At 38.6% G+C, this 288,358-nt stretch overlaps 6 protein-coding genes and 1 long non-coding RNA gene across 21 annotated transcripts; 3 read left to right on the top strand and 4 right to left on the bottom strand.

The window, feature by feature from the left end:
* The first annotated feature begins 34,074 nt into the window (after positions 1 to 34,074).
* adra1d (adrenoceptor alpha 1D) lies at positions 34,075 to 47,995 on the top strand. Its single transcript, XM_047364848.1, has 2 exons — positions 34,075 to 35,328; positions 46,788 to 47,995. Exons 1-2 carry the CDS (start codon positions 34,374 to 34,376, stop codon positions 47,342 to 47,344), a joined length of 1,512 nt encoding a protein of 503 aa, XP_047220804.1. The 5' UTR covers positions 34,075 to 34,373; the 3' UTR covers positions 47,345 to 47,995.
* A 5,509-nt stretch (positions 47,996 to 53,504) lies between these two features.
* On the bottom strand, positions 53,505 to 55,660 carry LOC124868820 (trace amine-associated receptor 3). Its single transcript, XM_047366420.1, has 2 exons — positions 55,602 to 55,660; positions 53,505 to 54,706 (listed from the first exon to the last, which is right to left on the bottom strand). The coding sequence occupies exons 1-2, from the start codon at positions 55,658 to 55,660 to the stop codon at positions 53,635 to 53,637; spliced, it is 1,131 nt and encodes a 376-aa protein (XP_047222376.1). The 3' UTR covers positions 53,505 to 53,634.
* Positions 55,661 to 62,772: 7,112 nt separating this feature from the next.
* On the bottom strand, positions 62,773 to 88,164 carry LOC124867802 (mucin-2-like). 10 transcript variants are annotated; one of them, XM_047364417.1, is made up of 37 exons: positions 88,085 to 88,164; positions 86,454 to 86,505; positions 86,303 to 86,332; positions 85,525 to 85,596; positions 85,190 to 85,258; positions 84,054 to 84,122; positions 82,918 to 82,986; positions 81,776 to 81,844; positions 80,588 to 80,656; positions 79,765 to 79,827; positions 77,241 to 77,357; positions 74,799 to 75,109; positions 74,133 to 74,197; positions 73,704 to 73,852; positions 73,074 to 73,157; positions 71,499 to 71,713; positions 71,263 to 71,324; positions 70,856 to 71,004; positions 70,685 to 70,738; positions 69,913 to 70,145; positions 69,677 to 69,738; positions 69,270 to 69,418; positions 69,098 to 69,151; positions 68,614 to 69,003; positions 68,207 to 68,439; positions 67,971 to 68,032; positions 67,564 to 67,712; positions 67,414 to 67,464; positions 66,984 to 67,187; positions 66,595 to 66,809; positions 66,359 to 66,420; positions 65,954 to 66,102; positions 65,804 to 65,854; positions 64,353 to 64,543; positions 64,103 to 64,164; positions 63,879 to 64,021; positions 62,773 to 63,673 (listed from the first exon to the last, which is right to left on the bottom strand). In XM_047364417.1, the coding sequence occupies exons 2-37, from the start codon at positions 86,485 to 86,487 to the stop codon at positions 63,579 to 63,581; spliced, it is 4,305 nt and encodes a 1,434-aa protein (XP_047220373.1). In that variant the 5' UTR covers positions 86,488 to 86,505; positions 88,085 to 88,164; the 3' UTR covers positions 62,773 to 63,578. The 10 variants fall into 10 exon arrangements, with proteins under 10 accessions (XP_047220373.1, XP_047220375.1, XP_047220376.1 ...); XM_047364419.1 differs by having other exon boundaries at positions 77,241 to 77,345; XM_047364420.1 differs by lacking the exon at positions 85,525 to 85,596.
* A 20,481-nt stretch (positions 88,165 to 108,645) lies between these two features.
* Positions 108,646 to 124,650, bottom strand: mettl14 (methyltransferase 14, N6-adenosine-methyltransferase subun). Of its 2 annotated transcripts, none has more exons than XM_047365699.1 (11): positions 124,519 to 124,650; positions 121,789 to 121,877; positions 118,341 to 118,428; positions 117,402 to 117,479; positions 114,051 to 114,138; positions 113,869 to 113,959; positions 113,605 to 113,746; positions 112,757 to 112,849; positions 111,707 to 111,823; positions 109,245 to 109,455; positions 108,646 to 109,116 (listed from the first exon to the last, which is right to left on the bottom strand). In XM_047365699.1, exons 1-11 carry the CDS (start codon positions 124,549 to 124,551, stop codon positions 108,812 to 108,814), a joined length of 1,335 nt encoding a protein of 444 aa, XP_047221655.1. In that variant the 5' UTR covers positions 124,552 to 124,650; the 3' UTR covers positions 108,646 to 108,811. The 2 variants fall into 2 exon arrangements, with proteins under 2 accessions (XP_047221655.1, XP_047221654.1); XM_047365698.1 differs by lacking the exon at positions 124,519 to 124,650 and adding an exon at positions 122,215 to 122,653.
* Positions 124,548 to 170,738, top strand: prss12 (serine protease 12). Its single transcript, XM_047365697.1, has 13 exons — positions 124,548 to 125,033; positions 126,356 to 126,494; positions 127,385 to 127,557; positions 128,811 to 128,961; positions 129,595 to 129,773; positions 134,724 to 134,865; positions 134,957 to 135,177; positions 143,163 to 143,304; positions 150,923 to 151,128; positions 154,039 to 154,117; positions 155,395 to 155,517; positions 166,925 to 167,220; positions 169,738 to 170,738. Exons 1-13 carry the CDS (start codon positions 124,706 to 124,708, stop codon positions 170,058 to 170,060), a joined length of 2,502 nt encoding a protein of 833 aa, XP_047221653.1. The 5' UTR covers positions 124,548 to 124,705; the 3' UTR covers positions 170,061 to 170,738.
* Positions 170,739 to 180,798: 10,060 nt separating this feature from the next.
* Positions 180,799 to 251,737, bottom strand: ndst3 (N-deacetylase/N-sulfotransferase (heparan glucosaminyl) 3). 5 transcript variants are annotated; one of them, XM_047366550.1, is made up of 16 exons: positions 251,599 to 251,736; positions 249,396 to 249,487; positions 248,024 to 249,296; positions 233,948 to 234,035; positions 231,131 to 231,285; positions 229,492 to 229,677; positions 215,884 to 216,012; positions 196,593 to 196,775; positions 196,043 to 196,139; positions 193,438 to 193,561; positions 192,748 to 192,922; positions 192,004 to 192,174; positions 191,666 to 191,775; positions 184,830 to 184,932; positions 182,802 to 182,956; positions 180,799 to 181,900 (listed from the first exon to the last, which is right to left on the bottom strand). In XM_047366550.1, the coding sequence occupies exons 3-15, from the start codon at positions 249,020 to 249,022 to the stop codon at positions 182,804 to 182,806; spliced, it is 2,673 nt and encodes an 890-aa protein (XP_047222506.1). In that variant the 5' UTR covers positions 249,023 to 249,296; positions 249,396 to 249,487; positions 251,599 to 251,736; the 3' UTR covers positions 180,799 to 181,900; positions 182,802 to 182,803. The 5 variants fall into 5 exon arrangements, with proteins under 5 accessions (XP_047222506.1, XP_047222509.1, XP_047222511.1 ...); XM_047366553.1 differs by having other exon boundaries at positions 180,799 to 181,895; XM_047366555.1 differs by having other exon boundaries at positions 182,846 to 182,956.
* Positions 193,594 to 201,472, top strand: LOC124868911. The gene is made up of 3 exons (XR_007038427.1): positions 193,594 to 195,929; positions 197,590 to 197,658; positions 201,229 to 201,472. It is a non-coding gene; the product is annotated as an uncharacterized LOC124868911 (long non-coding RNA).
* Positions 251,738 to 288,358: the final 36,621 nt, after the last annotated feature.

The following is a 288,358-nucleotide window of genomic DNA, read 5'->3' as shown; positions in this document are numbered from 1 at the left end:
TTCATGTTGGAATGTATTTTTGAAATACTATTGTTTTGATGGGTCTGGTCTTCTGTAATTAACATGTCTCCCCCTTGTTAAAGTTACATGAGGTCTTGCTTAAGGGTCAACCCTCCATTAAGACAAGGCTCCCATCAGGACAGGTGCCATCTTTGAGGGCCGCCATATCAGGCTCAGTGAGATTGTTTTGAGAAATCCATTGTTAGTTTGTGTCAGCTCTCCCTGCTGATTGTTCCTGTCATATCAGAGAAATATTTCTTCCCGATTGCCACAGCGGAATTAGTCCTGTCTGTGAAGACCTGTGATGAGAAAAGTTACCTCTGACTGGCCTTCTGGGAAGTAATCCCCAAGGTTGAATCAATGAACTCTTTTATCGGATCACATGTGATCTGAGATGGATTAGAGAAAGGTGGATTCCCTTTGTTATTAAACACAGTGAGACTGGGGGGCAACAGGTGTCTAGTGAGCTGGAACTGAACCCCTTTTTTCTTTCATCCCCATTGTCGCCATTCTTTTGAGAGATAGTTAAAAATCAGATATAGAACAAGACAGTTTTTTTTCAAACATGGGTCTTTTATCTATCTAAAGAAAATGATTTTTGAAGTTTGATTCCATTAGCGGCTCGGGATGATCTTCTCACAGTGTTTGATGTGTATTATCTCTAAATTGATAAAAAATTAAAGCACAGAGAAAAAAATATTAAACCATGATATTTTTAAATGTATAAATTAAATTGTTCCCTGGGAAACTATAAGAAATCACCTCAGATTAATAAACAGATTGAATGACTGTGTAACCAATCATCCATAAATAAAAGAAATATCTTGTATTGATCCAAAGAAACCTTAGAAAAGTAAAATACTCTAAAACTAATTGCAAAATATTTGCTTACTGTCATGCCGTCATGTGTCTGTGTATGTGTTTTTGTTTATTTCCTCGTCTTACCCTCGTCATTGTCCTCGTACTGTTTGGGTCTGGTTTTGTCTTGTAAGTTCCTGGTTTCCCTGCCTGGCTCAGTGAGTAAGGAAATATTAAAATCTGCACTTACCTTCATTCGTCATCTCCTGGCATCCTTCTCTGCACTTTAGTCCTACCACAAACCCAGCTTTATGACACTTACAAAGATTACTTCAAATCCAAATGAAGAACAGACAATCAGAGGGAGTTGGTCCTTCTAAACAAGTATATTTTCAGGCAACATTTAGAAGCAGAAAGTAAGTCAGATTACAAATATCAGGTGAAAGGAAATTCCAGATAAGGTGGCCACAGTGGCTGAAGGCTCTGGCATCCATGGTAACCAGACAGAAAACAGCAACAAGTAAGATGGATGAAAAATGAAAACCTAAGATTTCATGCAGATGTGTTGATGTACAAGAGGTTAGAAAGAAAGAACAGGAGAGGTATGATTAATGAAGGGAGTTCTTGTGATTATACAGGCAGCAGAGTTTAAAAAAAAAAAAACGTTTGTGAATTGTTTTGTTTTTGGGAGCAAACTGAAGAGAAATGCAGTGAGGAAGAACTGTTGTAACCAGGGATTACCAGATAATTATTAAATCAAACAAACTGTTCTTTCTCAAATTCATGTTTTGGACAATGGTGTCCAAACAGTGATTCTTGGAAAAGTCTTACCAAGCTTTATTCACCTGCAAATGGACAGTTCATCCTATTGCTTCTCAGTGATCCTCTCAGTCTTGGTCAGATGTATTGGGAAACACAATAGTTTAATACAAATTTAATGTTTTAAGTTGGATACTTGAGGACACAATACTGACCCAACAGTATTCTATTTAGCATATGAGATACAGTAGTTACTTTACACTGCAAGCCTTAGATAAAATAAGGAGAGTTAAAAGGACCAGGGGTAAGAACTGTGAAATTTGATTGGTGTGAACTCTCAAATTTTTGCAGACTGTTCACACATTTTCTTAAGCTTCAGAGACGAGATGACATGGTGGACTTTATATCAAAATATTCCTATATGACTGATGGCTAACGGTGTCTGTGATCCTGCAAGAAAGACTTTCAGATGATTCAGTATGTGCATAAATTAAATGTAGGCATGTTCAGTTTAAGTAGCATGTGTGTGTTCAAGGAGCTCTCACATCCTATCAAGAATGTAAAGATTTTTCACTTCCAGGTTTTTTCCACTATGGATTGTTTGAAATGCTTCCATTTTCAAGTGAAGACTGACTACAAGCATATTTTCAGCTTCCAGTCAGCATGTCTTATATGTTACCCTCTTGAACTGAAATGAAAAGTTCAAACATCCAAACTGTGCAGGTTTGTCTGCATTGTTGGCTCTGATATCTCCTCTCTTTCTCTTGACATTGCTCCATATATTCTCGATGGATTTTAGGTATGGGCCGCTAACAGGCACAGTGATGCAATTAAAGCAGGTGTTTGTACACTTCACAGCTTGGGCTGGTGCAGACTCCTGCTAAGAAATTAAATCAGCATTTCCACAAAGCTTAGCAGAGAAATACACAGTGGACCAACACCAGCAGATGGCATGACTCCCCAAAACATCACTGACTGTGGAAGCGTACCAGTGGACCTCAAGCATGTTGGATTCTGTTACTCATTTTCCTGAACTGGACCTTCATTTTCAAATGAAAGGCACATTTTACTTTCATCAAAAAAGGGGACGTTGGATCACAGAGCAACAGTTCTTTTTCACCTTTGCTTATAAGGTTTGATGTTGTTTCTTGTTCAGCAGTGCCTTTGCGCAGAAATGTGACAGTTTAAACTTATGTCCTGGATACATCTGTGAGCGGTGATTCTTGAAGCTGCAGCCCACACCTTATGAATCTACCACAAACTCTTAAATGGAGTTAGTTTCACAACCTTGTTACCTGACACTATTTCCTTCAACTCAACTTTCCAGTAATGTAAGGTATGCACTCTGTGTAGAGCAAACTTCTTTAGCAGTGGCCTTTTGTGGTTTACACTTCATGGAGGGTGTTAATGATTCTCAAGTCTGCTGTCTTTCCCATAGTTGTGTAAGGCATAGCATAGCAGTTCTGTAGGTAAAATAAATGTTTAATTATTAAACTATGTTTAAATATTAACAGATACAATTAGCAAAAATGTCTGAAGTATGATGATATTGTAATTTCTTTAGTTCCATCTGTTATGTGGACATCAGGATGTTTTATTTTCTCTTCAGAAATGTGTTTTCAGTCTTCTTGATGCTGAGTTTCTGTTTTTTGTTTGAACAGCAAGTGAAGAAATTAGTTGAGCCCAATATTATTATGCAACGTACAACTATAATTTTAGAAACATGTTTAAAGCGACAAAATATTTTACGCATGCCCAAAATTATCTAAGAAACAAAAAGTTGCTATTTCAGTCCTGACGATTATCTCCACGATATTAGCCAACATTACATATGGATTATTTGAATTCTTTGTGCAAATTAGTGTGAACACTTGGCTAACACAAGAAAAAAAAAAACATGACTGCATTTATTTTTTGTCTGATTTGGATGCCATAAAAGAAAAAAAATGTTATCTTTGGCTGCTGAAATATGAGTAGCTACTAAATGCCTCTGGCAATATGTTTTAATTATTTTCCACTGAAAGTCACTGCTCTCGACCTTGCTCGTATATTATATTTTTTGTTACTTTATCTCATCAATAACAGCCTTGTTTGTGCCTTCGACAATTATTTTAGCAAATACTATGTGGGTTTCCACCTAAGGCATAACATGAAAGAGACGTTTTTGAAATTTTAACTAGGTCTGAGAAAGTGAATTGCTTCCAGCATAATTTCCTTGCTGACTTTTGGTTTAGCATGAACCACCGAAATTAGTGTAGAAGATGCTTTTTTGTGAATCATTTTTGAAGATCCACGGATTTGTACAAATTTAGAATGTGTAAAAAGGTTTCGTTTTGGGGAAATAATTGGTGGCCTTCTTTTAAGATGTGACCATTTTCAATGTTGTCCTTTGCTTTTTTTTTTTTTTTTTTAAATCATCTGTCAGCATGTCTTTGGGAAACAGCAGTCCATTTTAATAGTTCACTTCATGCATCCTCCAATGATTAAATATTTATGACAGATACATTAAACTCTGAAGTTGACCTTTGCAGCAAATAATGATGGGCACCAATGTTTCTTGTTTGGAGTGCATTTTAATATGAAGTAATTATAGGAACAATGACAACTCCTGGAATGGTAAAGATTGATAACACTGGGCATGCACTAAGAGCCCCAGGCAACAAAATGATGCTTGTAATTTGGTTGAAACCATTGAAAATGTCATAAATTCCAGTTATGCACACAGTGCTTGAATCATCACACTGGTGAGTAATGGATTTAGATATGAGCTGACGATAAAAAAAGTTAAATATGTTGTTCTGTTAGCAATAAGCTCACTCAGAAACACAAATGAAGCTGGCTCTACAAGGGATTATCAAGTACCGCCCACACCACCATGGGGACATGGCTGTGTGTTGTGTTTAACAGTATTTTTGTAAGGGTCATTGTTGACTTCACCAGTTCAGGCGCACAGACACACGAGTGCACGTAGCGTGAGAAAGGCGCTGCAGGGCCTCTGTGTTTTCTGGAGCACACTCAGAGTGCATAGAGCAGATGTCCCAAGGTTTGACTCAGTAGACTTTGTTGATAGCTTAAAGTTAAGTTAGATTTACATAATGTCAGAGAGAGGCCATATAACATAAATGATAATGAAAAGGAATCCCACTGCTCACACAGTAAGCCTATAATTATTCATACCCCTGGCATGTATAGCTTCAAAGTCATGATTACATTTTATTAACATGTACATTCTGACTGGAAGTAGCAATAACACCTAGCCAGAGTCCTGACTTTAATCTGATTGAGAATTGGAGGAGCTAAAGATCAGGGTGATGGCAAGCAGGCCTTCTAACCTCAAAGACCTGGAGCTCATCTCCTAAGATGAATTGTCAAAAATGTCAGTGGAAACAAGTCCAAAGCTGGTCAGCACTTATAAGGGTTTGATTGATGTAGTGTAAATAAAGATTTTTCAATTATTCAAGAGAGGTATATAGTTTTTTTGACATACATACAACTCAAATTACTGCTTGTTTTACATTGTTTTATTATCTTTTAAGAGATGTCTGTCTCAGTTCCTGTTAGAAACAAACTTCTTGATTAAATGTAGTGTTGGGCACGGTTCTACTAATTTGCTAGCATCTAATAGCAGAACAAATTTTTTGTTTAGCAGGCTTTTTTGCTAACTTTAGAAACCATTAGCGGACTGTTTAACTTACACTAAGTCCACAAACACAATTAACAAGTTTGTTCCATTCTGTTGCGGACATGTCTTAAAGAGTCTGCAGGGTCAGTGTGCGATATTGCGGTGTCAAAGCCGTCTTCTTCATTCAGTGTGGAAAACCACTTCGTCAACATAATTAGAGACACTATCTCTTGTTGGGGAATCTTGGCTGTAATATTTTTCTGCAGAAGCTCAGAAAGAAAGGTTAAGGCTGCTAGTCTTATTTTAAGCCAGGTTATGGTCACCAGATAGTTTGATGTATAAATACAGAAGGCATGATTAACAGGAACAGCTGTTGTGCTTAACAAACAGAAAGCTAGTATTATAAAAAGCTAATAAAATCAACACAAGGGCACTAATCAAATCAAAGAACCAAAAGAAAACTAAACAATTAACAGTTACTGATACTGATACTAAAATCAAATGTACATTCAAAAATTCCAATCCATTAAAAAACAGAACAAGACAAAAACATTTACTCGGACCACCACACAACCCTAAAGGGATGACTTTATGTTAGAATATAGTAATTACTGGTTAGCTAATCTTCTCTCAAGTCATACCTTTTTAGACCTCATGGTTCAAAACACGTACAGTTGTCCTTGTCGGGAAGTACATCCAACATAGACAACTATGGAAGCCTCTTCTCCTGTCCTCCAGTTCCCTAGTGGCAAGACGTGGCAAGTGTGACTAATTCAGTTATGATGCACTGATAACTCATGATTGAGTTAAGCAATTTAACACAGTGTCTAGCAAAAATATTGATACCCCTTGAACTTTTTCACATTTTGTCATGTTACAACCACAAACCATATCATATATTATTGGAATTGAATGCGATACATCAGCACAAAGTAATGCATACTTGAGAGGTGGGGGGAAAATAATGAACTGTTTTCAGAACATTTAAAAAATAAATTATCTGGAAAGAGTGGTGGGCATTTAAACTTAGTCTGCCCGATTCAATACTTTGTAGAACCAGCTTTCATATCAGCTACAGTGGCAGGTCTTTTGGGGTACGTTTCTGCCAGGTTTGAGCATTAGACCCTGTCTTTTTGTTTCAAAACAGCTTAAGATCAGTCAGATTGAATGGAGAGCATTTGAAAACATTAATATCCCAGTCGTGCCCCAAATTATCAGTTTGGGGTTTGGACTAACTGGGCCATTCTAATACATGAATATGAATTTATCCAAGCTCTTCCGTTGTTCCCCGGCAGTTTGTTTAGTATCAAAATGGGAAAAAGCTCGAGGGGTGTGATTACTTTTGCAAGGCTTTTCAGAACAGAGACACAGGTAAGGAAATAAAGACAATAGACAAGGGTGGCATAAGATGGCATAAAAGTCTTTGCAGAATAATGAGTGTAAAACACCTGATACTGCATGCCAGTAGTTATCGTCATGCCTTTCTGTAGGTTCATGCTCAGATTTAGTAAAGCTTGTCAGTCACACAGGTAAATGGGAACTATCCTTTTCTCTTACATCACTTATTAGCATCTACATCTTTATGATAATCATTAACAGTGGTTCAGCATTTTTGTAAACTCGCCAGAGAAATTTCACATTTCATGTTCTTGCTCAACTCTTATTCCCATTCTCTCTCATTTGTCATCTCCACAAAGCTTTAATAAGTATGAATCTCTAATTAGCCAGACTGCTCTGCCATTTGTTGAGCTGAAATACTTTCATTGTGTACAGTTGCTCTATTTGCAGGACTCTAGGGGACATATTAAATCAAAATATAACTTTGCCTTCAAAACACTGATGCAAAGTGCAAAATAGAAAACTGCTGAAACTTTAACACTTATTTACCTTTTTGTAATTTCTCTGTGAGGGCTGAAATGCAAAGAAGTGATAAACCGCTGCAGGCGTATCATGCTGTCAACATTATGTCCCAATTAACCTAAATAAGAGAATTTCTAATTAGCTCTAAGGAGTTTTGAAGAAACCCCTTCAAAACAAACAGCACTTCCCCTTGAGTATTTAGACATTAAATACTTGGAGGGGTTGTTTTAGCTGTCAATGGTTGTTAAATGTTAATATAGTGGATAATTAGCTCTTGTTAATTTTTCATGTTGCCTCACTTAATCTTTGTGAATGATGTAAGATGGTAGCATTATAACCCATTGGCAATTTACCACCTTATTCCTTCAACCCATGATGCTTTCCATTAATTATGGGTGCAACTTCCTATAATTGTACAATAGCAGCATTTTTACATGTTTTCGCAAATGATCTCTGCAGAGCAGATACAGTTAAAACACACATTGGAACATCAACCTGTGTACCTTGTACCTGGATAATTATATCATATTAGTTCCTCCCTCTTTCAAAGATTTGGACATGTAAAGTTCGGTGCGAAAGCCAGGACTTGTTCCAAATTTCAATAAAATATATTTATGTTTGTGATTGTAATGTGACAATATGTGGAAAAGTTCAAGGGGTATGAACACTTTTACAAGCCAGTATAGATCCAAGATGGCGGTGCTGATAGCAGCCTTGGAGATGTGCTCTCTCGTTTTCTGTTGTGTTTTGTGTCAGACTTGACAGTCAGAGTTCCAGAACAACACCATGCATACTTAGACTGATCTCACATTTTATTCCATTGTAAAGCCAATTGTGTACATTTGAACATTTAAAAAGATGTTCTTTATTATTGAGAGCAAAGTGTACCAGCGTCAAATTGCTTGTTTGTCTGTACAAACTTGGCAATAAAGCTGATTCTGATTTTGTTAAAAAGAAGAACAGAACAACATCATGTAACTTAAAACAGACATAGACCCCAGTCATGGCCTTAATGCTGTACATTCACCAGGTTTAAGGTCTAGTATAGCAGCCAGCTGCTCATGTGTTATGGGACAAGGATGATCTTGCAGCACTGCAGTTGCAATATTATGAAGGAGTAAAAGCATCATTAATTTGATAGTAACATAAGACAGATATGTCTCAAACAATAATAAAACAGTTCTGAAATTTAGGTGACAACCTCCAAATCTCAGACATGCCTCCTTACTCTGCAGAGATAATTTGCCCACATGTAAGAATACTGCTCCAGTACAATGATATTAACATTCTGGCCACTTCAAAATGTTAATATTACTTCCAGACAGAAGAACCAAAGTGGTCAAATTAACCCTTGTATGGTATTCACTTTTGGGACCCTCTGGTATTCCTCGGGTCATATTGACCTGGGACATATTTGGGGTTTTAAAAACAATTCTTATATAAAATTTTACTTAACAAACCATTAACATATATTGTCCTTCTCTCAATTTCAAACAAATGAGATAACATACAGGTCCTTCTCAAAATATTAGCATATTGTGATAAAGTTCATTATTTTCCATAATGTAATGATGAAAATTTAACATTCATATATTTTAGATTCATTGCACACTAACTGAAATATTTCAGGTCTTTTATTGTCTTAATACGGATGATTTTGGCATACAGCTCATAAAAACCCAAAATTCCTATCTCACAAAATTAGCATATTTCATCCGACCAATAAAAGAAAAGTGTTTTTAATACAAAAAACGTCAACCTTCAAATAATCATGTACAGTTATGCACTCAATACTTGGTCGGGAATCCTTTTTCAGAAATGACTGCTTCAATGCGGCGTGGCATGAAGGCAATCAGCCTGTGGCACTGCTGAGGTCTTATGGAGGCCCAGGATGCTTCGATAGCGGCCTTTAGCTCATCCAGAGTGTTGGGTCTTGAGTCTCTCAACGTTCTCTTCACAATATCCCACAGATTCTCTATGGGGTTCAGGTCAGGAGAGTTGGCAGGCCAATTGAGCACAGTGATACCATGGTCAGTAAACCATTTACCAGTGGTTTTGGCACTGTGAGCAGGTGCCAGGTCATGCTGAAAAATGAAATCTTCATCTCCATAAAGCTTTTCAGCAGATGGAAGCATGAAGTGCTCCAAAATCTCCTGATAGCTAGCTGCATTAACCCTGCCCTTGATAAAACACAGTGGACCAACACAAGCAGCTGACGCGGCACCCCAGACCATCACTGACTGTGGGTACTTGACACTGGACTTCTGGTATTTTGGCATTTCCTTCTCCCCAGTCTTCCTCCAGACTCTGGCACCTTGATTTCCGAATGACATGCAGAATTTGCTTTCATTCGAAAAAAGTACTTTGGACCACTGAGCAACAGTCCAGTGCTGCTTCTCTGTAGCCCAGGTCAGGCGCTTCTGCCGCTGTTTCTGGTTCAAAAGTGGCTTGACCTGGGGAATGCGGCACCTGTAGCCCATTTCCTGCACATGCCTGTGCACGGTGGCTCTGGATGTTTCTACTCCAGATTCAGTCCACTGCTTCCGCAGGTCCCCCAAGGTCTGGAATCGGCCCTTCTCCACAATCTTCCTCAGGGTCCGGTCACCTCTTCTCGTTGTGCAGCGTTTTCTGCCACATTTTTTCCTTCCCACAGACTTCCCACTGAGGTGCCTTGATACAGCACTCTGGGAACAGCCTATTCGTTCAGAAATTTCTTTCTGTGTCTTACCCTCTTGCTTGAGGGTGTCTATAGTGGCCTTCTGGACAGCAGTCAGGTCGGCGGTCTTACCCATGATTGGGGTTTTGAGTGATGAACCAGGCTGGGAGTTTTAAAGGCCTCAGGAATCTTTTGCAGGTGTTTAGAGTTAACTCGTTGATTCAGATGATTAGGTTCATAGCTCGTTTAGAAATCCTTTTAATGATATGCTAATTTTGTGAGATAGAAATTTTGGGTTTTCATGAGCTGTATGCCAAAATCATCCGTATTAAGACAATAAAAGACCTGAAATATTTCAGTTAGTGTGCAATGAATCTAAAATATATGAATGTTAAATTTTCATCATTATATTATGGAAAATAATGAACTTTATCACAATATGCTAATATTTTGAGAAGGACCTGTATATGTTTAAGGATTGCAATTAGTCTCTATGAGAACACAATTAATAATGGAAGCATGACTACTCTTTTTGTCATAATGTTATAATTGATTTTAAAATCCTCTATACTCAAGATGTGGGTGTAATAAATCATGCTTATCTTGGAAAAAAAAATAAGACAATTGTTGAACTTTAACAATCAATCACCTTTATGAAATGCAAATGAACAACTGAGCCATAGTTCTTGCAACAGGGAGGGGTGCTTTGGAAAAAAGACAGACATGCCTGCTTACACAACACATGCATCACAAAATTTGGCAGTACCACAGATATTTTTTTTGCAGTTTCGGGATGTAGTTTGTGTCTTTGTGTCCTTTGATTGTCCATGCACCTCACAGCGCTTCCTCTTGCCACCGGCTTCAACCTATAATACCAAAAAGACTATTAGTTCAGTATTAATTTTATCTATTTCTGAAATCACACACACAAACACACACACACACACACACACTGCAACAAGAGACTTACTTCAGAAACATGAAGTTGTGGTCGTGTGAGGCGTGCAGGTGGAACAGCTGGACACCCTGCCATTCTCTTCATTGTGTCTAGAGAAGGCTGGGTCCTGGTCATATATTGTCTCCATTGGATGTACAATGTCACCAGTGCCTTGCCTAGCCCCTCAAGGAAAAGTCACCTTTTTTGGAGCTTCCTCTGGTTCCAGTCTGGGTTGACTGCCATTTAGATTGTAAACGCATTATAGGCTGAGACATCCAGCATGTTGTAAAAATTCACAAGCGCCCACCGTAGAATTCTTTTTTGACAGCTGTAGCAGGCCAGCAGCTTGTCTAGGTTGTCTACCCCTTCTTTGGTGGCATTGTAGTCAAGTATGACCTGTGGCTTACAGTCCTCCCTGGTACTTATTGCTCCATCCCTGTGAAGAGTGCTCATGAGCACAACATTTTTTTCCTTTTTTGATATGTAAGATACCAGGGCAGTGTTGGTTGTGAACATAAAGTTGGAGGAATGGACAGGCCTTTTCTTCACAGTTAGATCCTCAGGTGGAAGCTCCGTCCTATTTTTTCGCATTGTTCCAACCATTGTCAGCTTTCTTTTGAGAAACTCCTATCCCAAGTTGTGCGAGCTGAAGAAATTGTCACAGGTAATATTGTGCCACAGAGTCCTTGTGACATATCTAGCACCATGCGGCCCCTTGGTTTTTTTCAGCATATCTTCCTTCTGGCTTTCCAGATAAATTTGAATGTTCTTATGTTGAATGAAACAGCATCACAGACAGCCCAGATTTTGATGCCAAACCTTGTGGTTTTAAGGGCAAATACTGCCTGAAAGGGCTACGGCCTCTAAACCCCACAAGACGTTCGTCCATAGTTACAATGGGCCCAGGATTGAAAAGGCAGGGAAGTCCACCCACTGGCCCCACACAGTGCAGAATGCTGCCAACTTTTTCCCTCGCCGTCTAACAGGTCTTGATTCACGGTTTTCAAATCTAATGATCCTTGAGAATACATTGAAGCTCTTCAGAGACATTGTCTCTCTAAAAATTGCTCTTCCTGTCTCAGCATCCCAGAGACTTTCAGTCGACTCCCCTCTTGACCTGTAGACACCAGCAAGGATGAGGATGCCAAAGTCAGCATGCAGATGCATGATGTCTATCTCTTTCCAATGGTCACCAAAAACACATCTACCCTTAAAATTGGTCGTATCCAGAATAATTTTCTGAATTGAGTCAGGAATCTGCAGCTCAAAGGATAACTTGATATCCTGAACATAAGTCACTGCAAATTGTGTGAGCTCTGGTACCAACCGTATTATGCTAGCAGCTGAGCAGGGTTGGCTTTCTCACTGGGGATGAAGACCATTCAATCCGTCCATTCTTAGACAAATATGTCCTGCGAGGCTCTTGCAGTGGCTGGTTCTTGGGCTGCTTGTGGTGCCCATTCTGAGTGAAGGCCATCTTCAAATTCCCTTTCAGAATCAGAACACTCTAAATTGATATCTTGATATCTAAATTATCCTCATATTCAGAGACATCTTCCTATCCCACAACAATATATGTCTGACTCTCTTCAAAAATTAGCTCCAAAGACCTCTGACAGCTAAATATTTTGGTCATGATAGTGGAAGACTCTCTACTATGCTTTAGAGGTATTTATCTCTTTTCTCTCAACCCATTGATGTGCAGGTATATAGTGCGAGAAAATGTTTGATCTTTACAATGTTATGAAATAACATCTAAAAAGCATTTGAAGGATGACACATGATAGAGAGTAAAGAGTGCGGGAAAGTGAGAGCAAACAGCTTATCTGTGCTTTGATGACAATAATGTAATATTGTGTGTGCGTGCGTGTGTGTGTGTGTGTGTGGGCATGTTTCTGTGTGTCTCTGTGTATGCAGGTCAAACTGACCCAAAGACCAAATGAAGTATTTAAATGAGAGGGGTATAGTAGCATGTGTTCTAAATATTTTATTCTATTTTTTGTTTTTGTTTGTACATGCATTGTAGCGGATATTTAGTCAATGACATGTACGCACAACAGTATATATTTGATCAGTTATTTTTGACATTTTAGGGGAAGTTGAGATTCCCTTGCAGTCTTAGAGCAATCGCCACTGATATACATATGTCATTATTCTTCTGGTGAAAATTTGAAATGGGTCAGTTTGACCCGAATACCATACAAGGGTTAAAATATCACTTTAAACCTAAATTAAAGGCCTAATTGTAAGCAACAATGTATTTAATAATCATCAGTAAGCAAACAGTCACTGACTGTATCAGTCCACCACGGTCAAAAGCAGTTTGATTATTTTTAATGTACTGGTGAACGTTTAAGAGATATTTGGACTGCACAAGGTGAGTTTTGTATCATTAATGACTCCCTCTTACCTGAGCCAAAACTTTCCTTCTTCCCATTTATTGCAATAAATCTTTTTTCACACAAGGCAGGGTAAACATTCTGGTATGTTTTTCATCCTGCGCTTTGTAAGAGGCAAACGACCACCAGGTAGTGATTTAATGTAGCTCCATATGTCAGAGAACAATAGGTTGCCTAGAGATATGGCCTTGGGAATTAAGTAGAGATTCTGTATTTCTTTGGGATGTCTCTCATTAATCAACTAGATTATAACGGGGCTCTTCTGTCAGTGCACACATACAGTTTCTCCAATTAAAGAAGCTGTGCGTATCAATCCTGCTCAGCTGTAGCTGTGCTAGGTGGCAAAGTAATGTCCATACATGAGTTTACATTGTAGACTTCTATGTAATCAGTCCTTCTAACTTCTACTCTATATTTTGCTCTTCTAATTAGTGCTCAGGTGTGATCAAACAAATAAAAAGTTTTTCTGATCAGTTTTTAAAAAAGAATAATTAGTCAGTCAGTCATTTTCTACCACTTATTCCATAGTGGGTCAAGGGGAAGCTGGTGCCTATTTCCAGCAGTCTATGGGCAAGAGGCGGGGTACACCCTGGACAGGTCGCCAGTCCATCGCAGGGCAGCAGACAAACAACCACGCACACACTCATTCATACACCTAAGGGCAATTTTAGAGTTACCAATTAACCTAACAGGCATGTCTTTGGACTGTGGGAGGAAGCCGAGTACCCTGTGAGAACCCACACATGCACAGGGAGAACATGCAAATTCCCTGCAGAAAGACCCTAGGCTGGGAACCGAACCCAGGACCTTCTTGCTGCAAGGCAAAAGTGCTACCAACTGCACCACCGTGCAGCCCAAAAGAATAATTAAGTAATGCTAATTGTCAAAACAAAACAAAAGTAATTGATCAATAGTGAATTTTGATTTTTGTATGCACAAGTTAACAGTCAGCTGGCCATCTGGACAGGATATATAAATAATATAATAAAAATAGATTTTAGTGGAATAACAATCCCACATAGCTATTTTGAGTCATGTCATATTAAGTGCTTTGAATAGCAAAAGGTGGAAAAACCTCCTTGGTAAACGTTTACACTCTCAAGAGAGCTTTTTTGGATATTGATATGTTTTCTTCTTGCATGTGTAGGAAGCCAGCATACCTTCTATGTTAGGATATCATTAGCATTTAGCCGTCAGGGTGTCTCTTTCTGTGTGATGTAAATAAGCACGCAGATACAATCGCACACACATGGACATGATTTGACCCAGAAAGAGGTATGAATGGTCTTAAATACCTTTGTTAAACAGTTCGTTCATTTATTCTTTTTGTTTCTATAAACCCACCCTGTAAAATGCTAGTTTAGCTGAAATGATTCCATTAAGCACAACTTGGAATACTTCGTTAGTTTTCCTGATTATTGTCCTGAGCTAACATTTTTAACATTACATTACTTTCCATTTTACCATTTTCATCTGATTTATGGAGTTTAAACGAAAATTCAACTCACCACCCCGTCTCGTCTAATCACTCCTCACTGGCTGCTCCAATCAATGGCAGGTCTGCACTCCTCCTCGGCCAATCATCTCCCAGGGCATCACTTTTAAAGACCATCTGCATTGAAGACACCGTTCTTCTGCTGAGCTTCGACCCTCCTCCACCCCTTCTCCACCATAGGCTCCCAACTCCTTCCATACCAAGGCCTACACCACCACCAGGATCGGATCCCAGGGGGGAAGACGTACCTAAACCTAATCAAAAGATGTTTATTCAAACTCATTTCGTCCTCAGCATTCAAGTCTTCCTCAGGAGTCCGAGCGCCAAAAAAATGATCTTTCATTACTAAACTCTTTAACCATCTTCTTGTTGTTTCTCCATTATGTGAGTCTTTCCAGGTTGAAATATAATAAAGTAAGCAAACACCTCCTGGGAAACAACATTGAACATAAATGTCCAAACTTGTATTGTGTTGGTATTTGCATCTAAGTAATAATCAAATTTTGCAAGTAAATGAATGCATTTTATCAAGGTTTTGGTAGCAGTGGTAAAGTGGCAAAAGTTGTAAGGAGGATAGTTTTATGGTTGGCTATCTGCGAGTTTTGAAAAGAAGACACAGAGAAGACCAAGACTTGACAACCAGTTTCAACTAGAGAATATGTGAAAAATTTGAACACAAGCAGATCACTGTGACCTTGAGAGCCCAGTATGTCTACCAGTATGTTATTTGAGACATGAATCAAATGTACTGAAAAACGCCATAACGGTCTCCTCAGCCGTTTCCTGGCAGGCTCATGATGCACCTCGTGATATATTAAAATTTCTACTAGTAGTAAACATTTATTGATTAACTGTGGTTCACAAACAGTCCTGGTCACTGGGAGTCTGAAGCTTTTTGAACTGGCTATGTTTCACATAAATATGTGTAATTATGGCTAGCTTTTACTGTAAATGCTTGCATAACACCTTATATGAATCAAAGGACTGAGATACACAGTTTGGGAGTACAGTGTGGGAAACAAATCCGTTTTAGCAAGAGATTTGTGAACTCAAAGCAAACACAATCTCTTCTTTGCACACATCTGCTGTTGTGAAAGCCACTGTAAATCCTTTGAAACAACAGCCTGAATAATTTTGTGATCATTTTAAATAATCTTTGGTGATTAGGATTGTATCCCTACATACAAATCAGTTTAAATTAGACCAGTTAAAAAAATACATACAATTAAGACCATTTCAGAATCTTATCATTACATGAGCATTCCACATGTCCCTCAATGGCTTTGTGATGAGATTTCCTCCCTTCGTAACACACAACAATATGTCTGATCTAATTGCAAGGACCCAAATCCCATTATTGTGTTTTTGACAAGTCTACATTAAATCATAATGTCTTGCAGTCCCAAATTCTAAAAATCTAGAAAGTATTGAATATAAAAAATAATATAAATAATAAGCAATTTCATTGTTTTTCAAAGCATGTAAGTAATTTCAAGCCACACCTGTTGACAACAGAATCATTGTTTCCATATATCGTTAATAAAATGGTGGTTTATTTTTATTTTATTTTTTTTACTATTTGCAAATAGTTTTAAACACAAAACTTGATTTCTTGACAAACAACCCTTTGTAACAGGAATATTTCACATGGGTGCGTGGCTGTGTTTTGTCAACAATGAAAGGAATGGAAAGAGTCCTCTCAAAAACACTTTAGTGAGAAAAACTTTAGACCTTTCTGAGTTTGAGTGATGTGAAAGACAGTGTACTTTACATTATAGTACATTAATATAGTGCTGTTAAACAATTACAGTTAAAATACAATTCAGCTTTCTATTCAGTTAAGTTTATAGATATAGCAACAATTCACAACAAACGTCTCAAGGCACTGCACAAGATAAACAGATACATTCTATATACATAAATCTATAGTGAATTCAGTCCAATCATCTAGAGGAGTCCCAAGTCAATTACATATATTCCAATTTACCCCTATTGATAAAACAGTACAGTCAAGTTCAGCTCAATTGAAAAAAAACAATTATCAAAGGAAACCTAATAAACTGCATCAAGTGGCTGACTTTGCAGCAATCCCTCCTACTGAACAAGCCTTTGGCAACAGTACAAAAGGGAAACTCCTGTTCAACAGGAAAAAAACCTCCAGGCTCAGTGTGATGTAATGTTACAGATAAAATTATGGCCTGATTGCAGCAGTAGCTACTTGAGAGAATTTATCTACAAGAGAAATATAGATGCTCTCAGTCAGTTGTAAAATCTACAGGATAAAATACTGAGGACATCTAGTTTGTAGAAGCAATAGCTCCTCCAGTTTCTTTGTTCAGTAAAGAGACAGGGTTAAACTCAGAAAGTTAGGGATCAAGTGTAACATCTATAAAAAGAGAGCATGACTTTATTCCCAACAATAGCTCAGCTGATGGCCCTCTCCAGGAAGGTGTCACACCTAACCAAGTCAGGCTTGGTCACTCCACAATGTTAAAAACGTTTAATCCTACTTCCTTTCACAAGAAACACATAACGTGCAACGACTAAAGAAGACATGTACTTTACACCTAAAGCTACCAAGCATATAAGTAATGTTGGACTTGACTAGATCACTGGAAAATTGGTTTAATTTTTTTAAGTTGGATGTTTCTTCAGCATCCAGCTACCATACATGGTTAGTCACCCAGCTTTGCCTAAAGCTTATCTTCACATTGACATTCAATGAAAAAAATCTTTGCAAACAGTGCTGCTCATTTTGACTTCTTAAGGCATATCAAGTATATCTGAACTTATATTTCCTTGTTTTCTCTGTACACAAGGAGTGCATATAAATCACTGAATTGCATGCTGCTGGGCAGTGTCAGGTCTGGTGCCAAGGCTTCTATGACTTGCAGATAAATAGAATTTGTGATAACGTACCAATGCAGGCTGGTAATCATAATATAATTTACACTGCACAGATGCCACTACAGCAGACATTATATAATACTGCTTTCAATAAACAAGCCAGGGTCATAAAAGCATATTCCTGTATTCCATCCTAATAAATGAAAATAGGTGCCCTTTAACAAAACATGTTGGGCGTCTGATGAAAACAAAATATTACATGCAGCTTTGAAAACACTGGGAAGCATTCTCACATCTGAAGGTAACATTATAATGATGCCACAATGATGCACTCACATGCAAAACTGTGATCTTTTTGTAACAGCAATAATAATGCTCATGAGATAAATTCTTCATTTTTCTTCCAGCCAGCTCAAAACAGTGATTGAGAGAAAAGAAGACTATAGTGTGAAGATCTGGGTTTTTGAGGCAGTTAGGAGGTAAAATCAACACTTCTAAATGCAAAGAAAGTGAGATAGATTTCATCTTACTTCAGGTTCACAGTTAAAAAGAAAAAAAGACTGTTTTGTGCAAATTGGCTTTTATCCACTCCAAAAATGTAAAGTAGTAGATGGAAATTTGCTCTAAATTGTGGAAAACATAGCAGCACAAAGTGATGACTAGGTGACCCTCTCAAACATTTATTCTTCTGAAGACTCATGTATGAAGTGACAGCATAGATGACTTGACTTGTGGCTGTCTGGATTCCAGCATTCTGGTGAGGGTTGATAAGGAGACATGCAGTCAAATTGTAAAGCTGATTGCTTTATTGAAGGTTTGAGAAGAAAGAAATGTAGATATCTGGGGAGTCTGCAACTGCAAAAAAATGGGTAAGCACCATAACTAATGGGACTTCAAACATGAGAGGGCAATAGATCCCCTCCTCTTGCTTTTTGCTTAGCTTTAAAATGTAAATTTGAAAAATGTAAGATAGACAGAAAAAAATCACGGTTACTCTGACAAGTAACAAGATGAAGGACATTTTCATGAAAAAAGAAGAAACAACAGCGTATGGCATGCTTTACACAGTGGCATTGTATAAAAAACATAGCTGTTTTACACAATACATGTAACATGTACCATGTAAAACTACAAATACTAAAATATTGCCCTAGTGTTAATTACCCCAAAAAATGCATTAAATTCTGCGTGGGAAAGCTCTTTGCCTCAGCAGCATAGCAACATGGAGTTTATATTCATCAACATGATGAATTACACACATAGAAAAAACAAATAAGACTTTCAGGTAAAAACTGGATTAGCAAGCATCTTATACCAATCAATGAACAAAGCTGGCGGGCTATGAAGTGGAACCAAAATAAGCTTAAATTTATAATTTATAATTTAAAACAAATTGGCACAACATGAACGCAATAAAAAGTTTTTTAAAAAGCTGAATTTTGCAACATTGTTTAAAAGTGGTCCTTATAATACCTTCAAGAACATTTCCAAAGTTAATGGTGCAAGCAGTGTTGGGCGGGGGCAATGGATCGCCACCTCATTGCCCGTGGCAAACCCGCTGTTCGATTCCGCACATCGACACCAGTTGGTATTATGAAGAAGCCTCGACACTACCTTCGATTCATGACCACTTCCTGTAGTGTTTGGAAAATGTCATCTGAAATAATTGTGTTGTCAGACAAAGTTTGAAACCTCTACAGACTGTCATTGAAACATTTTCTTTACCAAAAGCTGTTATTGTTAAATATTGTAGGTGCACAGCTGAGTCAAATTCCAATTTATTCCAATTTAGCTCTTTGGTAGTTGACAAAGATCCTTCAAGTCCAGTTAGGATTCAACATCACCTTGTTCTGTGTGATCAGACACTGCTTGAAGCTTGCATGAGGGAGAGTGTAACAGAAGAAGACCCAGCAGTGAAACATGTGACTTCCTGTTCTAGGGTAGAGCTAAAGTGATGTCAGCAAATGTACCTGTAAATGTGCTAAGAGCCACAGAAATGAGATGAGACACAGAAAGCTTGACGCAGACTGAAATTGTGTGTGGAAGTAACTAGACATTCGTCTTCTATGGTGAGAAGATAGATTTTGAGGCTTAGCCGTAGCCACAAGCTTTGATGCAACAAAAGCCCAATGCTATTAAGCTGTTTGGAGGCTGACAAAGATCATTTATATTCAGTTTGGACCAATTTAGATCATACAGCAAACCGTATCAAATATCAAAATTTGCCATGCTGCCACTCCCAGATGCTTTGATGCAGCAAAAACCTTTTAATAACTTTTAATCCCCAGTGCCTTAAGAATATACGGAATCATCTTGAAGTCTGGAAGTCAAAAGCTGTACTAGGAATTTGCTCAGATACGACATGTGTAAATGAGAGAAATGGCAGCTTTGATTCATAGTGGCTGACTTCCTGTGGGGTTTGGACCATGGCTCCAAGATACTTTTTTGTAAGTCCAGAGAAGTTACATATGTGCACCACATGTCATATTCCTCACTTAAAGCATGGCTTAGGGTCCTTTTTTTCTGTTTTTTTTGTTTCTAGGGTGCGCTGTGGAGGAATATAGGCTACACCCAACAAATATTTCACTGGACACTTTTAGAGGCTGAACTAAGATTGATCATACTGGATTTGGTGCAAATTGAATGGTATATGTGGAAAGCCAAAAGTAATCCCCCATCTCTGAAGGGCGCACTGAACAAATTTGAAGCCAATTACTCAAAATCCATAGGAGGAGTCTGTCAAAGTTCAACATGTATGAAATGTCAAAAATGCCCAAAAAAGATTATTTGACCAAAAATGGCCAACTACCTGTTGGCATATACCTTCTAGAGACTCTTTTTCTTGATTTGGAGAGTTCTGTCTGTGTACCAAATTTCAAATCCCTACATTATACCGGTTGGCATATCTCAGTTTAGAGAGAGCTGTAGAGCCATTTGGCCACATCCCATTTCAATTCCATTGAAATCCAAAAATTTTAATTTGAGGACAATTTTGGGTAAAGTCCCAAAAAGCCACTTAAAGAAGCAAGACAATAATAATACGATTGTAATAGGCCATCACTGCACTTTGCTGCTCGAGCCTAATTATAAGAATAAGATCACTACATTAAGAATTGTCTAATTAACCGACCACAGCGTAACAGTAAAATCAATTTTATGTATCTATTTAGAGATAAAAGGCAGTGGCTGTTCTTTTATGAATGCCGCACTGGGAGAGCACTATTGACAATTTCAATTCAATTCAGTTTATTTATATAGCGCCAATTCACAACACGTCATCTCAAGACCCTTCACAAAAGTCAGGTACATACATTCCAATTAATCCTAACCATTGAACAGTGCAGTCAGATTCAGTTATTTATTCAAATTGGATAAAAAGTTTTTCTGTCTAAGGAAACCCAGCAGATTGCATCCAGTCAGTGACTTGCAGCATTCCCTCCTCCTGGATGAGCATGTAGAGACAGTGGACAGTCACTGGCGTTGACTTTGCAGCAATCCCTCATACTGAGCATGCATGTAGCCACAGTGGAGAGGAAAAACTCCCTTTTAATAGGAAGAAACCTCCAACAGAACCAGGCTCAGTGTGAGCGGCCATCTGCCATGACCGACTGGGGGTTTGAGAGAACAGAGCAGAGACACAAAGAGAACAAAGAAGCACTGATCCAAAAGTCCTTTCTATGGGAAGGAAAAGTAAATGTTAATGGATGTAGCTCTTTTAGTCGTTTCACCTAGAAAGAAAGAACATATAAACTCTGAGCCAGTTTTCAAGGTTAGAGTCTGAAAGAGAGCACATAGAGTTAGTTACAGTTAAGCTCAGTCAATTGCTATATCTAGGAGAGAGAAAGGGTTAAACACTGAAAGACAGGGCTATGTGGATCATCGGTAGGGGGTGAGCATTAAGTTGTTGCCAGCAGAAGCTTGGACGATTCCCCTCTGCAGAAAGGTGTCACAGGTAGACACAGAGTTAGGCCAGGTGTAGCTTCTAAGAAGAGAAAAGTGAGAACAAAGATAAAAGCTGAAATAACAGCAAATAATGTAGTGTGATAATGTAGCGAAGAGGGTGAAAGTGGTCATTATGTCCTCCAGCAGCCTAGGTCTATAGCAGCATAACTACAGAGATAGCTCAGGATAACCTAAGCCACTCTAACTATAAGCTTTATCAAAAAGGAAAGTTTTAACCCTAGCCTTAAAGGTAGACAGTTTGTCCATCTAGAGCCCACTGATGGCCATTGTTATACTAAAAACCACAACGATTGGGATACCTCTCTCTTTCAGATTGACCATAACCATTGGAAAAGAGAGGGGGTCATACAGGTAGCAGAAATGGAGGGTGTGTTTGCACCTCAACCATAACTGAGCCAGTTTAGGCTAAACCTGACTCCCCCTTACTCCATCCAACAAGGAGGGACGAAGACGGAGGTAAAAATAAGGAAGATAGCTCAGGATAACGTAAGGCACTCTAAGTATAAGCTTTATCAAAAAGGAAAGTTTTAAGCCTAGCCTTAAAAGTAGACAGGGCGTCTGCCTCACGGACTAAAACTGGGAGCTGGTTCCACAGGAGAGGAGCCTGATAACTAAAAGATCTGCCTCCCATTCTACTTCTAGAGACTAGGAACCACCAGTAAACCTGCAGTCTGAGAACGAAGTGCTCTGTTAGGAACATATGGAACAATCAGATCTCTGATGTATGATGGAGCTAAATCATTAAGGGCTTTATATGCGAGGAGGAGAATTTTAAATTCTATTCTGGATTTAAATGGGAGCCAATGAAGGGAAGCTAAAGTAGGAGAAATATGATCTCTCTCTTTTGATTTTCATCAAAACTCTTGCTGCAGCATTTTGAATCAGCTGAAGGCTTTTAACTGCATTTTGTGGACATCCTGATAGTAAAGAATTACAATAGTTCTGTATCAGTGGCAAACCTTAGGGTCCAGTCTGTTAAAATTGCTACTTGGACTGATTCAAATACAAGTTGTTTAGCCTTCTGCCTTCATGGTCTTGTTGCTACTTTGGAATGGATTTCAGTCTACTTCTTTGAACTAGGTTCATACAAAACTCCTCCTTCCTTATCAGTTCTGCAAAGTTATCTCTAAAGCATTTAACCCCTTATAAGCCCACCGGTCAGCAATCCTCTTATGACACCAGGCTGCTATCACTGACAGAAATCTGACCTTTGAACCACAAATAAAAACGTTTGGGCAACTCCACTCTTTTCCAATATAAGAAAAAAGCAAAAACCTATTTGAAACTTTCAACTTAAAGGTCAGGAATCACTTATCTGTCACTGAGGCAAAAGTGTTTGATCTTGTCTCAGAAATGTAGTCAAGCTGTTCTTAAAGTTCATCCATCAAGCTAAAGCTATATTGCTGTGACACAATTAGATCACCAGCATTATCCAGATTATACTGCCATCATCAGAAAACAGTCGGTTTACACAACTCAGAATTGCATCTACACCTCCATTATGCAAGCAAGCTCTCCTAAAATCTTCTGCTGTTAGACGTTTGGGATTAGTGCTCAAATGAACCATTGCTAAAAGCTGGAAGACCAAATGACAAACCATATCCACCCACTGAGTAAACCCTTACAAAAGCTCACATAGGCTTTATTTCTATTTGTCTTACATGAAAAATTAAAAAACTGAGCTGTGGGAAGAAGATTGGAAAGATTTTCTTCAGTCTTCTCGTAAAGAAATTACTTAGCTCAAACTATAATTTATATTATGTTGGAGTAAAGCAGTTTTGTTCACATGGCTGCAGATTTGGTTTTATAAAAAAGCTGAACTAGAAATAATTAGAACATTTTTCAAAAATCTAATAAGGATGATGTAATCAGACAATAGAATGACTCAAATAATTTGAAAAAAAAAATCAACTGGCCTCAGACAAAACATTAATATGAAATTAAAGCTTGACTCTTCCATAAAGGGAACTTGGCAATAATTTGATGTATTAAATCCCACTGGTGTACAGAATGCTCACTAAAGATATTTCACAATGTTCTATCTCATTTGTATACTCATTTGTATGTCGAACATGCATTTCAGCCAAATTGGACGATGCAGGTGTAATTTGATAGACCTTCTTTAGCACTAGGTGGTGGTTTGAGTGTATCTGAAATTGGCCATGGAATGACTTCGGGGTGGGGAGCTAATTTATATTTGAGAAAATTGTGGAAGATTGGACATTTTATGTGAAAATTGTAACAACAATGTGAGTCACGGCGAGGCTTTGACCTAGGCAGGTATAGCAATGTTGTTTGTCGAAAACATCAGGGGCCGTATTCACAAAGAATCTTAGAGCCCCTCAAATAGCTCCTAAACTAGCCTAAAAATTCATGGCAAGGAATTATTCCTTAAGAGTGATTCAGGTAGTTGATGAGAGCAACTCTGAGGGAGAACGAGACAGAAACGTTAATCTTGGCGAGGAGCAGTGGTTGACCCCATTGCTAGGTGTGACTCTGTCTTCTAAAAGCTGGTTGTAACAAAAAACAAAAAAATAACAACTAAAAACGAATGCGCTCCTAGAAATCAACTGAGAGAAATTAACTGATCATAGAATTTAGAGAGGATTAAGAAATGTGTAAGTCATGATGATGAAAGTTAAAATTATAATTAAAATAATTGTTACACAGCTTCGAAATGTTTAAACGTACCTTATTTAGATGCTCATCAATAGTTTGATTTGCTTTTTCTTATGTCTCCATGCTGATCATTTTTCTACTTCATCTATTTAATATTAATGTGGACAATCTGCTGTCAGCATTTTACTGTGATTGGCTTCTTGTATAAAGCTGTTACAACCCCTTACTGAAAGTCTAGGAGTAGCAGGGTTTAACACAAAAGTAAATTCATCAGCTAACCTACTGAACAATACCGAGCTCAGAATACAAAAAAAGATTTATTTCCTCAAATCAGGGTTCACACAGGACTTAACAGATTTGGAAGCAAAAAATATCAGGGTCTACAAGGCCAAAATAACAAACAAGAATGCCCCTTCTGACTAATAAATAAAGTCTCATCTAACCAAAACAAAGGTGCAATACTTAACCTGCCTGACTGGCCACAAAACAAGAGAAAACGTAGCTCAAAAAGATGGTGGAGAACCTCTACTAAACTTCCCATCTAACACAAGATCTCTAACATCTAACAATTCACCAAAACAAGATTATTAACCACATGATTATTGTTAGAGAATCAGTACACAGAACTGAGTTTCCCAGTCAACCAAAATCAGATGCCAAAAGAGAAGGGCCGCAGCACTGGGTGACTGAAGCTCTTATGCAGTCCACTGATAAGGAGGAACTGATTTCAGCTGCTCATGAGGTGTAACAGCAGACCTCTAGACTCAATAATAGAATCTAAGCAAATAAAATTAGGTTAGGATAAAATCCTAGAAGTGGCAGTAGTGCAACATTTTTGGATGCAAGTTGCCGTTAAAAATGAAAGAATAAGACGAACAGCACACCTGCAAACAAACAGAGCAGCTTTGAATGCACAGACTGGACTGTTTTTGAAACCTCAGCCACTGACCTAAACCAACTAACTGATGTGGTGACATCATACATCAGTTTCTGTGAGGACATGTGTGTGCAGACCAAGACCTTCTGCACCTTTGGGAACAACAAGCCATGGTTTACTCCACACCTCAGGAATCTGCACAGGGAAAAGGTAGAAGCTCACAGCAGTGGAGATTGGGCGCAGTACAGGCAGGCCAGGAACAGACTAACAAAGGAGATGAAAGTAGCCAAGAGAAGCTATAGTGAGAAGCTGAAAAACAGCCTTTCTACTGGTGACACTTCAGCTGTATGGACTGGTCTGAGAAACCTGACTGCCTACAGGAGCCCCCCCCACCCATCCTGAACAGAGTCATCTCCTGACCAACCGTCTGAATGGCTTCTACTGCAGACATGACAAGAAGCCATTCACACCTCAAATCATCTCCTCCACATCCCATTGAGGAACAAATTCCTCCCATAAAGTAACCAACCCCCTGCCTTCAGATCCTCTGCCTGCACTAAAGATCTCCGAGGAAGATGTAAACAGGCTCTTTCAGCGCATGAAAACAAAGAAAGCTGGAGAACCTGATAACGTCTCCCCATCATGCCTGAAAGCCTGTGCAAATCAACTCGCTCCGATCTTCACAAGGATCTTCAACAAGTCACTGGAGAAATGTGAGGTCCCCTCCTGCCTCAAACGATCCGCCATCATCCCGGTTCCCAAGAAACCCACCATCGTAGGATTAAATGACTACAGGCCTGTAGCCCTGACGTCTGTGGTCATGAAATCCTTTGAGCGGCTGGTGTTGAAGCACCTGAAAGACATCACAGGCCCCCTGCTGGACCCCCTGCAATTTGCTTACCGAGCAAACAGGTCGGCCGATGATGCTGTTAACTTAGGTCTACACTTCATCCTGCAACACCTCGACCACCCAGGGACGTACGCCAGGATCCTGTTTGTAGACTTCAGCTCGGCCTTCAACACCATCATACCTGACATCCTCCACCAGAAGCTCACCCAGCTCAACGTCCCAGCCTCCACCTGTCAGTGGATCAACAGCTTCCTGACGGACCGACAGCAGCACGTGAGACTGGGGAGCATCTTCTCCCGATCCAGATCAATAAGTACTGGTGTCCCCCAGGGGTGTGTTCTATCCTCACTCCTCTTCTCTCTGTACACAAATGACTGCACCTCATCGGACTCGTCCGTGAAACTCCTGAAGTTTGCAAATGATACCACTGTAATTGGACTGAGCCAGGACGGTGATGAGTCTGCATACAGACAGCAGGTGGATCGGCTGCTACACTGGTGGGGTCAGAATTACCTTGAACTGAACCCACTCAAGACTGTGGAAATGGTGGTGGACTTTCGGAGAACACCACCCCCATACACCCCCCTCACCATCCTCAACAACACTGTATCGGCCGTGGACCACTTCAGGTTTCTTAGGAACCACCATCTCTGAGGACCTGAGATGGTCTTCACACATAGACACTGTTCGAAAGAAGGCCCAGCAGAGACTGTACTTCCTGAGGCAACTCAAGAAGTTCAACCTTCCACAGGAGCTGTTGGTCATCTTCTACACTGCCATCATTCAGTCTGTCCTGTCTTCATCCATCTCAGTGTGGTTTGGCTCATCCACAAAACAGGACAGGTCCAGACTGCAACGAATAATCAGGAATACAGAGAGAATAATCAGGGCTGACCTTCCCTCCATCCAGGACTTATACAGGTCTAGGGTCAAGAAAAGAGCTGCCAAAATCTCTGCAGACCCCACACACCCTGCACATAAACTGTTCAGAGTTTTACCTTCAGGCCACCGCTACAGAGCACTGTTCACTAAAACCAGCCGCCACAAAGACAGTTTCTTCCCCCAGGCTGTTTTTCTGTTGAACATTCAATAAAGTACAAAACAACAGCATACAGATGTTGCAAATGCACCTTTTTATTTACTCGTACTCGTCGTCTTCCGCTTCATCCGGGACCGGGTCGCGGGGGCAGCACACTCAGCAGAGACGTCCCTCTCCCCAGACACGCCCAAGGCGTTCCCAGGCCAGCCGAGAGACATAGTCCCTCCAGCGTGTCCTGGACCTTTTTATTTATATGTGTGTATATTGTACATTGTAAATATGTACAGGTCCTTCTCAAAATATTAGCATATTGTGATAAAGTTCATTATTTTCCATAATGTCATGATGAAAATTTAACATTCATATATTTTAGATTCATTGCACACTAACTGAAATATTTCAGGTCTTTTATTGTCTTAATATGGATGATTTTGGCATACAGCTCATGAAAACCCAAAATTCCTATCTCACAAAATTAGCATATTTCATCCGACCAATAAAAGAAAAGTGTTTTTAATACAAAAAACATCAACCGTCAAATAATCATGTACAGTTATGCACTCAATACTTGGTCGGGAATCCTTTTGCAGAAATGACTGCTTCAATGCGGCGTGGCATGGAGGCAATCAGCCTGTGGCACTGCTGAGGTCTTATGGAGGCCCAGGATGCTTCGATAGCGGCCTTTAGTTCATCCAGAGTGTTGGGTCTTGAGTCTCTCAACGTTCTCTTCACAATATCTCACAGATTCTCTATGGGGTTCAGGTCAGGAGAGTTGGCAGGCCAATTGAGCACAGTGATACCATGGTCAGTAAACCATTTACCAGTGGTTTTGGCACTGTGAGCAGGTGCCAGGTCGTGCTGAAAAATGAAATCTTCATCTCCATAAAGCTTTTCAACAGATGGAAGCATGAAGTGCTCCAAAATCTCCTGATAGCTAGCTGCATTGACCCTGCCCTTGATAAAACACAGTGGACCAACACCAGCAGCTGACGCGGCACCCCAGACCATCACTGACTGTGGGTACTTGACACTGGACTTCTGGCATTTTGGCATTTCCTTCTCCCCAGTCTTCCTCCAGACTCTGGCACCTTGATTTCCGAATGACATGCAGAATTTGCTTTCATCCAAAAAAGTACTTTGGACCACTGAGCAACAGTCCAGTGCTGCTTCTCTGTAGCCCAGGTCAGGCGCTTCTGCCGCTGTTTCTGGTTAAAAAGTTGCTTGACCTGGGGAATGCGGCACCTGTAGCCCATTTCCTGCACACGCCTGTGCACGGTGGCTCTGGATGTTTCTACTCCAGACTCAGTCCACTGCTTCCGCTGGTCCCCCAAGGTTTGGAATCGGCCCTTCTCCACAATCTTCCTCAGGGTCCGGTCACCTCTTCTCGTTGTGCAGCGTTTTCTGCCACACTTTTTCCTTCCCACAGACTTCCCATTGAGGTGCCTTGATACAGCACTCTGGGAACAGCCTATTCGTTCAGAAATTTATTTCTGTGTCTTACCCTCTTGCTTGAGGGTGTCAATAGTGGCCGTCTGGACAGCAGTCAGGTCGGCAGTCTTACCAATGATTGGGGTTTTGAGTGATGAACCAGGCTGGGAGTTTTAAAGGCCTCAGGAATCTTTTGCAGGTGTTTAGAGTTAACTCGTTGATTCAGATGATTAGGTTCATAGCTCGTTTAGAGACCCTTTTAATGATATGCTAATTTTGTGAGATAGGAATTTTGGGTTTTCATGAGCTGTATGCCAAAATCATCCGTATTAAGACAATAAAAGACCTGAAATATTTCAGTTAGTGTGCAATGAATCTAAAATATATGAATGTTAAATTTTCATCATGACATTATGGAAAATAATGAACTTTATCACAATATGCTAATATTTTGAGAAGGACCTGTATATTCTGTAATGCAAAAACAAAACCAAAGAGCAAAGTGTACCAGAGTCAAATTCCTTGTTTGTATGTATGAACTTGGGAATAAAGCTGATTCTGATTCTGATTCTGAAAAACAAGAAACTCTCTCCTAGTAAGAGAGCCCCCTATAGGCCGGTAAATGTAACAAAACGGGTTGATTTGGCAAAACAAAATGGAGGAAAAAACGTTGGAAAAACCAAACTAGACAGTGGAACTGAGCCTGCTGTTGGCACAGCTGGTGGAGGAGAACAGATGTAGTGATGAAAAGTAAATTTGGTCCAGGGATCACAATGCGAACAAAGAGGCAGAGTTGGGAGTGCATTGCTGAGCAGATCAATGCGTTGTTCCGTCTGCTTTCATGCACCAACCTGGAAGGTGAGAAACACCTGAGGCCCCGTAGTATTGCTATTTTATTCTAATGGTTGAGCAGAAAAATTTTTTCCTCCACGATATAACATGGAACCCAGAATATCAAAGTATAGATTTATTACTGATCAAACTCATCTACATTTACAAATATTTACTGACAAGAAGCAGACTGGACAAACTTAGATGCACAAAAAGCTAATTCTTAAGGTTCAATTGTTATCATTTCTTAAAAGTACCAAATGAACCTTCAGCTACTTATCATTCAACCAATTCCAGCTCCAAGAGCTGTAAGACATTTCATATTTTTCTCTGAACTCTCTGTGGAAAAGTATTTTCTGATTATCTCTCAAGCTTTTAAAAGTTGAGGTACACGGGAGAAAGGAAGCTCCAGTATCAACCCACCATCTCTCCACTGAGAATGGGAAAATGTTGGTACATGTTCCTTTAGTAGGTCACATGGGTCGTTCCGTAGAGGGCCAGCTACGGCATTATCTCTCAGTGCATGGATTTGGGATGTAGGCCCCGATCAGCTACTGGGAGAGAATATTTTGCCAGAATGGATTGGAAAAAACTGTCTTTTTCTCCAGGATGGCAGAAACAAAGCAGAAAAACCCAACAAACACAAATGGGGGTTTTCTCCTTCTTTCTTCTGAAGTCCTTGCACATGAAACAAGGCACCACCAAGCATGAAAACTGTCATAGCAAAGAAATATCATGACATGAAGATTTAAAAAGAATCTTCCGGTTCAAACTTGCATCACTAAATGAATCATTGCCATACTATTCTTTGTATTTAAAGCTTTAGCTTGTCATAAAATTATTGATTCCCTATTTTAAATGTGTTGACTATTGAGAAAGATAAATCTGCCACTTCTAATCTTAGTCAGGGTCTGTAGAGAAATCAAGGTAATTCTGTAGTGAAACACGCAAAAGTACAAGTAACACTGTCCAGGACCTGAAAGGACAATGATGCACATGTTGAGGCCCATTTACACTCCACAATGAAAAAAATGGTTTTATGTCCAGGGATTATTTAAAATACATTTTAAGCCTTTTGTCACTAATGGCACAAAGGGTCACATTTGATTGGCATTTTATGTGACAGACCAAAACACAGCAGCACACAATTGTGAATTTGAGATAAAATTATACATTTGTTTCAACAAAGAAACAATCTGTCTTGCAACAGATTTTGAGTTTGATTTAAGTCTAGGCTTTAACTGGACCATTCTCACAGAGAGAAATTTAAACTTTGTTCTAAGTCATTCCGTTCTAGCCAGGGTTGCATGTTCATTTTTCAGGTGGAAGACCTTTAAAAGGTTTTCTGTCTGAAGTGCCCTGTAGTTAGTTACATCTATCTGTCCATAATCTCTGACCAGCTTCCCTGTCCCAGTTTAAGAAAAGCGTGTTTCATTTTGGTCTCAACTGACCAGAGCACATTCTTTCACCTGTTTGTATTCTATATGCTTAATGGCAAAGTCCAAATTGCGATTCTCATGGATTTTGTTTTCCAACAGTGGCTTTCTTCTTGCCAGTGTTCTGTAAAGATTTGATTTTTGGAGTGCAGGACTAGTAGTTGTCAACCGATCCTCCAAACGAGCTGTAGATTTCTGAAACTCCTCCAAAGGGCACTTTTTATGCTTCTCTGATTAATACTCTGCATGTAAGGCCTTTAGGTTTAGGTGGATAGTCATGTCCTTCTTAGTTTGCAGTTGCGGCATACCTATGTGTTACCTTGAGTTGGTGTGTCTTATAAAAATCCAGTAAAATACATTGAATGTTCTGGTTGTAATTTAACAAAATGTTCAAGGAGTATGAATACTTTTACAAGGTGCTGTACAGTTTGATACTGTCGTAAAATGAAATCTCTAAAATGTAACCATCATTCCAAAATTCCAGCAAAGACCAGACATTTGACCTGAGAAACAAACCATCCTTCATCTGACTCAGTGCATGCAAGGGTTTTGGCTAATATTTCTCTTGGAACTTGTTGGAAAAAAACTATCATCTTATCTTGTCAAACTTTGCTGCCTTTAGCATTCTTATAGGTTGCAACTAAGAACTATGCAGCACAAGGTATTTGTAACTGCAAGTAACACATTTTCTAAAGGTAGCACTGGATTGTTTCTTTGGAAAGTTGTTTGTTATATGCAGAAACAACCCTGAGTCATGCCTTCAGATAGGTAAGTACACAACCCAATCAGCAGCGAGCTTTCAGAATAATGTATACTATATCATTCTCAGCAGTAACAAGACAAATGTATAATATAGACCTAAAAAATGATGGTGTTGTGGATCTGGTCTGTTATATGAATTGATATGTTTTTGTATGTTAGTAAATCATCTTTCTTTCTAACAATGAAACATGACTTTATCTCAAAGACAATCAGTGTTGCTACACCAAATAGACAGGTATACAAGGGCTTTTGTTTTCCAACAACTTGTTTGTCATTTCTGGGACTCTGCCTCTTGACCTTTTCCTTGCAGTCTCCCTGGAGGTTTTCCAAAGCACCCTCAGGCACAAGAGATGACAGCCGTTATGTCTGGGAAACTTCACAGCTTGCCTCGGGGCAATCAAATCATAACAAATACTTTTTGGTTACTTTCATATGATCTAATTAATGTTTGACACGTCTTTGCAGCAAGTTGACAATGTGTATTTTTGAACTAAACTATAAGATTCCTTAAAATATGTATTTAAGTAAGAAACTAAAAGACTGATGGATACGCAGTTAGTCAAAGACCCTCATGTTTTTACATATTGTGCTTATCAGATGTAGATGACCTGCTTATTTATTGTAACAATTTCTTACATTTTTCAGTATGCATGCATTTATTCTTATTCTTGGTTTAAATTTATTGGTCGGTCGAAAGCCTTTGAGTAGTATTGTACTCTCATCTGACAGCTTTATTTTTTCTCATCTCAACTGTATCCTTTTCCTACCCAAAAAACCAATTTCGATTCAACCAATAATACAATTGGTGCAACACTTTGCATACATTGTTTGGGATAACTTTTAATCTGTTTTTCTGAGTACAAATTATTTAAGTTCAAGAGCTAAAATGAACTAAAATGAACCAACCAAAAAAATGTCTATAGCAGAATCTATATCTGGCTGCACAGTGTTGCAGCACGAAGGTTCTGGGTTAGACTCCCGGGAGGGGGCCTTTCTGCATGGACTTTGCATGTTCTCCCTGTGGACGCGTGGGTTCTCACCGGGTAGTCCAGCTTCCTCCCACAGTCCCAAAACATGACTGTTAGGTTAATTGGTCTCTCTAAATGGCCCTTAGGTGTGATTGAGTGTGTGCATGGTTGTTTTGTCCTGTATGTCTCTGTGTTGCCCTGCGATGGATTAGCGACCTGTCCAGGGTGCACTCCGCCTCTCACCCATAGACTGCTGGAGATAGGCACCAGATCCCCCGTGACCCACTATGGAAGAAGCGGTACAGAAGATGAATGAATGAATGTCTATAGGAGAATCTATAAAATATTAAGTTCTTTTTAAAAACATTTTGCTTATCTGGTATGAAAGAAAATATAATAAAAAAAAGTCCTTGGGATTTATGTATAAAACATTTCTAAAAAAGTAATAAACTCTCAAATGTATTCTAACAAAATGGAATTTAAACCTGTTTTCTGACAACCAAAGTTAAGATGTGCCTCTCACAGACAGCGACTGCTTCATGGGTAATTCAAGGCTGCTGTTGATGTCTTTGCAAATGTCGTCTCACAATAGAAAAGTCACTGCCGATCCTGTTGAGAAGGTCCTTTTGGATCGTTGTGCACATTACCATTTTTGTCATTTTCCATGCCCAACATGAGGAGCACTTGTCAAACAAAAAGAGTAGCATGGCAGAGTCTGAAAGCACCAGATTTTGCAGGCATTTAAATCATTAAATTCAAAACAGAAAATTAATATTAATTGCGAAAGGTTTTGCTAAAGGTAACACTTATATGGTCATGGTGTAGTTAGAGTTCTATGAAAAAATAACTAAGTTTCTTCTGGTACCAGTTGTTGACTGCAAGTAGATTTGGATGAGATATGTTTATTGTGTGGGAGTTTGCTCATCTAAGTGTGTTTTGTTAAGAAAAAAAATATGTGTACATATGTGTTCACAGTCAGACAAGATGGCTGTAGAATTAGGTGCTTATCTAGGATGTTTTTATTACTTCAAACATGTAAAGCAAAGTAAGCTACAGGTAAATATCTACTTAATTGATTTTGACCACCATCAAGAAATAGAGCTCGTATTTTAATTTAATATATATAAATATATATTTTATAATTTAAAATGAAAAAAGTATTGTTTGTTTTAGTTTCTTAGATTTCCTTGTCTTAGTTTGTTTGTTTATCAATATTAGATTTTAATTTAGAACATCAAATTACCAGGATTGTAAAACAAAAAAGAAGATGAAGGTTTGGTAGCATTTATTTATCTGATATACTAAAGAACCCCCTGAACATTTATGGCCAGAGACTTCACAGGCTGAAGCATATGAGACATGAGCATGGATGAGAAAATAGACCAACTTTTTGCCTCTCTTGCTGGCTGCTAAGAAAATAAAACTAAAATTACAATTTCTGTTTGCTTACATTTTTGACCACAAAAAGAAGAAAATCAACTTGTATTTTCAGTAGAATTTTGTCTTTCATAGGAAAAAACAAAACACCCATAAAATATTAACTTGATTTGTTTGTTATAAGTTACCAAGACATCCACGGACCACAAAGAGATAGTGGTTTCATTGAACCACCTTCAATTCAATTGTAAGCGAAATGTTTAAGTAATATTTGTTGCCCAAAGAACAATATTTGTTGTTAGAATTTAACAATTAGCAAAAATCACGGTTAAAACTAAATGGTTGGAAAAATTTAAATGAACTGTATATCTAACATTTAATAAACACCAAAATTCCTTTTTTACAGTGTACCAAGTAAACCTATTGAGAAACATATCACTTAAAGAGTGCAGATCATGATGTGAGCACGAAATCTGCTCTCTGTTGTGGAGACTCTAGAGGCAGCCTTAACATAAGTGGTGTGGGTGGAGCTGTAGGGTTTACGTGCTGTTACCAGCTCTCACTCAGAGTTGATACAGAGGATGTCACCAGTAGGGGAAACCATCGCTTGGATGAAAAAACTGAAATGGACCTAACTGCACTCCCAGCTTCTCCTTTTTTGAACACACCACAGAAGAACTGAATTCAAATTTTCAGAAAATATGATTTGAGATTTGTTTTTTGAACCTGCATTTTTGATAAATGTTGGTTCTGATGATGCCTGTCTGCTTCTCTTGCTTTAAAGACAGCATGGAGTGAGAATGATGTTTGCCTGAGAAAACGTGCACTAAACTTCTCTTTATGGCGAAAAATGAGTGACTCTAACTTGAGGAATGAAAGCAACCATGGGCTGTATTTTGAAGCGTTCAACACATCCGCTCTGGAGCGCTTCTTTCCAGAGGACAACATCACAAAATGCGGTAACTTCACCATGGACCCGCAGGTTGTCGGCACCGGGATCTTCCTCGCCGTTTTCATCCTGGTGGCCATCGTTGGGAATATTTTGGTCATCCTGTCCGTAGTGTGCAACAAACACTTGCAGAACATCACAAACTTCTTCATTGTCAACTTGGCAATGGCAGACTTGCTTCTGAGCACCATCGTGCTGCCCTTCTCCGCATCTTTAGAGGTGTTGGGATGCTGGGTGTTCGGCCGAGTTTTCTGCAACATCTGGGCAGCTGTGGATGTGCTCTGCTGCACCGCCTCCATCCTAAGCTTGTGCATCATCTCTATAGACCGATACATCGGGGTAAAATACTGCCTGAAATACCCGAGCATCATGACAGAGAGGAGGGCAGTTGCTATTCTGGTGCTTGTGTGGGTGTCCTCCACGGTGATCTCCGTGGGACCGCTTCTGGGATGGAAGGAACCACCACCCGAGCATGATACCGTGTGCGGGATCACAGAGGAACCGGGCTATGCGCTCTTCTCTTCTCTCTTCTCCTTTTACCTTCCGCTCATGGTCATCTTGATAATGTATTTTAGGGTTTACGTGGTTGCCCGCAGGACCACCAAGAGCCTGGAAGCGGGGGTCAAACGGGAGAGGAACAAGTCCGCAGAAGTTGTGCTGCGGATTCACTGCCGCAGCGTGCTGGAGGACGCGCGCTCTGCCAGCTCCAAGAGCAGTAAGAATCACCCGTTCAGAAGTTCCCTCTCTGTGCGCCTGATGAAGTTCTCCCGAGAAAAAAAGGCTGCCAAAACTCTGGCCATCGTGGTTGGGATGTTCATCCTCTGCTGGCTGCCTTTTTTCTTCTTTCTACCGTTAGGTATGTTTAAAATGTATTACTCTGTATCATCCAAACGCATTCAACTGCGGTTGAGCTATTGAAAAAATCTTCAAGACATATAGCTCTTTGCAGAGGTTTCCATACCATTGGACCTTTTGCGTTTTGTTTAGTCACAACTTCAAACTTCAATGTGTGCTTTAGGACTGTATGAGATGCAGGAACACATTGTTTTCAGTTTTTCCCAATGAAAAATCTGAAAAGTGTATCATTCATTAACCTTATGCTCCCCTGAGTCAATATTTTATATATATTGAAACACTTTTTGCAATAGTTGTCTGTTTGGAGTTACCCCTTATTGCAAAATAGCTCAAGCTCAGTCTGAATTAGTGTCCGTGAGCATGGATTTTGAGGTCTTGTTTTAAATTTTAAATTTGATTTAGGTATTTACTTTGACTGGGCCATTCTAACACAAGAATATACTTTGACCTAAACAATTTCATTGTAGCTCTGATTGTACGTTTAAGGACGTTTTCCTGCTCACAGGTGAACCCCTACCCCAGTCACACACCGGTTGCTGCTACTAACAGGTTTTCTCCCAGCATTGTTCTTACTTAGCTCCATGCATCCTCTCATCAACCCTTCCCTCAACTGTACCTGCTAAATACATTTCCACAGCATGATGCCACCATCACCCTCACCTTAGTGATGGTGTTTTCAAGGCAATGTGCAGTGTGCTTCCATGATTAATGCTCTCTCTTCCTGACCTGATCTTTCAGGTTGACGGCCATGTCTTGGTAAATTTGCAGTTGTGCCAAACTCTTTGCATTTGTAGATGATGGACTAAACGGTCCAATGAGAGATGTTGAAATCTTGAGATTTTGATATATATAATTCTGCTTTAACTTTCTCCACTACTTTCTCCCTGACCTGTCAGCTGTGTTCCTTGGTCTTCACGATGCTGTTTGTTCACTAAGGTTCTCTAATAAACCTCTAAGACCTTCACAGAATAACTGTATTTATACTGAGGTTAAATTACACATAGATTGAACGTGTTTACTGATTGCATAATCCCTGGAGAGAAGTGTTTGCAGATGATTTTATATGTTATATAGGTGCGACACTTTTCAGATTGTAATTTTTCAAAACATCTTGCATTATTATCCTTCCATCTTACAATAATGAACTTTTTTGTGTTGGTCCCTCAGACAAAATCCCAGTACACTGGAAAAACTGGCAGCCCTCCTTAGGCTAAATACACCTTTATGTATCTCTATAAATCCGTTCTTTACACAGAACGTAAGTTTATGTTATTTCCAATGTTTAACTAATTGTTGTAAATTTTCCTGACTGTTATTGAACTTGTCAGAGTTGAAACCATACAAATCTGAACGTAGTTTCAAGGCAGCTGTTGAACATTCGTTTCTACGTTAAGAGACAAACATTTATTAGTGTAAGGTACATTGAAGTTTGTGGTATGAGTGTAACAAAATGTGAAAAAGGGGTATGTGTACTTCTGCAATGCACTGTAAAGATAAAAGCTAGAGATTTATCATATTAATTATGGATGTTCATTGTTAATAATTGACGTATTTGCCACATTTAGAGTGATTAAGCATTTTCTATCTATATGCAGGTCTTCTACGGTGTAGATTTGGCTGAAAGGGCAGTACCTTAATTAATCAGACTTAATTAAAATCTAAATTAACCACAGAAACTTGTAAATTAAGGCATCTGGTAAAATAAAAGCAAACAAAAAGATACCTGCAGTCAGTACAGCACTAAAAATCCTGAGGTGGACCACCAAAGACAAAAGCCATAAGATTTGATTTTATTATTTTATTAGAATCTGGTAGTTGTCTTAATTTTGGACCACCACAGGATCTTTGCACCATTCGAAAGCTAACTTTATAGCCTCTTTTCAAATTAAATAAATTCTTTGACCTAAAACTGTTACTATGGTGTTGTCAAATATGGGAAGGTAAAAGATGGGATGAAAGTGAATCATTTTAAATTGGTACGCAAATGTTTTAGGGAATTTCACTTGCTGTTTATTCACTCTAAAAAAAGAACAAAACTGAATTGTTGTGACTCTGAGGTGATTTAAAAGCGGTCAAACAAGGAGTTATCAATACATCGCGATTCATGTCCATATTTATTCTGATTGAGTCTGTAAAGGTTTTTAGACAGCAAATATAAGTTGTTTGAAAGAGCAGCCAACAGAGTGGCATTCTTCAGTAATGAAACTTAGTCCTTCCAAGCCCAGAGGGCTGCAAAAACTATGGTAATAATATTTATGGAGGGTTTCGTTTCATACATTTAAAAACAGAAAGGTCATGGAAAACTCTTAATATTAAATGCCATTTTTAGCTCTTAAACCAGGGTTCTAATACAGTTTAGAAAGTCTTGCCAAGGATGCAAATAGCTTTTCTCCTTTTCCAGGTCTAGATTCATATTGCAGACATTTTTACTTCTTTAATGTTCTACAGAAGATATGTCTGATAATGTTTGATAAATGCAGTGTTTTTTTAACATTGTTTTATGTTAAAATAACTTTTTATCTTCATTAACCACATCACCCCTTGATTTGAAAATGTTCCCCTGAGCAGAATTTGTTTTGGGGGCCATCATCCACCACAGCTACTTTGACCTTCACCTTATGTCATCCATGTTTGATCATCTTTTCTCTTTTTCTGTTGTTTTATTAGCATTCTTTGCTTAGTTTTGTTTTTTTTTATATCTACATTTTACAGCATATTTGGTGTTGCCGTCAGACAAAAAAACAAGCAGGAACAAAAGCAAATACCTATTGATCTATTTATTGTTTGTATAATGTATATATTGCATGGTGCTTCGGTTGATGTGTGTGTGTATGTGTGTGTGTGTTCCTGTCTTGGCATCACAGTGAGAACCATTTTCCCGATTTCACCATCAAATGGAGGACCGTTTGTACCAAAGGGAGGACATTTTGCTGGTCCTCACGACCTATTTTGCTAACGGTTAGGTTTAGGACTAAGGTATGAATTGACTTTAGGTTAAGGTTAGGGTTAGGTAAGCACTGGTAATGGTTAGGTTTAGGGTTATTGTCAGGGTTACGGCATAGAAAGGGTTGAAAATGACTCAAAATAAATGGAAGTCAATGGGAGTCAACACATGGTCCTCACTACATATAGCAAAACAAGAGTGTGTGTGTGTGTGTGTGTGTGTGTGTGTATACAACTGATGCCACTGTCAACATGTCCTGTGTGAACTAAATGTTTCCTATTATTTTGTAAGGCAGTTTTTTTTTTTAAAACCTTCAAGAGAAATAGTTTGAAATGTCTCATTTCAGTGCTAGAAGACTGACATTTGGAAAGTGTGATAGGACACAGAAAGAGAAACAATATGTCACCTAACATTGCGAATGGCTGAAAATACGTCTCACTGAGGAGAATCAAATTGAAGTTTGATCGATGTGTTTTATTGATTGTAAAAGCTATTCTGAACAAATCCCAAGTATCTCATCAGGTAAAACACTCATGTCTTTTGAAGTCTTTCTCTAATCTTATGTTCTAGGACAAAAGCAAAGACTAAAGGGGGAGAATGGTGCAAAAGGTAGTGTCACTGATACATCATTTATTAAATAGAGAAGAAAATGGCAAGTTTATATCTATGCAAAAGTTTTTTTTACAGATAGTTATTATTTATTGTGATTATAGACAGGTAAACACTTCAATGAGCCTTATTACAAGTCCCACAGCAATTCTCAAACACTAGATTTGTCTTCAAAACAGAAAAACAAAAGCAGCTCAGTTATAGATCAGTTCATTATCTTAGTGAAATAACTGATTTCTAATCTGTGCTATTGATCAGGAATAGAAGTGTCAGGAATATTATCTTGCATTTAGTTCATGAAGCATAAAACTCGTATTAGAGCCCGTATAAATTCAAACGTGATTGAAACCATCTGTCCAGCAGCCCTTTTGCCACAGATGCTGTTCAGTGCAGGACTGTGAAAGGGCTGACTTCCTCTGAGGATTTATTTTAAAACATAACATCCCCACTGGGATTAATGACGTACCATCTTATCTCTCTCTGTGGGCTGACTGCTAAATGACTGATTGATGATTATGGAGTGTCTTGCTTGCACATACTCAGTCAGACACACTGATGTCGGTCGATTGCGGAGATAGTCATTGATGAGTAACCTTTTACAGAGAGACAGAGGTGTAATTTTAGCACGTTGGGCCAAGAGGGTCTTCTGTCTGCGATGATGCAAATGAAGACGCAACAGTCGTCTGTCTCATCTTTAAATCCTGCAGGTTTGTTCTGATACTGGTTGTCTATAAAAACATTCAACAACAGTATTTAAATAACAAAGCTGACTTTTTTGTGATATAATAAAAAACCTAGCATCTTAATTAAATAGGACTTTTGCACAGCATGAAAAAATCCCAGAGATTGTAGATAGTTTGCATTCTCAAATTGCATGCTTTTTCAGAATCAAGTTCTTAACTTTTTCAGTCAATGTATTGGACAGTTACTGTATATGTACAGGAACTAACTGTAGATCAGGTCTGCTCAAAACACTATCAAAAGGAATAAAAAAACAACCAAAACAATGTGTTATCTTCTTCCTTGAAATGTTTGTGATCTTGATCAGAGGATTAGTGGCTTATAGAAAACAAGATGTTCAACATGTGCTTTAGTGCTAAGCTCGCTTGTGACATAAATGTTTCTTACAGTGTACAAGGCAAGGCAAGTTTTTACATACCCAATGTAATTTCAACTGCCTTACAGGAAAGTCAATGAACAAAGATAAAAAACAACAACATTGAAAGCAAGAAATACATTAAAATAATAAAAATTAAAAATACGCAGACATGTCAGAAGCAAGGTGGTACATTGATCTTTAGCCTTTGTGGGAAAGCCACAGTAAACATAGTATTCTGAGTTTGGATTTAAAGGATCCAACAGTTTCTACTGATCTCAGGTTTTCCAACAGTTGGTTCCAGAGCTGAAGAGTGAAGAAACGAAAGTCTGCCTCCCCTTGTGTAGTTTTATATTTTTGAGGAAACTTCCTTACTTTGCAAGGAACCGTGCGAGTCCTTCAGCATGATAAACTTAACCCCTTATTTTATATAGGTAAATATTATTTGTGTTTTGCTGTCAAATAGATTGTAAATTGAGTAGAGATTGTTCATTAGAATTTAAAACAACCAAAACATACATATTTCAGTACTTAGCATGCCGGTTAGAGAAATTAGGTAGAATTTTGTACCACTCTGACCACTAGATGGCAGCAAAGTGCTTACAACAGTATCATTGGTATATGTTACCTTGGGTGTGTGGTGGTTTGAGGTAAATTTAAGACAATAGTCTACAAAATGTTGAGAAAAAAGACTATCATTTCACAATATCATGGTGCTTACGCAAAACTTTAGTATAAATGTATTACATAGTCTCATCACTCTGGTTTTAAAGGCAAAAGCAGCAATTATTTAGATTGTCATATATAGACTTAAATGAAAATATAGATTAAATACCCCTTAAAATTAGCCAATGTTTTCAAGTGCTTATTGCTCAGAACACCATACCTTTAAGGCATTCTGCTTTGGGACACATTCAGACTCTTACAGGCCGATATTGGATGGTTAGATGGTTGGGCTATGTGCTGGAGTAAAAAAGCTTCCAGCCGACTGCTGGACAGACATGTCGATCGTAGCTTGTTAACTGTTTTAAAACAGTGTTGCCTTAATAATAGTGAAGGGTGTCGCTCTTTTATCTGTACCATGACTGTCTATGTTTTGTACGACCAGAAATATTTCCAAACAGCCAAATTTGTCTTTCCCGCAAGCAGAAGATATTAGAGGTCTAATCATGGAAATTTTTTGGCCAAGATTGAACAGCATGAAAACTTTTACTTTTTAGGCTTTACCTCATAAAAAAAAAAAAACAAAAAAAAAAACATAGCTTGACTGAAATTTGTTGTTCTATAATAACAACAACCCCCCTGAAAATGACAATCAAAAGTGAACTGTCTCTTAACTAAAACATGTCCAAATGACTACAAAATAATTATAGAAACTAAAGATTTGGAAGTATTTAGACAGGCAAGGAAGTGTGTTAATGTGTTGTAATATAAAGTGCTCAGGCAAAACTAAATACCTATCTTCTATTACAATATATGGGTAGTCAGTATGGTACAGATATAGGCTTGTACTGACTGACTAGATGGTGGCCCCTGAGACCAGGTTTTGTAAGGTTAGATCTAAAATATAACATTCACATCAAACCTTAAATTTGAAAGAGATAACTCCCTAAGCTTTGCATCATTGGGCTGTGCAGGATTACTTCTTCTCACATAAAAGAGCCGTCACAAAAACTTTCCTGATGATTTTGACAGGCCTCCTGGTACGATTCTGCATGTAATCAAAAGCACTCAGGTTTTGCTCGGATTCACAGTTTGTCTTAAAAGCTAAGCCAGTGTATCCATTAAAAAAATGCCTAAGATAGGATTCAAAAAGGGCAGTCGCCTTGCAGACATCAAAAACATCAACAAGCTGAAAGGCAGTAAACAAGCAAAGTGAAAAAAAAAAAGTTACCTGTTGTCATGGTGCTTGGCCTTGCGTCAGAGTGGTGAATCATGCTGTCTGCCTTGAAGGTGACATCATTTTGTTAAGAAGAGTCAGTGCAGGGCATCCCTCAATACCTATATCTATATTAATTGCTTGAGCAACAGTGACTTAGTGTTTTATTAAAGTTGAAAGTAAGATCACATGGATAACACAAACCTATAAAAACATCCCCATGAACATTGTCGGCTCCGATTTATAGTTCAGTGGATGACACATTCATCCTGTGTGCATTTGTTGGTATACAGTGTGTTGTCATTAGATGATATCGAAACAGCACGAGACCATCACTATGAAAATTACATGGAAGCCACTTCCACATAAGACAATTGAACGTCTCAGCTTGACATAAATAGTCAGCCGAGCAGCCTCTGTTTCACTGTTTAGTTCTGTGTTACATGTAAAGCCTCGAATGGAGAGGTGGCAGGTCAGGCGGGGGAATAATAAACAACAGGAAACAACAACATTCAAGGGAATCCAGCATTTTATAACGAAATACGCTAAAGATATCGGAAATACATAAAAATTTTTTTTTTTTTTTGTGATATGATCAATGTGTATCTGTTTAAAATATTAAATATTAATTGCACAGCACATCTTTTTTTGCTGTTTTTTTTCCCCAAAGCAACATCTTCTTTTTTAGAAAGTTTTTTATTGTTTTACCTTAACTGTGAATATATATAAATAATTATCAAACCTTTTGTCTCTGGAGTACTGGGATATGCTCCAGCTGCACACCACACCTCCAAAACTCTCTGGGCTGATGGTGACTCACAATAATGTATAGTGACTTCCTGGAAATTGATAAATGATGTATGAAGTATTAGTAGAATGTTACAATATAATCACAGTGCCTTGCAAAGTTATTTATACTCAGATTTTCTCACATTACACCCACAAACTTCAATGTATTTTATTGGGATTTAGGTGATAGTAGTGCATAACTTTGAAGTGGAAGAAAATAATAGATGGTTTTCAAAATGTTTTACAAATAGTAATATGGAAAGTGTGGCATGCATTTGAATTCAAATTCATTGCTTTGTAACTTTAGCATTTTTGGAAATTTTTCGATGCTTATCCGTCGATGCTTGACTGACTTTGGATTTGGGTTTTGCTCTGTACTTTAACTAGGCCATGTAACACATACAGGTCCTCACAATATTAGCATATTGTGATAAAGTTAATTATTTTCCATAATGTAATGATGAAAATTTAACATTCACATATTTTAGATTCATTGCACACTAACTGAAATATTTCAGGTCTTTTATTGTCTTAATACGGATGATTTTGGCATACAGCTCATGAAAACCCAAAATTCCTATCTCACAAAATTAGCATATTTCATCCGACCAATAAAAGAAAAGTGTTTTTAATACAAAAAACGTCAACCTTCAAATAATCATGTACAGTTATGCACTCAATACTTGGTCGGGAATCCTTTTGCAGAAATGACTGCTTCCATGAGGCGTGGCATGGAGGCAATCAGCCTGTGGCACTGCTGAGGTCTTATGGAGGCCCAGGATGCTTCGATAGCGGCCTTTAGCTCATCCAGAGTGTTGGGTCTTGAGTCTCTCAACGTTCTCTTCACAATATCCCACAGATTCTCTATGGGGTTCAGGTCAGGAGAGTTGGCAGGCCAATTGAGCACAGTGATACCATGGTCAGTAAACCATTTACCAGTGGTTTTGGCACTGTGAGCAGGTGCCAGGTCGTGCTGAAAAATGAAATCTTCATCTCCATAAAGCTTTTCAACAGATGGAAGCATGAAGTGCTCCAAAATCTCCTGATAGCTAGCTGCATTGACCCTGCCCTTGATAAAACACAGTGGACCAACACCAGCAGCTGACACGGCACCCCAGACCATCACTGACTGTGGGTACTTGACACTGGACTTCTGGCATTTTGGCATTTCCTTCTCCCCAGTCTTCCTCCAGACTCTGGCACCTTGATTTCCGAATGACATGCAGAATTTGCTTTCATCCGAAAAAAGTACTTTGGACCACTGAGCAACAGTCCAGTGCTGCTTCTCTGTAGTCCAGGTCAGGCGCTTCTGCCGCTGTTTCTGGTTCAAAAGTGGCTTGACCTGGGGAATGTGGCACCTGTAGCCCATTTCCTGCACACGCCTGTGCACGGTGGCTCTGGATGTATCTACTCCAGACTCAGTCCACTGCTTCCGCAGGTCCCCCAAGGTCTGGAATCGGCCCTTCTCCACAATCTTCCTCAGGTGTCCGGTCACCTCTTCTCGTTGTGCAGCATTTTCTGCCACACTTTTTTCCTTCCCACAGACTTCCCACTGAGGTGCCTTGATACAGCACTCTGGGAACAGCCTATTTGTTCAGAAATTTCTTTCTGTGTCTTACCCTCTTGCTTGAGGGTGTCAATAGTGGCCTTCTGGACAGCAGTCAGGTCGGCAGTCTTACCCATGATTGGGGTTTTGAGTGATGAACCAGGCTGGGAGTTTTAAAGGCCTCAGGAATCTTTTGCAGGTGTTTAGAGTTAACTCGTTGATTCAGATGATTAGGTTCATAGCTCGTTTAGAGACCCTTTTAATGATATGCTAATTTTGTGAGATAGGAATTTTGGGTTTTCATGAGCTGTATGCCAAAATCATCCATATTAAGACAATAAAAGACCTGAAATATTTCAGTTAGTGTGCAATGAATCTAAAATATATGAATGTTAAATTTTCATCATGACATTATGGAAAATAATGAACTTTATCACAATATGCTAATATTTTGAGAAGTACCTGTAAAATATGCTCTGGCTACATATTTCCATCAGAACTACCCTGTATTTTTACCGATTATCACTCCAAATCTGAACAGCTTTCCTGTTTTGCTGAAAAGAAGCATGTCCACAGCATAACGCTACCGTCGCTCGTTTAACCACGGGGATGGTGTTTTGACGGTGATGTGCAGTGTTTTGTTCACACATTTAGCAGTTTGCATGTGATCCAAAAAGTTCAGCTTTGGGATCATCTAACCAAAGCACCTTCTTCCACATTTGCTTTGTCCCCTACACGGCTTGTGACAATCTGCAACCAGGCATCTTATTATGTTTTTGTTACAATCTAGAGGTTTTTGGGTTTTGATTTTCTTTTGTGTCTGTATTTTGATCATCCCCCTGTTGTTATTTCCTTTATATCTTTCCGTGTTCAGTTAATTTCCCTGTGCTCATTATGTTTCCCATATTAGTTAAATCTTGTGTTTAGCTTCCTAGTTTATTCTAAATTTCTTTGTACATTTTGAGTTATTTCCTGTTTGATCTCTGTTTGTCTTTCCCCCATGTTTTGTTGTTCCTTTGTTCAGCTCCATTCATGTTAATTAGTCTCCTATCCTCAGCCACAGCAACTTTGCAATCTAGTAGATTCAGCTTATGTGCTATACTTCATTTATTCCATAGCCTGCACCTGTTCCATCACCCATATAAGCTTTCTGTTGGTCATTGTTTTCTTCTGGATTCTCCTATTTCCATTCCTGCACCATGTCTGTAACCATGCCTGTTCCGCCCATGTTGTTCCATCTGTTGCCCTGTCCATGTTCCATGTCCTGATCTCCACATGCCATGCTGTAAGTTTTTATTTTTTATTAAATTCTTCTACTCAGTGTTCTACTTCCATGTTCCTGTTTGCTCTTGGGTCCTACTCAAAAAAACACAATCTGACAGTTTTTTCAGCAATGCATTTTTTCTTTACCTTCTTCCAAAAGCATGCACAACGAAATTTTGGTGGATGACCATGTTTTGGTAAGTTTGCAGTTCTACATGCTCTTTTCTTTTTAAGATGATGGACTAAACAGTGCTCCATGAAATGTCCAAAGCTTGGGATTTTTGTTTACACCTTACCTTGGTTGCGAGCCTCCTCTTTCTTTCAAAGGTTCTGGAAAATGTCATAGCTTCACCATTACATAACCACATAATCAGTCATTTGAAAAGTACCAATCTGGGTTCTGGTCTACACACAGCACCGAAACAGCACTGGTCAAAATCACTAATTACCCAATGATGGTAGTAGATGCCAGGCAAATCTCCCTCCTCATCCTCCTTGATCTGTCTGCAACTTTGACCACTGGATCATCAATAACTGGCTATGTCACATTATTGGACTTTGTCACACTGTTCTGAACTAGTTTATATCATACCTCTGCAACAGGACAGAATACATTTCGCAGGAAAATCCAGGAAAGTCCAGGACTCTGGCAAGAAAGGTTTATAAGATAGGCTACACAGTGATTTTCACTGTGACATAACCATAACATGTACATGTTACTATGAATTGAATACTATTTAAATTAAAGTAAATTATTACATGGACATTCAGTACAGTTTTTATATATCTCCTGATAGTTTGGTCCTCTTGCTGGGATTGTTTATCTACTTCAAGGCAGGCTAAAGTGACAGACTTATAAATCAGAAGAGAAGTGACCTCATACTATAGTTTAACCTGTGTGTCATGATATCCAACAAGTAAAAATTACAAAATACATTTGTTTGTTCATTGTATGACGTTATTTGGCCAAAAAAACAAAAACAGAAATTGTGTTGAGCCTGTTTAAACGTTAGCATTACCTGTTCTTCAAAAGGGATGTAGATGCTGTGCAAGGACTAAGTAAGCAGAAGTATATATTCCATATATTAGTTTAACTGGATTTTATTTAGGGTTATCACTATAAAGGGGTTATCCATCCAGTCAACAACAGTGAACTACTTTGTGTCTGTCTTCCACCAAAATCCCATTGAAATACATTGACGTTTGTGACAAATGGGAAAAACTCAGTCGTGTGAATGCTTTCAAAAGACACCAGAGAAAAGATGTAATAATTTTCTTAGGCAAAGGTTTGGTTATAAAAGTTACATTTCTTGATGTCTCCATCTGTTTTTCAGGTTCTTTTTTCCCATCACTGAAACCATCTGAATCTGTGTTTAAGTTTATCTTTTGGCTGGGATACTTCAACAGCTGCATCAACCCAATGATCTACCCGTGCTCCAGCAAGGAGTTCCAGCGAGCTTTTACTCGGATCCTCAGATGCCAGTGTTACCAAAAGAGGAGGGTCCTGCGTCGCTTCTATGACCAGAAGTGGAGAACGGCTGTGAAGGGAATGACCAGGGATCAGAGTGGGGACTACACCGCTGGCTATCCTATGCAGGAATCTTGTGGAAGGTCTTTGATACGCAAGAGGAAACATTGCTCACTAAGCTTAAAGAAACTGAGCCTTTTTTCTCCCCTTCAAAAACAATCCTTCCAGTTCAAAGAAAAAGTGAATGATCTGTCGTGTAAAATCAAAGGAGGAACAGGAACAGGAAAAGGCACTCCACCTCCCCTTGGTCCGACTGATACGGTGGACACAGTCTCTATGGGGATTTACAATTCCTGTGAGCAGAGTAGTTTTCAGTTCGACAATCTGGCAGAGTGTTACAGCCTGAAAGAGACTGATATTTAGGGCTTCTGAGGATACTTTTAGCTATTTTCAAAGGAATATGCTGGTCCAGCTTTCCAGACACTCTTATGGAGCATGATTCTACGGTCAGAAAATGTCTAAAACTAAGAATGAAGACTTGTGACACCAGCGCAAACTGGACTTAACTGGTATTTCATTTCAACTTGTTTTTATGTACAGTTTTTGGTCAAAGCCACAGTTTGGACTTCTTGGATTTACCTTCTGTCATTTTTACACACATTCACATTCCTCAGCTCTTAATGTGGGTGTTAGTCTGTGTTGACGTAGTTTGATAAATTATAGTTCTGACAGATTCATAGTGTTCAATTATTAGGCAACTGATGGTGCATATAATACAACTGTGACATCTGTTGACTAAATGTTTGTTTTTTAAATGGAGGAAGAACAATCTTTCAGTTGCTTGGAAAACGTGTTCACAGGGGAGTCAAAATGTATTGTTTTGTTGATTTTAAACTCTGGAGTGTAATTTATCAGAATACATTATATTGTATTCCTTTTATGACGGGGTTGTAAAACAGAAAAAGAAAAATCTTTGCAAAGTTTTTATTCTGTTGCATTTATAGGGTATCCTGGCCTACATATGTACATCAAAATGTAATTTGCATTGCCAAGTAAATGCTAATGTGAAATGAATCTGCATCTTTGTATTTTGTAATGTAAAGTTTTTGTCAGATGTAAAGCAAAGTAAAAAGAGAAAAACCCGTGTAAATGAATCCACTGCACTTCGAAGATGTCATTTTTGATTTGGACATTTTAATCAACAAGATTATTCATATTTTTTTTCTTGACTTTAAGGAAAGGTTACAGGTTATGCTTTGTATTTTCCATTTTAAATCATTCCTAAAAATAATTACACAAATGTTTAATCTCTAAATACTGTGTATGACTGTACTGTGTTTGATAAATGTAGCAGAAGTTGGTATCTGTTTCACAGCTTACCATGTTGTTTTATACTAAATGGCTATTTAATGGGTTTTTTATTCTAAGAATCTGGACTGCATTTGACCTTCTTAGAAATGTCTGTTTAAACTTTACAGTATATATCTATCTGTTCTTAATGTTCTTCATAACTTTCATGATAGTTTCTATGTTGGGGGCTTTGTAGGGGTTTTCTTTCTGTAAGTGGTGGTACAGGGCTTGGAAGAAAGAACTCACTCAGGGCGCCAATTTCCAAGAACCACTACTGTGTCCATCCACGTGATTCCCTGAAAGCCTACCCCTATTCACTTGCCCACCCACCAACAAGATATCTGTGGGTGTGTTAGTAAAACCTTTTAAGAAGGTTTCAGAGAAAAAAAGTTAAAAGTGAGTGGTGTTATCCCAGCCACCAAGTTGGTCAGCCCCCAATCCGGTGGGATCTGATGACATCTGTTGGTGGCAAGCCCAATGCGCAGAGACAGCATTTCAAAATCCATGTTTCTGGTATTTGCTATAAAACTTTTAACTTTAATACAGTGCATAAAAAGGTTATGGAAAACTAGACAAAGGTATAATCATATTTTTTAGAAGTTCCCATTTTCCATTCACTCACTTAAAAACAGGACAAGGGAGAAACCTTTCAAAGCTTTTTTCCAACTTGTGTTAGAAAAGTCATAGACTGCCATATGCTGATTTCACTTTCACAGCTTGAAGTAACACGAAGCATCTGAGCTAGCCAAAGTGACAGCCTGTCCAGACTCCTAATTGTGAACTGACAGCTTTGATCCTGATTTAACTATGATATGACTCTGAGTAAGGCTCAGAGTTAATAAACAGCCTGCAGCTGGTGGCTGACTATTTTGAAAAGGACTCATTTGCAATGCAATTTCGGCACTCTGTATGATTAGACCAGAATTTACATGAGAAGGTAGATGCAGGGCAACACAGACCTTTGAGTTAAGTTTTCCAAAACCACCCTTTTCTCACTGATTTCCCTGCTGCAAAGTTAAACACGAGGTGAGTTATGCTATCTACATTTGACAGCTGCCAGCAGATGCACATTTAGGTTCACACAAGAACACATTCTCATCTTAAGTAGCTTGAACTAAGACTGGCAGCTGTTTTCAGTCAATAGGTCAATAGGTAAGTTTTATGTCTATCTTATGTATTTTCAAATTTAGTAAGAAAACGTAAGTTGTCCTTAAAACAAAAAATTTAATTCAGAAAATATATAGCAGGATAAAAAGCTTAGAAAGTTGTGATGAATATAACTGTATTACTTAAAGACATAAATATAAAGTAGCTCTCATTAACATTTGAAAAATGCCAGTTTCAGCCAAGTCTCCCTTTTACATGTTTGTCTGTGGAGTTTTCCTAAAAAAATAGTATTCAACTTTCACTCTACCCAAAACAGTCTGAATTGCTCTGTAGGTTTTGATGTGGGGTCAAACTCAGAAAGTTGCGAGCAGCGTTGTCTGAAATATTTTTACTGATTTTCCTAGTTATCATGCTAAAATTATAGTTGTTACATCATGATGACAGGATAATCACCTTGTCTGAAATATTTGGGGATGATACCTTGTTTCTGAGCTTATGAACAGGTTGTGGTTCAAAAATGTGTGTTCCTCTGTCCCCTGTTCACCTTAATCCTTCAATATCACCATGTTTCGAGTCAATTGCAGCACTTTAGAATAGCATATAAATTTTATTTATCATTTTGAGTGTGTGAAAACATAATTCTCAAATTACTTGGGTTTATAATCAAAAAATAAAACAATCTGTATTCACTCTGGTAAAACAAATACATTGAAGCAAAGTCCCATGAACCCTCGAGTACCCTGAGGGTGTAAAGCTGGTCCAGTGTTCCACAGCCAGGACGAAAACCACACTGCTCCTCCCGAAGCCGAGGTTCGACTATCAGCCGGATTCTCCTCTCCAATATCCTGGCGTAGGCCTTACCAGGGAGGCTGAGGAGTGTGATCCGCCTATAGTTGGAACACACTCTCCAGTCACCCTTCTTATGAATGGGGACCACCACCCCAGTCTGCCAATCCAGAGGCACTGTCCCCGACACCCACGCAATGTTGAAGAGGCGTGTCAACCATGACAGCCCCACAACGTCCAGAGACTAGAGGTACTCAGGGCGGATCTCATCCACCCTCGAAGCCCTGCCACCGTGGAGCTTTTTTAACCACCTCGGTGACTTCCGCCTGGATGATGAAAGAGTCCAACCCCAAGTCCCCAGCCTCTGCTTCCACCAGGGAATGCGTGACGGCAGGATTGAGGAGATCCTCGAAGTGCTCCTTCCACCGCCTGATAATGATCCCAGCTCCCCACCCCCACTGTAAACCGTGTTGGCAAAGCACTGCTTCCCCCTCCTGAGGTGCCGGACGGTTTGCCAGAATCGCTTCAAGGACAACCAGTAGTCCTTCTCCATGGCCTCACTGGACTCCTCCCAGGCCCGGGTTTTGCCTCTGCCACCGTGCTTTGAGTTGATGGGAACTCAATTTTAATGGAAGTTCATACCAGTGGAAGAGGAGTTGGCAATTTTCAGTTTCACTAAAAGAAGAGGTCAGAGGAACCACAAAAGGTGCAAGCAGCTATTTTCTGCTGTTCGTGCAGGCTGCTTCTTTTAAACAGAGGGTCAGATGTCGGTCAATAGCATGAAGCTGAAAGCACATTTGCACCATTCATTCCTTTTGGGGAGTCTACCTCTATCACAGAACATGCTGTAACATGAATGAACATGAATGAAAACTGTTAGAGGGTTTTGCTCGTCGTATAAATGTATAAATAAATACAAATCAGGTTTGAAGTCCTTGTAAAAGACATAAATAGAAAACTTTCACAAACAACAGCTCAACAGATTAAGTTGAATTCCTTTTAATGAAACACAAATACACCAAGAATTTTGCGGAGGTAAGAAAAAAAAAACTGAAACTGCAACACACTTCTTGAGAACTTTATGTAATATTTAGATTTGGTCACATGGCTTTCTCAAGATCAGTGTTAACCCACACCATGAATCCTCCTATGTACTTGTGATGAAGTAGTCTACTGTTCTCAATTATGTAGAAGAAACAATCAAAATTTTCAGTCTTATACGTACAATTAGTTCAGGATGAAAATGTGTAAAATGCTTATACAAGATCATCAACACCTATACAAATGCTAAAATACATATTTTCAAAAATACACATCTCAAGGCTCAGGTAACGGTAAAATCACAAACTTATTCTCACAAAAACGTACATTATAAAAACATTTGATTGTTTATATTGAGATCATGTAGTTGAATCAATTTTGCACAGCATATTTAATAATGTCCTTTATCAGGGAGGAAGTTCATATCCTTGCATCCCATACTATGCATGTGTTCTGCAAGGTGAAATTTCAAAAGTCGGCTTGTCTTGCCCAAATGATATAAACCTCAAGGATAAGTGATCAGAAAAAAATGTAAATTTGGCATCAAATGATATTTTTTTTACCTGCATGATTGTATCTAAATGTATGAAAATGATAACTTCAATTTCTCTAACTACAGCAGGTCACAAAGATAATTTTCAATTAAAAAAAACATGAAGTTGTAATTGAGCTAAGAAGGAAGAAGGAATATCTGAATTACTAGATAAATTTTTTCACATCTGATGTGTACTATTTGTGGTTGCTCTTTGAATATTTAACCTTTTTGTTTGTTTCCTGTTGAACAAATCTATTGAGACAATCTTTTTGTTTTAAATTAAACCAGTTTAATAAATACATTTGGTTTATTCGATAACACATCACTTATAATGAACAAATACACACTCAATGGCCACTTTATTAGGTACACCTTGCTAGTACTGGGTTGGACACCCTTTTGCCTTCAGAACCGCCTTAATCCTTCGTGGCATAGATTCAAGGTACTGGAAACATTCCTCATAGAGTTTGGTCCATATTGACATGATAGCATCACACAGATGCTGCAGATTTGTTGGCTGAACATCCATGATGCGAATCTCCCGTTCCACCACATCCCAAAGGTGCTCTATTGGATTGAGATCTGGTGACTGTGGAGGCCATTTGAGAACAGCAAACTCATTGTCATGTTCAAGAAACCAGTCTGAGATTATTCGTGCTTTATGACATGGCGTGTTATCTGGCTGGAAGTAATCATCAGAAGATGGGTACACTGTGGTCATAAAGGGATGGACATGGTCAGCAACAATACTCGGGTAGGCTGTGCTGTTGACACGATGCTCAATTGGTACTAAGGGGCCCAAAGTGTGCCAAGAAAACATCCCCCACTCCATTATACCACTATCACCAGCCTGAACCGTTGATACAAGACAGGATGGATCCATGCTTTCATGTTGTTTACGCCAAATTCTGACCCTACCATCCGAATGTCGCAGCAGAAATCGAGATTCATCAGACCAGGCAATGTTTTTCCAATCTTCTATTGTCCAATTTTGGTGAGCCTGTGCGAATTGTAGCCTCAGTTTCCTGTTCTTAGCTGACAGGAGTGGCACCCGGTGTGGTTTCTGCTGCTGTAGCCCATCCGCCTCACGGTTCGATGTGTTGTGCATTCTGAGATGTTCTTCTGTATGCCTTGGTTGTAACGAGTGGTTATTTGACTTACTGTTGCCTTTCTATCAGCTCGAACCAGTCTGGCCATTCTTCTCTGACCTCTGGCATCAACAAGGCATTTGCGCCCACAGAACTGACGCTCACTGGATATTTTCTCTTTTTCGGACCATTCTCTGTAAACCCTAGAGATGGTAGTGCGTGAAAATCCCAGAAGTTCAGCAGTTTCTGAAATACTCAGACCAGCCCGTCTGGCACGAACAACCATGCCACATTCAAAGTCACTTAAATCAACTTTCCTCCATCGTTTTGACCATGTCTACATGCCTAAATGCACTGAGTTGCTGCCATGTGATTGGCTGATTAGAAATTTGCGTTAACGAGCAGTTGGACAGGTGTACCTAATAAAGTGGTCGGTGAGTGTACATTCATGCTGACAGCAAAATAGGTTGGTATACAAAGAATTTTGTTTAACAAAGCCAATGCATTATCTCAAACCAGTCATAAAATCCTATGCCTTCAAGAAAAACATAAAAGACATAGAGGTGATTTTACTCAATGAGTGTGAAAGTAAGGATGTTGTCAGCACCATCTCATTGGTATAATAATGTAGCACTAATTTAAAAGTATGTGCACATATATTGCCCAGTCATTAACAAAAATCTGGTGTACTAGAGTTGCTTTTTTGAATATATTTTTATTGTCACTCACGTCTAGCTCGTACTTTGGAGTTTCTGTAACTATTGGAAGCATGTACAGATATTTTCTTTTTACAAAGAATCTGTACATTAGTTTGTCTCTTTCTTAGAATGTGATAACTCCATCCCAGGTGATATTCCAGGCAAACACACCCTGCAACTTATAAACAAGAGGAATGCCCTACGAAAGCAGCGATTAAAAAATCCATACAGGAAGGGATTTAAAGATGAGTTGATGTATCCCAACCAGAGAAAAACATCCCAGACGACCACTTCTGTGCTGTATTCAATGAAAGGATCCACAATGTTGACAGTGAAGAAAGGCATCCAGAAGAGAAGGAAAACACCCATGATAATACCTAATGTTTTTGCAGCCTTTCCTTCTCTCTTCATTGTGTTGCGGTGTCTTTTTTTCTTGCTTGAGTCTTTGCCCACTCCAGCAGCCATTTGGCTTTCCATGGCACTGATCTGCTTGGCTTGTCGCTTTGCAGCTTTGAAGATCTTCCAATATGCCACAAGCATAATAGCCATAGGCAAGTAAAAGGCTACCAAAGAGGCCATGACAGCATAAATACGGTTGACCAAGAATACACACACATCTGAAGGAATAAAGATGTCTACATAAGCAATGTGAAGATCTAGCATTATGGGGCCAAAAGAAATGAGCATAGGAACAGTCCAACAAATGGCAATGAGCAGAGCTACGTGACTGTTGGACATCTTTAGGGAGTAAACCAGGGGGTTGCAGACTGCATAGTAACGGTCAAAGGCAATGCAGCTGAGATGAAATATAGAGGCTGTACATAGCATGACATCTAGGCTGGAGTGAAACTTACAAAAAAGGGAGCCAAAGTACCAACATCCCTCCACAGTCCTAATCATACTAAAAGGCATCACCAGCAGGCCAACAAGGCAGTCAGCAACTGCTAGGGACAAAACAAAAGAATTTGTTGGAGACTGTAGCTGCTTGAAGTAGGAAACAGACAAGACAACCAAGAAGTTGCCCACAACAGTGCAGACAATGCCAAGTGAGAGGAAGGCATACAGGAAATTCCGTGAGATCTGGTTCCTCACTGTGGTGCATGACAGCAGCTCAATCTGAAGAGATGTGTTTTCATTTCCAGGCCATGCTAGACTGTTATTCTCCATGGTATGATCAAACCTGTCAAAACAGACATTCAGATACATTCATTGTAATCACAAGAACAATGGAAATATACTTTCAAATATTATTTTATTTTACATTGGCTAAGAAAAGGGCTGTGAAGTGAAGTGACTTCAATACACTGTACATGCAAGAAACTTCTCAAACATCTCACAGCTAAAGGGAAGGAGTGGGGCAATCGTTCCTCAGACTATGGTCTGGTAGACTGGTACATTAGATGGCTAAAAGAATATATATATCAACCAAGATGGCTAAATAACACTAACTATTAGGGCATGGGTTGTCCAAATGTTTTCTCCAGTAGAAAACACATTCATAAGTAAAATAAGTTTATTCCTGAAGTGAAATCATAGCATTTTCTTTGCAAAGAATGAATTAAAAATAAGCCATCATATTGTGAACATCTTTAGGAAAGAACTGAATATTTGCACACAACAGTGCAGACTATTCCAACAGGGCTTCCTTAACCCCTCAGCAGAGCCACATAATGATTGCATCCATGAAGTGCTGCATTGATGCAGTAATTCATGCAAAAGAGCCCCTTCCAAGCATTAAGTGCAAATACTGCACAGTGCAAGGACATACTATTCAGTAGGCTGGTATTCCTGTCTTAAAAGTCATTTTTATTGGTTGTAGCAATATTATTTTCTTACAAACTGAAATTTGTGTTTTTATTAAGGGGAAAGAGTTGGGACTTTGTCATTCACTGAAAATGTGTAGATATAAATCTCTCGAGTTGGGTAAATTATTAGCTAGTTGCGGGGTCTACAGGCTAGTAGAACAATACACAAAAACACAAAAAGGGTCTAAGTCTGTAAAAGTTATAGTAGTATAGTATAGTTGGTGTGGGGTCGGGGGTTGTGTTGTGGGCGCGGTGCTCGGTGGTGTCTACCCTATTGCGCCTGTGGGCGGGGGCGTGGGTAGTGTTCCGCAGGGCTCTTGCCTTGCCATCGTGGCGCACTGTGTAGTGGGAGGTAGGATGCAGCGGTGGTGCTTGGAGCGGGGCTGTGTGTGGAGCTTGCACTCTGTGGGTATGGCTTTGTCGGCTTTTTGGGGATGGAGCTACCTGCCGGTGGCTGGTAGTGCAGCGGGGAGGAAATAGGCCCCACATCAAATGTGGGGCCTATTTCCTCCGGAGGTTGGTGTCTCAGCCCGCTGGTGGACCTGTGGTTCTCTGTGTCTGGGGCTGCGTGCTTTGGTGTGTGCCAGCTCACTCTCGGTGGCAGCTTGCCGGGGCCTGGACCCCTGGGCTTAGGGAGTGATATGTCCCGGGGTCTCAGGTGTCTGGGTCTATGGCTGGATCTGCTCGGGTGTAGATGGCTGCCGGCGGGGCCCGTGGGCTCGTCACTGCAGCTCCCTGGGGCTTCTGCACTGTGGCTGCTGGGTGGTTCCCCTGGGACTCTCCCCTGCTTTTCTCAGAGGGGGTTGCGGTAGTCCCGGCGATGGTTCTCCTGGGGTTTCTGTGCTCTGGGGGGCCTTTGGATGTCTATGGTTCAGATCTCTTCAGTGTCTGTTACAGGTCCAGGGGGGCAGGTCTGTAGCACCTCACACTCACTATTGCATATTTTTATGGATAAACCTTGAATACACAAGCGCGCTCACAGACCCACAGGTGTTTAGATTCAGGTGTTTACAGATAAACAAATGTTCTATATTGATCCGCATTTACCACTAAATACATCTTGCATACATAAGTACAGTACACTTTTTGGTAAAAAAGCTGCAGGTGTAGAAGCAAGCAGGGTGTTGTATCTTGTATTCTCTAGATCCTTCTTCCTCTCCTCCATTCTTTTCCCTTTTGCTCCACTTCTCTCTCTTTCAATTTAAGCTAACTGATAAACTGAAATATCTTGCTGTCTTACCAAAACATTCCAAAAAAACATTTTTTATGTTGTTTTTGTTGGTTTTTTTTTTGTTTTTTTGCAGCACTAGTGGCTGTTATTTTCACATTTGTCAGACAGTAAGCTGATAGGAAAAGGGGTGGGAGAAGGGAAAAGACATGCAGCAAAGGTCACCTGGGCCAGGAGTCACAACACAAGAGTGTTGCAATGGCTGTGTAGAGGACTGAAGCCTCTGAATATAGGTTGCATGCTTTAACCCCTCTGCCACAGCCGCCCCACTCAAAAAATAAAACAAATATTCAATTCCTTAGAGATAGTACACTGAAAGAAGACTGAAAAATAGAGAACTCTTACACTTTAAACAATGGGCCATGTAAATGCTATTAAAATGGTCTCCTTCCCTAAGTTTTTATACTATTTTCAAGGTCTACATATTAATTCTTAATAAAAGCCTTTTTAAAATCTGAGGTCTCAATAATTTTTCCTATCATCTGAGGTTTCACAGCCCACCAAATATCAAAAACTAATTTACATAAACCAAGAAAAATGGGTGGACTGGGATTACCACACTTCCAACACCTTTATTGGGCAGCAAATGCAAGGGCCCCAGTTTACTTGCAAGAAAGCTATACTTAAGAGATCTCAACTGAGATCCCCCCCACCCCTGTTGCCACTGAAAAGAGTAGAATTAAAAAAATCTCTCTCCTTGTACATCTTTTCTCAGCACCCATAAATAGTATAATAAACAAATCATTGTCTTAAATTGTTTGAAAATATGATAATTGTAAATTTGCTGATGGCTCCCTGCCTTGCCTATTCTGGTCATACCCTAAACTCTACCATTATTGGCGTGACATTGTTAACTGGTTTTCTGAAATACATAAGTGTGGATTTGATCCTGATCCTTAAATTGAACTTTTAGGGTACTCTCTTTCATTATGACAGTATATCTATGCAAACAACTTGAATGTACGATGATGGCCAAGAAATTAATTTAAAAAATGTGGAAAACTGCTAAAGTGTCTCATTTCAAATTGTGGTTTACTGAACCTGCTGGAGAAAATGCAGTATGATTCTTTGGGCTGTGCTGGCAAATTTCGCTGTATCTGGTAGCCGTTTCTTGACCACTCAGTATAACACTAACTCAAATGCACAGCAAAACTCCTAGTATGCCAATCTTGTCTTTACTGACTAGCAATGCAATTGTAAGGAGTATAATATAGGTGAGCAGTGTGACCAATCATCTAGATAATCTTTGTTCTCTTTTTCTGTTATAATTTGTGGCAAATACATATAATTATTTTTGATATGTACATCCACTGTGTGTAATACTTTGCAAAATATTTACAAAAAATATAAAAATAATAGTTGTTTGATTCTGGCAATTAAAAAACAAGTAACATAGTTAAAAATCTATTCTTGTCTCCTGGTTACATTAGTTCCAGTGTTGGAGTATTGTAGAAATCAGTTCATGTAGGATAGGGACAGAAACAGGAAACAGGAATTACATTTAAAACTTTTCATTCTGTAGTTAGACCACACAAACACATTTCAAACATCACAATAAGCAGCTATGTGCTTTTCTAGTTACAGTTTGTACTTATTTTAGCAAACACAAGCTAAGTGAGTGGTATCATATTCAACAATAAATTACAGTATTTTGATTACGTAATTCGGATATACATATTTATATATCTTTTTTTGAAACGTTTGCTTGCATCAGGTACTAATCAAAGATTTTGTAAACAATGTTACTCACCTAAACGGAGGAGAGATGACCGTCTGCCCTCATGTGTGTACTATACTGAAATGCTCTATCATGTCTCGCTGACATGACAGAACTGGGAGATGTGGGAGGTGGGTTTTAATGAACGCATGCAACAATATCCACCATAACAAAATACACTCTGATGCCAACTCCCCTGTCGAATGACTTCAAATTATTGTTGAAATGACAGCCAAAGGGACTTAGAATTTTAAATGCTCTAGTGAAACATTCAGTAATGTTGTATGCTGAAAAGCAATGTAGCTTATCACAGAGGAATTTAGAAATTAACCTTACAAATGATCTAGTTGCTTTTAAGAAAAGTAATTTACACAGATCAAAATAACAATAGCAAATGCCCTTTAAAGTAACTTTTAGGCTTATATACAAATGTTTACAATATAAAAAACATCACTTTATTGATTTATTGATGATTGTCAAGTAAACTTTTGGCAAAGACAATAAGAATTTTACATGAAGAGCCATGACATATTGAATCAAATAAGGGCAAAAATTGGTTAAAATGATATCCATCCATTTTTGATAAATGCTTCTTCCATACTGGGTTGTGGGGGAGCTGGTGCCTATCTCCAGGGATCTGCGGGCAAGAGGCGGAGTACAAACTCTATGCAGAAAGACCCCAGGCCGGGAGTTAAACCGAGGACCTTATTGCTGCAAGGCAACAGTGCTACCAACTGCCCCACTGTGTAGCCAATGCTATCAATAAAATAATTATTAAGAAACAGGAGAATGCATAATAAGGGTAAGATTTGGGGTTGTTAGGGCTTAAGTGGATTAACCACTAAAGCCTTAATTGTTATGATCCTTGGGTGCTTGGATTTTGGTTTTCTTTTGTGTTTGTGCTTTGATTATTTCCTTGTTGTTTATTTATATACAAAAGGTCTTGCCATATTGGTTAATTTATTTCTGTTCATTATTGTTAGAAATAATGAACACAAATAAGTTTATTCCTTCAGATTAAGTTTCTTAATTTCTCCTCTAGATCAGGGGGTTGTGACTTTCTCAGTTAATAGTTTTCTTTATGTTTATGACTATTTAAATTGCATGTATGTTTTCACTGAAGGCACCAAAACTGTAAATGAACACATACGGAATTATGTAGTAAACAAAACATTAAAAATTTACTTTAAATGTGTTTTTTTATTTTTATTTTAGATCCCTTTAAGTAGCTGCCCTTTGCTGTGATGACTGAAATATTAACTTTTGGCCATCTCTCAATAAGTTCTTTCAAGACACTTTGGAAAACCATTTCAGGTGACCACCTCATGTAAAAAATGCCAAGAGAGCAAAGCAGTAATCAAAGCAAAGGCCAGCTATTTTGAAGAATCTACAATATAAAATGTTTAGAGTTATGAAACACTTTTTGTTTACTACATTATCTCATGTGTGTTCATTCACAGGTATGTTGCCTGTGGTGAGAATCAACAATGTAAATAGTCATGAAAATAAAAAGACCCATTAGGTCAGAAAGTGTATGTTTTCTCAACAAAAAAAGGTTGTGACAATACTGGCTTTAAATTTCAGGGAGCATGATGCTTTAGCCAGTTGCCATCCTGAGATTTTAGATTTCTGATTAATGATTACATCATCAATAACATGGATGTTTTCCCCTAAAAGAGAAAAGAAAATTATTTTGAATGTGGGTTTATACTGTATTTAGATTTCTACCTTAAAACTTAGTGAAATCCATCAGTATTTGATAGCAAAATCTCAGAATAGTTATAAAGCTAAAAACTGAGTCTTGTGGAAATATCAAAAAACAACAAAGGCACAAATTTTGACGCACTCCAAAGCAGTTTGTCATTCTTTTCATGTGTGCCAGTGTGCAATGGATCTAAGCCACTTCTGCTGAGCTTCTGGGCCTGAGCCAGTGACAAACGTTTTTCAAGCGTGGCGGACATATTCTAATTAAACTTAGGGGAATTTTAAATGAAGGGTTTAATAGAAGGCTCACTAGCTTTTCTTTCAGACCAGTCACTCATATGAGTAATGAAGCAAGGCTCATGCAAAATATTTTTATGCCAAAACAGTTAAAATATAATCTAGTAGATTACATTGTCATTCCATAGGCAGTTATTTATTTTAATGTAAAGTTTCTATTAATCTAAACAGCAGCATGTATTTTTCCCAGAAAAACTGGCTTGATCTAAGACAATTCGGATGTGCGCTCTACTGGCAAGGCAGCATGGTGCACATCTGTTCCTGAAATTAGGACATGTTAATTCTAGTGCTTTACTGAATTCACTAGAAGGCAAATAAGGTTGCCTTTACCTCAAATGATTACCCATGTCATTAGCAATGCCCCTCAGAAGAGTTTGAAAAAATAAAGGTACACACCAAAAACATAGCAGACAGTGAAGTTTCTATTCATATTACTTTACTGAGTTTTATCAGAATTGTCTTAGATCAAGCCAGTTTTTCTGGGAAAAAATAAATGCAGCTGTTTAGGTTAATAGAAACTTTACATTAAAATAAATAACTGCCTATGGAATGACAATGTAATCTACTAGAATATATTTTAACTGTTTTGGCATAAAAATGTTTTGCATGAGCCTTGATTCATATAGGATTTGATATAAGAATTTTCATATCATTTAAGTTTTCATACTTCGATGTTGGATTTGTGGACAACTGAATTTTACAAAGTCTTGGCAGAAGTGTTAGAAAATGGATAGGCCTTTTTAAATTGTCGGCAACTAAGTATTTTGATGATGCTTAACAGCAACATTTTATGCACTTTCAAAATATACTGTTAAAAATGTCTTCTTCACTAATTGTTTTACAGGAAATTTTGTTACAGCACATGCTAAGTATTTTTTTCATACAAATAGTGACGTCTCCATTACAAGTGACAGTTGTAAATCTGAATTGGAAGTGTCCTGAGTTTAATGATAAGTCATATTTAGACATTAATTGAAATTCTATAGTTTCCAGGATCTAGTCCATCCATCCAAACTCTAGAGTATATCTGTTTGTCCTTGCAGGTAAAGGCAGAAGACGAGGCCGGTGGGGCTTAGGAGGAATATTTTAGTGAAGTAGCTACTTCACTATAGAAAGCAGATTCAAAAGCAATGGTAGTGTACAATGATATTTCTTCTTTATGTTATGTTCATCATTCATGGTGTCTGTTTTATTTTCCCAGATACAGTTAAATTCAGAAGTGTGCATTTTATATAATGACATATTGTTTTATTCACTGCCTGAAATCAAATCAGGCTTATCTTTTTCTGTTTTCAGAAAGTTAGGATTACCCAGATTAATTCTATGAAATGTGAAATGTGCAAGGGATTTATTTACTTCAAATTCATAAGTAAAGCATTTCTTTCATATTTTGGTAGATTTTGACTTTCCTTTTAAACTGTTTAACTTCAAACAGGTTGGGTATCCTTCCACAAGCTTCTCACAATAGTTTGATGGGATTTGTCCCATTCCACCTGACAAAACTGATGTAACAGAGTCAGGTTTGAAGGCATTTTTATTTGCACACACCTTTTCAGCTCTTCCAACAATTTTCTAGGGGACTAAGATCAAGGCTTTTTAATGGTCACTCAAAAACAAAAACTTTGTCCTTAATTGACATTATGCTTAGGGATCTATTTAGAGGACCCATTTGTGCTCAAGTTTTAGCTTTCTAGCTCGTGTCTTGATTTTGTGTCAATATTTCCAGTCTTGGTATATGACTCGTTACACTGGGGATGACAGTAAATGATACTCTATTTCCAGCTTCAGACAGCCTCTTAGTAAGATCTTTTCTTGTTGATCTTTGGTTGGTTTTCATATTTTGCACCAAAACAAATGTTCATCTATGGAACACAGCACTAATCATCTTCCTGAGTAGGAAGGTGGCTGCACATTGTAGCTGTGTTTATACTTGCATAAAACAACTTGACCACACGAACTTGGAAAATTCAAACATCTGAAGATTTTATCTAAGGTTGACCTCATTGTAAAGGTCCACAATTCTCCCTTTGAATCCTGCTTAAAATATGTCCACATGCACATCTCCATTTACCTCAAGTGCTCCGAAGCAAAAGCTCAGAAATAAATCATCATCTGCACTTTCCCAAATTGTTTAAAGGAAGAGTAATCTTAATATATGTAACGAATTATGTATAAAGTAACACAAAATTATTAACATCTGTTATTATTCTGGCATGTAGTAAATATACATTATTTTGTTAATCCTAACTGACCTAAACCAGGAAACATTTAGTCTCATTTAGCATCAGACAGCGACAGGCAAAAAAGTATTTTTATACCATGTAAGTATGTACCTGTTTTTAACCAGCTGTACAAAGATCTGTCACAATAGCATAAAGATTAAACTCTGATAAGTCACTGTAAAGAAATGAAGCAATGCAAAACAGTACTTTTTGACTTGCAATCTCCATGTAATCTGAAACAAAGTAAAAAAAAAAAACTGAATACCAACATCGGTCTTTTAAGGTGATTAACATTTTATTGCATTTTTGATCAATAGCAAAATATTAGTCTTTCCATTTTATACATACATACATAAAACAGTTATTCAGCAGGAACCATTACTGTCAAACAGCCTTTACAAAGTAGAAGATTAAATTAGATCATGTTCATAATAAGATTATTTGGTCTCTTCTCATAGCTTTATGTGCTACACTCCCCTACCACACTTCTTTGATGGTGATATATTGCATTTATTAAGACATATATGGGTCATACATGATAATTTAAATATTTGTATTTTTACGTATAAGCAGTTCTTGAATAAAGTCAAAGAAATACATGTTTAAAAAAACAAATACACAGATGATACACAGGTAGTTTTTAGGCTTGTATTGATTGGTGTCCGAAAAGTAAGTGTCGCTGTCCCTCACTGGTAACCCATAAGTTCTGTATTGGTTTTTAACCTTCATTTTCTTTCTTTGTAATAAATAAACAGTTGACGAACTCTCACTATAGAGTGTATCACACATACATAGATACATAAGCAGTTCTTGAATAAAATCAAAGAAATACATCTTTAAAAAAACAAATACACAGAAGATACACAGGTAGTTTTTAGACTTGTATTGATTAGTGAATTAAATTCAGACATAACGTCAATTTGGAAAATTCTTTAAAACTTTATCAATCTTCGACCCACAGAACACATCTTTTTACCACATGACCTAATGGTAAATTTCACAGTGTACATGTGTAATGTCAGATTTTCATATTGTTGTGTGCACAGTTGCGACATATGACAATGCATGTGTTTCAAGTACTAGGAGTTAAGCAGCATCTGTGCCACAGCCACCATGGTCAGTGAGAAGACAGTTAATCCGCCCATAGTGGGTAGAGCAGCGCTGTTTGATGTTACTGAAATAGAAACAGAGTTAAAGATTAGTGAGAGACATTCTAGGATTTTTTATTTATTTTACAAAGTCAATATATGACCTTAAAGAATGCAAGTACATTGACATTAATGTAGATTTTTAGCGCTAACATTTATTTTAAATTACCGATTGTAATTTTAGTGTTAGTTCTCTATTATACTTCAACTTTTGGGCCTGTTGTAACTTACCTACAACCAGGGTGCCATTTATATATTGCAGGACGGGAGAAGTAAGTAGTGCACCAGCTAGTTGTGACAGAACAGCGGATAAAGTAGGAACTGAAGAACGGTCTCTGAACACAAGAGTCATGTTGGTAACCACAGATCCCTCCCTAAAGTAAAAGAAAAAACATGACACTTAATAAAGAAACCTATTAGCAGACAACAAGACAGTGACAGTAATATAATCTTACGTGAATGAATTGACGCGGGAGCGACTGAATCGGGAAAACAATTTTCCGCAAATTCTGTTGATCTGAAAGACAACAATACTGTTAAATTCTCACAAGCACCAGTAAATGTATTAGCCTTGCAGGGATATATGTACGTTATATATTAGCAATCAGCGAGATTATCTTCATTTACTTAAAACACATTTAACTACATTTATTTACATTTATCAGTTTTATTGCAGGAAGTGGTTATAACGTAAAGTTATATTACCTCTGTGACCACAGTTGAAGCCAGTTTGATGAATGTTGCCGAGGCGTTGTTGGCTAGATCTGATGTGAAGGGTTCGTTGAGACTGAATTTAATGCTAAGGCTTCCCTCAGAGGCTGATGGAGGATTTGTGGATGCTGTAGTAGTTGCTGTTGTAGTTGTAGCTGAAATTGCAATGGCTGTAGTTCCTGTTGCTGTCAAGGTTATATAATCACAAGGACATGTTAAAATAACCTAGATTGAATCAGTGGGCTGTAAAATAAATCTGGCACAGTGTTTTTGATGCAATGCTAGCAGTAGGTAGAGTAGAAGGTAATGTTTGGGTGGTTTATATGACATGAATAAAATATTTTTCCATGCATTAATTTTCTATTCCCTGCTACGTCCATACAGGGTCGCAGGGGAGCTGGAGCCTATCTCCAGTAGTCTATGGGCGAGAGGCGGGGTTCACCCTGGACAGGTCGCCAGTCCATTGCAGGCCAATACAGAGACACACAGGACATCCATGCACACACCCATTCACACCTAAGGGCAATTTGAGAAACGAATTAACCTAGCAGTCAGGTTTGTGGGACTGTGGAATGAAGCCGGAGTACCCGGAGAGCCCACGCATGCACGGGGAGAACATGCAAACTCTATGCAGAAAGGCCCCCAGCTGGGGAGTCGAACCCAAGATGCTTTTTGCTGTAAGGCAACAGTGCTACCAACTGTGCCATCGTGAAGCCCTAAAATATTTATCACAATCAAATTTTACATGAGCTAGAAGCAGGTACAGGATGAGCTGTAGTATTTGCTGCAGTTGTAATGATAATCATATTTTACTAATTTACAGAAGACATTATGTTGTTTCATTACAAAATGAGTTACTAGCACAAGCTACTAGGTACAAGAGAATAAACTGCCTGGTGGAGACTTGATAAATCTTAGTGCTATTGGTATTTTATTGAGTGGGTCATGGTAACTTCCCCTATGTTATAGTAATGTGAAGACAACATAAGCTGATGTTATATATTGTGGTGAGGTGAGTGGTGGTGAATTTAATTTGAGTCAATGTGTTAGAACTGAATTAATTATTTCCATGATCATTCCCATAGAATTATTTAATATATTAATATTATATTATATTTTACATGTTGAAAGCAATTAATCAAATTATGGTACAAAGGTGATTTTATATTATGTAATCTCTTTCTTTAGAAAATATAAAAGTACAAGAAATTATTGTGCCGTGTTTTTACATGTTGAATTCTCTGTCGTTGGAAGAGTGGTGGCAGTCTGAAAGGCTGCCAACATTTGCATTAGGTTTTGCTATCAATTTAAACCTGATTATTCTTAATCTGAAATAATGCATGATTTAACGATTCTACAGAGATATAAAATGATTTCACATAATTTAATATCTCTCCCCCAGAAAAAGTTCAACAATAAGAATTAATCATGTTTTATGTTGTTACCTGGTGAAACAGTTGGAGTCACTGTTGTCGAAGTTGTTGTATTTTCCAGGCCTGCAAGAACAAATGATATTAGTATATAAGTGTCTAGTTTAATGTTCTTAGTCTTTTTTTTATTGAATAACAAACAAAATAAAAATAAAAAACTCTTACGTGTCACAACAACACTTGTAATGTTCAGCGAGAAGTTGAAACTGGAAGTGTTATGTGCTTCCACCAGAGTATTTGCTGCATCGCTAGGGTTTGGCACAGAGCTTGCATTTGCAAATATCAGCTCAGAATCAACTATAACTGAACCACGCCTGTAAAAGGAAATTATTATTATTATTACTAGGTGTCTAATAAACATGGCAACTAATTATCTCATGATATTCTGAATGTTTTATAATTATAAATTTCTAATTTGGTCCCCTGAGCCAAATCATCAGATTTAAATAAATAAATAAAAACTTTTGAAAGGTTCATTATCATCATCATATTTACATTAATATATTTTATTGTAATTTATTGTGTCTAATACCTCTTCCAGAACTGTCCCCTTAAAACACTGATATATACCTGAAAGCCTTGATCAGAACTCGCAGGAAGGCCGCAAATCTACGCCTGTAGATGTCATTAAGCTGAAGAATAGAAAAAAAGTTAAAGAAATCAATAAAGGGAAACAATTGATATCCACACAGCCTGTTTAATTATGAAGTCTAAATTTTTTACATGCTGTTTATTGTGTCTTGTTGAAGTAGTTACATTCACTAGATATTTTAACTATGAGATTATGCAAAAACAAATATGCTTACTTGGCGTGTTAGTGACTGTGATAAGCTCTGAAAAGCTGGTGATGCAGAGTTATCCAGGTCAGTGGTAAACCCTTGGTTCAACCTAAATTCCAGATTGAGTTTTGAATCTGCCGGAACAGCAGGCGTTGTTGCAGTTGTAGCAGTAGTTGCAGTTGTAGCAGTAGTTGCAGTTGTAGCAGTAGTTGGAGTAATTGTTTGTGTTGATGTCTCATTGCCTGGCAGAGAAAAAACATTGTGTTTTATTGCATTAATATAAAATATATGCCATTTTATAATTTAGAATATTTATAAACTGCTGGTTTAAATGTTCCATTTTTTTCACCCTTTAGTCTCACATAATTTCTGTCCAAAGCATTTAGTTTTGGTTTAATTAGAAACCATAAAATTACCTGCTGGTGATATTGTATTGACTGTTATTGAGGTAGTTTTGTTTGGTGGTGAGGTCATGTTGGTTGCTGGTGATATTGGACTGACTGGGGTTGATGTTACATTGTGTGTTGAAGATGAGGTCATGTTGGTTGCTGGTGATATTGGACTGACTGGGGTTGATGTTACATTGTTTGGTGGTGAGGTCATGTTGGTTGCTGGTGATATTGGACTGACTGGGGTTGATGTTACATTGTGTGTTGAAGATGAGGTCATGTTGGTTGCTGGTGATATTGGACTGACTGGGGTTGATGTTACATTGTGTGTTGAAGATGAGGTCATGTTGGTTGCTGGTGATGCTGCATTCCGTGGAGGTAAAGATTTTACATAATTTAATATCTCTCCCCCAGAAAAAGTTCAAAAATAAGAATTAATCATGTTTTATGTTGTTACCTGGTGAAACAGTTGGAGTCACTGTTGTCGAAGTTGTTGTATTTTCCAGGCCTGCAAGAACAAATGATATTAGTATATAAGTGTGTAGTTTAATGTTCTTAGTCTTTTTTTTATTGAATAACAAACAAAATAAAAATAAAAAACTCTTACGTGTCACAACAACACTTGTAATGTTCAGCGAGAAGTTGAAGTTGGAAGTGTTATGTGCTTCCACCAGAATATTTGCTGCTACGCTAGGGTTTGGCACAGAGCTTGCATTTGCAAATATTAGCTCAGAATCAACTATAACTGAACCACGCCTGTAAAAGGAAATTATTATTATTATTATTATGTGTCTAATAAACATGGCAACTCATTATCTCATGATATTCTGAATGTTTTATAATTATAAGTTTCTAATTTGGTCCCCTGAGCCAAATCATCAGATTTAAATAAAAATAAAAATAAACTTTTGAAAGGTTCATTATCATCATCATATTTACATTAATATATTTTATTGTAATTTATTGTGTCTAATACCTCTTCCAGAACTGTCCCCTTAAAACACTGATATATACCTGAAAGCCTTGATCAGAACTCGCAGGAAGGCCGAAAATCTACGCCTGTAGATGTAATTAAGCTGAAGAATAGAAAAAAAGTTAAAGAAATCAATAAAGGGAAACAATTGATATCCACACAGCCTGTTTAATTATGAAGTCTAAATTTTTTACATGCTATTTATTGTGTCTTGTTGAAGTAGTTACATTCACTAGATATTTTAACTATGAGATTATGCAAAAACAAATATGCTTACTTGGCGTGTTAGTGACTGTGATAAGCTCTGAAAAGCTGGTGATGCAGAGTTGTCCAGGTCAGTGGTAAACCCTTGGTTCAACCTAAATTCCAGATTGAGTTTTGAATCTGCCGGAACAGCAGGCGTTGTTGCAGTTGTAGCAGTAGTTGTAGTTGTAGCAGTAGTTGCAGTTGTAGCAGTAGTTGCAGTTGTAGCAGTATTTAGAGTAATTGTTTGTGTTGATGTCCCATTGCCTGGCAGAGAGAAAACATTGTGTTTTATTGCATTAATATAAAATATATGCCATTTTATAATTTAGAATATTTATAAACTGCTGGTTTAAATGTTCCATTTTTTTCACCCTTTAGTCTCACATAATTTCTGTCCAAAGCATTTAGTTTTGGTTTAATTAGAAACCATAAAATTACCTGCTGGTGATATTGTATTGACTGTTATTGAGGTAGTTTTGTTTGGTGGTGAGGTCATGTTGGTTGCTGGTGATATTGGACTGACTGGGGTTGATGTTACATTGTTTGGTGGTGAGGTCATGTTGGTTGCTGGTGATATTGGACTGACTGGGGTTGATGTTACATTGTTTGGTGGTGAGGTCATGTTGGTTGCTGGTGATATTGGACTGACTGGGGTTGATGTTACATTGTTTGGTGGTGAGGTCATGTTGGTTGCTGGTGATATTGGACTGACTGGGGTTGATGTTACATTGTTTGGTGGTGAGGTCATGTTGGTTGCTGGTGATATTGGACTGACTGGGGTTGATGTTACATTGTTTGGTGGTGAGGTCATGTTGGTTGCTGGTGATGCTGCATTCAGTGGAGGTAAAGATTTTACATCATTTAATATCTCTCCCCCAGAAAAATGGCAACAATAAGAATGATTCATGTGTTATGTTGTTACCTGGTGAAACAGTTGAATTTACTGTTGTGGGTAGAACAGTTGTAGTCTCAAGACCTGTAAAAACATAAATTGTTTTAACATTTTTGCATTGGTTTAGATATTTATTTAACTCCAATTGTTTCATACACTATTTCATGTAATAAAAAAAAGAAATGAAAGAAACAACTCTTACTTGTCACAGCAACACTTGTAATGTTCAGCGTGAAGTTGAAACTGGAAGTGTTATGTGCTTCCACCAGAGTATTTGCTGCATCGCTAGGGTTTGGCACAGAGCTTGCATTTGCAAATATCAGCTCAGAATCAACTATAACTGAACCACGCCTGTAAAAGGAAATTATTATTATTATTATTATGTGTCTAATAAACATGGCAACTCATTATCTCATGATATTCTGAATGTTTTATAATTATAAGTTTCTAATTTGGTCCCCTGAGCCAAATCATCAGATTTAAATAAAAATAAAAATAAACTTTTGAAAGGTTCATTATCATCATCATATTTACATTAATATATTTTATTGTAATGTATTGTGTCTAATACCTCTTCCAGAACTGTCCCCTTAAAACACTGATATATACCTGAAAGCCTTGATCAGAACTCGCAGGAAGGCCGCAAATCTACGCCTGTAGATGTCATTAAGCTGAAGAATAGAAAAAAAGTTAAAGAAATCAATAAAGGGAAACAATTGATATCCACCCAGCATGTTTAATTATGAAGTCTAAATTTTTTACATGCTGTTTATTGTGTCTTGTTGAAGTAGTTACATTCACTAGATATTTTAACTATGAGATTATGCAAAAACAAATATGCTTACTTGGCGTGTTAGTGACTGTGATAAGCTCTGAAAAGCTGATGATGCAGAGTTATCCAGGTCAGTGGTAAACCCTTGGTTCAACCTAAATTCCAGATTGAGTTTTGAATCTGCCGGAACAGCAGGCGTTGTTGCAGTTGTAGCAGTAGTTGTAGTTGTAGCAGTAGTTGCAGTTGTAGCAGTAGTTGCAGTTGTAGCAGTAGTTGGAGTAATTGTTTGTGTTGATGTCCCATTGCCTGGCAGAGAGAAAACATTGTGTTTTATTGCATTAATATAAAATATATGCCATTTTATAATTTAGAATATTTATAAACTGCTGGTTTAAATGTTCCATTTTTTTTCACCCTTTAGTCTCACATAATTTCTGTCCAAAGCATTTAGTTTTGGGTTAATTAGAAACCATAAAATTACCTGCTGGTGATGTTGTATTGACTGTTATTGAGGTAGTTTTGTTTGGTGGTGAGGTCATGTTGGTTGCTGGTGATATTGGACTGACTGGGGTTGATGTTACATTGTGTGTTGAAGATGAGGTCATGTTGGTTGCTGGTGATATTGGACTGACTGGGGTTGATGTTACATTATGTGTTGAAGATGAGGTCATGTTGGTTGCTGGTGATATTGGACTGACTGGGGTTGATGTTACATTGTTTGGTGGTGAGGTCATGTTGGTTGCTGGTGATGCTGCATTCAGTGGAGGTAAAGATTTTACATCATTTAATATCTCTCCCCCAGAAAAATGGCAACAATAAGAATTATTCATGTGTTATGTTGTTACCTAGTGAAACAGTTGAATTTACTGTTGTGGGTAGAACAGTTGTAGTCTCAAGACCTGTAAAACAGAAATTATTTTAACATTTTTGCATTGGTTTAGATATTTATTTAACTCCAATTGTTTCATACACTATTACATGTAATAAAAAAAAGAAATGAAAAAAACAACTCTTACTTGTCACAGCAACACTTGTAATGTTCAGCGTGAAGTTGAAACTGGAAGTGTTATGTGCTTCCACCAGAGTATTTGCTGCATCGCTAGGGTTTGGCACAGAGCTTGCATTTGCAAATATCAGCTCAGAATCAACTATAACTGAACCACGCCTGTAAAAGGAAATTATTATTATTATTATTATGTGTCTAATAAACATGGCAACTCATTATCTCATGATATTCTGAATGTTTTATAATTATAAGTTTCTAATTTGGTCCCCTGAGCCAAATCATCAGATTTAAATAAAAATAAAAATAAACTTTTGAAAGGTTCATTATCATCATCATATTTACATTAATATATTTTATTGTAATTTATTGTGTCTAATACCTCTTCCAGAACTGTCCCCTTAAAACACTGATATATACCTGAAAGCCTTGATCAGAACTCGCAGGAAGGCCGCAAATCTACGCCTGTAGATGTCATTAAGCTGAAGAATAGAAAAAAAGTTAAAGAAATCAATAAAGGGAAACAATTGATATCCACACAGCCTGTTTAATTATGAAGTCTAAATTTTTTACATGCTGTTTATTGTGTCTTGTTGAAGTAGTTACATTCACTAGATATTTTAACTATGAGATTATGCAAAAACAAATATGCTTACTTGGCGTGTTAGTGACTGTGATAAGCTCTGAAAAGCTGATGATGCAGAGTTATCCAGGTCAGTGGTAAACCCTTGGTTCAACCTAAATTCCAGATTGAGTTTTGAATCTGCCGGAACAGCAGGCGTTGTTGCAGTTGTAGCAGTAGTTGCAGTTGTAGCAGTAGTTGCAGTTGTAGCAGTAGTTGGAGTAATTGTTTGTGTTGATGTCCCATTGCCTGGCAGAGAGAAAACATTGTGTTTTATTGCATTAATATAAAATATATGCCATTTTATAATTTAGAATATTTATAAACTGCTGGTTTAAATGTTCCATTTTTTTCACCCTTTAGTCTCACATAATTTCTGTCCAAAGCATTTAGTTTTGGGTTAATTAGAAACCATAAAATTACCTGCTGGTGATGTTGTATTGACTGTTATTGAGGTAGTTTTGTTTGGTGGTGAGGTCATGTTGGTTGCTGGTGATATTGGACTGACTGGGGTTGATGTTACATTGTGTGTTGAAGATGAGGTCATGTTGGTTGCTGGTGATATTGGACTGACTGGGGTTGATGTTACATTGTGTGGTGAAGATGAGGTCATGTTGGTTGCTGGTGATATTGGACTGACTGGGGTTGATGTTACATTGTTTGGTGGTGAGGTCATGTTGGTTGCTGGTGATATTGGACTGACTGGGGTTGATGTTACATTGTTTGGTGGTGAGGTCATGTTGGTTGCTGGTGATATTGGACTGACTGAGGTTGATGTTACATTGTGTGTTGAAGATGAGGTCATGTTGGTTGCTGGTGATATTGGACTGACTGGGGTTGATGTTACATTGTGTGGTGAAGATGAGGTCATGTTGGTTGCTGGTGATATTGGACTGACTGAGGTTGATGTTACATTATGTGGCGGAGGTGAGGTCTCGTTGGCTGTTGGTGATGTTGCATTATGTGGCGGAGGTGAGGTCACGTTGGCTGTTGGTGATGTTGCATTATGTGGCGGAGGTGAGGTCTCGTTGGCTGTTGGTGATGTTGCATTATGTGGCGGAGGTGAGGTCACGTTGGCTGTTGGTGATGTTGCATTATGTGGCGGAGGTGAGGTCAAGTTGGCTGTTGGTGATGTTGCATTATGTGGCGGAGGTGAGGTCACGTTGGCTGTTGGTGATGTTGCATTATGTGGCGGAGGTGAGGTCACGTTGGCTGTTGGTGATGTTGCATTATGTGGCGGAGGTGAGGTCAAGTTGGCTGTTGGTGATGTTGCATTATGTGGCGGAGGTGAGGTCACGTTGGCTGTTGGTGATGTTGCATTATGTGGCGGAGGTGAGGTCATGTTGGCTGTTGGTGGTGTTAGAATGAGTGAGGGTGAAGTTGTGTTTGCTGGGGCTGAAGCTGCATTAAGTGGTGGGGAAGTCATGAAGATTATTAAGGAGGTTGTTAGTGAATGTTCATAAGGTAGAGTTTGATTACAGTTTTACAGAACAATGTGAAACATTTCTTTTAAATACTCTGAATATCCAGACATTTCATTCATTGGCCATTTTAAGAGAACATTTCATAACAATTTGGTCGGTTAAACTAAACAAAGCTTAACAAATACCTGTAACAGAAGTTGAATTCACTGATGTTGTTCCTGCAGTTGGGACTGTAGTTGTTGTTGGTGGTTCAGTTGGAGGTAATACAACTAAAAGATGAAAATATAACCCATAAGTGATGCTGTTATTCGTTGTTGGTGGAGCTTGGTGGATGTTTCTTGTATTGATTCATTATAAAAAACAATTATAAAGATTTTGCTGTATGAACCATTCCAATGAACTGAACAAGCTACATAGGCAATGCTTGGTGATTTCCTTTAAGAGACTATGCCTTGCTAAAGAGAATATATTTATCTGGAAGTCTTCCTGGGATGCCTCAAAGTACTAGGTGTCCTCTGACCACTGTTAACTAAAGTTTGTGCTCCCACAAAAATGCATGATTTTATAGTGAAATATTCACATGTAACTGTAGTGACTTGTCCAGGTCTTAGAGGTTAGAAGGCATCCTTGCTGACTTGAGGTGAAACCACAAATCTCTATACATTTTACATTCAAAAAACCAAGGTTTTGATTTCAGACTAAAGGACATGTAGAACACCAGGCACAGTGACTTGGGGAGACAAACGGGTCTGAACCAGTTTTATTCATAATTATTTGCAAAATTCAACATTTTGTAAGTTGACATGAGGCCTTACCTGCTACAACAATAGAAGATATGTCGACAGAGAGGTTGAAAGCTGGGTTAGTGGTCGCATTCTTTAAAGCTTCACTCACATCACTGGTATTTGGTAGTGCTGTGGCATTATTGAATATCAGCTCAGAGTTAACCACAATTGATCCTGGACTGCAACAAAAATGAAATGTTTTTTTTTACTTATTATTTTACATTGTTATTATATTACATTTTTCTTTTGCCAAACTCCATATCATGTTAAACGTTTGAGTAAAAGAGGAAAGTTTGACCAGTTTTCTAAAAATAGAAATGTGTGGTAAACTATACCAGACAAATTAAAAGAAAAAAAAAAAATTTTTAATGACTAAAGGGGATCAAGAAACAGTTTTTACATCAAACAAGTGTAAACTGCTTTAAAAAAATTCAGTTGCATCAAATGTCTTATTTATACCTGAATCCGTTGATGACAGATCGAATGTAACTATCCCCAAATTGAATGGAATAGACCTCATTAAGCTGTTAAGGAAAAAAGAAGAAATTACATTTTACAATGTGTATAAATATAGGTTTTCCTATGTTGTCCATATCACTTTGTCCTTATATAAAGTGTACAGAAACTCTTCTGATGCATTACAGCAAGTATCTTAGCATGTTTAAATCAAGCATCTGTATACAATTCTATAGATAGATAGATAGATAGATAGATAGATAGATAGATAGATAGATAGATAGATAGATAGATAGATAGATAGATAGATAGATAGATAGATAGATAGATAGATAGATAGATAGATAGATAGATAGATAGATAGATAGATAGATAGATAGATAGATAGATAGATAGATAGATAGATAGATAGATAGATAGATAGATAGATAGATAGATAGATAGATAGATAGATAGATAGATAGATAGATAGATAGATAGATAGATAGATAGATAGATAGATAGATAGATAGATAGATAGATAGATAGATAGATAGATAGATAGATAGATAGATAGATAGATAGATAGATAGATAGATAGATAGATAGATAGATAGATAATTAGCTTATTACTTTGACATGGTATAAAGAATATGACCAAAAACTATGAATTATAAAAACCAAACTTACCACTGTGGTCGTTGTTTTCTCAAGTTCTTTGTACCTTGGTGAATCTTTGACATTCAAATCGTCTGTGAATGTCTCCTTCACCTTAAATTCTAACTTAATTTTTGGCTCTGGTGGTGGGGCAGGTGTTGTGGTTGTGGTTGTAGTTGTAGTTGGAGTAGCAGTTGTAACAGTTGTTCTTATAGTTGATGGTAACGTTAATGGGGAAGTTGCATTGCTTGGTGCTGAGGTTTGGATGACGGGTGACAGAGTAGATGGTGAAGTTACGTCGACTAGTGGTGAGGTCTTACTCATTTGCTGTGAAGTTGCATTTTCTAAACAAGACAAAAAGATTCAAATTTATAGTTAATCACTGTATAACGTGACATTTGTTCACAATACATAAACATTCAGAGTATTAATTATTCAAAAGACTATTGTAATTGTGCAGAGTGGTGGTAAAGTTAGGGCCAAGGGTGGAGTGGGTAATTGGGAGAGTCGGAAACCCAATTTGGCAGCACTGGCAGTTGGGGAGCTACGGTTGGTTGAGTCCAGCCCAATGGCGCATCTCTACCGACAGTCTAGGCGTAGCAGAGAAGAAGGTAAAGCTGCTGATTAGCGAGTAAAAATGGAAACTGCTCCTGCATATTCCTGCTGCAGGAGAAAAGCAGATCTCTCCACACCAGCAGATTGTGCTCTTATTTAACCCCACTTATTGAGTTGTAGTAACGCGTTGCGTTACATTGTAAACATTATAACGGCGTTATGGAAATGAGAAGAGTAATTAGTTAGATTACTCCATTACCTAAAAGGTAACACAGTTACTAACTGCATTATTTTGTACCTCCCAACACTGGTCAGGACAGATACTGAGATGGCACAGGATGGCCAGGAGGGCTCAGCTGAACCAGAGATAAAACCTAATAGCAGGACTTCTTCTTCTTGCATAAACTGTTATGTGTTCACCACAAACTGACACAATATAACCTTTTCACAGATGCCTACCTGATTTTCGGATGGGCATACACATTTTTGTTGCAGGTTGCACGTGACAGAAGCTTCTCTACTCCCAGGTTAATTAAGAATAGGCTATGAAACACAATCAATCAGGTGCATTCGGAGGAATTTATGCTCATGTCCACAGAGAAAAGTAACAAATAAGTTTGCGGAAACTGGTGCACTTCTTATGCGCTAACTGATTCTGTAGATTCTGGTGTTTGAGTAAGTTATTATAGTTTATATTTTTTCAAATGTTAAAATGTTCATTTGACCCTTTGCTTACATAATCATACTGTGAAATGTTTTTTTATTTTACCCCTCTGTTTTTCCACCATTAGAATGTATTTATTATTTATGATTATTTGTTATACTACAATTAAAAGTAATATTACATGCTATATTTTGGCCTATTTCTTTATGGAAAAAAAAATGGGCTGGACTTGACCATTAAACTCACAGGCTGAAAAGTTGCCAAGTTTAGGGCAGCTGCTAAAGAATTAACTTGGCAGTGTACATGTTGTTGAGAATTAAAATCATGTACTTTCATGCTATTAGTTTAGTTTGCATGTGAAAACATTAAACTGAGATTTGACATGAGTGAGCCTTGAGAGAGGACAGATCACCGCAGGAGTCAGGATGAACGGGGTGAAGCAGAGGTTAGAAAGATCTCAACAGCTGCGTAGGGACAATAAAGCAATAAAGGTCAACGTTTGGCCATGGTATAGATACCAAAAGGGAGCTTGGCTGATTTACAACATCAGACAGAAAAAGGGAAGGAGCAGTCAGTAAGCTTTGAAGTCAACAGTATAAAGAGGTACTGGAACTTGTAAATGACAGAGACATCTGGGTAAAGACAGCCATGCTTTGCTGAAAACCTGCGATCTCTCTCCGTAAGGCCTTATGTAAAATTTCTTTCCATTTATGTCATTGTCTTTCTTGTGTTATTTGTATATTCATTTTGCATTAGAAATCATTGGACTTATTATCTTCCAAATTAAACTTGCGTTAATCTTAATTTCTTGCTCTTCATCTGTTCTTTCTCACGGCATCCGGACTGGGAGAGGTTGAGGCCGCAAGAATATCAGTGATAGCATTATTTTACCTCAACAATTTCATGTTGAGAATGTATTAAGTAGTGCTGATGCAAAGTTGACTGCTTGTCAACAGGCACTGACTCGAGGAGAAGTATTAAAAACATATTTAATCAAACTCCACTAAGACATTTCTAACTGGCAAGTGGCACTCTTTGCTCACATGCCTTGATTAAAAGGTAGTGAAGTCATGTTGACTAGTGGGGTCATGTTTTTGGTGGCTGTTTACTGATAGTAAGCAGTATATACTCATAGGTTATGTTTTCTAAGCTGAAATGAAAAATAAAAAAAACATCTACTTTAGAACTACAATTATTTTGAAACATACAATCACAAACATTCATTTGTAACATTATTGTCATCAACTAAACATTACCTGGTGGAGATGTGGAGATGGGGTGTGTTGAGCTTATGGTGATTGATGGTGAAGTTGTGTTGGGAGAAGATGAAGTCATGTCGACTGCTGGTGATGCTGAACTCACTGAGAAGGAAACTGTATTGAGAGGAGGTGAGGTCATGTTGACTGCTGGTGATGCTGGACTGATAGGTGGAGAAGTTAAATTGTGAGGGGGTGTAGTCATGTTGGCTGCTGGTGATGCTGGACTGACTGAGGGTAAGGCTGAATTGAGAGGAGGTGAAGTTATATTGACTCCTGGTGATGCTGAACTGACCAGTGGTGAGGTTGTATTGAGTGGAGGTGAGGTCAAGTTGACTGTTGGTGATGTTGGTCCAACTGGTGCAGAAGTTGGATTGAGAGCGGGTGAAGTCATGTTGACTGCTGGTGGTGCTGGACTGACTGAGGGTGAAGCTGTGTTAATAGGAGTTGAAGTCATGTTGGCTGCTGGTGATGCTGCAGTGACTGAGGGTGAAGCTGTATTAATGGGAGGTAAAGTTATGTTGGTTGCTGGTGGTGCTGGACTGGCTGAGGGTGAAGCTGTATTAATAGGAGGTGAAGTCATGTTGGCTGCTGGTGATGCTGGACTGACTGAGGGTGAAGCTGTATTAATAGGAGGTGAAGTCATGTTGGCTGCTGGTGATGCTGGACTGACTGAGGGTGAAGCTGTATTAATGGGAGGTGAAGTTATGTTGGTTGCTGGTGGTGCTGGACTGGCTGAGGGTGAAGCTGTATTAATAGGAGGTGAAGTCATGTTGGCTGCTGGTGATGTTGGAGTGACTGAGGGTGACGCTGTATTAAGAGGAAGTGAAGTCATGTTGGTTGCTGGTGGTGCTGGACTGTCTGAGGGTGAAGCTGTATTAATGGGAGGTGAAGTTATGTTGGTTGCTGGTGGTGCTGGACTGGCTGAGGGTGAAGCTGTATTAATAGGAGGTGAAGTCATGTTGGCTGCTGGTGATGTTGGAGTGACTGAGGGTGAAGCTGTATTAAGAGGAAGTGAAGTCATGTTGGCTGCTGGTGGTGCTGGACTGTCTGAGGGTGAAGCTGTATTAATAGGAGGTGAAGTCATGTTGGCTGCTGGTGGTGCTGGACTGTCTGAGGGTGAAGCTGTATTAATAGGAGGTGAAGTCATGTTGGCTGCTGCTGGTGTTGGACTGACTGAGGGTGAAGCTGGATTGAGAGGAGGTGAAGTTATGTTGGCTGCTGGTGGTGCTGGACTGTCTGAGGGTGAAGCTGTATTAATAGGAGGTGAAGTCATGTTGGCTGCTGGTGATGCTGCAGTGACTGAGGGTGAAGCTGTATTAAGAGGAAGTGAAGTCATGTTGGCTGCTGGTGGTGCTGGACTGTCTGAGGGTGAAGCTGTATTAATAGGAGGTGAAGTCATGTTGGCTGCTGGTGGTGCTGGACTGTCTGAGGGTGAAGCTGTATTAATAGGAGGTGAAGTCATGTTGGCTGCTGGTGATGCTGCAGTGACTGAGGGTGAAGCTGTATTAAGAGGAAGTGAAGTCATGTTGGCTGCTGGTGATGCTGCAGTGACTGAGGGTGAAGCTGTATTAAGAGGAAGTGAAGTCATGTTGGTTGCTGGTGGTGCTGGACTGGCTGAGGGTGAAGCTGTATTAAGAGGAAGTGAAGTCATGTTGGTTGCTGGTGGTGCTGGACTGTCTGAAGGTGAAGCTGTATTAATAGGAGGTGAAGTCATGTTGGCTGCTGGTGGTGCTGGACTGTCTGAGGGTGAAGCTGTATTAATAGGAGGTGAAGTCATGTTGGCTGCTGCTGGTGTTGGACTGACTGAGGGTGAAGCTGGATTGAGAGGAGGTGAAGTCATGTTGGCTGCTGGTGATGCTGCAGTGACTGAGGGTGAAGCTGTATTAAGAGGAAGTGAAGTCATGTTGGTTGCTGGTGGTGCTGGACTGTCTGAGGGTGAAGCTGTATTAATAGGAGGTGAAGTCATGTTGGCTGCTGGTGGTGCTGGACTGTCTGAGGGTGAAGCTGTATTAATAGGAGGTGAAGTCATGTTGGCTGCTGCTGGTGTTGGACTGACTGAGGGTGAAGCTGGATTGAGAGGAGGTGAAGTCATGTTGGCTGCTGGTGATGCTGCAGTGACTGAGGGTGAAGCTGTATTAAGAGGAAGTGAAGTCATGTTGGTTGCTGCTGATGTTGGACTGACTGAGGGTGAAGCTGGATTGAGAGGAGGTGAAGTCATGTTGGCTGCTGGTGATGCTGGACTGACCAGTGGTGAGGTTGTATTGAGTGGAGGTGAGGTCATGCTGACACTTGGAGTGTCTAGTGGTGAAGTAATTTTTGTGGGTGTTGGAGATGGAGCATTGAGAGTTGATGAGGTTGTGTTGGCTGGTTGTGAGGCATGTTACAAAACAAATCAGTCCAGTAAAGAAATGTTATGTATTAGCTATGCTTAAAAACAATCAGCAAAAATTTTAATTGTACTGATAACTTCCAAAGTTTAGAACATAGAGTGATAATTTTATAATAGCAAATGTTTGATTACCTGGTATGGTGGTGATTGATGGCATAGTTGCTATGTTAGTGACTGCCTCTGAAGTTGCATTCCCTAAAATACCAATATTAAGGAAAAGAAGAAAGTTTGTTTGATATACAGATCAGTACAGATAGATAGATAGATAGATAGATAGATAGATAGATAGATAGATAGATAGATAGATAGATAGATAGATAGATAGATAGATAGATAGATAGATAGATAGATAGATAGATAGATAGATAGATAGATAGATAGATAGATAGATAGATAGATAGATAGATAGATAGATAGATAGATAGATAGATAGATAGATAGATAGATAGATAGATAGATAGATAGATAGATAGATAGATAGATAGATAGATAGATAGATAGATAGATAGATAGATAGATAGATAGATAGATAGATAGATAGATAGATAGATATAGAACATAAAACTTTCTTAAAAGAACAAACTATTAGAAATTCTGTTGGTGCTGTAAAGATACACTGTTTTTGCTAGACCTGCCAATTCAATAGGTAAGGGTTTTAATCAAGATCGATGTAAAAGTGGTGATTAAGTTGAATTTTTTCAAACTGAACTATTTTTAGTAACAAAATACTGGCAGGGACATACTGACCAATAAAGCCTTTTTTGGTACCTTGTTCCTTTTGAACAAAAGCTAAATATAGTGGTGCTTGTTAGACAGAAATTGGTGGATAAAAGCAAAAGAAGAGGAATTGTAATGGGTTTTTAACTGTGGTAGAGAGTTGTTTTATTAACTGGTTGGTTAGACGCCAAACAACCAGCTCACCATAACATTTTGTCTGTGGTAGAAGTAAGATTACCTGAGGCTGTTGCCTGAGTCGCTTGATGTGCAGTTACGGTTCCATCAGCTTGTGACTCTGTTGCATTGACTGTTGAAATGAATGAAGAGATTTGATCAAAAAATTAGTCCTTAAATCTATTTGATATAAACATCAAAAAGTAAACACAAATTGAATCCATTCATTAAACAGGGGAATAGATGTGGGAAGAGGGTTTAAAAGTCAAGTACCAGTTATCACATCTTGTATAAAAGGTTAATTTTCTCTGTCTGGAAGTCTGACATACCATACTTTAATGGAATTGGCTTGTAGAAAGACAACTGTTGCCCAAAATCACAGTTATACATAATAGTAAAGCTGCATTTACTTAGAGCACCATTTTAGTAGGCTAATTGTCAGGTTGTTGAAGGGTTCCCTGGGTCAGTAGAGTGACTGCCTCTGAAATCGCATTCCTTAAAATACCAATATTAAGGAAAAGAAGAAAGTTTGTTTGATATACAGATCAGCGCAGATAGATAGATAGATAGATAGATAGATAGATAGATAGATAGATAGATAGATAGATAGATAGATAGATAGATAGATAGATAGATAGATAGATAGATAGATAGATAGATAGATAGATAGATAGATAGATAGATAGATAGATAGATAGATAGATAGATAGATAGATAGATAGATAGATAGATAGATAGATAGATAGATAGATAGATAGATAGATAGATAGATAGATAGATAGATAGATAGATAGATAGATAGATAGATAGATAGATAGATAGATAGATAGATAGATAGATAGATAGATATAGAACATAAAACTTTCTTAAAAGAACAAACTATTAGAAATTCTGTTGGTGCTGTAAAGATACACTGTTTTTGCTAGACCTGCCAATTCAATAGGTAAGGGTTTTAATCAAGATCGATGTAAAAGTGGTGATTAAGTTGAATTTTTTCAAACTGAACTATTTTTAGTAACAAAATACTGGCAGGGACATACTGACCAATAAAGCCTTTTTTGGTACCTTATTCCTTTTGAACAAAAGCTAAATATAGTGGGGCTTGTTAGACAGAAATTGGTGGATAAAAGCAAAAGAAGAGGAATTGTAATGGGTTTTTAACTGTGGTAGAGAGTTGTTTTATTAACTGGTTGGTTAGACGCCAAACAACCAGCTCACCATAACATTTTGTCTGTGGTAGAAGTAAGATTACCTGAGGCTGTTGCCTGAGTCGCTTGATGTGCAGTTACGGTTCCATCAGCTTGTGACTCTGTTGCATTGACTGTTGAAATGAATGAAGAGATTTGATCAAAAAACTAGTCCTTAAATCTATTTGATATAAACATCAAAAAGTAAACACAAATTGATTCCATTCATTAAACAGGGGAATAGATGTGGGAAGAGGGTTTAAAAGTCAAGTACCAGTTATCACATCTTGTATAAAAGGTTAATTTTCTCTGACTGGAAGTCTGACATACCATACTTTAATGGAATTGGCTTGTAGAAAGACAATTGTTGCCCAAAATCACAGTTATACATAATAGTAAAGCTGCATTTACTTAGAGCACCATTTTAGTAGGCTAATTGTCAGGTTGTTGAAGGGTTCCCTGGGTCAGTAGAGTGACTGCCTCTGAAATCGCATTCCTTAAAATACCAATATTAAGGAAAAGAAGAAAGTTTGTTTGATATACAGATCAGCGCAGACAGATAGATAGATAGATAGATAGATAGATAGATAGATAGATAGATAGATAGATAGATAGATAGATAGATAGATAGATAGATAGATAGATAGATAGATAGATAGATAGATAGATAGATAGATAGATAGATAGATAGATAGATAGATAGATAGATAGATAGATAGATAGATAGATAGATAGATAGATAGATAGATAGATAGATAGATAGATAGATAGATAGATAGATAGATAGATAGATAGATAGATAGATAAATATAGAACATAAACCTTTCTTAAAAGAACAAACTATTAGAAATTCTGTTGGTGCTGTAAAGATACACTGTTTTTGCTAGACCTGCCAATTCAATAGGTAAGGGTTTTAATCAAGATCGATGTAAAAGTGGTGATTAAGTTGAATTTTTTCAAACTGAACTATTTTTAGTAACAAAATACTGGAAGGGACATACTGACCAATAAAGCCTTTTTTGGTACCTTATTCCTTTTGAACAAAAGCTAAATATAGTGGGGCTTGTTAGACAGAAATTGGTGGATAAAAGCAAAAGAAGAGGAATTGTAATGGGTTTTTAACTGTGGTAGAGAGTTGTTAACTGGTTGGTTAGACGCCAACAACCAGCTCACCATAACATTTTGTCTGTGGTAGAAGTAAGATTACCTGAGGCTGTTGCCTGAGTCGCTTGATGTGCAGTTACGGTTCCATCAGCTTGTGACTCTGTTGCATTGACTGTTGAAATGAATGAAGAGATTTGATCAAAAAACTAGTCCTTAAATTTATTTGATATAAACATCAAAAAGTAAACACAAACTGATTCCATTCATTAAACAGGGGAATAGATGTGGGAAGAGGGTTTAAAAGTCAAGTACCAGTTATCACATCTTGTATAAAAGGTTAATTTTCTCTGTCTGGAAGTCTGACATACCATACTTTAATGGAATTGGCTTGTAGAAAGACAACTGTTGCCCAAAATCACAGTTATACATAATAGTAAAGCTGCATTTACTTAGAGCACCATTTTAGTAGGCTAATTGTCAGGTTGTTGAAGGGTTCCCTGGGTCAGTAGAGTGACTGCCTCTGAAATCGCATTCCTTAAAATACCAATATTAAGGAAAAGAAGAAAGTTTGTTTGATATACAGATCAGCGCAGATAGATAGATAGATAGATAGATAGATAGATAGATAGATAGATAGATAGATAGATAGATAGATAGATAGATAGATAGATAGATAGATAGATAGATAGATAGATTGATAGATAGATAGATAGATAGATAGATAGATAGATAGATAGATAGATAGATAGATAGATAGATAGATAGATAGATAGATAGATAGATAGATAGATAGATAGATAGATAGATAGATAGATAGATAGATAGATAGATAAATATAGAACATAAAATTTTCTTAAAAGAACAAACTATTAGAAATTCTGTTGGTGCTGTAAAGATACACTGTTTTTGCTAGACCTGCCAATTCAATAGGTAAGGGTTTTAATCAAGATCGATGTAAAAGTGGTGATTAAGTTGAATTTTTTCAAACTGAACTATTTTTAGTAACAAAATACTGGCAGGGACATACTGACCAATAAAGCCTTTTTTGGTACCTTGTTCCTTTTGAACAAAAGCTAAATATAGTGGTGCTTGTTAGACAGAAATTGGTGGATAAAAGCAAAAGAAGAGGAATTGTAATGGGTTTTTAACTGTGGTAGAGAGTTGTTTTATTAACTGGTTGGTTAGACGCCAAACAACCAGCTCACCATAACATTTTGTCTGTGGTAGAAGTAAGATTACCTGAGGCTGTTGCCTGAGTCGCTTGATGTGCAGTTACGGTTCCATCAGCTTGTGACTCTGTTGCATTGACTGTTGAAATGAATGAAGAGATTTGATCAAAAAATTAGTCCTTAAATCTATTTGATATAAACATCAAAAAGTAAACACAAATTGAATCCATTCATTAAACAGGGGAATAGATGTGGGAAGAGGGTTTAAAAGTCAAGTACCAGTTATCACATCTTGTATAAAAGGTTAATTTTCTCTGTCTGGAAGTCTGACATACCATACTTTAATGGAATTGGCTTGTAGAAAGACAACTGTTGCCCAAAATCACAGTTATACATAATAGTAAAGCTGCATTTACTTAGAGCACCATTTTAGTAGGCTAATTGTCAGGTTGTTGAAGGGTTCCCTGGGTCAGTAGAGTGACTGCCTCTGAAATCGCATTCCTTAAAATACCAATATTAAGGAAAAGAAGAAAGTTTGTTTGATATACAGATCAGCGCAGATAGATAGATAGATAGATAGATAGATAGATAGATAGATAGATAGATAGATAGATAGATAGATAGATAGATAGATAGATAGATAGATAGATAGATAGATAGATAGATAGATAGATAGATAGATAGATAGATAGATAGATAGATAGATAGATAGATAGATAGATAGATAGATAGATAGATAGATAGATAGATAGATAGATAGATAGATAGATAGATAGATAGATAGATAGATAGATAGATAAATATAGAACATAAAACTTTCTTAAAAGAACAAACTATTAGAAATTCTGTTGGTGCTGTAAAGATACACTGTTTTTGCTAGACCTGCCAATTCAATAGGTAAGGGTTTTAATCAAGATCGATGTAAAAGTGGTGATTAAGTTGAATTTTTTCAAACTGAACTATTTTTAGTAACAAAATACTGGCAGGGACATACTGACCAATAAAGCCTTTTTTGGTACCTTGTTCCTTTTGAACAAAAGCTAAATATAGTGGTGCTTGTTAGACAGAAATTGGTGGATAAAAGCAAAAGAAGAGGAATTGTAATGGGTTTTTAACTGTGGTAGAGAGTTGTTTTATTAACTGGTTGGTTAGACGCCAAACAACCAGCTCACCATAACATTTTGTCTGTGGTAGAAGTAAGATTACCTGAGGCTGTTGCCTGAGTCGCTTGATGTGCAGTTACGGTTCCATCAGCTTGTGACTCTGTTGCATTGACTGTTGAAATGAATGAAGAGATTTGATCAAAAAACTAGTCCTTAAATTTATTTGATATAAACATCAAAAAGTAAACACAAATTGAATCCATTCATTAAACAGGGGAATAGATGTGGGAAGAGGGTTTAAAAGTCAAGTACCAGTTATCACATCTTGTATAAAAGGTTAATTTTGGCTGTTGAATTGAACGCAGAGATGCAGAGGTTGTTTGCAGATTATTAAACTTGCTCATCATAAAATTTTAACTGTGCTGAAAGGAAGATTACCTGATGTCAAAGTCGTGAGGTCATTGTCATGTAGTGTAGAGTTAAATGGTGACACAGTTGTTTGGTTGTTTGCTGTAGCAAATTAAATCTTTGTTAGTTTAACTTTAAGTAACACTTTGTTTCAGGCAGACTTTGTTGTGGTTACTGGCTACCCAGATCCAAAATATGTGATAGCTTAAAAAAACTTGTCCTTAAATTTATTTGGAATAAACATAAAATGTAAACAGAAATTGTTTTAATTCAAATCAGTAATAATGTATTATCCATTCTTACTATTGTCTAGCACCAATTCAAAATTAAATGTTTAGCTTAGCTACAAGCTAAGCTATTTTGCCATAGTGTTCTTTATCATGACTGGCCTCTAGTGGCTAATGTTATGTACTGCCATGTTACTCACTGACTGGAGTCATATTTAAGTGGGATTATATTTTGATGACTTTGCAACCTTAGGTATTTTTAAAATAATATCCTACATCCTACAGATCTTTCTTGATTTTAGATGCACAGATACAGATGTTATTTTATTAAAGTCTAGAGTTAAACCTAGTAATTGTCAAAACATTTTACCCCACTTCAATTTGTGAAAAATCACAGATTACAGTAAATTGCCAAGTTACTGACTGTAAATTTGACATTTTATATGTGATCTGGTCATTTTTACATATTTTCCTCAGATGGTTGGTATTGTTATAAATAATTGTTATTTTGGCAAGATGCTCAGTGAAATGACAACACTAAACTTCATAAACCTGAGTAATGCAGCCTCTGAATGCATTACCTGTTTCTGTTGTTGTTGCTCCTATTAGTCCTGTAGAAAGAAAGTGATCATTGGGTTATTCAGTTTAACTTTAATTCATGACTGTGTTATGTTGCCTCTCACTCCCTCTGTCACACCCACATATGCACATAAAAATTTGAATTTTCATTACCTGCTAACAGGAGAAGAAATATGCCAGGTGCCATCCTCTGGGTGTCAGTTTTCTATGAAATGTTAATTATATTTTGATTTGCAGAACATTGTAAATCTATTTTAGCATAAGTCTGGCTTTTGAAGTCCCCCTAAAAAATAATTGTGATATTGCAGCTTACAAATATTTACTGTTGCCTGAGTATCATGTTTTAATGTCATATTTAACAACTTAAAGCAGATAATACATTTATTTACTTTAACTATTAAGTACTTTAAATGAGCCCAGGAAATACACAAGTTGAAACATTGTGCCAGAACAAAGTCTCTTTGTTCACTGAATCTTGCTGCACCAGTTTTATATTATCATTTTAAGTAATCTTAAAGGACAATTATTACACTCCAATACTTTAAAAGGTTGTCAAACCAGGAACTCCAACATTCCAGGGTGAAGTTTATGAAACTTTTTGCACTCAGGACAAAGCAGTGTCATATCTACAGTTGCAATGCAAGATACCATCAACTGGTGTATCCACTTTCCACAGGACAAACATTTTTAACAAACATATTCCTTAACAATTTCAAATCTCAGCAGACCTTCAAGGGACACTGTGGTTAAGCAGTGTTCTTTAATCAAAATTTCTTTATAATTACACCTATACTAGATATAAAGTGCTGGTGATGCTGAGTAAAGTGAATCATCAGTTTCAATCTAAACTCTAACTTTAACCATTTGGTGTACATTTTAAAACTATAAAAGAGCTGATAAAAACATTTTTCTTTTAATTCCTAGACACTTCAAATGAAAAAGAAAGATTTTTGCATTGATTTATTTCTATTTACTTTTTTATTCTCACATTAAACCCCACAGATAAGGGCAAATTAATTCAGAAATAAAAACAATGCTGTCATCTTCACCTTTGATTTGTTTTATGATTTGTTTAACATGCAGATAACAAAACCCAAATAGGTTAAAAAAAAAAGTATATTCATTGAATTCTGTATTCATGTCCAAAAAACAATTTTTGAGAAATTTGTAAATTTGAATGTAAACGTATGGACTATTGAAGTGGAGAATTTGTAAAAACTCTGTTTGATATTCAGGAGGATATTCATAATTCATTCAGGATTTTTACAAAATATTTGTAAGATTAGGTGTTTCATGATGGACTTATCTTATTCTATAGACTTTCTCTTCTGTTGTAAGATAATTTATGTATATTTGGTTTAATTACTACACATTTGCCAATATACAAGGTTAAAGCTTTTATTCACTATATTAATTTCATCTAGTGGGTAACAACACCTTGTAAAACCAAGAAATTAAATATATATACTTTTAGCATATGCTGTTTGCGAACATTACTGTGGTATATGTGCTATTCCTCTTCCATTAGTTTTGAATACATAAAAGTAGGAATGAGAAGCATGTATTGGAGAAATCATAATCATAAATTGTCTGCTTTAATTTAAATTCACTTCAACATAATTGCAAATAATCCACCAAGTTCAAGTTTCATACTGAAAGTGAACATTTTAAAAATATGGACATTTCTGTTTGTCCTCCATCAAATCAGTGGTAACTTCCCAGTCTTCATTACTTTAAATTTGAGCTTTTAGACACATGCACATTTGAAATAAATTTGTTCCTACCTCAGTACAGTCCAACTATCCGACAAGTTCAATATGGTCAACAGTTTGGAAAGAAAAGGTGACACCTTTCTGCCTCTAGTCCGAGGATGGAAGTGAGGAGTTATCATTTGACAGGGTTTTTAAAGGAGGCAAAAAAAATTTTATTTTTCTAACCTAACTTGCTGAACTTGTTTCATCAGTTCTTGAAAGATACTAGTGACAATCCAAACAGAGGTGGGAGGAGGAAGGCATGGGATTCACATTGACGTAGGTTTAAGAAAAAGGCTAAAAAGGTGTGATGAGGTTACATTCCACCTTCCGCTGTTGCCGACACTGCATGTGATGCCATCAGCTCAGTTGTTGCTAAGCTACAGACACAAAACCCCAATGCTTTTGTGGCAATTTCTGGTGATTTTAACCATGCTTCACACTCTGCTACACTTCCAACGTTTCTACAGTTTGTCAGCTGCTCTACCAGAGAAAACAAAACATTGGATTTGTTTTATGTCAAGGACTCATACATCTGTACAGCAAGACCTCCTCTAGGCAAATCAGATCACAATCTTGTTTTTCTCTGCTCGAAATATAAGCCCCTTGTTCAGAGGCAACCTGTAATAAAGAGGACTGTGAGAAAATGGTCACAGGAAGCTGAAGAAGCTCTGCAAGGTTGCTTTGAGGCTACAGACTGGGACGCACTGTGCCAGCCACATAGAGAGGACATCAATGCCATGACTGAGTGTGTAACCGACTATATAAACCTCTGTGTGGATAACATCATCCCCACCAGAACCGTGAGATGCTTCCCCAATAACAAACCTTGGATCACCAGTGACCTGAAGGACCTGCTTAACAAGAAAAAAAGAGCCTTCAGAGAGGGAGACAGAGAATTATTGAGGAGTTTACAGAAGCAACTTAAAGTCAAGATAAGAGACAGCAAGGAGGTGTACAAGAAGAAGTTGGAGAGCAAGCTCCAGCAAAACAATATCAGAGATGTGTGGACAGGGATGACGAAGATCACAAGCTTCAAGCAAAAGGATGATCAGACCAATGGAGGTCTGGACAGAGCCAATGAACTGAACACATTCTTCAATAGGTTCAGTTCAGAAACAAGCTTCGCATCCTCCTTTCCTGCTCACAGCCAAACAGACATTCCATCTTCCTTTGACCCACAGGACCCACAGCTGTCCAGTAACACCTCACATTTTTTATCTTCCACCTCAGCCCTAGACCCTTCTGCTTCTACATGTTTGCCTTCAACCATATCAGAAGATGCTGATACGTCCTCTGCTTCCCCCTTCCACCTGTGTGTCTCAAGAAGTCAAGTGAAGAGACAACTGGAGAGACTGAATAGGAATAAGGCTGCAGGTCCAGATCATGTCAGCCCTAGAGTTCTGAAGGCCTGTGCAGAGCAGCTATGTGGGATTCTGCAGCACCTCTTCAACCTTAGCCTGGCCCAGAAGAAGGTTCCGGTGTTGTGGAAGACCTCCTGTCTTGTTCTGGTACCAAAGAAAACTCACCCATCAGTCCTCAATGACTATAGACCTGTTGCCCTGACATCTCACATCATGAAGGTCCTAGAGAGACTCCTGTTGGCCCACCTGAGTAAGCAAACAGTAAACCATCAAGACCCCCTTCAGTTTGCTTATCGCTGTGGAGTTGGAGTTGAAGATGCCATCATACACCTGCTTCAACAAACCCACTGTCATCTGGACAAAGCCAGTAGCACTGTGAGGATCATGTTCTTTGATTTATCCAGTGCATTTAATACAATCCAACCTGATTTGCTTTGTCAGAAACTCCAGAAGACTCAGGTGGAGGCCTCAACAATCTCCTGGATCAAAGACAGACCACAGTTTGTGAGACTGAAGGGTTGTAAGTCTAACCAGGTAGTCAGCAGCACAGGAGCACCACAAGGGACTGTACTCTCACCATTCCTTTTCACTCTGTACACCTCAGACTTCCAGTACAAGACAGACTCCTGTCATCTGCAGAAATACTCGGATGATTCTGCAGTTGTGGGGTGGATCAGAGATGGACAAGAAGCTGAGTACAGGAAGGTGGTGGACCGCTTTGTGGCATGGTGTGGAAACAATCATCTCATCTTGAACGTGACTAAAACAAAGGAGATGATTGTAGATTTTAAGAGAAACAGGAATAAGTCACAAACTATTACTATCATGGGAGAAGAAGTGGAGGTGGTGCAGGAGTATAAATACCTCGGTGTTCACCTGGACAACAGACTAGAGTGGATATGCAACTGTGAAGCCATCTACAAGAAGGGACAGAGCAGACTGTACTTCTTGAGGAAGCTTAGGTCCTTTGGTGTTTGCAGCAATATGCTGCATATCTTCTATAAGTCTGTTGTGGAGAGTGTGATCTCTTCTACCATCATCTGCTGGGGAAGCAGCATCAGAGCCAGGGACAAAAAAGGCTGGCTCTGTTCTGGGGACTCCTCTGGACCCTCTGGAGATCATTGTGGAAAGACGGATTCTTCATAAAATGAAGAACATTATGGAGAACCCTGAGCATCCTCTTCATGAGACTGTCCTACAACAACAGAGTGTCTTCAGTCAAAGGCTTATTTAGATCTGCTGTAAGACGGAGCGCTACAGGAGATCCTTCCTGCCCACAGCCATCAGCATCTACAACGGCTCTTTGAGGACACCTTCATAATATGAGCTATAACAACATTTAATTTCCCTTTGGGATTAATAAAGTATTTTTGAATTGAATTTAATTGAATTGAGTAATTCAATTAGCATCTATACTATCTGAACGGCACATACAGAAGCAGTTTTTAAAGTACTGGAGCAGTGTGATATATTAAAATGTATAGATAGTGTTGTAGTTTATAGTTGTCTTTTTGCATTGCAAGAAGCGTATGATCATTGTTACCATAAATCAACTGTACACCAGCAACAAAGTTGGAGACTTTCAGCTGTGACAGTTACCTCCTTTTTATCCCATGTACGAGTACCTAATGTCTTGCAATTAAGAATTTACATTAACACAGTTTAAAATCTTCATTATTGTCCTTTGAACCTAATTTTCAGCTGTGACAAGTTTAAGACTAGAAAAATGTAACTTATATATGTTTGTTTATGAAATAAATAAAACAATAAACCTGGAGGTCCACACTACAGGTCCTTCTCAAAATATTAGCATATTGTGATAAAGTTCATTATTTTCCATAATGTAATGATGAAAATTTAACATTCATATATTTTAGATTCATTGCACACTAACTGAAATATTTCAGGTCTTTTATTGTCTTAATACGGATGATTTTGGCATACAGTTCATGAAAACCCAAAATTCCTATCTCACAAAATTAGCATATTTCATCCGACCAATAAAAGAAAAGTGTTTTTAATACAAAAAACGTCAACCTTCAAATAATCATGTACAGTTATGCACTCAATACTTGGTCGGGAATCCTTTTGCAGAAATGACTGCTTCAATGCGGCGTGGCATGGAGGCAATCAGCCTGTGGCACTGCTGGGGTCTTATGGAGGCCCAGGATGCTTCGATAGCGGCCTTTAGCTCATCCAGAGTGTTGGGTCTTGAGTCTCTCAACGTTCTCTTCACAATATCCCACAGATTATTTATGGGGTTCAGGTCAGGAGAGTTGGCAGGCCAATTGAGCACAGTGATACCATGGTCAGTAAACCATTTACCAGTGGTTTTGGCACTGTGAGCAGGTGCCAGGTCGTGCTGAAGAATGAAATCTTCATCTCCATAAAGCTTTTCAGCAGATGGAAGCATGAAGTGCTCCAAAATCTCCTGATAGCTAGCTGCATTGACCCTGCCCTTGATAAAACACAGTGGACCAACACCAGCAGCTGACACGGCACCCCAGACCATCACTGACAGTGGGTACTTGACACTGGACTTCTGGCATTTTGGCATTTCCTTCTCCCCAGTCTTCCTCCAGACTCTGGCCCCTTGATTTCCGAATGACATGCAGAATTTGCTTTCATCCGAAAAAAGTACTTTGGACCACTGAGCAACAGTCCAGTGCTGCTTCTCTGTAGCCCAGGTCAGGCGCTTCTGCTGCTGTTTCTGGTTCAAAAGTAGCTTGACCTGGGGAATGCGGCACCTGTAGCCCATTTCCTGCACACGCCTGTTCACGGTGGCTCTGGATGTTTCTACTCCAGACTCAGTCCACTGCTTCCGCAGGTCCCCCAAGGTCTGGAATCGGCCCTTCTCCACAATCTTCCTCAGGGTCCGGTCACCTCTTCTCGTTGTGCAGCGTTTTCTGCCACACTTTTTTCCTTCCCACAGACTTCCCACTGAGGTGCCTTGATACAGCACTCTGGGAACAGCCTATTTGTTCAGAAATTTCTTTCTGTGTCTTACCCTCTTGCTTGAGGGTGTCAATAGTGGCCTTCTGGACAGCAGTCAGGTCGGCAGTCTTACCCATGATTGGGGTTTTGAGTGATAAACCAGGTTGGGAGTTTTAAAGGCCTCAGGAATCTTTTGCAGGTGTTTAGAGTTAACTCGTTGATTCAGATGATTAGGTTCATAGCTCGTTTAGAGACCCTTTTAATGATATGCTAATTTTGTGAGATAAGAATTTTGGGTTTTCATGAGCTGTATGCCACAATCATCCGTATTAAGACAATAAAAGACCTGAAATATTTCAGTTAGTGTGCAATGAATCTAAAATATATGAATGTTAAATTTTCATCATTACATTATGGAAAATAATGAACTTTATCACAATATGCTAATATTTTGAGAAGGACCAGTACATCTAATATTAAGGAACCTGAAACAGGAACAGCGTGGCAGTACATTTTTAACAGACCTTCATTCCTGCCATGACGTAAAAGATTAATTCAACATAAACCACCAATTCATATGTACAGAAGAAATGTACTATATACTTAACAACAGCAACTAAATAAAGTTATCTATAGAGCTAAGGTGATTTCTTTGTTATTGTAATAATACGGACTAAGTCTCCTTTCACTGCAAGTGTCTGACTTTCTTCTTGAGTATCTTTTTTTAATACCAGTAATCTTTTTTTAGGCTGGGAAAGGGTTGGACTTTTAAATGCACATATGTGCAAATTCAAGTTGGTACTTCATGCTAACATCTGAATGTCGCAGCGGAAATTGAACTACGCCTTCCATTCTCCTCTGACCTCTGACATCAAAAGGTATTTTCATTCTCACAGCCTCTGCTCGCTATGTATTTTCAAGGCATGGAACCATTCATTGTAAACCAGAGAGATGGTTTTACATGAAAATTCCAGCAGATAATACATTTCTGAAATACTCAGACCACCGCTTTTGGCACCAAGAATCCTGCCATGTTCGAAGTCATTTAAATCCCCTTTCTTCTCCATTCTGATACTCAGTTTGAACTTCAGTACATTGTCTTCACCAAGTCTTCCTGCAAAAATATTTTGACCTGCTGCCATGTGATTGGCTTATTTATTATTTGTGTTTACGATTAATTGAAAAGGTATGCATAATAAGGTGCTTTATAGGTCCATGCTATAAAATATATTAGTTAAGCCAAGTAGCCAGAACATACAAGGGTGCAGATTCACTTGAACTTAGTGGAACAATTAATTAGCCATTTGTCCATATGACAATAATAAATGTGTTTCATGGATGTGCTGTCTATTAACATTTTTACTTTGGAACTGTAATAATTTATTTATTTCTTTTCAGGTAAGAAGAAAATAAATTCAGTGATAAATTATACAGAAATAATTCTTTAAAATCAATTTGGATATTTGACTTCTCAACTTCTGCAAGCGTTCAGATTAATAGGTTTTATCTACAGCATATTTCTGCTGGCATCCAGTAAATGCCACAAAGAAACTAAAGGTCTAGAACAGAAATTCAACAACAGAGCTGTGACTGAGAAAACGTGACTGAAAATTGTTTTTAGTTTGTGAAATCTTCTGATTTCTGCTCATTTCAATCCAACAAGTCAAAATCTTGCACTTTCCTAGCCACCTTTAGTGATTGTAAATTCACTATAAACAGTAATGCTTTAGTAAGTCTTCAGTTGTGCTTTTCCTGTGGAAGTACAATATTTGTCAAGTTTAAATTTCTGTCATTCTAGGCATATACTGTATGCCTATTTTGTGTCTACATGTTTTGATTCATAAACGGAAATTTGGTTTTTTTTCCAAGTGCCACTACAGAACATTTTACTATAGGTGTAGAGTCATGTTTAAAGTTTTGCTACCATTAATTTCTAATGTACAAATACCAGGATATGACCCATCAGATTTGCTATATTGCTTCATGTTTTGTTTTTTTATTATTAATGCAAAGATAAAATGCAAGACATGTCAAAAAATGGTTTGTAGAATGATGTTAAGCAACATTCAGTAACTTGAAACTATAATTTTCTGACTTAACTGATTAGTCTTTCACATCATTGTAGAGAAATTATGAGACACTCTTCTTTACAGTATAACTGGCTAATGCTACTATTCCACACAGATCACGAATCACACAAATTGCCAAAAATGGCTCAATTTCTTAGTTGAATCGTAATAATTTCCTAAATTTGTAACTGATTACTAGTTTAATTTTGGTCAGTTCTTGCAATTCTTTAGTATTTGGGAAGTTGGGGCAAAAGTATTGAGCTGTTCACAATGTTGGACTTGAACTTCCAAATCCACAATTTCGGAGTTAATTCTTAACAAAAGCATAGTTCATTATTAGATATCCTAACCACTTCATAATTGATTCAGGGGCATTCTAGGGTTGAGGTTGATGTTTTTATAATAGCTTAGTGGAAAAATTCCACAAATTGTTAAGAATAGTTACAAATTCTAATTTAATCATAATTGATGCTTAGATGCATTTGGCATATTCTTAACTGAAGCCTAACTCATTCCCAACATTTGTGCAGTATTCTTAATAGATTCTTGTATATCGTACTGAATTATAGACAATATTTGTGATTCAAGCCGAATCTCATGATATATCTTTATTTTTTTATGTGTTGTAACTGAATCTTGCAGCATCACAAATTCTGCCAGAACATCTGAAAAAACTCTGACATGGTTAGAAAAAACAAATGTTATATGGCTGGCAGAATCTGCTTGTATGCAAACATATCTTTTAAAGATAACTGTAAAAGCAGAAGGTCTATGCTTTAACCACCAAAGCTGAATGTTTATGCAGGTTTGTGCATGCACACCCAGTTTGCATGAACCCCATCATGGCATATGTCATCATCTACCTACATTTAGGTTAGACTAACAAGACTTTGTCTTGTGAACAAATGTTAAATGCATTTAAGTTACAAGCAGGGAGGGTGTCTTTTTAACCTAGGATTTTTACATAATGAACAATAAAGATGAAAAAGGCAACTTTAAAGCTAGGCAGAGCAGTTGCTTCTTGGACATTCACTGTAAGCTGGTTAACGAAGCAATGATCCTAAGGATTCCTAGAACTCCTTTTCTACCTTTCAACTTTTGGAAATCCTAATAACCAGAAATTAGTTTGTAGCTTGAAATAGTTTACCCTGGTTGGGATATATTCTGATCAAGATTCTATTCACAACCAGTGGGGAAAAGGTAAAATTTGAGAAATTCCACCTTTCCTTTTCATTATTATCAAAACTGTTGCTGATATGGCAGAGTCATATTATTTCAAAAACTAGTAATGTTTTACTTTTGTAAGATGTTGTGCTTTGTTTGAATGAGGATGTCTGCCATTGTTTTTCTTTTTAATAATGGCTTCTTTCACAAGAACGGGGCACTTCCAGTGTGTTGGGTGCAGTGCTCCTCCTCTAACCAAGATCAGCCTTGACAACATTTCAAACACTTTAGACAGTCACTCGTTAACAGAACTGTATTTGCATTTTCTTTAGTTTCTAGAGTGCCTTTTGCTGTATTGACCCAGGAAACTGAAAAAGATGTACTGATCGCTCAATAGCAATTACACTCTAATATGCAGTTACACATGATAAGTAACAATGATACAAATGCTTTTCTGAACTTGCATTTGATTTTTGGTACTAAAATTATTATTTTTAAGTCATTCATCTAATTGAATACAAATATACCTGTCATAAGATATGTAACTCAAGAATAATTTGTCACCATGACATGCAAATTCAAGTTAGATCCATGATTTCAGTTTGCACTTTTCACACTGTAAAATCTGTTACAATGAATAACCATTGCAATAGGACAATTATGTACATGATTAAGAGCAAACTGAACTTTCTAAACACAACATAAAATGCCCAAATCTCCAGAAAGATCATGTGTACACAACATGCGGAAGCAAAACTCCTAACAGGAAGAAGGAAATATTGAATGAACCTCGTCTTCCCTTGATGTTCACAAAAAGTTTAATTATGCCATTAATTTGTACTTAAAATACATCTCAGAAAAGTGGTAAACAAAGAAAAGTAAACAAAATGCAATGCTCCCAGAAAACCCCCTCCCCCACCCCTGCTTTGATTTGAAGATAATCATAGGTTTCTGGCCTTTTTTTAGTTATAAACCTTATTTGATCTTCTTTCAGTTTCATTTTCATTAATTCAGATGCATATCTTTCTTAATTTAACATCTGTTGGCGAATGTGCTCTTGCTGTGTTTGTATGCATTAATAATACATAAGAAGTCCTGGTTATTCTTTTTGAACTACGATCAGTAGTATGTCTGGTAACACAACACTATGCAGATCCAACTGGTTTTAAACACAGATCACGACATGCTGAATTGGAAAAGAACAAATAAAATGGGATATTTGGTGTTAGACTGAAACACATCTGCAGTAAAATAGCTTCAACCCCTCAGTAAATGGCTTTTAAACTTCATTATAAGACAGGCATTACAGACAGCAGGAGGGGTAAAAGAAGATAAATTACAGTGTTATTTTAACCTTTACTATGTCTGTTACAATGCATGTACTGAACACAATGAACCGTTTGCTTTGAGTAATAGTCTATAATGGCTACCAAGATATTGTATCAGTAGTAATGTAATGCTAAAAAAGTTAGTTAAAAGTAAAAAACACAAAAGTCAAATTTAAACAATGCTTTTTAGAATTAAAGTTATAAATAAAAGTTTCATCCATCACCAAAAAATTGTAGATAGCACTTTTCACAAGAATTTTGTAGTAGCTTTTGGGTGACAAAGTCAGGTGTGCCAAGTATAATATCTCTCAGGGGTTCTAAAAAATGAACTTTTTACACTTCACAATATCTGTTATGATGAATAACTATTGTAAACGGACGTTTTTTATGATTTAGAGCCAACTGATGTTTCTAAAACTAAATTAAGATAATATCCATGAGATGGTTGGGGGCGTCATACGTGTTCCAAACAGAATATCACTAAATGGGATTTAGGACCAAATCTTTTAATTATAATATTACTCAAAGCTTCAAAAAATGACAGTGAGCAGGATTTCCATGTAAACGCTGTTGAGTGTGACAGTTTCTGCCAAAAAAGAAAAAAAAAAGATTAGACCTTGAAAACGAACTTTGATCAAGTTTGTCAATTGTTCTTAAGAAGCCCTGGTGCTCTATAATCATGAAAGTTGGTGTGATAAAACACTAAATGACAGATAAATATTTCTTGTTGGGGGTATTTGAGGGTTTTATTTGAATAATTACTATAATAAAAGAAATCTTTCCTGTTGCATTGTTTGAATTGTTGAGATTAATGGTAAACTAGTACTAAAGTACTAAACAGCAAGATCTAGAAAGAAGATACAAATTTTGTGTAGAAGTGAAGAATACCATTCATGGAGATCAAAGGAGACAAGACACACTAGACTCGAATCCGTGACAGCTGCATTGAGGACCAAGGCCTCGGTACATGGACTGCACGCTTTACTCCTTTGCCAGAGACTGATGCTTATTTTTGAAATTTAAGATGTACTGGGCAAGCTTTCAGGTATTATCAAATGCCAAGTACTTGACAAAAGCTGGAATTGTTTTTCCTTAGGGATATGTTTTTCCCTAAACTGTGTCATAACAATATGACCACTGACTGCGGAAGTAAATGACAGATTATTTCATCATCACTGCATCTGTTAGTGGGATGGATATATTAAGAAGTGATCATCTTTTCCATCAAAGATGGATAAAAGATGGATAACATGATACAGAAGCAGGTGAAAATAGGCAAGGATGGGTAAGAATTTGAGCAACAATGAAAAAAGACAAATTATAATAGGTAGATGACTTACTCAGAGCATCTCCAAATCTGCTACTCTTCTGGGGTGCTCCCCTGTCCATTTCTAAAAGGACTAATATTGGCTATGTGAGCATCATAACAGGACCACAGTGCAGCTGAAAAAGTAACCTTGATCAAATGAGGTAATTTCTTACACTCAGCCTTGGGAACACATGACACAGGGATGGAGTATGGAGTGAAGACAGGTTGGCAGAGGCAGTATGATGCTTTGGGCAATGTTCTGCTGGGAAACCTTAAGTTCTGGATCATATAGATGCTACTTACACAAGTACCACCTACGCTTTGTTTCATCATATTTTGAGGAGCACAACAATGAGTTTGAGCTTTTAGCTTGGCCTCCTAATTTCCCAGATACAGCTGAGCATCTGAAGGGTGTGCTGGACTAACAAATCTGATATGACCGCCCCAAGTATCTCAGCACACTGGGTTAACTGGCGTCCATATTTTAATGGGCCAGAACTGTTTTAGCAGTAAAAGGGGGACCAAAACACTTTTAGGCAGGAGATGATACTGTTAAGACAGATTAGTGAATATGGAAACTGTGAAAAAATCATGATGGTGATTTTAATTTAAAAATATAAAAATGTTACCATGTTAAATATTTGAGATATCACTAAACTCAAAGAGAGGTCAAAATGTTCAGGTGATGCAGAAAGAGTGCACATAATGTTGATTTACTTATAGGTAAAATCTCAAAAAATCTGAATTTTGTGAAAAAGTTTAATATTTTCTGTCACTTATTTCAGAAAGGAAAACTCATGTATGATATACAACCACAATTTCAATGAAGTTGGGACATTGTGTAAAAAATGTAATCAAAAACAGAATACAATGATTTATAAATCCTCTTCAATCTATATGCAGTTGAATACTCAACAAAGACTAGATATTTTATGCTCACACTGAAAAACTTTAATGTTTTTTTCCAAGGATTTATTGATTTTGAATTTGATGATTGCAACACATTCCAAAAATGCTTACCAAATACTTGTTTGGAACAATCCACAGGTGAACAGATTAATTGGAAACAGGTGAGTGTCAACTTTGTGAACAACTGCGTGAGCAAATAGTCCGAAAGTTTAAGAACGTTTTCAATGTACAGTTGCAAGGAATTTAGGGGTTTCTTCATCTGCGGTCCATTATATCACCAAAAGATTCAGAGAATCTGGAGAAATCTCTGACAAGGCCAAAAACCAGCATTGAATGCCAGTGACCTTCGATCCCTCAGGAGGCAATGCATTAAAAACCAACATTATTCTGTAACGGATAATACCACGTGGGCTCAGGAACATTTCAGGAAAAACATTATCTGCTAACACAGTTTGTTACTACATCAACAAGTGCAAGTTAACACCTTACCATGCAAAGCAAAAGCCATGCATCAACAACACTCAGAAACACTGCTGGCTTCTCTGGGCCGAGCTCATCTGAGATGGACTGATGCAAAGTGGAAAAGGGTCCTGTGGTCTGACACGTCTATATTTTTTTATTTTTTTGAAAATCATGGACATCTTGTCTTCCGGGCCAAACAGGAAAACGAGTATCCTGATTCTTATCAGCGCCAAGTTCAAATGCCAGTATCTGTGATGGTATATGAGTATGTTAATGCTCATGGCATGGGTAACTTGCACATCTGTGAAGGCACTATTAATGCTGGAAGATACATACAGGTTTTGGAGCTACATGCAGCCATTCAAGCAATTTCTTTTTCAAGGACATATCTGCTTGTTTCAGCAAGACAATGCCAACCACATTCTGCACATGTTCCAACAGCGTGGCTTCATAGTAAAGCAGTGCAGGTACTAGACTGGCCTGTCTGTAGTCCAGACCTGTCACCCATTGAAAATGTGTTGCACTTTATGAAGCACAAAATACAAAAACGGAGACGCCAAACTGTTGAGTAACTAATATTTTACATCAAGCAAGAATGAGAAAGAACTCCATCTACAAAGCTTCAACTATTTGTGCCTTCAGTTCCCAAATGCTTATTGATTGTTGTTAAAAAGAAAGGTGGTGTAACACAGATTTATGAATATCCTTTGGGGAAATTCAGCTGTATCAGCAGCAAAGTGACAGGCAAAATGGAAGCATGCAGATTCACACAAAGGTAAAAATATAAAAACAAACAAAAAAATAAGCATAACAGATTGTACTGTAATTTTCAATTCAATTCAGTTTATTTATATAGCACCAATTCACAACACACGTCGTCTCAAGGCACTTCACAAAAGTCAGGTTCATACATTCCAATTAATCCTAACCATTGAACAGTGCAGTCATATTCAGTTATTTATTCAAACTGGATAAAATGTTTTTCTGTCTAAGGTAACCCAGCAGATTGCATCGAGTCAGAGACTTGTAGCAGTCACTCCTCCCTGATGAGCATGTAGAGACAGTAGACAGTCACTGGCGTTGACTTTGCAGCAATCCCTCATACTGAGCATGCATGTAGCGACAGTGGAGAGGAAAAACTCCCTTTTAACAGGAAGAAACCTCCAGCAGAACCAGGCTCAGTGTGAGCGGCCATCTGCCACGACCGACTGGGGGTTTGAGAGAACAGAGCAGAGACACAAAGAGATCAAAGAAGCACTGATCCAGGAGTCCTTTCTATGGGAAGGAAAAGTAAATGTTAATGGATGTAGCTCCTTTAGTCGTTTCACCTAGAAAGAAAGAACAGATAAACTCTGAGCCAGTTTTCAAGGTTAGAGTCTGAAAGAGAGCACATAGAGTTAGTCACAGTAGAAGCTCAGTCAATTGCCATGTCTAGGAGAGAGAAAGGGTTAAACACTGAAAGACAGGGCCAAGTGGATCATCGGTAGAGGGTGATCATTAAGTTGTTGCCAGCAGAAGCTCGGACGATGCCCCTCTCCAGAAAGGTGTTACAGGTAAACACAGAGTCAGGCCAGGTGTAGCTTCTAGGAAGAGAAAAGAGAGAGAACATAAAGTTAGAAGCTGAAATAACAGCAAATAATGCAAAATTGGAGAGTAGTGTGAGAATGTAGCGAAAAGGGTGAAAGTGGTCATTATGTCCTCCAGCAGCCTAAGCTTATAGCAGCATAACTACAGAGATAGCTCAGGATAACCTAAGCCACTCTAACTATAAGCTTTATCAAAAAAGAACATTTTAAGCCTAGCCTTAAAGGTAGACAGTTTTTCCATCTAGAGCCCACTGATGGTCATTGTTATACTAAAAACTACAACGTTTGGGATACCTCTCTCTGTCAGATTGACCATAACAATTGGAAAAGAGAAGGGGTCATACAGGTAGCAGAAATGGAGGGTGTATTTGGTTTAGCCTAAACTGAGCCGGTTTAGGCTAAACCTGACTCCCCCTTACTCCATCCAACAGGGAGGGAAGAAGACGGAGGTAAAAAATAAAGAAGATAGCTCAGGATAACCTAAGCCACTCTAACTATAAGCTTTATCAAAAAGGAAAGTTTTAAGACTAGCCTTAAAAGTAGACAGGGTGTCTGCCTCACGGACTAAAACTGGGAGCTGGTTCCACAGGAGAGGAGCCTGATAACTAAAAGATCTGCCTCCCATTCTACTTCTAGAGACTCTAGGAACCACCAGTAAACCTGCAGTCTGAGAACAAAGTGCTCTGTTAGGAACATATGGAACAATCAGATCTCTGATGTATGATGGAGCTAAATCATTAAGGGCTTTATATGCGAGGAGGAGAATTTTAAATTATATTCTGAATTTAACAGGAAGCCAATGAAGGGAAGCTAAAGTAGGGGAAATATGATCTCTCTTAATTTTCATCAGAACTCTTGCTGCAGCATTTTGAATCAGCTGAAGGCTTTTAACTGCATTTTGTGGACATCCTGATAGTAAAGAATTACAATAGTCCAGCCTTGAAGTAACAAATGCATGGACTAGTTTTTCAGCGTCACTCCTGGACAGGATATTTCTAATTTTGGCAATGTTAAGGAGATGAAAGAAGGAAATCCGAGAAACCTGTTTAATATGGGATTTAAATGACATGTCCTGGTCAAAAATAACACCAAGGTTTTTTACTTTACTATCCGAGGTCAATTTAATGCCATCCAGGAGAAGTGACTGACTAAGCAGTTTCTTTTTTAAAGACTCCGGTCCAAAGACGACAACTTCTGTCTTGTCTGAATTTAGAAGCAGAAAATTAAAAGTCATCCAAGTTTTATGTCTTCAAGACATGCTTGTAGTCTATCTAAATGGTTGGGCTCATCAAGATTCATGGATAAGTAAAGCTGAGTGTCATCAGCGTAACAGTGAAAATTTATTCTATGCTGCCTGATAATTTTACCTATTGGAAGCATATATATAGTAAAGAGAATTGGCCCAAGTACTGAACCCTATGGTACTCCACAATTAACCCTGGAGTTTAAAGATGATTTATCATTTACATGAACAAACTGGAATCTGTCAGACAGATAAGATTTAAACCAGCCTAGCGCTGTTCCCCTGATCCCTATAGCATATTCCAGCCTTTCTAAGAGAATATTGTGATCGACTGTATCAAATGCAGCACTGAGATCTAAGAGGACAAGTACAGACACAAGTCCATTATCTGAGGCCATAAGAATATCATTAGTGACTTTCAGCAGAGCTGTTTCAGTGCTATGATGAGCTCGGAAACCTGACTGAAACGCTTCAAACAGGTCATTGCTGTGTAAATGCTCACACATGTGATTAGCAACTATTTTGTCGAGAATTTTAGATAAGAATGGAAGATTGGACATAGGTTTGTAATTTATTAAGTTGTCTCGATCAAGCGAAGGTTTCTTAATTAAAGGTTTAATTACAGCTAACTTAAAAGCCTGTGGTACATATTCATTTACTAAAGATAGATTAATCATATCTAAAATGGGGCTGGTAATCAGAGGGAACACTTCCTTAAATAATTTGGTTGGGATTGGGTCTAACATACAAGTTGAAGGTTTAGATGAAGCTAATATTTCTGATAACTCAGGAAGCTTCACAGGATCAAAACAGTCCAAACACAGATCAGGTTCCACAGTTACTTCCAATGTTGTCTCACTTGCTGAGGATGAAGTAATCATCTTCGGGAGTATGTCAACGATTTTCTTTTTAATAGAATCAATTTTATTTTGGAAGAATCCCATAAAGTCATGACTGCTGAGAGCTAAGGGAATGGATGGCTCAACAGAGCTATTACTCTGTGTAAGTTTAGCAACTGTACTAAAGAGAAACCTAGGATTATTCTTGTTCTCTTCTATTAATGATGAGAAATAAGCTGTTCTAGCTTGGTGAAGTGTCTTTTTATACAACAGTAGGCTATTTTTCCTGATTAAATAGGAATCCTCTAGGTGTGTAGAGCGCCATTTTCTCTCCAATTTTCTAACATTGTGCTTTAAAGTACGCAGCTTTGAATTAAACCAGGGAGCTACCCTCCTATGAATAATTACCTTCTTTTTCAAGGTGGCTGCATTGTCTAATGCACCACGCAATGATAAAGTAACACTATGAACAAGAGAATCAATTTGTGAAGGGGAAGAAACAAAATGATTGCCCTCCACTGTGCTTTTCAGTGATAATGAGGAAATCAAAAGTGGAACAGATTCTTTAAAGGTTGTTACAGCATTTTCTGATAATGATCTACTATAATGAAATTTTCTTTCAGGTGTGGAGTACTCAGTTAAATTAAACTCAAAGGTTATTAAAAAATGGTCAGACAGAACAAGGGTATGAGAAAATATTGTTATGTCTTTACACTCAATGCCATATGTCAGCACAAGGTCCAGAGAATGAAGACAAAGGTGGGTAGGTTTGTTAATGTTTTGAGCAAAGCCAATTGAGTCTAAGATAGCATTAAAGGCTATATTTAAGCTATCACTTTCAGCGTCAACATGAATGTTAAAATCCCCCACTATAATAACCTTATCTGTATTTAACACTAAATCAGATAAAAGGTCTGAAAACTGATCTAAAAATTGAGAGTAAGGGCCTGATGGACGGTACAAAACAACAAACAGAAGTGGTTTTAGTGCTTTGCAATTTGGATGAGGAAAACTAAGGATTAAATATTCAAAAGAGTTGTAGCTATTGATTGGTCTGGGTCTAATCAATAAATCGGACTGAAAGATGGTTGCAACTCCTCCTCGCCCAGTATTTCGAGGAATGTGAAAATTTAAATAATTTAATAATTTAATTTAAATTATTAAATAATAAGTAATGACAAGTTAGTTAAGAAAAGTTAGTTAAGAAAAAAACACTCTATAGTTATTAAAGATAGTATACTCAAATTATTGCAACTGAGTAGCATAATAAAAACAAATACAAAATTGTTAATGTATATTTTAGCATACAAAACAACAACAGACTATTTACAAGGAATGAAAAGACTATGCAAATAACAGTAGGGATGTAGGAGCTTATTGAGTTTGCGTTTGTTGGGAGCAGTGAAGGTTATAAAGTCTAACAGCTGCTGGGAGGAAGGACCTGCGATGACTCTCTCTTAAGGAGCTCTCCAGTTCTGCAACAGCTTTATGCATGGGGTGGGCTATACTGTCCAACAGTGATGTTACTTTTGCTGGAGTCCTTCTGTCTCTTACCACCTGCACTGTGTCGAGGGGGCCTCCTAGGATTCCACTGACCTTCCTATGAGTTTATCTGATCACCTTTTTTCAGATGTAGATAAGCTGCTACTCCAACAACCTATAACCTACACCAAGGAAGATGTCTTATGCCACTATGGAGTCAAGAAAGGTCTTCAGGAGCTCCCCTGAACTCTAAAAGACCTCAGTCTTCTTAGCAGGTAGAGAAAGAACAAAATGCCATCAATTAACTGCTGTAAAATTTCCATTGTCATGTTTTCCCCGAGGTTAATAGGTGTAAACTAATGTTTCTTGAAAGCTGTATGATTGTTGGAATTTGTTTGTTATATAATTAAACCGTGAACTCTTTTTTTAGACTGTAATTGTAATTGACGGCAAACAATTCAAACATGACAGTCATTCAGCTTTCTTTTCACGTCCGCCCTCCTCTACTGGAAAAATGTAAGGCTTGAATGACAGTTGGCATACATCCAGCTTGTGCGTCAGTCATAGCTGCTCCCTTGTTCTTAGCTTAATTGTTACAATGAAGTTGTCTAACAAAACCTTTCACCTTTTATATATTTTATCTTGATACTATGACAGTATCGTCACTGTTAATGTTGGGTTTATTTATACTGAACTGTCCCCTCTTCCTGGGGAACAAAAAGATGGAATTTATAGCTTAACAAGGCTGTGTTCTGCACTTTACTGGTTAAATTTATTACCAGTTTTTTAGAATGCAATTATTATATATTTTCTGTCTTTATTTGGTAGTGAAGATTTGTTTATTGTATAATTATTTGTTTTATTTAACAGACTTGCACAATATGAGCTATCTATTAAGTGGGCAGAAAAAAGTATTGAGCACATCAGTGTTTGTCTTCTGGCTATTGACATGAAATCTACACCAAATGTCAGCAACAACCCAAAGAATTCACACAAACAAAGAAATCAAAGCAAATTACTCTATAAATTAAGCTGTGTAATAAAGTGGGATGACATGGGGAAAAAGTATTGAGCACACACAGAAAAGGAGGTTCAAAAAGCCATAGAAAGCTAAGTAAATAGGAAGCAATCTTACGTGGAGACACAAGTCGTTCAGTTCAGGAGCCTTTTATATGTGTTAAGTGGTTAAACAACAAACACACATGCCTCAGGAACTTGTCTGGACTGGACTGAAAATTACCGAAAAAACAGCTTTCAAACTAAAATCTTAAAAAGACTTTCAGAAAGCCCCAACAAATACAAATACATTTAAGCAACTTTAAAAATTAAAACGGAAATTGTTCTTTGGAACCAAAGTATAAAGTCAGAGTTGACTCAGGAAAATTGCACATTACTGTATGAAACTCTAAATTAAAAAGTTGAAACTGGGTAAAAAGAGCAATAAAATAATTAGGTATGGGTTCTGTTGAAAAATATTCATGCTATGCTTATAGGATTGGTATGACTATGCTTAAGTATGTTTAATAATGTGTGAAATAAAATGTATTGTGTAACTTAGAGGCCTCCAAACAGGCTTATATTAGTGTGTGTTGGACTTAGATATCATCTGCCCACTAACTGAAGATATTTTTATATGTAAGACTTACTTTTGCCCAGTGACAACAATATATTTTTATATGCAAGACTTCTGCCCAGTGACAACAGATATTTTTATATTTCTACATATGTAAATAAAGGTCAAAAGTACAAAAACGGGAAGTGTCGAAAAGTCAACTGAATGGGTGTCAGACAGCTCCAGATATGAAATCAGACAGTCGATTAAAATGTATGTTTTTTCATGTACAAGTATACGCCTGGCTTTTGAATAAAGACTGCTGTTCTTGGGGAAGTAATCAGAAGTTTCGGAAGTTTCAGAAGGATTTGGACGATCTTCTCCCTGTACAGGCATCTAAAGACTGCAGTCTCCGTGTTTCTTTTATTACTTTGTTTTTTATTAATAACAGTATAGGAGGTCTTAGCTTTACCAAACAAACGAGCATGCAGGAGTTTAGGAATAACTCCAACAGTTCCTGTATGTTTCACTTCATGTCATGTCCCAGGTTAGTTACTATAAACATCACAAAGGAACCTCCCTGCAGTGGAATGCAGATTTCCTGAATGCGTCTGTGATCCCTTCTCTGCTTTGACATGCCTTCATAGTGTAAAGTGCTCATTGACACATTAAAGCAGCCATTGTTAGAGCAAGACAAGCTTTGGTTCATTATACTAAAAGACATGCTGGACAACATCAGAAACAAACATGAGGTGACGTTTCTGTTTCTGTCCCAGTAATGTTTAATTTAGACCCATTCTGGGTCCTAAAAAATGGGTTGGTAAATATAAACAAGGAGCATGTGAGTAGAGGAGGAAGCTTCTGGTTTTCTTTTGTTTGGTTCCTGTTACCTGTCAGTTTTTTTTAGTTTTTCTGCCCTCACAGCGAAGTGATGTGAATGCTGGTAACTAAGGACTCTTTAGTACAAAAAGCAAAAACTCTTAACAGGCTTAACAACGGGTCGGGTTTATATAATCAATGTGAACTTATCTCTGTGCCTATACTGAACCACAGCAGTGTTTTGAATCAAACGCAAATCACGTTTTTATACCATAAGAACAATTTCAGCACATATATATATCAAGGCTTGTCATCATGCAAACATTCACTAAGTATTTGAGTTTTAACTCAGTTTAGCTTAGGACTCAATAGAATAGAATAGAATGAGTAAACAGTAGTTAAATAATAGGACAGTTTATGTGTGTCAGGTACAACATGTAGTTACATTTATATAAACACTTAAGTTTAATGATAAAATGGCAAGTCAACAATGCATAATTAATTCAGGGAGTGAACAACTGGCAGTTTTAAAAGAACAGATTGTAATTCCTTAAACGGCCCCTCCCTAAGTCTAGCATTTCTGGAAAATGCACAACAGCATGCAGACAATGCATGAACAGAAGCCAACAACCAATCGCCTTTGAGGATTACTACAGCCGATGCATACGCAGGGCACCATCATGTTTGTGAAATATGTTGGCAGTAAAAGCTGCAATGTGGGCAAACACAACTGTCAAGCAATTAAAGTGTCAACATAAAGCGAGTATTGTAGAGCAAACACAGCTTCACCCTGATTATTTCAAAAATCTGCAGTAGTTTCAGTGCAAACATTTGCTTCTTGTGGATGACCAACTCAGAAAGTAAAAAAAAACAAAAAACTTGACACTTACTGCTCAAAATAATACAGGACTTAAGGAGACTCAATGGCCACTTTTTAAAATAGACCTTGCTAGTACAAAGTTCTGTCCCTTTTTACATTCAGAGCTGCCTTGATTCATATATTCAACAAATTCGGAAATATTCTTGAGAAATTTTGATCCTTATATAGATATATCATGCAGCAGCTGCACATTTGATTACTGTGATACTGTATGCTTCAGTGTTCAATGTGTTGTGCATTAAGGTATATGTCACATACGTTGGTTGTAAGAAGGGCTTTTAAGCTACTGTGGACTTTTCATCATCTTGAACCAGTTTGCATATTCTCCTATGACCTTTGACACCAACATGGCATATCTGTTCACTAGATATCATATTTTTCAGAGCACTCTGTATACCCCAGAGGTGGCTGTGCATGAAACCTCCTGCAGATCAGCTGTTTATAATCAGACCAGTCCACCTGGCACCACCATGCCACATTCAGTCACCTGAATACAATTTCTTCCCTTTTCTAATGCTCGGTTTCAACTTCAGCAAATCACATGTGGATGCATAAATGCACTGAAGTGCTGCCACGTGACTGGGTGAGTTAATATTTGAGTTTACCAGTGTATAATTGCTTACTTCACACGGGAAGAGAAAAATACACAAAGCATATTGTGAAAAGAAAGTTTATTTTTGACAGTAATTAAATCTACAGCATCTCTATAAACAAATATTCTAACTGAACAGTTTTAAAAAGATTCATACCAGTAAAACTTTCTAGTTTCTTTTTGAACACAATTGTGTAAAAAAAAGATTATCAACAGTTATTTGTCAATTTAGCGAGGTGGAAACCCCCGATGAGGCCCTCCCCTTCCCCTAAATCCTCCTCGGTCTCCGCGGAAATTTGGCCGATTCCTTTCTCTCCCTCTGTCTCCACCTCTCCCAGCATTTTGCCCACCACGTCCTCCTCTGGGTACTCCACCTCCTCGCTCTGACTTGAGTTTCACAGGTGATTTGGGCCGCAGCCTTTCAATTTCTTCTGTGCAGCCGGATAAATGGGAGTCGAGCATAGGGAAGTGTGCGGCGTAGGTCTCTGGGTTAAAGTTGGTGTTTGTTAATGTGGGACCAACAGTCAACCAGCCTGAAAGCCAAAAAAGATAGAAAAAAAGCAGTTGTTTCAAATCCAAGATCAGTTTGAGCAAAAACAACTTCATTTAATCAGCCAAAATATGTTAACATTTTTTAAAAACAAGTGTCTGACTTTCCTACCTGGTCTGATGGTTGAGTCTCTTCCAAACAGGTGCAGCCTCCTGCGACCCAAACAGAAATGTTCAATGATGTGGAAGATCTCCACCGGTTTCTCTACATTTCCCATTTCAGGCTCCTCGGTTATAATCAAGTCGATGTCCACGTTAGCATGAATGAAGTCACCGTCAGTACTCCTACGCACAGTTCCCTTGATTCCCATCAAGCAGTGCTCCTGAAATAATTACATTTCCTTAATTAGTACATTTTATATTACAGTAACTCATAATATAAAGCACTAAAACATTATTTGTTGTCTTACAGTGGACCCTGCCTCCTGAAAATCATTGTCAGACAATAAGGCATCAATAGGTGAAATTATTGTTTTATTAAAATAATTTTTTATCAATTCAAACCAAACAAAACAACAATTTTACATTTTCCTGTTTGAGCAATAGAAACTAATAAGCAAGTACATTTGTGACATGTTCAAGTTATTTATCTGATGACATCTGATGCATAAATTGTTCAGAGTCACATGGTTTGGCAAATCAACAGTAAGAATGTGATGTGTTGTAATCCCTTTATCTGATTTCCCTAAAAACTACATGATAGGTATGATAGCTCTGACACAGGAAGACAGCAAAAACACACCAAGCACCATCAAAACGTGATTGGAAACACGTCTGTTTTTCTTTCTGTGTAAAAACATCATATGTTACCAGGAGAAATCATAGCATTATGTAAACTAAAATATGAACATTCACATAAAAACCTAAACCCTTGACCTCTGATCTGCAGGCATAACACAGAGCTGAAACTAGCAGGGTTGCACTTGATAAAGGGATCACTGCAAAGCGATACTAAGCTGTTGGTCCTGATCGCCTTCATTCTAGCATTGTGTCTGTTCTGATGGGAGCAAGCTCTTTCAAAACGGGAATGTCTGGATTCGTTTGACATTTTCATTTCAAAACCCAGGGCTATTTTAGATCAAAATGTTTTTGTCAGTAGATTTTTGGGCCATTTCCGACATCTCGGGGCAGCCATTTAAGATAAATGTTGAAAAACAAGTTGTAAAACAAGAAATGGAGATGGAGCAGAGAATGACTGTTTTGAGGAGAACAACTGATGATTAGTTTTATGAAGACTCTTTAGGAAGAGAGGTTTGTGTATCCTATAAAAACACAAAACTCGGTTGCGTTGCTCCAGCACAGAATAAAATTAAAAAGGGGCATCTAATTTGGGAAATAGTATAAAACAGAAAGGTTCACATAGTGTTTTACAAAGTTAAACTAGATTAATCTTATCTCAAGTGGTGGTGCTGGGCAGGTGGGGACATGCAGTGGTGGTCATTCATTCGACTGCACCAATACTAGTTTGTGTGTTTATACGGCCAATGTAAAAGCTAATTTCCCCTTATAGGGACAATAAATGTATCCAAAACTGAATTAACACAACTATTTAAAAGCACTTTGGTTCTCTGTTTTAGTCTTAGAAATGAATATTTTATTATATATTTTAGGTAAAGTTCAGAGAGGCAAATTTCCTTGTATGCTCCTTTTGTTTCACTTCAAGTCTGAACACAATCAAGGAACTTTTGTGCTTTTCTACACAATGAGAAAATAATCCAGTTGTCTCATTCAACAGGTTCAACAAACATGAAATGCATACTGTACATTTTTTTGGTTTTAAAGGCAGGACATAACTGTAGGAAACAATCCATTGGAGTGCTTGACAGGACTTGATTTGTGTATAATTAACTAAACAGTACGTAACATGGTAACTAAGACTATTTTTATGGGTTTTTGTAGATCGTTTTCTATAACACAAATTGTCAAAGTTACAAACTTGAAAACTTTCATTTATTTATGTAGAAGGAGGTCAAAGAATATTTTCTGGCTGCAGTGCACACATATAATGCGCCCCACATTGAGACTGAAGATGAACAGGGACAGTACTGAAGTTTAGCCGTGTTTATTTTTAAAGGCTCTTGTTGTGAGTAGTGTAAAAAAAACAAAAACACTTGTGTTTCAGTACTGCTGTGTAGATGCTACCGACAAGGCAGGGGAGTATATGGATGCAGATGGCGGCCTCTTTGAAATAATGACACATGCTGGACCAAGCAAAGAGCCTTGTGTAGCTACAACAGCTGCTCTGTTGGGTATAGGCGCACCCATAGATGGATATGCACCAATCATTCTGCCAATTTTGCCTGATTGGTGATCGGCAGGTCAAACACTAAAATATCGGATTCCTTTCCCTGTTCATTAGATGCATCGAAATCAAAAATTGCCACCATTTATTTGGTTTAAATGGTTTAAATGCTCAGGCAGTAACAAGTCAATAACGGTCAACCAAATTTTAATATATACATTAATAGTGTGGTAATAAGGGGTTTGAAAAAAAAAACTATAATATTACAAAATAGTTACATAACATACGCAACATATCAGTTTGTTTGGTTTGCATGTGTATGTACATTGTACCTTAGTTCTCTGAAAAACTGCTTTTGGGTCCAGGGCCTTGGTTTTCCCTGGGTTATTCTTGTTGGTTTTGATCCAGCAAATATCCTCACACCTCCTGAAACCCCACTTTCTCAGGCACTGAAATCAGAATAAGGAGAGCAGGTTTGAAACAGAGAGTTTGGTTGTTTAATACTAACACCTGAAGTATTTCTGTAAACGTCTGAGAATAAATCTTCCGAAGGTATTATTAAATCTAGAACAAAGAACTAGTATTCGTTCAGCAGTACTTAACTTCAGTAAATAAACACCAGGGTGTTGCTTTCATGCCAGTTTGACTGGTTACTGTATCATCAAAACGGCTAAGAAGCTAGAGCAGTAACACAATGACACCTATTATCGTCTTAACTTTTAACTCTTTTTTCAATACTTGTTACTCACTAACAAATTCTTAGAAAAGCATGCTCAGGTTTCTAGCATCAACTCTAAATTTCGCTAATTTGAAAATAAAATATAAAACAAGGAACAAAACAGTAGTTTGAAAATCCATCAACAGAGCTGAACATTTAAAATCGCCAGCCCCTTGGATTTAAAATGCATAACAATTGAAAAACTGTCTGCAGTCAGTATCAAAAAATAACAAAAACCTGTTACATTAACATACCAGCTAAAGACAAGGTAAAGACTACAATTAAAGATATGATCAACCCACAGGGTGCGGCTGTGACTCAGTGGCACAGAAATTCAAAACACTAACATCACAACAGCAGACAACACGGTCTATAAAAAGAAAGATATTTGGGAGTTGTTTTGCTTAACGAGAAAAAGGATGCCTGTGGTGAGGAACAAATACCGAAGACAGTGCAGGTATGAAGGAAACGCACGAAAGACTGGCAAAAAGCATCGCAGCCAACGTCAAACAATTAACACAAACAACTGGTTTTAGTAAATAAATAGAGAAAGAAATTTTATGAATACTTTTCCATGCAAACCAGGAACAAGAAAAGAGATAGCGTTGAAGTATGAAGAGTTAGCTAGGTTGGTGTCCGAGTGAATCATGTAAGGCCGTGTTACCATTCTGCCCAGGTCCAGACCTTCTCCAGAGCCACACCAGAGAAAGACGAAGGAGCGTAAAGCCGATATCTCCTCAATCTCCAGTCTCATGATCTATAACAGCAAATTTTGAAAAATAAAATACAATAAAATTGACACGCTGCTCCTGCAAAAGCTCCAGAGAGTAAATATATAATTTTAAAAAAGCATTGAGTCTTGTTGTTGTAAAATGCCCAGAAGAACTTTTCACTGATAATCAACTGGATCATTGCAAACCATTGTAATTCTTTGTTCCTGTTACAGATCTTAATCGCTACAAACTAACCAGTTTCTTTCACTTTGTTTAGCTTCATGTGTCTCATAGTGGCCACATTTTCACATATGTATTTATGATAACCTCACAGCGAGGTGGTTTCATGGTGCTGTTTGTGTCCACTTCAGGGTTACCGAGCGAACCCGAGTTCAGTGTCCTGAATGGCTGCCATTCGGCTAAAACGCAGTTAGCATTGCAGGTACAAAGTATTTATTAGCCCTTCAAACAAACTCCATTTGTTCCTTTGGTGTTTGAACACATAAAACGGAGAAAAATGTGTTATTAGCTTGTAATGTTATTTGTAACATCGCAGAAGTTAACGACTCCCACTGGTTTTTCAACTTGCAACAAAAACCCTCTCAAATCAGGTGTCACTTAATTATAAGATCCAAGCTGCACTTAACAAGACAAACAAATTGCAACATTACGGCAATACATTCCAGAGTTTATGTTTTATTGACATGCCCCTCCAAGCTAATCTAAAGTATATTCACTAATTATCGAATTAGTTGCAGCTACTAAATGAAAAGCAGCACTGGAAAAAGCATACACTTACATCATCCCAGGTCCAGAAGCGTTCTGTGTGACTGATGCCCGACTCTCTGTAATATTCCTCCAAGGGAGGCTCAATTAGAATCACATCAAACTGGCTTTTTAATTCCCGCAGGTCAAAGTGCTCCACATCCGCCTGGAGATACCTTAACACAAACATAAGCGCAACTCTTCTCTGAGCTTTTGTAGCAAACTAGAAACCAGACGTCTGAAATCTAGAATAAATTAATTAGGTCAGTACCACAACGTATGTCGTGATTTAACTTACATAGGAGGAATGTTGGTGCTGGCGATGAGTTCATCTTTGAGTCTAATTAACTCTCGCAGTTTCGGGTATTCTTCAAATCGGTCAGCCAAGCCTTAAACGCAGAGGACACAGTTGACACCAGAACAAAAGCAAGAACAAGATTGTTCAAATAAAAACAAAAAACAAGGCAATCACATACTCACCCACGTCCCTGATGAAGTTTTGGGGCCTGTGCCCAGTATCCACAAAGTGCTGGCAGTAGTCATTGTGGGGGTTCAAACTTTGGGTACCCTGAGAATTATAGCAAAATAAAAAGTCAGTGAGAAGGGAAGAAAATTAGGAAAATACAACTTGCAAAATAAGGAAGGTAGAGAGGAATCACTGTGTGTTTCTAATCCATTTATAATGTCACTTTAATGCAAATGACACTTGACTCCAAGTCATGTCTTGAAATAAGTACATACTTGACAATGAAAGACAACATCTACTTAAGGAATTTATACCTGCAGAAATAATTAATTGACATGCACTGTAAAAGGCTGGGATACCTAAATACAGTAGCAAGCAAAAATAGCCATTCCTCTTGAACTTAATCACATTTTATCCCATTAAACCCATTAACCTGAAAGTATTTAATATTGAATTTTATTTCATAAATCAACACAAATTAGCACAGAATTGTGAAGTTGAAGGAAATAACAGCATGGTTTCTTGGAGTGATAATACATGGGGCATGGAGTCATACACAAGTCTTGTGGCAGATTCTCTGTTTGATTTAGGTCTGAACTTTGACTGGACCATCTTAACATCCCCATACTTTTCCATTAAGGCCAGGGCCAGAGCTCCTAACTTAGCCTACGGATCCCTGCCAAGGAGTCTTAGCTTAAAAGTAATTCAGCTAGCTGCTGAGAGTGACTCTGAGCAAGGTGCTAGAAGTGATGCTGTCTTCTAAGAACTGTGATTGGTTGTTGCAAAAGAAATAAAACAAAAATGCTCCTTGTAATCAATGGAGAGAAATTAACAGATCATTGAATTTAGACTGGATTAAGAAATGTGTAAATCACAAGGATGAAACTTAGCTAAATTAAATTAATTGTCACATAGCATCAAAATGTTTGAACATTTTTAACATGCTCATCATTATTTTGATTTGCTTACAGTTATATTTACTCGCAATGCTGGTTGTTTTTCTACTTCCTCTATTTGACATATACGTGAACACTCCCGTCACCATTTTACTGCAATCGCCCTCTTGTGTAAAGACGTTTGATTTGGTAAAATAACCAAACCAAAAAGGAGAGGAAAAAAACAATTTGGAGAAGCAGAGCCTGCTGTTGGCACAGCCGGTGGAGGAGAATAGAGGAGTGTTGAAAGGTAGATAATGTTTAAATCATTCTGTACTATATTGTTTGTAAATGTATTTATGGTTATTCATTGTTTCTATTATTTATTTATCCTTCCTAATGTTTCCTTAATAATAATTGTATAATTGTTATAGAGGTTTATGTGCTCATTTACTTGGCTGTTCAGTGGGTGGATCCGTGCATTATCCAGCCGGTAGCGTCATATTAATTATATTAATTAACTGTTGTTCATTGTACGGAGAATATCTCTCCTTTCTCTCTGTCTTTCCACCTTCTTCTCTGCTTAAGACACTCTTAGACTTACTAAAGGTCTTCCTCACTACTCTTAACATTTGTTCAGTTTAGGTACTCTCTTAAGGCCTAAGATACTTTGTGAATAACTTTTATCTTACCAAGGGTACATTCTAAGAGAAACCTTAGAATTTCAGAAATGCTAAGATTTTTCTTAGGATGATGTCACTAGGAGCTACTTTTAGTCATGGGACTCTGTGAAAACAGGCCCGGGGTTATGGCGTTCATAACCAAATCCTGTCTGGTCAGAAGCTCCTTCCCACCTGTGCAAGGTGAATGGCTGTACCTTCAGCTGTTTGAAGCTTGGTATATTGTTTACAACCCAAACCTGCTTGAAACCTCAGCAAAACTTTGTTCCCTGAACTGTCTGATATGTTCCTTGGTCTTAATGACGGTGTTCAGCAATGTACTCCAACAACCCTCTGAGGCCTTCACAGAGCATCTGTATTTATTCTAACAGGTAAATTACACACTGGTGGACTCTATTAACTAATCAGATCCGTTGTGAAGGCAATTGGTTGTAATGGATTTTTTTTAGAGGTATTAGAATAAAGGGAGTTGCAAACAGCACTACAAATGTGTCGCATACTTTTCAGATTTTTTGGTTTCCTGCTGCGTTACATTTATCCACAACTTTAGAACCCTACTAATTATTATTTTTAAGACCCATGTCAGCAGCAGTAGATGAAGCCAAAGCAACCAATCACCTCATGATTGCATATGTTTTCAAAGAAAAGAAACAGAAAGGGCAGGATTATTTTCCTTTCACAAGATACTCAAAAATAAATCCTCTTTATATTTTAAAATTGTAGTCATAAGTCTAATATTGCTTCATTGGCCTATGTCCATTCAAGACAAAGTAAGGGTTATCGTTAGCGTGCTGCACTCTCCTTTGTGGCCGGGAATATCATTACTATATTCATAAATAAAAATGACAACTCCTATTGTAGTTTTTACCCGTATGGCAAATAAATGCTTGTGTTAACCATATCCTCTGGGTTGATGTATGACTAGGTTCCACATATAAAAGCATCAATTTAAGCCACCACTAAACAATCTAATCTATAATAAAACCTTAGAGTTGTGGCATTTTTCACAATGAATAACAGGACTTTGTCCCAAAGATACATTCCACTGACAGCGAGTCAACCTGCCCGACCAAACTTGTCCTTTGAGCTGTAAAGTCGCAGCTAAAATAAGACTTGTTTATCTCAAGAGCTTTGTAGTCTGAGACACATGAATGACAGTTGATCATGTGAAATGCGTCTGACGTTGGCACAACGTACTTTGTATGTGGAATTTATTTTCTTTGGCTTTTTATGCCAGCTAAATATGTTGCACACAGATCGGTGAAATTTTACTCACAGCTGGTTAAATCCAGGCCTAACGCAGAATACAAAGCAAGGGTCGACACCGGACATGTGATGGATCTGTCAATAGTAGACTTAGAAAGTATTTTATTAAAACTATTATTAAAAGAATTTCCTTTTTCTCAGTTTTTTTCAGAGTATCTTAAATGAAAACAGGCCTTAGTGACCGCGCTCTCCGTTACTTGAAACAGAGGCATAACCGCTGTTAAACTGAGCAAGTTGGAATTTAAAATCACAACTTTCTCAACGATTAAATATGACGCAGGTCATTCCAGTCACTGGCCAGATTTCAACATCATGTGGTTTTGTTGATTTATCATCTTCTTCCTGATACGGTCCTGTAAGTAAAGGTTTTTTTTTGTGGTACTTTCCACTCAAAGGTTTCAATTACACTTACTGCCAAAGTATTCTGATACAGTTAATCCCGGGCACAAGTTCTACCACCTGACTAAAGTAAAGAAATCATCTAAAGTAATACTTCAATAATACTTCTAAAATCCTGAACGAGTTCAAAAGAATGTGTTTGAACCTTCAGGAAAGTACTGGAATCTTTGTACACTTCCTCGTACGGGTTGCTCTCCTCTTCCTGCTGCACTTCCACTTCAACCTAGCGCACACAAAGATATGATTTAAAATACAAATATTCACATTTCGTATCATACAAGCAACACACTGTTAAGAGATTTATACAAAAAAAAAATTAATTGACTTAAAAGCAAATTAAAAAATCTGTAAAATCACAACTATTGTGAAGCATTTTTCTAATAGCAAGACGCAATATGGAAATACAACAAAGAGTTGAAGAAAACTGACCATAAAGCGAAATAAAAACAAATAAGAATTTATACCAAAAAACAAAAAGGGGAAAACCTAAATTCATTTTCTTTTTCTTTTGTTTGGTGGGCAGTTCCAAAAGTAAGGAAGAATTGAGGTTACTTAATGAGTTCAGGTAAGCTGAGCCGATACTAGACAGTGACATAAAAGGAAAACACATGACTGGTTGGCTATTTCACTTAAACATTTCCTGGTACTCTGACTTTAAAATAAAATGGAAAAACACACAGATGTCAGAGCTATGCATATGCAGAGGGCATCCTAACATTAAACAATATCTAAGAAACGAAACAAACTTAAGTGAACTGTTAAATGTAGGCAAAGTGAGTGTTAGTGTCTCACAGATATTACAATCATCAGCAAAGTTCAGGAGATTTATGTTACCTGTGGGTTTGTCTTTGTAAAAGTCAAAGACTTATTTTTGGAAACTGCTTTAAATAAGGCATGCCTATGGCGACAGGTTAATCACTATTAGCTGAGGCTGTGGAGCCACTTAACAAGAAATGCTCTGCTGTGTGTGGCTTATCTTTTAATAAACTTGCAACATATGCTTTGCAAACATTTTCTGAAAACTCTGTTTAAGGTAGAAGTGGATCCATCTTTAAATGGCGTAAATTCATGATAAAACACTCACTTTCTGCTCTTCTAAATCTTCCTCGGTGTCCTCTCCATCTGTCTGCGGCTTCCTTTTGGAAGGAGGGGCTGAGCTGTCGTATGACGCTCTGCAAACAAACAGATTTAATGTCTACACGTGCCATCACATCCTAAACGAAATGCAACCTTCGGCACCGATCACATGGTCGCTGAGAGGGACTTTGTGTCACTTTTATTCGTAATCACCTCTGCTACAAACTAAGATTAACATCCCACACCTCAAGTGATTTTTGAAAAGTAAACAATGCAGGACTAATAATCCCTCCTTGAACCGCCACCTTAATGTGGTGGAGGGGTTTGAGTGCTCGAATGATCCTAGAGGCTATGTTGTCTGGGGCTTAAATACACCTGGTAGGGTCTCCCATGGCAAACAGGCTCTAGGTGACGGGTCAGACAAAGAGCGGTTCGAGAACCCCTCATGACGACGATTAAATCGAGGCATGTGATGTCGCCCGGTACAGCGGAGCCGGGGTCTCACCCTGGAGCCAGGCCTGGGGTCGGAACTCGTCGGAGAGCGCCTGGTGGCCGGGTTGCTCCTCGTGGGACCCGGCCGGGCCAAGCCCAAACGAGAGACACGAGGCCATGCCCCAGTGGGCCCACCACCTGCAGGGGGAACTGTGAGGGACCGGTGCAAAGAGGATTGGGCGGCAGACGAAGGTGGAGACCTCGGCGGCCCGATCCCCGGATGCTTAGGCTGGCTCTAGGGATGTGGAATGTCACCTCGCTGGGGGGGAAGGAGCCTGAGATTGTGTGGGAGGTCGAGAGATATCGACTAGAAATAGTTGGGCTTGCCTCCACGCACAGCGTGGGCTCTGGAACCCATCTCCTTGAGAGAGGTTGGACTCTCTTCTACTCTCGAGTGGCCCACGGGGAGAGGCGGCGGGCTGGTGTGGGTTTGCTTGTTGCCCCCCAGCTCAGCCGTCTCGTGTTGGGGTTTACCCCGGTGGATGAGAGGGTCGCATCCCTGCGCCTTCGGGTTGGGGAGAAGTCTCTGACTGTCACTTTGTTCCAACTACAGGGGGATCACACTCCTCAGCCTCCCTGGTAAGACCTACGCCAGGGTATTGGAGAGGAGAGTCGAACCTCGGCTTCAGGAGGAGCAGTGTGGTTTTCGTCCCAGCCGTGGAACACTGGACCAGCTCTATACCCTCTTCAGGGTACTCGAGGGTTCATGGGAGTTTGCCCAACCGGTCTACATGTGTTTTGTGGACCTGGAGAAGGCATTCGACTGTGTCTCTCGTGATGCCCTGTGCGGGGTGCTCCAGGAGTATGGAATCGGGGGCCCTTTATAAGGGGCCATCCGGTCCCTGTACAAGCGGAGCAGGAGTCTGGTTCGCATTGCCGGCACTAAGTCGGACCTGTTCCCGGTGCATGTTGGACTCTAGCAGGGCTGCCCTTTGTCACCGGTTCTGTTCATAACTTTTATGGACATGATTTCTAGACGCAGACAAGGGCCGGAGGCGGTCCGGTTTGGGGACCAGAGGATTTTGTCTCTTCTGTTTGCAGATGACCTGGTCCTGCTGGCCCCCTATAGCCAAGACCTACAGCATGCACTGGGGCGGTTCGCAGCCGAGTGTGAAGCGGCTGGGATGACGACCAGCTCCTCCAAGTCCGAGGCCATGGTTCTCGACCAGAAAAGGGTGGCTTGTCCTCTTCAGGTTGGAGGGGAGTTCCTGCCTCAAGTGGAGGAGTTTAAGTACCTCTTGTTCACGAGTGAGGGAAGAATGGAGCGGGAGATCCACAGACAGATCGGCGCGGCTGCCGCAGTAATGGGGGCGCTGTGCCGGTCCGTTGTGGTGAAGAGAGAGCTGAGCCGAAAAGCGGTCATGAACTTTGGGTCATGAAAGAACAAGATCCCGGATACAAGCGGCTGAAATGAGCTTCCTCCGTAGGGTGGCCGGGCACTCCCTTAGAGATAGGGTGAGGAGCTCGGCCATCCGGGAGGGGCTCGGAGTAGAGCCGCTGCTCCTCCTCATCGAGAGGAGCCAGTTGAGGCGGCTCTGGCATCTATACCGGATGCCTCCTGGACGCCTTCCTCGGGAGGTGTTTCAGGCACCTCCCACCAGGAGGAGGCCCAGGGGATGGGCCAGAACACGCTGGAGGGACCATGTCTCTCAGCTGGCTTGGGAACGCCTAGGGGTCCCCCCGGAGGAGCTGGAGGAGGTGGCTGTTTACGAGTAAACAGTGCAGGACTATTGCCACTGAGATAAAACTGTTGGCAATAAAAATCAATGAACCAGCAGGCAAACATCCAACTGTGCACTTGCAGATGTAATTAAGTGCAAGTGCACAGTTGTTGGAAGATTAGATATTCAGCATACTTTCTGTTTAGTTTTTAAGTGATGATTCACACCAATCAGCTACCTTTTAGCAACACTGGCAAGCCTCATATTTGCTTCACAGAAATATTACAACCACACTACCAAAGTATTCATGCTCCTATGTCTTTTATTTTATATATTCTGTCACATTACATCAACAAACCTCAGTTTATTTTAAAGGGATTGTATATATGCTTTGCAGACCCACCTTTGACTGCATGTACAGCTGCAAGTCTCTTGGAGAATGTTTCTACCAGCTCTGCAAATGTAGAAACTGAAATTTCCCCCCATTTTTTCAGACTAAGCAGTCAGACTAAACGGAGAGCATCTGTGAGAAGACATTTTAAGTCTTGCCACACATTCTCAATTGGATTTAGGTCTGGACCAAAACATGATCATGGTTTGGTCTCTGAATACTTGTGTTGTAGCTGTGGCAGTATGTATGTTTAGGGTAGCGGTGAACCTCCATCCAAGCTTATAGTCTTTTTGCATGCCTTTAACAGCATTTCTTCCAGGATGAAACCGTATTCCATCATTTTTGACCAGCTCCCCTGTCCCTGCTAAAGAAAAGCATCCCCAGCATGGCATCATCTTTCACTGTTAAAATGACATGTCCAGTGGTAGTTTTCTTCCACACTTTGCCTTTTGCATGTAGGATAATAGGTTTCATTTTGGTGTCATCTGAACAGAGGACATCTTTGCAGTGTCCCTTACATGGTTTCTGACAAACCGCAAACAAGACATCTTGTGGCTTTCCTTTAACAATGGCTGTCTTGAGTGCTTAACTAATAGTTGTCCTGTTGACAAATTCTCTGACATGCGCTGTGGATCTCCCCAGCACCTCCAGAATTACCACAAGCCTTAGTTTAATAGCCTAACGGTGCTTTAAAGCCAACAACTACAGTTGCAACATGACAAAATGTAGAAAAAAAAGATCTTGTCAATTAAAATTAAAATGTCTCTAAATGTATCAAATTTTAAAATCCTACATTGTAAGAAAATATATGCATTAAAAACTAGATTTTACATTAATCGTCCCATTTTACTTTCCAACGTTTGTTTGTAGCAGCACATCGCCACATTGTCTTTATAGAGGTGCTTCGTTACCTGCATGTTTCTCTTGTCTCTTCTATCTCTTTGAGCTCATCTTTACTGTGCAGAACAGCTCCAATACTGTCTGCGCTCTCAGCTCCCAACTGTGGGTTGAAAAGAGTAACTCAGAATATTACAACAAAAAAAAAGGAATATATGACTAAAGTATCTTGAGTTATGTATCGCGTCAGTCCATAGTTTGTGTTTCCATATAGTTTTGTGCTGTTTTCACTGTGAGATACAAGGGCTCGAAAATCAACACATTGCATTAATTTACACTGACAGTGTGGCTATTACTCCATTTCTGTAGACGTGGGAGAGTCATTTGAGCACCCGTTGATGCATTTAGGTTTTATCCATGATAATGCGTTTATTCGTCCGGTATAAAATTGTATAATTGTGCAGCTATTACGCTAGCTAGCTGATTGATTGTGTACTTACCTGCTGAGCTAACAGCTGCCGCCTCAGCTTTTGTCTCTCGCGTATCTCTTGAAGCCTGCTGTTCATTTCTTCACTCTTAATAGTTTCTTAATTATTAAATTCAGGGAACTCTGTATTTAAATCTCGTCACACATCTAACGGTAGCAAGCTGCAGTCAATACAAGCTAAGGAAAGATAGCCGCTAAAATTCACAATGGGTACGCTTGTTATTCACACCGGAAAACCCGACTTTGTTCATGTTGAATTCCCCTTAATCACGGCTTTTGAAATAGGGACTCTAGTCTCTAAGACAACCCAAACTCTGTGTTCATGTAAGTAATTCAAGAATATGAAATACAAATTGTTCGAGTCTATATGGGAAATAAAAGTCCTAATTTGTTACTCAGCTTACATGGATGAATACCGGTGTACGCCGATTATGTTATTTGCCAGTTTGTAAACAAAAGGTCGCCCAGTGATGACGACATCAACTTTGACGCTTATGTTTGGCATTCACATATTCCCCTTCCAATCAGACTACTCGAAAGGCTTCGTTGTTTAATCCATAGTATAAGTGAACAATTCAAAACATTAAGTGGACTAAGTAGTGAATAAGTGAGCACTTCAAAATATAAAGTGCACTAGGTAGTGAACAAGGGAGCATCCTAAAACATAGCAGTTAGCGGTGCACATAACCAGACGCGCTATCGGACACTAGAAATTATCGACATCAATTGGTCTAGTGTTGTCCCACATATAACAAAAAGCAAGAGCTCAATTTAAAATATTATTTATGTGTTGCACCGTGCCAAATTACACACTAACGGAATGTTACAATAAAAGTTTGCATCTTCTACTTAACGTTGTTGTTAAAGTTGGTGTGGAACTTCAGGAATCATTTGAGGAATGTTCCCTAATAATTTAAAGTCACTTTGATACAAAACTTGATAAATAAAGGAAATAAATGAATGCATAATTTGTCTATGCTGACATACACCTTGAGAAAACCTTTAAGGATCTTTTTTTAAATGTCCCCTGCAAACTAACCACAATTTTTACAACGTTACCCTAAGAAAACTTTATGTTAAGGTTACATTTTTAAAGTTGAAGATAACTTTTAGGTTCCAGCAGTGTTCTCTGAAGGTAAGGTTTTGTAAGGTTCTTGAAAGATTACACTTAAGATTTATGTTCAAGAACTTTTATGGAACATCCCAAGCAGGATCTCAAAGGGTTTTACAGTGAAAATAATCTTCAGGAAACCTTTAGGGAATGTTCTCTGAAGGTTCTCATAAGGTAACGTTGTAGTTAACCCACAGAAACCTTTAGGGAAAGCTCCTTGTGATATTTTAAAGGTTATACTGTGAAGGTTGCATATAATATTCAGGGAACCTTCCTGTAATGTTCCCTTAAGATTTTCTAAAGGTTACATTGAGAAAGTGCTAAATTATCTCCAGAGGACCTTTAGGGAACATTTCCTAAAATTTTCTAAAGGCTACACTGTGAAAGCTGTGGATAAAAGGTGGGGGACCCTTAAGAAATGTTACCTAAAGGTTTTTTTAAGGGTTAAATTGTAAAACTTGTAGATAATCTTTTTAGAACCTGTGGGGTTTTGATTGTAAGTTAATTAAAGGGTTACTTTCTGAAAGTTGTAGGCTTTCGGACATCTTTAGGGAACGTTAATAGTTCCCAGATATTTTCACTGTCAGATGGTAACCTTGGAACGTTCCCTGAACAGTAAGGTTCAACATGCAAGACTATTAAGTCATAATAGGCAATATAGTCTTCTCCAGTGCATAAACAATAATGGCCCAGCAGCTTAGACTTGACCACACTATAATAACAGATTAAAAACTAGGTAATATTTATCTCTTATTCCTTAGGTTATTCAATGAACTTTTCCAGGGCTAAGTAATTGAAGTGCAAGCAGATAAGTCCTGAATTCATTTTTGTTATGAACGTGCAATTAACATCACATTAAAACATCTCTGTAGACATCTATCTTTTTTACACAGCTGCATGAGTGAAGTTGTAGATTAATCATAAACTAAAATATAATTGAAGTGCAATCTAGCTGCATAAAAGTCCAGACCTTTCTGTCCACTGCAGATCGTCAGGATCCAATGAAATCATACTGTCTACTTATGGAAGAGCAAAGATACAATCCCCCGAAAAAAATATAAGGAAATCATTTGATTTTGACGTATAATAAAATCGGTATTTAATAATCCTTGCCTATGTTGTCGATTTTTCTACGTTTAAATGCTCATTTAGGTGTGGTGCATAATAAACATAAATAAATATAATCGATCAGTCACTGATGTTCACCTTCATTTTTTTCTCTGAGTGTTTCCTCCCCATCAGCCCACGGTAACGGATCAATCTCTGTCGTTTTTCTCTCTCGGCTTCCACTCTCTTCCCACTGCAAAGAGCTGAAGTGGATGAGTGGGAACCCGTCAGCTGATGAGTGAATTAGATCTCCACCGTTATCATCTGCTCTGCTCACAGACCCAACATGAGAGCGGCATTTCTTGCCTCAGTGGTCGTGTTGGTGACTGGGAGCGGCTGTTATTCCAGGAGCCTCCCTTCACCCATCCTGCCGTTCATCGACTGCGCACGGAGCAGGGGGAAGGACGGTTCTTACCGGGGAGCCATTGACGTGACCGAGTCCGGTAGCCGGTGCATGAACTGGACCGAGGTGGCTGGATTCAAGGAGCGCTATCCGAGCAGAGGCATAGGAGAGCACAACCACTGCCGCAACCCGGACGGCAGGATCCGACCCTGGTGCTTCTTTAGGAACCACAAAGGCAGAGTAGACTGGGGGTACTGTGACTGTAAACAAGGTAGACATGCAGCGGATCGAATGCTTTTTTTATGACATGGCCAGCAGTTATAGATATGCAAAATCCAAAATGAACAGATTGATTAGTGATTATATAAAAATTAATGCACCTTTAAGAAAAAAAAAAAAAATCCATGTATTCTTTCATGTCTTAATAATTTGGGCTGATGGGGAGCAGATAGGAGTCTGCAGATGTTTTCCAGCGGTGTGCAGCGAAGTCTTCCTTTCTTCCTGCACGTGTAGGCCTACTTGCATAGTTTGAATGTTACCATCAGATTTATCTGTTTAAGTGAAAAAATGTGTTTTATTATTGAAATCTAAACCTTGCATCTTTGAATTGTTATAAAATAGTTTAACAAATATTTAAGCAGTGTATCTAAGTTGCTTTCTGGGTTACAAAATGAGGATAGCGTCTGACAGGGTGTTCTCTCTGCTGCAAGTTCAGATCTGCTGATAGCAGAAAGAGGCACACTACCTGGAGCTTTCCCTACCTGTGCCGCCCAGTTTATAGATGTTTTGTCTGCAGGGACATGCCCACTGACATTTTATATCCTTGATGTTTGATAAAAAGCATGCATGTTGACATGCCAATCTCAACGTGCCTAATAAAGAAAAGGTCTTACCGGCACATCTCAATACATGTGAATATCAAAAAGTTAACTTATGTCGGTAATTCTGTTCAAAAGGTGCAACTCATTAAATAGATTCATTAGACACAGAGCGACATAGATAGAAGAGTTTATTTTTAGTTAACTTCAAATATATTATGGCTTATGGATGCAAACCTAAATTCAATTTCTCAGAAAATTAGAATATCTCCATGTACTGTACAGTATGTGAACTCAGTACTTGTTCAGGGCTCCTTTTAGGATGAATGTGCATTGAGACTATCAGCCTGTGCTACTGCTGAGGTGTTAAATAAGCCCAGGTTACTCTAATAGGGGCGCTCAGCTTGATGACAGTTTGTTGGCCCATCAACCACTGTGATATCAAGGTCATAAAATCAGACCCGAGTACTGCTGGAAAATGAAATCAGCATCTTCAGAAAGGACAACAGCACAGGTCTCTGTCTCCTCTTCCTTCCTCTTGGTTTTTTGTTCTATTATATTAAATATTAAAAAACCAACCAAGTCCGATTTTCTTGTCTTATTACTGGAGTTCTTTATAAAAAGAGTTTCCTGTTGTTTGGAGTTGGCAGTTCTTTGTTAATTTTCTGAATTTGTTGTTTCTCTACCATCCCTCTTAATCGACACTTTGTTTTAAATATTTTCATTTAATCTATTTTAACTATATTTAGTTTATCTAACCTCCTCTCCACCCCAGGCTCGGTACGTCTGCAAGGAGGCCGCTCCAAGCTTGATGGCAGGGTGGAAGTGTATCTGGGAGGAGTTTGGGGGTCTGTGTGCGGCAACGACTGGGGGGAAGAAGATGCTGCAGTGGTCTGTAGACAGCTGGGCGAGGGGTGAGAGCCAGCACACATGCATTCACTTGTGCTCACATGTGTGGTGTTTGCAGCCCCTATCTTCCCACATATGTGTTTAAACACAGGTGCAAAAGGGGGAATCACCATCTATCATCTGTCTTAAATTCCCAAGCTGGAGCTGCTGTTAACAACTCATCAGACCTACTGTATATTCTAGTAATTGTTTTTCTTTCGTTCCAAAGTGTGTGTACTTTTCTTGCATGACCTTTGCATCCCTCTGCCCATTTCCCCTTTAGGTATTTAATTAGCTTAGTTATTTACATTGCTGCAAGCTCACTCCTTTCTCCTGCCAACCTCTGTGCGTGACTTGTCTCGTGGTCCTAACTATGAGCCGTGCCAGGAAAAGGTCTTGTGGGAGCCTGTAAAGCAGTTATTCATATCAGCAGTGTTCATAAGATGGGGTGTATTTACTGGAATGAGGACCCTGCTTTCCCTGGAAAACACAGTCACTCTATATGCTCATAACACATGCCGTCACTGACACCAGCGTAGACCTGCATTCTTACGCGAATGCATATCTGTGCAGCATGTGTGCATTCACACAGAAGTCAATGAAGGCACACAGTCGAAAGGAGGGAGGGCAAATGTCAGCCATATATTAGCTGGAAGCCTTGGTGATGACTTTCCCATGCTAAGTTATTGAAAGCTGCTGGTAAAGCAAACTGAATGCTGGGGATTACAGCAACCTAGGCCTGCAAACCTAATCTTGGGCTGGATCTGCTGACTTTATCTATTGTTTTCTCATTACATAGCACACTTATATTTATTCATATATTTTTTTTGATAATTAACAAGACGAATTGACGCATTAGAATGATGTCAGTTTTATTATGTATAAGTAACCTCTTTGCCCAACGATCTCCTTTTAGGGTCTCTGGTCTTGCTCGCACAGTTCCTTTGTTTCGCCCCCAAACAGCCAAGCTTCACTGGTCGGCAGTCCATTGTCAGGGAGAAGAGCCAGATCTGCTCCAGTGTCCCAAAACTACCTGGAGGGGAGAGGAGTGTTCTTTGGCTGCAGCTGTTACCTGCACCCAACAGAAAGGTAGGCCTACCTCATGTGTAAGCAATAATTCTGGGATTGATGCATTAAAGTTTACTTAAAAATAGGGAGATCTGAAAAGACTGCAACACTGACGGTAACAACGCATTCAACAGTTGTCTTTTGGATGAACAGGCCCTTCCAAAAGTACACACACCACTTTTTTCTCATTTGTGTCCATACAACCCCACACCTTGATGTATTTTATCTGGATTTGTATGTTATAGACCATTCCAAACTGGTGCATGCTTGTGAAACAAGTATTTCCACCAACCACCAGGGCACTTTTTTTTTTTGTTGAAAAAAACAAAAAAAAACACATTTCACTGCTGTTACAATAGCAGCTGTTTGGTATCTACCAGCTTTGTACATCTAGAGACCAATTCTTTGGGTCCATTCTTCAAAAAAAAAAAATATCATCGCATCTGTGAACAGCCATTTAAGGGAAAGTCTTTCCACAGATTCTCGATTGGATTTAAGACCAGACTTTGAGTGGAGAGAGCACCTTCTTCTATATGTATGTCTTCCCTACATGGGTTGTGGCAAACTGCTTGATATCTGAGACTTCTTATGATTTCATTTGAAAAATGGCTTTCTTCTTGCCACCTTTCCATAAAGGCCATATTCCAGAGGCTTCCCGAAGTCACAAAAGGTCAACCAGCCCCCCCACCTTTTTGAAGCGATGCCAATAGCAGAATCATGTTGACCACTGAAAGGCCTACATTTAGGCAAACAGTAGAACTTTGCTGCCCTTTCACACACACATACAGGCATGTTTGATGACCTTTTTGCTGCAAAAACCAGCACAAACATAGCCGAATTGATTGACACCACTTTTGTTTGATTTTTAGTTGGTTGGTGACCTCTGGAAGGTTTCATTAATATCTTTAAAATGATAGTGGCACAAATGAAAAATTTTGCTGCACAACCGTAGCACAAATGTTTGACACCATTTTTGTTTGATCTGAAGAAGGTGCAGCTCCTCTGAAGTTACCACGGGTTTTTTGGCGGCTTCTCTGATCAATGCTTTTCTTACCTAACTGTTAGTTTAGAAGGACAGCCATGTGTTGGTAAGTTTGGAGTTGTGTCATATTCCTACCATTTAAAGTTTAGGCAAGTGTTTTGTTCAAGGAGTGGGAAAATGTTTGTAAGATAAAAGAAGACTGGGAAAGTTCCATTCCACTGTGTCAAGAAGCAAAGATTCCTCTCTAAACAATGTGTGTAAACATGTGAATTTAATTTTGTATGCATGTCAGTGGTTGAGACCCTTCCTATACGGCTGGTGGGAGGTCGATCACAGTCAGAGGGCAGGGTTGAGGTCTTCCACGCAGGACAGTGGGGTTCCATATGTGATGATCATTGGGATGATAATGATGCAGAGGTGGTGTGTCGACAGCTGGGACTGAGGTAAACATAAGGCCACAAACATACACGCACACACACACACACACACACACACACACACACACACACACACACACACACACACACACACACACACACACACACACACAGACACACACACACAAAGAAATGATGATGTTGATTTTTATCCAGATCTTGTACAAATAAATTTTACTGCTGTAGAGAGAAATTGAGGAATAAGGGTGACAGAAAGAAAATTAAGCTGAGTAGCTGAGTAAATGTGGGTGTCGAGCCATCTTCCTCTCCCTCTGTCTCTAAAAGTATGACAAGTATTCTTTCCATTCAGACACAGAGAGAGGAGTGAGCAATAAAGGACATCTGGGACTCAGTGAATCAGCCTCATTGTTCCTGCATGGATCCTCGCACCATGGAGTTATGCATATTTAGCAATATTATATTCTCAGGAAATGCGTTGCAGTGTTTGTGTTTTGCACCATTGTATGTGACAATGAATTTTTCATTTAAAAATCTGAAATAGCTATGCTAAATATATATAAACAATACCGAACACCCTGTTTTTTTTAAGTGCTATCATTCCACACATCATTTTTCCACAGCAATAGAGTTACTGCAGGGCAAACCATTTATTTTCTGTGCATTGTATTTTCTTTCAAGCGGATTTGCGAGGGCATGGAGCCAATCACATTATGGCCAAGGTTCGGGCCGTGTCTGGTTGGATGACGTGCGCTGCTCAGGCAATGAGCTCACTCTGGAGCAGTGTTCAAAAAGCGCCTGGGGAGAACACAACTGTCTGCACTTTGAGGATGCAGGAGTGTCCTGCATCCCTCTTACAGGTAGATCAACACTTTCCATTTCAAATGTTGCCAGGACTCAGATGTTCATTATGATAATAATATGAAGTCACACTGCTTCTTGTTGAAACACAATATGGTAAACCCTTAGGGATAGTTTTTTAATGCGGGTATTTGGACTTCTCTGGCACAGGTGTAAGAGATAACATGACTGTACATTTTAGCTCAACTAAATAGAGATAAAAATGTCTATTCTATCTTAACCTGGGGTAACTTTGACTTGTTAAACACACATGTGCAAACATTAACAAACACAATTATGCATATTGTTGAACATCTATTCATTCTATTCAACCATTCATGACGGAATGTTTCTATTCCTGTTCTGACAAGTCTGGAAATTTTCTTTTGGAAATATACGACGATTCAGAAAGCAAAGAAAATAAAATCAAATGCTTAAGGAGGTAAATAGATTTTTTGCCCTAAAAGATGCAGCTTTCCCACTACTGAGTTGAGCAAATAGTTCAGGAGGGGAGTCACATGTGAAGTCACAGGATCAATGTGTGAAGAAAGAAGTCCTCTGGATTTTATTTACATGAGTTCATTTTCACCTGTTCCTGTCTGACATGGCATTAGTAGTGCCTTCTAATCATAATGCCAAACTAAAAGCTCAACAAGCTGATAAAAAAGGCTGGCTCTGTTCTGGGGACTCCTCTGGAACATCTGGAGATCATTGTGGAAAGACGGATTCTTCATAAAATGAAGAACATTATGGAGAACCCTGAGCATCATTTTCATGAGACTGTCCTACAACAACAGAGAGTCTTCAGTCAGAGGCTTCTTCAGATCTGCTGTAAGACGGAGCGCTACAGGAGATCCTTCCTGCCCACAGCCATCAGCATCTACAACGGCTCTTTGAGGAAACCTTCATAATATGAGCTATAACAACATTTAATTTCCCTTTGGGATTAATAAAGTATTTTTGAATTGAATTGAATTGAATTGAAATCAGTTGCACCTTTATTCGATTCTACATTGTTTCTTTAGAAGAAACGTACAAAAACCCAGAAAAAATATTTTCAAAATTAAGGAATGTCTCTATGCAAGTATTGGATCATGGTCCAGATACAAGTATTTTTAAATAATCATTACTTGAATGTCGACTAAACTCAGTTCCCAATCTGTGCTGTTGGGGTACTGTTTGTGATTTTACATCAGCTGCACCTAAGCAAGCAAACATTTAAAAAAAATCAAGGTCTAGTTTTGAGTGCACAACTTTCAGATCTGTAGTCCATGCATATTTTTGTTGATCTTAAAAATCTGAGTTAGTCAAAGAAGATGGATGTTACCCTCTACAATATTTCCAGTGAAAGAGTGACCCTTATACAGAGGCTTTAGTCCTAGGTTTGAGTCCCAACCCTCAGCCTGTGCTGCACGTCTTCCCCCTCTCCATACCATACTTTTTGTCCCCTATGGCTTGGGGCTCACCAGCTGCTCGTCAGCAGGACCAAGACCTTAATTTACTGAAGACTATAGCTGTATGTATCAAGCCACATATATCTTTACAAACATTTTAAATGACATGCTGTCAGAATATTATGATAGCCTTATTAAGTTAATCCCACATTTGAGTAGCATATTATGGCTGTCCAGCAGAAAACTCAAGTTGGCACAAAGGCCAATCATTGATCGCACTTATGTTAATGTGGTTTGCAAATGCATAATCTTAAATGACTCAGACTGATATCAAGGGCATGAAAATATTGATCCCTACAAAATATCATGCTAAAACATTTAAGAAAGCAAACATTAGCACGCGTAAAAGCATGACAACAAAGTAGACACAGTTGACTGTCTTATGTTTCCTGTTTAGTGGGGGTTTGTATTCTTTATTTTACTTTTTTGTGTCTTTTGATTTGGAATGTCACATCTCAAGAGTTCCCAGGATGAACAACTACAACTGAAAACAAGTAAACTCTTCGATACAATTTCAAATAAAATGGAATATATATATATATATATATATATATATATATATATATATATATATATATATATATATAGTACAGACCAAAAGTTTGGACACACCTTCTCATTCAAAGAGTTTTCTTTATTTTCATGACTATGAATATTGTAGCTTCACACTGAAGGCATCAAAACTATGAATTGACACACGTGGAATAATATACTGAACAAAAAAGTGTGAAACAACTGAAGATATGTCTTATTTTCTAGGTTTCTTCAAAGTAGCCACATTTTGCTTTGATTACTGCTCTGCACACTCTTGGCATTCTGTTGATGAGCTTCAAGAGGTAGTCACCTGAAATGGTTTTCACTTCACAGGTGTGCCCTGTCAGGTTTAATAAGTGGGATTTCAATCCTTATAAATGGGGTTGGGACCATCAGTTGTGTTGTGCAGGAGGTGGATACAGTACACAGCTGATAGTCCTACTGACTAGACTGTTAGAATTTGTATTATGGCAATAAAAAAACAGCTAAGTAAAGAAAAACGAGTGGCCATCATTACTTTAAGAAACGAAGGCCAGTCAGTCCGAACAATTGGGAAAACTTTGAAAGTGTCCCCAAGTGCAGTCGCAAAAACCATCAGGCACTACAAAGAAACTGGCTCACATGAGGACCGCCCCAGGAAAGGAAGACCAAGAGTCACCTCTGCTGTGGAAGTTAATCCGAGTCACCAGCCTCAGAAATCGCAGGTTAACAGCAGCTCAGATTAGAGAACAGGTCAATGCCACACAGAGTTCTAGCAGCAGATACATCTCTAGAACAACTGTTAAGAGGAGACTGTGTGAATCAGGCCTTCATGGTAAAATAGCTGCTAGGAAACCACTGCTGAGGACAGGCAACAAGTAGAAGAGACTTGTTTGGGCTAAAGAACACAAGGAACGGACATTAGACCAGTGGAAATATGTGCTTTGGTCTATTCCATCCGATTTGCGTTTAGTTGGACCATCATTTATTTTTCAACAGGGCAATGACCCCAAACACACCTCCAGGCTGTGTAAGGGCTATTTGACCAAGAAGGAGAGTGATGGGGTGCTGCGCCAGATGACCTGGCCTCCACAGTCACCGGACCTGAACCCAATCGAGATGGTTTGGGGTGAGCTGGACCGCAGAGTGAAGGCAAAAGGGCCAACAAGTGCTAAGCATCTCTGGGAACTCCTTCAAGACTGTTGGAAAACCATTTCAGGTGACTACCTCTTGAAGCTCATCAACAGAATGTCAAGAGTGTGTGGAGCAGTAATCAAAGCAAAAGGTGGCTACTTTGAAGAACCTAGAATATAAGACATATTTTCAGTTGTTTCACACGTTTTTGTTCAGTATATAATTCCACATGTGTTAATTCATAGTTTTGATGCCTTCAGTGTGAAGCTACAATATTCATAGTCATGAAAATAAAGAAAACTCTTTGAATGAGAAGGTGCATCCAAACTTTTGGTCTGTACTGTATATATACAGGGGTTGGACAATGAAACTGAAACAACTGGTTTTAGACCACAATAATTTATTAGTACGGTGTAGGGCCTCCTTTTGCGGCCAATACAGCGTCAATTCGTCTTGGGAATGACGTATACAAGTCCTGCACAGTGGTCAGAGGGATTTTAAGCCATTCTTCTTGCAGGATAGTGGCAGGTCACTACGTGATACTGGTGGAGGAAAACGTTTCCTGACTCCAAAACACCCCAAAGTGGCTCAATAATATTTAGATCTGGTGACTGTGCAGGCCATGGGAAATGTTCAACTTCACTTTCATGTTCATCAAACCAATCTTTCACCAGTCAGGCTGTGTGTATTGGTGCATTGTCATCCTGATACACGGCACCGCCTTCAGGATACAATGTTTGAACCATTGGATGCACATGGTCCTCAAGAATGGTTTGGTAGTCCTTGGCAGTGACGCGCTCATCTAGCACAAGTATTGGGCCAAGGGAATGCCATGATATGGCAGCCCAAACCATCACTGATCCACACCCATGCTTCACTCTGGACATGCAACAGTCTGGGTGGTACGCTTCTTTGGGGCTTGTCTACACCGTAACTCTCCCGGATGTGGGGAAAACAGTAAAGGTGGACTCATCAGAGAATAATACATGTTTCACATTGTCCACAGACCAAGATTTGCGCTCCTTGCACCATTGAAACCGACGTTTGGCATTGGCATGAGTGACCAAAGGTTTGGCTATAGCCGTGTATATTGACCCTGTGGAGCTCCCGACGGACAGTTCTGGTGGAAATAGGAGAGTTGAGGTGCACATTTAATTCTGCCGTGATTTGGGCAGCCGTGGTTTTATGTTTTTTGGATACAATCCGGGTTAGCACCCACACATCCCTTTCAGACAGCTTCTTCTTGCGTCCACAGTTAATCCTGTTGGATGTGGTTCGTCCTTCTTGGTGGTATGCTGACATTACCCTGGATACCGTGGCTCTTGATACATCACAAAGACTTGCTGTCTTGGTCACAGATGCGCCAGCAAGACGTGCACCAACAATTTGTCCTCTTTTGAACTCTGGTATGTCACCCATAATGTTGTGTGCATTTCAATATTTTGAGCAAAACTGTGCTCTTACTCTGCTAATTGAACCTTCACACTCTGTTCTTACTGGTGCAATGTGTAATCAATGAAGACTGGCTACCAGGCTGGTCCAATTTAACCATGAAACCTCCCACACTAAAATGACAGGTGTTTCAGTTTCATTGTCCAACCCCTGTATATATATATATATATATATATATATATATATATATATATATATAAATATATATATATATATATATATATATATATATATATATAAATATATATATATATATATATATATATATATATATATATATATATATATATATATATATATATATATATATATATATATATATATATATATATATATATATATATATATATATATATATATATATATTAACAGCACTTACGAAAAAAAAAATTGATCTTTTTCTCTCTATCTCTACAGAGGGTATCACCAGGCTGGTTGGAGGAGCTGGAAGTCATGAGGGACGTTTGGAGATCTTCTTCCGTGGTCAGTGGGGGACTGTATGCGACGATGGCTGGACAGAGTCAAACACCCAAGTTGTGTGTCGAGAGCTTGGTTACAGGTAATCTGAAGTATTTATTCAATGTCACGTATCAAATCTGAATAGTTTGGCTTTAATTGTGCATGTGTATGGCCTGTGTATTCCATGGCAGGCTGGGTGAGACTCTCCTTTCTGAAGGACTCGACATGAACCCAGTCCCACGGTTTGGGTTGGGGTCAGGTCCTATCCTTTTGGACGACGTGAGCTGCACAGGAAAAGAACCGAGTCTATTGTTGTGCAACAGGGGGGAGTGGCTCCGCCATGACTGCACGCACCATGAAGATGTTAACATCGCCTGCAGCTCTGAGCACAGTGCAGACAGCCCTCCAGCCAGTAAGACAGCATTTGATCTCACTGTAATGTACACCTTAAGGTTAACACATAACAATGACATGAACAAGAAGGAAAAGTTTTTAAAAACTTGTGATTAGACGTTGCTGACTGGGGCTGAAAACAATTGAAATCCAATATATCCTTTATACACTGCTCAAACAAATAAAGGGAACACTCAAATAACACATCCTACACCTGAATGAATGAAATATTCTCATTGAATACTGTGCAGCAGATCGCTCTGCACGGTGTCTCCAGACTCTGTCATGTCTGTCACATGTGCTCAGTGTGAACCTGGTTTCATCTGTGAAGAGCACAGGGTGCCAGTGGCGAATTTGCCAATCCTGGTGTTCTCTGGGAAATGCCAAGCGTCCTGCACGGTGTTGGGCTGTGAGCACAACCCCCATTTGTGGACGTCGGGCCCTCATACCATCCTCATGGAGTCGGTTTCTAACCGTTTGTGCAGACACATGCACATTTGTGGCCTGCTGGAGGTCATTTTGCAGGGCTCTGGCAGTGCTCCTCCTGTTCCTCCTTGCACAAAGGCGGAGGTAACGGTCCTGCTGCTGGGTTGTTGCCCTTCTACGGCGTCCTCCACGTCTCCTGGTGTATTGACCTGTCTCCTGGTACCACCTCCAGGCTCTGGACACTACGCTGACAGACACAGCAACCCTTGCCGCAGCTCGCATTGATGTGCCATCCTGGATGAGCTGCACTACCTGAGCCACTTGTGTGGGTTGTAGAGTCCGTCTCATGCTACCACGAGTGTGAAAGCACCACCAACATTCAAATGTGACCAAAACATCAGCCAGAAAGCATAGGTACTGAGAAGTGGTCTGTGGTCCCCACCTGCAGAACCACTCCTTTATTGAGTGTGTCTTGCTAATCACCAAAGATTTCCCCCTGTTGTCTATTCCATTTGAACAACATCATGTGAAATTCAATTAAATTCAAATTCAAAAATACTTTATTAATCCCAAAGGGAAATTAAATGTTGTTATAGCTCATATTATGAAGGTTTCCTCAAAGAGCCGTTGTAGATGCTGATGGCTGTGGGCAGGAAGGATCTCCTGTAGCGCTCCGTCTTACAGCAGATCTGAAGAAGCCTCTGACTGAAGACACTCTGTTGTTGTAGGACAGTCTCATAAAGAGGATGCTCAGGGTTCTTCATAATGTTCTTCATTTTATGAAGAATCCTTCTTTCCACAATGATCTCCAGAGGTTCCAGAGGAGTCCCCAGAACAGAGCCAGCCTTCTTTATCAGCTTGTTGAGTTTTTTTAAGTCCCTGGCTCTGATGCTGCTTCCCCAGCAGATGATGGTAGAAGAGATCACACTCTCCACAACAGACTTATAGAAGATATACAGCATCTTGCTGCAAACACCAATTGATTGTCAATCAGTGTTGTTTCCTAAGTGGACAGTTTGATTTCACAGAAGTTTGGTTTCCTTGGAGTTATATTGTGTTGTTTAAGTGTTCACTTTATTTTTTTGAGCAGTGCATATAGTATGATAATATCAATGTTCATGAACGCAGTTTTTGTTGACTTTATGAAGGACTTTCAGCATAAAGATGACAAGCACAGATAGTTAATCCAGGAAATGATCATGGCATTCCTTTCCAGAATGTTGTTGCTGCGTACAAGAAATGATAACACCGTGTCCCAAAAATACTTCTCTAATTTTATTCTTTGCACAGAAATATTGCAGGGTTTTGTAATATTTAAGGATATTTAAAATGCTCTTTTAAAATCATCCAAATCCATATTGATTTTTAACAAGTTAAAGGCAAGGTATTGGATTAAATTATTTATTCATCCTTTATGTGGCTGCTGCACAATACAAGTTGTCCTTAGCCTTGTAGTAATTTCTTTTGATTGGCCACATTTGCTCTTTTAGATGCCCTTTTGCTTCAGAAAGCAGAAAGGTATGTCCTAAAACACACAGGAAGTCAGCCATTCTGGATCAAATGGTCATTTTGTGCTTTTTTGACATTTCATACACGTCAAACTTAAACAAACTCCTCTTAGAGATTTTGAGCTATCGGCATCAACTTTGGTCAGTGTGCACTTAAGGCATGGTAGATTGAAAGTTATCAAAATCGTGAGTTTTCGTGCATGTTGAAGGGGCGGGTCCAAGGCACAAACTTTGCCTTCTTGCCAAAAATTCAAACACTGTAACTTTCATATAGAAAGGCTGAATTAGACCAAACTTGGTATGATTGATCCCTCTCAGGTGACCAATAATCCTATGTGTTCAAATTATGACATCATCAAAGCCACCCCCCCTTAGAAGCGGAAGTCACTTAATCCGCTCTGAAAGGTCCCTCTCTGACCCTCTTGACCCAATCAGTTTGAAATTGTGTCAGAAGACAGATAAAAAGTTGGTCTAAATTGGTTTGGAACACAGAGACTGTACGCTGGAGGGTGTGGCCGAGGGCGCAGCGAAGTGCGGTGTCATGCCGTAGTCATACATTTGGCTCTAATTTCCACGTATATCATCTGATCTGCACAAAATATCAATATGATCAATCTTTGTCCATCCCCCAAAATATGTCCAGTGAAATATTTGGTGGGTGTGGCCTAATTCCTCCACAGCGCCCCCTAGAATATTTTAATAAATCAACCCAAAGCCATGCTTTGACCAAAGATTATGAAATTTGGTTCACATATGTAACTTCTCAGGAACTACAAAAAAGTATCTTGGAGCCATGGTCCAAACCCCACAGAAAGTCAGGCATTTTGGATCAATTTTCTCTCATTTACACACATTGTACTGGAGCGAACTCCTCCTGCAGCATTTCACTTACAGACTTCAAAGTTACTCAGTATACTCTTAAGGCATTGTTGATCAAAAGTTATTAAAAGCTTTTGCTGCATCAAAGAGTGGTGATGTGGTGGTGTGGCAGCATGGCGTTCAATATCTAGTCATTAAGTTCAATATCTTGCTATTTGCATACGGTTGGTTGTAAATCACACATGTATTATCCGATTTGCTTCAAACAGGAGATGGATGATCTTTGTCAGCCTCCAAACTGCACAATAGAATTAGGCTTTTACTGCATCAGAGCTTGTGGGCGTGGCCAAGTCTTAGTATCTGACTGCTCGCCATAAGGGACGAATATGTAATAACTTTCACAAACAAGGTCACAGCGGCTCCAAAATTTCTGTGTCTCATCACAGAGCAGCTTTTAGGACATTCGCAGGTGCATTTGCTGACATCACTGTAGCCCCGCCCACTTACAACTGGAAGTCACATGTTTCACTGGTGGACCTCCTCTTTTTACACTCATACAAGCTTCCAGCAGTGTCTGATCACACAGAACAAGGTGATGTTGAGTCCTATTAGGAACAGTTGGTGTTGGCTGGACTCTGTGGGTGTGGCGGCTTGGCGAATTAATATATCTCGGCATTTGCATACGTTTGCCTTTAAATTACACATTCATCGTCCGATGTACTCCAAACTAAATACGGTTGATCGTTGTCAACCCCCAAACAGCTCTATTGGATCTTCCTCATACATCATCGGATCCACGCCTAATTTTGTGTGCATCATCGTGGACAAATGCTGAACACGTTGGCATGGTCAATTGATGACATCATTTGACCCGCATACTGACAACGAAATCACTAATAGCTGATTCACCTTCCTTGACAAGTTGCTGAAGTTTCAAAGTTTGTCTAACACACATAATACTTTTACATCAGATTTTAAAGCCCCACACTAAGTATTTATTAATCCTTCACCACCAAACAGGAAGTGAGCGCAGCTTTCATCAGGAAGGTCGGATTTCGGCAAAATTTTGAATGCTTCTCGCAGGAGCAGAACTTGGCATGACTGTAAGTCATATGACGTTTGCTCATGGTACCACCTAGTGGCGATGTACGTAATCAAGCAGTGGGCTCATCTGTGCTGTGCGGGAATCCTGTGGTCATGAGACAGGCGCTAAGCTCCAAGGGGCACCTGATGCTGCTTGCAGCTTTAATTTGGGTTTGTAATCCTAAGAAACCTAAAACAAGGAATGTTTCGTTTGACTTGGTGTCAAGTTTCAACTGTAAATGTATATATTTACTTTATCCCTATAAGAAATACAGTATATTTTGAATATTTAAATCTTCTAATTACTTTTCCAACTGTACAGCTAAATCCCTTTTTGATTGACTGAGTGCAGAACACAACTATTTCAACATCTCCAAGACTGTTTAATGGGTTTTATGGTTGTACTTTAAAGCCAGCGAGGAACGTTGTTTATCATTATTTGTTAAGATCATTTAAACGTTTCAGGATTACATCTAAAATAATCAAGGGTAAAACTTTCTCTCAGGCTTTATCAACAGGATGCACCTTCACCATACTTTATTTAAATAGACACTGATAAATTGTCAGACATGCTAATGCTGCAATACTTGTGTAGTGACACTGATCTGATTAGGTGTTTAATATACAAATTTATCAGTTTAATATCCAGTTTTATTACAGCTTAATGATTACGATTGGGTGTTTGATTCCATTAAAACCTGTTCTACAGTACCTTGATAAACTATTCACACCACTTGAACCTTTGCACATTTTTTCACTTACGTCAATGATTTCAATTGGATTGGTTTTCAGAATGTTTTACAAATAAAAAGTGGGCTTTGTATTTGAGAAAATAATCCCTACTGCATGATGCTGTCTCCCCCGTGTTACATAATGGGATATGGTGTGTTTAGGGTGATGTGCAGCATTAGTTTTTCACCACTGAATGTTACTGAGGCTTGTCAGTGTAAAGGACAATAAATACAAATGCATGCAACACTTACTCAAATGTTTATGACTAAAGCAACATTTCCTTGTCCTTCAGTTCAAACGTATGCACTACTTTGTCAAATACAATTTCAATGTTACGTGAAGGTTAAGATTATATAATAACAAAAAGCAGTCCATACTTTTGCAAGACAATGTATTAATGCATCTTAGTTGTAAAAGCCCAGTTGATAAGCCATTTTGTTGCTAACTAGTCCCTATTGTTAGGGTTAACCCAGGTCATCTTAAGAGACCCTGGACCTGAACGTTGTTTGCAGTGCACTTCTTTGGTAATAAACAAAAAGCAGATCAGATTTAAGATCTTTGCTAAACTGAACCTGCAGACAATTACTTAGAGGAAGAAAGACAACATTCTCCATGAGACACAAAAAAGGTGAGGTTCTCCATTGTAATCCTTGCATTGTGAGCTGTTACTTCACTTTGCTTTACCATACCTACTAGCTGCAAATGTCAAATACTGTAGGTGATTCACAGTTTCCTGTCATCAGACTGAATGAATTATACCTGGTGCCAGTGTCACACTGAAACCCAGTGGAGGATCTTTGTTATCATGAAGATTGATTTCACGTGGCTGTCCTTGTCTTGATGCTGAATGTTGTGAAAGATTTAGTGTTACACAAATACTGCTCAAAGAGAGAGAAATAGCTTTTTCATTAAGTGGGTTAATTATATGTGTTTATGTTTCTCTCTTCCCACAACCCCTACTTAAATGTTTCAAAAGTGCAAAATGAAAAAAGTACAATATGTGTGTGACTGTGTTTGTGTTTGAGTGTGTGCGGTTGTTTGCGGTTGTTTGCAGGTCTCTCCCTTCCCATCTCAGCCACAGGCAGATTGGTCTGGGTTTATTTTGGAAATTAATTAACAGCAGATAAAACAGGTGGTGCTATTTCCTTTCACTCTGGGTGAAGATCATAACACAGAGCTTTGTGAAAACATTAGTGCAATGTGTTAGTGGTGGTGTGAACAGGTAGAGTATGACTTAGTGTGACTATTTAGCGGAAAAGGGTTAGAAAAAGTTTTTTCAATTCTAAATTACTGCTTAGGAGAAGTTGTGCTACAATAATAGCAACTTCATCAGTTTATCAGTTGGGGCAACCTTTTGTATTTTGGGTGTTTCAGTCAGTTACTTTTACATTGATGCTCCCCATTAAGACATATAGTGCCAGTCACAGAGCTTTGCCTAAACTCATCATGGCTATGAAACTTGATTTTGTCTCAAATATTTACATTCCATTTAACTACTCTTGGCAGAACTGGTAGATCTCATTTAAATTGGTTATTTTCCAGGCACGGACCCCGTTATTAAGGATAGTCCAGAAATCTTTAATACAGTCGAGGTCAGGGTTTTCCAAACGCTTAATTCAATCGAGCTTTATCCATTCCAATAGCAGTTTTGAATATAGCACAAACAAAACACAAATTTAGGTAATTAACATGCAAATCAAATAAATTAATCATAATTTGGCATAACTCTGACTGCTAGTTCTTCCAAGACAGTATATATAGAATATGTAGCAAGAGGCATTGGCGGTTAAAATAAGGCACTTGTTTGTGTTGTGGTTGGAGGCGGATTTGCAACAGTAGTCTGGAAGTAGTTAATAATTTCTACTGACATTTTACTAATAAAGACTATACAAGTAAAAACAGGAAGAAAACAGTTTTCATATTTCTTTCATGTACTCTGAACTAAGAGTGGTTCCTTGCAGTTGGCGTGTCAGGTGATGTACATAGTGATGGAAGGGCAAATGACGGAGCATTTACAGTATTTTATTATTTAATCATTTATAATTAAGTTATTTATTTTTCAAATGAAGTTAATGCTGATGCTGCACATAGCTCAGATTTGTGACAACTAAATGTTTCTTTTGCATGATCTAGAACATTTTCCTCAACGCCATTAATAAAAAGCCGTGGGAGATCTCTCTGTTATGGCTGGTATTCGACAAATTCGAATATTGTCTGATTAACAGGAAGAATCGCATATGTTTGAAAGGGACTTACGTAAGTAATGGAAACACAAATGGATGTATGTTTGCGTTTGCTGAGAGTAACAGAAGTGTTTGTGTTTCTGAGCAGAAGCACAAACATGCACATTTCATCCTTAACCAATGCTAAATGAGAAGCAAGCATTCCCACAGTTCTTTCCTCATCTTTAATCTCACTCCTATTTCCCCCCAACAAAAACATTAAACTAATTTTTTTAATGTTATAGACTATTGAGTTTATGTTGAAGGTATTAAGGAATAACTGTGTTACACTAAAACTTACTGTCTACAACCTGCAGCTTACACATGTTTATTAGCTTTAAAACCTTTCTAATTAAATTGAATTAAATGTGATTAAAAAAATTCACAATGTATTTTTTTAAAGCAATCATCAAAGCATCTGTACAAACTTAGATCTGATAAGAGTGTAAACTGATCGGATAAGTCTCCACATGGAAATTCCATTAGTGCCTGCTCACATGGCATCAATGTATGTGCAAATGTTTGAGCAGGTGCGCACACAGAGTGATATTCCACATAAAATCTGACTGATGTGACATACGATGTGGGTGTGTGTGTGTTGGGGTGTGTGTGTGTGTGTGTGTGTGTGTGTGTGTGTGTGTGTGTGTGTGTTGTGTGTGTGTGTGGATAACGTCTGGAAGAGACAGAACAAGACAGATTGAGGAAAGAGCAGAGAGCAGAGAAAAATGAATTCTCTTCAGTCTGAACAGACTGGGAGTTTCCCACTCCGCACTCACACACACAAATAGCATTTCTGTAAGAAGCAGGACAGGTGTGCCAACTACTTCCCACGTAAAGTGCATATCAGTTCAAGCTGCCATTACAGAAACATTTTAGCCTGGAGGATCAGGTTTGCTAGGAATGTGCCAGAAGTTAGTTTGAGCATTCACAAATACTGTTTGGAGTGTCATTAGTGAGTAGAAATAAATCTCTGTCATAATCAGATATATTGTCAGCCTAAATTAAGACAAATGTAGAACCTTGTTCATCTCAACAGTGCTTTTTTTCCACCCTATTGTTACCAAGTGCTTCTTCTGTATAATTGGGTTCATGACTGAAAATCCCATGCTTACAATATCCATTAAGTTCCCTAAAACTATCTACAGTCTTTTCATATTTGTTCGTCCATAAATCAGTCTAAATTGAATACATTTTGCTTTGTGTGCTTTTTGCAGATATCCCTTTGCGGCTTGTGGGAGGGGAAAGCTCCAAGGAAGGTCGTGTTGAGCTCTTTCTGTCCGGCCAGTGGGGGACCATCTGTGATGATGGATGGACTGATCAAGATGCTGAGGTGGTGTGCAGGCAGCTAGGCTACAGGTACTGATGTTTACATTGCCATGTGTTTGGAAATGGCCTCTATGATGACTTTGTAGTTCTAAAGACAAGGCTACAAACAAATTATTATGAAACCCCTCGAAGGCATGCTTAACTAAGATTTATTGCTTGCCCTTTGTTACTGTCAAAGTCACACACACCACTTAAAGATGTACATTCCAAGTGACAACATTTACTTATACACTTTAAGAAATATTTCCATGTTGAAGGTTTTGCAACCTAATTTGACGTAGGCGACTTACAAAGCAACTATTCTTAGTATTTAGGACTGCGAAACTGAAAGTAGTTCCTGCCCTCACAAGTGAGTGTGACAACAAGCAATCTGTTTGTGCTGGACAAACAGTATTCAAAGAAATATAACCTTGTTTACAGCTGCTAGTTCTAAATGTTAAAGAAATACCTCCGAAGATGCAAAGACTTCCAAAGAAATTTGCTGTAAAGCGACATTTTGTCACAGAATAACAGTAGCATTGATGTACTGTGAGAGCTGCACAAAGGCAGAAACAGTCACCTTAACCAAGTCTAAATTGAAGATTTGATTCAATGTACTGTTTTCCTTAGTGAGACATTTTTCTACTAATTTGCATTGTGTGATTAATTGAATCTCACAGCAGAACCTAACTTACATTTTAGATTTTGATTAATTGACTGGAATTAAACAGATTTTAACTGAATTTGAACTGATTGGAATCAGTGGACTAATTCAAATGAAATTAGACCAAATTAGATTATATAAAACTGTGAATTGTTGCTCTATAAAGAAGATGAGTTAAGTAAATTGTAAATACATGACATTTCAGCTTCTGCTATGCTGCTTTCTCGTGGCTTCTTCTGCCCTTTAAGACTTGCATTATTTTAGAATAGAATATTTTTCTTGTTTTTGGAATATCAAACAGTTTTTGAGTTTAAAATAATCACAGCACTCAAATTATACTATGTTCATTACTTACAATAGCAGGTAGGAATTACCAGCTGTGGGCTGCAGTTGGTAGCACTGAGGCTTTGCAGCAAGAAGGTCCTCGATTCAACTTCCGGCCTGTCCTCTTTCTGCATGGGGTTTCCGTGTTCTCCCCATGCATGTGTGGGTTTTTTCCGGGTATTCCGGCTTCCTCCCACAGTCCAAAAACATGACTGTTGGGTTAATTGGTCTCTCTACATTGCCCTTAGGTGTGAATGGATGTGTGCATGGTGGTTGGTCCTTTGTGTCTCTGTGTTGCCCTGCGATGGACTGGCGATCTGTCCAGGGTGGACCCTGCCTCCTGCCCATAGACTGCCAGAGATAGGCACAAGCTCCCCACGACCCATTATGAAAGAAGCGTGTATAGAAAATGGATGGATGGATTTTAGCAATACCTCATAATCATGTGTTAGTTACATTCACAATTCCACAAATAACTGCCAGCAGGAAACATCAGGTTGTATCATTAAATCTATGGTGCAATCATTGTGCGGTTAAAAATGTTATTATAAATTTCCATGTTTTACTGTGATATGTTGAAGGCTACTAAGGAATACAGTTAAAAATAAACTAAGTACAAATAAGGATATGCAAGAAAAACACAATTAAATATATTAATAAGTAAATTTAAAAAAAAGATACAATTAGGTTACTTGTAGCTCTAAACATTTTTATGATGTTTTTAATAACTTTTTATCACTTTTATAACATTATTTTTCCTTTCATACAGCATCCAGTTGCAGTTAAAAATGCACATGTTCCATTATGCAAATTAGGTAATGATGACTTTAGTGACTTTTAGTGACCTTCTAGACATTGATTGGCTACATTGCTTACTTAGGAGTTAGCAACCGTTTCTTTTGTAATGAAGAAAATTTCTCTTAACATCAACATTCAGTTTATGGACAAAAAAAATTTGATTTTACCTATTAGTTGGTTTTGTTGTACCCTCCATACGTACTAACATGAATGCTGATTGTAGCTATGGCTATGATCAAAACCTGAGGCCATTTCAGATGTTTATGTAAACAATAGCCTTAGTATGCTAATATTAGCATTTGCATATGCCTCAAGCTCCAACTGCAGTGCATCTTGGTGTATTTTGACCAGTGTACAATAGTGTGTGATAAATAACAGTGTGCTATATAGTGAATAAAAAAACTGCATTATAGTATATAAAAAAACACAACTTCAAGATGGCTGGATGTTTTATAGGGGACTACATAATGAATGGAAAAACAATTAGTACATATTTTTCAAATAGTTGATGGTGTAAAGTGGTGTTCTAAGATGAAAATACAATTTGTTATGCTATTTCAATTCAATTCAAATTTGTTTTAAAAATTTGGAGAACTTGTGGCTCCAATCATAACTGAAATACTTAATAATTACATATAATACTATACAATGTACCTTGACTCACAATTTGATTATTTCAATTAATTTGGAGCCTTCTAAAAAAAATTATCCTTAACTTTTTTTGCTCTGAACCACTTTAGCTGCAAAACCTATTCACTCGCCCGATTTGCAGAACATAGTTAATGGACACTAAATGCGAACAGTATGTTGCTGAGCTTGCAACAAGATATCTTTGTCCCTATAGCTATCTCAATCTTATAGCATCCTGTTTTAACATATTTTTTCCAGTTGTGGTTAAGCTCAGGATGTTGGAAACAAGGTCAGTTTCTGGAGAAAAACTTAGTTTATACGTAGTTGTGGCTTTGGAAACTGATCACTCTTTACATTACACTCATTTAAGTGAATCCAGACTGCCTGCTCTTTTTGCTCAATCCATCAACACCTTTTGGACCTGGCATGTGTCTTATGTTCCTTTCCTCTTTCTTTGTGTTGACATTTATTTGTTTCCACTTCAATCTTAGTCAGACAAATCTTCAGTATAGTTTAATCTCAGCTGCAGGGAAACCAGTAGACAAAGTGCTTTAAATAATGTTTAATTAAGAGAGTATATTAATCTTTTGGGAATATTTTTTTATGTTATTTGGCCCTTTACAGGATTCTATGGGTCACGTTTTTTACCATACTTAAATATTTCAGATGTATATATAACTTAGATAGCCTACGTTAATAAAAAGAAATGTACAGGGGTTGGACAATGAAACTGAAACACCTGGTTTTAGACCACAATAATTTATTAATATGGTGTAAGGCCTCCTTTTGCGGCCAATACAGCATCAATTCGTCTTGGGAATGACATATACAAGTCCTGCACAGTGGTCAGAGGGATTTTAAGCCATTCTTCTTGCAGGATAGTGGCCAGGTCACTACGTGATACTGGTGGAGGAAAACATTTCCTGACTCGCTCCTCCAAAACACCCCAAAGTGGCTCAATAATATTTAGATCTGGTGACTGTGCAGGCCATGGGAGATGTTCAACTTCACTTTCATGTGCATCAAACCAATCTTTCACCAGTCTTGCTGTGTGTATTGGTGCATTGTCATCCTGATACACGGCACCGCCTTCAGGATACAATGTTTGAACCATTGAACGCACATGGTCCTCAAGAATGGTTCGGTAGTCCTTGGCAGTGACGCGCCCATCTAGCACAAGTATTGGGCCAAGGGAATGCCATGATATGGCAGCCCAAACCATCACTGATCCACCCCCATGCTTCACTCTGGGCATGCAACAGTCTGGGTGGTACGCTTCTTTGGGGCTTCTCCACACCGTAACTCTCCCGGATGTGGGGAAAACAGTAAAGGTTGACTTATCAGAGAACAATACATGTTTCACATTGTCCACAGCCCAAGATTTTCGCTCCTTGCACCATTCAAACCGATGTTTGGTATTGGCATGAGTGACCAAAGGTTTGGCTATGGCAGCCCGGCCGTGTATATTGACCCTGTGGAGCTCCCAACGGACAGTTCTGGTAGAAACTGGAGAGTTGAGGTGCACATTTAATTCTGCTGTTATTTGGGCAGCCGTGGTTTTATGTTTTTTGGATACAATTCGGGTTAGCACCCGAACATCCCTTTCAGACAGCTTCCTCTTGCGTCCACAGTTAATCCTGTTGGATGTGGTTCGTCCTTCTTGGTGGTATGCTGACATTACCCTGGATACCGTGGCTCTTGATACATCACAAAGACTTGCTGTCTTGGTCACAGATGCGCCAGCAAGACGTGCACAAACAATTTGTCCTCTTTTGAACTCTGGTATGTCACCCATAATGTTGTGTGCATTTCAATATTTTGAGCAAAACTGTGCTCTTACCCTGCTAATTGAACCTTCACACTCTGCTCTTAATGGTGCAATGTGCAATCAATGAAGACTGGCTACCAGGCTGGTCCAATTTAGCCATGAAACCTAACACACTAAAATGACAGGTGTTTCAGTTTCATTGTCCAACCCCTGTATTTCTCACATTATGATTTCATCTATTAATTGAAAAGCCTTTCAAACCCAGCTGGCCCTATGTAAAAAAATATTTTCCCCCTAAACATAATAACAGCAATCTGTGGTGGAAAATACTGTCAACAAGTGTTTGCAATAATGTGTGAGGAGTCTTTCACATCACTGTTTGAGGAATATGTTTGACAGTTTTAGTTCAGCCATATAGGAGGGGTTTCGAGCATAAATTATATGTTTAAGCTCATGCCACATCAATTTAGTCAGAATGAATTTCAGACTTTGACTACGCCATTCTAAATTGTTTATATTTTTTTAACAATTCAGAGGTGGACATGTCAGCATGGTTTGGATCATTGTCCTGAAGCTGCTTTGCTGCTTTCCTGAAGCTTTTTTTTCAAATAATTTTCTGCTATTTGCCAGCCACTACTGCAATGGTTCCATGTCTTCCATTTTGAATAATTGCTTTCACTGTGGTTCACTAAAGTTCCAAAGCCTTATAGTTGGCTTTGTAACCTTTGTAACAATAAAATATGTTAACGAGTTTGTTTCTCATCTAATCTTAAAGTTCCTTAGATCAGGGCAGAATATGTTGTTTTTTTAGATAATTCACCTGGCTTCATGTCATCTGAAAGGTTCTCTTTAATTGTTATCGAATCTCCACATTTTGCAGTGCACATGGCAAGTCAAATTGAGCTTAACTGTTCTAAAGGAATTTGCAGCAAATTTATAAACTATCAAAGGGTGGAGTGGGTGATTCTGTTCTCAAGTAGAGCTAGGGGGGTTTGGATAGCATGTTCCCTTAATAAATGAAAATACCATTTGAAAAAATATGGGCTATTTTTATCTATTAAGGCTATCTTTGTCTGATTTTTAAACGTTGTTTAATGATTTGGAACATGGAAATGTAACAAAAAAGCAACAACAGAAGATATTTTTTCAGGGCAAATACATTTCCGCAGTACTGTAAAACTGTTAGGGGTAACTAGTTACTATTTTCATAATCTCGGTTACTTGTGAAACATTCTTGTTTCTTATAAGAAAACAAAGGTGCAGGAAGGAAGAACTGACCAACAACAAGATGGCTTCATTTCCTATGACTTAAAAAAAAAAAAAGAGGTGCACTCTTTTCTGTGACACATACCTCTCCAATGCTACATGTGGAGAGGATAACTGTGGGAAAATTAAACGCAGAAGGCAAGTAAAGGTGTATAACAGCCATGTTAGAATCTTTATTTTGTGTCATGCTGGGTGTGGTGAAAACTTATTACATAACAGGTCCCAAGATGCAAAGAAAGTAGCTCTAAAGACAATATGACATAAAATATGCACACACTATCAGTGTAAAGCTGCAGTCTGATGTGAAGTGAATTGTTACACATGTGAAGATGCTTTCATGTGAAATTTTGAATGTTTTTTTTTTTTAAGTGTGAACATTCTGTAAAATATACATCTACATGGGATATAAAAAAGAAAACACTAGTCCTATATTTAAATGAAACAATAAATGGACAACATAAGATAAATAGCAATGTTGTTTTTACTTTACATCATGTTCTTTATTAAACCTGTTTGCGCTGAGTTTTAAAAGTTAGATTAAACTACATCTACCCCAAAATCTGGTATTTATGGAGAGTGGCATAAAGAAAGCCACTATTAAAAGCAAACATTTGGACAAAGATTCTCTGGTCAGATGAAAATAAACTTTTTGGCCTAAAAATACAGTGAGCTGCAGAAAACTGACAATGGAGACCAGCCTGGACACACTGTCCCACAATGACCTTTTGTGACGGAAGCATCATACTGTGGGGATACCTTTCGTCAGCAGGGACAAGGAAGGTGTTCAGAGCTGATGGGAAGGTGGATGGAGCTAAATGAAGGGTAATCCTGGAGGAAAATCTGTTCAGGTCTGTAAAAGAGTTGTGACCGGGGTGGATGTTTATCTTAGGTCCAACTGATTCATTTTTTAGAATGACCCAAGTCCAGAGCTAAATCCATTTGCAAATTTGTGACAAGATATATTCATCCAGTCACCATCCAGCATTGGTTTAAGCTGTTTTGTAAAGATGCATGGGCAAAAAGTGCATTCACTTAATTTGCAAACTTGTTAGACACATGCTCCAAAAGACACTTTTTGCAAGGAAAAGCAGGTCTACAAAAGATTAACTCAAGGAGAGTTATTAAAAACACGTAACATTACGTACGTTAGATTAGATTTTATGCATCACATAAAACTCCTAAAAATACATTGCGTTTGTGGTTGCATGTGAAAAATCCTAAACTTGAAAAAGTTCAAGGGGTATAAATACATTTGCTGTATTGACAAAAAACATTCACCGATTGAATAAGGTCCAAAAATAAAATTATTTCACTACTTTTGTAAATATTAGAACTTCAGACTCTTGTTGTTTAAGGGTCTTTTATTACATCCTACAAACAATTATGCATCGGAAATTAACTTTGCCTAGTGGCCCTTTTACATTTATCATTTTTACATGTCTCAGTGGTAAAGCATGTGGGAACCTTACTTAATGTAATTTTGTTTCCATGAAAGGCAGGATGTTTAGTTCTTTTGGTTGGAGGACCTTATATAAGTTTATTGCAATATCACTGGTGTCTTCAACTCTTCAGCCGTCATTTTTCATATTGACTCCATCATTCACTTCCCCATTCAAAAGTTTAAACAAATGCTCTAACAGAGATGCTTATTGGAAAGAAATGTGTCCACATTTGTCAATGGGTAGCCTGTAGTTTCCATCTAAAGCTGATTTTATTGTACTTTACCAGTTACACATGTGTGTGCTGTTAGAGAAACCCACTAAAGAGGCATGATGTCAGTGTCTAGGCTTGCTTCCAAGTGACGTGGAGGTTCACCCTCTGCATGCTAAGTATTGCCCAGGGAGCTGTCAGAGACACACATACAGCACAAGATGACTTAATAAGAGACATGAGATCTCCAATGGATGACTGGGGTTACAGGACTTGTCACCCATCAAACTCCAGGGATGCAACATAAGACAATCACTTTCAGCTATCTCTTCAATCTTAATTAAAATTACAGTTACAGCCCATACATTCACAACACAGCCTATAGGCTCCTGGTATCAAATTGTGTAGTATATCAGATTGTTAAAGTGTTAAACCTGGTTTGCATCACAACCTGGGAATGTCACACTAACATTCAAGCCAATGTGTCATCAGTCCCTTGTTTTCTATTTTTTTATTTTTTGTTGGCTGTAGAAATTTCTGTTATATCTTATGAAGTTTGTTTCCTCCAGCGGTGTTGCAAAAGCTCGTGTAATGGCATACTTTGGAGAAGGGACTGGCCCCATACATGTCGACAACGTGAAGTGTAATGGCGTGGAACGTTCGTTGACAGACTGCTTAAAACAGAAGCCTGGCACTCACAACTGCCGCCACAGCGAGGATGCCGGGGTCATCTGTGACTATGGAGAATCGCAGCACAGCAACAGAGAGGTTAAAGGTTAGCCAAAAAGTCAACAAGTTATTTGATTCATGTGAAGGATTATACAGAAACTCTAATGTGTTTAGCAAACACTGCCATTCTGCCTCTTGAAGTGAACAAGCAAATAAGAAACACATGGCTGACGAAAACTAACTGGGTGAACTGTTTAGCAGAAAGTCTAGAACTCCTCTGAGTGTATACAGAGGGAAAAAATGAACTTTTCCCATTTTATCATGTCACAGTGACAGAGTTTTATGTATATTAAAATGATTTCATGTAATAGACAACCCAACACAAAGTTGGGGATACTTGTGACAGTTCTTCACAATATAAGTCAATTGTGCCATTGTGTGATATTTGTCTGAATTACCTTTCACTGCAGTTACAGCTGCAAGTCTTCATGCCCATTTATGCATATAGAGACTTAATCAGGTCAATCAGGTTGAATATTTAGAGCCCCACAGCACCAGTCTCAAGCCATTTGCAGCCTCTAACAGATTATCTTGCAGGATTGCCCTGTGTTCAGCTCCATCCATCATTCTATCAGCTATGACCAGCATTCCTTTTCCTGCTGAAGAAAAGCCCTGCCACAGTATGATGGTGGCACTACCAAGTTTCGCAGTGTTCGCCAGTTCGCAAGTTACTAATTGTCTTTTCAACAGTTTTTTTCTTGGCCAGCTTCTTTAATTAATACTCTTCTTGTTCAGCCTGTCCGTTTAGGTGAATGGTTATGTCTCTGCAGGTTTGCAGTTGTGCAATACTCTTTCCATTTTCAGAAGAAGGATGACGGATTGAACAGTGCTTTATGTGATTAACTATTTCTGTGTTGATTATCACATAAAATCCTAATAAAATAAATTAAAGTTTGTGGTTGTAATGTGACAAAATGTGAAAACGTTCAAGAAGTACAAATACGTTTGCAAGGCACAGTATACAGGTCCTTCTCAAAATATTAGCATATTGTGATAAAGTTCATTATTTTCCATAATGTCATGATGAAAATTTAACATTCACATATTTTAGATTCATTGCACACTAACTGAAATATTTCAAGTATTTCATTGTCTTAATACGGATGATTTTGGCATACAGCTCATGAAAACCCAAAATTCCTATCTCACAAAATTAGCATATCATTAAAAGGGTCTCTAAACGAGCTATGAACCTAATCATCTGAATCAACAAGTTAACTCTAAACACCTGCAAAAGATTCCTGAGGCCTTTAAAACTCCCAGCCTGGTTCATCACTCAAAACCCCAATCATGGGTAAGACTGCCGACCTGACTGCTGTCCAGAAGGCCACTATTGACACCCTCAAGCAAGAGGGTAAGACAGAGAAAGAAATTTCTGAACGAATAGGCTGTTCCCATAGTGCTGTATAAAGGCACCTCAGTGGGAAGTCTGTGGGAAGGAAAAAGTGTGGCAGAAAACGCTGCACAACGAGAAGAGGTGACCGGACCCTGAGGAAGATTGTGGAGAAGGGCCGATTCCAGACCTTGGGGGACCTGCGGAAGCAGTGGACTGAGTCTGGAGTAGAAACATCCAGTGCCACCGTGCACAGGCGTGTGCAGGAAATGGGCTACAGGTGCCGCATTCCCCAGGTCAAGTCACTTTTGAACCAGAAACAGCGGCAGAAGCGCCTGACCTGGGCTACAGAGAAGCAGCACTGGATTGTTGCTCAGTGGTCCAAAGTACTTTTTTCGGATGAAAGCAAATTCTGCATGTCATTCGGAAATCAAGGTGCCAGAGTCTGGAGGAAGACTGGGGAGAAGGAAATGCCAAAATGCCAGAAGTCCAGTGTCAAGTACCCACAGTCAGTGATGGTCTGGGGTGCCGTGTCAGCTGCTGGTGTTGGTCCACTGTGTTTTATCAAGGGCATGGTCAATGCAGCTAGCTATCAGGAGATTTTGGAGCACTTTATGCTTCCATCTGCTGAAAAGCTTTATGGAGATGAAGATTTCATTTTTCAGCACGACCTGGCACCTGCTCACAGTGCCAAAACCACTGGTAAATGGTTTACTGACCATGGTATCACTGTGCTCAATTGGCCTGCCAACTCTCCTAACCTGAACCCCATAGAGAATCTGTGGGATATTGTGAAGAGAACGTTGAGAGACTCAAGACCCAACACTCTGGATGAGCTAAAGGCCGCTATCGAAGCATCCTGGGCCTCCATAAGACCTCAGCAGTGCCACAGGCTGATTGCCTCCATGCCACGCCGCATTGAAGAAGTCATTTCTGCAAAAGGATTCCCGACCAAGTATTGAGTGTATAACTGTACATGATTATTTGAAGGTTGACGTTTTTTGTATTAAAAACACTTTTATTTTATTGGTCGGATGAAATATGCTAATTTTGTGAGATAGGAATTTTGGGTTTTCATGAGCTGTATGCCAAAATCATCCGTATTAAGACAATAAAAGACCTGAAATATTTCAGTTAGTGTGCAATGAATCTAAAATATATGAATGTTAAATTTTCATCAGGACATTATGGAAAATAATGAACTTTATCACAATATGCTAATATTTTGGGAAGGACCTGTACACTTCCAGATGGTAAAATGGTGAAGCTATGTTATTGCTTCATTCTGTCTATCACACATAAGAGCTGATTTGCACAAAGCTATGCATTGCCTGCACATTTCACCCAGTTCAAACCAGTGCCAAGATGATGTTTTGTCTCGCTGCTTAAACTTTAACATCCATTACGTTCAGACTATGAAAGGGAGTTCTAATTTATTTGATTTGCAATTGATTTCAGTCTTGTATGTTGTACTAAAAGGTGAATTTCAAACCTAATTTTTTGGACCTGTCTAAATATTTAACAGGAAGAAAATCCGAGCTGAAGTTTATGGTATAGCAATCATCATCTTTCCACACATTCTCTCAAACACACGATCAGTGGCTCCTCTTTTGTCTCTCTCAGATCCTGTCAGCTCAATTTGCGGTCTTCGCCTCGTACACACTCGCCAGCGCCGGATCATAGGAGGAGAAAACTCTCTGAGGTAAGATGGAGGGGACAGATGGGATTAATAACAGAACAAAGAAGCAGCCAGAGAAAATCACCACATTTCAAGTCAACACGTCACAAATTGATACCAGCTGATTCAAACGTAAAACGTGTAACCACCTCTGGGTTTTATAGCATGGATCTAAATCAGTCTATTTATGAATGAATAATAACAATAAACAATAAAAACAATTACTCTACCTTTCAGGAATAGCGAATATGACAAACGATAGGAGCTGTATTTGCAACAAAGGAGTTTTTTTTTTTCTGGTAAGGTCTGGAAATAGCTTAAAATATTTCTACAGCTTTGGATTTGTATGGAAAAATGTTTGAGTTTCCTCACTATATTCATCATTCGGTTATCTAAAACATAAGAACAAAATTAGAGCAGTGTATCTTAGGTTGATTTCTATTAAATTTACCTCTTAATTTTCCATTTGCCACATGTCAAATGTATTCTGTGTCAAAACCCTGTGTTAGGGTTCTTACATTTTTTTTCCCTTAATTTTTTTTTTTTTTTAGGTTTTTTCAGTTGTATAATCAGTGAAGTAAACTCATTTGTTTAAAAAAATAAAAACCCAAAAAAAGGAACACAATACATTATGAAATTATTTTAAGGCTGAGATAAACCACAGAATAACAGACCGAACATATTTTAAAAGGTGCTTTCTTGGCATCCAGACCTTCATTAATTAGGACCAGATCTGTGTATGGTTCAAAACTACAGCTGGTACTAAAATCATAAATTTTTGAACTTCTACAACCGGTTTAAATCTAAGTAGTGTTGGTGTAGGAATAATATGATAGACAAAAGCAAATACGTTTTACAAAATCAAAAATATTAGTGAGAATATATTTAAATACCTGCAGCATGTTTGTTGCTTAGTGATAAAGATGAATCGACAATATTTCTCCAGATGGCAGAGTGAACTTTTTACTCTAGCTGTCTTTTTGTCATAACTGGTCCAGAAATGCATGTTTATACTTCACATTACCTCTTGTGAACTCCTGACAGGCATGTTAGTGTTTTCCCCCAAAAAGCATAAATCATGTGCTCATGTTGATATAATGGCGTTTTGTTTATGGCTGTGTTTAAACATATCTCTGTGCAGCGACCACATGCACTGATTTCATTCTTGTTTGTTGCACTGCCTGAATTGTACTCAGCTGATCTTAAGTCTAGCCCTGCACATTTCTTGTTCTTCTTTTTTCAGTTGTATAATTGCTCTGGTAGTGATAGGGGAGTGTTTGTGTGCATGTTTGTGTTTATAGGGGCGGCTGGCCGTGGCAGGCTGCAATTCGTTTGCGAGGATCTCGGGGAGACGGGAGGCTGGTTTGTGGAGGGACTCTCATTGACACCTGCTGGGTCCTCACCTCAGCACACTGCTTCAAAAGGTCAAAAACAAACACTTCATCATACCTGCTATTTTCTATTAAATTTCCTGAATGTAATTTAATTTGGGTAAATGTGAGAGTGCTTCTGCATACATTGACTCTGGCATGTTTGGCATTGGTTTGATGCATGAGGTTTAAATTTAAATTAATCTCAGCTCCATAAGCTAAGTTTGCAGTGAGCTTGATGAGAACCCACACGATGTCAGGAGTAATTGATGGTGGCTTGGCAGAGGTGTAGTGCAGGTGACAGGAAGCATGGCTACATGTTGTACACTGGCCTCCGCATTGTACCATAGACATGAAATCAATCAGTGAACACATAAATTTAAGAAATTAAGATTAAGATGTTTATAAAGTTAATGCTAAGTTTTATCTTGGGAGAAATATCTTTGGTTTTGTTACCAGGTTTCGGTGTCAATTCACGCAGTAATTGTAGAACCACAACTCCCTACACAACTCCTATTCGTTTTCTCTTCATATCAAAATTCTAACAGATGTTACGTTCATCCTACATTTCACTGCGCACTGGTTAAAATACAGTCAAAAAGAGGAGGTGTTTCATGATATGATTGGGCCAGCCCTCTGTCAGTCAAGAAAATACCCAATGGGCTGCAAACTAGTGTGTGTCAAGGGCAGGTGGTTAGGAAGCAAACTTCTTTTTTTTTTTCTTTTTTTGCTGACTACATTACGTAGGCAGGACCAAAAGCGCAAAAGATTTGTGTTTAATAAATGTGATTGGGCCAGGTGTCTGGTTGTAAGGTGATGAAAATGTGAAAACATTTAAGGAATACAAAGATTTTTCTAAGGATATGTATTGACTTGACTGTAACTACAAGCAGGTTTAGGCAAGTAGCTATGTTTTTCTGTCTTTGCTAGTTTGGGGAGTGAGAATTAGGCTCCTGTGTAACCTTATAATTACATGAGGAAATTAAAGATGTCTATAAAACCTCATCCACATTCTAAGCACGTTAAAAAGACTGCATGTCCACAGTTAAATAAAATGTTTCAGATACCTTTATTTTGTAGAAACTGTGAGTGGTTTTGCCTTGGTGGCACTAGTTGTTTTGATTAAAAAAACATTTTTTTCATGTTGGATTATTTTCCCCACTGAATACCCACAGATTTTTCTAAATATTTCAGTGTGACATTATACTTGCATTATATACATTATATAAAGATGATTGAAATGCCAGCACTGACTCATTGGTAAGTCTCTTTTCCATATCCTTAAGTGACTCAGTAGCTAGGTTGGTTAGACTAGTATTACTGTTCCTAAGAAATAGACAGGAGAGGAAAAATAAATATAGGCCTTGTCCAAAATTAATATAAACTACTGTTAGGTTTAAACACCAAACACTTTCACAATTCTGCACAAAGAAAGACACAGAGAAGTTAGTTCATTTTAACCTGCAGGTGAGAGTGTCTCAGAGGCTGCTCAGTTACAAGCCTCCACACCACACTCTGAAACAGCCCCTGCTCTCTCTGCCTTTTATTCATAAGAGAAGAGGCCCTGGTTACAGAATGTTCCAAGCACAAAACAGGGAGAGATGCACACTCATATTGATTAGAAACAGCTGCACTGACAGAATGTTCTAGAACATCCTGTCTCTATCTTGCAGCTCTTGTACATATAAGATATAATCACTCTGAACAGCAAGCTTCACTTCTATTAAAGTTAAAACATATATAATCATTAATTAACCCTAACATTTTCCTCCTCTTTATAAATGTTTTAAACACTTGATACATCAATCATTAACCTTTTCTTCTCAGATTTTCAGTTAAGACATCATGGTGTGTTTTATCTGTACATGTCATTAAAAAAGTAGCAGGAGGTCTTTAAGTTTACTGTATACAACTAATTGTCGTCAGGGTCAAGATACAGATCAGGGAAATGCAGAGAAGTCTCTTCTTCTTCCTGGTCATCATCATCATCATCACTGGCTCCTTCTGTCTCCTCAGGTCTCAGGAGGGCATACATCTCTGACATTTTTGTTTTGACTGGCTGAATAGCAGAGGTTATTATGCGAGTGCACAAAGCTCTTATACACGGAATACAGCAACATCCACACAATGTGAGAATAGCTGCAAAGACTGCTATTGACATAAGGATAGACAACACTAATTGTTTATATTTACCAAACATTTCTCCAAACCCATCCCACATTGTGGTGTCAACTCCAGAATGATCTTTCATTTTGCTGTTAAGTGACCTAAGGCCCTCCAGGGCCTTGGTGAGGCTCCCATCAGCTGCGGTGTTATTTGGAATAAATGTACAACATTGATGCCCAAATATTGAACATACTCCACCTTTTTCAGCTAAGAGCATATCGACAGCAATTCTATTTTGGAAAGCCATTAAAGAGGTAGCTGACAATTGTTCATGGATGGCTGAGAATCCTTCTTCAGTTTTATTTCCTAGTCGTTGCACATTGTAATGGATGTAATTTATTCTGTCAACATTTTTATTTATTGTGCACCACCAGCATATGGTGGATTCAAAACCTGCTGCTACTTGATCTGCTAATTTATATTCATCAGGAACTCCTCTTGGTATTCCTATGCTATCTATATAAGTAGGGTCGTCTTTACTCCATCCTGATCTTTTTACTCTACTTTTCCAGGTATGTGGAAATATACTGGCTACTGTTCCCAACAACTCTGCCACTGAGAGTGGAATGACAGACACGGGAAATATTAATGACACTGATGCACACAATCCAGTTGTGTTGTATGGCAACCTGTCATACAGTTTATCGTCTCCACACCACCACCAGATGTCGCTGCGTGCTTTAGGTTTAAAGCTGACACCTACTGTTATGGTGGAGGTACATTGATCTTCATTAAGTCTGCTTATGTTTGACCCCACACCTGTTCGGTTTATGCAAGAAAAATTTCCTGGAGCAACCTTATTTGAAAACATCGGTTTTTGTTTTTCAGCTGTAGTCAAGGGATAAATCTTATCCCACATAGTACAGTTTGTTGAGAGTCTTGTGCTGTTCATTACTTCTACTAAGCATTTTTCTGTCAACGTTGAGGGGACCACCTGTAACAGTGGTCTGGCTCCCATACATACTACACAATCTGTTTTTACTGCCTGGGCAGCCTGTTCTGCCATTAAGAGCCAGTTGTTATCTATTTTAGATATTCCTGTAGTTATTTTAAACCAGTCGTCTGTGGTCAGGTTCTCAGGATCAATTCTAACTCCTTTCTCTACTGTTTTTTGAGAGAGAGTCGTTGTATTCTTATGTTCACAAATAAACAGTAGGAAACTGGGATCCGCCCCTGATGAATAGGCCCTTAGTAGGAAAAGCCAACAATCTCCCTGTAAGTTGCTCCCAGGGGGTTTTTAGGGAGGTTTTTGTAAGATTCACAGTTAGATATATAGCTGTACTTGTTGCGTTAAGTTTGAATAGTTTTTTCTGGTGCTTTGCATATGCAGTAGTGCCCCACGTTGGGGTCCATTCATTATTTGCATCAGCTACTATTGTGGCCCATTGTGTTTGTTTTTGATCATTAGTCAAGTACCATTTGTAGTTTTTATAATCTTGGCCTTTTTCTGTTTTACGGCTAAGACTGGTAAGTGGAATGACAAGATTCGTGGTGGTGTTTGACTGCACACACACCATTAATCCGAATTGGTAAGCTCTTTTTGTTCCACACCTGTTATTGTCGTCAGATTCGTCAAGGTCAGATGACCGGGATCTTTTATGCAGTGTTCTATGATTTCTTTCCCATATTAGCAGGGCACCTACAATTATGATCGAGATGACGCCCCCTATTATCAATATCTTTTTGTGTGTTGGCGTGAACATCTTTCTGTAGATTGGCGCCCTTCCTAAAAACCTGTAACAGAGCTGTGGACAATCTTCACCGGTTTGAGACAGCTGCAAACTATGATTGCAGCTCCCTTTGTAGCCGGACTTTCTCTGAAGGTCAGATGAAGAGCTACAATGCTACAACAGATACCACAATGCTATGACCACAACACAAATTATGATGGTTAGAATATATACTGCTATTAAGAAACTTATTTTAGTCCCCTTTTTGGTCTGAAGTTCCCTTGTGCATTGTGTTTAGCACAGATCAAACATGTTCTACAAAAATTTTTTGAATAAGAGTTAAATCCATATGTTGTGTATATTTTGTTCACTAATCCTACCATTCCTCCTCTCGAGACATGAGAAACTCCATGACTCGAAATTGCTGCCCATTTGTATAGGTTTTTTGGTAGGATAGGTTTATTTTCTGGTACCCGTCTACAAATAATGTTTCTCCATCTGTCAGAGGGGTATCTTTTAAGTCTTTTCGGCTTTTTGCTATTTCTTCAGATAATGTTTGGTTTAGTTCTTATTAAAAATAAAAAATAAAAACTCACTCACTGATGAACACAAAAAATGAAGGGCATATTATATCTTATAATCTTAGTTTGTTTTACCCAGTTTTATAGATACAACATACAGTTTCAGTCAGCTTTGTATTTAGTTCAAGTAACTAAAGTTTGTTTCAATTAACTCAAGTTTTCTCTATTTCAGTCCAGTCCAGTAATTCTGTTAAGGTTAATTTAATCTTATGTTAAGTTTGAGTCTAATTCAATCATTTTGAACCTGACTGGAAAAAGTCTAAACATCTGTTAAAATCTTTTTGTTTTACCATAGAGAACTGACCTAATATTATTATGGTAATGTTGAGGACTCTAATTTTTACATAACATGAAACAGACATTTATTTCACAAAAACAGAAAGTCAAACACAGACATTTGGCCACATGAAAGTTTAAATAACCTGTTTGTAAAAGAATTAGGAAAAATTGAAGACAGATCTATGAACTTTCCTATAGTTATCAGTATTTTTAATACAGGTAGAACCTTTGCTATCTTTATATGATTTTTCGGAAAAGATTCTGGAAACCTTATTAAGATATAAATTTGGCAAAGATAATCAGAACATCAGACCTTTATTAGCGCTTTTAATGTCTCTCAAAGATGCATTACAATGAAATCAGTCATTCCCATTCACACACATTCACACACTACTTACTTATTTCTCTGTCAGAGTAATTTTTATTTGCAAATATTTGAACATAATTTGACTTCTATTATTCTTAAAATGCACATTGTTTCCTCATAACCCCTTTTGTTTCCACAAGGTCTGTTTTGAACGCTTCAATTCTTTTTTTTTATTCACCAAGAATCAATAAGGTGGTCTTAGTGGATCCACCTTAAAGGTGTTATCTGTTGGGTGTCATGTTATCATTGTCAGGTCAGTGAGGTTCATAGGTCAGTCAGAACCTTGGTCATTTGTTCTGTGCACATAATGTTTCATAGATCCAGCCTATGATTAATCAGCAAAACGTCCACCTATAGGAGAAAAAATGATTGTTAATGAATGAGCTGCATTTCCTAGGAACACTGTCTTCCTCCTGGATGAGCATCACCTGTTGAAAAACTTTCATCATTGTTTGTTTCACATATTCACTCACATCTTTATATTATATCAGTAGGTGAAGTTGTTAGTATCTCATGTAGACTGACATATACTGTTGCATTTGGAGAAGATCTCAGATTAAATAAACTTAGTTAGAGCTTCAATCCAGGTTCATTTTATGTCTGCAGACTTTAGCCAATTTTTCTTTTCTTTCTTTTTTTTTTTTATACATAAAGAGCAAGATTCAAAACATTTTCAAAAGGCAGATTGTGGCAGAATGTAAACAAAACTGCTTATTGATTGACAAAATAACATTCAAGCACACAATCACCATATTAAAAGGCTCTACTTCTAGAGAATCACTAAACTTCTGGGGTCCGGTTTTGGCCCGCGGACCTTGAGTTTGACACATGCAGGGTAGAGTTACAATTTTTTCAGACCTTTCAGCAGAGACAGGCTTCTGCTGTTTGCAGAAGTTTTATCTTTGTTTTCAGGCAGCTGCATCTCTTTGTCAAGGTCGTTTCACAGAGCTGAAATTTAACTTCTCTCAAAGAGGAAAAATCAAGAATGCACACAATCTGAGCCAAATATGGAATTATTTCCCTGTAAAATGAATCTTTTGCATTTTATCATGATATTGTTGGTAGTATAACACCATAGAATGATTTTTAAAGCACCTGTTTCTCACTAATGCTTGCCTACAAAATCTTTTACTCTCAGATTACTTCTTTAACAACTCTAGTCATTGTTCACTGGGTTGTCCAGTTGGACAGTTTCCATGTTGTCCACATTGTCACCTCCTCTTTTAACTTCTTTTACCACGTCCTCTAAAACCACCTCTTAGTCTTTATAATTTGGGGCTACCTTGGTATTCTAAACTGGGATGGGTGGCAGTCCGCCCCCCCCTTTATTTGTTTTCAGTTAAGCTGAAAGTTTTTTTTTTTCTGTGCTTTTCTTAAGGCCTCAGTATTATGGCTGTCAGTTAAAAGCTGCTCTTATTGTTGTTTTTTTTTAATTCATCTTTTTGTTTTAATCTGTTTATCAACTGTGAGCACTCAGGGACTGAAAAGTCCCCTTTGAAATTATAATCTGGCAAGGTTTTTTATTGTCTCTTGAATCTTTTAAATGCATAATCTCCAGTTTAAGATCCCCGTGTAGTTTTAGGATTTCAGTGATAATTAAGTTACCTGAAAATCCGTATTTTTATGCCATCGTGTACATATTTCTGTTAAATCAGAGCTTTTTCTCTGTTCTTCCCCCATTGTTCTTTGTTATTTTTCTCTTTTTAGTTTTCATTATTGCTAATTTTAGATCCCCTTGTAATTTTAAGACATCCTTTGTATCTAATTTGCCCAAAAACCCATGTTTTTTATTTTTTATTCCATCTATGACAGATCATACCTGCTCCTTTTACATAGTTCTCCATAAACTTTACCTCCCCTTCTAAGTCAATTAGTTTACTTTGTTTCTCTTTACTTTGCCCCTTTCCCATTTTGAACTAGATTTAGATCCAGTATGTTTTTTAATACCTGGTGTATTCTAAATACTGGATTTATGTATTTGAAAACAGGATGGTGATCAAGAAGTCAGTTGTGGTAAAATCCACTTCAACCCTGTTCAGGTGGGATTTTCTTGCCTACAAGCATCCACAAAGGCTCACCATTTACTATCTGTTTTCAGTTTATATGAAAAGTAAGGACCTAGTGGTCGTTACGATTCCATTCATTCTTCCACTCGTTTTTCAGTCACACTTTTTTACGCGTTTTACTCTTACTTTAATTACTTTCACAAAAATATAACAGAGGACTCCGCCGTCCTGTGTAGAGTTTAATTAGTCTATTTCAACTAAGGGAGTCTACCCTCCTGCGGAATTTAACTGTCTATTTTAATACAACAGAGGACTCCGCCGTCCTGTGTAGAGTTTAATTAGTCTATTTCAACTAAGGGAGTCTACCCTCCTGCGGAATTTAACTGTCTATTTTAGTTCACCTGATAGTGTCTAGAATTGTCAGGGTTTCTCTATACTGTACTATTTTAGGTCATTTGCATTTCATCACTCATTCCTTTTAAATGAAAGACCTACTCACTGGTTCTCTGTGTCCTCGGGAGTACCGTCAGCCGTCAGACCCCAGCCTGTCAGGGAGGGACCAGTCCCGGAAAGGGTATTAGTACTGTGGCCACAGATTTGTCTGGAATCTCACTCACCCACTGGGATCGTCAAGCATCTTGGTCTCCGGCTCGAAGGACCATTTATGTTAGGTTTAAACACCAAACACTTTCACAATTCTGCACAAAGAAAGACACAGAGAAGTTAGTTCATTTTAACCTGCAGGTGAGAGTGTCTCAGAGGCTGCTCAGTTACAAGCCTCCACACCACACTCTGAAACAGCCCCTGCTCTCTCTGCCTTTTATTCATAAGAGAAGAGGCCCTGGTTACAGAATGTTCCAAGCACAAAACAGGGAGAGATGCACACTCATATTGATTAGAAACAGCTGCACTGACAGAATGTTCTAGAACATCCTGTCTCTATCTTGCAGCTCTTGTACATATAAGATATAATCACTCTGAACAGCAAGCTTCACTTCTATTAAAGTTAAAACATATATAATCATTAATTAACCCTAACAACTACATTGTGCTGCAGTAGGTTATATAGTATGGAATGTATTTAGCACCGATGGGACATTGTTATAGTACTCGTACTCGTACTCGTCGTCTTCCGCTTATCCGGGACCGGGTCGCGGGGGCAGCAGACTCAACAGAGACGCCCAGACGTCCCTCTCTCCAGACACCTCCTCCAGTTCCTCCAGGGGGAGCCCAAGGCGTTCCCAGGCCAGCCGAGAGACATAGTCCCTCCAGCGTGTCCTGGGCCGTCCCCTGGGCCTCCTCCCGGTGGGACGTGCCTGGAACACCTCCCGAGGAAGGCGTCCAGGAGGCATCCGGTATAGATGCCCGAGCCACCTCAACTGGCTCCTCTCGATGTGGAGGAGCAGCGGCTCTACTCCGAGCCCCTCCCGGATGGCCGAGCTCCTCACCCTATCTCTAAGGGAGTGCCCGGCCACCCTACGGAGGAAGCTCATTTCAGCCACTTGTATCCGGGATCTCGTTCTTTCGGTCATGACCCAAAGTTCATGGCCATAGGTGAGGGTAGGAACGTAGACCGACCAGTAAATTGAGAGCTTTGCTTTTCGGCTCAGCTCTCTCTTCACCACAACGGACCGGCACAGCGCCCCCATTACTGTGGCGGCCGCACCGATCCGTCTGTCGATCTCCCGCTCCATTCTACCCTCACTCGTGAACAAGACCCCGAGATACTTAAACTCCTCCACTTGAGGCAGGAACTCCCCTCCAACCTGAAGAGGACAAGCCACCCTTTTCCGGTCGAGTACCATGGCCTCGGACTTGGAGGAGCTGATCCTCATCCCAGCCGCTTCACACTCGGCTGCGAACCGCCACAGCGCATGCTGTAGGTCTTGGCTAGAGGGGGCCAGCAGGACCACGTCATCTGCAAAAAGAAGAGACGAAATCCACTGGTCCCCAAACCCGACCCCCTCCAGCCCTTGGCTGCGTCTAGAAATCCTGTCCATAAAAGTTATGAACAGGACTGGTGACAAAGGGCAGCCCTGCCGGAGACCAACATGCACTGGGAACAGGTCCGACTTAGTGCCGGCAATGTGGACCAAACTCCTGCTCCGCTCGTACAGGGACCGGATGGCCCCTAGTAAAGGGCCCCCGATTCCATACTCCTGGAGCACCCCCCACAGGGCATCACGAGGGACACAGTCGAATGCCTTCTCCAGGTCCACAAAACACATGTGAACCGGTTGGGCAAACTCCCATGAACCCTCGAGCACTCTGTAGAGGGTATAGAGCTGGTCCAGTGTTCCACGGCCGTTGTTATAGTATGTTTGTGAAATTTGTAACATTGCTCGGAGGCTAAGAGCAGACCTAAATAACAAGTATAATGTAATAACTCTTTACAAAATAGAGTGAGGTGTGTACATGTCTTGTAATAATGACAAAGACATGTTCATGAGTGATCATAAAAATAGTTTTGAAAGGCTTTTTCTTCTTATTGTTTATATTGTAATGGCTTGTCAGTTCAATGTTATGTAAATTCCTCTTTGCTATATCACAGTTCAACATAAACCTTTCTTCTTAAGAACATTGTAATTAACTTGAAAGCTAAAACCCTTAAAGCTGTTTGTCTTGCCTGTGTGATTATCCTATTAGTATTTTATGCCCCAAGCACTCAAACTATTAGTCTTTGCTATGACAACTTCCAGCAGTCATTTGCAGCATGCAAGCGGGAGAGCGCAAAAGCCAAAAATTGGGACTTTCGACTTTACTGCATCACTGCATTTCGTGTGTGTTAACAACCAAAGTATCACAATGCTGGCAGCATCATGCTCTACAGGGAAAAGGAAAATAGTGGCAATGTGATAAAATCAGAAAAACGTTCAGGGGCTATAAATATACCTTTTGCAAGGCATTGCAGACAGTGATCAGCTTAAGGACCGTCAATAAATTGCTTAACCAAACATGCTGTTGGTGGTATTGTTTCGTGTTGTACAGCCATGCCTTCATGTAATTCAGAAAGCTAATGTGTGATTTTTCTTTAATTTTAACCTTCAGGTATGGTTTATGATTTGTAAAGAGTAAAATTATATATATCGGTTTGGCCCGCTCAGGCCATTGCGATCCTTAATATTATTGTAGTCGCTCTTGAGTTTTATTAACTTTTCCTGCACTTCTTCCTGGAAAACCTTATAATTTTTCCTGGTGCCATGGCCAATCAGTGAACAGTAGTCTATTCACGCCGCATGTAGTCCCTACTCAGCCACAGAGCAGGGACGAAAAATGTAGGTAACGGTACAAAACAAAACAGTAATGTAAATGCTCGCAAAGGGGGCCGAGTGGAGTGGAGCTAGGCTAAGTGGAGCCAGTGAAAAGGGGAAATTATAAGTAGCCTGCAAAGGTCATACCATTGAAGCTGTTTGTCGTGGTTGTTGCTCTTGTTGCTCTTTCATGCTCCAAGGAAATGTCAGCTTGCAACAGTCATTTGGAGCATGCAAGTTAGAGTGTGCAACAGCTAAAAAGGGACTTCCAACTCTCAGTGTCAACCTTAATGAGTGGTCACTACTAAAATAGGCTAACACACAAACACACACTAAAAAAATGAAAACACAAAGCAGTCAGTTAGGTCTCAAATTTGTACCAAAGTTGTAACATTTTTTTCACTAGACTTCTATGTTATATGGTAGATCTGAGGTCACTGATCACATGTTGCCAGCAGATTAAATCTATTTATACATTGTAACTGTACAGAAGGGCTCTTTTCTACAGTAATGGAGCTACTTTCAATAATAACAGGCCAAAGTGAAATGTAGATTTTAGGAGATGATCTTGAGTTTTTTATTACTCTATAACCAACATTAGCTTTTTAAAGACTGCATAGGGCTGCAAATTGTGATGTACTTAAGCGGTTGGTCAGCAGCTTCTAAGCAATGCCATAATCATATCAGCATTCGCTGGTTGAGAGATCTTTCCGGAAACACTCCACCGTGTGTAACTGGACACAAGTGGAGACTTGGCTCGATCTAAAGGCCTCCTCCTTTCACTCCTCATCTCTTCTTTCTTTTCCATCCTTTCCTCTGTCTGGCTCATCCTGCTCTACTCTCGGTCTCTGCCGCTTCATTCTGAGAAAGCCAAACATGTCTGACGTCTACAAATAAAGTAACTGTTGAGAACACTGACGATAATAGACATATGAGTCACATAAAAACAACACAAGCACAAAGCAGCAAATCTGTTTATTGCTATTGATTCCCATTTTTAGTTTGTTTAACCCAGTTTCTAACCCTAACCCAAAAATAAATGTTAACAACATGGTGCTTTTATAAAATCCCAGTAAAATAAATTAAATTTTAAGGTTGTAGAAGTAGCCTTGCATTTTAAATGCTTTTTTTGCTTCCACAGGTACGGAAACAGCACCAAGCTGTATAAAGTCAGACTGGGTGACTTTCACTCCCTTGTCCCAGAGGAGTATGAAGAAGAGTACGGGGTTGATCAAATCGTCCTCCATCCGAACTACCACTCTCACAGCAACGATTATGACCTGGCCCTGGTTCGCCTGTCACCGGGGGTGGTAGGCCAGGCGCCAGGAGAGTGTGTGTCGTTCAGCCGTCACGTCCTTCCTGCTTGCCTGCCCATGAGGAAAGAGAGAGTGCTCAAACAGGCCAGCAACTGTCACATTACAGGCTGGGGGGACACAGGTCAGTGTTTAATACATAACCTGAAGTGTAGAAATTTTTTTCTTGAATCATTTAAAAAACTGTTACTTAGAAATGTTCATTTGATAATATTTCTTTATAAACATAGTTTGATATAAAACAGCAAGTCATTTTAAATTGTAAGTGTAGAGTAATTAATGAGTACAAAATAAAATACCAATTTTACACATAATTGCAATGGTGGATTGTTTCCAAAGAAAATCTGCATACACAAGCTTACATCTGTTAGTGATTTTTAAATTATATGCTGGTGTCATTAATCACCTCAACCTCATCACAGAGGCCTGCAGAATGTCATGCTTTCACTAGCTTGTACACCCCACGGCAAAATGCTTTTTGATCTCCTTAATTCCCGCATGACTCCTGCCTGAAAAAATATGCGTGTTTATTAATGCGGGTAGGAGAGTTTTAATGCTTTACTTAAGTGAAGGCACACGGTCTATTTAGAGTCTGTGATGTTTTGCAGCAAGTGTCTGACTCAAGGCTTCATCTCTACTTTCTACAGCTGTTTATGTTTGGCTATATGCCAGTCCTGATATCAGGCATGCAGGCAACTTTCCACACACCAGCCGAGGCTGCCATGGATATTTAATAACTCTGTGTGGCCACTGAGACACAAATGCTGCCCCCTTAGGAGAGACTTGGTTCAGTAGTTACCTTTAGTTTCCATGCTACTCCTCAAAGCCAGGAGAGCTTCTGTCCATGCTGGTCTCAAACTAGGAATTCTGGAGCAATCAGTAAAGATAATCATTAATGTGTACCACACACCAAACAGCTTAAAATGACGCTTATTTCTTCATTAGTTATTCATATGTGGAACACAAATTCCAAAAGCACCAACAGTATAAAATCAGCATGCTAACATATTCACTATTGTAACACCAGCATGTTGGAGATTTATTCATTGCTAAGTTTACACTCCCTCTGTTGGCCTATGGTATACTCTAAGGCAACTGTCCCACTGTTTCTATCCTTGCCATGTATGTTGGCATATCTAAACATGTGTGTTTAAATGTAAAAACCACCAGCGAAGCAGGTGAAGCAGGTGTGTCATTTATGATGTTCCATCAACTTATATAATGCATGTATATGAGGATTAAGGGTGTAAAATGCACATGTTATTACTGCTTCCAAAGGTCATGTGGTACATTTAGGGTACATAAATTTTAGTCTGATACCACAATCTCTTATTTTCATGGGCCTACATAAAAAATAAATTACTATTAATTTTGATAAAAAAAACTGGCACTAGCAGTGTTTACTCCAAGGCGTGCTGCCCAGCGATAATTTTCAAACCAGTTCTAATCAGATTAATTCTGATAAACGTTTCCAAGACTGGAGTCCAGTAATCTGTCCTGTCTCGGCACACCTCAGTGTGTGTTAAAGGTCTCAGTTGACATGTTAATTGGGGAGACACACCGCCAATTAACACACATCCTGAAAATAGGGCAAACTGCCATAAATTTGAGCTGCCTTAAGCATTCAGCATGCCGATATGAGTGAACCTTTAACAGTGCAGAAAGAGCATCTACACTGCACAGCTTTGGATTAAGTAATGTTATGATTGGCTTATTGCTCTTACATTGAGAAACACTCCTGTAGCTCATATATGTGGTATATATGGCATAATATTTTTCAGTGATAAAATAACTCATGTTAACGAATAACTGGGGTTACAAAAATCCATTATCCTATACTTACTGGCACCTCAAACAATTAAAAAAACATGCGTCTGAACCATAATTTAATCGTATAATTAACTTTTTTAAGAAGAATTATTATTAATATGTCAAGAAGAATTATTTTAGTAGTCCGTGACTTCTTGTTTGTCTAGGAGATACATATGACTTGAAACAGAGACCTGTTTCTCTTTGCCACTCTTTGAAAAGGGAAAGACAGGTGGTTATACTATTTGAGGCAGATAAGTGTTGTTCTTTTAATGTGTATGAGTTGTCTCAGTTGGAGCTTAAAGCAGGGAATGCTGTCATGCTATAGTAAATAGCATTTCACAAGTAATTCAGAAAACTCTGGGATTTGCTTGTTTTGCTTTTAACTTCTATAGGCAATACAAACAAATACCATTATATTTCTCTTTATTAATGCATTTAAAACACAAAAGGAATATGTTCATAAGAAGATATTTTGCAGCAATATGTGTCCCACTTAAATGAGATACAAACCATCAGAAATACTTATTTATAGTTTATACTGGCAACTTTCACTGCATTCTATATGCATGCAGCCATACTGAACACCAATTGAATTCCAACTTTATGGTGTATTCTTGTTGTTTTTCCAACTATGAACTAGGACAATTTCACTGCATTCTCTTTGTTAATCAGTCTAGTTGGGCTACATCTAACACTGATGTAGTCACAAATGTTGAAAGTGCAGCAAGAATTAAAATATCCCACACTGCTGTATTTTGAGCTGAACTCACCCTGTTTAAAACTCAATTATCCATCAAGACCTCACATAAACTGCTATCACTTTTTACAGGACGTTCGTACTCAAAGACCCTGCAGCAAGCCCCTCTGTCCCTTCTTCCTCGACGTCACTGCCAGCAGTATTTCCACAGCGCCTTCACAAGCCGCATGCTCTGCGCTGGGAGCGTCCAGTCAGAGAGGCGCGTGGACAGTTGCCGGGGTGACAGCGGAGGTCCGCTGGTGTGCGAGCGTCCAGGAGGGGGCTGGGTGGTTTATGGGGTCACGTCCTGGGGTCATGCCTGTAGGACACATCAGTCCCCTGGTGTTTACACCAAAGTCTCGGCCTTCAGTTCGTGGATACGCAAAGTAACTGGACGTGATGAGAAAAAGCAATGAGGCTGACAAACTGCAAGAAGCGACCTCTCAGGACTCGATTGGTCAAAGGACAAACAAGGTAGCAATACATTTCACTCACGACAATCTGGTAATATATATTGCCTAACGAAAAGGTGAAAGAAAATTCAGGTGAAAAATGTTAGAGCACAATGCTGAAGTTTATTCACACTCATGAATACACCATAACTAAGACATCTTTGATGTTGTAACAGTATCCATTGTTTAAATTATATTTAGTTTGAAACCTTATATTGTAATTTTTCATATTAATGTGTCATTTGTTTAAAAAAGGACCAAACATATGTCTATGGATGAATTTGCATACTTGCACTAAAATCAACTATTTTTTAATTTAATTGTATGGTACTTAGTGAAATATGCTCTTAAGCCTAATTTTAGTCTTGTTTCATTTCTAAGTTGTGTTTAAATTTATGCAAGAATCTTATATCATGTCTTAATATTGCTCAGGCCTTAATCCTTTATATTCAGTAATACATAGAGGTTGACATTGTGCTGAACAATGTTTACTCAGAAAGACGGTATTTCTAGGTCAAAGCACTAAACAGTATTTCCAAGTGGTTCTTCATTGCAGCCACACTGTCCTTGTGTTGTAATTACAGTGTTGAAAATGCTTCTGTTACTGAAGAAAGACATAAATATTTCTTTTTCCAATGTTTACTTTGTTTAGTGTTATTATTTCACCTTAACATTTCTCCATACAGGACATTTGTAGAATCTGTGGTTTTTTATTGATCAACCCTAAGATGTTTCAATTAAATTCAATTCAGTTTTATTTATATAGCGCCAATTCACAACACATGTTATCTCAAGGCACTTCACAACAGTCAGGTACATACATTCCAATTAATCCTAACCATTGAACAGTGCAGTCAAAGTTAGTTATTTATTCAAATTGGATAAAACGTTTTTCTGTCTAAGGAAACCCAGCAGATTGCATCCAGTCAGTGACTTACAGCATTCACTCCTCCCGGATCAGCATGTAGAGACAGTGGACAGTCACTGGCGTTGACTTTGCAGCAATCCCTCATACTGAGCATGCATGTAGTGACAGTGGAGAGGAAAAACTCCCTTTTAACAGGAAGAAACCTCCAGCAGAACCAGGCTCAGTGTGAGCGGCCGTCTGCCACGACAGACTGGGGTTTAGAGAGAACAGAACAGAGACACAAAGAGAACAAAGAAGCACTGATCCAGGAATACATTCTATGGGAAGGAAAAGTAAATGTTAATGGATGTAGCTCCTTTAGTCATTTCACCTAGAAAGAAAGAACAGATAAACTCTGAGCCAGTTCTCAAGGTTAGAGTCTGAAAGAGAGCACATAGAGTTAGTCACAGTAAAAGCACAGTCAATCGCCATGTCTAAGAGAGAGAAAGGGTTAAACACTAAAAGACAGGGCCATGTGGATCATCGGTAGAGGGTGAGCATTAAGTTGTTGCCAGCAGAATCTCAGATGATTCCCCTCTCCAGAAAGGTGTCAAAGGTAGACACACAGCCAGGCCAGGTGTAGCTTCTAGGAAGAGAAAAGAGAGAACAAAGTTAAAAGCTGAAATGACAGCAAATAATGCAAAATTGGAGAGTAGTGTGAGAACGTAGCGAAGAGGGAGGAATATGATCTCTCTTTTTAATTTTCATCAGAACTCTTGCTGCAGCATTTTGAATCACCTGAAGGCTTTTAACTGCATTTTGTGGATATCCTGATAGAAGATAATTACAATAGTCCAACCTTGAAGTAACAAATGCATGGACTAGTTTTTCAGCATCACTCCTGGATAGGATATTTCTAATTTTGGCAATGTTCCGGAGGTGAAAGAAGGAAATCCTAGAAACCTGTTTAATATGGGATTTAAATGACATGTCCTGGTCAAAAGTAACACCAAGGTTTTTTACTTTATTACCGGAGGTCAATTTAATGCCATCCAGGTTAAGTGATTGACTAAACAGTTTCTTTTTTAAAGACTTCGGTCCAAAGACAATAACGTCTGTCTTGTATGAATTTAGAAGCAGAAAATTTAAAGTCATCCAAGTTTTTATGTCTTCAAGACATGCTTGTAGTCCATCTAACTGGTTGGGCTCATCAGGATTTATGGATAAGTAAAGCTGACTATCATCAGCGTAACAGTGAAAATGTATCCTATGCTGCCTGATAATTTGACCTATTGGAAGCATATATATAGTAAAGAGAATTGGCCCAAGTACTGAACCCTGTGGTACTCCACAATTAACCCTGGAGTTTAAAGATGATTTATCATTTACATGAACAAACTGGAATCTGTCAGACAGATAATATTTAAACCAGCTTAGTGCTGTTCCCCTGATCCACTGTACTAAAGAGAAACCTAGGATTATTCTTGTTCTCTTCTATTAGTGATGAGAAATAAGCTTTTCTGGCTTGGCGAAGTGTCTTTGTATACAATAGTAGGCTATTTTTCCAGATTAAGTAGGAATCCGAGGTAGGTGTGTAGAGCGCCATTTTCTCTCCAATTTTTTAACATTGTGCTTTAAAGTATGTAGCTCTGAATTAAACCAAGGAGCCTGCCTCCTATGAATAATTACCTTCTTTTTCAAGGGGGCTGCATTGTCTAATGCATCACGCAATGATGAAGAAACACTATGAACAAAAGAATCAATTTGTGAAGGGGCAGAAACAGAATTATTGCCCTCCATTGTGCTTTTCAGTGATAATGAAGAAATTAAAAGTGGAACAGATTCTTTAAAGGTTGTTACAGCATCGCTTGATAATGATCTACTATAATGAAATTTTCTTTCAGGTGTGAAGTACTCGGTTGAATTAAACTCAAAGGTTATTTTGAAATGGTCAGACAGGACAGGGTTATGAGAGAATATTGTTATGTCTTTACGCTCAATGCCATATGTCAGCACAAGGTCCAGAGAATGAAGACAAAGGTGGGTAGGTTTGTTAATGTTTAGAGTAAAGCCAATCGAGTCTAAGATAGCATTAAACGCTATATTTAGGCTATCACTTTCAGTGTCAACATGAATGTTTAAATCCCCCACTATAATAACCTTATCTGTATTTAACACTAAATCACATAAAAAGTCTGAAAACTGATCTAAAAATTGAGAGTAAGGGCCTGGTAGACGGTACAAAACAACAAACAGAAGTGGTTTTAGTGCTTTGCAATTTGGATGAATAAAACTAAGGATTAAATATTCAAAAGACTTGTAGCTATTGTTTGGTCTGGGACTAATCAATAAATCAGACTGAAAGATGGTTGCCACTCCTCCTCATTCAGTATATCAAGGAATGTGAAAATTTAAATAATTAGTAGGAGTTGACTCATTTATAGTAACATAATCCTCTTGCTGCAGCCAGGTTTCTGTGAGGCAAAATAAATCAATCTGATTCTCACAAATCAGGTCACTAACTAGCAATGTCTTTGAAGAGAGAGATCTTATGTTCAGTAGGCCACATTTAATTGTTTTATTTTTCTTTTCGGTCTGAGTTGTGTTTATTTTTATGAGATTTTCCTGATTTCCTCTTTTTAGATTATTTTTTCATCTATTCAATTTTGGCCGTGTGCGAGACACTGTCTTAATAGGGTAATGGATGGGTAGCAGTACAGAAGCTGCAGAGAGGAGTGTTAAACTACGACCCAGCTCCCTGGTCTGAACCCTGGGTTGTCAGAGTTTTGGAGAACTAATAAATTTAACATATTCTTCCTAAAATGTTTTTGTCAGTACAACAATCAGGTATCTCTCTACAAATATATGACATACAGGCTTCAAGAGGGTGCTACTACAGATGTAACATCATCATCTGCATTCGGTAGTTCCTTCCTGCTATGGTTGGCACAACTCAAAGGCTCTGTTTAAAAAACAAAACTTTTATATTGAGTTTCCTGCTTTAAAAAACAAATGTTAGAGTTATTTATGTTTTATACTTTCAATACTTTTAGGTTTCAAGGCTCTGAAATGGAATGATATTAGTACATTGGTTTAAAAAGCCATATGTGGTTTTTGTAAATACATGCAGATGTGGTTGTTGAGCTTCATTTTGGATCTTTTGTGTGTCACAGATCTAGCAGGTGACAGGCCACTCTATACAACATTTGTTAGGTACATTTTTCAGAGCAAAGTGTCTGGAAGAGGCACTTGCACACCCCTACATGACCAGTGTTGGTAAAATGTCATGGAATTTTGACATGAATAGCAGCTAGTTTTCTTAAAACCAAAACAAGAACATAGCCCAGTTATTACACTGCAGCTGCACCAAATAAAATTTTAGATAGCACAATGATACATTTCACCCAGCATTTGGTGTTTATTGGTTTGAGTCTTTATGTTAAATAGTTTGTTAATACCATAAAATTCAGGTGGAATGTATCTCATATGGCCTAAAAACAACAATTGTCTAACTAACTTCTAAAGTACAGGGGTTGGACAATGAAACTGAAACACCTGTCATTTTAGTGTGGGGAGTTTCATGGCTAAATTGGACCAGCCTGGTAGCCAGTCTTCATTGATTGCACATTGCACCAGTAAGAGCACAGTGTGAAGCTTCAATTAGCAGGGTAAGAGCACAGTTTTGCTCAAAATATTGAAATGCACACAACATTATGGGTGACACACCAGAGTTCAAAAGAGGACAAATTGTTGGTGCACGTCTTGCTGGCGCATCTGTGACCAAGACAACAAGTCTTTGTGATGTATCAAGAGCCACGGTATCCAGGGTAATGTCAGCATACCACCAAGAAGGACGAACCACATCCAGCAGAATTAACTGTGGACGCAAGAGGAAGATGTCTGAAAGGGATGTTCGGGTGCTAACCCGGATTGTATCCAAAGAACATAAAACCACGGCTGCCCAAATCACGGCAGAATTAAATGTGCACCTCAACTCTCCTGTTTCCACCAGAACTCTCCGTTGGGAGCTCCACAGGGTCAATATACACGGCCGGGCTGCTATAGCCAAACCTTTGGTCACTCATGCCAATGCCAAACGTCGGTTTCAATGGTGCAAGGAGCGAAAATCTTGGGCTGTGGACAATGTGAAACATGTATTGTTCTCTGATGAGTCCACCTTTACTGTTTTCCCCACATCCGGGAGATTTACGGTGTGGAGAAGCCCCAAAGAAGCGTACCACCCAGATTGTTGCATGCCCAGAGTGAAGCATGGGGGTGGATCAGTGATGGTTTGGGCTGCCATAACATGGGATTCCCTTGGCCCAATACTTGTGCTAGATGGGCGCGTCACTGCCAAGGACTACCGAACCATTCTTGAGGACCATGTGCATCCAATGGTTCAAATATTGTATCCTGAAGGCAGTGCTGTGTATCAGGATGACAATGCACCAATACACACAGCAAGACTGGTGAAAGATTGGTTTGATGAACATGAAAGTGAAGTTGAACATCTCCCATGGCCTGCACAGTCACCAGATCTAAATATTATTGAGCCACTTTGGGGTGTTTTGGAGGAGCGAGTCAGGAAACGTTTTCCTCCACCAGTATCACGTAGTGACCTGGCCACTATCCTGCAAGAAGAATGGCTTAAAATCCCTCTGACCACTGTGCAGGACTTGTATATGTCATTCCCAAGACAAATTGACGCTGTATTGGCCGCAAAAGGAGGCCCTACACCATACTAATAAATGATTGTGGTCTAAAACCAGGTGTTTCAGTTTCATTGTCCAACCCCTGTAAATGCCTCGTTGCCCCATTTCAAGCCACACTTTCCCTATAAGGAAACATTAACGATGACTATGAAGGAATAAATGAAGTCCAAAATGTATTTAATCTTTTAAACAGTATTTTAATGCATTATTCAGAAACTGCTGACATCAACATAAGATAAACACAAGATAGAAACATAAAGCGTTACTGGATTGAGTCTATGTGAAACAGAGAAAAATAAAATAAAAATTGCAATGGACCATGGGAACACAGTGAATTTTTCTACCTGTCGATCTTGTCTTTATGCCATTGTCTTAGCCAGAAAAACAAATAATCAGCGGAACAATACACACTGACCTTTCAGTCTGAGTCTGCCCTCCTGTGACCAATATTACACATTACAACAACCCATTTCAGATATTTATAGCACTTTTGCTTTGAGTATATTTTTACAGGTTAAAGTCAGACCGGCTTAACTGATTAAAATCATGAAACATCAATGGCTTCGTGGTATTAGTGTGAAAAACCATTTACTTTTGTTATTTTTAATTCATTAATTTGTATTACATTGCAGCTATTTTAGGTCCTAAGCTTCAGTTGTTAAGATGCAGTGCAAAAACGATCCAAAGAATTGTAGCAAAAAATAATCAAAAAGATAAAACTGTCTTTTATCTTACTAATGTGCTTGAATATTATCTGCTATTGCATTGGCTGTTAAAAAGTAGAATGCCTTACTAAAGATAAGATCTAAAATGTATATCTTATAACTCTGTGTTTAAAAAGCCAGGTTTATGCAATGTAAAAACACAAATATTTTTTCTAACTTTAATATGGCATAGTATACAGTATACTGTACAATTCCATTGAAAAACAAAAAATCAACTTAGGGGGAAAATGTAAAACTAAAACACCAGCAATGACCTGGCAGTATACCTTTGCTCACCCTTTAACTAATAAGCTGTAAACACATTTTCTGATTTTATTTATGCATTCAGTCTTCTCTATTTCATAACCAGCATCAACTATAGCAAAACTGACTAAAACTTATTTTCTTGACATTTACTAATTTGCATTTAATTTTTGCTAAAGCCATAGTTTACATTGAGCTTACAGAAGATCCAAAGGATATTACTGTTAAAATGTAGGAAAAGGTTACAAAATTTACAACATTAGATATAGCATTGAACAGAAATTGGGCACTATATGGCACAACAGAGACATTACAAAAACTGCATATTGTCAAAAGTGATGAAAAGGCAAGGCAGGAAGAGGTCAGGGAGGCTGCCAGCATAACTAAGGCAGCTGCAGGAATTTCTGATACATGGTGGTCGACTTCTTCATTCATTCATTCATTCAGCAGTCTGCTGTACTCCATATGTCTGGACTAAGGAGTAGGGTTAGTTAAGAGATAGACCTCTTTTCTTTCAAAGAAAACATACCTTGCTAGAATATCTAAAAAGAAAATCAAAAATAAATAGGTAAAAACTCTTTGCATTACCATAATAACACTATGCCCACAGTAAAAGAGGCAGTGGCAGCACCATGCTCTGAGGATAAAGGTTTTTCAAGTTGGAAAGAAATATAATAATTTTGCCTCATAAAGCCTGAGTGTCTGCTAGAGAGCTAAAAGTTGAGATATTTTTAGCATCACAAGGATACCAAATATACATTCAAATCAACAAAGATTGGCTTTAGCAGAATAGAATTAAGATCTGGAAAGTCCAAAACAGAGGTAAAATAAATCTAATGGAAAATCCGTGGAATTGCCTGAATAGGGCTGTGAACAAGAGATGTTGTCGCAGGGCAATGCTGAGATACTCCTACCACGCAAGAAAAAATGGTGTACTTAAATCAAATGTTAATTTAGCAAAATAATAGTTTAGGACATTTCAGACATTTCTATTTTTTATATAGTCCATCCATCCATTTTCTATGCCGTCTTCTTCCGTACAGGGTCGTGGGGGAGCTGGTGCCTATCTCCAGCAGTCTACAGGCGAGAGGTGGGGCACACCCTGGACAGGTTGCCAGTCCATCGCAGGGGAACACAAAGACACAAACAACTATATACACTTAACAATCATGTTTTTGGACTGTGGGCGGAAGAAGGAGCACCCGGAGAGAACCAACAGTGCTACCAACTGCACCACCGTGCAGCCTTTTACATTGTCCCATTTTGATATTGCCTTTTCTTGGTCTTCGCTATGTAACACTATTTGCCAGTACAAAAAAGGGAAAACTTATCACACCTTTTTTTTTATCATGGTTTCATTATTTTACACCCAGAAACAGGATTATATTTGAGAGACCCAATATGAATCTTATAGAGAATCTGTAGAGGAAGCTAAAGATTAGAGTGATGGAATAGAGGTCTTCCAACCACAAAGACTTGAAACTCATCAACAATAAATCATGAAAACACCACTGGAAACATGCAAAAAGCTGGTGAGCAGTTGTAAGAAGGGTTTTATTGCTGTAATACCCCCCAAAACATTCCATTAATTATTGAGAGGAGTAGAAATTATTTTCAGCACACATTTGTTTTTAAATAAAATCTGAACAGATTTTTTTCATCTCCTTTATATTATTAATTTTATTATCTGTGATGCTTGTTTCATTTGCTATCAGAAATAAACTTGCTGCAAAAAAAAAGAATCTGAATCTAAATCTGCCAGGGGTATGAATAATTGTGAGCTGTACCTGCCTATATCTTACATTATACTTTTGTGCTGGACTAATTTTTAAATCTTTCTTGCTTTGCTTGCCTTTTGATGTAGCACATTAGACTTAACATTATGACCGCTGACAGTGTAGCACATTAGATTTAACATTATGACCACTGACATTTGAGGTGACTGGGTTTATACTTAGCAAATAAAAAGTAACACAACAAATATCACCTAAAGTACAGATAAAACACAGAATTGAAGAAGTTAGATAAAATTAATTCTTGAATTGTGAATTTTGTCGACTAATATGTTTATGGCTTAAAATTCCTTTCACATCACAGTTAAGTTCTACTTTATGCTGGTCTATTACATAAAATCCCGATTCAGCACATTAAAGTTAGTGGATGTAAGATGACGCAGTGTGAAAAAAGTTGAAGGGGTGTGAACACTTTTGCATATGAGTGTTGAACTTATGTTTTCTTTGTAAAGTGGTCAAACACTAATCTTATTCTGGACTTATTAGTGTTGGGTGTCGTCGTCTTCCGCCTCATCCGGGACCGGGTCGCGGGGGCAGCAGACTCAGTAGAGACACCCAGACGTCCCTCTCCCCAGACACCTCCACCAGCTCGATCTCCTGCTTCATTCTCCCCTCACTCGTGAACAAGACCCCAAGATATTTGAACTCCTCCACTTGAAGCAGGAACTCCCCTCCAACCTGAAGAGGACAAGCCACCCTTTTCTAGTTGAGAACCATGGCTTTGGACTTGGAGGAGCTAATCCTTATCCCAGCTGCTTCACACTCGGCTGCGAACCGCTCCAGCGCATGCTGTAAGTCTTGGCTAGAGGGGGCCAGCCGGACCACGTCGTCTGCAAAAAGAAGAGATGAAATCCACTGGTCCCCAAAGCAGACCCCCTCCAGCCCTTGGCTGTGCCTAGAAATCCTGTCCATAAAAGTTATGAATAGGATCTGTGACAAAGGGCAGCCCTGCCAGATTCCAACATCCACCAGGAACAGGTCAAACTTAGTGCCGGCAATGCGGACCAAACTCCCGCTACGCTTGTACAGAGACCGGATGGCCCCTAATAAAGGGCCCCCGACTCCGTACCCTAGAGCACCCCCCACAGGGCACCACGAGGGTCACAGTCTAATGCTTTCTCCAGGTCCAGAAAACAAATGTGGATCGGTTGGGCAGACTCCCATGAACCCTCGAGGACCCCGCAGAGGGTGTAGAGCTGGTCCAGTGTTCCACGGCCGGGACAAAAACCATACTGCTCTTCCTGAAGCCGAGGTTCAACTATCGGCCGGACTCTCCTCTCCAATACCCTGGCGTAGGCCTTACCAGGGAGGCTGAGTCCTATAGTTGGAACACACCCTCGGGTCACACTTCTTATGAAGTGGTACCACCACCCCAGTCTGCCAATACAGAGGCACTGTCCCCAACCGCCACGCAATGTTGAAGAGGCGTGTCAGCCATGACAGCCCCACAACATTCAGAGAGTTGAGGTACTCAGGGTGGATCTCATCCAGCCCCAAAGCCCTGCCACCGTCAAGCTTTTTAACCACCTTGGTGACCTCAGCCTGGGTGATGAGAGAGTCCCCATCCTCTGCTTCCACCAGGGAATGCGTGACGGCAGGATTGAGGAGGAGAGAAATACTCCTTCCACCACCCTATAATGTCCCCAGTCGAAGTCAGCAGCTCCCAACCCCCACCATAAACAGTGTTGGCAAAGCACTGCTTCCCCCTCCTGAGGCGCCGGACAGTTTGCCAGAATCGCTTCGAGGCCAAACGGTAGTCCGTCTCCTTGGCCTCACCAAACTCCTCCCACGCCCGGGTTTTTGCCTCTGCCACAGCCCAGACCGCGACACGCTTGGCCTCACAGTACCCGTCAGCTGCCTCAGGAGTCCCACAAGCCAACCATAGCCGATAGGACTCCTTCCTTAGCTTGACAGCATCCCTTACTGCCGGTGTCCACTACCGGGTTCGGGGATTGCTGCCGCAACAAGCACCGCAGACCTTCAAGACACCTTCATGAGGATCATACAATCGAGGCACATGACGTCCCCCGGTACGATAGAGCCGGGGTCCCACCCGGAAGCCAGGCCTGGGGTCTGGACTCGTCGGAGAGCACCTCGTGGCCGGGTTGTTCCTCGCGGGATCCGGGCAGGCTAAGGCCGAATGGGAGACGCGAGGCCGTCCCCAAGTGGGCCCACCACCTGGTGGGGGAACCATGAGGGACCGGTGCAAAGAGGATTGGGCAGGATTATCAGTGTTGGTTTTGGGAATAAAACATAAATGAATCTGAAAAGAAATTCCCACACAGTATCTGTTAACTTACCTTTGAAGTAAAGCAGTCTATCCTCACCCATTTAGAACAAACGTGATCTTTCAAATGGGGCCCACCAAAAACACAACAAACGTTTTATGCTGAGAGTCATATCCATTTTTATTTGAATTTTGGTTTTGTATTTGACATTTAGGGTTGCTTGCATTCAAATTGAGGCTAAACATAGGCCACTGGTTTTCAAAGGGAAAAAAGGTTTAGACCTACTTGAGACATGGATAAAACATAAACTCCTTGCAGGAACAGCACCAACTTAAAAAAATCCTAAAATTAAATGTGTTATCTCACAATTCAGACTAGTTTTGGTCATGTCTTTGCAGTTCTTAGAACTGAAATAATTCTCTAATAAATGGACAAAGCATACTCGTGCATGACTTGCTTGGAAAGTATTGACTGAGTTAAGCTTTTAGTTTCAGTTACTCATTTCCAGTCCAAACCTTCTCCTATTAAAAGCGTCATGTGACGTACTGTGGGGTGAACAGTGCTACCAGATCTGCCTTAAACCTGTTTTACGAAAAAGAAGATTTGCAATACAAAAAAGCAAGTAAGAGCCTGTCAATCACCCTGAGTCCATCTCATCTTTGCTTTTTATTCTGTCATCATACAATAAAAATCTAAATAAAACAAATTCAGGTAAAAGTAAATCTTAAAAGGTATGTATTATTTTGTCTTGGGGAATACATAGAACAGAACTCAGTGCAAAGAAATCTCTATGTAAACCACACACAGCTGACCAGCGCTGCTCTGGTAACATAACTTAGAGGAGAAATCAAACCAAAAAATCAGAACAGTTCAGAACAAGGTTTAGGCATTCGGGACATGCCAAATCCTCAACACCTCCCACAGCTCTCTGTTAACATAAGCTGGCACTTTGCTTTAGTCCCAGTTTAGAGCTGCCTCCAGTCATTTGTAACATCCATCCATCCATCCATCCATCCATCCATCCATCCATCCATTCATTGCAGCGCACAAAGATTCTTGCCCCATCACACCTCTTGCTCCATCCAGCAGCACTGCAGCTCGCAGGTGAAAAAAGTCCATCCGTCCTTGGATTCACCTCAGCGTGCACTAAAAGGCCACAGACAGCGTGCACATGAAGGTCAGGAGCTCCTAGTCGCTTCCCGATCTCTGATATCTTGACCTTTACCCCTGGTTCATTGACTGAAATGTTATCTAACCTTCAGAAAGGGGTAAAAAAGAGGAAGGGTTGGAGAGAGGAAAAAAGAAAAGCGGGATAAAAATGGAATGAGGGACTTTAATTGCACTGTTGTTTTTTCATTTAGAGTCAAATGTCACCTGGAAAAGGGCAGCAATCTGCTGTGAATGGAACAAATAAATATGAAAACAAAGTGAGATATAAGAAGTGTTTCCATCCAATTCCAGTAAAGGCCTTTAGATAAAACAGAAATTGAGCCACCAATGAGCATTTAGCATGAAATTAGGAGGTAATCTGAGCAAAATGTACAGGTTTCCACTGATTTTTAAGTTGAAGATCTTGGGAACCTATTTCAAAGTGGAGAAACAACTGCTGAACTCTGAGCAACCCCATTTCTTAGGCTGAGCCCAAACACGCTATAGAGGAAGCTCATTTTAGCCATTTGTATCCTGAATCTTGTTCTTTACTTTGTGTCCAATAATAACTAATAACCATAGGTGAGGATTCGGAAAGTAAAAATAAAAACAAGTAAATAAAGTACATAGAGATAGGGTGAGAAGCTCCATCATGTGGGTGGAGGGAAGACTGAAACTGAGCCACTGCTCCTTCACACAGAAAGGAGTCTTTGAGAGGTTTCTGGCATCCAATAAGTAAGTTTCCCATAAATGGCAGAGCCCCTCACCCTATCTCTAAGGCTGAGCACAGCCGTCCTACGGAGGAAGCTCAATTTAGTCACTTGAATTTTAGGTTAGGGTTAGGTTCTTTCTCTCATGGTCCTTATTTCACGATCATAGTTGAAAAATTTAAGTCAAACCCTGCAAACATGTAGATTCTGATAAAATAATAAGAAAGACAGATCCTCGTTGAGGTCTTGCCCAAGTCTTTGTAAATAGCCACACTTTTATTATGTATTTATTTTCAACCTTTAAAAGCACATGTCCGTTGGTGAGATGAGCATGGTGCTGACCTTCTGCAGCTCCTCTCTCAGCCATGAGGGAAGGGGCTGTCCGAGTCGATGCAGCAGCTTTGACAGCTCCACATTGTGCTCCCTGTAATACCTGGAGAGATATGCGCGTGCCTGAGGAGTGGAAGAGGAGGAGAGAAAAATACATTGAGTAAGGGTGAACAAAGAGAATGACAGACATGCAGGAGAAACAAGGGAAATGGAGTCAGGAAAAACAAAAGATCTACAGTCAAGATTCAAAAAGGTAAAAGAGAAGAAAGGATTACAAATGAGGGTTGAAATATTTAAAAAGGAAATAATAATAAGATTAGTAACAGGTTACAATCTTCAGACCAGTTTTTCCAAAATTATTTTTTTCAAGTCTTTCCAAAGAGGCTCAGTTACATTTGGATCTGAACTTTGACTGAGCCATTAAAACACAAGATTAATCTAAACCATTTAATTGTAGCTCTGGCTGTATGTTTAAGGTGAATGTCCTGCTGGTGGGTTAACCTCTGTTGCTGTCTCAAGTCTTTTCCCTGTCCTAGCTGAAAAAAAAATATTTCCAAAGCTTGATGTTGCCACCTTCATGTTTCATCATGAGGATTCTGTGACTTGGTGATAAGCATTTTGCATGTAGGGACATTTTTTTATTTTGCTTTCATTTGGCCAGAGCACATTCTTCCACACTTCCTGTGTCCACTACATGAAATGTGACTTCTTATTGCTTTCTCTGAAAAAAAACATTCTTATACTTGCCACTCTCCATAAAGTGTAGATTTTTGGAGGGCAAGACTAACACTTGTCCTGTCAAGAGATTATCCCACCAGAGATGTGGATCTCTGCAGCTCAGCCAAAGTTTGGCGCTTCTCTGATTAACCTTCTCTTTGAACAGCCTGTTACTTTAGTTGGACAGCCATGTCTCTTTAGAGTTACAGTTCTGCCCTGCTCGTGATGTTCTTGGATGTTTAAAGTTTAGGATATGGTTTTATTCCTGGTTTAAACTTCACAACATTTTCCATGACCTGTCTGCTGTGTTGCCTGGTCTTCACAATGCTGTTTGTTTACTTATGTTCTCTAACAAACCTTTGATGCCTACACAAGACAGCTGTATAAATAATGGGACTAAAATTATATACAGGTAGATCCTTGTTACCAATTATGTGTCAAGTTAATTAGGTAATAGGTTGTTTCAGAGTAAAGAGGGCTTGTCAGTGGTTCTCTGCATGTGGGTCAAGTTGGCAGTCAGAACTATGACAGGGCTGAGAGGGAGCAGAATATATTTATTCAAAAATAAATACAACCACTCAGAATTATGTGCTACTTTATGTTGGTCGGTCACATAAAATCCTTCCAAAATACATCAAAGTTTATGAATGCAATGTGACATAACGGGAAAAAGTTCAGGGGGAGTGAATACTTGTGCAAGGCTCTGTATTTATTTTCCTCTCCTGTCTCTGTGCCCTGTTGTTCACTCCATCTCCTCTCTTTGGCCTCTCCTTGTGTCTCCTTGGTTGAGGCTAAAAAAAAAAGTTAGTTACAGGGGACACGGAGGCACAGCCGTGAGCCATGCATGGGCACATGTGTGGAGACAGAATGTATCTATGTGAGAGCAAATGTGTGAGTCATCCTCTGCAGCCTCTCTGTGGAGTCAAGAGGGAGAACAAAGATTTATGGATTTTGATTTTTCTCCCTCTATCTTTCATCTCCCTTTATCCCAATCTGCCTTGTTCTGTTTTTCATTGTGGTTTTTATTAAGTCTCCCTAATTAGGTTTAAAGCGTCTGTCTGGATCAGATGGGGTTACAGTGGCCACCTCTGCTTTGAGTCCTAGGGGATATTTTGCCACAATGATAGAGAGAAATAAGGATTGTCAAGGATTGTAATATGGTTGTTTCCTTTGGTATCAGTTTTGGTATCAGTTACTTTCTCAATCCCTCACATCATAATACATGAACCGTTTATTTGCTGAGCACAAATTTCTTTTGGTTAACAGGAAACAAAATTACCTCTGGGTCCATAGAAGGGTACTTTCTTCCTTTGCTTTTTCCCAAACATTTTGTCTTTCCTCCCTCTAGGAGCTGGCACCAGAAGCCCTTTTGAGGGTCAAAGCTGAGAGAAGAAGAAAGCAGAAAAGAGGTTAAAGAGTCACTATGAGAAGGGAAATGAATGGTTTTCTTTGGCAGTTTTGGCTGTGACAAACTATTTTTATACGCTTCATTTCATGACAATTTTCTAGGACAGAACTTAAAACGAGATCTGTCTTGGTTATAATAAAGCTCATGAAAAATCAATAACCTTGAGGGAAGTAACAGTGACCCAAAGGCACCGCATTATGCTTGTCATCTAAAGACAAATGCACAATGGATGAAATTAGTCCATTTTCAATTTTCAAGGAGTCCTACAGTGCCTTAAAAATAATTCATACATGTCAAACTTTTATAGTCACAACTGTATGGAATAGACCAACACTAAGTTCTGGATATTTGTGGAAAGAAAAACAATATTTGGCTCTCAATCTATTTTTCTAAAAAAAAAAGTGCAGTGTATATTTGTATTTAGACCCCTTTACCTGCCTACGCCTACATAAAACAGAATAATGTACATGTTGGTACAAAAACAGAACCACAACCAGTCAGACTCATGCTAAAAGTAATGAAGAAGTGGCAAAAAAGCACAAAGCGTGATACAGAAGAAGCGATACTCAGAGGAGATATGTTTAAATGGGAGACTGGACATTCTGTGCTCACTTAGGTCTGGTTAAGTATTCAGATCCCTCATTGTCCCTTTTTGGCAAAAGTGATAGGCAGATAGAAGCATGCAGATTCACACAAAGGTAAGAAAATAAAAACAGAAAATAAGAATAAAAGACTACTGTAGAGGAAAATTTACAGAACCTGTAAGGAACTTTTGAGGTTGATTACAACTGAGTAATGAAAGTACTGTGTTATAAAATGTGGCTTCAGATGAAACCACATTTTATAATTGTTAACTATCCCTCTTGCTGAAGATATATGTTGAGGTGGATCGGATTAAAACATACAAATAATTTTTTCATCTACATAAATTTTTGAACTAATAAAGCAAAGCAAGAGCTAAGTGGTCAGCTTCAATCACAAAAGATGAGGGAAAGAAAAAGGAGATTAAAAAATAGCCTTGAGTGTTAGGAATCTGTCAGACTGCTGCTGTGTGAAAGAAGAAATGACAAGACAAAAGATTAGGCTTTGGTCTAACTCTATCCTCAGACAAAACACACACACACACACACACACACACACACACACACACACACACACACACACACACACACACAGAGCACCCTCATTATTCCATCAGAATCTCTTCCCGTTATTTGTATGCATGTGGGATTGTGATTGAAGACAGAGCCATTCTCTGTCCCAGTCCAAGCCACAAATTCTGGATGTCACTGTCTCGAAGCTTGAGCTTCGCAAGCTGATTGCATTCTGATGAGTGGTGCTCGAGAAATAAACTGTTTCCCACTCATCCAAAGCATAAAAGCCACATGTTTCATTTATGTCATCACAAATCATGATGTGGACACACGTATAAGACTACATCAGTCACTAAAGACGTGGGCTTTGGTGACTGCCGCTGAAAAAGGCTGAAAAAGACAGCAATTCATTTTAGGTTTTATTGTTTGTCTTGGGTTACTGTCACTTGTTGCTGTGCTGTTTTTGCTCAATTTAGTCTTCTGGGTTGAAACAGTGCAGATAACTAAGTTATGTTTCAGCTGTAACTCAGACAGGCAGGCAGAGGATACAAGCAGTTTGTACTCTGAAGGGCAGATGCACAACACTATTAGCAGGTGCTAAATGTTTGCAAACTTGACAGAGTTTGCACATGCTTCCAAATCTGCAACTAGATGCCAAGACAGTTCTTCTAAAATCACATCTCCAAACAAAGAGTTATTCTGTGATGGCACAGTTTGTCCATTTCAAATGAAACATTACACATGCCTTTATGTGGAAACAGTTCAATAGTTATGTATATTCACATAAATAACAGCCAGGGTAAAAACCTTCTCATCCTCAAAAACCTAAACTGTTAGCATGTGGACTGTGTTGAAAAATAGGAGATGAAAAAATTAGTGGTAATTTTGACCGAACAGAAGAAGCATTACAAAAAGTGGGATGGGAACCTGAACCCGTCTGCAAGTGAGGGCTGCCTGATATTTCTGCAAATAATTTTCCAATCAACTAAACAATGTAAACTGTCAATGTCTGTAATCTCTGAATGAATCAGTTAAAGAGATGCATCTTTCCACAAAAAATGTCAAGGAACCCAACAGGGTTAATTAAAATTAGAATAAATATATAAATATTTTTTTTACTTCTGAATTGCGTTTGTGAATAAACACTTAACAACTATGTGGCCTGATACGGTTAATAAACCTTACAGGAAAGATTCACATCTTGTTGTTTTATGACATTTTATGACAAACAATTTTTACTGCTTTAGCTTTTCATAATATACTTATCACAGATCAATATACAGTAATGCATCATTGCAAATGTAAAGAAAATGGATACCAAAATAAAAATAAAACATTGGACTGGATTTCTTTAGGGGCTACACTTTTCTAATTTTTAAATATAGAAACTGTTTGTGTTACCACTTCACAATCATGCATCACTTTGGTTAGGTTGGTCACATAAAACACGGGGTGGTTTGTGGTTGTAATGTGTCAAAATGTAAAAAGGTTTAACGAGTATGAAATCTTTTGCAAAGCACTGTGATTCTGAATCTGCCTTGTATGTCTTGACAAAATAGAAGCATGGAAACTGGAGATTCAAGTGAACATAGATGAATCTTATGGACAAAGGCTCGGGTTAAAGCTCGAAAACAGTTCAATCAATAGAAGAGTGAGCTTGCTGCAGTATAAATATCTGATGAGAACCAATATTACACCAGTCAGGCTGAACTGCTGGTCCCCTGACTATTACAGAATATTGTAGCAAATGTTTAGAGGAAAAAAACTCTGTGTGGGAGAACGGTTTTTCTAAACTTTATCAAATATTGTTGGAGTGTGAGTGCCCCGTCTACCAACGGTATATACATTAAACATTTATTGTGAGCAGGCTGGAACATGCTGTAGGGATCAGGGGAACAGGCTTGTTTAAATCTTATTTGTCTGACAGATTCCAGCTTTTTAATGTAAATGATAAATCTTCAAACTCCAGGGTTAATTGTGGAGTACCACAGGGTTCAGTGCTTGGGCCAATTTTCATTACTATGTATATATATGCTTCCAGAGGTAAAATTATCAGGCAGCATAGGGTAAGTTTTCACTGTTATACTGATGATAATTAAACTGACCTCCAGTAATAAAGTAAAAAATCTTGGTGGTATATTAGACTAGGACATGTCATTTAAATCCATTATTAAATAGGTTTCTAGGATTTCCTTCTTTCACCGCCGGAGTATTGCCAAAATTAGAAATATTCTGTCCAGGAGTGATGCTGAAAAACTAGTCCATTCATTTGTTAATTCAAGGCAGGACAATTGTAATTCTTTACTATCAGGATGCCCACAAAATGCAGTTAAAAGCCTTCAGCTGATCCAAAAAGCTGCAGCATTTTAGATCAGCTGATATATCAGCATCAGTTCTGATGAAAATAAAAAGAGAGATCATATTTCTTCTATTTTAGCTTCCCTTCATTGGCTCCCTGTTAATTCCAGAGTAGAATTTAAAATTCTCCTCCTCACACACACTACGTGTCAAAAGTTCATGACTAGTTACATTGTAGATTCTCACCTAAGGCAACAAAACTATGAATGAACACAAATGGAATTATATAGTAAACAAAAAGTATAAAATAACTCTAAAAATTTTTTATATTTTAGATTATTCCAAATAGCCACCATTTGCTTTGATTACTGCTTTACTCTTTTGGTATTCTCTCCAAGAGCTTCATGAGGTGGTCACCTGAAATGGATTTCCAAAGAATCTTCAAAGAACTTCCCAGAGGTCCATTGAAAGACAGCCAAATGTTAATATTTCAGTCATCACAGCAAAGGGTGGCTACTTTAAGGAATCAAAAATATAAAACATATTTAAAGATATATATATTTTTTTTTCCTTGCTACATAATTCCATATGTGTTCATTCACTGTTTTGAAGCCTTCAGAGAGAATCTATGTAGAATGTAAATAGTCATGAACATAAAGAAAACCATTTAATGAGAAAGGCATTCTAAAACTTTTAACCGGTAATGTATAAAGCCCTTAATGATCTAGCACCATCATACATCAGATATCTGATTGGTCCATAAATTCACTTCGTTCTCAGACTGCAGGTTTACTGGTGGTTCCTAGAGTCTCTAAAAAAAGAATGGGAGGCAGATCCTTTAGTAATCAGGCTCCTCTCCTGTGGAACCAGCTCCCAGTTTTAGTCTGTGAGGCAGACTCCTTGTCTACTTTTAAGGCTAGGCTTAAAACTTTCCTTTTTGATAAAGCTCATAGTTAGAGTTCCTTCGGTTATCTGGAGCTATCTCTCTAGTTGTTATAGGCTTAGACTGCTGGAGATCATAATGACCACTTTCACACACTCTGCTACATTCTCATACTACTCTCCAATTGTACATTATATGCTGCTATTTCACCCTTTAACTTTATGTTCTCTCTGTTTTTTTCTCTCTCTAGAAGCTACAGCTGGCCTGAGCCTGTGTTTAGTTGTGGCACCTTCCTGGTGGGGGGAGCATTGGCCAAGCTGCTGCTGCCAACAACTTAATGTTCACCTTATACAGATGATACACTTGGCCCTGTCTTTCAGTGTTTAACCCTGTCTCTCCTAGACATAGCTACTGGCTAAGCTTCTACTGTGACTATCTGTATGTGCTTTTTTTCATACTCTAGATATGAAAACTGGCTTAGAGTTCATCTGTTCAGCTGTCTTTCTGTCATAGATGAAGCCACTAAAGGAGCTATAACCATTCATGTTTTACTTTTTCCCATAGAAAGTACTCCTGGATCAATACTTATGTGTCCTTTTTGTGTCTTTGCTTTATTCTCTCAAACCAACAGTCGGTTGTAACAGATGGCTTTTCACACTGCGACTGGTTCTGCTGGACATTTCTTCCTGTTAAAGGGGAGTTTTTCTATCCACTGTCGCTACATGCATGCTCAGTATGAGGAATTGCTGCAAAGTCAATGCAAGTGACTGTCTACTCTCACTACATGCTCATTCGGGAAGAATGAATGCTGCAAGTCACTGATCGATGCAATTTGCTGGGTTGTCTTGGCAGAATAGGTGCTTGGGTGACAGACACAGCATCCAACGTTTTATTTCAGAGACTGACTGACTATACAGTGCCTTGAAAACATTTTGTCATTTTAAAACTACAAACTTCAATGTATTTCATTGGAATTTTAACAGACCAACACAAAGTAGCAAATAAGTATGAAATGAAAGGAAAATTGTTTAAAATCTTCTCTGTTGTGCATTTATAACGGGGTTTTATTTTAACATCACTATTGATGTGAAGTTTGTCAAAATTGGTTTATTTATTCTTCAAATTCATTTTATTTATTCAACAATTAATTTTTTTCCTGACTTTTATTGCTATATACATTGTTTATGTTACTCTTGTCAGTTGGTGGTTACCATAGCAACCAGCAACACTCAGCTCTTCCCCTTTTTCTGTTACTGTCTGTTACTGTGATATGTATTAGGATCAGCTCTGTGTTTTCTTAACAAATAGGATTTTTTAACATATATTTTAGATTAATTTAATTATATACATTTTTTCATATTCGATTTTGCCATATTTTGTAAATGTTTTAAACTGTTATTGTAATTCATGTTGTGTATTTCAGCTGTGTTTAATGTTACAACTGCTAACTGTTTTATCAACTGTTCATTTGATTACTCAGTAGTTTGTCTAGAGTTATTTATTGTATTTTATTTAATGTATAGGGGCAGAAGCTGCTGGAGCTGCTAACCACCAACTTGTTTATTTGTCTCTTGTTTGGTATTTTTAACTGTTTGATACAAAGTAACAATTCAGTTGCCAATTGTACGATAGTCTTTGAATGTTAAATATTTGTGTGTACTCTGTTTCTTTTACCACAATATATGTATTCATTGCTAACTGTGTTAAATATAATGTAGAAAATGTATGTAAATGTATGTTAAAACCACTATACGATCACAGTCAGCTCTTCCCCTTTTTCTGTTGCTGTCTGTTACTGTGGGGCAGAAGCTGCTGGAGCTGCTAACCACCAACTTGTTTATTTGTCTCTTGTTAGAATAAACACAGAGAACCAGAATGTGTCTGTCGTGAAGTCAACCTGCTGGATCAGAACGAACAAGATGGGTTACACATTTATAGCAAACTTAAGTCAATACCTCCCTTTCCCTGCTGAAAAAAACATTCCCTCCGCATGATGCTGCCACCACTGTTGTTTCATATACACTATAGTTTGTGATTGCAAAGCGGCAAAATGTAACACAAATTTAAGGGGTGTGAATATTTTTGCAAGACACTAGTTAAAGGACAGTCAGATAAATTCTGAAGGAACTTTATTGCACTTTGGGGAGCACAGTATTATCATTTTTATTTAATGTTTTTTCTAAAGAAAATGTCAAAAGGTTGTTATCTATAAATATTTTTTTTACAGCTTCAACAAACAACCATCTGATATTGCTGCTGCTTTTGTTTACAGTGTGATTCTTTGACACGTTGAGAATCGGACAAAACTGTTTACCAGCAGATGTCAGGCTTCCCACAGATTTGGGATCTTGGGAACTTGTTGATGAATGCATATCGAATGACATTTGTCTCACATGTAAATGACTGGCAAGCATGCAGCATCAGGCACTCACGTAAGAGTCTGGGAGTAGTTAAAGTGAGGAATGACACCCAGGAACCTCTGCACTTCATCCATCACTGCTGTGGGGTCGCTTCTTAGCTGATGCCCGTCAATGATCATCACCTGCACACACACACATATCCATATAGGGATAGGGGGCATTATTAGATATATACTGCCATTTCAGTACAACTTGACAATCTTCCTGTTTATGGAGAACAAAGTGCTATAGATCATTAAAGACCATAGAAAAAGTTTAAAAGCATTTTAAACAACATTTGCTAAAAACTTGAATCGTTTGAAATTATAATACCAGAGTCTGCACAGGCTTGCATCTGTGACTGTGCGTACCTGGTTAGTGGGGTAGTACATCAGCCACCTCTCTAGATGTGTAGCATACAGGCCAGGGATGAGGCAGCGACTCTGCAGGGATCTCAGCTCTGCAGGCGCTCCCTTTCTTGCACTGATGACCTCATAGAAGGTGAACTGCAGGGCTGTATGGTCCTCGTGGGCTCTTTGATGCTGAGAAGGGGTGCACAACAACAGAAAATGCATTAAATATCTTGCCCTGGACATCAGGGATTTTTCTTTTCCTATATATTTATCTATCTGCTTTAAGGTAAACAGCATAAAACTGGAGATGATATATGGCTGACATTCATTTCTGACTCATCTTAAGATGACAGATTCAGGGATTTATAATAGATGAATGTGCAGATATAATGAACACGGATATTTTAGATAACTCACTAACTTGGCATTAACCAGTGGTATCAGTGCCTTACACATGCATACAATAACAACAATATCACACATACAATTACAAAGCAGATGAAAACACATGCAGGGTAAAGAGCAGAGGAATAAATGCAGTGCATACATACATCCATACATACATGTGAGAATCACCCACATCACCCTGAAAACACTACCGCCACTGGATATAATAGTTGTGGCAGCATCATGCTGTGGTGATGTTCGTTATTGTAATGGAAAAAAGGTTAAGTGGTGTGAATTCTTTTGCCAGGCACTGTACATGTGCAGTCGCAGGCATCAAAATTATTCTGTGCATGTGTTTGTTCTGAGAGTGTTCACCTGATACCAGCTGTAGGCCCTGTCAGACGGGTTGATGAGCAGCGTGATGATCTTGGCCTTGGGCAGCAGGGCAGCAGCTCGCTGTGGGGTCTCCTCCGAGGGAAAGTAGTTGGCGCTCTTCTCAAACATAAAATCCGTACTAACATTGGAGGGCACGGGGAAAAACTCCATGTACCTGAGGCAAAACAGACATGATTTTTAGATGCACACCACAGGCACAAAGATCTGCAATTAATCAAAACTTGGTGAGCCAAAGCAATGCACAGTAGCTTTGCACATAATTTCAAAGTCAAGTGCAGTCTGGAAAGTCAAGACGTTCTACAGTTTATCTGTGCCTTAAAGGAGTCTGATGATGTGGTTTAAGCTATTTTCAATGAACAAGTATTTCTGGAAATTGCAACAGCTGCGTCTGTCAGCTAAGTAACCCATTTATGGGTCATTTTAGGCCGAAATATGTCTGTTGGCTTACACGACAGGATTAAAACCTCATTTTGAGGACACTGTTGAGCTGTTTTGAACTGCCTGAGGCATTACTGAAGTCTGTAAAAGCAGGTGAAAGCCGATAACAACCTTTCACAAAATGAAGAAAGGTGGTTTGTTATCTTTTGTTTCACCTTAGGCACTGACTAATAAAACACACAGAAATGAAAGAAGGTGTAGAAGTGTGTGGTGTCGCCTGTTGGCGTTTACCAGTCGATTCCTTTGTGGTAGTTGTTGGTGTTAAAGAACTGGACCTCCTCGAATGTCTTTGGACTAGGGAAGTTACTGGAGATGGAGGGATGCATGACCAGGAAGAGATAAAGTGCTGTCGTTCCTGGAAGAAAGGGCATAATTCATAACAGGCTCGTTAGCTCTGCTCAGCAGAGTGTGGGTTTGTGTGTGTGTGAGAAAGTGTGCATTAGGGTGTGTGTGAGAGCTGTCGTCCACTGATCCATACTGGATGATTTTTTTCCCCTTTCCTAGATGTATATGTTGCAGATAATTTACTATGGGAAAGCATGTGTGTCTGTGTGCAGAAAGATCATAGGTCTTTCCTTCCAAATGATTCAGAAGCATTTGACACCAATCAGCAGAGGGGGAAATGGTCCTGCCCTCTGTCTCACCCTCTGCAGCTCTTTGTTTCACATGGTTCCCCACTGACAAAATGGGGATTTATAGTAATCTAATTGTTTTTGGGTTACTGATGTTGCTACAATGACCTTTCCTTCCATTTGGGAGATAATCACCCAGGTAATTACTGTTTATACCTCACATCTTCACCTCTCACTCAGAAATAAATCCCTCTGTTTAAATTCTAGAAATCACATAGAGGCAATAATGCTCTGGAATCAATTTAATGTACGCAAGGTGCAAATTATATGGTGCATGTAGAAGTGCTTCAGCAAACTAGAATATTATATACTCCACAAGTCTTCTTGTTTACCATAATACTGGCCACCTATATTGATTATAAATACTCATATCTACTCTAACAGTCCATAGGGCATAGACCACACGATAATATTTTTGTCCTTTGTCACCTAAAAATTATTTCTTCCATTTTTGCAAATTATGTCACGCTTAAAAAATAAATACAAAAAGTTTACAAACAATGGCTGAAAGGTGAGAAACCTATTCAACCCAACTCGGCCCAATGAGAAACAATAATCATCATAATCACTAGCCGCAACTACGCCCGGTCTTATTACTACCAGACTTGTAGAAACAACAAATAAATTGAATAGGACCTGTTTGATGACATGAAGTAGACTAAAAGGTCTCACAAAGCAGCACATTGTGAACAAATTGAAGAACACATAAGGACCAGGACAACTTAGCCTAATGGATGGATAATAATTTCTGCTCTCTACCAACAAATCCAGAAGGAGAATGTCCTGCCATCAGTGTGTGAGGTTAAACCCGAGCATACTTGTGTTATGCATCATGACGATCCACAATATAACCGCACGTCCCCATCAGAATGGTTAAAAAAAGACTGGACTAAGTTGCCTACTTAAAGTGTGGGTTGTAACAGAGATGTTATGTCATGACCTTAAACAGACGTCTCATACGTGAAAATAGTTTAAAGGGGCCAAAATTCCTCCACAGCGTTTGTGAAAGACTACCAGTTGTGACTAACGCTTCATGGCAGCCAAAAATGGCACCACCAGTTGATGGATTTACTATTTTGGTTTGTAGAGGCCACAAAAAAGCAAATAAGTTTGATTCTAACTAAATAGAAATGTATAAGTGATTTGAGGACAGTTTTAAATCTATTTTTGACTTAGACCTAAATGTCCTTGCCTTTGTCACAAAGGAAAAGCTTTTCAACAGCCATACATCTGGCTAACTCACAAAGTACAACAATGAGTTCACAACGACTTTTTGCGGAAATTATGACATTGACATTAGAACCTGATTCAAAGCCGCCCTTTATCCGGTTGCCAAAACAGCACCTCTGAATCATACTCCAACTGCAGATCGTTACAACAACAGAACCCGCTTTGTAATGATGTAAAGGGAAACCTTGAAGTCAGACCAGCTAAATGTTCAATTTTCAGCAAATTTTATTGACAGTAGTAGGAGTTTAAAATAATGGCAGTTTCAGAGTTGAAACAGGTAAATTCCTAATACAACATATTTTTGGTAATACTGGCAATTAATAACAGTAATTAGTCAGGAAATAGGTAGAGAGAGAACGTGGAGAGACTTTTTGCAAAGGTCTCAATGTCTGGAGTCAAACCCAGGATGGCTGCATTAAGGACTAATAGCCTTCAAAGATTGGGTGCCTGCTCTACTTTTACAGCTATGCCACACACTGCCCCATTAGACATTTTTTCAATATACTTAGTATATTGTAAAGAGTAAATATTGTAACTTAGTATATTGTATAAAGTAAATCTACATATACAAATTACGTGAAACTTATAATCTAATTCATGCTTTATCTCCCCCAATCTATTTTTTTATACTTCTTTTAGAGGGGTCCAAGCCTTATGTAGGAGGCTCAAAGCCCCCAATTTCTGCCCTGTAATCTACACTCTGAATTGTCACACATGTTTAATAAGCTTCTTTATTTCAATCTCTTTCAAGGAGTCAAAGCAACAGAAAGACAGAACGGTACCTCTGTGCGTCTAAAACAAAAAGCATGTGGGTGGAAGAACAGAGGCAGGAGCCTCCTCTTTTGTCTCCCTCTGACAGAGGTAAAGGAGCATGGGGGATTACATGAAAATGCTCTGATGCAGACACCTGTGCACACAGGAGAAGCCTCTGTGTTATATGTGCATGTTTGATTCTTAGCATGTCTTCATCTTACCTGTTTTCTGTGGGCCCACCACCATGAATTTAGGCAACCTGTCGCATGTTTTCTCCTTAGACCAGATGTCTTTGTGTCGTTTGTCATCACATGGGTTCTACAAAAGGTGCAGAAAAAGATTGATTAGAGGTTGTAGAAAACAAACATGCCAGGAATCCTACCTCAGTGAGAAGGAACTATATAGAACAGAAGAATGCATAGTCTGCTGAGCCATTTCTGGCTTTGAAGACACCACAAATCCATATAAGCTGTGAATATCTTCTCAAACATTACAAAGCAGAGCAAAGGAGTCAGAAAGCAGTAACAGCTTTCAGACATTTATTTTCTGCAATAAATGTAACGGATCCCAGAAAAAAACTATAATCAATAAATACAACCTACTTTACCTATAGTTCTTTTCTTTCTTGTTCTTCATGTACCAGAAATTTGCATAGTATCTACTCAAATTTACATAACAAATTATAATTTTTCACTAACAAAATCAAACACAGAGCAGAAACAGAAAACTCAAGCCCATACATGCATGTGGCATGTACCAATGCAAACACACCTGCCAGAGTGGGTTCCTTTGTTCAGGAAAAAGCTGAAAGTACTTATGTGCGAGCTGGAGAGGTGGGAGCGTGTGGAGCTTCAGGTTCGTCCAAGAGCGAAGGAAGGAGGCCAGGTGAACGAACGTGTATAGACCCAGTCGATCGTTGCCATAGTTAGAGAGGTGGGTCATGAATATGCTGATCTGGAGTGGAGAAATAAACAAATGGCAACCAAATCAAAAATGTGGTTTAGATTATGTTGAATTGAGGTTCTGAAAAGTTGTCATCAATAAAACAGTAGTTCCCTTATAACCCTATCAAGATATTGCATATCTGGCACTGTGATAGGAAAACAGACAGCCCTAGGTTAATGAGGCTCTAGCATTGCCTTCATGGCTACGTCAGGTGGCTCCCAATTTTTTGGGGGATGTTAAAAGGTTCTGAAGGATCAGCATTTCAAATCTGGAAATAAATACATTTACTAATCAATGTTACTTAATCTTAGTTACATTATGCAGATGCTCAGTTTGCACTTTAATGAAGGTCCAGATATTTAAATAGCCCCTGATATAGTGTTGTATCCCATGGATATAAACATTTTCAGTTTGTGTTGTTTTAAATGGCTAAAACCTAGTGGCCTGTCTGACTAGCTTTTAGCCATCCATTGCTTTGAGGATTCTCTTTTCTACAAAGTCACTGTGATATGTCACCATCTACTACAGGCAGAGTTGACAACTACACATTTTTATTTTAAATAAACTGCATGAAAATAGATTTTGCTCAATGCTACGGCTGCATTTTTTTGTTTTGGCTGTGTTCTTAAAGAGACTAATGTCATTGTTAGAATACATACGCCATCTTCATTTGCTCTCTAACATCGAAAGCCATGCATCTGCAGAGAGAATTTTCCACTTGCTGCTGTCTTTAAAATGACCAGTTACAAACAGTATTGTGAAAAAAATGTTTTGCCATGAGAGCCCATACTTTCCTCATTTGCAGTGATACTTGTCTTTGCAGAATGGGAAAGTAACCAATAGAGAAAAAAGCTTGAGTCTCACCTCACAAAAGTGGCAACCCTGATTACAGGTAAGGGAACTATTTCAGTTATAATCTGCAACTGCTCCCTTATCATTACAGAACCTTATATCTCAGAAGCCAAACTGCTGCTTTAAAATTTAATTCTGAATTCTCCACATCTACCACTGCGACCTCAGTGGATGACAAACAGATTATTTCTGAGTATGTGAGTTCAGTCTTTTGGGTCCAGAGCAATTCAGCTGTCTACCGAGCATCAGCATTTCATATCAGGTGCTTTTCTTAGGCGAGATTTCATATGAAGCTTCAGCACAACATACACAGTTTCAAGTGAAAAAAAAAAAGGTAAACAGATAAAATGAGATTGATATATTCAGCGCTCCTGGTAGATAAAGCTAAGGAAGCAGCGCGGTACTCCTCGGAGGCACTGGAAAATGGGAGAGATGCGGATACACGCGGGACAGTGTGTCAGAGTGTGTTTGCGGTGGTTAATGTGTGTGGGGAGGAAGGAGACACTCAGATCGAGCAGAGGAGCGATGGAGTGTCGGCCCGGGCTATCTGTCCACGCCTCACTGCTTTTATAGGCTGATCAAAGAGACAAGCTAAGATAGCTGTTACAGACAAATGAACACACACACATACACACACTTGTGCCATACTCAGTTTTGTTCACAAAGTTATGGAAACATCTTTATATAAAACGTTAACATCAGCCATTAAGATATGAATTATTTGTTGGATCTAATGATGCTGTCTGGATACGCTTGAGTTATTGCCTATCAGTCTTTAATGTTATTCAATGTAAAAACCACCCATTCTTCCTCCCACATACACACACACACACACACATACACAAGCTAGGCTCACTTTGGAGTGTTTCACACTGACTTATATTTCACTTAATTTTCATTGATACTAATTAAAGTAATATAGAGGGTATCATTCACAAAATGTATTGGATATGGTCTGCCAAAATGTACAGAAAGTCATCAATGCAACAGGAGAAATATTTAACTTTCACCACTTTTGTGGAGCAAATCTCACCCGACACTGCAAGGCAACCAGATTCATCAAGATGGTTGCCTAAACTGCCTGAACACGACATCAGAAACAACAATGAATATTGCAAGTACACAGAGAAAGAAAGGACTACTATTTCAGTCATCAATGGGCATCTAAAAACATCAGAATATCCTTGAAATGGTATTTTATTTCCATAATACATTATACAGAACCATTTCAAACAGTGTTTCTTAGAATATTAGAATATCATATGAGATCAAGGACAAGGGATTTTAATACAGAAATTGAGAAAAGTAAGCCACAAAATGTCATGGAATGAAAATGACACAAAGAAGCTGGCTTTTTATGTAAAGCCATATCTAAGCATGTTAATTGGAAAGTTGAGTGGAAGGAAAAAACGTGGTACAAAAATGTATAGACCACATGGATAACTGAAACCTTCAGGTGATTGTGAAGCAAAGGCAATTCCAGTGTTTGTGGAAAATTCAGGATAAGAGCTACCGCTGTTGCATTCCTTGTATTAAGCCACTAATGAACCAGAAACAATGTCAATGTGTTTTACATAGGCTAAGGAGAAAAAACGTCTGGACTGTAGCTCAGAAGGCAAAATTCTCTTCTCAAATAAAAGTACATCTTGCATTTGATTTGGAAATCAAGGCCCCAGATTTGGGAGGAAAAGTGGAGAGGTATAGATTCCAGGTTGCAGTCCAGTATGAAATTTCCACAATAAGTGATGATTTGGGTAGTCCAGACAGCTGCAGTTGGTCCAATGTGTTTTATAAATTTCACAGTCTGTCAGCAGTGTCACAGCCTGGTCAACTCAATGCCATGCCACTATAATGATGTAATTCAAGTACAAAGAGCCACAACCAAGCACTGAGTGACATACGTTTCAGGAATTCAGTTGATATTTTTTACTGGTTTTAGTAATTTGATAGTTTTGGGGTTTTCATTAGCTGTAAGCTATCACCATGAAAAATTAGCTGAAGTAAATTGAGATATAATATATATTTTCTACATATCTATATAATATATTGTTTCATTATACAACTGAAATATATCGATCTGTGTGTAATGAATCTAAATAATATATAACTTTAAATCTTTGAGATTACTTTCTGAAGATCCAATAGTTTATGGATGAATGCTAATACCTTTGGATGCAATTGTATTTAGTTTGTTCCTCTTTAGCAGCAAAGGTTTGCTGTAGATATAGGGCGACACACTGTCAGAGCTTGATAGATCAGTGTCCAGCTGATCTGGAAAGCTGTTGGGAATACTGATCGCCCGTGAATGCTGATGGAAGGAATGTGTGTCAGAGTGTGAGAAGGTGAGACACAGCGGGAGGGTGAGCTGATACATGAATGTCGACTCTTTTGTGTTTTTTCAAGGGAAAAAAGATCAGAGATTTTAATGTGTGAAAGCAGATGCACATGTCAGCACATATGTTCATGCTTTTGTGCATTGCTATATGACAGCAGTTTGAGGATCTGTCACAGTCTTTCTTATAGATTTTGGGGTCACAGGACAAATGAGCAGTACCAGGATTGTATCAGTGTAGCTGATGTAAGAGCAGGATCAGGCATGTACTTAGAGGAGAACATTTGACATCTACTCCTTCAAAGCCCTCCGTTTAAAAGCTTTCAGAAAAATCTCACTTGGAATATCTATTTAAATTATGATGAAGACATGATTTAGCAGCACCCTCCAATAAAGGTGGGCAGGAGGTGATCCAAACTGTGTAGCAAATAAAATAAATCTGACTCAAGTAGATTAAAAAATCCAAAGTCTCCATTTTTGTTTTGTGCCTTTTGTGGAAAGGTAACAGCGTGATCAAAAAGTGATTTATGTTCCCTTCAAACCACTCAATAGCCTATGATGTCAGACTCTGCAGGCTGTGTGGAAACAGGTTGCCATGTGTGGTTGTGTGTGGTGTGTTTTGCAGGTGCAAACAGTTAGGACAAAGAAAGGGAGAAAGAGAGGGAGCAGGAGAGAGTGGTGGCACAAGAAAATATTCATTATGAGGCCTGAGCAGTGGTAGCCAATTTAAACAAAGGGGGGAAAGAGGAGATTATTTGTGTCTGTAATTGAAAGGTTACAGAAAAGGAGAACAACCAGAAGTACAGAGAGAAGGAATGGGGAAGTGACAAAACGAGAATAACCTTGGCAGGTGAGTCTAAGTAAAAAAAAAAGTCAAAAGCCACTTGAGAGGGTTTTAATCTCCCAACGAGGTAAAACTCCGTGGTCCCGGTGGAAGAATTTGCAGTGGCTAAGAATTCAATTAACTAAACCATCTAAACCTTTTCTCCGCATTTCTTAAACACTGGATTGCTTTGGGTCCCATATTTCCTTTAATAAAAAGTAAACTACTTCAACACAGCACTGGTCTCAAATTTTACCCAGACTGGCAGTGTATCGAAATATATAAACACAACCTCTCAGCCTATCGCTTTTAATCTTTACTCCTCGTCTTTTCTTCTTATTGCTACTGTGCAGCTTTGTTTCCCTGCTCTTTCATCAGTTTGATGTCTTGCTCTTACTTTCTAGTCTGCTCCAAAAAGTCACTTCATGTTTTTTTCCCTTCCCCTCCTCTTCCAGATCTCGCGCTGACCTAGATGCCCTAATGAAACATGTCAGCTCGACATGGAATGATGTTCTTCAAAGTACATGCATGCAATAACACGCACCATGCAGAAACTCAGGCACACAGAGTGTGTCTTGCAGGATTAAAAGAACATGTGGTCTTGTTTTACCGTTTGTGACACATTCTAATCCCCTTTAATATGATTGAATTTTTGAGTTATCACTTGATTCTTGTTTGTATCTGTTTGTCCATCCACCCTCCTGCCTGCCTGCCTGCCTGCCTGTCTGTCTGTCTGTCTGTCTGTCTGCCTGCCTGTCTGTCTGTCTGCCTGCCTTCCTGCCTGTCTGTCTGTCTGTCTGTCTGTCTGTCTGTCTGTCTGTCTGTCTGTCTGTCTGTCTGTCTGTCTGTCTGTCTGTCTGTCTGTCTGTCTGTCTGTCTGTCTGTCTAAACAGACAGAGATTTAATAAACTCTACTTAACAAACAACACACTACTGCCAGTGTAAGAGTAAGAGTAAAAAAGAGTGCCAGCATTGCCTCTCTATGCATCTGATACTATTACAAACATAATGTGACCTCCAGCTAAACCAAGTTGGAAAAATTGTTTTGGGGCATGTCTAAAAATTGAACATGTGAGACGTGATATATCCCACATGGTACGATTACTACAGAATTTATGAAGTTGCTACTCAAATGTCACCACACTGACATGATAACATTACATAATTTCATGCTAGATTATACAGACGGACTTAGTACAGTGATGAAGATGTGCTCACCTCAGTATGTAGAATGTTGGGAGTGGTTGACAGGGCAGGAGAGCTTAAGATTACTTAAGCTACATCACTCAAGAATGTGTACAGAGCTTTGAACTTTCACCCCAAGATGGTCAGGCAATTTATAAGTATTAAGGCCTTGGTATCATAGTGAAAAGCCACTTACTCTATCCTGATGCAATAAAGCAGAATTAATTTTACTTTTTTCCATCACACATGCAATATACAAACCAGGGGCACATTATAGACATAATTTGTAAAAATTACTATTTGATGTTCCACAAAATATGCTTCATTTACGTTTGGGCCCACAACAAAAGCATTTTTTTTTTTTTTTCCAACATACAAACACTTCTGTGGCAAGACTGTATTTAGTGTGACAACTGCAACACATTTAGGAAAAGCAGCTTCACAGGTCTGCTAACATGGGTACACATCTGTGCAAACCTAAAATCAGCATTAAATATGGGTTGATACTATTGGTCTTTTGTGATTGGTGCATCAGACTGAACTGGGCAAAGAGTTCACAGTATTGTTGAAAGATCACCAAAAAAATGTTTTTGACTGTAGTAGGATATTCTGCACATTAGCTTTGTTCTTCCCATTTTAACTCCCAGCAACAGAAGAACCATCAGTGAGATAACAGTATCTTAGGAATCAAAGTACACTCACCAGTTAAACATATAGATGCATAGACTAAATGCACATAGGTAATACTTTAAATTTGTTAAACTACAGCTCTTAAAATCCCATAAAAACTAGCATATAACTTGATGAAATGGACTTTGAGCAAAGTCCTTCAAATCATCAAAAATATAAACGAAATCACAAGAAAATGTAGTTGAAAGAATGCTATTTTTACAAGCATAAATGTTTTTACTGGCTTAAGATATTTCTTTGCAGCCATTCATTATTTTGTCATGTTAAGTAACTTTTGAACTGTATGTCTGATTGCCTCCTGACTACCCCTGTCACCTCACTGTTCATCTCAGCAGCTGAAGACTGTTTCCCTTTACCGACCACTTAGTTCTGCATACATTTCATCCTAATTAAATTATCATTGCTACTAAAAAGACAATACATTTTTAGTCATTGTCCCCTGTCTTCACAACCCTGCAGTAACTTTTTCTCTTTCCCACTCACAGTCCATCTCACTCTCTTTGTCACAGCAGCAGACAACTGAAAGCTATAGCAAATGATTTTAATGAAATATATTCTGCATGTTTCTGTCAACAACCACGGTCCCTTGCATTTGGGCCAGCTATTAACTGCTTTACCGTCGCTTTGTAATGTCTTCCCGGTTTGTATTGTAGGTTATTGTGTTCATTTGTGTGGATCTTTGTTTTTGAGAAAGCCTGTATGTGTTGATGAGCTGCCAAAACTTTCAGTTACGATCAGCAGGACTCCAGAGAACGAGAGGGAAGACGTGAAAATGAGACAAAAAGAGGTGTTGAAAGATTCACACATGTGAGTAAAGTCAACATACAGAGGTTGGCAATTGCTAAGATGAGAGGAGGAGAAGAAAATTTGAGAGAAACAGAATGCACCCTAAGCAGTGACAATAACAGTGACGCAAGTTGAGGGTGAGACGTGGTTTAAACACAGGAGAGGGGGAGATTGTGCTGATATTTGGTTTTCGGCTAATAAGCTTAGTGGTAGAGCTAAGCGGAGCTAAATGTCAGGCCTGATATATGTCTAAAGCTCTATTTATTCCAGCTATACACTGATATTTACAAAAAATACACACGAACACATACTTGGTGCTTTCAGTCCACAACAATATTCTCTATTGAGTGTTTGTGTTTGTGTGTCTGTGTCTGAGGGGCTATATGTGCATCATTTCCTCTCTGTATGTGTCTGGATTCTCAAGTGACACAAGTTGCCGTGACCTGAAAATTAAATCTCAACTGTCTGCCACCTTCTCACCCTGCTCCACTTGCCCCTTCCCCCTGCACCCCATCTCCTCCTGCTTTCCTCTCCCTTCTCACCATCTCTCTGACCATTTATTGGGGAATGACTTGTGCCCTTTTGGCTATTTGCAGAGTCCAATCGATTGTCGACTGTACTGTGTAATGTACGTAAGAGCCGAGCTTCGTGACCGTGCTGCACCAAAACCTTCACAGCCACATGCGCTCACACACAATCACGGACTTTGGTGGCTGTCGTTGGCAGTTTGCCAACGACAGCCACCAAATGCCAAAAGTGATTTAGAATCATTCGACAGGAAGTGGCAATGTTACCGATGGGCAGATCATCAAACAGAAGGAAACACCAGGGGGACTGCGAGCTACAGAGCACTATTGATTAGACACAAAGTGCACACACCAATTAAGCTTTTGTGTCTCTAAATTAAAACATTGCACATTGAGACACTAACATGAATCATCACTGCGCCTGTATGGGTGCAATGTGCATGTGTTTAAGTCAGGGCAGACACTTCTAATTTAGGGCAAAAATTACTGTTATGTTTATTAGCTGTTTAATTGATGATACAAAAGTGTCTCTTAGTGTCATTTTGATGGCTCTGAGGGAGAAAGTCAATAGATTAGAAATGTGAGAGAGGCAACTCTAGCAAACACAAGAGTAAATCCTTCATTCAAGTTCCCTGTCCTATAAGCAGTTAAACAAGCCCAGCTACAAAAACTTTGTGCCACAATATGGCATTTGTTTGATTGTATTAATATATTTTCTTGTCTCAGCATATCCTATCTTATCCCATCCTATCCTATCCCATCCCATCCCATCCCATCCCATCCCATCCCATCCTATCCTATCCTATCCTATCCTATCCTATCCTATCCTATCCTATCCTATCCTATCCTATCCCATCCCATCCCATCCCATCCCATCCCATCCCATCCCATCCCATCCCATCCCATCCCATCCTATCCCATCCTATCCTATCCTATCCTATCCTATCCTATCCTATCCTATCCTATCATATCCTATATTTAGGCAGTCTTATTGATATTCTTATTATCTTAGCAAGGTACCAGTGCCACAGCAACCACTAATTCTTGCATTTTGTTGTTTATAGTAAACACATGTATTCACATTATTTTTAATGCTAAAACAATAAAGTTTTAAAAGCTAGGCAACAAATGTCCAACCCACACAACAGGACTAGAAATGGCAGCTGTTATGCAGACAGATAAAATCTACCAGCCTCAATTGTTTTTTGTCCCAGAAATGTTGGCTTTAGTTGCATTGCAATCATATAAGGCAGTAGGGTTGGTGACATTTCCTGTGTATGCAAAGTCAATTTTAGCCTATTTCCTGCAGCCCCAAGAGCAGCACATTCAGTAAAATAGTTTTGCTCTGTTGTGTGTTGTGTTTCTATCAATTATAATTGCAGCTGGAGCCAATTCATATATGTGACTTGAGACAGGACATATGTGCCCTCGTTTTTGTCAGTTGACTGACAGTAAAACAGTAAACATTCAGTCCACACTCAGAAACTTATCAGATCTCAATGGGAAACAAATCATGCTAGATATCCATACTGATATGGAATGGGTAATGTGTTAGGAACAAAAGATTGCACATCATTTAATAAAAATGAAAATAATCAACCAACAGAAAGCTTAATCCAAAGTCACTGAGAAATTTAAACTGAAAAACTGAGGCAGCAGGTTAGTCCACTTAGCTGAAATGTCATTACAGCAAATTTAAATGATATTCATTATTAATATTATTATTATTAGGTTAGGTGAAAGCTAACAGTTTGTTGACTGTGGACGTTTCTTCCAACTTCGCCGCCTTGGACAACGTTCCTCACCACAGTTCATGAGGTTAAGTGTTTGGGCAGCGAAATAGAAGGATTTAGATTGAAATGAAACGTTTTTCATTTTATGAAGTTTGGTTTTGTTTGTGTTGAACTCAGCTATCTTGGTGCTAGCAGAATATCTGCAGCACACAGTTTTGTGTTCTTTGTCTGTGTGTTTTTAAAGTTAAGACAAACTTTATTTAAAGGGTGATTTTAAACACAGAAGATCGGCCATAACGCGCCGTCCGCGTTTATGCATTTTAACCCTTTTATTGGCGGTATTTTTAAAGGTGTGTGTTTGATTCTGGTGCTAAGCTATCAGCTTCTTTGTTAGCTTCAACTGCTAACAGGTAAGGACAGTGCTTGCTGCCAAATAATATTTACCCAGAAAGGTTTAGTTTTCAATCCAGTAAATAATGTGTCCCTAACATAATTTTACTAAATTTGATAACTAATTAAACACCATTAAGCCACATTTCTCCAGAAAGATTTGGCTCTTTTTCAAAATATGTCCTTAAGTGTTTTACCATTCCTTTAATAATATTTATTTAAATATTATTTTAACAAATAAAGGCAGCTAATTAGACACCGTTGAGAAATGGTCATCCAGAAGGTTGGCTTTATTCAGCAGATCATTCTTTAAAATATTATTTTATTAAATAATATTTTATCTGATCTTGTATTGTGAATGGTTGTCTAAACGTTTGCTGATTATTGCCTAAGTTGTTTCCAAGACTAACTTAACTTCATTTCCAGATTCTTCAAGATAATCCTTGGTTCTCAAACATAAATAACATTGCATGGTAATGTTGCATCACTCTTTTGGTCATGATTTTTAAACAACTTGTTTCTATTGTACATAGTCCATTAGTCTTCGTTATTCTTTAATTCTGCTTGGTAGTTTAGTTGGATTGTTTTAGCATAGTAAAGAGTTTGTTGATTGAAATATGTTTGACTTTGAGTTGACTTATTTTTGTTAATAAATTCTTGTATTTTAAGAAAATGTGTGAATTCATTCTATGTGTGTGCAGAGTTTATGCTGTTCAATAATGTCAGAGCTCGTCACACACCTTTCTATTTTGTCCTACCAGCACCTTACTGGGCTGGTATTCACAGGACAACCCTTAACAGACCAAAATATTATTTGATAAAATATTAAAATATTAATATTAAATAATATTCTCATATTCATAATCCCAACACTGCCCAGATCAATTTTTCAAACGTTTAGGTCAGCTGACATTATACTCTGATTAAAATGTGTTCTTTATATGAAAACCTTATATTTCAACAGGGATGTTTAAACTTTTTACATCTACTCTGTTTATAAAATCAGAGATTTGTTTTTTTCTATTTTGAGGCACTAGTGGCCTTCACCTTGCAAGTTGACTAACAGGAAATGGGGTGGAGAGAGAGTGGGCTCAGATCACAACCTGGTTCATCTTGAGCCCATTTTATACAGAGAGTCAGCTGCAAGACGCACAGTAAAGAGAAGCTCTGAGTGACTGTTTCAGCTCCGCTGTGTTGGCAGATCTCTGTGCTCCTCATGGGGAGAATTTGCATCCCAATTACTTCTGAGGGGGACAACAGTGTGCCAAAGGAATTAAGATAAAAAATCAGATAAAAAATGTCTATAGAAAGTTGCAGAACAACATCATTGGGGTTGAAGACCCTGAAGACATTTTCAGATCACATACCAAACTCTCAGGCTGTAGGAAGGCTCTCGAGAGGTTGGTCCTCAACCATCTTCGCCCACTGGTGGGTCTTTGTTGAGGGCACTGCAATTCACCCACCAATTCACCCATTCAACTCCCCAGACTGCCACCTACAAAGGTTCTCTGATGACCAACCCGGACTCCTTAGTAATCGTCGTTGGCGACTTTAACAAAGGTAATCTCACCCACGAACTCCCCAAATATAGACAGTTTATAAAATGTCCGACCAGAGAGGACAACATTCTGGATCACTGTTACACCACCATCAGAGATGCTTATCATGCCATCCCACGTGCTGCACTGGGCCAATCCGACCACATCATGGTCCACCTGATTCCTGCATACAGGCAGAAACTAAAGCTCTGCAAACCTGTTGTGAGGACGACAAGGAAGTGGAGCAGTGAGGCTGTGGAGAATCTCCAGGCGTGTTTAGGCTGTACAGACTGGGATGTGTTCAGGACTACTACCAACAGTCTGGACAAGTACACAGAGGCTGTGACTTCCTACATCAGCTTCTGTGAGGACAGCTGTGTACCATCATGCACCAGGGTGAGTTACAACAACAACAAACCCTGGTTCACAGCTAAACTCAGAAGGTTAAGACTGGATAAGGAAGAGGCCTTCAGGAGTGGGGACAAATACATATACAGAGAGGCTAAGTACAAGTTTGGCAAGGCAGTGAAAGAGGCCAAACGACTGTACTCTGAGAAGCTCCAAATCCAGTTCTCAGCCAACGACTCTGCGTCTGTCTGGAAAGGGCTCAAGCAAATCACCAACTACAAACCGAAAGCCCCCCACTCCATCAACAACCGACGCCTCGCCAACGACCTGAACGAGTTCTACTGCCACTTTGAAAGACAAAGGGACAGTCCTGCAACCATCCCCCACGACGCCCCCCAACAGCTGCAGCCACAATCCACCACCCCCACCTCCCCAACCTCAAGAGGGGCCTTGGCACCTCCAACCCCCACCCTGAAGTTCCCCCCACCAGCCCCCTACCCACGCCGAGGACGGCTCTTTCCATCCAGGAGAGGGACGTCAACAAACTCTTCAGGAGACAGAACCCCCGGAAAGCTGCTGGTCCGGATTCTGTCTCACCAGCCAGCCTGAAGCACTGCGCTGATCAGCTGTCTCCAGTCTTCACAGACATTTTTAACACCTCACTGGAGACATGTCATGTGCCAGCCTGCTTCAAGTCCTCCACCATCGTCCCTGTTCCCAATAAGCCAAGGACCACAGGGCTTAATGACTTCAGACCCGTCGCCCTGACCTCTGTGGTGATGAAGTCCTTTGAGCGCCTTGTGCTCTCACACCTAAAAGACATCACCGACCCCCTCCTGGACCCCCTGCAGTTTGCCTACAGAGCCAACAGGTCTGTAGATGATGCAGTCAACCTAGCTCTTCACTTCATCCTCCGGCACCTGGACTCCACAGGAACCTATGCCAGGATCCTGTTTGTGGATTTCAGCTCTACCTTCAACACCATCGTCCCAGTTCTGCTACAGGAGAAGCTCTCCCAGCTGAGTGTGCCCGACTCCACCTGCAGGTGGATCACTGACTTCCTGTCTGACAGGAAGCAGCGCGTGAGGCTGGGGAAGCACGTCTCTGACTCCCTGACCATCAGCACCGGTTCCCCCCAAGGCTGTGTTCTCTCTCCTCTGCTCTTCTCCCTGTACACCAACAGCTGCACCTCCAGTCACCAGTCTGTCAAGCTTCTGAAGTTTGCGGACGACACCACCCTGATCAGACTCATCTCTGATGGTGACGAGTCCGCGTACAGATGGGAGGTGGACCATCTGTTGGACTGGTGCAGCCAGAACAACCTTGAGCTCAATGCTCTAAAGACAGTGGAGATGGTTGTGGACTTCAGGCAGAACCCAGCCCCACCTGCCCCCATCACCCTCTGTGACTCCACAATTGACACTGTGGAATATTTCCGCTTCCTGGGAACCGTCATTTCCCAGGATCTCAAGTGGGAGCCAAACATCAGCTCCCTCATCAAGAAAGCCCAGCAGAGGATGTTCTTCCTGCGGCAGCTGAAGAAATTCAACCTGCCAAAGACTATGATGGTGCACTTCTACACAGCCATCATTGAGTCCATCCTCACCTCCTCCATCACCATCTGGTACGCCGCTGCTACAGCCAAGGATAAGGGCAGGCTGCAGCGTGTCATTCGGTCTGCTGAGAAGGTGATTGGCTGCAGTCTACTGTCGCTCCAGGAACTGTACACCTCCAGGACCCTGAAGCGGGCAGGGAAGATTCTGGCTGATCCCTCCCACCCCGGTCACAGACTCTTTGAGACTCTCCCCTCTGGCAGGAGGCTGCAGTCCATCCGGACCAAAACCTCACGCCACAAGAACAGTTTTTTCCCATCTGCCACCAGCCTGGTTAACAAAGCCCGGAAACCACCCTGACACTCTTCCTTTCCCCCACACCACCCCTTTTCTTGCTGACAGGACACCTGTAACCTGTAACTCTATGCGTTACATTAATGCTCAGCATGGACTCCTGCTTTACTTGCACTGCCATACTTGCACAATGATCACCTGCACTGTTGTACCGCTCTTGTATCTTATACTGCTCTATATTTACTCTCATTCACTTAAAACTGTGCACATATATTTATATTATATTGTAGATATGTTTATACTGTTTAATTTGTACTGTATTGCACCGACTATGCCAAAACAAATTCCTTGTATGTCCAAAAACGTACTTGGCAATAAAGCTTTTCTGATTCTGATTCTGACTCTGCCGTAGTAGAGTACAGTTGCAGGCGCAAACAAATCGTTTCGTCACCGGTGAACATCCAGGAAAATGATATTGAGATAGGTACTCATAAGTACCTGAGTGTTCACCTAAACAATAAACATCACTCCTGGACAATATGTCCCATCCCATTAAGCTAATGCAGAACTGGAGAGCTTCTTCAGTGACTGGCTGCTGCATCCTAGGTGCACAAAGCAGCCTTATCGCATATCCTTCCTCCCAGCATCAACAGCTGCTAGGAGGACTTTTATGCCAATTTATGACCCAATCTTCCCCTCCCAACATGTTCCAATCATTGTGATGGCTCATAAGATAATCATTTGAGATTATCCTGCTGTGTGTGGTGTGTTAAGAGTTATGTAGTCTGCTCGGAAGGATGTCAGAACTGCTCTGTTCGCATGCGATGTGTGGTGCTCGCCATGTGGAAGGACAGAACACACTGTAGGACCAAACCTGTTTTTTTATCTAGTTTAACACTCCTCTCTGCAGCTTCTGTACTGCTACCCACAAATTACCCTATTAAGACAGTGTCTCGCCCACAGCCAAAATTGAATAGATTAAAAAATAATCTAAAAGGAGGAAATCATGAAAATCTCATAAAAATAAACACAACTCAGAGTAAAAATAAAAATAAAACAAACGTGGCTTACTGAACATAAGATCTCTTTCTTCAAATACTTTGCAAATTAGCGATCTGATTTGTGACAATCAGATTGATTTATTTTGCCTGACAGAAACCTGGCTGTCAACTACTACTAATTATTTAAATTTCCACATTCCTCGATATACTGGGTGAGAAGGAGAAGTAGCAACCATCTTTCAGATTTATTGATTAGTCCCAGAACAATCAATAGCTACAACTCTTTTGGATATTTTATCCTTAGTTTTCCTCATCCAAATTGCAAAGCACTAAAACCACTTCTGTTTGTTGTTTTGTACCGTCCACCAGGCCCTTACTCTCAATTTTCAGATCAGTTTTCAGACCTTTTATCTGATGTAGTGTTAAATACAGATAAGGTTATTATAGTGGGGGATTTTAACATTCATGTTGACACTGAAAGTGATAGCCTAAATATAACCTTTAATGCTGTCTTAGACTCAATTGGCTTTGCTCAAAACATTAACAAACCTACCCACCTTTGTCTTCATTCTCTGTAAAGACATAACAATATTTTCTCATAACCCTGTCCTGTCTGACCATTTTTTAATAACCTTTGAGTTTAATTTAAACGAGTAATCCACACCTGAAAGAAAATTTCATTATAGTAGATCATGCAATGACCTGTTTGAAGAGTTTCAGTCAGGTTTCAGAGCTCATCATAGCACTGAAACAGCTCTGCTGAAAGTCACTAATTATATTCTTATGGCCTCAGATAATGGACTTGTGGCTGTACTGGTTCTGTTAGATCTCAGTGCTGCATTTGATACAGTCGATCATAATATTCTCTTAGAAAGGCTGGAATATGCTGTAGGGATCAGAATCAGAATCAGAATACCTGTGGAGTACCACAGGGTTCAGTACTTGTGCCAATTCTCTTTACTATATATATGCTTCCAATAGGTAAAATTATCAGGCAGCATAGGATAAATTTTCACTGTTATGCTGATGATACTCAGCTTTACTTATCCATAAATCCTGATGAGCCCAACCAGTTAGATAGACTACAAGCATGTCTTTAAGACATAAAATCTTGGATGACTTTAAATTTTTTGCTTCTAAATTCAGACAAGACAGAAGTTGTCGTCTTTGGACCGGAGTCTAAAAAATGAACTGCTTAGTCAATCATTTAACCTGGATGGCATTAAGTTGACTTCCGGTAATAAAGTAAAAAACCTTGGTGTTATTTTTGACCATGACATGTCATTTAAATCCCATCTTAAACAGGTTTCTAGGATTTCCTTCTTTCACCTCCGGAACATTGCCAAAATTAGAAATATCCTATCCAGGAGTGACGCTGAAAAACTAGTCAATGCATTTGTTACTTCAAGGCTGGACTATTGTAATTCTTTACTATCAGGATGTCCACAAAATGCAGTTAAAAGCCTTCAGCCGATTCAAAATGCTGCAGCAAGAGTTCTGATGAAAATTAAAAAGAGAGATCATATTTCTCCTATTTTAGCTTCTCTTCATTCATTGGCTCCTTGTTAAATCCAGAATAGAATTTAAAATTTTCCTCCTCACATACCCTTAATGATCTAGCTCCATCATACATCAGCGGTCTGATTGTTCCATATATTCCTAACAGTGCACTTTGTTCTCAGACTGGAGGTTTACTGGTGGTTCCTAGACTCTCTAGAAGTAGAATGGGAGGCAGATCCTTTAGTTATCAGGCTCCTCTCCTGTGGAACCAGCTCCCAGTTTTGGTCCGTGAGGCAGACACCCTGTCTAGTTTTAATGCTAGGCTTAAAACTTTCCTTTTTGATAAAGCTTATAGTTAGAGTGGCTTAGGTTATCTCTGTAGTTATGCTGCTATAGGCTTAGGCTGCTGGAGGACATAATGACCACTTTCATCTCTTCGCTACATTCTCATACTACTCTCCAATTTTGCATTATGTGCTGTTGGCCTGACTCTGTGTCTACCTGTGACACCTTCATGGAGGGGGGCATTGTCCAAGCTTCTGCTGGGAACAACTTAATGCTCACCTTTTACTGATGATACACTTGGCCCTGTCTTTCAGTGTTTAACCCTGTCTCTCTCCTACTGACTGAGATTTTACTGTGACTAACTCTATGTGCTCTCTTTCATACTCTAACCTTGAAAACTGGCTCAGAGTTTATCTGTTCTTTCTTCCTAGATGAAACGAGTAAAGGAGCTACATCCATTAACATTTATCTTTGCTTCCCATAGACAGTACTCCCGGATCAGTGCTTCTGTGTTCTTTTTCCTTCTTTGCTGTGGCAGATGGCCGCTCACACTGAGCCTTGTTCTGCTTGAGGTTTCTTCTTGTTAAAAGGGGGTTTTTCCTCTCCACTGTCGCTACATGCATGCTCAGTATGAGGGATTGCTACATGCTCATCCAGGAGGAGTGAATGCTACAAGTCACTGACTGGATGCAATCTGCTGGGTTTCCTTAGATAGAAAAACTTTTTATCCAATTTGAATAAATAACTGAATCTGACTGTACTGTTCAATGGTTAGTTATTAATTGGAATGCATGTACCTGACTTGAAATCTATATGATTCAATTGAATTGACTTAGCCCATTTTAAAGTTACCCACCTTTCACACAATGCAACAGGAAACAACACTCTCCAAATATTTTTACCTCTGCCTTCCTCCCTCCCTGTTGGATGGAGTAAGGGGGAGTCAGGCTTAGCCTAAACCGGCTCAGTTGTGGTTGAGGTGCAAACACACCCTCCATTTCTGCTACCTGTGCGACCCCTTCTCTTTTCCAATGGTTATAATCAGTCTGACAGAGAGAGGTACCCCCAATCCTTGTGGTTTTTAGTGTATAATAATGGCCACCAGTGGGCTCTACATGGACACACTTCATCAGTGTATTATTTTACTTAGTACCCCTGAATATGGCCCATTCTAAAATGGCCAAACTCTTAACACTCAGTACTTTAATCTAACCTCCCCAACAACCTTATACCATTCCAAACCCTTTGTGAAGTACCTTGAGACGACATGTGTTGTGAATTGGCGCTATATAAATAAAACTGAAAACTGAATTGTCATGTTTGGGGTCTCAGGTTTTGAAAATCAACCGACAATTTCAAAATCCTGCTGCGTTAACCAGGCATAAGACTATAACCATCACTGCTTCCAGAAAAATGTATAAGTTGTTTACATCACTGCTGTTATTTACAGTTTGTCATTTCTTATAAATAGTCTGTTTTTTATGCAGAAATATCCATGCAAATTTATTTTTTTTAATTACCGTACTCAGTTCCATGTTTCTTTTAGTCTGATTAGATTTAGTCTTTTAGTCTTATTTAGATTATTATTTTGTAATAACTGTATGGCATTATTTTCTTATGTGGCTAAATTTGCCTTCACTGTACAATCTTTTATTCTCATTTGTTGTTTTTGTGTTTTTACCTTTGTGTGAATCTGAATGCTTATATTTGTCTTTCACTTGCTGGTACACCTCAATTTCCCCACTATGAGAAAATAAAGAATAATTCTATTCAATTCTATTCTATTCTATTCTATTCTATTCTATTCTATTCTATTCTATTCTATTTGTTTCTCATGAAACTAAAAATGTACCAAAATTGTATTTTTCTGTACCGCTGCTAGCAATTGTAGTAGTAGTATTCTTTCCTTACTGGTTTTGAAAACAACATTCTTCTCTTATTTTCAAGCACTTTGGCTGATGCTTCCAGACTGAAGAGAAGAAGGTGACATAATTGATAAACTGCACACCTTTACAACTGGTCTCACTTAGTTTACACTAGATAACAACTAGCCCCCATATCAATGCTTTTGCTGACAATAAAAACATAAATAACTTGCAAGCATTTGACAGCATGGCTTTTTCTGTATTATTAGAAAACTGTTATTGCTGTGGGGGAGATATAAAACTCCTTTGTCTGCTAGAGATCCTTTGTCCAGGGAGGGTGTTACATAATACTAAGCAATTATGGAATTCTTTAGAACTGGATAAAAAGTAATTTCTCTTTTCTTAAATCAGTAAGCGTAGAAGGAAACCACAAGTATTTTCTGCCAATATCTATTAGGATCTGTTTAAACAGGCAAGACCTTCCTCTCATAAGATGAAAAAGGGTATTTACTTACAAACAAAAGAAAAAAAAGACTACTTAGTAAATAAAACCTTAAAAGAACTCAAGAAAGAGAGAGACTTGAGGAAGTAAGGAAAATAATAAGACACGAATAAAGAAGAAAGCATAATAAAAATGTGATAAAAAAGACAGAAAAGAAACAAAGGGAAAAAAGCTGGAAAACAAAAAGAAGGACCGACAGAGACAAATTGGTGCAGAGATAGAAGGCAGAGCCAGACTGGGGTATTGTAGGGAGCTGCACTTGACTCTGTGATGTCGGGTGAGTTCTGACAGCTCCTCTGGTTCAGCACTCCCTTACCTGACACTTCAATACAGCTTACTGTCGGTCTATGAGCATCTTTGTGTGTGTGTGTGTGTGTTTGTGCATCTGCACAAGTGTGGTTTAAGGTAGTGAAAAACAGAGACAGTGAAAGAAAATGTTTAGGGGGACAATTTCTTTGAATAGCCACGATTGCCTTGAACCGTGTGTGCGAGCGTGCCCTTGCAAGCATGCACGCGTGGATGATTTTTTTTTTTCTTAACTCCCACCTAAACCCTAATTCTGTTCCTTAATTCAAAGCAGAGTCAAGATGGGTTGACATACACAGCAGGGGTAAGTAAGAGGTGGGAAATCTGCATGTGTATGTGTACGGATGTATGTGACAGCAACCCCCCTATGGTGAGACCTAATTTAAAGTGGAGAGATGAGCACAGTTCCAAAAGGGAGAAGCTACCCATGACAGGAGAAGAGACAGGCAGACAAAAATTGAGACTGTTCAAAACTGAAGGAAGTTGCAGTTGGAGTTAAAGTAATAAAGCCTAGTGGTGCTTCTTTAAGGCCAATAAAAACATGTTTTTTTCTGTCTGTACGTGTGAGTGCTTGTGTTTGGCTGCATGCAAGCTTTCGCTGACTCACAGGGTTGAGTAGCACAGTAAGAAACAGCTCTCCCCCACGGATGCTTTTGTCCAGTTCCTTCGGTCCACCAGGATACTCCTTATAGTAGATGGTGTGAGTAAACAAGCCACACGTCTGACGAGGCAGCACCTGGACACACACAGAGGCATGCGGTAAAAGAAATATTTTTCACATATTTAAAATAAGCTCTGATAAATAAATCCAGATAGACTCAAGCAAAATATAGGTAATAAATGAACAAATGCAATTTAAAAAATAAAAATTTTTAAATTGCATATATATTTTTTTATATTTGCCTCCATGTATTTTTAATTGAAACTTTGATAATATACTAATATATTTTCATGAGAAAAAAAAGTGGAAGACCAACTCTTGAGGAAACATTTAGCTAAGCAGTACACCAAGAAGGGATGCACAGAATGTAGTCTGCTTGAAGATGACGGATACTTAGTAGTGCCGTTAGCAAGACAGGACTTGATGATCCTTGTGAAACAAGTACACCTAAGGTTATGACACTTTGGTAAAATTCTGTACTTTTTCCAGAGTCAAAATTCCAAAGGTTTGAATTTCAGAAGAGATGGATGGATGGATGGACACAAGTATTGAAGAACAAACATTTTTCCACACTCATTTTTTCATACTTCCATCCGGATTTTGAAATATCTTAATCCATTGTTCAAATTCTAACGTTTTCGGACCAAACAGGAGATCAGCTGGTAAAAAACAAAAAAAAATTGATTTTCCGATTTTTGAATACAACGTACAAAAACGCTACAACAACATAACAATACTGAAGTAGAAATGGTGGAGACAATCACCATCTATTAACCAGTACAAAAGCTAGTAACTATGGAAACAAAATATAAGCTGTTGTAAAGACAGTATTGATCTAACAGTCACACTGATTGCTTCAGCAACAGGTGATGCTCGCCTCCCAAATGTTGTTTAATTTTCCAACCTCCAAAGGAACAAACTGCTTGATCAGAGACATCTGGATGAGAGAAATACAGTACAATTTAATTATGTAAATTTTAATATATATAAAATATCACATGTAAGCCTTGGTTATCTGAACACGCAGTTTTTATAAATTGCTATGCGAAAACATATTTATTCCAGCAACAGCTAATTCAGTCCTAATTTCCTATAGTATTAAACAGCAGAAAGGGAAAGAACTGCAGAGGTCACATATCAAACATGCTGCCAGATTTTCATTTTCAAACCTAACTCTTTCTAACTGACATCATGCAGTTGTTTATGTGTCCCTGATATGTTATTTTATTCTTATGGCCCCCTTGAGAACCACTAGAAGCTTTATGCCCACTCTACAATGGTGTTCACATTTTCATCAGTAGTCCACAGGAACTGTGACAAAAAAACCAACATGATAAAATTATATGCAATTCAAACTGCTGGTCATGTGGGAACCTGTAGCTAAATACAAAACAAAAAAGTAACAATATTAACAATAAAAGCAAGATAGCAGATGTAAAGTGAAATAATTAGATGCAGCACAAATCTATGTGGTTCAGGTTAAATTAATAGTTATTCTGCAATGTAAAAGATAATGCAGCTGGTTGGGGATATTGCAGTAAATTGCTTGATACAGCATATGGCAATGGTGTAATTAACAATGGCTCACTTCCATTTAGGTGGTACAATTTCAAGATCCTGGGAGTAAGGATGTTGACTTGCTGCCAACTCAACAGAGGAAGCCATTATTAACTGTTATTAGAACTACCTCCAACATGCCTGTTGTGACAAAGAGGTCCAAAGAGCCCCATTCACTTTGAACAAGAAGCCCTTTAATACCTAATAACATCTGGCTTTTGACTTTAGTAGGAAAAAGTACAATATGCATTCATGCTTGGAAAATGTGAACAACAACATTCATGATGTCGACTCTGTAATCTCTGCAGCTATCGCAGTACAATGCTGCAATGAACAACATATATCATGTAGTCAACAACGGCTTGTTCCTTAATGCTGCCACTTCAACCAATTGTAGCATACAATTCTATCTGTATCCTCTAAGGTGCTGCTCAAACCTTGTCAAGACTAAAAGAAAAGTAAGAGCTGTAATATTTGTCATGGTTCCATCACTGTTTCTTTTAAAACTATGTCTCAAAGGGTCAGATGTGATGCATTATGATAAAAAACATGAATATAACAGGTCACCGTGGCTCAGTGGGTAGAGTAGTTGTATGAATGTGCGTGTGACTGTATGAATTGGGCTCTAGTATAAAGCGCTTTGAGTAGTCAGTATGACTAAAAAAGTGGTTTATAAATTCAGTTCATTTACATGGCTTTGTGATAAAATCAAACTCACTGTCATTATACAAAGAAGGGAAAACACTTTCAAAATTATGCTGAGACTGGTTTTGTGAACGACAGGTATAAATGCATTATATTGTGTGCATGAAGGTCCCATGCACACATGTAATTATTCTAAATGTATTTAATGCAGTTAGATGAAAACAGGCTGAACTCATTGAGTTGGTAATTTTGCCTTGACATAAATCGTAGGTGGCATCAGTAGTGACTGAAGCACCATGCTGACATTAGGGAGGATGAAATAAGCATCTTCTCCCGATCCAGATCAATAAGTACTGGTGCCCCCCAGGGGTGTGTTCTATCCCCACTCCTCTTCTCTCTGTACACAAATGACTGCACCTCATCGGACCCGTCCGTGAAACTCCTTAAGTTTGCAGACGACACCACTGTCATTGGACTGATCCAGGACGGTGATGAGTCTGCATACAGACAGCAGGTGGATCGGCTGGTACACTGGTGCGGTCAGAACTACCTTGAACTGAACCCACTCAAGACTGTGGAAATGGTGGTGGACTTTCGGAGAACACCACCCCCATACACCCCCCTCACCATCCTCAACAACACTGTATCGGCTGAGGACCACTTCAGGTTCTTAGGAACCACCATCTCTGAGGACTTGAGATGGTCTTCACACATAGACACTGTTCGAAAGAAGGCCCAGCAGAGACTGTACTTCCTGAGGCAACTCAAGAAGTTCAACCTTCCACAGGAGCTTCTGGTCATCTTCTACACTGACATCATTCAGTCTGTCCTGTCTTCATCCATCTCAGTGTGGTTTGGCTCATCCACAAAACAGGACAGGTCCAGACTGCAACGAATAATCAGGACTGCAGAGAGAATAATCAGGAATGACCTTCTCTCCATCCAGGACTTATACAGGTCTAGGGTCAAGAAAAGAGCTGCCAAAATCTCTGCCGACCCCACACACCCTGCATATAAACTGTTTAGAGTTTTACCTTCAGGCCGCCGCTACAGAGCACTGTTTACTAAAACCAGCCGCCACAGAGACAGTTTCTTCCCCCAGGCTGTTTCTCTGATGAACATTCAATAGAGTACAGAACAACAGCATACAGATGTTGCAAATGCACCTTTTCTATTAGATATGTGTATATTGTACATTGTAAATTTGTATATTCTGTAATGCAGCAAAGTGTACCGGAGTCAAATTCCTTGTTTGTATGTATGAACTTGGCAATAAAGCTGATTCTGATTCTGATAAGGCCCATGAGAAAAATTTAAAATAAAGCAGAATAAAATGTGTTAGAAAATAGAAACTGATCCTCTGTATTGAGATGCGAAAATTTAACAACTATGCAGATGCAAATTAAGGCCAACAGTGGTCATCTGTAGTGTTCTTTTCAGATAAAAAAAAAAAGGTAATTCTGAAAAAATAAGATGCGTCATCCTTTTATGTAAAGTTTCAGCAGTGTAATTCAACAATGAGCCGACTCTGTTGTGTTTATTTAGTCATTCACCTGAACCAAAGTGTCATTTATCCCCATATTTTATGATTTATTGCCTGTGGTAGGCTACTAAAAGTGTCAAAGGTATGATGCTGAGGCTAATACCTTCGGAAAAATAATAAAAAATATTTGGTCGTGGGCAAGATGCCTCAGTTTATTATAGGACCCTAACTGCATGTCTCTTAAGAGATCCTAAGAAACAGATTTGAATTATGGTCAGAAGAGATGTGGTATGCAATTATTAAAAATTTGAAGACATTGTCAAGGGAAATTAAAACAAGACTGGTACAATTTAGGATCCTACACAGAATATATTGGACACCCCACAAATTATTTATTTAGAATTATGAGATACTCCAGTTTGTTGGAAGTGTCAGGAGGATTGTGGCACATTGGCGCATATACTGGGGGGATGCCCAAAAAATCCAGGAATATTGGTCATTAGTTAATATTTTAGAAAAAGTAGTTGGTCAGAATATACTCTTTTGTAGTAGGTTATACGTCCTTGGTGACCCCTCAGCACTGAGCTGCTTGCCTTCCTCACTTCCACAATGGATGCAGACAACCATCATGATGGGGAGGAAGTTGTCAATGCAGGAGTGGAGGGACCCATCTGTTCCTTCCCTAACTGATTGGTATAATTGTCTGGGTCAACTTGTGTAAAAGAAAGATGATCTAATAGATTGTTAAACAGGGTTGAAGAGTACAAAAGAAAGTGGTCCTACTACTTTTCATACTTAAATACAATGGCATCTCCAGCTCAAATTTGAATAAACTGTACTTACTGTAATGCTGTAATCATTTAAATGTGCCCTGGTTATTTGGAATTAAAAGGAAAAATTATGTGCATGTATATGTGTGTGTGTATATACGTGTATATATACATATATTTATGGGTATGTATGTATATAGGTGTGTATATATAGATGTGTATGTATGTGCGTATGTATGTACACCCCCCACCCTTTTTTTATTTTCTTTTTTCTTTTACGTGTTTGGGGGGGGGGGGGGGCTGTTTTTGTTATTTTTACTTGTCTGGACACTTTTACAAAGACTGATTACTGTTTAGTTGATATTATATTATATGTGGAATGGTCAAATGTTTTTTTTATTTGCTTCTTTTTTTGGGGAAAAACTCAATGAAGTTTAAGTCATAAGACAAATTGGAAAAACCTTCACGTGTAAAAAAAAAAAAAAAACATTTATGGATTTCGGCCCATACTGACTTAATTAATTCAACTGTAAACAATGGACACTATGGTACACCTAACAGCATAAACAGTTGAAACAACTGCCCAGAATTGTTCAGAAATAGTAGGTTTACATGTTGCTCAAACAATGTTTATGTTTGTATGTTTATGTATGAACAACATGCATCCAGACTGTGGTTTTATCAAGAGAGAAATTAGGTATAAACTCAGAGGAGCAATGTTTCTACAACTGCAAAAACCAGAAAAAACTTTAAAAGAAAGATGTTTCCAGGTCCTGTCTACACTATACGGATATTTAGTGCAATAGAGAATTTACATAATTGGTACTTTTTTTTCTTCTTCTTGGCAAAATACCAAATAAAATAAACTAAAGAAAACTAAAGCTAAGAAAATTGCCATTTGGACCAATGATATTATTTGCATAAATGTATTAAAAAAAAAACACAGTTTCCATTTAGAACACCTGAGTCCGTAGATCATGAAGACTGATTTATTAAAGCAGCCAGAAATAGAACATAAAATTGTTGAAATGGTTACACTCATTCCTTAGCTACACTTGTATGATATTTGGGTGACATGCTGTTTACCAAGGGAGATGATAGTAGATTGCTTTTAATCCCATCTCAGGAAGGAACAGTTTTCTCCCAGGGCAATAAAAAACATCCAAATACATCCCAATGCCCTGCTTGAGCTGCATGCTTTGCCCTACCAGTGAAAAGAGAGTCTAAGTTAGCTCTTCTCGCATTTAACAGCAAATCCCATGTTACTTTGACATTGATACTCATAATAATATCTATATTATAGATTGATGGTAACAGTATTTGTCAAGCATTGGTAGATGGAATGCTAGATGTAGTCTTCTTGCAAATGGAAATAGTAATAATATATACTGTAAGTAATACTATAAAATACCTAAAAATAAAAGCACACGCAAACATCTATGAAAAAGTAATAGGGTTCTGGTTAGAAGCATTTGGCAGCTTATGAATTATAACCCCTTATATTAGTTAATTAATAAAGAAAGAAGAAGGGAAGAAAAGAGTCAAACATCTTTTTGGCAAACTCCTTGTGGAGCACTTCGTGGGAAATAGAGTAAAGGCTGGAAGCGCAGATATTGGTTTATCTATAAAATGCTGCAGACTCATACACACACACACACACACACACACACACACACACAAATGCACAAACACACACACATACATGCGAGAACAAGAGAGAGAAGGCCACCATAGCCACAGACACTCAGCACTATTTCATCAAACCAATTATCCACAGAGCCATAGCTCAAACTGATATAGTACATTTTAAAAAGAAATACACACATGTGCACACAAACAGCACAGCTCCATATCTCAGTCTGATTTGTTCTAATACTGTAGGTCCAGTGGGTGGCTCTCAATCTGCTGACAGAATCGCACAAACACCAATTTTACCACCTTAAGACAACTTCCTGTCCTCCTCTGAGCAAACGAAGATGGAGCGTGCAGGGGAGGAGAAAGAGATTAATGGTTAGGAATGGCAGGGAAAATTGGGCGTGAAAAATGTGAAAGGTGAGGAAAGTGGGTAAGGTGCTGTTGATGTCTCAAAGTTGTCTTCTATGAGGGCAGGAGCTCTGAGTGATCAAAATGAGAAAAAAAACCCTGGACAGCATATTGACTTTATAATTTACACTGTTATTTTTCTTTAGATAGTAGTTTACCAATTGATATAGCGTGTTAGATAATCTTTTGCCCTTTTAAAGTCATATTATTGTGTATATTTCTCCTCACTCACAAGAGGTCTTATACAGACTTTTCCCAATTAAAAGATTTTTAGAAAAGCAACATATATTACTGATTACTGGTTGTATTTTACAATGGTTTTCTTCGTATCTTTCTGAGAGATCTTTTAATGCTACATGAATGAAGTCACATTAGAAAAAGCAGCTTTGTCTTGTGGTGTTCCTCTAGACTGTGTTCTTGGTCCTTTTCTTTTCTTACTTCATGTACTTCCTTTGCGATGTATAAGGTGCTCTACTATTGTCTGTTGACTCCTGTTATTGTCATTGCTGTGCTGACAACATCCAGCTGCACAGTTCTTTTACTGTGTCTGAGCTTTCTTAAATTATCTATTTTAATTCCTTGGCTAACATAAATCAAGAGATGGTTGACTAATATTTTTTTCCAACTAAATACAGATAAAACAGAAAATATTTTTGTACCTTCTGTTAGCATAACTCTTGTAATTAAGCAACATCTCAGTGTACTCCTCTGTACATTGAACCTCTGAAATCTAGACGTTATTTTTGGCAGCTCATATTCACTTGAATGCCATACCTAACAGTTTATTCGGGGAAGCTTTTACCATTTAAGGAAGATGGGTCTAATGGGGTTAATCATGCCTTTTGTCAACTCACCTGGATTACTGTAATAGTTTTTTTTACCTGTTTAACAAACCCATTTTGCATTGACTTTAGATTTTAGAAAACGCAGCTGCTGTAATTTAATATAGTGCAAATAAAATAGCCCACCTCACATCAGATTGCCAGTTAATTTTAGGCTTAGCTTTAAGATTTTAGAACTAACTTTGAGGGCTTTAAATTAACAATGTCCCCAATACATCTAGTGCAACATTATTCTTCTTTGTGGGCTATTACGTCTTGGGGTCATGCTGTTCAACCTGTTCTTTCGAGTCAAGAGCACTCCATCTTCTTCTATTGCTTCATAGGCACTATTGACTCGTAAAAAAAACTGCTGAAGACACTTTTATGTATGCAAGACTTTAGTTAAATTCTATAACCATAGCATTTCCTTCATCACACTGTATAATTTATTTGTTAGTTTTTTTCTTGTCTTTACTTTTTTATTCATTTCAAGTTATTTTAAATCATTTTATTTTATTCTGTTTCTTTATCCTTTGTTACTAACTTACTTATTATGCGTGGTGACATGTAAAAACTGTGGCAACCTTTCTTCTAACAGGGTCATTGTACAGGAAAAACATTCGTTTTTCTAATCTCCCTACAGCAGCTGTACTTTGTCGACTACAGTGAGATGCACACATAAAGTAATTTTCTCATTTTCAATCTCATCTCAATCTCATTTTCATACTTATACACACACACAGCTGTGAATATTCAGTACTAAGAATGATAAAGCTTTATGGTGTGCCTAGAATACAACTTGTAAATTCAGAAAACCTACACTTCTTTGTACATCAAAACCCGATTGCACGTTGAAGTCCATTTCTTAAAATATAAAAATCTACAATTTTGTGGCCATGACTGTAGTTTAAAACAGCGAGTTCTTCAATAAAAAAAAGTTGTTTCATCATTTTTAGATTACATTTATTTTCAACAGATAGACAAGTACCTAAAATATGACCATGTGAGAAATTCTTGTTAAAAAAAGAAATATTAATAATAATGTAAAAAAGTAAAAATGCATTTTCCTGTATAAGACTTTATTAGCTGATTTGAACTGAAGATATAAGAAATGCAAAACAGCATAAGCGCATATTAAGCTCAGTACTTAATTGTACATACAAAGATCTGGAGTAAACCCTTTTCATTACATTGCAGTTAAAATAAGTTATTAAATGCAATGTTTTTCTTTGTAAATATACATCTAATCAGGGTAATTGTTTTAAATCCACACCTTATGCCAGTAACAGACCAAGTAATCCACACATACAAGGAACTCAAAACAAATTAGTTCATAAATTAAGCTATTGTTTTGTGATAGTTTGGTGTTTGGTTTTTGTTTGTTTTTTGATCACTTCTGAGTTATTTATTATTGTTTTAAAGGTCTTGCTGTTCATCCCTCTGTGTTTATTATTGCCAGAAGAATGTTATTTCCTTCTTTTGTGTTTGATTTCTTAGTTTATTTTTGTGTTCTGTTCTTTTTGCATTTTGATTTATTTCTCTTAAATCAGTGTTAGCTTTTCCCCCATGGTTTTTAATTTCTTTTGTGTCTAGTTCAGCTTCCTTTGTGTTAATCTTTCATCTTCCCTGAGTCTGTCTGTTCATCTTCCCTAAGTCTAATAGGGGATTAGCTGTTCCACAGCTGTTCCTAATCCCCCGATTACCTCACCTGGATTCAACGTCAATGTTTACTGTTACCTCAGTATTTAAGCTTACTCAGTACTTAAGCTTGTCATTGTTTTGCTGGTTCCCCTGTTACACTGCCTTTGGATCATGTCCTGGTCTTCCTGCGATTCACTTATAACTTCTCCTTATTGCATTATTATAAAATAAATCTGTTTTTGCCATAGTCAGTCTCTGCAGTTGGGTCCTTTACTAACCCAAACATGATATATGTGTTATAAACTGGAATGGTACAGGGAGTGTATACTGAAAAAGAAGCTTCAAAAAGGCATAGAAATCCAGTAAACTAGGTGAGATCTGTCCGCATTTAAAAAGCAATCTTGCCTCTTATCTGTGTAAATCAATACTGATTGTTTATTTCTAACTGTTGGCCTATAAAAAGGCCTCTCATCAACTAGATATATCACAAAAAGGCATTTCATGGCAGGTGAAGGATCTCTCAAAACCTTTGCAACTGTACTGTTGCAAAATATACTGATAGAATTGGTTACAGATGTGTAGTATTTCTAAACTTCTGAATGTTTCAGTAAGCACCATCAGGACCATAATCTGGAAATGGCAAGATCATAGTTTTACCATAAGCCTGACATGACCAGATGGTCTTTGCAAGATTTCTGACAGAAGAGTCAAAACAATAATACAACTTTACTCTGTTCATTTATTAAGTCAGTCGACAAACCATGTTTGCAGGGGAGATCAATGATGAAGTTTAAAGGTGGATGCATCATGCTGTGGGGCAGTTCTTCAGAATATGGTAGTGTTGTTGTCAAGACCACATAACTGGAGAAAGAGCAAAGATCAAGACCAGATAATGCCAAGACCAAGAGAAGACCAAGGCTTTGAAGGAGCTAAGACGAAGGGTGTACAATCAATTTCTTAATTGGTGTGTCTCTCATCTTATCACTAAGCATTGTTTTTGGGGATGCTGTATGAAGAGCTAAGTTATATAGAGTAAATGGGGCATAGTTACGTTACTGGTCTCTCGATATACCAGGTTTATAAAGGTTACGACATCAAAACTACTAAAATCTTCTGTCATACCATGCCAACGAAGTTTTTCAATAAGACGGCAGAGAATGTTTTTTACAGTGCTCCCCAACCTGCTGCTGCCCACTTCCCATCAGATGGCTGAAAGAATGCCCCAACACCAACATTTCCCTTTCTTACATGAAAGGCAAATTTGTCTGTTATGTAAACTTTAACCAGCTTATTAACCAGAAATATTTTCAGCTGCGAAAAACAAGACATCCATGGCATGGATGTCCCAAAGATCACTCTTATTAAGGACATTTTGTTTTAAAACTCGAGTTGGGAAGCAACAAGCAGGATATCTGTAAATCAGCTCACTGTAGTTTCCAGATAGCCTAACTAAATAATCAGCTCAAATCAGCTTGTTTTACATGTGTTACTTAAACATAAAGAACATTTCCTACAAGAAAGGAAGCGCCAACTTAGCTGTCATTTAAAAAAATGGAAAGCGGACATGTTTTCAGTTATTAAAATTCAAACAGAGGTTCCTAAACACTAAATTAAAGTGTTTATTTTGGAAGATAGTGGGGAAGATTGATTATTTGGATAAAGTCAGTGTTGGGTCGTTTTCCTTGGATTTTGATGGAGATTCTGATCTGAGATTCTGAGTCTAACTTGTTTTTAATTATTTATTTGATTTTAAGAATGTTAAATATTTGTGTATTAGTCAGAGCAATGGTCTGTATTGCATACAATTTTGTACTACTAAATTTAGTAGGTTTATTTAACAGTTTTGTTTATGTCTTTGAATCAAAATAACAAATAAATGTTACAGTTAGCATTACAATAACTGTGTCAATATAGTGTTTTAGCAGCAATAGGAATGATTGCTTTTCTGTTTGAAATAAAAGCAGTTGGTTCATGTTATAAATTGTTTTTTAAATCTTTGGGTGAATACAGTGAAACCCCGTGCTTATCATACTGTGAGACTACTAGCCTAGTCTCAATAGATTTTCATCATGGTGCTTTTATTACCATTTTTAACATCCAACTTAATGGAGAGCAGATCTGTTTCTGAGAGATCATAGCCTGCAGTGAAAAGTGTTTCTCTCAGCCTGCTCAATAACTCAATGCAAGAAGCGTGATCAGTACTTTCCTGCAATGTTCCCATTTCCGTTAAAACAGAGAATCCATGGTAGCTTAGCTAAAGCAGCCTGGTTTGCACATGGTCAAGTTTAAGAAAACAACAAAAAAACTAATTGTATTAGCATTTAAAAGTTGCTGTTCTGTAAAAACTAATATAAATATGAGAGTAGGTTTACTTTTTTAATTTTATTATGTGTTTCTTTACTGGTTTATGCTTTTTTCAGTAGCATATAAGCTGTCAACCATAAATCTGTCCTCAGTAAGTTATTTTATTGAATTCAGGAATTCACTGATGCTTTTCAATACCTTGTGATTAAAAATGCATAACATCTAACCGCCTTTCAAAAGGAGAACTTGTCACTGTGCTGAAAAGATGTAGGATTAAATGGCTGTCTTTTATGGGGCCATGACAAGACATCAAAAAATAATAGCCGGAATGATTGGAAAATTGATATAGCCGTCTCTTTATATTGTTTGCTTAGGAGCCAAATATGGCAAAAAAAAAAAATAATAATTTGCTGATAATTAAGGTGTCAGATGTGATTGGGTCTTTTGTCAATAAAAAAACAGTTGGCATACTCACTTAGAGCTTGAGTGACAAGTGAATAAAAAGGAGGAGGAGGAGCGAACAGGCACACTGCTGATGAAACTTGGGTATGCAAAATGGCTGACAAAAGTTTTATTCTAATGCTGTCTCCAGGGATGATTGATGATTAGTTAAAACTAATTAAAAAAAATGTCTCATTGATATGCATTTAGTTGATAACATCCTGCTAGATTCAAATATACAAACTCACAAAAACATTGCCCTTTCTTTAACCATCGGGAAGCCATTAAATATTGAATTAAGAGAGCAAAGCATGCTTTTGTTACAGAAGGTCAAAAATCCCATACCCATAAACACAGAGCTTGCAGATCATGTGCGGCATTATTGATTTTGTTTGTTTGGAACCGCAAGAAACAATCAACAAACAATTTACGCTTAGTTTCAACACGTATTTCAGGAGGAAGACAGAAGGTGAAAACTGCAATAAAAAGAAAACACAAAGAAGCGCTACACGCTGTCAAAACAGACCCTACTTTTTTCTTTACCTGCTTTAAAAAATATATTATTCCTTATTTAAACATTCTGCATTTTCTTTCTAATGTTAACCACGGCAGGGTGAGAATACTTTCTCCCAATGCATGTCTGCATTTGAATCTTACCAGGAGCTGCTTGATTTGGATATTTACAGTGCCTTGCAAATATTTAATATTTTTTACACTTTTCCATAGTTTGTCACATTATAACCAAAAAGCAAATGTTTGACGTAAGGTACTCTTGTCAAATGAGACAAAGTTTCAGCTTTTTGGCCTCCATACAAAATGCTGTGTGGTCAAAAACTTAACACACCATAACTATGGTGAAACATGGTGGTGGCGCATCATGCTGTGGGGTGTCTTTCTTCAGCAGGAATAACAAAGCTGGTTAAAGTTTATGGGAAGATGGTTTGGGAATCATAAAAAAATATGCTAATGTGTGCTTCCACTGCAGAAACGTTTCAGGAACCCAGCTAGTTTTCTGAGGTGTTTTTTTTATCCTCCCTTTGTTTCCTCTGCAGGAACCAGGACAAAATCAGACAACAGCAGAAATCTAACACAATAAAGTTTGCTTTAAAATACATTGGGAAAATCAGCCAACCTTAGTGCAAAGATTCAGTTAAAGGTACCATCTGGTGAATGATAAACAGTCCAGAAATGTTGATCATTTGCCAATTTATGTGTGAGTAGAGAAGACATGCTGCTGAATGAGGCTGAATGGATTGCATTTTTTGGATTTTTAAATGAAAAAGTCATTTTATTTTAACTTTAGAATTATATAATACAATGTGTTGGCATGTCACATAAAATTACAATAAACTATATTGACGTTTTTGGGTTGTACAGTGAGAAAATGTAAACAAAAGGTAAAAAGGTTTGAATCCTCCTGCCAAACACTGTATAATTAATTCCCAATAAGTTTCACGCAGCACATTCAGCTATAAAATGTGTGTTTTGCTTGCCTGGTGCTACATATTTTTTTAAAATTAACTGTGCACACAAAAGGCATAATGAATACCATTTCCAGCCTTACAGCAGATAAACAAGGCAGGAAAAAACGATGGTGGAGACGATAAAAAAATATGTGTGCAGGTTTCATTTATTTTCAAGTGATCCCAATAGTGGTCTCTTTGGCAAAAAGCAACAAAAATAATTTTTTTTCACAGGTGTCCACAAACATGAGAACAGAACAAGGTCCTTTTATGAATGTATTTAATTATGTGGATGAGCACATTTCTACATGCAGGTCAATGTACCTTTGAAGTCATTGATTATTTTATCAGTTATTATGATTAACAATTATTCTGCTCACTCTCACCATTATGTTATTGTGGATGAAGCCCTTGCGGTAGCGAGCAGGTTTGAGGTGAGGGTACTCTTCGGTGCTAGTGACTCGAATGTTCCACACATGCCTCCATGCCTCATACAGCTGCAGGTGCACTGGGTAGACGCCAGAGTGGTGAGGGGCCACAGCGTAGCCCATGTCAACTGGGATGTTGTGCTCCTGGGGTAGGAGAGAAGAAGGTTATATAAATAAAACCCCAAAATGATGGCACACTTACAGCTTACAGACAGAAGATTTTGTATCACATAAACATACGAGGCCCAACAGTATGACCTTGTAGGGGAAGCACATGGTACGTGTTGTGTTGAGTTTGTTATGGTATTGGCCTTCGGGTTGGAAATGAGAAAAAATACAGTTGGTGGGAGCATGTTTATGTGTGTGAGCTTGCAGGGTGCATCCAGGAGACTGATGGTGTTGTCCTTTGCTCCGACACACACCTACACAAACTGTCAAAGCTAAGCATCAGCGGTCAGAGAAAATGCCAATGTGAATGAGTGTGTGTGTGTGTGCGTGTTTACAACAGAGTATCGTAATCACACTTCATGTTTAGGCTCACCTTCAGTTGCATGAATGAACCCTTTAAGCAATCCTGCATGTGTGAGAACACAGTTTAATATGTTCATATGAATACTCTTTAGCAAAGTAGAGTTAAGCAGAGATGAGGAATTAAAAGACACATCTATTTTTCAGTATCAGCTGCTGCTCAATTCATTTGAGGCCCTGATGAAAGCCCCTGGTGTGCAAGTCCTTTTGGTATGTTTTATGTATTGCCTACTATTCCACTGCGTAAGCTTTGCAATTAAAATGTGTTGCTGCTATCTTGGTCAGCTCTTACTTGTAAAAGAGATATGCTATCACAGTCAAACTTACAAGGTTAAATAAAGGAAATTAATGAAACTTCTTACTGTAAAGGTGAAAAAATGTTTCCTGTGCATTGGCATGTAATGGTATAGAAATACTAGTTTCATATAAGGTGTTGCAAAAGAATCGTAGGTGGAACTTTTTTAATAAAAAGTTTATACTTTGATAGAATAACCTATTAAAATGTAAATTACACATTTTCAGTTTTCCTTGCGCGCAATTAAAATATAAAATTTATACAAAGTCTTGAAATAACTTCCTTGAGGTGCATTAGGAGAAGGCCAAAGGTTAATATTTCAGCTATCAAAGCAAAGGGTTGTGACTAATCTAATATATAAATTATATTTAAGGCTCTTTTTCCATTTTTGGTTTCCTACATAATTCCATATGTGTTCATTCACAGTTGTGAAGCCTTCATTGAAATCTACATACAATGTAAACAGCCATGAAAGTAAACAATGAAACAAGAAAGTGTTTCTAAAAGTTTTGACCAGTAGTGTATATTTTATGTTTAACATAAGGAACCTAAGAAAAACATAATCTTTCCAATATCTGTTTTATTGCTTAGAACAGATTGTTTTACTTGACATTAATCCACTGAGAAAAAAAAAAACAACCACAAATGACGGACATCCATTGCCAAAAAAACTCAATCATGCGAAAAAGTATGATTAAAAGGACACGCATGAGAGAAAACCACAAAGCAGAAAGCACTAAGAAATAGCTCTACGTGTTTGTGCATCAGTCTCACCAGAGCAAACTCCTTGTTGAGGACCATCTGCTCCAACAGAGAGGACTCATTGTGGAAGAGGTGAGGCTGCATGTGGCTCCACATGTGGGGGAACCACCAGAACTCATCTACATATTTCAGTAGTAGATCATCTCCTTCATCCTCCTCCACCGTGCCTGCACACATAAAAAACACACACACATTCTGAAGGACAGAAGGACACAGAACGAAACATGTTCCAAATAATTATCAGACTCTGAAGATGCTTTTATACAGGTCCTTCTCAAAATATTAGCATATTGTGATAAAGTTCATTATTTTCCATAATGTAATGATGAAAATTTAACATTCATATATTTTAGATTCATTGCACACTAACTGAAATATTTCAGGTCTTTTATTGTCTTAATACGGATGATTGTGGCATACAGCTCATGAAAACCCAAAATTCCTATCTCACAAAATTAGCATATTTCATCCGACCAATTAAAGAAAAGTGTTTTTAATACAAAAAACGTCAACCTTCAAATAATCATGTACAGTTATGCACTCAATACTTGGTCGGGAATCCTTTGGCAGAAATGACTGCTTCAATGCGGCGTGGCATGGAGGCAATCAGCCTGTGGCACTGCTGAGGTCTTATGGAGGCCCAGGATGCTTCGATAGCGGCCTTTAGCTCATCCAGAGTGTTGGGTCTTGAGTCTCTCAACGTTCTCTTCACAATATCCCACAGATTCTCTATGGGGTTCAGGTCAGGAGAGTCGGCAGGCCAATTGAGCACTGTGATACCATGGTCAGTAAACCATTTACCAGTGGTTTTGGCACTGTGAGCAGGTGCCAGGTCGTGCTGAAAAATGAAATCTTCATCTCCATAAAGCTTTTCAGCAGATGGAAGCATGAACTGCTCCAAAATCTCCTGATAGCTAGCTGCATTGACCCTGCCCTTGATAAAACACAGTGGACCAACACCAGCAGCTGACACGGCACCCCAGACCATCACTGACTGTGGGTACTTGGCACTGGACTTCTGGCATTTTGGCATTTCCTTCTCCCCAGTCTTCCTCCAGACTCTGGCACCTTGATTTCCGAATGACATGCAGAATTTGCTTTCATCCGAAAAAAGTACTTTGGACCACTGAGCAACAGTCCAGTGCTGCTTCTCCGTAGCCCAGGTCAGGAGAATGCGGCACCTGTAGCCCATTTCCTGCACACGCCTGTGCACGGTGGCTCTGGATGTTTCTACTCCAGACTCAGTCCACTGCTTCCGCAGGTCCCCCAAGGTCTGGAATCGGCCCTTCTCCACAATCTTCCTCAGGGTCCGGTCACCTCTTCTCGTTGTGCAGCGTTTTCTGCCACAGTTTTTCCTTCCCACAGACTTCCCACTGAGGTGCCTTGATACAGCACTCTGGGAACAGCCTATTCGTTCAGAAATTTCTTTCTGTGTCTTACCCTCTTGCTTGAGGGTGTCAATAGTGGCCTTCTGGACAGCAGTCAGGTCGGCAGTCTTACCCATGATTGGGGTTTTGAGTGATGAACCAGGCTGGGAGTTTTAAAGGCCTCAGGAATCTTTTGCAGGTGTTTAGAGTTAACTCGTTGATTCAGATGATTAGGTTCATAGCTCGTTTAGAGACCCTTTTAATGATATGCTAATTTTGTGAGATAGGAATTTTGGGTTTTCATGAGCTGTATGCCAAAATCATCCGTATTAAGACAATAAAATACCTGAAATATTTCAGTTAGTGTGCAATGAATCTAAAATATATGAATGTTACATTTTTATCATGACATTATGGAAAATAATGAACTTTATCACAATATGCTAATATTTTGAGAAGGACCTGTATGTGACACAATGATGTTCTTGGCGTCAAATTTCCTCTAAAAATAATTACATCTAAATTCACTTTATCTTTTTCTGTTCTAGTACATTCTCTACAATATTTTCCTTGCTGCAGATCTAGACATCTAAATGTAAAAGTTTATTCTTTGTGTCACTGTGCAGCAGTGAGTGCACCACTTTATGTCATGACCTCAAGCACATTTACATACATGCTACTTTGTAACTCTAGAATAAGAGCAAATGTGCAATTAGTTTTTCAAATAACGTCTAAGTAATAGTGGAACAACTGCACAGCGAAGCAGGGATCTCTTTATGAAATACGATATAGAAGAGAAAAGTGATTCATATACCTTGATAAAAAAACATCTTTTTACACAATGTCGATTATGTGTAATCCAATGGTGCACGGTAGATAAATCCTACAGAAACTTTACAGTGCCTTCCAAAAAGTATTCATACACTATACATTTTTCCGCATAGGATAAAAGTTGTTATTAAAGAAAGCTTAAAGAATTTTGGTTTTTCACAAGCCATTTCGGAGACGTAAGCAGAAGGCGGCACTCTGATCAGATGAGACCAAATTTGAACTTTTTGGTCAACATGAAAATCCTGTGTGTGGGAGTACACTAACATGTTCGCCATCCTGAGCTCACCATCCCCAGTGTGAAACATGGTTGTGTCAGCATCATGCTGTGGGGATGCTTCTATGTAGTATAATAATGTGTCAGAATGGGCCAGACCAAATCCAATTGAGAATTTGAGGCAAGATTTAAAATCTAAAGTTTACATGGACTGTTTTTCCAAATTGACCCTGTAATCTGAGTTGTTTCAAAGAAGCCATGCACCAAACACAGAACAAAATACATAAAGCCAAAATCTTTCTAGCAATTGATAGCAAATACAAAAGACAATCAATTGCAAACCATGGAAAACAGTAATCTACATGAGCCTTTCAGCGTCTGTATTAATCGGGCAAAGCATGTACAAATAGAACCCACCTGTGTGGTAGAATTTTCCAGAAAAGCCAAGATTAAAAGTAAAATTGGAGATATAGGAACGCAGCTGCTTCTGGGTCTCCAGCAAAGCCTACAGAGAGATTAAATGAGATTAAATTAGGTATAGACAGACAGACAGACAGACAGGTAGTGATAGATAGATCTGATCTAAGCAATAGCATTAGACAAAAACCAATTCCACCATTTTAAACAGTACAAAGCCCATAACATTGTATTAGGTTCTCTTTTTCCCACTGCAAGCACTAACGGAGATAAAACACTCTGTGATTTAGATGTTATGTCTCTTTGTTGTATATTTAAGTCAACTCAGGTTCCTTCGAGGACTATCACGACGCGTTCTCATCAGTTCTTACCCTATGGCCCAACAACAGCAGCTGTCACCAACATGTTATTGCGACATCTTTCTTTAGTCCAAGTTTGTTATTCACTGTTGTATGCCCACATCTCCTCCAGTGTTTCTTCCTCTCTGTCCTTAACGCTCCCCCAGTCTCTGGTTTCAGTACTTAGTTTAGGATTTTCCTCACTTATTTAATGACTTCATTAGTTTGCTGGCCTTTAAACAAAGACTCCGTAATGAGTGTTAACTAAAGCGAGTTGTACAGCGCGCTTACACATCCATTCAAAGATTTACACAACGACACTAATGCAAGTTAATGAAGGTCAGTGCTTTAGCAGCCTCTGGAGGATGGACTAATAACTACCCCACCCACTCATATACACCCACAGACATTCCCTTCCTTTTCATCATTTCCTCAATCCGTCCCTAACACTACAGAGTGAACCCTGCCACCACCCCTGTGCTGCTGCCTTCCCCCCACTCTTCTTCTTCTTCCTCACCTCTCTGAGAACCTGCAGTCTCCTCTCTGCTGCACCCCCTCCACTCCCTCACCCTGGTTCCCGCATTTGTCTTCCACACCTCCCACCCTCCTCTGAACCTCCATCTCTCCCTCGCCTACTTCGTGAAAATGTCACATTCTCAGGAGACAGGGTTGTACTAATTTGAAAGGAAGGCTGAAGCAGCATGGAAGAAAGATCGCTCGCTCTCCCTCTATGACTCTATTCCCTTGCTTGTTCTTTTGCACTCTACAACTTCGTCTTCCTGCTGTTGTGGCACCTCTCGCTGTTTGCTCACACACAAACACACACACCCACATGTTGTGTATATATATATATGTGTGTATATATATATATATATATATATATATATATATATATATATATATATAACTTTTCTTTTCATAATTCAGTCATCTGGTCTTTCTCCCGTGCCATAAGCTGCACCCCAACTACAAATCTTTGTCATGCTGCTTTTAATCGATCCCCAGGAACCTCTCCTGATTTATGATACCTGAGCAGCTGGAGTCAGAGCATAGAGTTGGTTCCAGGCACTCATGCTCTCCCCTTCTTCTCACCACCTCTCCTCTTCAGAGTGAGTCTTCCAATTTAACAAATACACAGACACATGCATGGAGTATCTTCATTAGCTTTAATCTAATGGTGTTGAAGATGGGCTGCACGGTGACAGATGTGCACAATCCCCTAATCTGATCCCCTGTCTCCTTCCCTAAGACATCCTCTATATCTTGCGGACGTGCACTCACAGAGCCACATGTTAGGCAACAAAGACTTAAGAATTAAATTAAGTTTGTAGCTAAGCGCTTTGCATTGTAACTCAATATACAGTCCCTAATGCGCTCGGTCAAAATGCATTATTAACGTGTGTGTTGGCATGTGTGAGAGTGAGTGGAGGTGTGTGACCAAGTGTGCAATATATTAGTTTAAACATCTCATTTGTATTCTGCCAACTAAGATCTTTAATGGAAATCAGCAGAGTCACACCATAGATATTCTCAGTGGGATACAGAACAGCTGCTTTTGCATGTTTTTAGCTTTAACTGTGACAATCTGTTACTCCTATTTCTGACTTGTCAACACAATGTTGTTTTTTATGTGGGTGTAGCACAGTTGCTGTTAGCAAAAGACAATTTCTAAATTCTTCCTTTCGCAGGAGTTAAACTTAGAGCTGGAGTCTTGCTCACCCACTCTGGCAAATTGCCATTGAATAGACATAGATGAGGTAATGTTGCCTAATGTAATAAAAATGTGCCATTACGGATCCAGTCCACAATATTGGCTACAAGAGAATGATAACATTTCTTTTTGGGAAATCTTTTTGTGAGAGCAAAACTTTATTTTTGTTTGTTTGTTTGTTTACATACTGAAAGTACAGATGACATAAATCACAAACTGGATTTCAAAGAGTGCAATAAATGTACAATAATACAGTCAAGGTTTGACTAGTCTGTATTCTTAAGATATCCTGATTTTAAAAAAGCATCGAAAATGCTTTAATTTTTGTTTTAACAAAAAAAAAAGTTGTTTTTTAAATCGAACTGTTTTGAACAATCTCTGTTCAGTGTGGAATTCCTGGATGGTCTGGTTTGATCTGCTTTTTAGATTTTGAAGAAAGGAGAGAGGACACAGGCCTATGTTATTAAATGTAGTGTAGCACTGACAGGAAGCTCAAAAGCAGATACAAGATTTAGCGTCGTTTGCTCCTAATGGTCATCCACTTTCTATCCTCACAGTGCTTTATATCTGATTGGTCACTCTGTCACCTTTTTGTTTGTCTTTTAAGTACCCAAATGCTGCCACACAAAAATACTTAAACATGGTAGAGTCTTGCCATTGTAATTGAGTGCTGTCAGCTATCCAAACATGCAGGCTGTAAGCAGACAACACAAAACAGGAGCTACTCTATTCTTCAAATCAAAGATACAACAGGGTGTCAAGCCTAAAATGCCTAAAAATATATTTGGGGCTCAAATAATTGCCCAAGGTTTAGCAGACAAAAGCCCCTTTCAGAGTATAGTTTTTTGTTCCACGATCTACATGAGTTTATAATCTCATAATCAATTGATAGGTAAACAATTCTGCACAAGGACAGAGGGGTCCTATGATTAAAGAACCTCAAATTCAGGAGAAGCAGAGTAGCTTTTGTCCTGGCAACAGTGAACCAGCAAGTTGCTCAGGGTGTCATCGGAATTTGGTTGTCCACAACAGTTTTGTGCATTTGGAGAAGGTGTACAACCACATCCACTGAGGCAATTTGTGGTGGGTGGTGCAGGAGCAGAGGGGGATGCTTTGAAGCCATTTCTGGTCCTTTTATCACCGAAGCAAGAACTGTTTTTGCATTCTTGGCAGGAATTCGAGCTTGTTTGCAGTGCAGGTTGGACTCTGCCAGTGCTACCCCCTGTCTTCAATACTGTTAATGGTTTTCATGGGCAGAATCTCAAAGTGTTTTGCTTTTTGCAGATGATGCGGTTTTATTAGAATCTTCTGCCCATGACCTTCAGTAAGCTCTAAAGCAGCTTCAGTTGAGTGTGAGGTGGCTAGGGTCAAAGTCAGCCCCTGAGGACGTGGTTCTCAAACAGTAAGAAGTGAACTGTTCCTACCAGGTCGAGACTAAGTCTTTGCCTCAATAAGGAGTTTATGTATCGTGTCTTGTTCAAGAGTGATGGTACTATGGTATTTGAACTCAAGAATATCATTCCATAAGAATCTCCCACGCATAATTTAGACTAGACTGGATTGGACCTGTTGGCCAAAAAAAAATTGTTTTCGACATATTGTTTTAGCCTAAATTATGACAAGGACTGGCTAACCTTGAGCAAACTAAAGGGCAGTTTGGAGTGCAGTGTCTGTAAACTAAGAAATTCATATTAATCAAGATGGCAAAAAGAGCAAAAACTGATCTTTTCGACAAGCACAATGAAGACTTAATCTGTTTTATCAAAAGAGGCATCATTTTGCTGCCAACCTCCAAATCTTTAACAGGGAAAGAGGGTAAAGCACTCCACATCTGCAAATGCACCACAGAGCTTCAAACAACTCAGGGATTTTGAATGTGTAGACAACAACAGAGTTGTCAAACCTCAAGCCTATCTGCAAAATAATCTTAGGATGACTACATAATTGTTCCTACGTATGCATCAACAACACCTTCATAATGAGAGATTGTAACAAATGGATTGTAACCAACATATTCAAAAACATCACTGTGTGGAGGGCAACTAATAACAGGTTGTCTTCCTGAGAAGTAAGAGTTATGAAAGGACTCTAAGGGGACAGCAGAACTCTTTCTCCAACAGATTATGTCAGTTCCACTCCACCATTCTCTATTCACCTCTGGACATAAGCACACTCATTCCATCTATTGCACTACCTCTTGTACCATCCTACCATGCAATACTGTATATGCTGCTTTTATTTCACTACTCAGTGCCAGGACTGTAACAAAATTTTGTGACACGAGATTTCATGATCATTTTCTACAAAGGGAATTGTGTCTAGCAAAGCACCATCTACTTGCTGTCAGCATGGGACTTCAACTGGTGAAGTAGGCTAATATTAGGAGTCCTGGGCATTAAGCTAACACCCTGTTGTAAATATGTGAAATACTTTTATTTAGATGTAGGAAAGGAAGCACAGTTTAATTTGTTCACCTTAGACCACCTTAGAGTATTGCAACCATTAAAACAACACTATGTATCTTAAATTTAGTTTTTGATTTGTGATACATTTTTAATGAGAGCAAAAATATTTCCTAAATATATTGCTGAAATCTCATCTCGCTCTTATGAAACCGACATTGAACCTAATGTCTCATCTAGTGAGGTGGACATATTATATTTCTATACTCACTACTGCACAACGTTTTATTTCTCTGTTTATATTGTTGCTTTTGGTGATTTGATATTGTACTAAATTGTGCTTATATTGATAAGTCCTGCTGTTAGCACTGTTACTGAAAGTTAACCTATAGAAAATATGTCACTAAAGATAGGTCCAAATTTACCTCTGCTTTATAATCATGGCCTTACCCCTTTGTTAAGAGTCTATTTCAGAATTGGCTGGTGACTGGAAATGCAGTCACAGTAACAAACTGTGACTATTAACAAACAATTTTCAAGATCAGGTATGGATTTAACAATGAAGTCAAAGAAGAGCTATTTAGAAGGCAGCTGTATTTACTACAGCATGCCAAGACATGTCTAGAGTTCATTTAGGATGTGAGAGAGGGAGAGAGAGTAAGACTTTCAGCAGCTAACAGGAAGAATGGAATGGAATATTGTTTCATCTAGTTGAGCTTTCAACCTCTGTCTTACGGAAGACTGGATTTAGGAAATTGTGGTATCCTCTTGAAAATGTCAGAGTTAAACTAAGGTTGTCCATTCTCTAGAGTATTAATATAGAGACTAGCCACGCTGACAGTGCTAATCGCTAATATAAAACTTTAACTCAACATTTATCACAAGCTATATTATTATTTAAACAGTATTTGTAGACATACTGAAGTCTTCAGGTATCAACTTTCCAGGGACAGTTTTCATAACTATATTTTGTGACTTCAAATTGAGAGCCCAAGTCTGGTAGTGGGGTACAGAAAACTGAAATGGGATTCAACCAAAGAACATTAATGAATCTTACATCAGGTGCATTGATCTATAACATTTTCTCCTGATGTTTGTGCAACTGTGGCCAGTTTAAGAGTTCCCCGTTTAAACAAAACAGAGCCAAACTTAACTTGCTGAGTAGACGCCAGGCTCAGAGCAGAGAAATGTATAAAAATAGGCCTTAAAGACTACACTTTAAAAGTAAGAAATAAAAATTTGCATACACATAAGATGGTTTAGCATGTTAGTGAACGTGACAGTCACAGTGACAAAAGTAAACACACGCTGGGATTAGCACTTCGCAAAACCCGTATTTCTGCACCCCATCATCCAGCCTCGAGACAATTGTAATGTCGGAGGAAATGCTGTTTTTGTTTCAGTGTGGATGTGAGTGATAGCACATGTCTGTTTATGTGTACTTGCATGCGTGTGTGTGGTAAGCTGTGGAAATGGTGCCAGATGGATGTTGGGGTTCAAACAGATGGGAGACAGACATCTGGACAGCTGGCATTCACCTCCTTTCAAAAAACCCTTACGCCAACCACCTCTGCACCATATCCCCATTCTGTCATTCTCTGCATTGCACTGTTTTTCTTTTTCCTTTAATGGTCTTAAGCCTTGCTAGAGGTATCTAAAATAACAAATTATAAAAAATATATATTTTTGTTACAAGTGGAATTTAATGCACCACCAGACTTAAAAGTGAGAAGAGGCAAAAAAAAAAAAAAAAAAAAAAACCTGGGAAATCAGACACATTTGCAAAGCAAACGCAAATCAAACTTTTTGATTTATCTGCAGGAATGCCTCATGTCTGTGCACATATGTCTGTGCATGTTATATTAACGCTACACCCGCAAATTTAACTGGGTCAGGCATCTCTATTTGATGAGCAGAAAGAGCGCCATTCCAGTCTTCCCAGCACTCAACCCCTTTCCTCTTTGTCTCTCCTACAGTCCCTCTGGTGGGATACAACTCAGCATATCTTTTTTTCATGTTTAAGCATTTTACAAATTCATCTATTCACTTGAATTTATGTATCTGAGGTAATTGTGGTCTCTTTGGTGTCACTATCCTCCTGCTAAATTGTGCTTGGCAGCCCTCTCAAGGATTTTAGCTTGTGTGATTGGTACAACTGCAAAACCTGCCTCATTTTGCGGAGGAAAATTCATGGCACATAGCCACAGCCTCAGAGTTTATTTAGAGTAGAAAACAGCCCTGGAAAAAATGTTAATGAAACAAAACAACCAATTAGGATTTTTCTTTTTGTGGACACAAATATTACACAGGGTGTTCATAGTATAACTTTTTCATTTAATGTTAAAAAGACCCTCATAAATTTAAATGTAACTTCTGTTCCAAATGATACACTTTGACTAGGTCATTCTAGCACATTTGATCTAAACAATTCCACTTTAGCCCTGGCTGTATGTTTAAAGTCAACATTCTGATGGAACGACGACCCCCGTTCCAGTCTAAATTCACTTATTGACTTCCTGCTCCTGTTAACTAAAAGCATCCCCACAGTATAATGCTGCCATCACCATGTTTCACCATGGGGTGGGTGTATTTGGGATGAATTGCGAGTTTTCAGTCACACATAAACAGCTATGCTCTTATTTGGCAGCCCTTTAAAGATTTTAGCTTGAGTATTTGGTGTGACTGGTAAACCTGCCATATTTTGAGGAGGAACATTCACAGCAACAGCCTTAGAGTTGAAAAAAAGCCTTGGCACAAATTTTAATGAAACAAAACAACCAATTAACATATTTTGGTGGACAAACATTTTACACCTTTTAAAACAACACCACTTAGCTTTATGTTAAAGAAATTTTAGGTTATTGTAACGTACCTTTTATTGTTTCACACTGAAAACCTGTGAAAAGCCTTCTGACAGATAATTTCCCTTGTCCTAATCAGTCAGATCAGCTCCAGCACAACACATAAGTACAGAAGCACACTGCTGTTGAAGGTATACTTTATGTGTGTCATTGTCATCTTACAAAAAACAATAAAAATTTAAAGCAGCCCAAAATGCAACAAAAATAACGAGTCAGTGTCTGCTGTTACAAATGGCACAAATGTATCTCTTTTTCTCAAATTCCCCCCTTTCTCCCTCTCTTTCTCTGTTTAGTAATTCTTAAATCTTTTATTGAGTGTTTATGTTTTTCCTTCATTAACTATGAAATAGCATTTGGCAAATAACTAAACTGATACCAAGGGGAAGAGCTTAGTGTGATTGACTTAATTAGTTCTAAAGATTAACTCTAAATTGAGCTGCACAATAAATGACACAATGCCGAGACAAAACACTTCAAAGAAATGAGAACTCTACCCATTTTGGGTGATATCATTCTTGTGAGAAATATTCTTTTCAGTTGAAGTAAGACAAAAAATTATCACACAGGGATTAAAAAGAAATGAAGCTGAACATTTATATGTGTGGATTTCAAGCGTTCTATCTGCTTATTGTTTGTGGTGCAGTCAAATGGAAAATAACTAAACCCTTTGGTGGTATAAGATCTAAGAGGTTGAAACAAGTTTTCTGTTCTGTGCTACAGGCAAAACAGCATTCCTGTAATATAAGACCACACAGAATTAATAAGCATTGTTGTACCTAAATTACAATAGATCAAAAAATAATGGCACTATTTATCTTCTTTTCTGTTTTTTGGGGCTGACAATACACAAACTCTTAATAACCTGGGATTGGTCAAATGCAAAACGGTTCTTCACCAGACATACAGTGCCTTGCAAAAGAATTTACCCAAACAAAAATCTGAAAAGTGTGGCATGCATTTGTACTCAGAATCCTTTAGTCAATACTTTGGAGAACCAGCGGTGGAGGGAATTAAAGCTGCAAGTCTTTTGGGGTATGTCTCTACCAGCACTACACATCTACAGGCTAAAGGTTTGGCCCATTCTTCTTTGCAAAATAGATGTGCAGTTTTAGTTTATTGTTCCCTTCTTGGCTTGTTACAAGCTGCAAGCATGTCTTTCTTCTTGCCACACCTAAGAACTTTATTTGTGGAGTCCTTGAATAATAGTCGTCCATTCAACACTGCATTTTATTTTTTAGATTTTATTTAAAGGTATCAGGGTGAAAGGAGCCATATGGAAATGCATGTCCTACTTATCTTATTTTATTTATAAAAATGAGTTGCTGTAACTTCAAAAAACATCCCAGTAAAATACATTGAAGTTTGTGGTTTTCATGCAACAAAGTATGGAAAGATCCTATGGTTTTAATACCTTTTCTAGACACTGTGTTCATATACAGTCAAGTTCTAAGATCAGGTCACTCTCTCAATTTCTGAGCTACTGTTTGACTTCAGGGAATATAGGCCTGTATGATCTAACAAAAAAATCCTTCTGTTCAGAATCTATGTAGAAAGTATGCGTGTGCATGCATGTTTCATCTAAACTTAGATAACACCCCTGCAGAAAACACCTCAGAGACGAAAAGAGCAAGATCAAGTTGTGAGAGGGAGAGAGTAGGATTTAGAGAGGAATACAAACATGCTAGAGATAACAATCAATCACTGGAGTGAGCAAGGAGAGAGTAAGAAGGTGACTATAAAGGCAGAAGAGGATGAAGATCTGACCCATCCCTGCCGACCACTTTGAGTGAGAAAGAAGGAGACCTGCATGCATGAATTTATAAAAGAAAACACCAGCAGAGGCTTGAGAATCATTGAAGAGGGTTTTTGACTGACATCATTCCTCATTTTGAGAAATGTCATCAGTGGGGTGCCCCCCCCTGTGAATCATTATAATAGAGGTAATACAGATGTGTATGAGAGTGAGTGTGCACAGCCAGAAGGGGGTTGAGGGTACTGTTTGTCACCACATGAACAGTTGGGGGTGAATCTAATAAAGAAAAGAAGGGTGGCATTTAAATTGGCCTCACCTCGATCCTGTCTCCCATCCTATTTAAACTAGCAGGTGAGTGTTTTCAAAGGTAAATGAGGATTCCTTACACACTGTGCTGAAGTTTTCGATATTAACTGTTTTTCAGCCTCTAGGCACAATTTACATTTTGACATTGTTCGTGTGTCATTCCTAATTATTTAATGTGAAATCTTTTGCCACCTGGTATCTTGTAACTGTTAAATAATTTAGTGCCAGAATAATACTAGGGTATTCGATGTTATATTATTTTCCACTTAAACTCCATCTATTGTCCTGCTTCTTTATGGTTTTCTTTTGTAACTAGTACAGGCAAAAGCCTAAACAATTGTGTAAATTACCTTATTGCCAGCACTGTTATAGAAAGATCAGAATTCACTTTAAAGAACGTGCTTTAACAAAAAGGCGCATAGAGACTCTGATCAGGGTGTAGTGGGTATCTAAAATAGTTTCAATTTAAAAAGCTAAGAATTGCATATTTTTGCGTAAATAACTTCCCATAAAAAAATCCTATGTGGTAACAAAGAATATTAAACCTATAAGGTTTGAAAATGTTCCACCCATTATTTAAGAAATAATTTAAAAAAACACTGAAATCAAGATTCTTCAAATATTTGTGTTAGTGATGCTAAATGACCATGTGCTTTGGAATTAAACAGATTTCTTTCTCAAAAATATAGTTGAAATCTATGTGGCTTTCCTGCAAAAACTACCACCGGCTGAAGTTTATGACACGTTACATTCCAAAGACCAAATGTATAAAATGTGTAAAATCCCACACTATAGTCACTTACACATAGTGCCTGTTTTAGAAAATATCGAATGTCCCATTCCAGGGGAGACAGACTTCATATGGTGTTCTTTCAAAGTCTTAGATTGCATTTTTCTTGTTTTTGATAGCAAAGACTCAATCTTCATATTGACTTGCTGTGAGAAGCAATTAAGTAGACTCCCCTGTGAAGTTCTTCCTGATGACTGAGCTCACACTGATCTAGTGTAGGTAAAACATCTTAATACACCTCCAACTTTAAAAATAGGAAAAATGCTATCAAAATGTTCTTAAATTTTGTATATTATCAAGAAAAAGTCATCCTGTGTGACTAAAATGAAATAAAACACTGTAATGTTATCTGGTCAATAAATTAGACTTTAAACTCAGTGTTTTATTTTCTGTAAATATGAATTTTTACAGCTCTATTATCAGTCACCAATCTTAAGACATTAACACCAGAAGGTGACAACTTACACCTAAAAAACATTTGACATCTAACCAACATGATGATCTATTATAAATGACTTCCGACAGAGACCTAAAAATATGAAATGAATGTATTGATGTCACGCTTATGATACCTAGTTTACCCCGGCTCACACAACTGACACCACGAATAAGCTTTGATCGTACTGTAATCTGACAACTCTACCTGAGGCTCACCATCAATAAGGCAAGAGCTGCTAAAAATATTTCTTATCTGCTGCTTATCTTACCCTGTTCCCTCATTTCACCTCAGCATTTTGTTTCATTGAAATTGCTAAGTTTGCTACAAGCTCCTCCACGGGTACCTTACTCTGCCTCTTTTTTTATCCCCTCCAACTACTTACTCCTGGTTGTTTTTTAAGAGAAAGTCTTCCTCTTTCTGATTGCCAGCTACCTCAATATGTGAAGGAGGTGGTTTAAAAGGCACTGCCTGCTTTTTTATGCTGACCCTCTCTCTGTCTATCTCTTCCATCTCCCCCCCTCGCCATCTTTCTCTTCCCCCATCTTCCTTCCCTTCTGTTATGGCACTGGTTGCCCCTCATGTATATTTATGCTACAAAGCTGAAGAGTCGGGCAGACTTAAAATGAAAACTCCAACTAAAGAGTGCTTGTGTGCTCATTTTGTGAGTGTGTACATGCACAAGAATGTGGTGTACTGTATGTGCGTGACTGGGAGAGGGAAAATGCACTCTCTTATCTTTTTGGAAACATTTTTTTTTCATATTCAGTGTTAGAATGTTTTCTCTACTTCAGCTTCAACTGCTTGTTTCCTTTTTTTTTTACCCATTCTCTCATCATATTCCTAACTCACATCACAGAACAAAGGCCAGATTTCATTCCATCACCAGACAATACAGATCAAAGCGATAATTTCATCTAAAGAAGTGATTAGGCAAGGGTTGGTTAGTGGTATCAATGTATACCAAGGTTTCAGAACTTTGCTGTATTTTCACTGATGTCTCATTATTTTTAATGAGACATCAGTGAAGGTGACCTGAGATTTCTTTGGAAATATGGAGCACAGAGTAAGGCAATGTTGCGCCTCCCACACCTGTTGCTGTGTACTGTAGGTCAGTCAGCTGAAAGACTGATAAAAATAGTAAAAAGCCTGCACTTGTATAGCACTTTATCAAGTCCGAGAACTCCAAAGCACTGTAAACTACCAGTCATCCACCCATTTACACACTGACATTGTTAGGCTACGTTGCAGCAATAGCTGCCCTGGGGCAGACTGACAGAAGTGGGGTACCTCTGACCACCATCAGTAGGCATGGCAGGAAGTGCAGGAAGTGTCTTGCCCAAGGACACAACGACTGAGATTGATGGAGCAAAGTTTGAACCGGCAACCCACCAGTTACATTACAAACCCCACCCATCTGAGCCACAGTCACCCTGAGTAGACTGCTGAACCTTTACTTTGCTTTATAAAAAAAACAAAATTATCTGTCATCCATGACAAATAAAGGACCACCACCCATCTCTTATTAAGGCAATGATGCTTTAAAATTACAATTAGTAAGCTACAAGCGAAATGTCCATTCAGGTAGCTGCAGGCTGGCTACCTGGGCAGATAGCCTGACAAATTAACCAGCTAATATCAACTTATGCACACTATAACGAGCAAAATGGCAAAGGTTATAATATTCTGCATGTAAAAACAAGTATTAAAGTATGTTTAATGTGTGTTGAAATATGGTTTCAAAATCGCCAAAATTTTGAGGGTTCCTACAGTTTAAAGACTTTCTAATGAGATGGTAAAGAAAGTGGCAGAGTGATTTTTTCTGGATGTATGGAGCGTAGTGTAACATTGTAACTCCTAAACCTATTGCTGTTCATTACAGAGCAGCCAGTGATGCATGAATACAATATAAGATGAAGACAGACATGATTTATGGTCGCCATTTCTATCCATGCGCAAGGCAACGTGCGCAATATGCACACTCGTGTGGGTTTGGCCGGGCCTTTGGCCGGTCACACACATCCCTATTTTTGTAACAGTCCACAAGTGGGGCTCGCCAAACAGGAAAAGGAGTGAGTCACAGTCTGAAAGAACAACGCCAAGTAGAGAGAGTTGTCAAAAAGGCATGTTATTTTAGGTACCAGGTAAGAGAAACAGAATATTTACCTTTATTTGGACCCCCTAATAAAACATTTGGAGAAAAGTCTAGTTCCGCCACTCGTCAGATGCACCCCCCATCTTAGCTCATTTTTAAACAACTCATACTGAAAATGTTATTATCTAGGATACAACAATACATTAAAGGATATTGAAGATCTACTCTTGTTGTTGACCATTCTTGAGTTTGTTGTATCATAAACCAAAAGTTCCACTTTATCAATCCACCTGATCGGCTGCGACTCATCACTCACAAAAATGTCCATGTTTTTTTAAAATGTGTTTCTTAGCCATTTTACTGGCAGGATGTATCACCAGGTGTGGGAAGAAAAACACCATTACTTTGAGTAAAAACTATTGCTCAAATGCTCCAGTCATACTGTCTCCTGTCTAGTATCTCACTAAAAGGACTTTAAATTTCAGGAACAACAAAAAAATGTTTTTCAGTTTTAAAAGTTTGGTATATCCCAATTTGATAACTAGCACATAACTATCTAGCAAGGATTTAAGAAACAACTACATAGAGAGAGAAAGTCACATAAACATACTTTTCTCTTTTGTATACCTATAATGAGCAGGGCAGACACTACTGTCCTTAGCTGAAAGCCCAAAACAGTCCAGCCCACCTCTAAAGAACATGAAAAGCTTTATTTTCTCATAAATAATACATTCTCACACAAATCAGTATTTTACATGTGTGCAAATACAGTGCTTTTTTGTAAGTAAACAAGAGTGCGGAAAGCACATCTGTCTGTTTCGGTGTGTTTGCTTGGACAAGCGTGTGCTGAAACAATAGCTATCTCGAGAGGCGAGTGGTGCAGCCGTCTCTCCTTTAGTCTCCCTAAAAGGAGGAACGTGGGAAAAGAGGAATAAGAGCCATTTATCTACTCACTGTCTCATTCACTACCTCTCTTTCTTACTCTTTTCCCCCTCCTCTTTCTGCCATTCACACCACATCTTTGTTCCCCTAAATGGCCTCTCTTCTGGCTAAACCCCCCACTTGAAAATGCTCTGTTGTTGGAACCCCGACAAATATGCCCTTGATGCAAACACAAAGAAGGATCACACACATACACTCTCACACACTACTCTAAAAATCCCCTCCATGGACTCAATCCCTACACTCCTGAAACAATCCTGTACTGAGGTGGCTAACCCTTCCTTATCTCCATCGCTGCGCAGCAACCAATTACAGGTTTTAAAAGTTGATACCTGACTCAGAGAGCTAATCCAATGCTACTGACTGCACATAAATTCCTCCTTTTTATCCGTCTCTGTCTTACTCTAATGCACATTATTTTACACTCATAAGCATCCAATACCTTCACATCCTTGGTGTTCATGCGTGTCCCCTCTTTGCCGACAAAAATATCATCTATATCCACCAGAATATGCCGGTCCAGACCCAAGGTAAGCTTTCTGTCTGTGAGGTAGGAGATGGCATCCACCAGGATGAGTCTATGGAGCCAGTAGCCTAGCCCTTGGCCAAAAAGCACTCGTCTCACTCCATCATAAAGTCCCATGTCCTGCACCACCGTGGCCTGAAGGCCGAGGCTGAAACCAGGTCCGGCATTGTCTCCGCTTCCTGCCACTGCTCCCTCTTTAGCCCGTGCTAGCAGCACAGCCTGATATGAGGAGTGATTAGATAAGAACGAGGTCCAGTCCTCCCCAGGTAAGGCACCGCGATCTGTGCCAGGCTTGGTCAAATGGAGGAGTGGTGAGCTGGACACCACACAGCAGTCCCAAAGTGCCTGGTTGGTCCTTAGAATGAGCGGTAGGCCTCGCAGTTTGAGTACAGAGGGTGAATTCTCTGTGGAGCGGTAAAAACCGATGATGCCAACTCTGTACTCAGTGCAATATTGATGCAGCAGCTGTCTGTTCCATGTATCTGCATGTGCATACTTCAATAGATTCTCATAAATGATAAGCGAATACCGTCCATGGCCTTTCTCCGTCAGTGGCGGAAGGTCACCCTTTCCTGAAGCAATCTCCATCCGGAATTGGAAATGGGCCGACTCCAATATTGCCACGATGTCCTGGCCCAACTGAGAGTACTGTGACTCCACCAGTACTAGCACCACCGCATCGGTGTGGACATGCGTGTACGGTGGGTTTGGAGGATACGGGTAGGGGAGCTGACGGTACGGGGACATGGAAAGTGGCTGGGAGCAGGCAGGCTCAGCGGATTGTCCAAGATGCATTGAGGGGGAAGAGTTTGAAAAGAGGAAATAGGCAGAGAGGAGCAGGGAAATGAGGCAGCATGAGGCCAGAAGGAGCAGAAGTCTACGTAAATGGCGCCGGAATCTCACAGCCACTGTCATCTCGAACCACGGAGGTACTGCCTGTCAGACCAATAGATGTCTTTTTTAGTTTTGCAGGCGTCTAGAGGCTTAGGAAAACCCAAGAGATTGTCTGTGTGTGCAAGACAGGAGCAAAGCCACTCAGGGCTATGTCATGTAACCATGGCAGGTGAGTAGGGAAGCAGAACCGATGTTGGAAGAGGGGTCTTGACTGAAGAAGAGCAGTCGAGATTCTATCTCTTCAGATCCTCACAGAGGACTCACATGCAGAGACGATGCGATGGATGATTAATATCTGCATAGAAACAGGACAAGGAGAAAAGACAGGACTAAATTCATTGTGCAAGGTTGAATATTCTGCATTAGTTCTGTGTGTTTGTGAGTGAATGTGTACCTAGGTTGTGCCACCTTGGGGAATGTGAGGGCACAGCTGGTAACTACAGAACTGATTGAAAACAACTTGCATCCTCAGGGCTTAGCCAGTCCCTGACACGCACACACATGTACGCACACACACGTACACACACACACACACACACACACACACACACACACACATGCAAAATGACATCCCTGTTAAAACATGACACAAAAGTAAATCCACACAAATAAACAACAGCTGGTTGTGGGCTAATGTGGTGTTGCAGAGAGGTGGATAGGAGCTCAACTAATCAGTCCCATAAATCTCCGCAGAGAATTCCTCTAATTGTGCCAAACTCTGAGCACCTTTGTCCTATTTCTGAACCTAATCATGTGAAATACCACAAAATTAGAGCTGGAATCCTTTTGCCAAGAGTGCTAATCTGAAGGGAGAGGGACTCACGACAGCACAGAGGAAATGAAGTGCGAGAATAAGAGAGACCGAGAAAAGTGAGAAGGAGAGAGGAACAAAACGCAATGAATTATAGAAACAGACAAAAAAGAGCAGGATTAGCATCTTAATGTATGTGCCGGGAGCCAAGGAGAAAAAAAAGATCCCACAGCATCTCTTTCGTTCTCTTGCATTTCCTCTCCTCCTCCTCCTGTTCTGTCTCTCTGTGCCCCTCTTCTCCACTTCTGTCAGTTTGAATATCAATACCCTCCTCTTAGATTCTCCATCTCTCTCTTTTTCTTGTTCTTTACTTTTAGGGAACATAAGCAGGGAGAAGGTCAAGCAGGAGAGATTCCAGCCATATTCCTTAAATATTAGACCAGAAAATGTGAAAGAGGGGGAGCAATACATTGAACTGTGCTCTTTGGAGACCTGCCAGCACAAAGATGAAAACTGCCTTAGTCCAGAAAGTGTGAGTGGAGCTAATAGGCACTTTAATGACAATACCCTCACTAAAAAAATCTTGTGTTGCATATCAACTAGGCATACACCAGTTGCAAGTATCAAGGCATAGATTTTCCATTACACACTTCCTTTGCGATTAAAGTGATTTTATTTAGATACCAGAGAAAGTTTTGTATTAATTGGAGTGGCTGTGGGGAGCCTACAGCAGCACAGTGGTGCATCTTCTCCAATCTATTGCTGTACACTGGCAGTTAGCTGGCTAAAAGACGGATCGTACACTTCTCCCTCGCTCACGAGAAAGACAAATGGTGCAGTTTGGAAACATTCCCAGTGGCAAAAAACACAGATAGTCATAGCATGCACCATAAATTTGTTTTAAAACAGCAGGCTCCACCCAAGCAGATATATGAACTAATTATCAGCTAATATCATCTTGTTAGACTCCTGCTTTTACTGAATAAAGAGCTGTGTCAGCCCTAAAAGCAACTGAAAAATCATTTTAAATATGATGAGAACTTATTTTAGATGTTTGCTTAAGCCTAACTATCAAAACATATATTTAAATATATATTTTTTATTATATATATATATATATATATATATGTGTGTGTGTGTGTGTGTGGGGGGGGGGTGTTGCTACCTTAATACCCTAAAACCTTGGTTTACTCAAGGTTATCATGCTGTCAAAATCTCATGGCCCATGCCTGTCTGAGATTCTGAAAAAAGGGGAAGGGCGATCAGAGAAGCGCGATTTACACTTTAAAAATAAACTGTGCCTTAGGCAACAGTGGAGGCAGTTAATGAAAGCTGGTGGTTGGAGATTTGCACGGGTTTCAAGGCTGAATCAACCTATTAATCAAAGGTACAAATGTGCTTCATCGTTAAACCACAAGAGGGCGCTCACACCGGTTAAGAATGACTTCACGTGGAAGTTTTTGCCTCAGATTACCAACTTTGATTGATTTAACAGAAAGGAAAGTAAATAACATTGTCTTCTATTTTTCACTATAAGTTTGCAATTCGTTGTTAATTAACATTTAATTTAATTTAAGAAAATAAGTTTTAATAGACATCACGGTAATGCAATGGTGTTGCGCAAAGTGTCAACAATGTAGAAGACAAAGCAAAAAAGCCCCATTAACTTAATTTACTTCTCGGCATTTTTTTCTACTGTGAATGAAATGAATTAATACAGTTTCCAATCCAATAAGAGCAAATCCCTGCAGACTCCAATAGCCTGACATGAAATTCAACAGTTTTCCGTCCCGCTCCCTGCTGTTATAGTTAATGTTCGGAAACCTGCACCGACTCGCCCACTTACCTCTAACCCGGGCTGAGAGGCTGCAGTGGCGGAGGAAGCGAGGCGGTGGAGCGGTGACTGTGATGCTGCTACTGCTGCTGGTGTCGTTAATGGGTCCGGGGCTCCAGTCTCGGTGGTGCACCACTCCCGTGTGTTTTGGATGCTGAGGCGTTGTGCCATCTCCCCTCCCTCCACTCTTTCTTCTCCCCCTCTCTACCAAAGCTGCAGGGTCGTCCAGCTGGAATGATCCTCTCTCCTCCCCCCTTTCATCACTCTTCTCTTTCTCTTCTCTCGCCCGCTATCCCACCCTATACTACAATTTATCTGCTGCTGAATCTCAGCTCGTTAAGGTGGCCATTAAGAAGCGGAGGAGCTCCGACGCATCGGGTTGCGCGCTGACGACTGACTGCCGCGCGTAAATGCTGCTGGTTTATGAGCGCCTACACTAGCGAAGGCGATCGAGGGAGAAAAGGTGGAAGAGATGGGGGAGGAGGAATACAGAGAGATGCGAGAGCGAGAGGGGAGGGGGTGATTGACACAAACAGGCTTTTACTCGGGCATCAGCTATCACGGGTGGGTAAAGGCTTTCGGTTGGTTAGTTGGTGTTACTCGGATGAGAGATGTCACTTAGAATACGCACTGGTGTGGACTGAGCGCCCCCCTCACCGATTCCCTCTATCTGTTTAATATAACTTTCCACACTCGGCGACAAATTTACAGGGAAGAAGGAAAACAGCCCCTAAAACCCTTAGTTATCCCATCAGAAACAGTAACATGTTTGTCATTTTCTGAATATAACAATATGGGATATTTATGTGCACTGAGAAAACAAAGTGTTAGAAATAAACGTATACTTGGATATATTTTATACGGAGAGGTTTAACAGCTAAAAGGCAAGTATAAAATGTAGACTGTGTAGAATGGGATTTTGCACACAGTTCATTGTTTATTTGTTTGTTTGTTTATTGTTGTCGGTTTTGTTGTGGTTGTTGTAGTTTTAATTATTATCACGTTGCCCATCTATATTGCATTTGAAAAAGATTGTTTAGCAACAGCAAGCAAAACAACAAACTCCTAATAGGTATTTTTCTTCCTTATTTTAAGTTAATCTTGATTTCTCTTCACCTGCACTCCTTGTTGTTTCCTTAATAACAATAACACAAATGTTTAAATTCCAAAACCAAAAAAATAATTCTTAACAAAATAATTTAAGTTCTAATAATTTTTTTTTTAAGATACATTGACTCAAATTAAGTAATTTGATTGGTCTAGTAAATTAGTTAAATTCTAGCCGCTCTGTTTCATATTGACTTTTGCTTTATAAAAATGGAGGTAGACCTACAACACCTCTGCAAAATCAACAGTTTATAATCAAATCTTATATTTAAAATGTACATTTAAAATTAATCTTCCTGCATTTACATCTTAGGCAACTAGCCAGACCTTTCTGTACAATAAACTGCTATCAAATACTCTTTGTCAGTAATAAAGAAAAACATGTCATGGTCAGTTTTTCTATTTGCTTTCATAGCCTTGTTAGTAATTGATACTTAAAGATAAAATCCACCCTACCAATGACAATCTGTAACATCCACATGCCTTTAGTGACTATACAAATGGGATAAGACAATTGATCAGAGATTTTTTAAAACATCCATTTGTATTTTTTGTGTGTTCCTTATATATCCTTGTTTTCAATACTTCTTCAGAGGTATCTCCTTGTATTTTGCATGTCTACAGTAAAACCTTTCAGCTGTATGTGAGAACCATTTACAGGTTTCAAGAAAATGTCCCTGGTACACTCAGGTGTATAATATAATGAACCATATCCTACCTACCCATACAATCAGAATAATGCATTTATTTATTTTACAAGTGTAAAGTATGTTTGAAAACTAATTAGATTGACAAAAAAAAAATCTAACAACTGTACCACCTGTGCTGGATACCACATAGGGCTTTAGAATTAGCACTACTGCTAAGATGGCTTAAATTCTTGCTCTGATACAGTCATTGTCTTATGACAGATAATAACTTTTAATAATTGATATTGCTTTTTAATAAAACCCATATAAACACATCTGCTTTTCAGATCTTTGCCAGACACCAAGTTTTTCCTAAAAGTTTTGCACTGTTAGCTAAACTAGCTAAAGCAGGATATAAAGTTCAATTATTTCTCCACCACAGAAAAATTTTTTAACCACATGCCTTAGGACAGTTCTTAACTTGCACTAAGTGGGTATATTCACTGACAACCCATATAAATCACTCTTAATTATAGAGAGAATAAGCTTTACTAAACAATCATCTTCTGTAAAACTCTAATCTACAGTACCAGTCAAAGGTTTTAGATACACTTTCTCACCTAATGGGTCTCTTTCATGACCCTTTACATTGTAGATTCACACCAAAGACAACAAAACTACGAATGAACATACATGGAATTATGTAGTAAACCAAAAGTGTGAAATAACTCCAAACATTTTTATAATTTAGATTCTTCAAAATAGCCACCCTTTGCTTTGATGACTGCTTTGCTCTCTTAGCATTCTCTCCATGTTCTTCATGAGGTGGTCACCTGAAATGGTTTTCCAAAGAGTCTTCAAAGAACTTCCCAGAGGTGCATTGAGAGACGGCCAAAGGTTAGTATTTCAGTCATCACAGGAAAGGGTGACTACTTTAAGGAATCTAAAATATAAAACATATTTAAAGTTATGTACAATTTTTGTTTGGTACATAATTCCATATGTGTTTATTCACAGTTTTGATTTGTTTAGTGAGAATCTACGTATAATGCAAATAAACATAGAGAAAACCATTAAAACTGTTGACCTAGTGTAAATGGTAAGGTGGAATTCATTCCTCTATAACATATTTAATGCTGTTAAATGTATCCACTGTTAAATATAAAATTTTCAAACTAACATGCTGTTATGATATGTGGTTTGCGGTGTTGTAAATGTGAATATATATGAAAGTATATATATATATATATATATATATATATATATATATATATATATATATATATATATATATATAATAAATATATTTATTTAATTTTAATATTTTAATATTTTTTATATTTTATTAAATAATATTTTGGTCTTTTAAGGGAGGTGGCATTAGGACAAAATCAAAAGGGATGAGCCAAGCTCTGACATTATTGAACAGCAAAACTCTGCACACACATGGAATGAATTCACACAATTTCTTAAAATACAACAATTTATTAACAAAAATAAGTCAACCCAAAGTCAAACATGTTTCAATCAACAAACTTTGTCCTATGCTAAAACAATCCAACTAAACTACCAAGGAGAATTAAAGAATAAGGAAGACTAATGGGCTATGTACAATATAAACAAGTTGATTAAAGATGGTTGAAAACCATGACTGAAAAAGTGATGCAACATTACCATTCAATGTTATTTATGTTTGAGAACCAAGGATTATCTTGAAGAATCTGGAATTGAAGTTAAGTTAATCTTGGAACTAACTTAGGCAATAATTGGCATATCTTTAGGCAACCATTCACAATACAACATCAGATAAAATATTTTAATAAAATAATATTTTAAAGAATGATTTGCTGAATAAAACCAACCTTCTGGATGACTAATTCTCAATGGTGTTTAATTAGCTGCCTTTATTTATTAAAATAATATTTAAAAAAACATTATGTTGAATAAGAACCAAATCTTTGGGTAAATGAGCTTAATTGTGTTACTTAGTTTTCAAGTTTAGTAAAATAATATTTAGGGAAATATTATTTTCTAGATTGAAAACTAACAACCTTTTTGGGTAAATAATCTTTAGTAGGCAAGCACATGTTCTTAGCTGTTAGCAGTTGGAGCTAACAAAAGAAGCTTATAGCTTATCATCAGAATCAAACACATACCTTTAAAATACCATTAATAAAAAGGTTAAAATGCATAAGCACGGATGGCACGTTATGGCCAATCTTCTGTGTTTAAAATCACCCTTTAAATAAAGTTTGTCTTAACTTTAATAAAAACACAAACACAGAACACAAACTGAGCACATGTGCCGAGCAGATAATCTGCAAGCACTAAGATGGCTGAGTTTCAACACAAACAAAACCAAACGTCATGAAACGAAAAATGTTTAGATTATTTCATTCTAAAATATTTACTGTCTGCCCAACACTACCTCTTACGCAAACATTGCTGAGGAAAAGTTGTCCGAGCAACGAAGTTGAAGAAAGCTTCTATAGTGAACAAAAGGGTTAGCTTCCAGCTAACCTCCGTAGCTGTGGCTCATAGCCTCGTTCTGTCAGCTGGCCAAACTGCACGTCACAGCTGTAGCCACGGTGATGCGGTCCCGTTGTGCATATGATTGCGGGATCGTATGACACTCTTGGATCCAGTTTGAAGAGTTATGTCTGTTTACCTGCAAAGAGACATTAGCGCGCTGTGTCTCTCTGTCCATTTCCTCTGGGGACCTGCGTGGAAGAGGTCAGTTTGTTGCAAAAGCGGTGTTTTTATTCGGACAGTGACGTCACGGGAAGTCCGTTGTTACCTCTTTTCCTGGCTGTGCTGGAAGTAGGTTAATGCGCTTTATGTTGCAAGTTCCAGAAAAATTTGTACCGGCCTTTAATTTTGTAACCCATGGCTGGGTCCCAACAGTGGGTAGGACCAAAGTGCAGAGAAGGAGACGTCAAGAGTCAGATAAATAAAGGTTAGTTCGATATTTATTGTTCTCACTCACGGACCAGGCAGGGACACCAGAACCAGGCCAGGATATAGGATACATGACCAAGTACGATCAGGACACAGAGATAAGTACAACCCAGGACATAGCAGGGAACAAAGGCAACTAAGAAACTTAAATACAGGAAATACAGAGAGAACCAATGAAAAACAAGACCAGGTAATTAGGAGAAACAAGAAACAGGTGCGAGCTAGGCTGGGGTAAACAGAAGGAAACAAGAACCAGACCGGGTAAAATAAAAATAAAAAACACAAACTCGAAAACACAGACACTGGGTTTTCTATTTAATACCCTCCCAAATTCCTTTTTATAGTGTATGTTGTTTGCATATCAGGCCCCTCTTTTGAGTGCCAATAAAGGACCCACAGCTTGTCACTCACAGTGTTTTAACTTGATTAGGTGTTCTCCTTTTACTCCCTGCCAGTTCATTAATCTCTCTAACCCATTTGCTTTGACACACTCTTACTCACACAAACTTCAGTAGGGCTGGTGCACCCCTCATTCACATTATAATGGCTTTACAATGGGGCTTATTTAGCGTGTGTGTGTGTGTGTGTGTGTGTGTGTGTGTGTGTGTGTGTGTGTGTGAGTGTGTGAGTGAGTAAGTGGACACCAGTCAGCGTGTGAAAAACAAAATGCATGGACTCCAAGAGAGACTCGCCATTGTATATATATATAATGATGGTATAATAATAATGAGGCATGCTGATTTGTAATTGGGGTAGTATATTCAGACTTAATTTCCATTAATATTTATCTTATAACGGTATCTATTCCTCTGACCATCTATGCAACCATTCGTCCATCCATCCATCCGTGAAGTATATGTTATTAATCTGTAGTGAAAACTGTATTTATGCTTTTACTACAGGCTAAAAGGGATCCACAATTCAGGAAATTTGAGTATAGAAAAGTCTGAAATCTTTACATGTAAGAATCCTGTGAGCTGAACTGTAAATGGCATATGATATCACAGTCCACAAACAAATTTTCCGACCAGATAGGAGTTCTACAGCTGTATTTTCTGGGATTGGCTTCTATTCTTTCAAATTACTTTGAGGTTGTTCGGCTGTGAGGCATGCTCTTGTTTTTTAAGATCCAGCCACCGGTTTTTATTACATTCTGGTTGGTGGGCTGTGATAGCCTTCAGCTTGTGTGTCCCCGGGTGATCCATTGTGGATTTTCAGCTGCTTTTATAGCATAGGGATTTTGTTACTGAAGCTATTCTCTTTTTCATCAGATTTTTACTGATATTGTGCCACTGACTACTATACATGTCTATGGTATCATCAATCTTTCTACATCAACAACTTTTCCTTCCCTCCAGTTATAAAAATTAAGATAAAGTTAATGACTCTTGCATGAAAACTCTATGATAGAACTTTAACTTATTTCAAGTCAAAGTGCCAAATCTTTGAAGATTTTGTCATGTTGCTTTTTATAGGGAAAATTATTATATAATTATTATTTATTATTATTTCAATAAAAGTTACTTACAATGATCACTCAGAGATTTTTAAAACTTTGCATCTTGAATGAAAAAGGTGCTTAGTGGTTTGGTAAGTCAGAGTATTGCATATTGATTAACCTTAAAAACCTTATTGAGGCAGAAGGTAGAAGTTATTTCAGAGCTCTAATTTCAAATTTTTGTATGGTGCTTCTCAGATTTTAACAGTAAAATTAGTTAATGCCAAAATAATACAATAAAGTCATTGAAACTCTTAAAATGATCAAAATTGCCATGTATGTTATTGGGATTATATTTGATAGACCAACACAGAGCAGCACATAATTGTGCTGTGAGAGAAAAAAGATATATATTTTTACACACAAACAATTGGATATGTGTGGACTACATTACATTTACAGGTTATGCACTCTGTACTCTGATACTATTGAATAAAATCCAGAGCAGTTTAATGCCACCTCTTGTTAATGTAATCTCAGTATAAATACAGCTGTTCTGTGCAGGTTTCAAAAGTTTTTTTTAGAGAACATTTCTGACCACAAAGCATCTTCAAGTATAGCTAACACAAATAACAGCTCAGGGAATAGGTTGTGGAGAAATTTCAAGCAGGGTTAGATTTTCGAAAAATATTCCAAGATTTGAATATTTTGTAGAACACAGATCTTTTAATCATTTGAAATTGGAGATTGTATGACAAAACTGTAAACCAATCAGAACTTGTTAGTCCAAAAGTGACAGACCAGGCAATGACAACATAACACAGAGAAGTGTTCAAGAAGCCTGTATTAACTCTGGAGGAGATGCAGAGATCCACAGCTCAGGTGGGAGAATCTATGAACAGGACATCTTTTAGTTGTGCACTCCAAAAATCAGCAATTAGGTAAAAACGTCAAGATAAAAGCCATCAAAAAATGACATAGGACGTTTGTAGTTTCAAATCAAATCAGATTTATGTATTTAGTACATATAAAAAACAACTGGCATTAGCAAAGTACAACAATAGTTCAAAGTACAAAAAAAAAACAAAAAACAAAACGATAAAAAAGATAAAATAAAACTATTGGTCAACCTTGATGCTGTATTAAAAGCCAATGAGCACGAGTGTGTTTTAAGAAGAGACTAGAAAACACCCATAGTTCATGCCTGTCAGATTAGAAGGTTCCACAGTTAGGGAACTACAACAGAAAAGACCCGATCACCTGTATGGATTAGCTTTGACTTCGGGATAAGCACTTGACTTAAAGCAAATTATCATTAGAGCTAAGAGATCTAAAAGGCAAAAAATGTTGCAGGGGGTCTGACAGGTCAAAAAGAGTCTGCCCATTCAGGACCTTGTAGGTAATCAATAAAACTTTAAATATGGTCATGCTTTTTTGTTGTATTTTTTGTTTCTATGTATGAACTCAACATGCAGAGACAGGCTGCAGTGTTCTGAACTAACTGTAGTCATGAGAGGTCAGCCTGGCTAGCACCAACATACAGAGAGTTACAGATATCGAGTTGGGAGCTAATGAAAGCGTGAATCACCTGTTCATTTACAGATAAAAATGGCTTCACTCTAGATAAAATTCTGTTTAAAAATAATCTTTTTACTACAGAACTAATCTGTTTCTAAAGTTAAAAGTTGAATCAAGGATCACCCCTAGAATTTTTACATAAGATTTTACAAACTACTCCAGGCTACCTTGATCTGGAGAAGCAAAAGAACAATGATTTCCACTGGAACCAAAAATAATAACCTCAGTTTTATTTTAATTGAAGTTTAAAAAATTTGAGGCCATCCAAGCTTTTACCACGGTAAGACAATCAAACAGTGCGTGTAGTGAAAAAGGATGTTTGTACTTCAACTGAAAGTAGATCTGAGTGTCATCTGCATATGAATGAAATAATATGTTAAATTTTGTAAAGTTGGAGCCTAGAAGGGGTATGTAAATGGAAACTAAAATCGGTCCAAGAATTGATCCTAGGAGAACTCCAGATGTGAGGGGAGGTGACGGGGAAAGAGTTTATCTTAGGCTTAAGGAGAAACTTCTGTCGGACAAATAAGATTTAAACCAGTCCAGTGCAGTGCCTTTGATACCACATAAGTCTGGGAGATCAAAATAATTGGGGTCATGTGTTAGTTCTATTTAGTTAGTTCTAAAATCAGGAGAACAACTGGGTCTCCTGAATTTATAGATAATGAAAGATCATAAAAAAAAAGGTTTAAATGCAGTGTCAGTGCTGTAAAGGGCTTTGAAACCAGATTGAAACATTTCAAGAATGTTGTGAGCATTTAAAAAAATGTTGTGCAGCTGAATAAAAAAATATATATAAAAAAGGAGCTATCTCTTGAGATGGGCCTAAAATTTGAAGCAACATATAAATTAATGTTAGATTTATTCAGCAACACCTGTACAACTGCATATTAAAAACAGGCTGGAACAACACCTGAACTGAGACTGCTGTTTGTCATAACCCACGGGGAGACATACAACGCAAAAAAAGGTGCTCTAATCACATGAGACCAAACTGTTATTGAGAATCTGTGTCAAGACTTGAAAGTGTATGTTTTTCCATCCAATGTGACTCGAGCTAGCTTGAGCGATGTTGCAAAGAAGAAAGGGGGAAACATTTCAGTCTCTATGTCCAAAGCTTGTAGAGACGTACCTCAAAAGACTTGCAGCTGTATTGATTCAGGAGGGCTGAATACCAATGCATTGCCCCACCTTTAATATATTTGTCTGTAGAAAGTGTTAAAAACTATATCTATCTTTCGGGGTGTGGTGTGTGGCACAACAGTAGAGCGTGGGACCCAAATACTGACACTACAGTCCTTGACGCAGTTGTCTCGGGTTTGAGTCCCGACCCTGGAAATGTGTGCTGCTTGTCTTACCCCTCTATCCACCCCATGTCCTGTCTGCCTGCATTTGAAAAAAATTACAAAAATGAAGGCCACTAGTGCCAAAAAAAAAAACCTTATTATTTTTTTTTTCACAACAGGTATGTGCTACTTTGTGTTGGTCTATCACATAAAATCCTAACAAAACACATTGAAGTTTATGATTGTAACATAATATGTGGCAAACATTCAAGGGGTATAAAAAACTTTGCAAAGCACTGTGTAAATATGTTTCTTTTATCTCTTTATGTATCTTGTCTATTTTGGAAACCATTTCCTTGCCTTATCAGTTAACAAATAAAGCAGGTGCCAAAATGTTTGCATGCCACCACTCATATAATAAATAAGTGCTGAGAAAAAAGAAAAAAAAACTTAAACAAAGGAAAACATTTTCTTTATTTTGGCATCATATCCCTTAGTTTACTTAGTTTGTCATATTTGCACATTTTCTCAGATCATACTATCTCTTGAAATGCTCCAATTTGTGTCTCGCACTAAATGAAATGACTAAGCAGTCATGTTGAGAAACAAAGCCTAAATGAAATTTAACAGAACAAAAAATCATGCCCTACAGAACGGAATGTGGATATAATGAAGGTTTGGATTGGAGCACAATTGTTTTTGTATGTAAATTAGTGTCACTGGGTGAAGTGTAATTAGAGAGGCTGTTCACCCATTTCCTCCACATGAAAGGAAAAGAGCCACTCCAGCATTGGTGCTGGCTGCAGCAGACAATAAGCCAGATATGAAATACTAGACAGCTGCACGCAGGGTTCAGTGTAAGCTATATGTTCTCATGCATGTTTGCGTTGACACTCTACGCAATTACAGCGACCTTTTTAGCCGCAGACCACACAGTCAGAACTGCTGAGAGAGCAGTGAAAGCATGAAAGCAAATGTGTCATCTCACACTCACAACTGTGCACACAAGGATGCAGTCACTCACAGAGATGCATGTGAGAACAGACACAACAAAGTGCTATGTGGAAAGTGTCAGAGCTGCCATGTTCAACTAGCTCTCTGACTGTTAAACAGAGGGGAGCACAGAGATAAATGAGAAAGAGCGTGCGGGAGAGTGCTTGTTGCCTTCATCAGAGGCTTTTGTTAAGTGATAGATAAGAGAGGAGGAGCGACTGTTCCCTCATCGTCCCTCTGCCCTGCTGAGATCCAAATGGTGGCTCTGTGAGTGTCGGGTGCCTGTATGAGGCCTAAAGAGAGTGGATGGATCTGGAGTGTAAAAACAGGGAGAGATTATCATCGCTTCACATCATGTCATCGCAGAAGTCATGGTGGCAGGCATTCAGCCAGCATCCATGCCAAAGCATCCTAATTAAAGCTGAGATGAGAAAAAATGGGCAGATTGTTTCTTATACGCATCTTTGGCAGAGATTGTAATACTTCAACATTCTTGATTATGGAACAGGACAAGTGCCAGGCAGAGGAAATAAAAAAAGAGATCAAGGAGGTCTTTTCCCTCAGTGTAACAAAGCGTGCGCACGGTTTGGCTATCTGTTTCCTCAGTTTAGAAAACTGATTTTTAAAAATTAGCCATAAGGTTTGTCTTTTTTTATTTCTTTTCACTAACAGAAAAAATATGCACAAGCTCAATTATCGGGATAAAACAAAATCTATAAAATGGTAAAAACATACATCAAATTAAACAATTTAAACATTTTAAAAAATACATAAATAAATGGTTTACAAATGTCTTTAGCTCTTGCCATCTGCCCCAGAACATTTCTTAATGACTATTCATAACGTTGATCGACCAAAGATCAGAAACGCACATACATATGCATATATACAGTACTGTGCAAAAGTTTTAGGCAGGTGTGAAAAAAATGCTGTGAACAAAGAATGCTTTCAGAAATATAAATGAAGAGTGTTTTTTTTTTATCAATCTACAAAATGCTAATTGAGCGAACCCACTTAGCTGGGATTACATGAAGAGACATCCACAGAGGATCTGTGGTTAGTTCTCCAAGATGTTTGGAAAAACCGACCAGCCGAGTTCCTTAAAAAACTGTGTGCACGTGTACCTAGAAGAATTGATGCTGTTTTGAAGGCAAATGGTGGTCACACCAAATATTGATTTGATTTAGATTTCTCTTTTGTTCATTCACTGCATTTTGTTGATTGATTAAAATAATAACAATGATAATGATAAAAATAAATAACTAACACTTCCATTTTTAAAGCATTCTTTGTTTACTGCATTTTTTACACCTGCCTAAAACCTTTGCACAGTACTGTATATATAAAAAATAAATAAAGGAGTATGTCCCTGTATGGTTGTCTGTCCTGTGTGTCTCTGTCTCGCCCTGTGATGGACTGCCAACCTGTCCATGGTGTACCCTGCCTCTCTTTATGCCTTTGTCACTCTAAGGTTATCCTCTTACAATTTATGTGTTTTCATCAATACAATAATGGTTTTATAATTCTCAGACTGTGTTTTAAAAATTTCTTGTTCAGTGTAGAGTCATCCAGTTCAAATTTGATTAGTTTTAGTATAATAGTGTATATTATGAACTTGACATGATCAAGTACTAAACAGATAATATAAAAGAGCACAAGTAGCCCTTTAGTTGCCAATAGTAAACTCCAAGCTAAATGCTAATTTTAGCATTTTTAGCAGTTTTAATGGTTCGTCAGCTGCAGTATTCCTACAGTGCTTATAAATCATTAGCATCTTGTAGGTCATTCTCTTACAGTTTCTTATAGCTTGCATACACTAAATGCTACAACACAAACAATTCTGAAGTAGTGGATGCTTCTTCAATGTTAATGTAATCAGGTTTTTTGCCCAGCTCTTCAACAAGCAGTTATTAGTTAACTCTGTCAAGACAACACAAGTCAAGGGCTACTTCCTGCATTATTTATAAAATAAAGGCCTCACATTCCCCACCAGGCAAAATCCTGTACTGACAGCAAATGGCTACTGCTTCACAAGAGAAATAACTAATAAACAAAGATTAAGTAGATGGGAGAAGTAGGCTGGGAGCCGTGTGTTTGAAATAGTGTGTATATCGACATTACAGGGAATACTACAACTGTTGATATATTTCACAGCAGGTGTTACAGTTTGTTGACTTTTTTTTTTTAAAGATTTTTTTTTCAGCACTAGAGACCTTTTCTTTTCAACAGTAGGCAGACAGGAAAGAGGGGGACACATTCGCCAAGGGTTGCCAGGTCCACCAGCGCCATGCTCCAATATGTAGACTCTTAACTATTGCTTCAGATTTGGCGTTGACCTCTGATGCCAATGTTTAGATCTATCCCCTCAGCTCAGCATTGAAAGCACAGCTTAAAATCTAGATCTGCTACACATAAACAAACTGTTTATTTAACTTTGATGTAGATTTGTGCATATGGTTTCCTAAAATAAAACAACACATTTTCTCAACCTCTAATTTCACTTTTCCACTTGGCACAAGCCAGGGTCCATACCCATCTCCCCCCACTAACTGCTGGATCTCAAACCATCAGTTCAGTGAAATGTGTCAACTCTCTACTTGCTTCCATATACACAATCACATTTGGCACTATGTTAACATATACCTGTAGCTCCATATTCTTGCTAAATGTACTGATTACTTTGTGTGTGTGTGTGTGTGTGTGTGTGTATATATGTGTGTGTTTCCATGGGAGAGAAAAAAATCAACCCACCTCCTGACCTCTTCCCAAGTCTGAAAATCTTGATAGATGGATGTTCTCCTAAGAGCTTAGAGGCTAAGTGAGTAAGTAGCCCCCACCACATACCTCCACCCCGCACTCCACACTCCTCTAGCATATTACAGGAATTTTTTTTTGACCAATCAATACTGCACTTTTAGATTGATAAGCCATAGATACACACATGCACGGCAGCACACAACACGCGCATGCACAAACAAGGAAAAAAGCATGTCCTCTTCCTTCTTTGGATCTAGAATATAGAATAACCTGACTCGAATTAATCTATTACTGGAATGCTGCCAGTGGCAAGATTTCCATAGCAACATGCAAAGATAAACTGTGCTCTGTTTAAAAATAAAATTACACTGGTTTCTTATTTTAAAGGTCCAAATTATATCAGAATCAGAATCAGCTTTATTGTCAAGTTCGTACATACAAACAAGGAATTTGACTCCGGTACATTTTGCTCTCTGGTTTTTGTTTTTTGCATTAAAGAATATACAAATATACAATGTACAATATACACATATATAATATAAATAAAAAGGTGCATTTGCTACATCTGTATGCTGTTGTTTTGTACTCTATTGAATGGTCAACAGAGATACGGCCTGGGGGAAAAAACTGTCTTTGTGGCGGCTGGTTTTAGTGAACAGTGCTCTGTAGCGGCGGCCTGAAGGTAAAACTCTAAACAGTTTATGTGCAGGATGTGTGGGGTCTGCAGAGATTTTTGCAGCTCTTTTCCTGACCTTAGACCCGTATAATTCCTGGATGGAGGGAAGGTCAACCCTGATTATTCTCTCTGCAGTCCTGATTATTTGTTGCAGTCTGGACCTGTCCTGTTTTGTGGATGAGCCAAACCAAACTGAGATGTATGAAGACAGGACAGACTGAATGATGGCAGTGTAGAAGATCACCAGCAGCTCCTGTGGAAGGTTGTACTTCCTGAATTGCCTCAGGAAGTACAGTCTCTGCTGGGCCTTCTTTCGAACAGTGTCTATGTGTGAAGACCATCTCAGGTCCTCAGAGATGGTGGTTCCTAAGAACCTGAAGTGGTCCACAGCTGATACGGTGTTGTTGAGGATGGTGAGGGGGCTGTATGGGGGTGGTGTTCTCTGAAAGTCCACCACCATTTGTCTATTCATATGTCTATTCTAATGAGAATAATCATAAATATAAGCTTTGTATGACCTCAGTTTTATAAATACTGTATGTACAGACATGGTGGAATTTTTTCGCGCCCCTGCTAAAGATGTGTAAAAAGCCTTACAATAAATGAATCTTATTATGGTAGCATAATCTCACACTGAAAACTGTAAAACATTTCTTTTAATTAATTGTGGCACATTTATAGCTATACCTGTTGTCAGTTCTTTGGCAATAGGACAGCACTTAGTCTTATACAATGAGATTTCACAGGGTTGGAGCATACAAACAGAGAGATCTTTGACCATTCCTCTCTCTATATCAGGGGCTGAGGTGGCTGTAAAAGAAGGTTGATTTTGTATCTGGTAAATCATTTCTGTTTGTTTAGCCATATGTTATGGATCACAAACCTGCGGATAGATGCAACGATCAACAATGTTCAGTTACTTGTAGAGTTGACCAACTTTTCATTCTAAATCTTTTGGTATTTAAACATGAGTTATGATTCCATTTACTCAAACAAGGCTTGAATAGGCTTTGTAAGAGAAACACACCCATATCATCACAGATCCTCCACCATACTTAACAGTGGGCATGAGATGCTTTTCCACAAAGGATTTATCTCCACAAGTACGAACTTTGTGCCACACTAAACCCAGATGGACTGGTTTGGCCTGGTTTGCCTGTCAGTTCTCTACCCCTGCTTCAGTATATACACTTACCGGTTTACTTTGTTCCTCACTGGTTCCTTTCATTTTATTGCCTTTCGGTCCATTTTTCTGCTCCATGTTCGATGTCTCCATGTTTCCAATTGCTTCTCCTGCTTAATTTTTGTAAGTTCTTTTCATTTTTTTTCTATTAAAAGCCCTCATCCTTATTTCAACTATGCTCTTCATTTAAGTCTAAATTAATCAAAACATGATAGTCTGTGTGTGTAGTTCATTTCTGTAATATTCAATTATTATTGAAGTCTGTATATCCTTGCCCAACCCAGTGGCTAAAACCATTAGCCTCTGTATAGCATCACATTTATATCCCAAAGAAATTTTTATTAGACTTTGTTAGTGTGTATGTTTTTCCTGAAAGGTTGGATTTTATTTTTGTAATTCCTCAGTATTCCTCAGTATTGTGCACATCTAAATTTTTCCACTTCTAGTTATGTGAAACTAATATAACACCCCAATTCTGTTTCTCCAAGACAAATGGTCACATATTGATGTGATATAAATATTTGGACAAGAAACAAAATCAACAAAATCCATAAAAAATATGAATTTTGAGGAAAAGTGACACCTTACCATCTAATATTAAATTGACTGAATTTATATAGCACTCTTCTAGTCATTTTGACCACAGAAAGCACTTTACGTTTAAGTACCTTGCCCAGGGGCACATTCACACGGGACAGGAGGAAGGTAAAATCGAGTCTACAACTTTCGGATTGCAAGATGAGTACTCTTTCCACTGAACCACATAGTCTCCTTTGGCCACGATAACTTCAGTCATAGGTTTATTGTAGCCATCTACCAGTCTCTAACATTGATCTAAGGAAAGTGTGCGCCACTCCCCACTTTCAGCTGTGAGATGTTTGAGGGGTTTCTTGCCTGTCTAGCACATTTCAAGTCACTCCACAGCATCTCAATGAGATAAAGATCTGGGCTTTGACATGGACCAGGACTTTCCATTTCTTAATTATCAGCCAGACCTTCAAGAATTCATGTCGGATTTTATGATGGTGAGCTGGCCAGGTTGAGCTGCCGCTTCACCTCCGTGCTTGACAAATGATATGAGCTTCTTTTCCTAGAATGCTGTTTTGATTTATGGCAAACATGTCCTCTGTTCTCGTGTCCTAATATATACATTTTAGACTAAAATTCCTGGTCTTTCTTTATGTTCTCTCTGGCAAACCTTTGTCTGGCCTTCATGTTTTGTCTTAAAGAGCAAAGATTTCCTCCTCGCTCACCTCCCATTGAAGTTAAACTTACAGGCTATTGCTGATTGTACAGATATGTTCTTTAAATGTACAGTAGTACAGTAGGGCCACTGATGACATTATAGGGTTTGTGGAGACTTCTCTTAGCATCTTGTGGTCTATTTCAGAATTAAGCTTGCTTCACCGCCAGACCTGAGCATGCTGGCAGTTACTTTAAGTGTCCTCCACCTGTCTGTTTTCCATAAAGTGAAATCACTGATTTCAAATTCTTTTGAGACCTTTTTGTATCCTCTTACCAGACTCATAAGCTGCTATAATCTTCTTTGTGAAGGACTTAGGCAGCTTATTTGATCTCACCATGGTGTTCACTCTCACTTCAACAGTCAGGAGCATATCAAACTAAATGCACAAGGTTTTAAAGGATACAGTGTTGAAATCATCTGCACTTGATGTGATGTTTATCCATAAATAGTTTATAAAGATTATTAAGGTCCTGTGTCCTGTCTTTTTTAATGCGTGCAGAACTCTTAAAACCTTTTCATAACCTTTAACTTTTCTTAAAATAAAAAGAAACAGCTTACTTTAACTTTTTTTCTTTAATCGGGGATAAGTTTGTAGGTCAAAACTACAACATGATTACAAAGCAGTGAATAGTCACAGAGGAGTGAAAAGGAAGCACAATGCATCTACAGTGCAATGGAGCGTATGTGAGTAGATCTGGTATGTTTTGGTTTGAGCGTGTTTTTCTTTGTGACTCACTGAAAGACAGGATGTGGTTCGCCAATAAGAACAGAGTTTTTGACATATTCGGGAACAATATTGCCTCCGCACAAACAGAAACACACATAAAGGCACACTGCACGTACCCACAAGATCATGCTCGACGCCCACACGTCTCTGTAAACAACCCTGCGCTCCCACACCTTTTACAAGTCACAAATGCCGGCAGGGTTGTTGCTGGTGGAGTGACAGCGTGCACCTTCGTTTCATATCATATCAACGCTTCATCTTTAGCACTGATTACAAGTGATGCTTTTGACAGGCAAAAAGGCATGTGAAGGCTGGATATATGCAGCAGGGAGTCCATGTTTTCGCAGTCAACACCATATTATCATATGAGGATCTAAATAAAAAAAAAATGAAAATAGGAATAAGTGCTTGGAAAAAACAGAGGATGTCAGAAATCACAGGAGGGATCAGATCGCATGGCACTCAAGGGAGGGAGAGGTAAAGTGATCTATCTTTGTCTCTCTCTGACCTTGTTCGCTCTCACCTAAAACCTATCTTACAACCCCAAACTAAATATGATACCTCCGCATTCTGCCCCCCCCCCGCCCACCACCTCCCTGTTCCTCTTGTAATAAATCGTGCTGTAATTACCAGGCATGATCAATACCAGTCACATCACTTCTCTCCTCAGCTCCTCTCACAAGTCCACATCTGACACTGAGATGCTCATCCTTTGCTCTTGTACTGTTATAGATCTGTGAGCGCTACATCCAATCCTGTTTCATATGTACACACACACCACTAAAAAAATGGTTACACACTAAAAAGGGACACAAGGAGGAGGTTAGGAGGCCATAGGTCTCAGTTGCTATTGGAGACGTCTCTTCAGCTGAGCAAACCGCAAAGAGTTACCGTTCTCTCCCAAAATAGATCCCTCACCCCCCTATCTAATGAAAGGGAGGACAAGGATGAGAATCACTTGGTCAGTCATGCAGTGTGAACTTGGTGAGTTTGTCTTTGACAGAGAGAGAGCGAGAGAGAGAGAGAGCAAGTTAGCGTGTGTATGTGTATGTCTATGCATAGTCATGTGAGTGTAATGATATTTAATAGGAAATTAAAAATATCCCGGGGAGCAGGAACAATTTTCACACCTCAGAACTGCTGACTTGAAATAGTTGCCTCACACCTACATTTGCACGGACACTTGATGGCTATGCCCATGTGTGTATGGGAGGAGGGTGTCTGTCAGCATATCATATCACCATGAATAAGAACAAGGAGTTAACTTGCACAATTAAAATAGAAGTGCAGTGCAGATGTCTTAAAGCATCCCTATCTCTTTTAGATTTTACTTCAACCAAGGCAAACATTCTTGTAATCTTATTGTCATTTCTTTCATTGAACAGTTGAAAAATGTAAAAGATAACAGTACAAATTGTAATGTAACCACTGTAAATGTTTCAAAGAAAAGCTTAGAAAATACAAAATGCAGATTTTAAATGATGATTTCATTTTTTAATGCCAAAAGGCTATCCAAAGCAAGCTGGTTCTAAGTGAAAAAGCAAGTATCCCCCTTGTTGAATGAAGAATTTACAGCAATTAACAGTATATTTGGAAAGCTGAAGAATCTCAAATGTGGACTTAAGGGCCTCAAAATGTAACACACCATGCCCTAATCTAAAAAAAACCTAAGAACAGAAAAAAAATAAAGTCATTAATATGCATAAGTCTGGAATGAGCTGCAAAGACATTTTCTAAAGCTCAGGGACTCCAGTGAACCACAATGAGAGCCATTATCCACAAGTAAAGAAAACATCGACCAGCGTGGAACCTTCCCAGGAGTGATCGGCCAATCCAAAATACACCCTATAGTTCATTGTGCTTGGTCTTTGATGGTTTTTTGTCATTTCTGTTATTGCTGCTGGACGGGACAGGTGCATTTCACATAATGGATGGCATCATGAGGAAAGAACATTACATTTAAAATATTGAAGCAACATCTCAAGACATCAGGCAGAAAGTTAAAGCTTGGGCACAAATGAGTCTTCTGAAATGACAGTGAACTGAAGCATACCGCCAAAATTACTTACAAAACAGCTTAAAGACAAAAAGTCATTGATTTGAGTTCTCATTACAAAGCTCTGATCACAATCACATTTGTGGGCATCGTTGAAAAGCTGTATTTGACAAATTTGGCCCACAAACTGGACAGAGTTACACCAGTTCTGTTTGGAAGAATAGGCCAATATTACAGAAAACTATTGTGAGAAGCTGGGTGAGGAATACCCAGAACATTTGACCCAAGCCATACAGTTTAAAGGCAATTCAATTAAATACTAAGGAACTCCCTTTAAACCTTTACAACTTTTGGTAAAAATCATGAAAAATTCTCTCAATATTCTGGCATTTAGCAATCAGAAACAACTGGCTTTTCTAAATGGCCTAAAACAGGAAAAGTTTGGTCAGATTTAATTTTACACATTGTGAAAAAAAAGCTTATTTGTCTTGTTGTACAGTATATTTAAACATATATTTTCAGCTGAAAAGATGTTTCTTAGAAACTGACTCTGTAATTATCCAGCGACCCTAGTGTTAGTCCTGAATTTGAGCAATGAGCAAGGGAAGAGCTGTTCTTTGGCCCAAACACTGAAAAAATGTTGCGGTTCACTATTTACACCTGGCTGAAAAACCGAGTAACATCCTGTCTCAAAGTGATGCAAAAAGCATTTGCTTCTTCTAGACTATTTCAACTAACTGTTATCAGAATGTTAAAATTACTCTCTGCCTCCAACTGATTTAAAATGCTGTAGCGAGAGTACTGTGATCTGCAGTGAGAGCACTGACTTTAGGCTTTATGTCATATTATTCCACCAGAGAACTTTAGTAAGTTTGGATTTTGGAACCAAATGTCTTCTGCACCTTTTAAATCAAACTTTCTACATATTAAAGGGAGTTTTGCTTCCCTACTATCACTATAATCTGATCAATATGCAATTGTTAAGTTTCTCTATAAAATATTGCAAGCTGAATGTAAATTAAAATAAATTAATTGATTGGGTGTAATTTTTTTTAGATGTTTAGTGTTGCTGATTCAAGCTGAAAATGGTAATCTAGTCATATCTGCAATCACATGCAGAAATAATTCATTAGTAAATGAGAGAGATGAACATAAGCCAGAAAAAACTCAATGGCTGCTTCCAGTTATGTGAGATGCTGTTCAGACCTTTTCCAACAACTGTGGACTAGGTGTTCTTTCTGCAATTGTGTCTGGAGTCTTCATTTTAAAATATGAAGATCTGTCTGTGATTCTGTCAAACTGCAGTCAAATTTAATAAACAGCTGAAGGTTTGAAATAAGGGACAATCTGTCCTAAACTGTTGACATCTCTCACACATCTTTTTGATGCAAAAAGTTGTTTTTTGCAAACCCTTACATACTTGCGGCTGTTATTCTTACATGGGTTCACAATTTTAAAGATTAATTTGCTTTAATTCAAATTTCAAAACGTTTTCACCTTAGAAAGCAATCTTTATGAGTGTAGGTCATCATACCCCTTGAGCTTTTGTCTCATGTGTTGATGTGCATTTGTTTTTGGAACGAATCATTTTAAATAAGATACTTTATTCAATTCAATACAAAAATACTTTATTAATCCCAAAGGGAAGTTAAATGTTGTTATAGCTCATTATGAAGGTTTCTTCAAAGAACCGTTGTAGATGCTGATGGCTGTGGGCAGGAAGGATCTCCTGTAGCACTCCGTCTTACAGCAGATCTGAAGAAGCCTGTGACTGAAGACACTCTGTTGTTGTAGGACAGTCTCATGAAGAGGATGCTCAGGGTTCTCCATAATGTTCTTCATTTTATGAAGAATCCGTCTTTCCACAATGATCTCCAGAGGTTCCAGAGGAGTCCCCAGAACAGAGCCAGACTTTTTTATCAGCTTGTTGAGCTTTTTTAAGTCCCTGGCTCTGATGCTGCTTCCCCAGCAGATGATGGCAGAAGAGATCAAACTTTCCACAACAGACTTATAGAAGATATGCAGCATCTTGCTGCAAACACCAAAGGACCTAAGCTTCCTCAAGAAGTACAGTCTGCTCTGTCCCTTCTTGTAGATGGCTTCACAGTTGCATCTCCACTCTAGTCTGTTGTCCAGGTGAACACCGAGGTATTTATACTCCTGCACCACTTCCACTTCTTCTCCCATGATAGAAATAGTTTTTTACTTTCTCCTGTTTCTCTTAAAATCTAAAATCATCTCCTTTGTTTTATTCACGTTCAAAATGAGATGAATTTTTCCACACCATGCCACAAAACAGTCCACCACCTTCCTGTACTCAGCTTCTTGTCCATCTCTGATCCACCCCAGAGTCATCTGTTATTTCTGCAGGTGATAGGAGTCTGTTTTGTAAAACAATGGTGAGAGTACAGTCCCCTGTGGTGCTCCTGTGCTGCTGACTACCTGGTTAGACTCACAACCCTTCAGTCTCACAAACTGTGGTCTGTTTGTCAGGTAGTCTTTGATCCAGGAGATTGTTGAGGCCTCTACCTGAGTCTTCTGGAGTTTTTGACAAAGCAAATCCGGTTGGATTGTATTAAATGCACTGGAGAAATCAAAGAACATGATCCTCACAGTGCTGCTGGCTTTGTCCAGATGACAGTGGGTTTGTTGAAGCAGGTGTATGATGGCATCTTCAACTCCAACTCCACAGCGATAAGCAAACTGAAGGGGGTCCTGATGGTTTATTGTTTGCTTGCTTGTCTGATGTTTAGGTGCACCATGATAGGTGAACAATTGACCACAATGCCATTGTCAAGAGTTTAGAGCTAGATGTAGTTTGAAAATAGTCCCTGGGTTGCTGTTTCAACAAGTGGCGAGGAGCAACCTCCTGCATCTGTTTGCATATTGGTAGCAGGCAGTTCTGTTGCAGATTGTTAACAATTTTGAGCTACAGTGGCATACAGCTGGAATGCCTTGAAACGCTGTGTACTGTATTTTAATCTGATTTAAGAAGAGAGAGAGGTTAATGACCCTAAACATATAACCAGAGATTAAGTGGTACGGTTTAGATCAAAGCATCATCGTGTTTTAGAAAGGCACGGTCAAATTCCAGACCCTAATCTAATAGAGCATCTATGGCAAGACTTAACAGCTGAGACTGTCTACATCCAATTCAACTGACTTTGAGATATCAAAAAAGGCAAAAATTTCACATTCTGAATGTGCAAAGCTTGTAGAGACATCCCATAAAAGACCTGCAGCTGCACTTGAGGCCAAAGGTTCTTCAGAAGTATAGGCTTAAGTGGGCTGGATACAAATGAATGCCACACTATTAACATTTTTAGTGGGTAAAAAATTAGAAGGCTATGTGTCATTTTATTTCCACATCTATCACTTCAAATCCTAATAAAATACAATTGTGAATTATAAGGCACAGCAACAACCAGAGGGCGACCATTCAAAATGCCAAAAAACAAGCACATTCTAGGACGACTAACAACATCTAACACAGAAAAGATTTAATGTGAAGGTTAGGCATGAATGAGTCACATCTCTTAGAGCTGTGTGTAGAGCAAATGTTAAGGTTGCTTGGGACTGAGCTGAAGTCTCCAATGTCTACAGCCTAAAAATGAGAATCACATCAGTGGTTGTGTAATGTGTGTGCACATAGACTGCTACTGATTGTGGTCCTCTGATTTTATTCCATTAGCTATAAATGTGTTTTCATGGTTCTTTACCAAGTGCAGTGGCATTTACACTGAGTGCATTACAGTAATGACTGATTCAGTGAAACACTTGTCAAAAAAGGTGATCAGAGTTCTATGTTGACTAAAAGTTAAAATAATAACCAGTATTTTCCAGTATTTATGTCTTAAAACGATTGCCCTACAAAACTGTGGCAGTTTATAAGCTCTGAATGGACTTGTTGAGGTAAAATTATTAAAATTGAATGTATGATTTAGGTTAATTGCAGCATTGAACACAGAAGAGATTAAGTGTTCTAGTGAAAAGATTTCCACAAACGTCAATCTCACAGTCAATTCCTGTCAGAGATGAAAAGCTACAAGGGTTAAAACATGAGCAAAACTTTGTACTTTAAGCTTTTGTACCTACTATTGGGGTTTGCACCTTGTTAAAAGCACTTAAAAAGTGACAATGACTATTTTGATACATGGTTTGGACCTCTCAAGACTGTAATAACTTGAGCTTAAAGTAGCCAAATTAACTCTTATAGATCATTTATTTTCATATTGGAGATGCCATGGAGATTGTTGGAGTTATCCCTAAACTCCTGCATGCTCGTTTGTTTGGTAAAGCTAAGACCTCCTATACTGTTATTAATAAAAAACAAAGTAATAAAAGAAACACGGAGACTGCAGTCTTTAGATGCCAGTACAGGGAGAAGATCGTCCGAATCCTTCTGAAACTTCCGAAACTTCTGATTACTTCCCCAAGAACAGCAGTCTTTATTCAAAAGCCAGGCGTATACTTGTACATGAAAAAACATACATTTTAATCGACTGTCTGATTTCATATCTGGAGCTGTCTGACACCCATTTAGCTGACTTTTCGACACTTCCCGTTTTTCTACTTTTGACCTTTATTTACATATGTAGAAATATAAAAATATCTGTTGTCACTGGACAGAGGTCTTGCATATAAAAATATCTTGTTGTCACTGGGCAAAAGTAAGTCTTACATATAAAAATATCTTCAGTTAATGGGCAGATGATATCTAAGTCCAACACACACTAATATAAGCCTGTTTGGAGGCCTCTAAGTTACACAATACATTTTATTTCACACATTATTAAACATACTTAAGCATAGCCATACTAATCCTATAAGCATAGCATGAATATTTTCCAACAAGATGGAGATGGCCTAGTTTCTGTTGTCCCTAAAACTCTAAAACCCCAGATTCAAATAATATCAGGCCATGTGTCTTACAGCAGTTTGAAAGATACATTTAAGGTTACTATGGATCAGATATGACCAAAGTACATGCAATGTCTTAAAAATTAACAACAAAATTTTTAATTCAACACTAAAATGTGTAGGCTACTGTGACAGGATTATTTTATAGAATATTCCAACAAGTAGAATTGGTTTTTAAACTATATGACTTGGGTTAAATGTTTTTGCTACTCTTCCACAAGTTTCTCAAAATAATGGCCCATTTCTCCTGACAGAACTATTGGAGTCAGATTTGTAGGCCAACTTGCTCACACACACCTTTGTCTTTTTACCACTTTGTAAGCAATTTGGCGTATGCTTAAGGTCATTCTTTATTTGGAAGACTCATTTTTAGTGTTGCTTTTAGAGTGATGGCCTCTTTCTTCCTGATTGGCCTTTCACCTCATGTTGCTACAGGACTTGTTTCCCTACAGATAACGATTCTCTTACCAGCTTCAGACAGCATCTTTACAACGTAATTTGCCTTTATTCTGGGGGTGATACAGACATTTTGCACCTAAACCGAGGACACAGGACCCACCTCCTTTTCTGAACAATATGATGGGTGACAATTTCCGACCAAGTTTCTACTGAATATTTTATGCTTAAAAGAGAGGTATGTTCCAGCAAACCAACCAAATTAAATTAAATCTACCAATTCTGCTAAAAAAGTGGTCAGTCAGAAATTTCCCAGAAGTTGGATATAGTTGGGCATAACAATTGTAAGTATAATTTTGACCATTTAGAGAAAATCATCAATAAATTTCAACCCAGTTTTGATTTTTAAAATAAGTAAAGTTATACACTGAATGGATATTTCACTCTGAAAAAAGAATGGTTCAAAGACATCACTAAAAAAACAAAATGGTACCTTCAGGCCCCATGATGAGTGAATGCTAACGATTCATGTATATGCTGCATTGCAGATTATAATAAACTTTATTGGTGCATCATATGTCCACAGGAGACTGCAAACCTTTCTAGCAGACTGTCTATTAGAGTTCTAGCAACCTCAATTTTGCTAAAACATCCTGGTTTCAAATCCAAACACACACCGAAACCTTTAAATGTATTCAGACTTTGCTTTGTATATTTTGTTGGAAACAGCCATCTTCATGGTACTTTTTGTATTTAATGCAACAGATAGACAAACACAAAGTAATGCATAATAATGAATTAAAGATTATTTTTTAAGTTTTACTCAAAGATATTCAGAAAAATTAGTTAAATGGTAAGTGGATAGAACTTGTTTTAAGAAGGGCTCAAAGGTTTTTAAGAGAACATTAGTAAACAAACACCAAGGAACACAGCAAAAGTTTATAATGCAGGGTTGCATTATAAAACTAATATCCCAAGGATTTAACATCTCAATAAGCATAGCTGAGTTATTAATGTACAACTGGAACTTTGACACCACTGCAAACCTATCAAAGTAAGGCTGTTCACTTTAACAGACAGACTATGCAGGGAGAGGATTAATCAGAAAAGCAGCCAAGAGGCCTATGGTGACTCTGGAGGAGCTGCCAGACAGCAATTAATTGTGCACTCCACAAAGCTGGCCTTTATTGAAGGAGTGGCAATGATAAATCACATTTGCGCCTACATGCACAAGCCATGTAAGGGACACAGCAAACATATGAAAGAAGGTATTCTGGTCAGATGAGACCAAAGTTCAATTTAGAACAACATGCAAAACCCTATGCGCAGTTGAAAACTAAAACAGTACATCACCCTAAACACACCATTTCCCATGGTTTTGTGCATAAAATTTCAATTAAATACATGGAGTGCTTGCTTGTTTGGTGACGTGTAAAAAACGTCAAGGGGTATGAATACTTTTGCAAAGCTGTGTGTATAATCATCCTTTTGATCAGAGTCTTTTTTTTCTGAAACGTGATATTAACATACTGCTAACAGCACCACCACACTGACAGAAATACTCCAATGTCTTTGGCCATTATACAGTTGCATTTTTAGCAAATAGTTCTAATTGCAACACAGTACCTTGTGAAAAAAAAAGGAAGTAAGCATGCATCTGTTTATACTGACACAGTTTTAAAGGATAATATACGGTTACAGGTGAGCTACCCCTTTACTGTCAGACTACATGCCTACTCCCCCAAACTGATCCAAGACAGGTACAAAGAAAAAGGAATTAGTAAAGGCATACATGGGTCTACCTGCAAACTCTGTCCCTTCAAAGAAAGTATTTTGATGTTTTGGCTTCACATTATACGGCAACATAAAGATTGCTTCTAGTATTGAAACTTGTGAAGTGGGGCTGCACGGTGGCGCAGTTGGTAGCACTGTTGCCTTGCAGCAAGAAGGTCCTGCATACGACTCCCGTCTTTGCGTCTTTCTCTATGGAGTTTGCATGTTCTCAACGGGTACTCCAGCTTCCTCCCACAGTCTAAAGACATGCCTGTTAGGTTAATTGGTCTTACTAAATTGCCCTTAGGTGTGTGAATAAGTGTGTGCATGGCTGTTTGTGTGTTGTCCTGCGATGGACTGGCGACCTGTCCAGGGTATACCCCGCTTCCCGCCCATAGACTATTGGAGATAGGCACCAGCTTCCTTGCGACCCACTATGGAAGAAGCAGTATAGAAAATGACTGACTGATTGTCTGTATGAGTGAAGGGGAAACTATTTATTGTTAGTCTATCACATTGTGTTAAGTTTTTAGGGAGCAAAAAACTACTTACAAGTGACTGATTAGGATTTGTTCTTGGAATACCAGTCTCTACTTTTAATTTAGGAGCCTAAGCTACATTGATCTCTCTCGCTACACACAACTCTTGTAAGTTTCTTGAGGATTTTCATATATAGTTAGGTATGTCATTTACTATAATAATTAGATGCATAGTTAGATACTGCAGCAGCCATCTTTAATGAGTTTTCCCTATCTATAAATTGTGTGTGGCCTTGTACTTTGCTGATATGCAGAGTTCATCAATGCAAGCAAAGCTCACGGCCAGTATTCCAGGAGTATTTAAGATCCTGCACTCTCAGCTAGGGGTTTTTCTGGCCTTTTCCTGTCTTTCCTTGTCACACTGTTTTATTTTTTGTTTTTTACAAGACCTTTTATTTGTCTTCCTTGTCTTGATACACTGGTAATATACAATGTAAAATTAACCGTGTTTTTTTGTTGTTGTTTTTTTCAGTTTTAAGCATAAACCGGAATACTAAATAGTCCCTATGGCATTTTTTACTATGCCTGATGGTCAGATCCACAACCACATTGAATAGGATTCTTATGGTTTCCTTCATTTTCGCAGAAGGTGAAGGACAAAATTCACTGTCCTTATACTGTATGAGAATTGATTTCTTACATTTTGTCACACTGATATAAGGCTGCTGTAGTCTGAGCCAATAATATAAAATAGAAAATTCCCAGTTTCCATTTCACAAGCCTGTATCTCTCACAGTGACTTGCAAATGTATTCACATGCATTAAGATCTTTCACATTCTGTTATGTTATAAACTGAAATTGTTATATATTATGTGATAGACCAACAAACCATAGTGCATAATTATGAAGTCGACGGACAATGATATATGCATATGGATGTATCTAAATTTTAATTACAAACAAAAACTAGGAAAGTGGTGGTGTGCATTAAATTTACCCTCTGCAACATAATTACCAAGTAGAACCAACCTTTGCTGCAGTTATACCTCCCATTTCTTTGTGGAATGAAATTTCTACCCATTCTTCTGTACAAAATAGCTCAAGCTAAGTTGGATTGGATGGAAAAAATCTGTGAACATCATAATATTTTTTACTTTCTTCCAAATGCATCCCCTACATGATTTGCAAACTTTAAATTGGAATTCTTATGGCTTTCTTTTAGCAATGACTTTCTTCTTACGCATCTTCCATAATGCTGATGGATTCTCCCACCTGAGCTGCAGCCCACCTGAGCTGCAGCTCACCTGAGCTGCAGCTCAGTACTAATCTGTGTACTAATCCAAACCAAGCAAATTCAATTAAATTCAATACCTTTCCAGACTGCTGAGGAACCCTGATCACCCTCATTCACTACAATTTCAATATTTTAAATAGTTTTCTATTATACTGCATTAACTTGTATTTTACAACTCACCCGGGTAACACAATAAACATGCTGCAAACAAATGAGGCGACAAAGACAGATTCTCTATTTGGCTAAAAATAAAGGTGCATCCAGGCATGTCCACACCCATATGATGAGACCTACAGAACCTATGATTAACTGTTCTGTCAGAGCTGAAGAGCCTGTATGGTGGGCAGAGGATGAGGAGGGACAGAAAAGAGGAAGGGGAGAATTGGAAAGGGGTTGGAAATTACGATGCAGCCTGAATTATCTGGGGCCTAAATAGAGGTCTCATAGGATTGAAGAAGGCAAAGCCACAGTCAACTGTTGCTCCTGCTGCTGGCGTACATGCAGGTGCTTCTCTTGGTGTGTCTCTGTTCTCGTGTTATTTCCGCTGAGTCCTCTTTGCAGATTATCCTTCGTGCAATCTATATGCAGAGCAGAAAGGGCAATGCAGTGCGGGATGAAGTTGCTGATTGGGTGAATGATTGGGTGTGTGCGTGCGGGGGGCCTTATCGCTATTCTGCAGTGGAATAGAGAGACAGGATGGTCAACTGAATCTCTTCTCTTTCCCGACAAATCAGAATGGCAGACGTGTAGCTGAGAACACACACCCACGGGCACGCACACTCACACACACGTATACGCGTCGCTGCTCCTCTATTTTCTCCCATTTGTTACAGGGCTTGTTGTTCTAATGCCACAGATACAGTAGGTCTGGGTTCAGGGTGCCTGGCTTTTCGCTGGTGATGACTGCCGTCTCAAGATTTCTCCCTGAGTGGAGGAAATAAACAGAAAAAAGTGACATGCTCAGGGAAAAGAGTTGAAAAACAACATAAAATTATTCAAGTGGCAAGGCCTCTTCTCTTTCTAAGGTTCCCATGTTCACATTTAATTACCGCACAGAAAACTAATATCAACTAACTCTCTGTGCTCATTTAGTCTTCCCAAATCATTTTCTCACCCTGCTTTTCCGGACTGCTGCTGAGGTGTTTTCTGGCAACAAGCAGTCAATTTCTAAAACACGTCTTCCCTATTCACTTTTAGATCACAGTCCTAAATGGCTCTTCTTGTGGCATGTGAAAGGGTATTGTTTGCCCACTACAGTTGATATGGCCTTGGAGCTGTAAATCACCAGTTACTACTTAGCTTCCTAACACTCCATTCAGGAGCTGGGCATAATAGATCCACAGCACATTCATTACCCCACTCTCCCACTCCCTCTGCTTTTCTCCTATTCAACTTTGCTCTACCCAAATGCTCCCCCCTTACTTTCTCTCTCGTCCCTCCTGCTACGCTAAGCTGATTTCTCTCTTACACCGTCATTCTTCCACATTTACTCCCCCATCAATCCACCACAACTGTTCCCAGTGTGGTTTAGTTTGTTACAGGGGTCAGTGGTGTCTTGTGTATTGGTTGTAGATAAAGTGCTTTGCAAATATACTCGTACCCCCTAAACCTTTCACATTTTCTCACAATTTGGATACAGTTTGCTCATCCAGAGACTAAAAGTTTTCCCATTTTTTCTGTCGAATAGCTGAAGCTCAGTAGATTGGACAAAGCTTCTATGAACATCCCTTTTCAGGGATTGCTTGAAAAGGGAACATTTTCAGGTAGATTTGGGTCTGGATTTTGACTTACTTGATTAACTGAAAGGTGAACCTCTGCCCCAATATCAAGTCTTTTGTCATCTCTAACAGGTTGAGCTCCATCCATCTTCCCATTAGCTATTATCAGCTTCCCTTTCCCGGCTGAAGAAAAACCTCCCCACAACATGATGGGGCCATCATCATATTTTACCATAATGATGGTGTCTTCAGAGTGATGCTCACTGTTATATTTCTGCCACATAAAACTTTTAGCATATAGGCGAGAATGGTTCATCGTACTCATCGTCTTCCGCTTTCTCCGGGACCAGGTCGCGAGGGCAGCAGACTCAGTAGAGGCACCCAGACTTCCCTCTCCCCAGACACCTACTCCAGCTCCTCCCGGGGGGAGCCCAAGGGTCTAAGGAACCCTATCTCTAAGGGACTGCCCGGGCTATGGAAGCATATGTGTCCTAATATTCAAATACAAATCTATTAATAAATTGTTATTTCATTGTCAAAGTGAAGCTGCATTTTTTGACTCATAAATAAAATAAAAAATAAATAATTTAAACTGCATTTTTATTTTATTCTCCAAGACTGCTCAATTTGTAAATTAATTAAAATGATAAATAAAATAAGAAAACTAAGCGGAAAATGCTTTTTAGTTTTTCGCCTGCAAAAAGTGTTGCATAAATCAATTTGACTTTGCAATTTCAAGCAGCGCAGGTGAGTGACGTCAGTGGCAACTTCTTTTTCTCTTTCCCCAGACTGCACCATTTTGTACATTAGGTGGTGGAGACTGCACGCAACATGTCGCTCCCTCATTCCATCGCACAAGCCTTGTGTATGTGGCTGATTTTGTGAGAAGCATGTGTTTTGACCTTCCGCAACAGCGCCATCTATTTCCTTGTCCGAGTCAACATGGATGGCGAACGGAAAGAAAGTATTAAACGTGAATCAAATTGCTCATTTAATACAGTCCAACTAGTGTGTGTGTGTTTCTGTGTGTGTGTGTGTGTGTGTGTGTGTGTGTGACCATATATATATATATATATATATATATATATGGTCACACACACACTACCAGTCAAACGTTTTAGATACACTTTCCCATTTAAGGGGTCTCTTTATTTACATGTCTATTTACATTGTAGATTCTCACCACAGGCAACAAAACTGTGAATGAACACATATGGAATAGTATAGTAAACAATAAGTCTGAAGTAACTCTAAACATTTTTATATTTTAGATTCTTCAAAATAGCCACCCCTTGCTATGATTAATAATAATAATTTAGACTTTATTGATCTCACAATGGAGAAATCAACATCTGCATTTTAACCCATCATTTTAGGGAGCAGTGGGCTGCCACTGTGCAGCGCCCGGGGAGCTTTCTGGGGCTAAGGGTCTTGCTCAGGGACCCAACCACTGAGACAGATGGAACGGTGGTTTGAAGGGGCAACCCACCGGTTACATGACAGACTCTTACAACCTGAGCCAGAGTTGCCTCTATTGATTTGCTTCCTTGGTATTCTCTCCATGAGTTTCATGAGGTGGTCACCTGAAATTGTTTTCCAAAGAGCCTTGAAAGAACTTCCTAGATGTTCATTATGAGATGGCCAATGGTTATTATTTCAGTCAATACTTATGTTACTATGTATGTTTTAAACTATTTAAATTACCTATATTTTGAGAATGTGTTTTAGAAAAATATTAACTTGGACTAACTAGGCTATCTCTTTTTCAGTTACATATAACTGTCCAGAACAGAAAAACCTTGCCCATATTGAACAGGTGCAGGACCTGCTGCTGAAACTTTCATTGTCCCTTTTGCAGCTCACCTTTATTTGATCCCACACAGTTGGGTCTGAACAGCAGCTGGGCATAAACAAGTAAGGAGACAAGAAATTGTTTAAATTCAGTTTTAAGCTACTGTATTCAAAGTTTTGAGGCACCCAGCAAACCTCATTTGCATTTTATATTTTGCTTTTAAAAAGGAAGCGTGATGGCTGCAGGAATGAAGGATCTTCAAAATCTCTCTGTTCTGCATTGAACAGAGAGGAGCCACTATGTTCTGATCCATCAAGGTGCCATGAAGCAGATGGCCTGAGATTGCACAATCTCTCCATCACCTCCCTCTGAATCCATCAGGGACACATGTCTGAAGTTATGTATTGAATTTCATGAAGTAATTATGTTATTATAATACAAACTTCATCAGGACTTGTATTAGCTGTGGATGTGACTACATGTAATAGATATGTATACATGTATTATTAAAATTGTTTGCTGAATTTCTCACATTTCTCAGGACTTGACTTTCCTGTTATCAGCTGAAGCATGTGAATGTTTTAATGTATACATTATTACATAATACATATTTCTGTGTAAGTATAAAGCATTTATTACTATTTAGTAGTTTAATGTAATAAACTTTCAAACTGTTTTGTATTGGGGTGCACAAAATCTCTAAACTATTACAACACTTTAATTAGCTTTAACAGCTGTTGCTGAAAAAGACCTCAGGCTAAATTGAAATCAGAAGTAGCCTATTGATACCCAAAGGGAAATTCTTTATATTTATTTGTGTGAAAAAAAAATTGCAAATTTTTATTTCTCTCGGGAAAACTCTCTAGATTCTCTCTAGAACTGCATATTTGAACGTGCAGGACTGAAACTACAGTTTCCGGCCTGCAGAGAGATACTATTAGATATTGCTGTCGTTCCAGGGCAGCTGCAGCTTCCCTTAGCAGCTCTGGTACAGATTTGGACATGGTGATTTCCCACTGTCTCTGAACACAATCTTTGCGCTTTCATTTCGTCTCGGGAACAATGCACACTGCTCTCTAATGTACAAGATTTACAATGGTGCAGTCTAGGACAGGAGAAGAAGAGTAGCCACTGACGTCACTTTCCTGCGTCGCTTGGAATTGCAAAGTCAAATTGATTTGTGGAACACTGCGGGTGTGGGCATGAAAACGCATTTTCCTATTAGTTGTTGCTTTATTTGTGTCACACATTGAGCAGTCTTGAAGAAGAAAATTAAATGCAGTTTGAAAGATCTATTAGCAATTTAATTTATGAGTCAAAAAATGCAGCTATGACTTTAAAATGAAAAAGCATTTCTGTTAACACATTTTAAGTTTCAAATTTGACATTTCAAAATTAGTTTTGGTCACTTTTTCCTGAGACATCTTTTGAAAATGAAATGTTAAACGTTATTTTATTTATCATTTTAATTAATTTACACATTAGTCTTGGAGAAGAAAATGAAAATGCAGTTTGAATGATTCATTTTTAATTGTATTTATGAGTCAAAAAAAATGCAGCTTCATTTTGAAAATGAAAAAGCATTTTATTAATACATTTTAATTTGAATATTGGGACACATTTTCTTCCATACCGGGCACCGTACAGACGACGCCCATCTCAACCGCTTGTATCTGGGATCTCATTCTTTCGTTTATGACCCAAAGTTCATGGCCATTGGTGAGGGTAGGAACGTAGACCGACAGGTAAATCGAGAGCTTTGCTTTTCGGCTCGGCTCTCTCTTCACCACAATGGACCGGCACAGCATCCCCATTACTGGGGCAGCCGCACCAATCTGTTGATCTCCGGCTCCATGCTCTCCTCACTCGTGAACAAGACCCCAAGGTGTTCCACAGGAGTTCCACAGGTTGGAACCTGAAGAGGGCAAGCCACCCTTTTCCAGTCAAGAACAATGGCCTCGGACTTGAAGGAGCTGATCTTCATCAGACAGTTCATTTTGATCTATTTTTACCAGGAGCACCTTCTTTCACATGTTTGCTGTGTCCCCTACATGGCTGGAGGCAAAGTCCTACCTGATGTGCTCAAACAGCACCAGCGCTGAATGTTGGTCACAATTACCTAAAAGTATGCTCCACATCCGTGCTGCAAAGCAGAGCAATGAAGGAAGAGAGGGGAAAAAACTGAGATAAAGAAATAGAGATGCCAAGCAGTGATTTATGACCTGAAAGGACAGATTAACTCCACTGGCTGCCTAACTGGCCCTGAAACAAGCTGAATTACAGCCTAGACCAGAAGGAGGAGTGGAAGAAAAATAAAAGAAGAATGAAAATAAAAAGGTCAGTGGAATGGCAGGAGAGAAAAGGAACAGACAACAAGATGAGAGACCAGATTGGTATAAAGAACTCTAAAGTGAAAAGGTCAGAAGTAAAGAGGAAGACAGATTGAAGACAGCAGGAGCAAGGAGGGATTGAGAGGAAAGAACATTGTCCAAAAAAAGAGACTTCAGCAGATGTGCACGTTAAATTCAGGCCCCAAAGTTTGTCTGATCTGGTGAACCCTATCGGATTCTATTTCCGTGGCCTGCTGTGGGAAAGCACGCTTTAGGTCAATTCCATTTCACCTGCTTCATGGTGAGAGGTGAGAAGCTAGCAAAGGATGTGTGAGCAATTCACACAAACCATCTGAAGCAACACCAGGTGGAGCAGCCCCTGTGAGCAATTCTGTGTTGAGAAAAGAGGGGAAAACAACAAATATTCTTGTTCTGTGTCATATTAGGTTGAGATGCTAGGCTTTACTTAACACTCTGTGCCAGTGAGTCATGAAAGAAAAAATCTCGTTAGAGTTAGCATGATCCCAGCTGTCTAATATGTCAGTATTAGAGTCCTAACCTACAGCGTTTATCAAAGAGCCATGCTAGTAATTGTTAAGCTATCAATCATCAAGAAACGTTTTATAATAAAGGCTATCCTAACTGTTATTGTCCATAGATAGTGACTGAAAATGATAAAAGTAAACTTGAGAGAAAAAAGTCATTATGCTCATTGTTGAAGGAGACAAAGTAGAAAGAAAACAAGCCAAGGAGGATAATATAGAAGCGAGCACATGTTGAAGAGACTCTTCAAGCACTTAAATGCATGCAGATGACATCATGAAAGGGTAAACAGACGGTGTGCTTGTTGAATGCCTTTTCATATTAGTGGTTTGGAAATGATTTACATTTGCGCTCCTCATTAACCTATTCAAACACAGATGCACCTACCAGTGAAAGCTGTGCTGCACCTTATATACACAGACAGACCTTAGTTTCACATACTTTTTTTCTTGTTATCTGACACTGAATAAGATTAAACGTTTCCTGTTTTAGGTCAGGATTACCAATATTGTTTTCATTTGCTTAATGCCATGACAATGAAAGAAGTTCTTTTTTTAAGCAATTACTTTTTTATATTCTTCAAAATAAAAAAATAAAATGCATGCATTAAGATTAGTATGCAGATCAGCTTTTTGCATGTTTCCACTGGTATTTTGACAATTTAATTTTGGTGATGAGCTCCAAATCTTTGAGATGGGAAGGCCTCCTTTCCATTATCTTAATCTAATTCTCTATCAGAGTGAAATGGTGAGTCTGGCTGGGTCACTCCTAAACTACAATATTACTTCCATTCACAAGAAACATTTTGGTAAAATTAAAATATTACTTTAAACCTAAATCTGCCAGACGGATCAAAACCATTGGCTTAACTGTACCTTAGTACCATAACCTGAAGGATTTTACTAAGCTTTAATTGACACATGTTCAGTAATGGGGAGAGACACAAAACTGTCTCCTTTGGCTGTTTTTGAGAAACTATTGTTTTTCTATGTTAAACATTTTATCGTTAGGGCAGTTCAATTATCTGTTTGTCTGTATTTATATAGTGTTTTGCTTTTATTTGTAGTTTCTAATGAGTAATAAGAATCAAATACATTGGTAGCTGCAGGTCAGAGCTTTACAAAATCTGTATTTGGAAATCTGTTATAACATGTTTCTGACAAAACAGCTTTGAGTTATCAAGAAACTGCAAACCATAAATAGGCAAAGTTGGAGCTGACCTTATTGCGGAAACTGTCACTGAACACTTGATTCTGGTAGGTACATTATGAAAAGGATATGCTATTAAATAAATTGCCTCACACACAGGAAGGAGGGAAGACAAAAAGTCAAATTCAGGTGAAGAGAAACTCTTTTCCTGAGTGCATGAGAAAATTGATCAGAGTTTAGGCAAACCGTGTGCTTTTATAGTGAGATGTCTTCATTATGTGTGAAAAACTCTTTCTTCCCGGGTGTTTTCCAGTCCTAGTGAAGCTAAACAAGTATAAACAAATGACAGTGAAAAGGCCATAAATACAAGCTGCTGCCTTTCAGAAAGCTTTCAATAAGGCCTGCTGACAAATGAAATAGCTGTTCACCAATTGCCCTTGATGTTGTTAATGTCTCTTGGGTTTATTAACCAACACTTTCCTGTGTTGTATTTTTGCATACACACTCCAAAGACACACATCCCATGATGTGTCTTGTCCCATTAGGTGTGAACGTGTTTATGTATGCTTGCGTGTGAGTTATGCGACTGGTCACTAATTGCAGACAAATCGCTTTGCCGCACACAATCATTCCTGTTTTTTTGATGTTTAATTTCACCAGTTGATTACCGGCGGAGTTTAGCGGCACCATTCCTCTTCCCCTGCCACGGGGACGACTCATCTGTCTTTTCACACTCCCTCCCTTGCGCATACATAATGAGCTCGCATGGACGAACAGAGGGATGGATTTCATAAATCATGTTCTTGTTTGTAACAGCTTTTCTCTCTCTTTCTGTCTCCCTTTTCCTTTTCAATTAAAGCATCGGAGCCCATTCGAAATTTGGAGTAACTAGTGCAAGTGAATGACTTCACGTATAGTTTTGTGATTTCATTCAATATCCTCCACAGTACAGCTACCAAATGACACTCCAAAACACTGGCTGTGCTTCTCTACCCTTATATCCCTGTTGACTTTCCAATAATAAGTGCCATAAAGAGAGTAAAGCACTGGCAGCTCTTAATGACAGCAGGAGGCCAGGGATGGAGCAACAGCATTGTTTATATTATATGTGTTGTTCAGTAGAATAGGATCTCACTTTGTCTGTAAAATGACTGCATCTGCTGGATTAATGGAAACTCAAACATTAAAATGTTTGTTGTTGCTTTCAAAAGAAGAACAAACACAGAAACACTAGCAGATGCAGCATCATACCCACGAAAGAAAGACAAGTGAAGCTTTGCATTGGAATTTTTCCTTGTACTTACAGTCTTTGTGACCAGAAAACAAATCCAGCACTTGTCCTGACTCAGTCCCTGCTTCTTGCAGCATGAATCTTGGGAAGAAAAAAAAAGTAGAAATATACAAAATTTTAAAGTGTCTTTTTCAGACTAACGAGAAAAAAAAGAAGCCGGACTTCACAATGTTTACAAAAAGTGCATTCGTTCATTCATTCATCTTCTATACCGCTTATTCATAGTGGGTCCCGAGGTTGCAGGGTCTTATCTCCAGCAGTCTAAAGGCGAGAGGCAGGGTACACCCTACAGTCATCTTTTTGGACTGTGGGAGGAAGCTCGAGTACCTGGAGAGAACCCACGCATGCACTGGAAGAACACACAAACTCCATGCAGAAAGACCCCTGGCCGGGAGTCAAACCTAGGACCTACTTGCTGCAAGACAATAGTGCTACCAACTGTACCACCATGCAGCCCAGGAGAAAAAAATAGCATTGAATTAGAATTTGTTTTTTGTTTTGTTTTTTTCACA

This window comes from Girardinichthys multiradiatus, chromosome 5 (assembly GCF_021462225.1).
Source record: "Girardinichthys multiradiatus isolate DD_20200921_A chromosome 5, DD_fGirMul_XY1, whole genome shotgun sequence".
NCBI classification, from domain to species: Eukaryota; Metazoa; Chordata; class Actinopteri; order Cyprinodontiformes; family Goodeidae; genus Girardinichthys; species Girardinichthys multiradiatus.
This window is presented reverse-complemented; position numbering and strand designations above follow the sequence as displayed.

Coding starts and splice junctions, on each gene's coding strand:
- mettl14 (XM_047365698.1), bottom strand. CDS start 122,280: ATGAACAGCAGGCTTCAAGAGATACGCGAGAGACAAAAGCTGAGGCGG. Junction 113,960..114,050: donor AAACTTCATCAGGGACGTGG/GTGAGTATGTGA, acceptor TCTGCGTTTAAG/GCTTGGCTGACCGATTTGAA. Junction 109,456..111,706: donor CAGTTTTTCAGAGAACTAAG/GTACAATGTACA, acceptor TAATTATTTCAG/GAGCACTGCTTGATGGGAAT.
- ndst3 (XM_047366551.1), bottom strand. CDS start 249,022: ATGACAGTGGCTGTGAGATTCCGGCGCCATTTACGTAGACTTCTGCTC. Junction 231,286..233,947: donor TGGAAAATTCTACCACACAG/GTGGGTTCTATT, acceptor TTATGTGTGCAG/GCACGGTGGAGGAGGATGAA. Junction 193,562..196,042: donor GGTGGGCCCACAGAAAACAG/GTAAGATGAAGA, acceptor CCTTTCTTCCAG/GAACGACAGCACTTTATCTC.
- LOC124868820 (XM_047366420.1), bottom strand. CDS start 55,660: ATGGCAAGGCAAGAGCCCTGCGGAACACTACCCACGCCCCCGCCCACA. Junction 54,707..55,601: donor CCGCCCACAGGCGCAATAGG/GTAGACACCACC, acceptor CTGTTTTGACAG/GTTTGATCATACCATGGAGA.
- prss12 (XM_047365697.1), top strand. CDS start 124,706: ATGAGAGCGGCATTTCTTGCCTCAGTGGTCGTGTTGGTGACTGGGAGC. Junction 135,178..143,162: donor TGCAGACAGCCCTCCAGCCA/GTAAGACAGCAT, acceptor TGCTTTTTGCAG/ATATCCCTTTGCGGCTTGTG. Junction 155,518..166,924: donor TCAGCACACTGCTTCAAAAG/GTCAAAAACAAA, acceptor TTGCTTCCACAG/GTACGGAAACAGCACCAAGC.
- LOC124867802 (XM_047364411.1), bottom strand. CDS start 78,768: ATGACTTCACTTCCTCTTAATACAGCTTCACCCTCAGTCACTGCAGCA. Junction 68,033..68,206: donor CACAGTCACTAACACGCCAA/GTAAGCATATTT, acceptor TCTATTCTTCAG/CTTAATTACATCTACAGGCG. Junction 66,810..66,983: donor CAATACAATATCACCAGCAG/GTAATTTTATGG, acceptor TTTCTCTGCCAG/GCAATGAGACATCAACACAA.
- adra1d (XM_047364848.1), top strand. CDS start 34,374: ATGAGTGACTCTAACTTGAGGAATGAAAGCAACCATGGGCTGTATTTT. Junction 35,329..46,787: donor TTTCTTCTTTCTACCGTTAG/GTATGTTTAAAA, acceptor TCTGTTTTTCAG/GTTCTTTTTTCCCATCACTG.